The sequence below is a fragment of the Girardinichthys multiradiatus genome, chromosome 9 (genome assembly GCF_021462225.1).
Source record: "Girardinichthys multiradiatus isolate DD_20200921_A chromosome 9, DD_fGirMul_XY1, whole genome shotgun sequence".
NCBI lineage: Eukaryota > Metazoa > Chordata > Actinopteri > Cyprinodontiformes > Goodeidae > Girardinichthys > Girardinichthys multiradiatus.
Window position 1 is genome coordinate 22627549 of NC_061802.1, and position 288358 is coordinate 22915906.

At 38.7% G+C, this 288358-nt stretch overlaps 1 protein-coding gene across 2 annotated transcripts; it reads right to left on the reverse strand.

Moving 5' to 3' along the window:
* Window positions 1–3152: 3152 nt before the first annotated feature.
* Window positions 3153–237768, reverse strand: negr1 (neuronal growth regulator 1). Of its 2 annotated transcripts, none has more exons than XM_047375287.1 (7): window positions 237203–237760; window positions 159592–159830; window positions 114060–114185; window positions 90812–90943; window positions 70341–70461; window positions 64715–64863; window positions 3153–5534 (listed from the first exon to the last, which is right to left on the reverse strand). In XM_047375287.1, the coding sequence occupies exons 1-7, from the start codon at window positions 237370–237372 to the stop codon at window positions 5434–5436; spliced, it is 1038 nt and encodes a 345-aa protein (XP_047231243.1). In that variant the 5' UTR covers window positions 237373–237760; the 3' UTR covers window positions 3153–5433. The 2 variants fall into 2 exon arrangements, with proteins under 2 accessions (XP_047231243.1, XP_047231244.1); XM_047375288.1 differs by lacking the exon at window positions 3153–5534 and adding an exon at window positions 45143–45189 and having other exon boundaries at window positions 237203–237768.
* Between the last annotated feature and the right edge of the window lie 50590 nt (window positions 237769–288358).

A 288358-nucleotide genomic window follows, 5' to 3' on the forward strand; every position in this document is an offset into this window, starting at 1 on the left:
AGAGTCAAAATGCTTGTAGTGATTGTTGCCTTAAAAACATGTTTTTTTTTTGTATAATGATTAAGGATGTAGCATGACTTTTAGATTTATGTGTTTTATTATTAAAAGGTTAATGAAATAGTTTAAACTAGTTTGAAGAATTAGTTTTGCATGCAGAATCATTGGTGATTTATTAGATTGAAAGTTTCCCTGGTGCCATTAAGCTAGCTGACAGTTCAAGATATGCAAAAGTAAGGAATATATTTTTGATAAAGAATCAGAGTCATGCCTTTATACTTGGTGGGAATTATTTATTAGATTCAATTTGTAGGGTTTATTCATCCAAATTACATTGGATGTCCATTAATCTAATACTCATCTTTGTACAAGACAAATTAGGATGATATGTGACTAATTTCTAAGTGAAACATTGATGAACTGAATAACTAAAGTTTGTGTTTAGTTGTTAATGGAACTGAATTGCAGTTAAAAACATCTGGATTTTCTTTATGTTGCTTTCGTTAAATTCATAGTGACACATAGTTATGTCAGAATTCGTTTCTTTGGTTCTAGGTTATGTGATCTTGGTTACTAAAACATTTTTGTACAAACTTTTTGCTGGATTGTCGCATGGGTTGGACCCTGCGCCAGAAGAGGGGAATGTCTGAATAAAGTAACATGGGGTTCCAAAAGTTTTAGCACTCATGGGAAAAAGGGTAGCTCAGACCTCCAGTGAGGACTTAGTGACAATGCGAGAGAGACGTTGTACTTTGTTTATATAAATGGTGCATAGCTCCCTAAGACCACATTATGAAAACCTCTCTGAAATTATGGTGTTGATTCTTTTGTGAAATTTTACATCTCCACAGATTAGACCATTTTTGAAATTCTTTTTGGGTATTCTGAAACTATGAAACGTTGACCTGTAATCAGACCTTCCTCAAACATCATGTCACATTTTTGATATTCAGAATATTTAGCTGATGGTCATTGCTAGTATATCAGGTGAAGTCAGAAGATCAATTATTTGGATTTTGTTGGATGTTTTGATGAAGTTCATGTAGTTAAGCACTTAGGTTTGAGAATGGGACTTTGAATTGAAAATTAGCCAAGTGTTGTGAAGGCTCTACCTATTGTTCTCACTTATATGAGATTGAGACAAAGGACACAGGCAAATCTCAGTCCTTTTGAAGTGCTGTGTGGCAGGTCTCCTAATTTGGACATGGGGATATTGCCAAGATAATTTTCTTCCACATCTTTGTGTGAAGATAGGATGTTGTTTTACTGTCAAAACCTGTCCACTGTGTTTTCTCAAGTTTCACAGACAGTGAAGGCTGCATTACCAGAAACAGCCACTTCCACCCTCCAGTCCTTTATTCCTGGCGACTGGATTCTGGTCAGAGAATTTAGGAGAAAACACTGGAAGTCCAGGTGCTGGAATGGCCCATATCAGATCCTACTAGACAGCCAGAAAAGCTGCAGGAAAGCTGCAGGAAAGCTCCAGCTCCTCCAGTTTCATCTGGCTTCCAGGACGCAAGTCATCTTCCAACTGGATCATCCACGGCCTGAAAGGTGTGAGGACAGCGGACCACCACAAGATAAAGAACTGTAAGCTGATCACTGGCGAGTGATTGAAGAGGTGGTTGAAGAACACTGTTCTTACAAGGGCACAATAATCCCTTGGGCAGTGCAACGTTATTTCAGAATCTACTTAAGGCCATCGCATTGCCTGAAAGTTAGAAGTCATAAGGTCATTTGCCTCACTGCACACACACCACAGTGAGAGACACATAGGAAACATACAGGGAAGACCTCTACACATTTGCACATAACCTTTCTCTGGATGAACTGGTGACGCCTGCAACAGAGAGACAGTCAAATATGCGCCACGATGCTTATTCTCCTTAATTTCTTAAGCAGGTTAGAGTTCCTGTTTCTAAATATATTTCTAGAGGAGCTTCCTACGACCGCCCCCCTGTACCAGACTGGTAACAGGGCAGCTTGAAGCCACTCAGGAGAGTCGGCAGGATTTTTTGTTTTTTAAGTTGTGTTTATAATTTGTTTTCTTTAAAAAAAAGAAACTGTTTGCTTTCAGTACCAGAAGAAAGGACATTCCACTTCAAGGTCACGATGCAGTTAAATGGAAGATGGTCTGTTCTGATACTAATGATTGGTATTTCAAGTATTTTTATAACTCTTGTGTTCATTTGGGAAAAGGTGCAGCAAAGACAATGTAAGGCTAATTTGAGGAATTGTGTTAATAATACTCATCAGCTGATTTGAAGAGAGATCCATCACTTTTCTGACTACTATGATCATACTGATAATGTCTGGTGGCAACTGATGCATCAAACCGTGCGGAAGATAAGAAATGATAGTTGCTATGTTTGTTGTTTGATTCCACATGCTATTAATGATCAACCATTTTTGGTACCAGTTCCTATTGATACTGCTTATACTCTAGCTACTTTCTTTCCAGATAACCGGTTGGTGGAGGTCATTTTTCCTTGGGTGAGGAATTATGCTGTACAGACAAGCAGAAATGTTAGTAAATTTTCTAGTGAGACTAATTTAACGTGTGCGTCTACAGGAACTCTTTATAGATTTCGGGGTAATAGAAATCCAATTAAAGATCCAGATATTTGTATTGCTCAGGAGGAAAGCACACCTTATTTCCTTGGATTATAAGCTTTGGGTGATGCTTTTGTAGAATTTTCTTTTAGTTTTGTGATTATCTTGTAATCAGAAGAAAGGAGTGTAATGGAAAATTCTTTTAAAGTGCTCTGACATTCCCTTCACCTCTCACATTTGAGTCTGTGTTTTATCACCCACAGGTGATTTTCCATCTACCCCTCACCTCTGACCTCTGTGTTTTGTTATGATGTCAGGAAGGGCAGTTAGGTCTGTTCCTAGATAACCTTGTCACCTTTGAACTCAAGAAGGGTTTGGGTCATAAAGCACAGACTCTTGGAAGTTGAGATAACACAGTCATGTTCTGGTATAAATACTGTGTGTAAATGTTGATCGGGGCTCTGTTTCACTGACTAACCTCAGTGTCAGGGTCTTCAAACGCTGAATGCCTTTGAATAAAACTTATAAGACAAAGTCCGGATTTTCTCTTGTTATGAGTCAACTTCTACCCACTTTGATAAGAAAATTCCACAACAAAACAAAGCACTGTGCAATCCCTTCTGAAAAGGGAAAAACAATAGCATAACAGCAAATGTTCCAGGGCCTAAAGTGACAATCAGTGAAAGAAGAGAATTAATCAAAGAAGTAGGCAAGAGGCCCATGGTAACAATGGAGGAGTTGCAGAGAGCCACAGCCAAGGTGGAAGAATTTCTTGACAGGACAACAATAAGTGGTGCACTCTAAAAATCTGACCTCTATTATAATCTACAAAATTATTAAACTGTTCATTGACAAATGAGTATCTCTCTGCAGTTTGCCAAAAGCCATTTATGAGAGACCACAAAAAGGTGACAAATGTGCTCTGATTGGATCAAAGTGAACTTCATGGCCTACATGCAAAATAGTGTGTGGTGCACAACTATCCCCATGAACACACTTAGCAAACCGTGAAAATGGTGGTGACAGCATCAAGCTGTGAGGATGCTTTTCTTCAGAAGGGACAGGGAAGCCGGTCAGATTTGATGGGAAGAGGGATGGAGCTAAACACAGGATAATCCTTGAAAAGAAGAAAAACTAGAGATTGCAAAAGATTTGAGACTTGGGCAAAGTTCAATAATAAACAAAGATCCTGAACACAGCTGGAGCTACCGGAGCAGCCGGAGCTCCATTTGTTCGAATGGCTCAGGCCTAAATCTAATTGAAAATGTTTAGCAAAACATGAAAATTGATGTTTACAGATGCTCTTCATCCAACCTAGTCACTTTGAGCTATTTAGTAAGGAATAATGGGTAAACATTTCTGTCTGTAAATTTTTAAGATTTTTTGGTTTTAATTTTGAAAATCAATTATTTTACTTTCACTTCAAAGTTGGGTACTACTTTGTGTTGGTTTATCACATTAAAACTAGATAAATACACTGAAGTTTGTGGTTATCATATGAGCAAATGCAAAAACACTAAAGGGGGAATTGATACTCTTGCAAGGCACCGTCCTTAGGAATGAAGATGCTGCTCTTAAAAGCTATTCTAAAAAAAAAAAGGACAATTTGCTGCATCATTTAATTGGGCTTGAACGGTAATAGAGAGTGATCGTCTCCGTTCACTCCCTAGAATATAATTTTGTTAGGGAAGGAAAAAAAAAAACTTGCAGCAGAGTACTTTTTTTCTGATTTGGTTATTCAAGTATTTTGGCAAAACTTGCAGCCAAAAAACTGCAGTTGGCAGCCATGGGATTTCAGCTCAAAAGAACCGAGTTAAAAAACAAAGCGCTTTGCTCTGACGCCTGTGGAAAGAGGTTTCTTCTAAAGAACTGCAGGTTTTGAAACAGCTGAACTCGGGCTCTGCCTTTTCCTACTAATTGCAGTAAACCGTTAAAACAATCAGAACAAGCATGAAGAATAGGCTGTAGAACTTTTTCTTAAGAAAAATATAAACAAAAGTGCAGCGATGTTCCTCCATTCACACTGTACAAAGTCATGGTTTGTGTTAGTGCTCCTGGTTGGATGAGAAAAGCTGGTCCCACTTTCAAACAAAAGCCTACACTATATTAAAATATAAAGATACGATACAGGATATTTTGCTACTTTGACGCCTGCCTTATCAAAGCTGCTAGGCAGGCGTGGTAAATGACGGACCCATTTCCAAAATACAACAAAGCATACCTTCAACACTGTTTATCCACCTACTGAGTAATCATGGCGACATGAGTCTTGGAATGAAACCCTGCCTTTTTTGTTCTTTTATTTTTCTTCCTCTTTTTTTTCCTGTACTTTTTTAAGCACACTATAATCAAAAATGTCATTGTTAGGAATCTAAACATCTTTCCTTTGTTCAACAGCCCATAATACATTCAATACAACATTGGTATGGTAATCTGTGTACTCAGAGACTTGGCACAATTATTTCTTTTTAATGTACAAAAATGAAAGAAAATGTTTGCGTCGTCGCCTTGCGGGGAAAAGATGCATGAAAGTAACTGTTTTAGAGTTATAGTAACTAACTTTTAGAGGCTGTTGATATGACTGAGGGGGTGAGGGGACGTGAGCACTAATTCACAAAGTGGTCAGTCAATCAGAAAAGAAAATAAGATATGTGAAAGAGAAAATGATGATAATAATAATAAAAAATAACACCATAGCATTTACATGACATAATTTTCACCAAAAAGCAAAGAAAAAAAATATTTCCCCCACATAAAAAGAAGCTGATTATTTTCCCACCTCAGCTTTCCAACAAAATGCACCAGATTGGATTCCAGCCATCAGCAACGTCAAAAAGGATTCATAAATGCTCTGGACAGTCATTGTGTCTGGGCTGGCCTCTGCTAGTACACGCTGATGAAGGAGGAGAGAGCCAGGACCAGGTATCGGCAGGCCAGCGGGATGTGGGCGCTTCCTGTGCTCCCATAGGGTGCAGTGTTGGGCGCTGTGGGCAGGAAACAAGAGAAGCTCTGATTAGTTGTGATTGCACTTTCACTCTGCTGCACCCGTTATTTCCAAATCCGCAGCCGGCTTGGTTTGAGGTTTACAAATGAGAACAGCAAGGGCGGCAATTTACAGAACCACCGCCACTGATTTGAGGTGGCTTTTGAGGGGAACACTACAGGACTGAAGCTGAGGTTAGGACGTATAATTTTCTGTGCAATCAATATTTTAATGCTTTAGCTGCTTAAAGACTCAAGCTACAGGTGGTTTACTCTGAAAGTGGACAAAAAAAGCCTATAACAGTTAATGAAATCACAAAGAAAACACGAAGTCATGAAAAACAGTCTGTAACTGAAATGTACAAACACCACAGGGGTTTTAGATAAGATTTCAAAAAAAAGAAAAAATAGTGAATACTGGCTTTTTGGTGTTCATATGATAAACAGCCTGGAAAGTATATGTTTATTCGTCAACTGCATATTGTCTTATTGAGTGAAAGTCACCAAGGCAGATTTACATTCTTGTGGAATCTCATTGGACCGTCTTTCTGAATGCCTATGGCATAATTAGCTGATGTGTGAGTGACAGCTTTATTCATTGGACAGGACATTTTGTCCTGCTCCCATTCTCAGGGTCAAAATATTTTAGTACATTTTAGTATGTTTACTTTAACCAGGGTACATTTTGACCCCTCCTTGAACCGCCACCTTAACGTGGTGGAGGGGTTTGAGTGCTCGAAAGATCCTAGAGGCTATGTTGTCTGGGGCTTAAATGCCCCTGGTAGGGTCTTCCATGGAAAACAGGCTCTAGGTGACGGGTCAGACAAAGAGCGGTTCAAGAACCCCTCATGACGACTACTAAATCGAGGCACGTGACGTCGCCTGGTACGGCGTAGCCGAGGTCCCACCATGGAGCCAGGCCTGGGGTCGGGACTCGTTGGAGAGCACCTGGTGGCAGGGTTGCTCCTTGTGGGACCCGGCCGGGCCGTGCCCGAACGAGAGACACGAGGCCATCCCCCACCACCTGCAGGGGGAACCGTGATGGACCGGTGCAAAGAGGATTGGGCGGCGGACGAAGGTGGAGACCTCGGCGGCCCGATCCCCAGATGCTTAGGCTGGCTCTAGGGACGTGGAATGTCACCTCGCTGGGGGGGAAGGAGCCTGAACTTCTGTGGGAGGTCGAGAGATATTGACTAGAAATAGTCGGGCTTGCCTCCATGCACAGCGTGGGCTCTGGAACCCATCTCCTCGAGAGGGGCTGGACTCTCTTCTACTCTGGAGTGGCCCATGGGGAGAAGTGACGGGCTGGGGTGGATTTGCTTGTTGCCCCCCAGCTCAGTAGTCTTCTGTTGGGGTTTACCGCAGTGGATGAGAGGGTCGCATCCCTGCGCCTTCGGGTTGGGGACAGGTCTCCTACGGGCCGAGTAGTAGTGCGGAGTACCTGGCCTTTTTGGCGTCCCTGTCGGGGGTGCTGGATAGTGCCCCTTCCGGGGACTCCATTATTCTGGTGGGGGACTTCAACGCCCACGTGGGAAACGACAGTGACACCTGGAGAGGTGTGATCGGGAGGAATGGCCTGCCTGATCTGAATCCGAGTGGTGTTTTGTTATTGGACTTCTGTGCTAGTCACGGATTGTGCCGGTCCGTTGTGGTGAAGAGAGAGCTGAGGCGAAAAGCGAAGCTCTCGATTTACTGGTCGGTCTACGTTCCTACCCTCACCTATGGCCATGAACTTTGGAGGAAGTGTCTTGGGAGAAGGACGTCTGAGCGTCTCTGCTGAGTCTGCTGCCCCCGCGACCCAGTCCCGGATAAAGCGGAAGACGACGAGTACGAATACATTTTGAATTGTCAGGACAGAGAGGATAAAAGGAAACTCTGGGGTTGGCCAGCATGTTTTTCTATCCAGTAAGTAAGTCTGCTTGCTCCTACCAGTGGTTTTAGGGGATCTGAGTTTAAATTATTGAAAGACTCAAATATTAGCAGTGAATATCCACAGGTTTACATGATATAAAGCGGTTGCAGTAATATTGCAGCTGACTTTCTGTCCTCCATGTTGGAGGAAACAACCTTGTTTTCCTTAGTGTGGGCCACTGATCATTTCTTACCCATTTAGATGTACAGTATGGAAGCAAATCGTTACCATATTTCAAATGAAAAAGCATTTCCAGAAATGCTTTTTCATTTTAAGAATGTGGCTGCATTGTTTGACCCATAAATAAAATTAGTAATCAATCATCCTATTTGCATTTTCTTCTTCATGACTGCACATTTTATGCCATAATCAAAAAGAAAACAAAGCAGACATTGCTTTTTCGTTTTCGTGGTCTGCCCGCAAAGTACTGCCCAGAACTCGAAAACGAAAAAGCATTCCGAGCTGCGGGCGCAGCAGAGTGACGTCAGCAGCCGCTCTTCCTCAGCTCCCTGCTGACCGAGCTACCCATCTTGTTCGGTAGGGGGCGCTCTGCTTTGTTTTCTTTTTGATTATGGCATAAAATGTGCAGTCTTGAAGAAGAAAATGCAAATGCAAATAGGATTATTGATTACTAATTTTATTTATGGGTCAAATAATGCAGCCACATTCTTAAAATGAAAAAGCATTTCTGGAAATGCTTTTTCATTTTCAAATTTTACATTTCAAATTGAATTTTGGTATCTATTTGCTGGGGTACATTTTGAAAAATAAATCTCAAATGTCTTTTTCTTTTTCATTTTAATTAAGTGAAAGAATGAGCAGTCTTGAAGAAGAAAATTAAAATGGAAATAGGATTATTGATAACTAATTTAATTTATGAGTCAAACAATGCAGCCACATTCTTAAAATGAAAAAGCATTTCTGGAAATGCTTTTTCATTTTCAAATTTTACATTTCAAATTGAATTTTGGTATCTATTTGCTGGGGTACATTTTGAAAAATAAATCTCAAATGTCTTTTTCTTTTTCATTTTAATTAAGTGAAAGAATGAGCAGTCTTGAAGAAGAAAATTAAAATGGAAATAGGATTATTGATAACTAATTTCATTTATGAGTCAAACATTGCAGCCACATTCTTAAAATGAAAAAGCATTTCTGAAAATGCTTTTTCATTTGAAATATGGTAATGATTTGCTTCCATAGTACAGGGGTTGGACAATGAAACTGAAACACCTGTCATTTTAGTGTGGGAGGTTTTAAGGCTAAATTGGACCAGCCTGGTAGCCAGTCTTCATTGATTGAACATTGCACCAGTAAGAGCAGAGTGTGAACGTTCAATTAGCAGGGTAAGAGTACAGTTTTGCTCAAAGTATTGAAATGCACACAACATTATGGGTGTCATACCAGAGTTCAAAAGAGGACAAATTGTTGGTGCACGTCTTGCTGGCGCATCTGTGACCAAGACAGCAAGTCTTTGTGATGTATCAAGAGCCACGGTATCCAGGGTAATGTCAGCATACCACCAAGAAGGACGAACCACATCCAACAGGATTAACTGTGGATGCAAGAGGAAGCTGTCTGAAAGGGATGTTCGGGTGCTAACCCGGATTGTATCCAAAAAACATAAAACCACGGCTGCCCAAATCACGGCAGAATTAAATGTGCACCTCAACTCTCCTGTTTCCACCAGAACTGTCTGTCGGGAGCTCCACAGGGTCAATATACACGGCCGGGCTGCTATAGCCAAACCTTTGGTCAATTATTCCAAGGCCAAACGTCGGTTTCAATGGTGCAAGGAGCGCAAATCTTGGGCTGTGGACAATGTGAAACATGTATTGTTCTCTGATGAGTCCACCTTTACTGTTTTCCCCACATCCGGGAGAGTTACGGTGTGGAGAAGCCCCAAAGAAGCGTACCACCCAGACTGTTGCATGCCCAGATTTAAGCATGGGGGTGGATCAGTGATGGTTTGGGCTGCCATATCATGGCATTCCCTTGGCCCAAGGACTATCAAACCATTCTTGAGGATCATGTGCATCCAATGGTTCAAACATTGTATCCTGAAGGCGGTGCTGTGTATCAGGATGACAATGCACCAATACACACAGCAAGACTGGTGAAAGATTGGTTTGATGAACATGAAAGTGAAGTTGAACATCTCCCATGGCCTGCACAGTCACCAGATCTAAATATTATTGAGCCACTTTGGGGTGTTTTGGAGGAGCGAGTCAGGAAAGGTTTTCCTCCACCAGTATCACGCAGTGACCTGGCCACTATCCTGCAAGAAGAATGGCTTAAAATCCCTCTGACCACTGTGCAGGACTTGTATATGTATTTCCCAAGACAAATTGACGCTGTATTGGTCGCAAAAGGAGACCCTACACCATACTAATAAATTATTGTGGTCTAAATAAAAGCCCAAATAAAAGCAGAGGAGAGCCCCAGGGAAAACACCCAGCAGCCACAGTGCAGAAGCCTCAGGGAGCTGCAGCGACGAGACCATCGGCAAAGGAGCAGATCCAGCTATGGACCCAGAAACGCGAGACCCAAGGGCACACCACCCCCTGGCTGGACAGAGCCAGAGGGCCCAGGCCCCGCCAAGCAGTCACCGGGAGGGAACACCTTAGAACCACCAACACAATGATGAAAATATGCCCCGAATTTGATGGGGGGGCCTAAGATGACCCAGTAGAGGGGGTAGCTCAAGACCCAACCTGACAGAAAACCTGACACACTTTCCCACCCTCATGAATACACATACAAACACTCACACCCACCGTAACACACAAGAGTGGATGCCTCTTGTGTGTTACGGTGGGTGTACGCCCAGGATGAAGTACAATCTCAACCCCATGAACTTCCCACCCCCAATAAACCCCAACATGAAATTATCCACCATGCCACACCCAACACAGACACAGACCCCCCCCCAGGAGAGCTACACCAATGAAAAGACTATGAAGACACATCCACACACACAAAAGAAAACACGTGCTAAAAGTGCTACACCTTTGTTTAACCCGACCTGAGATGAAGTAGGCAGGAGTAATTGAAAATGTGTCAAACATGTGTCAGACTTTCCTTACATCAGATGTGGGTCAAACATTTATTCTCCCTTTTCCTTCCCCTTATATTGCTGGCCAACAAACCCTATCAGAGGAGAGAAGGATAAATGAGGGCAACACAAGTTTCTTTCTCTCACTAATACAGAAAGAGGCTTTTGTTTTGTGCTGTTTGTGTTTCTCTGAACAGCGGACAGCCACGGTAATATGAACAGGTCTCTCTGGGGAGGTACATGTGGTGGACAGAGAAGTAGAGGGCAGCTTTTTATTTGGAGGGGCTACTGTGCTTCCTCCCTATCACCATGACAGACACACACTTTTAGCCTGCAGCTCAATAAACCCCACCTCACGGGTTACAAAGCACTCTCTCCATCAACGCACATATATACCTGCGCATACAGGTCACATGCATGTCTGCACACAGAACACAGCAAGGCGGTGCAAACAGGCTCTGCTGTACCAAGGGAAATCATGGGGCAAACAGCCCATATCAGCAGGGTGCCTCTATTTACACTGCAAGGTAATTAGTTCACAATGTACAGTAACTCCTCTGAAGTAGAAGGTGTGTTGCACAAACAGCCAAATAACGTAACACTTGCTTGAACTTGCACAGTGCAAACAAACACAAGAGATCTTGGGGATATAGAGTTCTGCTCTTTGTGTTTGTGAGGTTGAAAAACAGCTCACAGTTGTTTCTTCAGACAAAGATTTGTTATCCCACTGAATCACTGTTAATGAGTAGCATTTATTTAATTAACTTGTGTGGGATGTCATTAGGACGGTATATGTCCACTACAGTGTCAAAATAAACAAGATGATTAAGAGACTGATTTTGTCACCAACACAATAGCCTGCTGGAAACAATATTCAGAGGAAAAAAAACTCAGATGCCATTATCACCAGACCCTGCTCTGCTTTTACCTGACATTTTCAAGCATTATTTGTCAGCACTGAAGTTGTTTACACTTTTACGTTGAGAACCATAGCAAGCCTGACAGATGGACATGGAGAAAGGAGGAAAAAAATGAATACAGGAACACATATGAGTGCAAATTTTGATGATGTAGTGGGATGCATGGCTGCCCCCCCCCCTTCCCTCTGCCTTTTTTTCTGTCTCCCCTTTTCTACCCCATCCTCTCTCTTTGTATCCCTTCTCTCTCCTCCTGTCCAGAGTACAGGATAATGACACAGTTTTCCCAGGCTGCGAGAGTGAGCCGAGGAACGGTAACCATGGCAACAGCTCCCGTCCTGCTGGGCCGACCCACCATACCTCGAGCTCGAGTGCGCTTGCACAGAGCTACCCGTGCTCGAACAAATCTTTTAGCGACTGTTTCCGTGTGCTTGTGTGCACCTCAGGTGGCAGGTAGGGGGCAAAAAAAAAAGCAGATATCACTGTTTTCTCTACCTTGATTTTTTATCTGATCAGTGTCAGTACAGTTTTCTGGCTGCAGAACTCACTTTCGTATCTCTGTTTTTTATGCAGCAGTTTAAGACGCTTGGTAAGTAATTACTGGTTCACTGCTTTACTTTGCTATGACAGGCTTGGAGAGCATAACAATAAACCCCTCAGTGCTTCAGGAGAGGAAGTGTTAGGTGATGCTGCTGCAGCTGCCTCCTCACAGCATTTAAGTTTCGAGGTGTTTAATATCTCCTGGTGTCACTGCAAAGAGCAGGAGCCTCCTTTTGTTTTGGCTGTGTGGGCTGTAACTTGCCCCTTTAATTAACTCCCCAACCAGGAACTGCCTGCTATGCCTTTACACTACTCATTAACATGAAGGCAAAGAGACAGACACAAAGAAACTGAGAGGGAAATAAAGGCAGATACAGGCGGTGGAAGGATTCATCAAAGACAGACAGAACTGGGAAAATCTAGACATTGATTGAAAGGGGTTCAAGAGTGAAGCTGCAGCAGTGGCGGACACAAGAGGGGAAAAAAAACAAAAACAAGAAGGAGTGGGAATGGGCCCTGCTTCTTTGGAGTTAGAATTTAATTGCCATGTACATCAGCACCAAGTTAAAATAACAGTCCAGAATCCCAGACAAAACATCACAGAGAAACCAACAGCGTCACAAAGCGCCAACATGGGAAGAGAAGCAGCACTCCAATGGGAGAGCAGCAGAGGAGATAAGTGGAGATGAAAGCGACACGCTTCAATTACTGTTCCACAAAAGAATTGAAATTAAAAAAAAGAAAAATAGAAGAAAAAACAAAACTACAGGCTTCCCAGCTGTAGCCGGAGTCATATGAAAATAACAATCCCCGGTTCTCTCCCCTAGATCTGGAGTGCAGCCATTAGCTTTAAATAGCCTGCTGATGTCTGAGCCACACTTATTTCCCCTGTCCTTGTTCCCTTCCCTCCCAAATCTACGTCGACAGCAGTTTTGTCACCCACATATCATATGCACAACAAATGTTAAGGCCTTGAACTTTAGTGGCTGTTGACAAAGATAATGAATCAAACAGACATATGCAACAGTGACACAGTGCAGCCTGTATCTTACACCATGCTGTTATTCACTGGAAAATCCCTGTTTCTACAGAATTTGTGTGCTACTTTCTTGCCCTCCTTTCAACACTTTAATGTTCACGCTATCTATTTTACAAAAAAAATGTTTCTTGTTAAAAACAATTGTGTTCCTTTTTAGATCAGATGCTAATAAAATAAAAAGTTTTTATTTTTTTATGTTGATACAGAAATAAATACAGATATTGGCTATTTGGAAGTTTAGCCACTGACAATACTGACCGATAAATAAAATTAAAGACTGATTCTCCTTAGTCAGCCACAATATTTAGATGCTGGTTAAGTTAAAAAAATTGTTTACTAATATTTTAACCTTTGACAGATGCTTTTGAATAAAGCTGTTTGGCTAAAATTACCCTCTTTTGGTTTTAAAAATCAAGTAAGATAAAGGATGTATAGATTTTACCTGTAACAAAGTAATGTTGGCTACATTTTCTTTAGCATTTGATCCAAATACTACTCCAGTACTGTATCGAACTTTATATTACCCTTAAGAGGCTTGAGCCTTCAAGCCAGTTCAAAAAGGGGTTTCCTTCCAAAGGGATTCCAGTGCTACAGGAATCCTGGTTCCTAGTACTACAAACGAAAACCTACAACGAACAGCTTGGTTCAGTCGGAGAGCCATCTGGGTACCACTTGTTTAAGTCAGATAAAACATCTTTCCCACTAAATGTTTTATCCTGCCTCTGTTGCATTCTTAATATCTGCAGAGCATCACACTGGAGGAAGACAGTTTGACTACAAAATGAACTATTTGTTTTTTTATCCATGCCAACAGAGGTCTTAATATCACCATATTATATCATCCTATTTATAAATGCTGTTTTAAAAACAGTCAGTGTTTGACAATGTTAACTGACATTTCTGACTGATAATTTAGTATTTATGAACACCTTTCAAGTTTTATACACACATTAAGATTGGGTTTATAAATACCAGCAGATGTTATGCAGTGATTTGATCAAATATAAAGTAACTTATATAAGATAAACTGCCTTTGTAAATTCAGCTAAAAACAGTGATTTCGCAACTGAAAGTAATGGGTGACCTTCACACAAACAGGAGAATAAAGGGAGTACAGGAGCGTGTTAATGTGATTATGGCAATAGTTTATTATCAATTAGGGTTCTTTGTTTTTTACTATTTTTTCCTTTTTATTTTAACTAATTTACCTGTTTTGTAAATTGTTTTTCTATCGCCTATTTAATTAAATCATAATTTAAAAGAGGTTTTTTGCATGGTGAAGTAAAATGTGTTATATACTAGTAAAATTTTTGAAACTTTCATACTGTCTGCTTGTTTCTAGGTTTTGACACCAGTATGGGGGTTATACAAGCAACTAAGAATGTTTGTATTGCTTTCAGTCTCTATTCAATTTATCTATGACACAACTTGAGTTAGTTGTGTCCTCTAGGCAGGTTCTGTTTTAGCGGTATAGACACGGCAGGCAGCCAGGCATCATCCTAATCCCCTGTGGCTCGTGTGAGCAGGAGTTGGAGGAGGGGTTTAATGTCCTTGACCACCATTCAACGGCCTCTAGTCCTCCTCTCACAGATTCCCAGAGGGGGCTCACAAAAGACACTCCTGAGCCAGAACTGATCCTGTACACACCATGGTGTAAATCGGGCTAGATCCCTCTACACGCAAGGTCCACAGCAGCCACCAGGAGTGTCTAAAACACATGGCAGCAAACAGTAGAAGTTGTCTTGTCTAGTCCATGTGCTGCTGTTTGTTATGGAGTACAAATGAATATAATGAAATACTTAAGACTTGCAATAAAGAGCTGCAACATATTGAAATTTGGCAAGTTTTATTACCTTCTTAGTACTTTAACATGGTGCATGAGAGCACTTTATGGAAGGTGATCAAGACATTTTCCATGCCTTAGCTCACCTCAACCCATTGACAGTGAAATACAACCTCCCCCTTCACCATTCATCTTGTTGCCTCTTGCCTGTAGCAGGTTGCCATATTAAGTTGGTGCACAATTGACTCACCATCCCATCAGCTCATTCATCCATTTCTCTTTCTATTCCTTCTGTTCTTGTACAAGCAAAGTGTTCATCATGACCAAATATGATGTTCAAACTCATCACCTCTGTCTCCCATTATGATTATCACAGAGTGCTACAGCACAGAGCCCTCATTCACTCACACCTTGGAGCTCATTAGCCCCACCAATCATTTGCATTAGTGCTAGTAATGAAAAACCTCCATTAATAAAATGGCCTTCAGAGATCATTTACCCTCCTCTGCCTCCCAGCACTGTCGTATTCTCACACCTCACCCCCCTCGCCCCCACATCCCGGTACCTGTTGGTTATCGACACCCAGCAGAATGCTTTTTGGTGCTGGCTATAATAGCTCCTCTCAGCATCTGTATCTGAAAGGAGAACGAATGAGCAAGTGAAGGGTCACCTGATAGCTCACTGAGTGGGCTGGAGGGTCTCGATCACAGACAGGCACTGGCCTTCAGCTTGACTTAATCAACACCTCTGTGGGGTATCTGGACACTTGAGAGAGACCTCAGCCCAGTGTGAACAAGAGGAAGGAATCCTAACTGAAGAGACATTGTTGGCTTTCTCTACAGTTACAGATCCTTTCAGTACTGATTAATTCCTCCAACATAATACACAGCTTTCCCCCCTCCTCTTCTTATTTTTTTTAAATTTGAAATGAATATCTTAGAGAGAATCTGATATTTATGACCTCATTCCATCTTTGCTACACCCCAATTAAAGGACCTGCTTTTTGCAGGTGTCTCAGCTGATGAGTTACACACGTGGACAAAATTGTTGGTACCCCTCGATTAATGAAAGAAAAACCCACAATGGTCACAGAAATAACTTAAATCTGACAATGGTAATAATGAATAACAATTCTATGAAAATGAACAAATGAACGTCAGACATTGCTTTTCAAACATGCATCAACATACAGGTCCTTCTCAAAATATTAGCATATTGTGATAAAGTTCATTATTTTTCATAATGTCATGATGAAAATTTAACATTCATATATTTTAGATTCATTGCACACTAACTGAAATATTTCAGGTCTTTTATTGTCTTAATATGGATGATTTTGGCATACAGCTCATAAAAAGCCAAAATTCCTATCTCACAAAATTAGCATATTTCATCCGACCAATAAAAGAAAAGTCTTTTTAATACAAAAAACGTCAACCTTCAAATAATCATGTACAGTTATGCACTCAATACTTGGTCGGGAATCCTTTTGCAGAAATGACTGCTTCAATGCGGCGTGGCATGGAGGCAATCAGCCTGTGGCACTGCTGAGGTCTTATGGAGGCCCAGGATGCTTCGATAGCGGCCTTTAGCTCATCCAGAGTGTTGGGTCTTGAGTCTCTCAATGTTCTCTTCACAATATCCCACAGATTCTCTATGGGGTTCAGGTCAGGAGAGTTGGCAGGCCAATTGAGCACAGTGATACCATGGTCAGTAAACCATTTACCAGTGGTTTTGGCACTGTGAGCAGGTGCCAGGTCGTGCTGAAAAATGAAATCTTCATCTCCATAAAGCTTTTCAGCAGATGGAAGCATGAAGTGCTCCAAAATCTCCTGATAGCTAGCTGCATTGACCATGCCCTTGATAAAACACAGTGGACCAACACCAGCAGCTGACACGGCACCCCAGACCATCACTGACTGTGGGTACTTGACACTGGACTTCTGGCATTTTGGCATTTCCTTCTCCCCAGTCTTCCTCCAGACTCTGGCACCTTGATTTCCGAATGACATGCAGAATTTGCTTTCATCCGAAAAAAGTACTTTGGACCACTCAGCAACAGTCCAGTGCTGCTTCTCTGTAGCCCAGGTCAGGCGCTTCTGCCGCTGTTTCTGGTTCAAAAGTGGCTTGACCTGGGGAATGCGGCACCTGTAGCCCATTTCCTGCACACGCCTGTACACGGTGGCTCTGGATGTTTCTACTCCAGACTCAGTCCACTGCTTCCGCAGGTCCCCCAAGGTCTGGAATCGGCCCTTCTCCACAATCTTCCTCAGGGTCCGGTCACCTCTTCTCGTTGTGCAGCATTTTCTGCCACACTTTTTCCTTCCCACAGACTTCCCACTGAGGTGCCTTGATACAGCTCTCTGGGAACAGCCTATTCGTTCAGAAATTTCTTTCTGTGTCTTACCCTCTTGCTTGAGGGTGTCAATAGTGGCCTTCTGGACAGCAGTCAGGTCGGCAGTCTTACCCATGATTGGGGTTTTGAGTGATGAACCAGGCTGGGAGTTTTAAAGGCCTCAGGAATCTTTTGCAGGTGTTTAGAGTTAACTCGTTGATTCAGATGATTAGGTTCATAGCTTGTTTAGAGACCCTTTTAATGATATGCTAATTTTGTGAGATAGGAATTTTGGGTTTTCATGAGCTGTATGCCAAAATCATCCGTATTAAGACAATAAAAGACCTGAAATATTTCAGTTAGTGTGCAATGAATCTAAAATATATAAATGTTAAATTTTCATCATGACATTATGGAAAATAATGAACTTTATCACAATATGCTAATATTTTGAGAAAGACATGTATAAGCCCTGACCTAAATCCTATTGAGCATCTTTGGAAGGAGCTGAAACATGCCGTCTGGAAAAGGCACCCTTCAAACCTGAGACAAATGGAGCAGTTTGCTCATGAGGAGTGGGCCAAAATACCTGCTGAAAGGTGCAGAAGTGTCATTGACAGTTATATGAATCGTTTGATTGCAGTGATTGCCTCAAAAGGTTGTGCAACAAAATATTAAGTTAAGGGTACCATCATTTTTGTCCAGGCCTGTTTCATGAGTTTATTTTTTTCAATAATTCTGTTGAAGCATGTTTGAAAAGCAATGTCTGACTTTCATTTGTTCATTTTCATTTTAGAATTTTTATTCATTATTACCTTTGTCAGATTCAAGTTATTTCTGTAACCATCGTGGGTTTTTCTTTCAATAACCGAGGGGTACCAACAATTTTGTCCGCGTGTGTATGTTAAACTGCATTAATGTACATAAATAATAGGTATTAGAATCAGTCCAATAATCCATAAAAACTAGCAAACATTTTGTCTGTAGGATAAATTATTTCTTCTCGCATGAAATATTTTTATTACAAATTTACAAAAGCATGCAGATTTCTATATTTTTATATATTTTTTAGAGTAAATTCTACAGACTACAGTTGTGTGGGAAAAAATTTAAATTTTATTATTAAGTATTGAGTCTTGAGAATATTGTTGGGACCCACAGCCATGGATTTCAACAATAAACTCTGGTACGGACTCTTCTGGAACTTTTCAAAATAAAGTGCATTTAACTGACTTCCAGCAACTGAGGAAAGGGGGATAGCAGCAGACTTTCCATGATGCCACTGTCTGAATAAGAGCACCCCCTCTCCAACAAACCGACCTCTTTCCACACGGCCTCTAGTGGGACTGGTCAGGGGAGGCCCAGCGCGCTAATGTCTTTTGCTGGCAAAAAGACAAACTCTTCCACCGGTGATCATCGGGATAGGGGAGACAAGCGCGCTGATGTCTCTTTGCTGGCAAACAGACATAAACTCTTCAAACTGGATCCAGGAATGTCATACGATCATCGATCATATGCAAAGATAAGTACGAATGAAATACTGTCTGTGTATCCGGTATTTTCATTCATGAAAAGGGGTAATTAAGGTACAAGCATTGCTTGACTTTCTCTCCGAGCCCCGTAGGAGCGGACAGGACGGGCCGCCCAGCTACAGCTCCGAAGCTAACCCTTTTGTTCAGAGCGAACGCACCTTCAACCCCCCCGCGAAGCTACCGAGCTAACCGCTTGTTGACTGTGGATACTTTCTACAAACTTCGCCCTTGGACAACGTTTCCTCACCACGGTTCATGAGGTTAAGTGTTTTGGGCAAAGACAGATTTAGAATGAAATGATCTAAACGTTTTTCATTTTATGAAGTTTTGTTTGTGTGAAACTCGGCTATCTTAGTGCTGGCAGGCTATCTGCAGCACATGTGCCCGGTTTGTGCTCTTTGTATGTTTTTAAAGTTAAGACAAACTTTATTTAAAGGGTGATTTTAAACAGAACATTGATCATAACGCGCCGTCCGCACTTATGCATTTTAACCCTTATATTAACCGAGGTATGTTAAAGGTATCTGTTTGTTTCTGGTGCTAAGCTATCCGCTTCTTTGTTAGCTCAACCGCTAACCGGTAAGAACATGTGCTGCTACTAAAGAGTATTTAACAGAAAGGTTGTTAGTTTTCAAGTTAGTGAATAATAGTCCCTGAACATCATTTACTAGATTTGATAACTAAGTAAACACCATTAAGCCCCATTTCTCCAGAAAGATTTGGCTCTTTTCCAAAATACTCCCTTGATAATATTTCTTCAAATATTATTTGAATAAATAAAGGCAGCTAATTAGACACCGTTGAGAAATGGTCATCCAGAAGGTTGGTTTTATTCAGCAAATCATTATTTAAAACATTATTTTGTTAAAATAATATTTTATCTGATCTTGCATTGTGAGTCGTTGTCTAAACGTTTGCTGATTATTGCTTAAGTTGGTTCCAAGACTAACTTAACTTCACTTCCAGATCCTTCAAGATAATCCTTGGTTCTCAAACATAAACATTGCATGGTAATGTTGCATCACTCTTTTGTTTCAGCATAGTAAAGAGTCTGTTGATTGAAATATGTTTGACTTTGAGTTGACTTACTTTTGTTAATAAATTCTTGTATTTTAAGAAATTGTGTGAATTCATTCCATATAGTTTGGCTGTTCAATAATGTCAGAGCTCGTCTCACACCTTTCTATTTTGTCCTAATACCATCGCCTTACTGGGCTGGTATTCACAGGACAACCCTTAACAGACCAAAATATTATTTGATAAAATATTATAATATTAATATTAAATATTAAATAATATTCTCAGATTCATAATTCTAACAATATTATAAATGTTTCATCAAGGAGTTTAAACATTTCAAGGGGGTTTCAAGTCTAGAGTTCTAGAGGTGTAGTACCTAAAATCTATATAAAGGGCAGTTTAGGAGAGGATAAAAAGAAAGGAAGAAGTTTCAGAACTACCTGGACTAGTCAGTTTCACACACAGTTTCAGAAGCACCAGAGAACTACCGGTACTTTTAATGTGTCACCTATCAATGATTTGAACAGGGATTCAACATCTGACTGCTAAAAGCTAATCTATAGCAAACAAATCTGACAAATTGACCAGGCTTGGTTCTGACTTATTTGGACATGCCTTCCTGCTCATTCTTTCTCTTTGTCTTCTTTGTGAGAGTATTAGATGTCAGCTGCCTCAGGATCTGACAGCTTCCGGGGGAAGGAGTTATCACAAGGGCCTGATCAGCCATTCAGAAGCAGAGTTGAGGAATAGCTTTAAGCAGAACCAGACAGCAATGTAGATAGAACAATGGATTCTCCTCATTTTTTGTACCATATATTTTTAGAATAAGATAGAGACCAAGAATGTAAACAGATTATCCTTGTAGAACAATCTACAAGGATGCAATCGGCATGGGAAGCTAATCTAAAAGTTATATCAAGGATATTTTAAAGTATTTAGGGAAAGGCAATTAAAGTATGTAAAACGTAAGATCTATGTGTCTGTGTTTACTAAATGGAATCAATCAGCTTTCAAGTGGCATTCTCTATACCCTCTACTGATAAAGACATTTACTTTTTTTCAGCTGTTTAATGTCTTTTTCTTTAAATCTTTAAGATACATAGACATCAACATGTTCTGTAAAAAATAAATCTCAAGAATACAGCCCGGTGTGCACTGAGAGTGTTTTTAATCTCCATTTCTAACAGCATAATTACTCCACGACTTTATTTGCTCCAACTGAATCTCTTTAATGTTTGAGGCTTAATAAAATGCACAGGGACACAAACAAATGGCGTCAGCATGTTGTAAGTTCACACATACTAATTTCTTCCTCTTTCCACCACACCGTCTGTGTAATAATCTCACTTTTATATTTGCCTCTCTCACCCATTCTCTCTAATAATTCCCCTGTCCCCATTTCTTCCTTACTCTTTTTAATGTTTATCGAGGTTTTATTTCTCTTGAAGTCCAGCTTCAGGCTGGAGGATTTTGCTGAGTCTGGGGGCCACCTGGTTTCTATGATGTCAGCGGCAATCTTACTAGTTATGAGGAAAGCCTTACAAGCTTGAGTCTCTGTAATCTGCTGCATCAATACACTTTCTGTTGGCGCTCTCATGCACTCATTTTCTTCACCTGGAGAATCTTAAAACATCAATTCCCAGCTGTTATGTATATGGGAAAATGATAAAATAGCTCTCTTTTGTCAACTTCCAATAAGGTGCTGATAAAGCAGCACAGCTGAATATAGAGGGTTAAGTGCATTTTCTTTGTGATAGATATAGGATAACTTTATCAATGCAGACTGCCATGTTATCACTGTTCACCTAAAGCTAGTCAAACCTGACTAGAATTTGCTCATGCTGAGCATCTTGCCATAAGCACACAAACTGCTGCCAGTGTTTGCTCTGATGGTCACACTATATGCAGAGCAATCCATAATTTTTCTTCATATTTACCTTTCCAGAGCTGTTAATTGATTTTTATCAGATCAATTCTGTGGTTTACAGAAATTGGTGGAGCAAAAAGGGGCCCGATCAATTGCCAAGTGATTAGCATGTGCAGTGGATTACTTCGAACTGAAGGACTCCACAAGAATGAAGGCTGAGTGGATGGCGGCAACATTCAATGGAGGCCCTTGTCATTTATTCACGTTGCTTATTGCTAAGTCAAAGTCTACTTTTAATAGCACATCCCCACAGGTTGTTTTAGTGTCACACATGACACACATTTCTTTATTTTGTCAAGATAGATCCTTATGCAGTGAATGCACTTATTGTATCCCCAAGTGATCAGTATAGATCCAGATGGATATTTTATCGCAGTGTTTTGAGAGGGCAGAGGCCTTACCCACAGAACATCAAATATAGTTTGGTATCTTAATGCATGAATACTCCACTTTTTGATCAGTTTAACACCAAAAATAAATGAATGCATCCATGGATATCCTGCTGCTGAGTCAGGAACAACCCAAAGGACAGTAAACAAAACAAAACAACACAGTCCTTCTGCTAATGATGTGACCCTCTTGACACTGAGGAATGAGAATAAATCCCTTTTGCACTGAAACTAGCAAGCTAATTGTAGGGTTGGTAATTAATTCTTAATACCCTCCATCTGTCGTGCTGGAAATGGACTGCATGAAAAAAGGCTAAAAACTAAGTCAATAATGTCAGCTCAGTTAATTTGGCGACTGTATTTAAGACAGAAAAAGAGAGAGGAGCTAAAATGTGTCATAGTGAGGCGTATGTTCTGACTTGTATAGGCTCTGACTGCAGATAGCAGTATTAAAACTGGACAGATCTGTCTTGTGTTTAGTTAGGCAAATTCACAATGAATGGACTTTAATATCTATGATTTAAGAGAACTAAGAGGGACATAAATGGCATATAGGTTGCTTGAAATATGCAAATACTAAATATTGGCATACCCAATTACTTCAAAATATAAAAAACATAAATCTAGTTATAGTCTAGTTATAGTTCAGGAATCTAAATTCTCTGTCATATCTCACACACAATTTGAGAAAGTTTAGTGCAAAGCTTTAAGCGAAGCCGTGTTTTGTTTTGAAAACACGATTATGCATAAACTGTGTCAAACATATGCAATTGAAATATCTTGGGTTGATGTATTTCACAGAGGAAGAAGTTTGCTTTTAAATTACCACTCCACCATTATTAGTGAAGATTAATTTACCAGCTCAGAATGTATGTAAATGACTTTAAACTGAGCCTTTAGTGCTCTATCAAAAGATACGTTATTATCTGCAGTTCCATTAAACTCCCAAGCCCCTAGGAGTGTAGTTCTGAGTGTAATAATGGTGCTTGATGCACATTATTACAATTTGTTAGATATTAAAATTTATTTTTTTATAATATGAAATGAAAACTTTATTCAACCCATGTGATTTTTAGCTTGCACCTAAGGCTGGATGGGGACAACTTGGGAATCTGTTCTTTGAATTATACACTGTAGCACTGTAGGTAAAAGCATAACTACAGTTCCTGTGAGAAGTTTACATATACCTATAATGGGTATCTGTGCCAGGATAATTTTGGACTTATGATTAATTTAAACAGTGTTGGATGTTTGTGGTGGTGGTGTAAAATGATTATACAACACACAATTTAATTACTTTCAAAAGCAGGACTTGGTTGCACATATTCAGGGTAAAGACTGTGCATGTATGTTTGAGCCAGTGCGCAATTTTTTACCCTGTGTAGATTTTCTGTAATCTATACAGGGTAAATACAATCAAATGTATGCATATAACCCCTCTAATATATAGATAAATGTCCAAGTTACAGAGAAACCATACGGTTTCTGAAGCCATAAGCCTGCTTCTGGCATAGTTCTAGTTTCTGTTCTTGAAATCAAGTAATTTAAATGGGCTCCACTATTTCTGATAAAGTAGTCAATATCCTCTAAAAGTGAGAAATGAAAGTTTTTCACCAATGCCTTCAGGCTGATAAGTGAGGATTCTTAGCATTTCTGGCAGGTATCTCAGATCTTTCACACACATAAATATGTTCAACCTCCTATTGTGAGCATCAATGTTGAAAATATGGATGTATTTGAATGAATAAAATATGAGGCCATACATTGCTATCTGCTTGTGTTGCTAATATGTGATTAAATTAAAAGGAAAACAGTAAATTCAAACTAGTACATCCAGTGCTTGTTTAATAAATTAATGACATTGTTTGTTGTATAAGATCTTTACATTTGAAAAGAAGGGTTAAGAAATAATTAAAAGTCAGAAATAACATTCAAAAGCCAATGATGACTATTTAAATGTCTGATAAAAACTGCACATTACTGTAAAACACTGAGGTAAAAGTTAAATCTACGACATAATATATGACTAATGCATCAACACAATGAAATTCAAATAATGTGAATGTTTAGAGTTTTTCTTTTTTTAACAATTAAAACCAGTATTTTGAAGCTTTAATAGCTCATGTCTAACTAAAAGATTTGGGATTTTTCTTTTCAGTGTTTTTTAGCCATTTTCAGCCATTTCAAAATTTCTCACATTTATGCGTACAACCTAATATGACCATTGCAACAGAACCTATAGCTTTCAGAAAAATGCTACATCAAATATTCCCTTCTGAAACACAACTGAGTGCATTTAAGGGTGTTAAATGAAACTGAGATGCTACACACTAAAGACATCTTTCTGAGCACAGCCTCAGTTTGCTGCAGAGGTTAATCTCCAAATTCAAAAACAATAAAAAAAACAGTTCAAGAGCACCTACACAGTGAAATAAAACCAACAAGCATGTTAAAAAGTCACATCCAGTTTAATGTGAGTGGGGTTCCAGATTTTAAACTGCTATTTGAAAGTACTCATCTGTGTGCTCCCTGTATAGTCACAATAACTTTGAACACTTTGAATAGGAGACTGACAATATCTCAAATGTGTTAGATCCTTAAAAAAAAGCCCTAACCCTTATCTGCTCCTCTGTAAAAGCCCTCTACTCTAAATCCAGTGCACTCAATCCTCTCCACCACACTGACACTATCGATGTGCAACTGTTACTGCTGCATAAATAACTGAAACGATCATAGTGATGGGCGCTTTTTATGTTTGACTATGAGCTCTGTGAGTGCAGCTCCCAAGTCTATGGGTGTATCGCTCTCTTGTTTTTCACATGAGGTCAAATACTATTGACTGGAACCAGTGAGGGGAATGAGCCTGCATTTACCGACAAATTGGTCCCCTGGATTGACCTCTGGTTCAACCTAACTGCATTCCAGGAGCAGAAAATATCAATACATCTGGTCAAAGGAACAAATGTCACTTTGTCACCAGAAGTAGGGCAGATGGATTTACATTTACATACGATATTCATCATCAAGTTGACTTTCTGCCCCCATGGCAGCAAATGTGAGTGTGGGAAATGTCGCTTTAATTATACTGCATTCATAACATTATAAGCAATTACAGCAGAATGTAAAGGGTCAGAAAGCACCTATATAAAAGCGACTAGAGTCACATGTCTAGAAAATAATGACTGAAGTTCCAGCAGCAGCTTTAAAAATGCTGTTTTATTGGCCAGTAAGGCCCAGAATCCAATTACAGAGTCTCTCTGCAGTATCAGTTCTAATTTGTCCAAGTACAATGTGAGGGAGTTAAAAATTAACCCAGATTAATTTAATTGCTTTTCTTTCAAGTCTTCTCACAGTGTTAAAGTCCTGTTTTCTATGAGTAAAGTTGTTCTAAGCAAACAAAACTCACAATATAATATCAATGTTTAATGTTCAATGCCAGTGAGGAGTGATTGGACGAGACAGGGTGGTGAGTCTTCCATGTCGAATTTTCGTTTAAACTCCATAACATTTTTTTAAATATACTTTCTAGGCTAAACTGTGATACTAAACCACAGACTGCTTTAAGAACAAATAACCATTCCATTGTGCTCTTTTATAAATCCTGACTATTTCTTGTTATATTTTCAGCTTTCAGCTCAATGCCTATAAAGCTGAATAGAGGATAATAGTCTGTCTTATTTTATTGTGGGCCAATGCAAAGAAAGGGTACAAAATGCCTTTATCCCATTCAACAATGCTATGTTGTCTGTGATTTTCAAAGTGTGCCTTGTTCTTTTTAGAAAACGCCAAAATCACACCAACGTCTAAGAATGTGGCTTTCATGTCTTTATCAGGAAGGTCTATTATTTTACTTTTAGCAAAAAAGATTTTTTTTTTTATAAATCTAGCTTGGGTCTTTGAGTCTAACTAAAAGCTGACTGACAAAGTCCAAATTTACATTATTAATCCAACTCACAAAATGGGATGATACAAGACAGAAGATTTAAGAGAATAGACACAAAGGAGATTTAAGCAACATTTTTGACAAAAGTAAGCGTCCCCCCTTTTTTATATAAAAAAGGTTTTGCAAATCAGTGTTTTAAAAAAATATCTTATCACTGTACAAAACTGAACAGTTCAGTTCAGTTTTGATACTTTATATATTGAAGTTCTTATGCTTTTGTAATTGTGAAATAATCTAAATGCCAGAAAAATATGGAATATGCTCCCGTTTTTGTTTTGACAAATAGAATAAAGGTGTACTGTATATTCAAACGGAAGTGCGCCAGACCACTAGGGGGAGTCGACCACCAAGTCCAATGGGACCAGATGCCCATAGGAAACTTAGATGGAAGATAGAAAATGTACGTTTTCTTTCTTGTCTTTTTAAACATTTAATCTTTTACAATATTTACCAGCATATTTACGTCCTTAGTATTAACATTCCACAGACTTTGATTTATAATAGTATGCATTTCTACATTATCTGTAATGGTTATGTTAATCACTGTATTAATCTTCATTGAAAGCTGTGTGTTGTGATTTAATTAAACTTTGGCTGTTTTTGCTATTTGCAGCATTTTCCCTTTGCAATTGTTTTGCAACTTGCAGTTGTTTTTGGTGTTTGTGTGTTTGCATCATTTATGTTGCAGTTCGTTTAACCGTTTTCTGTGCGTTTGCACCTTGTCGGCCACCGTTGCTGAACTCTTGAAAAAATATTTAGTGTATATAATAAAAAACATGAAGCACAGATCCCAATTTAACCAGTGTGGTGAGTAATCTTAAATTATCAATCATATGACAAATAGTTGCCTATCAACTTCTTTCAACACAGAAACATTGTTCACTAAATACTAAATATTGGTAGTGCTGCAAAAACACAGAATAACATGTTGATGTTAAAAATTGGATCAACTTCAAACCATTTTTGTCCACAGACTTGCAGAGAGCACCTAAATCAATTTAATGAAGTTGATTTAAGATGTTTCATTCATAATCAATTTTAAATTGAGGAACATAATATAAAGCACTACTAGCAATTTTTATTTCAGCTTGTGAAAGTGGCATCCCAGTCCTTCTAGATATGTATGAAAATATGGCATCCAGTGGATGTTTCTGTTATAAACATCGCAATAAAAAAAACATTTTTTTTTGAGAAATCAAATCAGATCCTTGGGGTATTTTAAGCTGGTAATTGCAGTACGTTCCTGTCTATTTTATATTTATTTCTACTTTAGTTCAAAATGAGTGAAGTCTTTTTCTGAGTTGTATTTTCCCATCATCTCAAATTGCTCTGTCATTTAAATCTCAACAAAAGGGCACATTAATGGCCTTTATGGACTGAGTAGGATATATTTTTCTGATTCTACTCTGAGATTGGATTGCCAACTATTTTGATGAAATGCTCATGAGTTTTTTCCCAGTCTTTTTCAGCTGCTTTCTGTTGGGATGCAAATCTGGTGTTGAGGGCCCACAGGGAGCCACCCACCACTACTATGATCTCTACATGCTAGATGGTATTAGAGAGAACAAATATAGAGCAAAATGGTTTAATCTGATCCGCTCCTTTCAAAACAGCTCAGACAAGGCGCCTGGGATTCCTCAGCGCTAATTAATAATGTCGTCTGTGACAGGCTGTGGACTTGCGAGATGCTCATCTCATTGATAGTTTCAGACATCTTACAGTAATACAGCGGGAAAGGGGAATCTGGATAAAAAAGGCTCATTTATCACTTCTGACCTTGGTGTGTTGAATCTCAAGATTACCTTACCAAATACAGTTCTCAGCACTTTGACTGACCTTTGTTCATCATTTGCAAATGTAAAGACGGTGGATCCTTGTCAAAAGCCTTGAATCATCTTAAAAGCTGGGGGAAATAATAAAGGGGTAATAGTTCCTTTTTGAAACCTTTGAGGCTTTGCAGCTCAGCACTTGCATTTCTATTCCTCTCATGTACAGAAAAAGCTAAGGAAGAGACTGGGGAGCTGAGATAGCAGTTAACAGCGCAGGATGCATAAGTGCTTGTGTATTCTGACAGTTTGTTTTCTGTTTATATGTGCATGTGCATGCGCGTGTCAACCATTAATGCATTCCCCTATACGCATAGCACCATACTCAAGTTCTTTTAGAGTGTGTGTGTGCATGCGAGCCTGTTTTGAAATCTTTATTGGCCATAATAAAGAGTGACATGACTCCAACTCACAGTGAAACTTTAGTATTGGCAGAGCGAAGCCACGCTTTAGACAAGCCAGAAGTGCCAAAAGGCTTCGAAATCGAGCCAATAGAACTAACCGTATTTAACAGGCAGACATCTGAGCCATTTCCCCCAAAGACAATGCCATTTCTGAATGTCATGACCTTTTCTAACCGTGTTTAAAAACCTCCAAGGTCATTAAGGTGCGGTTTGTCAATAAAATGAATTTGAAGACTCTTGAGGAATGCTAAATGGGCAGAAAAACAACATGATTGCATGTCTGAATGTGCATACCATCAGATATTGTTGATTTGATTGAGGTGGTTTTCTTATGCTCATGACAGTGATTTAAGCACTGTGCATACGGGTGCATGTGTGCACGCGTGATGAACGTTAAGGCTAGGACACAGGTTTAGGAGCATAACAAAGGTAACATGAAAAGAACTTCAGGTTTATCAGAGTGTGTGTATACACATCTTTGAGTGGCAATTGTAAGGGGATGAGGAGTCCAGGCTTTTAGGACAACATGGGGAATTGTCCTGACTACTAGGTCTTAGTTCAGGCATCTCCCAGATAAGTCTGTCAGAGTAAAACAACACTCTTCACTAGTTTATCCCGAAAGTGCAGAGGAGCAAGACCAAAGACAGAAGATGTAAAAAGAAAGATTAGGAGAGAGTGTTTATTGAAGGGCTTTAGAATTTTAGAAAACAGTGGAGTAAAAACCTTGCTTTTTCAAAAGGTCATTAGGTTTAGGTCATTAGATCATTTAGGTCATTAGATGTAAGTATCAACAGCATATTCTTGAAGATGGAAAAAGTGCAGAACATTACCAAGATTTACTGAAAAATCCCTCTAGATGGAGAATAACATGGAAGTGGAAACTCTATGAACATTAGAAAATCACCCCTCCCAGCACGTTTTCTTCAGTATGACCCTGCGTACAAAGTAGAAACCCAGTATTTTTAAAGCTGTGTCACTTTAGTAGTCAACACTGTTACACTTTCAATGAATAAAATGATTTTTAATAGAGATTGTTATAGATGTTTGTTTGAGGAAGCAGTAAAAAGCAACTGAACTCTGGTTTAATATTTTTTTTGTCTCTCCGAGTGAACTTTAAAACAGTTTAATACAAGGACCTAAAGTAAAACTGCTATTTTTTAGTCAGTCATTTTCTACCGCTTATTCCATAGTGGGTCGCAGGGAAGCTGGTGCCTATCTCCAGCAGTCTATGGGCGAGAGGCGGGGTACACCCTGGACAGGTCACCAGTCCATCGCAGGGCAACACACAAACCATGCACACACTCATTCATACACCTAAGGGCAATTTAGAGAGACCAATTAACCTAACAGGCATGTCTTTGGACTGTGGGATGAAGCCAGAGTACCCGGTGAGAACCCACACATGCACGGGGAGAACATGCAAACGCCATGCAGAATGACCCCCGGATGGGAATTGAACCCAGGACCTTCTTGCTGCAAGGCAACAGTGCTACCAACTGCACCACCGTGCAGCCCCGGGTCTGGGACTCGAACCTGGGACGGCTGCTTCGAGGACTATAGCCTCTATATGTGGTCATGTGCTAACCCCTACACCAACAGCTCCGCGCCGCGCCGATTTTTTTAATTGATGAAAAACATGCTTACAACTAACTAACTGATTAACTGTAAATTATTTTATACTGAAAATTTAAAAGACATGTAGTGTCCAGGAATGTCCCGATCAAGATTTTTTTGTCCCTAATAACAATCAGAGTAATCAGTTCTTCAGCCCTGTACCTCAAGGCATGGTTTAGATGTTTCAGTGGTTCTGCACAAATAATTTAAATTTATGGCTGATTAACCAGTTTTCTGAATAAGTTGTGTTAAAGCAGGACCAGGGTTGGAAAACAGTATTAGCAGGTACACCTGATACTTGCAGAACAGACTTCCATAATACATTCCAAAAATAATTTTTGGTATCTATATGATAATAGTCTAATATGTTGATCAATTACACTTTTAAAATACAGGCCATGTGTGTGATTGACATTGTAGTTAGGGGTGTAACAATAAATCAAAATAACTGTTTGGTACATATTTGGATTTTACAGTCACAGTTTGGTACATTTTCTTAGACTTTTTAAAAATAAAAACGCAGCTTTATTTGAGATGTAAACATATTTAACTTGGGCTGCACGGTGGCGCAGTTGGTAGCAACTGTTGCCTTGCAGCAAGAAGGTCCTGGGTTCAATTCCCAACCGGGGGTCTTTCTGCATGGAGTTTACATGTTCTCCATGTGCATGCGTGGGTTCTCACCAGGTACTCCGGCTTCCTCCCACAGTCCAAAGACATGCCTGTTAGGTTAATTGGTCACTCTAAATTGCCATTAGGTGTATGAATGAGTGTGTGCATGGTTGTTTGTGTGTTGCCCTGTGATGGACTGGCGACCTGTCCAGGGTGTACCCCGCCTCTTGCCCATAGACTGCTGGAGATAGGCACCAGCTCCCCCGCGACTCACTATGGAATAAGCGGTAGAAAATGACTGACTGACATATTTAAATTACTTTGGAGTTGTTTTGAGTGTCCCAGCTGTACCTAAATCTCTTAGGATGTATGGAGCTTGGGCTGATTGGATGCCACAGGTAGCCATTTGGATATCAGCTGATTTTGCTTCAGTGTCTGTGATGTTTACATTCTGTTGTTTCAGGTGAGTAATTCAGTTAAGTGTAAGTGTCTATAAGTTGACACAAAGTTTGGGTTTGGACATCCTTTTTTTCTCCACTATAGCTGATTTAGCAGTCCTAATGTTCCCAACCAGCAGAGTTTAGTGTTAGACCACTTGTTCGCTGAATATTGGACCACTTGCACGTTGCTGGACGCCACTATGCCTTTCCAACGTCATTGGCCATTTTGTGCCGCAGGATAGTCTGTTCCTACAAATCCCGGCGTCACAGCCCTGAGGCCACCGTCAACTATATAACAGAGTATGAGACGGCCCACCATTTGCTTTTCACGCTGGAAACCGGACCAGCAACTGAGGCGCATCCCTCTGGAGAAAAAGTCCCACGTGGATTTTATGCATTCTCCTTCGTTGGTCAACGAGAAAACTAAGCGAATTAAACTTACAGGAATAAGAAGGCTTGTAAGTTTTCAACTTTCCCAATCGAAGACGTGAGTTTAACACGTAACCAAAAAACCACGGAGTTTTCAAGGAGACACAATTTTTCCTCCTTGTTTTTGTACCAGTCGACTAGTGAAGGTCAGTCATAATTTTTCTACCTTTCTGCCACGGAGGCCACCAAAGAAGAAAAGACTGCTTTGCTGAGTATCCGCGGACGCGTGGAACTCCGCTCCGCATCACATTATCATTTGTTTGCCATAACTGCTGGTTTGATTCCATACACACACACTGCTGTTTTGTTTTATCTGTTTAGTTAGATATGTTTTTACCCTTCTGTGTAGAAGTTTGCATGTCTGATTAGGTGAAGATTATTGAATCAGAATAGTGAGATGTATCAGGCTGTTGATTTAATAAATATTCACATAGATAAAGAGAAGTCGTTTGTGTTTATTTTGTGCAAGAGTGATTTGTCAGTCAAAATAAGGTTCCCCACGTTTCGGCAGAAACAATTGATTAAACAGTGACATCTAGTAATAGTTATCAATTATTACTGAGTATTTAATGGTTGTAATTATCCAAGGCTTTGAGCCACAATTACAACACCAGAAGACATCTCTGGTTTCGATTCATAAATGAGGATTTTTGGTTAAGAAATTGATTTTCTCAAATTATGATTTTTAATTATAATTGATGAATATTAATTAATCAATAATCATAATCCTAACATTTGTGATAGATGGGTGTCCTCTCTGTTTTGTTTTGGTGTCACTTTTTAATGTGCAACAGTGCAACATTGCATTGCACACTTAGTTCCACACACAACATTCTATGTGTTCAGGTATAAAACCATGTTGTATTTGTTCGGTACACATGCGTACCCAACCAACAGAGCTGTAACGGATATTTTTGGTACAACGTGTACAGTTACCCTAGTAGTTCTACAGATGTTTAAAGTGCTTGAAACAACTAGCAATCTTCCTTCATTTTGCTGTGACAGATGTAAACTGTTAGATTTTAGTGAAAGAAGTTCCTGTAATTCTTAAATGGGGGTTGATTTTAGAAGCAATATGTATAGTATCTCCACTTCCCAGATTTATTTAGCTAATTAGGGCAAACTAATTATTCTGAAGCTTCCAGCTCTTTATTAAGAATAAATTATAATCAACCTACTCTTCTAGGAATTGATACAGAGAAGATAGGACGGGAGTACCTAGATCTTAGTGTTACCTAAAGTACGTTGGTGCCTTCGATGTTGACATGAAAGAAAACCACAACAATTGTAAGGGATAAAAAAATTCCAGTGGACCTAATTGTATTTTTGTCATATATGGATAATTTCACAAATTTGGTTTGAAACTACTACTCCCTCTACCTTGTTTTGCAGCAGTTGTATGTAGTTCACCTCATACTCTCACCTTCAGATGACACAGTATAGCCTAGTATATAAATAGAAAGATGTACAACTAATTAGCATATTTGCACCACAGAAATACAACAGCTATATTACTCCACAAAACTGGGAAAAATGGGGTAAAAAGAATACCAAGCCATGCATTAAGGTGAGCACAGGTTTTTACATAGGCTTACTTGTGTTAAATACAATCTAATTTGAGCTGTTGGATTATGTGATGAGTGAGAATCAGCTGGAAGAAAATGGTATTTTGGGGAGCAGGAAATGTTTAGAATTGTATGAGGTTTTGGTAGATAAGCAGGATTAAACACCAACTTCGGCAGATGTCATCAAAATACCAACTGCTGCAAGTCTTCATTTCTGAAGAATTAAATACAAAATCAGAGGGATGCAGAGCTTCTCATCAACTGTAAGAGTACAAATCATCAAATTAACCAAATTTCCAAAGACAACATGTCCAAACCTTCCTCTGCATTACTTCTGAAATTGTTCACTTTTTTTACCTTAAAATTACACTCATTTAACTCCTCAGAGGAGAGCTCTTAGCAGTGGTAAGAGAGGGGAAAGACCCAAAGCCCTGCACAGTGTGAACCCAATGCGATCTACAAATTGGCCAAAAAGCCATCTTTTCTGATTTACTGTGGCCTCCACTGTAAGTTTGTGGCTTTCTTCAATCATCCCCCTTAATGCACTAACCATTAGAGTCTGTCCAGAAACAGAATATACCCTGGTGTCTCAATTATAGGCCAAGACTGAATCTCTACGGCAGCCTATCGCGGTTGTAGAAGGAAATGACTATCCATTTTCTGCTTCAGCTCTCACACGCTGGCCGTGCAGTTCTGCCTGTTGTTCAGAGCACCAAAAACTCATCTTTCCAGTTGAATTGTCTTATTAATAACCCTGACTGCAGTGAAGGTGCCAATTAAAGTTGGCCAAAGATTTAAATTTTTTTCAAAACTCAGTAGCACTGTTTCCCTTTGTGGCCTTCTTTTAATATTTATTTTAAAACTTTCCGCACAAGAAAAAGAATGAAGGTTTTGAAATCAGAGTTGTAAATACATGAAATAATAAAGATGTCATAGATTTAAAGAAATTCTTAATGGGCTTAGATCTTCTGGGATCAGCATGATTTCTATAAGATCTGGTGCTCTGCAAACTCTAAAAAGTTTTACCAATAAATGAGTGACTGAAAAGGATAAAAGGACTGCGTGCAATGAGAATTCAAATGGGACGTGGATTAAACACACAAAATAAGATTTTTTTTGGAACAATTTAATAACGGCAAAGGCTCTGGCAGGAGTCCGTTTTACTATCCACTGTGATTCTGTAACAAATACTGAGAAATATTCATGAAAGGCAAAAAGATAGAAAATGCCTCTTAAATAGTTTTCGTGTTCTTCTGAAGATACTGGAGTTAGCGTTTAATGTTGTTTCCTCTCTGCAGGCGTGGCACTTTCAGTGTGACCACGTTTGCATTTAATGGTTGGCACTCCTGACGAGATGTGAAGTGGGAGAGATAATCAGAGAAAGAGAGGAGAGAGCTACATGAGGGACAACAGAAAGACAGAGCTGGCAAAAGACAGTCATAGACAGAGTGGCTCTGACAGAGATGTGAGGTAAGTAAAATAATATGCTGACAGAGGGAGCGCGCCATGACCATTTATATAAGAGGCTGACAAACTGGTGAATGGCAGCCCTGAAAGTGAGCGTGTGCAGAGAGCAGAGATGAACAGGGAAGGTTAAGTCCCATAAAATAAGGATAACAATCTGTTTATGTAGTTAACACTTGAGGGATGAGAGGAAAGAGGGTCTTTGTGGATGACTAAAATGTATTCTGAATGCTTTATGAGAGTCTGGAATCGGGGATATTGTTAGAAAAAAATGGATTGACTCTCAGGTATACCTTTACTGAGCAGATTAGTTCCAATATTCCAATGTGTGTGCAACTGCAATCCTTTAAAGTGTGAACAACTCTGTTTGATGGAGCAACAATACGACTTAACATGTTTAATATAAGTGGAGTGAGCATAATAATGATTTATACAGTTTAGTCTCCACTATGCTGTTTCTGCTGTCCTATTATTCAGCTTTTAGACATACAGGTTCATTTTAATAAACTAGAATATTATCAAAAAGTTGTCTAGCTGTCCAGCAGACAGTCACCAACACCATCCACAAGACGGGTAAGCCAATATGGCTCAATGCTAAACATGCTGACAGTTCACAGTGCTTGACTCACAAGCTTGTCTGACCTAAAACCAATAGAGAAACTGTAGTGTATTGTTAGGAAGAAGATGAGACACCACACCCAACAATGCAGATCAGCTGAAGGTTCCTGTTAAAGCTTCATGAACACATTTGAATAAAATTCAAATGTCTGAGAAATGGAATGTTGGGTTTTCATTATTTCTGTTCCATACTCATCAGAATTGACAGAAATAAATGTTTCAGTTATATTATTGTGTTCAATGAATATCTATAATACACGATTTGATTTGAATTACTTATATAAATAAACTTTACAATTAAATTCAAACATGATGAGATAGAGCTGTAAGTTACAGCAGCAGTCAGATTGTAAGCTAGTTATCTTTCATTAAAAAACTTCGGAGGTGGCTGTGGGTGTTTCTGCCCACGAGGGAAAGTAATAAAAGCAAGATCACATAACGAAGACCAAACTTTAAAGATCTGAAACAAATTTTATTCTATTTTCATGAACAATATCTGAATGTTTCTAAAAGTTAACTTTGAACTGACACCAGTTAACTTCATAGCTGACCTGCTAGATGGCAAAACCATAAGCGAGGAATCACTTTGTTTTATAGCATCTTTCTAAGCACAGTGAAATACAAAGTCAATTTCAGTGTATCTCTCATATTACCTAAACGTGGGAGATAGTGCACTGTAATAAAAAGCCAGAGCAGCTACGGCAAAACAGGCTCTTGCTCGTAATGATTATTATCACACAAACAACTGAACGGCAATTTGACTCGATTAATACTCATTAGAAAGAAAACAGAGGATCATATGGCAATCTTATTCTAAGATCAAAGTAATTGCTTTCATTTACCGAAAAAACATTTTCGCAGTATGGTAAAGCAAATGTTTTCAAAAGGAAAACTGTTGATCAATTAAATGAACTCTGGCAAGCTTTGATATTTCTGGGAATCACACTATAAAGCTGCTCCGAGTAGTAAAATAGCCCCACTAAGTGCCGGATGTATTCGTCTTTAAGTGCATTATGCTTATTTTACATGCAGTCACTGGAGGCTTTTGTGTTTCTGTTTGCTTTTCATTATAAATATAATGTTCATTTGAGTGAAGGGGGAAATACAGCCTTTACATCAAGCATTGATTATGCGCCTTTCCACCCTATTATTGCAAAAAGAGGTTTTTAGACTGGAGAAGCATGCAGGCTTCTAGGCCCAAGGGACAAAAATCTATTGTCTTTTTACATTATCAAGGGTTTAAGGGGTCAGGTATGATAGATGACATAGCATCTGCTTATCAGACTCTTCCAGAGGTGATGGTGGAGTTAGCACTCAGTAAAAATGAAGGTCAGCATATCAAGTCAAAACCAACCGTGCGGGCCAGTAGCCGGGGTGGTGGTGCTCTGAGGGTGTGGAAGTTGTTTGTACGGTTCTTGATCTTGCTACCATATATAACTGATAAGGCTGGCAGAAAATGCACTGCCAAAAAGGATTATCTGTGGGTAGCTCAGCGTGTCTGGCGCCAAGCATGCCGGGTAAAGTAGATGCAGGGTTGACTGCTTTAGAATCTCCCCAAGACTTTTAGTACACTGGTTTCAACAAGTCCAGTCCTCTCGGATCTTTAGCACCAGTCCACTCATCAAAGACCTCAGTAAAAGCTTGATGAATCGAGATACTCCATCCTCTTAAATAATTCATAAGTGAAATGTTTATATATACACATTATCCAGGAGTGACTCACAAACCCAGCTGTTAGCAGTCACATTCGCTATTACACATAATTGCCACTTGACGTGACTTAACAACAGCACTTTTGGCTTGTGCTTCTAGCTACAGACATATAAATGATCAGTGTGTATTTGTATTGCTAAAACCAAGGCCTTTCTAACCCATCTATTAAAAAGCGATCGCAGAGGTCCTGTGTGGATTAGCTTCGAGTAAGGGCTTTATACACGACACCTACATTGCCTACTCCAGCATCTTTAATGCTTTTTGAGCTTTTGTATGATCAGTTACTAATATTGCTGTTTTATATTGTTTTAAAGGCGGTGGGTGTAGGTAGGTGGCTGAGAATGTGTGTTAGAAAATTGCATCTTCCACTGTAATGTATTATTACACAGCTAAATGAAACAGTAATGTGTGAAATTTGCTTTAACTTTTCTAAACAAGCTTTCTGCTGGATAAATGCAACACTCCGTTCTTGCAAGAGAATACCAAATGATGGACAAGCTGTTTATAACAAATGTTTTTGGTAATAACGTATATTAAATTGCCCAGCATGTAAGAAACAAATGTCTGACAGCACAACTAATAAAACAATTATTTTTGACAGAAATTAATATAAGAACAGACTGAAATATTGTTACATATATTAACTGCATATATTTCTGGAAAAGCCCAGATGATGGTGTCTTGACTTCATAAGCTTCTGATAGGTTCATTCACAACATTGGAGTTGAATGAAAGCACGCCTCTGCATATATTTCAAGCACTTTAAACACAAGGCTACCTTGTGTGACATCATGGAAAAACTAAAAGAGATTAGGCAAGATATCAGAAAGAAAATTGTGGACGTCCACAAGTTTGGCTGATCCTTCGGTACAATGTTGTTGTTGTGTTAAAGTGCCGCATTCATTTGTTTCCAAACAATTTTACACAAGTATAAACAGCACAGAAATATCAGGCCACCAGACTGTTAAGGAAGAAGACAGATTAGGTGTCCCAGTCATGAACATGTTTTAGTGAAAAATGTAAGGAATGAATCCTTTGCTGAAGCTGGTAAGAGACTTAATTTCTACCACGCAGTGCTCTCAAATGACTTTAATTGTGAATTATAGATCTGTAGACCTACAGTCATGCAGCACGTAAATATGGTACAGCCTGATTCTTTAAATGATTTTTTAAAAACTGGATTTTAAAAGGCGTTATTACAAAATTTTTAAAACAACTGGACTTTTGCATCATTTCCAGATTTTTTTTTCCACAAGGCTTTTGCAAAGAAATGTTAATAAAATCCTTTTCAGGCTAAACATCCACCTCCATTACAAGCCAAGAGCAGAAAGCAGCCAAAATTGTGATTCTGCCATAATTACTCACTCATGCTGGGGTGGTTCTGTTGGTGTTGGTCAATTTAGAAAAACTTAAATTCAAACGTTTACCTTTTCATCAGCTTTAAGTACTCCTCAGGCCAAATATTAATTCACAAAAGAAACAAAAAATTGAGGTGCAGCCTCAGCTATAAGTACATAATATATTAAAACAGAAAATAGGACATTCGGTCATATGGGTAATTTATGCTATTTTTAAACTCAAAGTAATGTTGTACACATAGTTAAATCTGTAAGTTAGTGGCGTGAGGCTGCGGCACAGGCATAAAGCGCGCGACCCATATACGGAGGGCAGAGTCCTCTACGCAGCCGTAACGAGTTCAAGTCTTGGCCCGCTGACCTTTGCTGCATGTCTTCCCCTCCTTCTCCACCCCATTTCCTGTCGGCCAACTTATAAAATAAAGGCCACTCCTGCCACAAAAAAAAACCAAACAAACAAACAAAAGAAACCTGTAAGTTAGTTTAATGTTCGTGTAGAAAAGACCGAGAGAGGATTTTAATGGAGAACCTTGCAGCAAACCATATGTATTTACCAAGATGGTCTTGTACCGTGCAAAGAAAACAAAACGAGCCTTGGGAACTAAGTTTTCAACATGAAAGAATAATTTGATTAGCACATTATTGCGAGGCTGGAGATCAGACTGAATTGAATTTTGGAGATCTCTGCCAGAATACTTAATTAGATAGATTATCTCTTTGATGTTATGCCCTGGACCTTGAAATAAAAGAAGATGTACAACATTCCATCAAACTAAAGCAATGAGAGTAAGATCTTTATTAAGACTGAGGAATTTTCCCTATAAAAAAGGTCCTAAAAAAGTAATCCACGTTTTTTTAGATGCTCTACAAAGATGCAAAGCAATGTGTGACTGCACTCTGTATTTCATCTCTCAATCTCAAGGCTTTGCTCCATCGTTTGCATTTTGTATAGGTTTCTCTCAAACATGTCCAGACACTGGCTTTCTGCTCATTGATCTTTATCCTCTCATCTCCTTTTCGGATTCATGGCGGGTCAAAGGAGGGGCAAATAAATGCTTATAATGCGAGACACATCAACCATTTAGGATGCAGGCTATTTTTACCATTTCAGTAATTACTTCTATCAAAATGCATAAAAGGCATAAATTCTACCAGAAGCAAAAGAGCCAATAGTAACAGGAGTCAAGTTGGGAGCTATGTGGGGATACTCTTTATTTACCTAAACTCTCGGTGCGCAAATTTAGTCATGATGGAGGTTAACATAACATATGCAAAACTGGAGTTAAATTATGTTAGATGCATGTGTTTTTCTGTTAGCTAGCAGTGTTGTGCAATGAAAAATAATAGCTGTGACTCAGCACAATGAGGAGAAAACTACTTTCACCAACCGCAAGTGATTTGCGTAAGTAAACAGAGGTAGCACTCTGTGAATGTATGCAATTATCCCAGATCTACATTTCATTTGGATGACAAGATGGCATCAGGCCAACTGCTTTAGAGTGTTGGAGCTGTGGTTTATGTTTTGGGAAATGCACATAAATCCTTATGCTAAAGCTAAGAAAAGCTTAAGACTTTTTATTCCAGTAAAATAAAGAACACTACTGTTTTGTGCATTGACAGCACTGTATAAACATTTCAAGACATGAAAGATTTAAGAAATCCTGTAAAGGAACAGATGGTTTGTCTTTCTGTCTATGGTTACCTGGCAGGTGTGAACATGTGTGATATTTATAAGGTAGGGAGTAGGAAAAGAGAGAGAAGGGAAAGAAGATCATTTTTTTATTCTCTTCAATCATCAAAGGGTAAAGATACAGTTATGTACTAAGGAACCACATACAATAAAACTTAGATCTTGAAAAGGCATAAATTGTTACATTTACAATTTTAGTATTAACCGATTTTTACCAGATATTGAAAGAAGAGAAGGTATATTCACTATTTTTAATATTAAAGACACTTTTGGCAGAAGAGAAATCTTCACTGATTTTCCCCTCCCCTAATTGTCATGTTTGTTTAAATGGGTTTTATCCTTGCCCTGTAGAAATTATAAATTTTAGTTTAGGTTATGGCTGTACAATATATCAAAAATATATCATTGTTGCACTATAAGACATTTAAAATGCAATAACTGCTGGCTATTATATTCCAAGTGTCAGGAATTCAGATTTCGCATGTCAATGAGATATTAAGTCTATTAAATTGAGTCTCACTGCAAAATCTGTTCAGTCATGACAAAGGTCACCGAGCACAAAATGCTTAAGGTCACAGAGAATAGTTGAAGCATCCTAACAGCAGATGAGAAGGGGAGAAGTGAGGAAAATTTGGATTTTTCAAAAGTGATTTATCAAACGTTTCTTTGCAATATGGTCATCACATGATTTCCTAACATCACTCAGCCCTAATCAGTATATGACAATACATCATATGCAGTAAGTGTAAAATATTTTAAGTTCAAATACCAATTTCAAAACCTCACCTTAACAAATAGAAGCTTGTGAAAGGATACCTAAAGTATTTGACCCAAGTCATACAGTTTAAAAGTCAATTCTCATAAATACAAAGGAGGAAAGGTATGTAAACCATAAAATTTAAGTTAAGTTAAAAATATAAATCTCTTACTCCTGATTCTGGCATTTAGCTAACAGAAATAAGTTTGGTAGTCTTAATTGACAAAACACAGTTAATGTTTGGTCTGATTTGCAGTCAGAGAGAAAAAAACATTGTGTCTCTTAGTATAGGGGATGCAAACTTCTATTTTCATCTGCTTAAGCAGGAGATAGCTTGCTTAGTTCCGCTTGGAAATAAAGAAGACAGCCCTGCAGTCTATAAAGATGATAAATCCTGACTACCAGCACCATATCTTGTCGCTTTTACACTTAAGCCTTTCATGGCTTAAACAAATGACATAGCATGTCACTTGAAGGGCTTTGCAGTATCTCCACAGTATTATCTCAATAATAGGATAGACTAAGAATGTTTGATATATCATATTAAAAAACAACAATCCCATTGCACACCCATATTGTCCTTTCAGGGAGAATCATGCACTAATTTGCCTTAGTTGTTTTTGTCTAAACACAAGAGAGTCAGTATCACCCACAGTCATTTTTTGTTTCAAACAGTCAGCTCTGACAGCTCCAAACATTTTGTTACAAAAGATAGCATGATAGAATTGTTTGGCAGGGAAACATTAAACTCATGTTCCTGTGGCAGGTTGTAGCCAAAACATACTCTGAAATTAGATAACACTGTAGTCATCTTATCGGACAAATATTTAACTGCCAATGTTTTTTTTGTCTTTTGGCTGCACTAGTTGTCTTTTATTTTTCTTATTTTCTGAAAGTGAGCTGACAGGAAATGGGGAGAGAGTGTGGGGGAAGACATGAAGCAAAGGTCAACGGGTCAGGACTCGACCCATGACGGGCTGCATCAAGGACTAAGGACGCTATATATGAGTCGTGCGCCCTACCCCTTCGCGCCCCCAACTGCTGCTATGTTTAATGAAGAGACACAGTACTGGTATTAGTAAACTGTTAATGGCAACAATGCACATTTTCTGAGACTACTTTTTATGGCTCAGGGTTACCATGCAGGGAGCACAGGATCTGAATGTGGAGCTGAGGAGAAGAGAGCAATGAGTGTGACAGCTCTGGCTGAGTGGGAGTCAGAGGAGGTAAGGGGCACAGCTGGCTTTGGATGTGGGCTTGTTGACTGTTGAGGCGTCTGATGGCAGTGGGCACAAATAAACGGCTGCACAGCTCTGTCTGGCTCTTTGGTGGGATAAATTGGTGGCTGAATGTGATGTCCATCTGCCACAGTTAATCACAAAGTGAGGAGCAGGAAGTATTTAGAACACTGATCATCTTCCTTCTCTCTATTTTGTCCTCCAGAGTGTCTGATTTTGGTTTGACTACAGTGCTGCTCTCAGAGGGATTTAAGAGTCATCTGAGTCTTGTGTCCACTCCTGACGAGGTCACTGTCTTCTGAACAGTGCCTTTTGTTCAATTTGACCATCCTCTTCAAGGTTGATAACAGAGGCCTTGGCTCAGGTCTTATTGCTTTATATGTGCCAAAGATTATATTTTCAACCTTGTAGATATAAGCCTTAAGTTGCTGTGAAAGGTGAAGGAGGGGATTTCTGTGTCTGTACAGAGTTGTATGGTTAATACTGTAGCTTACTGTATTAAGTGCCATGTTTTTGTGACAAACACAGCATCATAAATTGTTTTAAATTGGCAGAACATATTGAGTAAAATTTATTTAAGTGTGATATATTATGTGTCTTTAAAAAAACTGTATTTTATAGTGGCCGATAAGTAGAAGAAAATGTCACGCAAAGATATCTGCAGTATTATTTTACATATGTTAATGATGATGTGTGGAAATCAGGGAAACTGACAACCAACTGATAAAGCCAGTTTTGTCATCTAGTTAAAATCATTGGTTGACTGAATATTTTGTAATGTTTTTTGTTGTAATAACTGATGGAAATTGTAATACTTAGAAATGAGAATAGTTAATGGTTCACAAGCACAAGATGAGAACAAGTCAGTTCAGGGCTGAAATAGGTATTTTCTTTAATAGATTATGTAGTCACGTTATTTTATTTTCACCAAAAAAACCTAAATGTATAATAATGGCACAGAAAGGGTAGAAAACAAGTTCAATGAATACTCTTTTTTTGTGAAGGATGTTTTCTCAAATAAATGAACTTTACTTTGATTTGCTCTTAATCAACAAACTGAAACATACACCAAAAGAGCTATGGGAATTATTTTCAAATTAAATGCTCTTGACTTTCTTAGTTATACGACTGAAAATCATGCTGTATTTCTGGACTGCTTCTTTACAAGCCCATTCACATGAGAAATAAGACCTGCGCATATTAATTATATAAATTAATTAAACAATGGACAGGGATAAGTACCATTCATAGGTACTGGGAATCTAAACTTCTTCCTTTTACCAAACCATTCAGTTGGAGCACCACCAACAGAAAAACTCAAAACAACTTGCAGAGAAAAGGAACAGTGACCCACTGAGTGAGTTTATCTTCCACTAAAACCCCTGGTGTTCCTTTGGACCATGAAATTGTCATTTGTTCTGCAAGTGTTCTATCAAATAAAAGTTAAGGGCTATGCAGGACTACTTTTTTGTTGTCGAGTTAATTTTGACTTGTCATCTGACTGAATATATTTGGTTCAGAAAGACAGGTAAAAATAGTGCCTAGCCTCTGAAGTGAATGCAAAATAATAACAAAAGAAACACTTAACGAAACAATCATGCAATAATAGTTATTGCATGTGGTTATGTAGGAACTATTGAATGCCGTTTTAATTTCGACGTGTCTTAGCCACAGAGAGCCTTTTGGTGTGTCTGTGTGTTTTGCGCAAGTGAAAAGCATTAAGCAAAAATAATGTAACCAGCAAAAGAGATTACATTCTGAGACTTGTTTAAAACCGTTACAAAGGGAGAAAAGACGACCAGGCAGAGGGGATTACTCTTGGCTGGAATGTGGAAGCAGCAGAATAGAGCGAGGAGGGTGAAACGAGGGTGACATTGAAAGTTGTAGCAACGACAACAGCACAAGCAGGAGATCAGGTTAACGACAGTGGCAACGCGCCAAATGATTGTTCTAGAAACAAAGAAAGAACAGAAAGAAAAAAAGCATAGAGAGGAGGAAAATAAATGTGAGAGGAAGAGAACAAGACAGAGAGGCAGTGATAAAAGAACAAGGACAGCAAGAGATTCAATCTTACAACTAAAGCCCTTCACCACCAACAGTGTCCTGTCTATGATGTGTCCAGCAGGGTGGTGGAGGTAAAAAGCCAAAAAGAGAATAAGACAAAGCCATCAGCATTATGAAAAGCAGTGAAGACCAAAAACGAATATGGAACAGCCACTTGATGATGCTACTGCATTCACCACAAAAGGCTGGTGGTGGATGTGGGGGCTGTAATGAAAGTCTACCGGACGTAAATGTTGCCAGACTCTAATGGCCAAAGAAAAATGAGGAAATAGATGCAAATAAAATTAAGAGAGGACATACAGTAAGGCTGTACACCCAGCAGGCATTCCAGCCAGCCAACTGATATCAACCAAGATGGAGGGGAGGAATCTGACTAGCGCTAGTATGAGGCAGCGGACCTCGTTGCTAATCTGGCGTACAGCATGGTGACATATACTGACCTGGGCTTGAGACAGCACTAGTGGTGGTGGTGGGTTCAATAATTGCTACAGGGGAGGAGAGGAAGAGGGAGGGGAAGGGAAAGAGGACATTCATGTATTATTAACAGAATGAAGACGTGAAACAAAAAAGAAAAATGCATGCAAGGACAAAAAGGACGGAATGGAGACAAATCCTCCCCATGCAATAAAGACTAAAGTCTCTGTGGCAAGATGCAACTTTTACATGCTCATAAACAACATGTTTCACTGCCCCAACGCTCTGGGATTTGCATGAATTAAAAAAATTATAATAAAAAAAAAAAGATGAACCCTGGAGCTGTAGCTGCTTCAAAGCTCTAAGAAGATTTTTTTTTTTGGCTATATGAAATCCTACTTCTGGTTTGCTAAACAAGGATTTATTCTTCACTTTGAAGGTTAAACACACCAACCTCTGGAACCAACCATAATTTCAACAGCACTTCTCGGGTAGTTCTTCAATCACATCTTCCTCTGTCACAGATTGTGATTTTGTCATCCTTTTTAGGATGTATGAAGTGACTAGAGAATGAACAGAAAATGGGGAACTTGATGTCAATGTTTGATCCCGTAGAGGAAGGAAGTCAGGAGGCTCAATCTGATTAACTTATGAACTCATTTCAGGCTGAGCCACTTGTGGCATCTGAGTGATGGAATAGTGTGAGACCATGAAATGTTCAATCCAATCAGTCAAAACCAAGGATGTGTGGGCTATTTCCTTTCTAAGGAAATATGGGTAAAATGTCCCATAAGTAGATCTTACACTTAATCATGTGAACAGTGACGAATGTACTTACAGAGTATAGTTTAGTCAAACAAAAACATCTAATCACTGACCACTTTATTAAACACATCTATTCAATTGCTTGTAAACACAAACAAACAAGTCAGCAGATCACATGGTAGCAACTCGGTGCATTTGGCCATCAAGATGTGATAAAGACAACTTGGTGAAGTTTTAAACAAGCAACAGAAGGCCGTGGATAGGAGATTTCAGTGACTTGGCATGACTGTTGGTGGAAGCTCTGAAAAGGAGAAAATATCTGGTGAGCAGTATGTTATGTGGATGAAAATGCCTGAAGAAAGTTGATGTCAGAAGAAAATTGTCATATTGGTTGGAGATGAAAGAAAAGAAGCAAGACTTTTAACAACCACTCGTTGCAGCCAACGTATGAAGAATACCATCTCAAAACGCACAAAATCAGACCTTGAAGCAGATGGGTTACAGGAGAAGACCACAGCAGGTGACACTCCGGGCAGCTAAAAGCACGAAACTGAGGCTACATTTTACATAGGTCCATCTAAGTCGAATGATAAAAAATGTTGACTGGTTCAAAAATCTCTATTTGAGCTGTGACTTTTTGATGGTCAGATTTTATCATGAGTCCATGCTGCTTTATATCAATGGCTCAGTTTATTATGATTTAATAATATGGGAGATATTGTCTTGAAACACTTTGGGCCCCTTAGTACCAACCACCCATCGGTTAAATGTCACAGTTTATCTGAGTTGCTGCTCACTATGTCCATCCCTTTATGACCATACTGTACCCATCTTCTGATGACTACATCCAGCAGGGTAAAGCATCATGTCATAAAGTTCAAATCATCTCAAAATGGCTTATTAAACATGACCATCCATGTCACCATAGACTCACCAGATTTTACTTCAATAAAGCTTATTTGGAATGTGGTGGAACAGAATATTTGCATCATTGATGTGCCATAGAAAAAATCTGCAATAACTACCTGATCCTATCATGTCCATATTAACAAAATATCTTACAAATGTTTCCAAAACTAATTAAATCTGTGCCACAAAATAATTAAAGCATTCCTGATTGTAAAAGGGGGATCCAACCTCTTACTAGTAAAGTTTACCTTATAAAGTGGCCAGTGAGTGTTTTTTAAATATCAGCTGTGTGACAATTATGTACATTGGATCCCATTGTAATTATTAAACAAACTCGAAGTAAGCTGTGTTTGGTTACGCAGAATGAGTCACATGAGTCAGATGTATTTGGCAAAGCAAACGTGTTCTCCACCATGGGTGCCAAACACAAACTGATGCAAATGGCCGGGGCTCTTAGTGTTCTCACATTTCTATTCTATACTTGAAAAAGTACTATATAAGCCATCCCTGTCCAAAAGACTTCATGGCAGAGGAGCAGCTTCTACAAGAGAGACCATGGCAGCCCTGATTATATTTCACACATTTCCTGAGAAAAGAATATTACTTTAAATTGTTGCAGTGAGCTACTGTATCTAGGCCAGGCAATAGTGCAGAGACACTTTAACTCTCCATTTTAATCCGTTTACATGGGAACTCAATATGACCATTTCCTTTGGCATACTGCTAGAGGTGGTCAATGGAATCCTCCGAATCTGACTGTCTCTGTGTCACTTTCCTGAAGTGCTCTAACAACTGTATAATGACTGTGTTGGTGTTTAAAAGACCACTGTTATGCCGACAACGATAAATTGTTTGCTTTCATTTGATTTCATCATTCTGTCTGAAGGGAAAATTGTGAAGGAATGAGAGCCCACACATAAAATTATATGCCTTTCACCCTTGGTATATTGTGGAAGAAATAGTCAGATTAATCTTTTCTTCCACGAATGTTTTTACTTTAAGAAATCCTGGGGTAGCCGATATGCGAAGGCAGTTCTTTTCAGTCGCTTTCTTCAAAAAGCCAAGCGAGTGCTATCTGATTAATACTTGAGCACAAATTCGCCTGTGAATCATTTCATGAGCTCTCAGACACTCCTCCATTACTGTGGAGCATATCGTTTGACATACAATCTCTCACTTGTATAGCTCCACTCTGACTTTTACTGTTTCACTCATTCAAGAGAGCTACACATCATTTTGCATTCTGTATATGCCATCTTGTCTTGTGCACAGACTGCTCGCTTACAAGACAAAACACATTTTTTAAATCTCTTAGATTATGTACGAGCTATGACTGTCAATAAGAAAATGTTTAGAGAAAATGAGGAACAACAGGATTCCATTACAAAATTTACCTTGGAGACCAGGCATACAATAGTCAAGAAATAAAAAATGTAAAATATAATTAAGATTTTCAGTGGGTTAGGAATTATAAACTCAAAACCTAAGGAGTGGTCCAACAGAGGCTTGAATATGTAAGCTAAATTAACAAAAGAGGGGGAAATTAAAAGGTTTCAAGCCTTACAAAGAGAATATAATTTGGAAAATCACGATTTCTACATGTATTTACAAGCTCAAGATTACTATCTAAAGGAAATTAGACCAGGTCTCCCAAGGGAAATAAATAAAATCACAGAAATATTAGGGAATGCATATAAGAATAAAATAGACAAGCTAGTATCAAAGTTAAATCAAGGATTGATGGCTAACGGAAAAACGTCAACATTATATGTAAAGGAAAAGTGGGAAAAAGAACTGGAGCAGGAAATAACTGATGACATGTGGTATGATATTTGTGAAACTCAACAGAGTACAACTAACTCAAGAACATGGAAAATATTTTTATTACTCCTAAGATAAAGGGAGGATCACTAATGGTGCAGCAACCGTGTTGGAGATTATATGGAGAACAAAATGTAGATAATTCACATGTTTTTTGGCAATGTATAAAGTTGAAATGTTATTGGAATGATGTTTGTAAACAGTTGAAAGAAATACTAGGATATGAGTGACCCTGAACAGGTGTAGTTTTGTATTTGTGTTACCTATCAGAAAGTAACATTCCAAGTAAAGATCGATACTTGGTTAAAATTTTATTGGCAGCAACCAAGAAAGTTATCACAATGAAATGGAGTATGGTGGACTGCCCCAACATAAACAACTGGATGGACATTGTGGAAGAAATTCATGACATGGAGATATTTACATACAATCTAAGACTACAACTATCAAAAGTTGAAGAACTGTGGGAAAAATGGATGTTGTTTAGAAACCTTTACAGGAACACATTAAGATGGTAATAAGATGTTCAGTTTTTCTTTTCTCTGTACTATGCAACAAAAAATAAAAATCATAAGTTAAAAAAAAATGCATGAATGCACAAGCACACAGTATTATATATGAATATAACGATGACAACATAGCAAGCAGTTTTACAGTAACACTACAAAAGCTTAGCGCCAAGTTGCCAATGCTACCATCAATGGAAAATGCAATTCATTGCTAACAATTACCATTGATGCCATGATAATAGACTTTAAGGGCAAACACTAACATATACAAACTTAACATCCATCCATCCATTTTCTATACCCGCTTCTTCCATACCTGGTCGCGGGGAAGTTGGTACCTATCACCAGCAGTCTATGGGCGAGAGGCGGGGTACACCCTGGACGTGTTGCCAGTTCATCACAGGGCAACACAGAGACATACAGGAAAAACAACCATGCACACACTCATTCACACCTAAAGGTAATTTAGAGAGACCAATTAACCTAACAGTCATGTTTTTGGACTGTGGGAAGAAGCTGAAGAACCTGGAGAGAACCCACACATGCACGGGGAGAACATGCAAACTCCATGCAGGAAGACCCCCGGGAGTCGAACCGAGACAACAGTGCCACCGTGCAGCCCACAAACTTAACATAACATGAATAATTTACTTAATTACTCACAGGCATAAATCACCTGAGCTCTGAGAGAGAAAGAATAGCTGCTTCTCATTCTAACTAACATGCTGTAACTGAGATGTAGAGCAACTCTAACAGGACATGTTTCACAGGCAACTCACAAACAGAAGTGGTGGTCTAAGTTCTCATTACATCAAGTTAAAAAGTTCAAACCGGTCAAAACTAATGTGCACGTGCTGGGGAGGTCTCTGTTTAGTCCATCTCTATGACAAGACCAGGGATGCATTATTATTGGGTTACTGATCAAGGACGAGAAACTGCTATGTGGAGATTTGCTGGAGATAAAAAAGCCTTAAAACTTAGCTTCTCTGGTGGTACTCATTTGCTCATCACTTGAGGCAGAATAAAGCCTCTTATTTGTGATCACATTTAGCTTTGCTGTCTGAGCTTTTTGACAGTTTTACCCTTCTAACTTTGATCTACTTTGAGCTTTTCCATGTTTTTTCCTAAGAATTCTCAAACTTTCTAATGATTTTTATCAAGCTTAAAATAATTTACTACGACATCTGAGATGAAAGAAATGACATGGCTTCACAATTGTTCTGGTTTCTGCTCAGATTTGCATAGGTATACTGTATATACAAAATTTGCCTAAATATCTTATGTGATAATAAAATTTTGAAGAAAAAGATTAAATTATTTAATCAATAATATTATTAGGCAGTTCACTGCATTACATTATAGTTAAATTTAATGTGTGAACACAATGCTTACTATTAAATTAATATGTTTATAGCAGTATAGAAGATGAATGAATGAATTCATATATATATATATATATATATAGATACATAAAGAGGTTGGACAATGAAACTGAGAAACACTTGTCATTTTAGTGTGGGAGTGTGGGAGGTTTCATGGCTAAATTGGACCAGCCTGGTAGCCAGTCTTCATTGATCTGCTACCTGTATGACCCCTTCTCTTTTCCAATGGTTATAATCAGTCTGACAGAGGGAGGTATCCCAAACCTTTTGGTTTTTAGTATAACAATGACCATCAGAGGGACCCTTTGTGGGGTGCCTTGTGACGACATTGTTGTAAATAAGCGTCGTTTAACTAAACAATCTGAACTGAAACTATCTGTGTAGTTATGCTGCTATAGGCTTAGGCTGTTGGATGACATAATGACCACTTTCACCCTCTTCGCTACATTCTCACACTACTCTCCAATTTTGCATTATTTGCTGTTATTTCAGCTTTTAACTTTGTTCTCTCTTTTCTCTTCCTAGAAGCTACACCTGGCCTGGCTCTGTGTCTACCTTTCTGGAGAGGGGAATCGTCCGAGCTTCTGCTGGCAACAACTTAATGCTCACCCTCTACCGATGATCCACATGGCGCTGTCTTTTAGTGTTTAACCCTTTCTCTCTCCTAGACATGGTGATTGACTGAGCATTACTGTAACTAATTATATGTGCTCTCTTTCAGACTCTAACCTTGAAAACTGGATCAGAGTTTATCTGTTCTTTCTTTCTAGGTGAAACGACTAAAGGAGCTACATCCATTAACATTTACTTCTCCTTCCCATAGAAAGTACTCCTGGATCAGTGCTTCTTTGTTCTCTTTGTGTCTCTGCTCTGTTCTCTCTCAAACCCCCAGTCGGTCGTGGCAAAGGGCCGCTCACACTGAGCCTGGTTCTGCTGGAGGTTTCTTCCTGTTAAAAGGGAGTTTTTCCTCTCCACTGTCGCTACATGCATGCTCAGTAGGAGGGATTGCTGCAAAGTCAATGCCAATAACTGTCCACTGTCTCTACATGCTCATCCGGGAGGAGTGAATGTTGCAAGTCACTGACTGGATGCAATCTGCTGGGTTTCCTTAGACATGAAAACGTTTTATCCAATTTGAATAAATAACTAACTCTGACTGCACTGTTCAATGGTTAGGACTAATTGAAATGTATGTACCTGACTGTTGTGAAGTGCCTTGAGACAACATGTGTTGTGAATTGGCACTATATAAAAAAAACTGAATTGAATTGAAATTGCACATTGCACCAGTAAGAGCAGAGTGTGAAGGTTCAATTAGCAGGGTAAGAGCACAGTTTTGCTCAAAATATTGAAATGCACACAACATTATGGGTGACATACCAGAGTTCAAAAGAGGACAAATTGTTGGTGACATTACCCTGGATACCGTGGCTCTTGATACATCACAAAGACTTGCTGTCTTGGTCACAGATGCGCCAGCAAGATGTGCACCAACAATTTGTCCTCTTTTGAACTCTGGTATGTCACCCATAATGTTGTGTGCATTTCAATATTTTGAGCAAAACTGTGCTCTTACCCTGGTAATTGAACCTTCACACTCTGCTCTTACTGGTGCAATGAAGACTGGCTACCAGGCTGGTCCAATTTAGCCATGAAACCTCCCACACTAAAATGACAGGTGTTTCAGTTTAATTGTCCAACCCCTGTATGTATATATATATATATATATATATATATATATAGATATAGATAGATAGATAGATAGATTGATAGATAGATAGATAGATAGATAGATAGATAGATAGATAGATAGATAGATAGATAGATAGATAAGATAGATAGATAGATAGATAGATAGATAGATAGATAGATAGATAGATAGATAGATAGATAGATAGATAGATAGATAGATAGATAGATTCAATTTAAAGGTAATGCTAAAGCAGAGACGATTTCTATGAGCAGTTGAGCTATTCCTTAACATCCGTCTAACTTATGCGTCCGTGTTGATAGAACAGTTGGCGTTAATGTCTGTATTTTACTGTGAGCCAGGTAATTAGTTATTGGTCCAGAGTGATTTTTTTAATGCTCGCCAGTGAATGTATAATCTTTTGGGCACACACAGGAATGAGGCATCCAGGGATAAAGGTCCCTATGGCAGTACATCTTGCCTCCTGCCAGACTCAACAACGGTGGGTGTGGTGTGGGTGCACATAAAGCCCAGTGCCCGCTGGGCATCTAAATTAACACTTAGCCTTAGTACCAAACATTTCCTTATAACCATGAAGCTGGGAAATGTTAATGGCTTTTCTGATTGCCTAAATATGGAAATTGGAAATCGGTAAATGTTGCAATGCGCCATGTGTGTTTTTAAGGAAAATAAGAGACACTGCAACTTCCAGATGTTGAATATATATACGGTGAAATTTATTTTTAGATGTAACTGTTTCAAAATTAAAACATGTCAAAAATGTCAAAACTGTATACATTTTATTCCTCTTTTATATACGCTTAAAACTAACAATGTTATTTGGTAGTAAAAAAAAAGTGAGGAAGCAGGGATGATAGAAAAACATGACGCCTCCATTCAGTCTACACATAATTCTCCAGCACTTTAAGCTGTTATCACATACGCCCATGTTTCAGTTTTCACCTTTAGCACCCATTTTCCTGCACCTCTGCTCTATGCCTCAGGTACAATTACACAGTGTGGGAATAAACAACATCATCAACAACAACAATAGCAGATGAGAAGATGTGTCAAAATGATACCTACACATGCAATGATTGATAAGCGTGACAAATGAACACAACATTCATTAACCCAGTAGCCAGCAATGTCTCCTCCTGCCTTGGAGAAGATGAGTACAGACAGAGAACGGAAAGGCAACTCTTTATTCCCCATCTGTCTCTTCTGGTGATTACTTGGGGGGGGAGAAGTAGAGGAGAAAACTAAGACAGAGGAATGAGGGGGAGCAAATCTTCCTCCAGGGCTAAACTGAGGTGGGTTTGGGGGATAAGAGCTTGACCAATTAAGCTGAAGGAATCCTCATGAAAACAGAGCAAGCTAGGTCGTTTCTATGAAATTTACTTCCATTTAAAACATGAAATAGGAAGGTGAAACAGAAATTGTCTATATGTTGGCTGTTATACTGATATCATAAAGCTTGTGTGTGTGGGTGTGTTGCATACATATACTGTGCAAAAGACTATTTACATAATAATTTGCTTACTGCATTTCAAGAAAGTGAAAAAAAAAACCTTTATATGGAAATAGTAGACATTGCCAGCCCATATAAATCTGATACCAATTACATCCAGAACCTAAATCTAATACTCAGCACAAACACTTTTTGATTTTATTGTAGCCCTTCAGTCTTTTGGAGCATATTAACTTAGACCATCTTTAAAAGGAATAATGTTCTGACTGAATGCAAAAGCTTAAGTTCTTTTAAACTGTTGTCACATTTCCATTTATCTCCCCATGTATGCTGATGTACCTAAAAATGCGTCTTATATGCGTCTAAATGTAAAGAAATTTAACGCATTTTGGGGATCATAAATATTGGTTTGGATGGGGCCCATTTTGTACACTATCTGTTATGGGATTAAGAGTGTTAAAATTCAATCCTCAGCTGCTTTCAAACATGGTATATCACTTTAGTTGTGACTTAATGATCTGGAAAATAACCTATATGCATTTTATGTTTGCCTCTAAGACGTCAAATAATTATTAGCTGAAATAATCTTAAGGTAAGGGTATGACCATTCAGCAATTCAAAATAGTAATTTCAAAATATATTGACTTCTTAAGTTTTCTACAAAAAATAAAAGATTTAAAAATGATCAGCATTTTAAGATAATCATAAATCTGTTTTTAAATCCCAAGACAGTGCCACCACCATGCCTGACTCTGTGTGTGGTGGTGTTCTGTTGATGAACTGCACTGTTTTATCAGCCAACTAAATGTTTTTGTTTTAAATCCAAAAGCTTTTCAAATTTTTTTGAAAAACTCTTGAAAGGCTTTGGTTTGTTGTGCCTCATGACAGAAGAACAAGTGCGCACAGTGACGAGAGGGGGCATATTCTGTCATTTCAACCAGTCGGGGACATTCCCATTTTGTCCCATTAGTTTTATGCAAGCATCAAGAGTGGTGCTTGACAAGCAGGAAAAGCAGCAGAGAAATTTTACATGTCCAAATTCTCTAAAGACATCTGAAAGAATAACCAAGGCTTTAACCTAAAAGCAAGACAAATGAAGACTATGGACCATATATTAACCAAAACGCCGTGTTAATACTTTTATGTTAGCCACAGGCTGCTTATAAATAATAGAAATATGCTTGTATAAAGCAACAGGAACAGCAGAGTTTGCACGAAGTCAATTAAACTTAATCTTTAACTGATGCATGTGTGACATGCATCAGTTGTGTATAATACATAAGACTGGGTTATTCTGAACCCAAGAACATTCTTAAACAAAAAAGGACATAAACGTTTGACTGCACTAGACAATTACCAGTTGACCCCCTGCAGTCAGCCGGCATCAATCATCCAGCTCTCTGTGTCAGAAACCCCTACTGTGTGTTAAAGAACCGACTGTTCAAAGTTATGCAGTTTGATCTGAAGGACTCTGCTGTTTCAGGGACATCTCTACAAACCTAAGTCACGATCACAATAATAGACAAATAACTGCAACAAGCACGGTCTTAAAGAGATTCTAATAAGAAACAGGGTTCAGATAGCACACCTGCTGCCCTTACATTAACTGGAAAGAAAATACTAAAACCACAGCAATTCAATGAAAAATGGCTAAATTATAATAAACCCATCTTATGAATGAGCATGCTCCAGTTTATCTTTAATGCCGGATTGCCCTTCTTATCTGAGATATAGGTCAATAATATTCACTTGCAGAAAATTAATTTACAGCATGATACTAATAGCATCTTAATCTAAGGGTGCAACAATGTACTGAGAGTTTGTGGGAAAACACATGTTTATACGCAGGGTGGTCTCTCATCTTTTACAGTGACAAGAATCTAAGACTGAAACGAGTTAAGTAAGATAAGAAGCACATAGAGGCTAAAAGATAACCTAACAACATCAAGCTAATACAATCTGGAATGTTGGGGCAAAAGGAAGCATTTATGAGATTTCAACCTAAACTTACATAAAAAACCATCAGCTGCTACATAAACATATTTTGTATTATTTCTACAGCAAATGGCTATACAGATTGCAAAATAAATAAATAGTTAAGCATGAAAGCAAACTCAGCAGTTGGCAGCGCAACATAACTCATAAACCTCCAGAAGCCATGCTGATCACAAATAAAACAGGAGACAACAAAATTAAAGGTAAACAGTACAAAGCCATTTCTTTTTTCTTTTTTTTTTACCGTGTCCTGTCCGGCAGAGTATAGCTCAGAATTGTTGTCTGAGTGCCAAGAAATTGCCCAACAGATTTACTTTCACAAGCGGAGCATCACAGCTAATGCTTTGAAGCTCTGCTTGATATTTATAAAATAAACTTTATTATAAACTTTTTTGGTAATATTTCAATTGTTACGGACACGGAGACTGAAATGAAAAGGAAAAAAGAAGCTCAAAAAAGAGAGAGATGGGGGAAAAAGGGAGAAAAGGAGGAAAGAGTGGAGGAGAGAAAGAAGGATGAAGAGAATACAAGATTACACCCTGCTTGCTTATACACCTGCAGCTGTTTTTTTTTTTTTTTTTTTAAACAAAATAGTACACGGTAATTCTGAATATAAAATGTACTTAGTGAGAGGTGCAGCCCAATATAGAACATCTGTGTATCTGTCAACACCTGAAGCTTAACACCTGTGAGTATGGGTGTGGACGCGCTTTGTATACAAGGTTTCTCCACAAAAATATGCAATAGTGAGTGTGAGGACCCACAGGCCTGCCCCATGGTCCCTGGACGGACACTGAGGAGATCCGAGCCACATACATCTAAAGGCTCCCCAAAGCACAGGAACCCCAGGAGAACCACCACCGGGACTACCACAAACCCCCCAGAGAAGAGCAGTGGAGAGTCCCAGGGGAACCACCCAGCAGCGATAGTGCAGAAGCCCCAGGGAGCCGCAGCGACGAGCCCACAGGCACCGCCGGCAGTCGTCCACGCCCGAGCAGATCCAGCCATGGACCCAGAGGCCCAAGACCCCGAGACACACCACCCCCCAAGCAGAGGCCCGACAGAGCCCAGGGGGCCAGTCCCCAGCAAGCAGCCACCAGGAGTGAGCCAGCACACACCACAGCACCCTACCCCGGACACCGAGAACCACAAGTACACCAGCGGGCAGAGACTCCAACCACCGGCAGGCGGTGTGGTGGGGAGGAAGCTGATCCAGGAGAGGGAGCAGTCCAAGACCCAACCTGTCGCAAAAAAAAAAAAAAAAACAGGCACACAGTCACAATCAACCACTCCCACCCTCATGCATACACATAAAATCACTCACACCCAACATAAGGATAAACAACAATGGACGTCATACACTCACTCACACTCCCGATGAATACTCTATACTCCCAGGTCCAGGCGCCGGTACCCCCTAGGGGGCAACCAGCCCCTGGACTGATGCGACTGTGGCTCAGTAGGAAGAGTAGTCGTCTTGCAATCAGAAGGTTGTGGGTTCGATTCCAGCTTCCTCCTGCCATATGTCGATGTGACCCTGGGCAAGGCACTTAACCTCAAGTTGCCTACCGATCTGCGTATCGGTATGTGAGCGTTAGTGAGTGCAATTGGGTGAATGTGGCTCTAGTGTAAAGCGCTTTGAGCGGTCTGTATGACTGGAAAAGCGCTATATAAGTTTAGTCCATTTACCCGGGAGGTGGTCCCCTTCCCTCCTGGGGCAGAGGCAGGCAGACAGCGCCGGTACTGCCCAGACCTGGGTGACCCGGCCGGGCTCCACCCCCCCCGCTCCGAACCCAGTCCCCCAATAACCCCCATCCACCTCCTCCGGAGAGGGGGCTATGTACAAAAGAGGGGTCCACATGGCCCAAAGCAACCCGCCAACTGGAGCCGCCCCAGGACGGAGCGGTCCCAACCCCCCAACGAGCTCCGATCCCGACCCCATGAGTCTCCCACCCCCAGTGAACCCCAACAAGAACCTCCCCACAGGGCCACCCCCAACAAGGACACCGATATCGAACACATCCCCCCGAACCCAAACAAAGCTAATACAATCTGGAATGTTGGGGCAAAAGGAAGCATTTATGAGATTTCGACCTAAACTTACATAAAAAACCATCAGCTGCTACATAAACATATTTTGTATTATTTCTACAGCAAATGGCTATACAGATTGCACAATAAATAAATAGTTAAGCATGAAAGCAAACTCAGCAGTTGGCAGCGCAACATAACTCATAAACCTCCAGAAGCCATGCTGATCACAAATAAAACAGGAGACAACAAAATTAAAGGAAAATAGTACAAAGCCATTTCTAACTGACTAGCAAGAACATGATGGATGATGAGTAAATAAGGTACGATCACAAAAGTATAGGAAAGGGCAACACCGGCAGAGTAACATAATAAGAAAGCGAACAGCAAACTGTGACTTGATATCTGAACTGAAGACTGACTGACCAAAGCAACACGATTTACTGTTTACATCCTAATTAAATTGTCCAGAATGAGAAATACAGACTGTGACAAATCAGTGGATCTTTGCAATGACTCAATTTGTTAAGAAAGTCCTTTTCTGACTAACTATATAACGTACTTAACTCAAAGTAACTTGTGAAACAAACAAAAAAAATGTGTCACGTGTGAATATGGATTTGACGAATGCTTGGATGCTTTCATTTCAGTAAGAAAAATAGTAAATACCTTAAATAAGAGCCTTTATCCACTCCCAGAATAGGTAAGTTTAGTTCAAATTTGTTATTTGTTTAGAAAGGTTAACATTACACTGCAGTTTTCTCCAACTCTGCTAATTTATGAACTAAAATTAAATTTCCATTACATTTGAAACAGTTTGAGAATTATGTGCCTAAACAAACAAGCTTCAGAGGGAAAAACTGCATGTTCTCTTTTAATATAACTGACTGACAATGAAGTTAAGCACAAATAACACTGCAAAGCTGTGAATGCAATGATAAAAACTGTAACTCGGAATCGGCTAAATTCCAGTTCAAAGACCAAAAAATTTGATTTCTTCTGTTTATTAAATTCATCAAAACTAAGAACTCCCACTATTTGTATGTCTATAAACACATCAACTAACAGCATGTACTTTGATGTACTACTTTTAAAATAAATTTAAAAATCTGTTAAAGTTTAGGGACAGATGGTTTCAAGGAATAAATGACAAAAAAATAGAACTGCCACCTTCTATCATAGAACCTGCATTGCGTTTTTGTTTAAATGTCTTTACATGGTCTTAATCTGTTCTTTGTTCTTTTTGTTCTTAATTTCTCAAAATTGGAATCGGCAAGTCAGACCTCAAGGGAAACTCAAAATCAGGATCAACTGTGGTCTTAAAACAACATAAAAATTTTGAAAGGTGCTATCTGCCTTATTTTTTGGTATGTGGTTACGACACTGCGGATTGTTTTCTATTGAAAAATATTAGTCTCCTTTTTAAACACACTCAAAGATATACCTTTGCTCTAAGTAGTAGGGGTAAAGGTAGTATGATTTTCCTCTGCTCCAAATAAGCCAGTTTATGTTCCATCAGCCTTCAACGCATCTGAAATTGGTATTTAACAGAAAGACTGTACAATCCATTTCTCATAGTTTAATTGCACAAAACCCAGAATTACCTCAAACTACCTTTCAATCACTTTGTTCTGCACAGTGGTCTCCCCCTAGTGGGCAAGAACACTGTCCAGAGGGCAGTGTTAAGCAGGCATTCTTGTTAGGTCAACAAATTGCCTCAACTAACTTTTTCTACTGCAAGCAAGCACTCTGTTTATTCACATCATGCTCAATTCTAAGATAACTCATTAACAATACAATATAATAATTGATCTCCTTCTCTGAGGCAGGTACCGACCCCTGACCTGGAGTGAGCAGTCCTCCCTGCTGTGCATGCTAAAGGGTATAGCTTGAAGATGCTAACAGAACCAGATCATCAGGGTCTTGTTGGCATTTAATGAGTTCCTAAGGTTCCCAAACCAGACACCCTTCTCTCTGACTACACTTTGAGGTCCTTACGATCCTTAAACCACAAAAAAAAAAAAAAATTGTGACAATGGGCAGCCCAATCTTCATTCTGGAACCAGCAGGACTTTGTGCCAAGGATGGGTCTTCCATTCCATTGGTTATTGAAGGATCAGATAAAAGAACACCTAAAAGCAACCAAGAAACCATACTTCTGCAGCACCTTCCACTAAATATCCCAACAGAAAAGGTTGTAAGCCTTCTTTAGAACCACAGGGGCCTGTACAACCAAACCCACTTAGCAGGACCATGAGCATCCCTTACTTAAAATTCACCTCAATATATCATGAGCTATAAAAAATGCATGCTTCTTTCGCTTTTTGAATCTTGATAATCAGTAGCAGTTGACTCATTTTAAAACAGCAATTAATATTCACCTGTGACTAAATTTACCTCCGGGTTTTTATTTTTTGCCTCGCTGTGGCAGCGGAGTGCTCTGTGGCAACTGCTTGCCATTTCTTGTTAAGAGCAATAGCAGAACTGGCCTGTCTTCCATAAGGGGAGATCGTGAGAGAGAAACTGAGATCAACTGAGAGAAAAAAGCGAGCTATACGTCAGATTGTATGCATGTTTGACAGAAAGGCAGAATGACAGGGAGGAAGAATGAATGACAAGGGAGAAAGAGAGAAGAAAAAAGAGCAACAGGAGTGTGAGATAAGAGAATCACACAGCCATGATAGAGAGACAGACAGAGATAAAGAGATGTAATAGAAGAGACAGAGAAGTTGAGGGGGTTGCAGCTCAGGAAGCTGACTCCTCTACCATTTTCAGGGGTTTCTTTCTCACATCTCTGCCTTTCAGCTCTTGCAAGTGTCACATAAGGATCATCCATTTGAGAATCAGAGAGGAGCCTTTGATGTTCTTTGTGCATACACAAACAGGGGAATGGTGTGCTCCTTTGACAATAGCCAACTCCACAGACATTTCTTTTAATATTCTTCATCTCTGGCCTGATAGGGACAATGGTAGCATCCGAGGGAGCATCGCAAACTGGTGAACATTTTAATTTACCTGTTCATATTTCATCACCGAATACATTAAAAAAAAATTGCTGCTGAGAAGACACAGCAGGTGAATGACATAAAACAATCTGCCAAGACAGGGATTTAAAACACCAGGTAAACATACAGTTTTGGGCTGCAAACAAGAGAAATATTGAGAAGTTCAAGAAAGTATGAACATATGTATTAATGGGCGAAAGTGTTCCTTGAGTCTCCAAAGTGTTCCCTTAAAAACAAGTCTCCTAAAATAATGATTTTTAGTTTGCTCAATGGAAGTATCAAACAGCTTTATAATTTAAGTTAAATTATGTTCTAAAATAACTGACAGCTTTAGGAAAAAAAGCATTTACTTTAATTAAGTCTTTGCTGTATCAGATAGAAACTAATCTATTTTAAAGGTTCAGTGACAAATACGGAAAAAAAATAAAAAAACAAATGTAGTTATAAACGTTTTTAAAGACTAATGAGATTTAAAGTGTTGGAGTATTTTAAAATGCAATGAATTTGCACATGGGCTGAGAGAAAGGGTAAACAGTGTTAAAGGGGACATATCATGCAAAATCCACTTTTTTAGCCTTTAAATATATTTAGTTGAGTACTTGGGAGTCTGTAGGAACGAAGAAAAGTTGAATTTAGTTTCTCCAGGTGTTGCGGAGATAACCTTATATTCTGTTTGGGTCATATTTTTCAGTCTGTTCAGTTTTCTCTATGATCTGTTACGTTTTTCCAACTGTTATGTCACAGTATTTGTGGAACAGCTAAAAAAGGTCATGGACCTCCAGCTGATCTATTTCGCATATCCGCCATATTTATTTCTCGCCGCCATTTTGAAGTCCAAGCTCAATTATGCCTACGCTGGAAGAGGATAAGTTCGGTTTGGTTGTTGGGTGTATTAACCCACACAGTTCATTAAACCGTACCCCAGCATCAGAACCTTTACAAAGTGCCTGGTTAAATATAATTTTTCATGGAAATATTCCCACATCAGTGGTAAAATTCCTATTTCGTCTAAACTCCCATGAGATAGTCTGAGAATCTACACTGCAGATGTGGAATGCAGATACTCCGACAATGTGAGTTATGTTAGTTGGACTGAAGGGTCGAGTTAGGTAGCTTGTACTGTGGGGTGTTATGAGGCTGTTCACACACTCTGAGAGTCAGGGCTGCAAGGGTGATGTTCAGTGCACTCAGTTTGTGCAGAGCCACAATGATAGAAAGCTGAGGATCACACCTGCCTCAGCAGTGACCACTTTACACCTGGTGGTTTTTACAGACTTTCAACGGTGGCAGCAGGGATCAGTGAATAAACTGCTGCTGCAGATGGAAAAGACTGCTACAAACATTGAGCACAGTTTTATTATTGCTTTATAATAGAAAAAGCCATTTCTATGTTTTGTTAATCAGGATGGAGAATGAAAATCACCATTATAGACTCTCTATGCTTCTGTTATTTTTTGTAAATCAAAAATTCCTTTTGTGCTCTACCTGGACTCGATTGTTTCTCGTTTTTCTTTTTTTATCTTTGATGTTAAGTATGAGGCTGTGTCCTGTGTGGACCTGTGATTTCCTTTGATTTTGATGATGACGTTAATCAACACTGAAATGACTGCCATGTAAGAGAGTGATGACTAATCCCAGCAGGAGCAGAGTTAGCCTCCTGCATTTTCCAGCTGAACTCAGTGAACCTTATGGCATCAATATAAAGATCAATTCTTTTGTGAAACATGCTTTCACAAAAATAACACCTTTTCATTGGGTAATGTTCTTACCTCATTATTGTGTTGAAATGTTAAATTATGAAGCATTTGCATGTCAGTTTGTTAGAATATAATTAAACAGATTATACTTCTTTCAGTAATTAAACCTAAAAGGTCAAACTTGGATATATGTTTTACACACACGTAGCGATGTATTATGTGTTTCTCAGTTACTTTCGACAATGATGGTTACACCCAATAAAAAACCATAATTGTGCTAAAAATCTCTGTAATATAGAAATGTCATTCTTCTGGAAAGTATGTCCATTTAGTGTGCTGTACTCAATACTTGGCTGGAGTTCCTTTTATTTAAATTCCTGAATTAAAGCAGCGTGGCATAGAGATCAGCCTGTGGTTCTACTAAGGAGTAAAGAAAGCTCAGGTTGCTTTAATAGTTATTTCTTTAATACTTCCATTGTTGCGTCTGGTGTCCTTTTAAAAATACTTAATCTCTGGGTTTAGGCGAGGATAATTTGCCTGCCAATTAATGACTGGTATACCATGGTTATTAAACCAGGTTTTGGTTCTTTAGGCAGTGTGAGCAGATGCCAAGACATACTGGAAAATGAAATCAGCATCTTGATAAAGCTTGTCAGCAGAGAGAAGCATGCAATGCTCTAAAATGTACTGGTAGATGCTGTGCTGACTTGGAATGGACTTGTAAAAAAAGCATTAGGCCATCACCAGCAGATGACATGACACCCCACATCACTGTGAAAACTTTACTTTAGACCTCAAGGAACTTTAAACGTGGATACTGTGCCTCTCCACTCTTCGTCCTTTAATGTTTTTATCGGGTTTTCACTATCAACCTGCCAGGGATTGCAGATACAAATGTGCCTATATGGCTAAACCTAGAATATCTGCATGATAGACTAACTTATGCTAAATAATGTGCATTGCCTTTTATTTTAAATAAACTAACCAAAATAATCTTCTGGGACCTTCATTTTCAATAAAATGCTAAATTTACCCTAATTTGAAGAGGACTTTAAACCACTGAGCATCAATCCAGTTCTTTTTTTCCTAAACCCAGGTACCACACCTCTGATGTTGTCTCTGGCTCAGAAGTGACTCAACACAAGAAATAGGAAACTTGTACCCCATGTCCTAGATACATCTCTGTGTGGGAGCTCTTGGGGCTCTGACTCCAGCTGTAGTCCATGCCTTGTGATTTAACTTTAAGCTACTGAATGGGCTTTGCCTCACAATCCTGTCAAAACTGCATCTATCCCTTTAGCTTGTTCAACTTTGTCTACCACACTTTTCCTTTCACTCAACTTTCTAGTGATATACTTGGATACAGCCCCATGTGAAAAGCCAGATTTATTAGCTTCTTACTCTGTAGCTTACCCTGGTTACGGAGGGTATCACTGACTGTCTGCTGGAAAACTGTCAAGTCAAAACTGTCAAAACTGTCAGTCTTCCCCATGATTATGTAAACTGTGACATGACATTTTTTGTGGTCATGTATTAGTCTAATTTTCTGAGAAACCAAATTTTGGGTATTTATTATCTATCAGCCATGATAAATCAAAATAAACAGCAATAAATGCTTGAAATACACAGTACTGTGCAAAGGTTTTAGGCAGGGGTGAAAAAATGCTATAAACAAAGAATGCTTTCAGAAATATAAATGATGATTGTTTAGTTTTATCAATTTACAAAATGCTAAGTGAGCGAACCCAAACATACAGCCAAAGTCATTAAGAACTATCTTCAGCGTAAAGAAGAACAAGAATTACTGTAAGTGATGGTATGGCCCCCACAGCGAGGGACAGAAGGATGTGAGTAAGCCTTCATCCACAGAAGATGGTTAGTTCTCCAAGATGTTTGGAACAACCTACCAGCCGAGTTCCTTCAAAAACTGTGTGCAAGTGTACCTAGAAGAGTTGATGATGTTTTGAAGGCAAAAGGCGGTCACACCAAATAATCATTTATTTCCATCAATCAACAAAATGCGGTGAATGAACAAAAGATAAATCTAAATCAAATCAATAACACTTCCATTTCTGAAAGCATTCTTTGTTTACAGCATTTTTTCACACCTGCCTAAACCTGTTGCACAGTATTGTATCTATGTGTGTAATTAATCTATATATTATATGGGTTTACCTTTTTAATTTGAATTATTGTAAGAAATACACTTTTTAAAGGTGTTTTACTTTATTTATATACATTTGTAAATGACAGAATTAATTCTGTTGGAATAGTATACATTAATTTAGGTTTTTCTTCAAGAATCTAATGTAGTGTAGTTCTTTTGGCTGCTTAGTCCCCTATTACAACGTGGTAAAAAATCCAAAGCCTCCTACTTGCCTCCAATTTAACACAGTGCTACCAGACCTTTGCAGAATTATAGAATAATGTTCAGACACAGACTAGCCCTGCATTACACAAATAACAAAATTTCTGGTCCTGACAAAAAGGCCTGAAGCAAAAGATACAAAGAAAAGTCTGGGGAAAGATGCTGAGCTGCAATGCAACATGTTATTTGTGTCAATGCAAAATCTGTGCGGGAAATCTCCTAGAAAAATTGTTGTGTGAAATCAATGCTGTATTTATGTTTGAATTACAACTGCCTCAACAATTGATTAAACAACTCCACTGAAATACCTCTCATAGATGAGATTGTTTCTCAAAATCTGCTGTGTGGTGCTTTGCCATCTTATTTACCGTAAAACCCTTCAAACTAATGCATTATGCTGTCTGTTTTGTATGGTTAGCAAATATTCTTATATTGTTTTTATTGCATTTGGGCAAGAGTGTTACTCTAGCCACATTAAATGAACACATAGAGTAGCACAGATGCTCCCGCAGCATGGCTTCTGATGTTTCGGCCCTTTTTGAACTCACAAAGCTTTGAAAATTATGAAAGGGTTGACTCCCATTTTTTTAAACAAATCTGAGCCTCACTACTTATTGTTGATTTTAGTAGTTTTAACCTTTTGCAGTTATCTTCATAATTATGATGTCATTACACCAAAGTAATTTTTTGCTTTCAATTGGTGTTTTCATCCATTACACATGCAGATGAAGACTTCTAAAGCAGACACCCACGCAGACTCTGCAACCACAGCAGACATCACATTTACAAAACTGTTAGGCATGACTGTTAATATCTCCTTACCCAGCTGCTGCACTGGGTTTAGTTTAGATTGCAGTAAATATAAAAAAACACTTGAGAGCTAATACTTTCAACCCTCTGTTGCTTCAACCACTCCACTAAGCCAAGAGCAAGTAGAATGACACTTACGAATAAGAGGCACGCTGGCATTAGCCGTCCCCAGCTTGTTGGTGGCGACACACGTGTAGTTCCCGTAACGATCTTCTGTCATGTTGGTCACAGTGAGGACTGATCTGGAGCTGAGGCTCTTGATGTCGATACCGTGGCCCTTAATGATCCTACAAAGAACAACATAAATGCGACCAATGAGGCTATGATTTCTCACCTGCACACAAAGCTTCAAGTAGGACAAGAGGCGTGAGCCAAGAATGGAGCAAATCTGAAGTGGATCTCCATCATTACCAGCCTCTTCAGCAGATCTATTTATTTCATAGCGGGTCCTATCTGTTTTGGAAAGATGCTTTTGAAGGAGTGTGACAAGAGCGGAAAGAACCAGAGGGGAAGTGGTTAGGTGTCACTTGACATTTTGTTCACCTTTTCTTGTTGCATGTACACAGGATTATAACAAATAGAGTTGAAACCAGATATTTACATGCACAATAAAAAGACACATGACTTATATCATCCCTGTGTGCCATTACATCAGGATAAACATTACCCTTTTCAGGTCAAAATATTTCTTTTGATAAATAAAAATAGTCTTTTAGCAGACCTTCTAGGGAACCGACATCAGGGCTTCGTGATGGCTATTCCAACAGATTAACTTTGTTGTCCTTTGAGCAATTTTGTCTGTAGTCATTGTCCTTGTGAAAGAACCATTTATGCCCAAACGTTAACTTCCTGGCTAATATGTTGAGATATTGCTTCAAAATGTCCACATAATGTTATGTCCACATAAATTGCACCAATCCATCCTTCAACAAAACTCTCTCACAACATGATGGTGCTACCCCCATACTTTACTGGTGTGCTCACACTTCCAAGCTTAACAACATTCTGAGTGTAACAACATTCCTTATAGACAAACGCCTCAGTTTTAGTTTCATCAGACCAACAGACATGTCTCCAAAAAAAGTCCCTAAGTGCATTTGCAAACTGCACTCAGTTTTTTTATGTAATGGCTTTTCCTCGCTGAGTGGTCTTTCAGCCCATGTCGGTACAGGACTATGCTGTAGATAATGACTTTCTAATCAGCTTTAACCAGTAACTTCAAAAGATCTTCTGATTTTGTTCTGGGGCTTAAATGCAAGTTTCACACCAAAACACGCTCTTCTCTGGAACACAGAACCCATCTCCTTCCTGAAAAGGAGTAAGCTGGACTGGAAACTGTACCCAAAGAGGAACCAAACTTGTCGAGGTCAAAAATCCTCTTCCTGGAAACTACACTGATTTCTTTGGGCTTTCCCCTGATGTCACACAAAGAAACTGTGTGTTTGAGGTGCTACCATAAAATACACCCACCCAAAAGTTACTGAATTAAAGCATAGGCTACGGATTTTAAATTGAATATCTTGGTTCATTTGTTCTTAACTTATTTCATGTTTGCTATTCCTAACTCTAAAATCCTCCAAAGAGGAGCTATGTTTCTATTTTAGCCTCACCGTGGCCTCCCAGGAGCTATGGCTTGGCTCAAGCTGCTTTGTAAGATGCTCTGAGCCAAAACTCTACATGCGACCTTATTTCCAACAATATCTTCAAAATCTGCCATTCCCTCCCTGCCTTCTACCCATTAAAAGATCAGCTTAACGCTCCCTGAAAATCTCAGCATGTGTTCCGCACCATCACTAGTTTAACATCAGACCACTCAATGGTTCCCGTCAGGGTGAAAGAAAGCTCCCCACCCCGACAGATGTACACATAAATACTCGCCCACTTCCAACAATGAAAGCAATGACACAACAAGAGAAATGTTTACTTATCAAAACTGTCACAATATGACTGATGCAGACAATCTAAAAGCAAAGCTGCACAGAACAGAGAAAAAACACAGCTTTTACTTCATGTAAACAATGACTGTGCCATGAGTCCTCTCACTTATGCTCTGGTTTGATTAAAGGTAGAAGAAGAAATCACAATTTAGCCAGGTGAGAAGTCACCAAAAGAACGAGTCTTTGAATTAAGAAAAGACCAGAATTATGCCAACTTGCCTCCTTAGCAATTTGAATAAATTTAATCCACCCCATAATTACAATTAGCACAGTGTGAGCTGATGACTGAAATTGTGCTCACCGGGAGTGGGTAAATGATGGGTAATAGGTATAATTTGGTTTTTAAATTCAAGAACTAACACTTGAATCTAGACTGATTGATGTATGTGTCACAAGTGATTTAAGACAGTTGCCTGCAAGCATTTTATCAGAATGCAAGGTGAAAAAAAGCCACTCTTGCTGGAGTGTTTCAGTGGGCTCTCCCCAGAGGCCTGAGGAATGGGAGAGCAAAGAAATGCATTATCTCTGGAAAACCAAAACAAAACAAGCCCAAACAGAACATTTCTATCATGTAAAGTATTCCCTTAACATTTTAGTTTCCAGTGAAACAATAAACTTAAAAAAGTCTCAATAAAAGTCTTACAGTATTTCTACATGTAAATCAGCATTTGTGTGTTCCACAGAATCACATGGCAACACATTTCAAAATTACATAATTTGTAGCGTTGTCAGTCATATTTAAGGCAATTTTTTAATCATATTGTTTTTCATAGATATTTCTACAGAGGTTAGGCTTTAAACAAAAGCAGAAAGGTGATTGATGAATAGATGGGAAGATACAACTTTTACACAATGGAAACAAACATTTTATATACTGTGCAGGAAATCTGCACACATAATAAACCACCCTTTACACAAGCACTTGCAACTAAGGCAAATTAAGGGGTGACCAGTTAAACACTGCATGTGTGTTTTTGGATTGTGAGAAGAAATAGCATTATCCAAAGAAAATATGTGCAAGAATAGGAGAAATGTTCAAATTCCTCACAGCTAAAGGGGTTCAGGTTTTAGCATTTTATGTCACAATGTCTATTTATTAATTTTTAAACAGTAAAAATCTCAGCTGATCTCCAACAATATATAATAAATCCATGTTTTTTCCTAGAAAGAGTTCCAAGCAAACTTGAACATATTAGGTATCTTATCATTGTCTGCATGCTGGCGTGGGTGGGTGGCACACTGTGTTTCATGTTCTCCCAGTGCATTTTCTCTGGGTAGTCAGGCTTCTTCCCACATCTTAAAACACTTATTATAGATTAACTGGTGAGTCAGATTTCTGTTAGGTGTGAGTGTGTGTATAGATGGCTTTTCTGTCTCGTTTGTCTCTGTACCAGCCCCTATGAAGGACTGGTAAAGTGTCCTTGGTCTGTCCCCCACTTAGTGCTAGGAAAGGCCCCAAGCCTCCCAAACCCCTATGTAAAAAATGGCATGGGTACAGAAAATGAATAAATCGATGGATAGTGTCTAATCACAATTTCGTTTTAAAGAGATGATTAAGATTACTTTGCAGAGTGGCAGCTTTAGGCAGTTACTGTTATTCTCCATTTTCAGCTAGAAATATTTGTCATTGTTCACCTACCATTAAAAAAGGGGACAGTACGCATAATGCAGGTTATTTTTCTTTCTTATTTATACTTTAATGTTACCTGAAGCATATCATTTTCTTTACTACTTCTTCAAAATTATTTATACCCTACTCAATAATAAACGGAAAATACTGGCCATTACAGCAATCTAACTCTTCTCATAATTGCTGAAAATCTTTTTGCATGTCCCCACTTGTATCTTTGACCAGCTATCTCCTGCAATGAACTCCAAGTCTTTCAGCTTTAAAGGCCTCTTTGCCATCACCCTATACTCTAGTGTCCTTGACACATTCTCTATCAGATTGAAGTCAAGACTCGACTCTGACTTAATATTTTTGTCAGCTAACCATTTCCATACACATTCGCTGTCACACTAAAGCATCCAGTGTTCCAAGATCATGTTTCTCCAGACTGCCCAATGTTGTTGAGAATCTTGATGCAGTAATATTTCATGATGCCTTTTACTTTGATTAGGTTGCCTCTCACATTGGTTGGAAAATAGCACCACAGCAGTATGTCCGCACCGTCAAGACTGGTGGTGTCTTTGGGGGTGGAATGCTTCTCCTTTTGCACAACTAATGAGGGCCACATTGTTGTGGCCAAACATCTCAATTTGTGAATAATTTGACCAAAAAAAAGAAAACTAGTCTTCTGCTTTGCCCAGTTGAGATTTTGTAAAGTACATTGCTTGTAGCAGGGTCTTCCTCCCTGGTCGGCATCCATATCATCCAGCAGCATGCAGTGTCTGTTAGACTGTCTGCCTTGAGATGTTGCTACCAGCATGGGCCACATTCTTCAGGATGGCCTTGGTGGTTATCCTTGGATTCTTTTTTCATATTTGCACCATCAGCCTTGCCATTGCATGTGTCACTTTTATTTTCCAGTGTGGATTATCTTGTATTAATCTATAATAATTTGTACTGCAGTCACAGTGAGCAGCAGCAGGTTCTCACTGAGCTCTTTTGTTTTAGCCAGGACGTGCCACAAACCAGCTGCAGAAAGCTGCTGTTGATTAAAACATATTTTCTCTAATAATCAAGGTAAACAGGATCCTTTAGAACAGCATGGACTATTTGAAGCAGTTAGAACCTTGAATTTGCCCACAGAGTCAGAATTTGTAATGTGTATGAATAATTTTGGACATGCTCCTTAAAGAAAACGTGAGTCTAACAAGGAACCTGTTTTATTTTTTGTTTTTTCTAAAATCTATGGCACACTTAAGTATCATATTTTGACAGACATCTATGTCCTTTCCATTAGGAAGAAACATGTTGGTCAAGGTGAAAGTTTATTTAAAATCTAAATCCATCAGGGTTATGAATGATTTTGGGCCTAAGTGTATATATTATCAAAAGTACTTAGGAATAACAATACCCCTATACTTTTTTAAGAGGTAAAATGTCAATTTTCCAGACCCACATTTTTAGATGGGTTTTCCACATTTTTATTGCATAATAAAATGTGTTAATTTGAATTGTAGTTAAGTCTTATTATCTGTAGGTTATAGGTACCTTATAAGTAGGTAATAAGTAGAGTATTTTGGGGTACCGCTTTTGTTACATCTGGAAAAATTGTTCAAAAACTCTTGGGACTTGTCATATAGCAAAAAAATGATTATTCAAGGTCAAGTGCAGATTTTCTTAAAAAGTCAGTTCTTGAACTTTGATACCTTATTTTGCTTGTAGAAATTCCCAAAAATGTGCAGATTTCTTGCTTTGTTCTTTATTTTAGGAAAATGTTTAGGAAGCACTAGTCCAGTTCAACCAAAATTTAAAGGGGTCTAGAGTCCAAAGTAGTATGAGGGTGCATTCAGTCAGGAAGTAAAAATCCAAACCACTGATAGGTAAAACTTTAAATTCAATATGTAATGTGGCAAATCCATGTTAAAACATGTCCATTTACCATACCTTATTGCAAAACCCTTGCAATCATTAAGAATGATTAGTTTTGTCCGTCAGAAATAGAAGAAGGGTATAAACTCCCTTTCTTCATAGGTACCCGGACCTGGAAAAGGATAAAAGTAAATTCCATACACTTACATTGTCAGATTGTGGACCCCTTAGGTTGACACTATACCTCGCTGGAGCTCAGTGACATGAAAGTCACATCCAGGGGACATCTAGAAGTGTGATGCAATTATACATTATGGTATGACAGAACAAACAACAAGACAAGACTTACCTCTTCTCACCCTTGTACCACTCAAAGGTTGGAGAAGGCACAGCAGCAGCTTCGCACCGCAGCAGTGCTGTGCGCCCCAAACCAACTCCGTGGCTCTTCATTTCATGGATACTCGGTGGAACTGGAGAAAAAAGATAATAGGAAATCTTAGAAAAAGGGAGAAATTTCTTTTCTATTGTCTGTATAAGAATATCATTACAAATACAGACTTTGTGACCTCTGACATTCTGGTCTCTGCACATTTTGTGGAGAATAAACTGAATGCTCAGGGTCAACAGATGCTGAATTGAGAAGAGAAAAAGGGCCTCCTTCCTTAGAGTAAAGGAGAATAAAATGAATTGCACAGCATAGTGATAAATGGCTTAATGGAAGTTCAAAGACTGACTGGTAGAGGCAGGTTCATTGAATGCCAAATGAGATTCCTTTCATGTGCTGAAATGTGGTGTAAATCTATTTGCTGGTGTCATGAAGGCAGCTCTGCATATGGGCAGTTTCCAAAGCAACGGCATCCTTCAGTTCTTTAAGCATTCGCACAGCTTCTAAAAACAATGCCTTCAAAGCCTTTAAAGCACTGATGTTATACAAAGAAAAAAATAACACTTTTGTTTAATTACAAATTGGTGAAAATACCAAAACAAACCATTTTAGCATGATAATAAATGTTTTACTTTGGAGTTTCAATATTATTATTATCAGTTTTAGAATTTATTAGCGTAACACTTCAAATACTAAATTGCCATTACTAAACAAAAAGTCCTAAACTGATTGACGTGCATAAAAACACAAAGTGCCTGGCAAAAATATTCATGCTCTTTTAAAAATTCTGTTATGTTACAACCACAAACAAGCTCCACAAAAAATTGCTCAAGTTCAGTCATATTTAATGAAAGAAAGTGGGGTGATAGATTGTCAACTGTATCAAGGTCTGGACTACCTTTGATTGAGCCCTTTTCTTATAGCTCTGGCAGTAACATTAGCCCCAATATGAGTTCCTTTATTTAGCTCCATCCATCTGCCTATCAGTCAGTTCTGACCAGCTTCCCTGTCCTTATTGAAAAAGGCCTCCTCAGAGCATGATGCTGCCATCACCACGTTTCCCTGCATGAATGGTATGTTCAGAGTAATGTGAGTATGAATATTAGTATTCTGCAACAGATATTTTTTGCAAGGCCATAAAGTTTAACCTTCTTCTAGATGTCTGCTGTTTCCCCAACAAGGCTTGTTGCAAACTGTAAACCATATTTCTCATGTTTTATTCAACAATAACTTTCCTTGTGCTCCTCTGCCAGATTTCTAAAGGACATGACTAATAGTTACTCTGATAAGTAGACTCTCTCACCTCATGTGTGGATCTCTGAAGCTCCTCAAAAATTAACATAAATCTTTTGCCTGATTCTCTGATAGATGTTTTTTTTCCCTGCCTGGTCAGTTTATTTGGACGCCTATGTCTTGGTAGTAACAGTGCTCTATACAGGTCCTTCTCAAAATATGAGCATATTGTGATAAAGTTAATTATTTTCCATAATGTCATGATGAAAATTCAACATTCATATATTTTAGATTCATTGCACACTAACTGAAATATTTCAGGTCTTTTATTGTCTTAATACGGATGATTTTGGCATACAGCTCATGAAAACCCAAAATTCCTATCTCACAAAATTAGCATATCATTAAAAGGGTCTCTAAACGAGCTATAAACCTAATCATCTGAATCAACGAGTTAACTCTAAACACCTCCAAAAGATTCCTGAGGCCTTTAAAACTCCCAGCCTGGTTCATCACTCAAAACCCCAATCATGGGTAAGACTGCCGACCTGACTGCTGTCCAGAAGGCCACTATTGACACCCTCAAGCAAGAGGGTAAGACACAGAAAGAAATTTCTGAACAAATAGGCTGTTCCCAGAGTGCTGTATCAAGGCACCTCAGTGGGAAGTCTGTGGGAAGGAAAAAGTGTGGCAGAAAACGCTGCACAACGAGAAGAGGTGACCGGACCCTGAGGAAGATTGTGGAGAAGGGCCGATTCCAGACCTTGGGGGACCTGCGGAAGCAGTGGACTGAGTCTGGAGTAGAAACATCCAGAGCCACCGTGCACAGGCGTGTGCAGGAAATGGGTTACAGGTGCCGCATTCCCCAGGTCAAGCCACGTTTGAACCAGAAACAGCGGCAGAAGCGCCTGACCTGGGCTACAGAGAAGCAGCACTGGACTGTTGCTCAGTGGTCCAAAGTACTTTTTTCGGATGAAAGCAAATTCTGCATGTCATTCGGAAATCAAGGTGCCAGAGTCTGGAGAAAGACTGGGGAGAAGGAAATGCCAAAATGCCAGAAGTCCAGTGTCAAGTACCCACAGTCAGTGATGGTCTGGGGCGCTGTGTCAGCTGCTGGTGTTGGTCCACTGTGTTTTATCAAGGGCAGGGTCAATGCAGCTAGCTATCAGGAGATTTTGGAGCACTTCATGCTTCCATCTGCTGAAAAGCTTTATGGAGATGAAGATTTCATTTTTCAGCACGACCTGGCACCTGCTCACAGTGCCAAAACCACTGGTAAATTGTTTACTGACCATGGTATCACTGTGCTCAATTGGCCTGCCAACTCTCCTGACCTGAACCCCATAGAGAATCTGTGGGATATTGTGAAGAGAACGTTGAGAGACTCAAGACCCAACACTCTGGATGAGCTAAAGGCCGCTATCGAAGCATCCTGGGCCTCCATAAGACCTCAGCAGTGCCACAGGCTGATTGCCTCCATGCCACGCCGCATTGAAGCAGTCATTTCTGCAAAAGGATTCCCGACCAAGTATTGAGTGCATAACTGTACATGATTATTTGAAGGTTGACGTTTTTTGTATTAAAAATACTTTTCTTTTATTGGTCGGATGAAATATGCTAATTTTGTGAGATAGGAATTTTGGGTTTTCATGAGCTGTATGCCAAAATCATCCGTATTAAGACAATAAAAGACCTGAAATATTTCAGTTAGTGTGTAATAAATCTAAAATATACGAATGTTCAATTTTCATCATGACATTATGGAAAATAATGAACTTTATCACAATATGCTAATATTTTGAGAAGGACCTGTAAGATGTACAGGGTGGGCCATTTACATGGATACACCTTAATAAAATGGGAATGGTTGGTCATATTAACTTCCTGTTTGTGGCACATTAGTATATGTGAGGGGGGAAAATGTTCACGATGGGTGGTGGCCACGGCGGCCATTTTGAAGTCAGCCATGTTGAATCCAACTTTTGTTTTTTCAATAGGAAGAGGGTCATGTGACACATCAAACCTATTGGGAATTTCACAAGAAAAACAATGGCGTGCTTGGTTTTAACATAACTTTATTCTTTCATGAGTTATTTACAAGTTTCTCTTTGTTTACAGCCATTGACATGTCGCAGAGGTTAACAAAGATAGTGGGGCCATTCTTCATCAATGGAAACCTCAAGGCCACTGGATATGCGAAATTGCTACATGATGATGTGTTTCCCTCTTTATGCACTGAATCTGGCACGTTCCCTGAGTTTTTTCAGCAAGATGGTGCACCACCACATTATGGGTGTCAGGTCCAAGCATTCCTAGATGAACAGTTTCCTGGAAAGTGGACTGGTTCAGTTGAATGGCCTCCAAGGTAGACTTTTATCTTTGGGGTCACCTGAAGGCAATTGTCTATACTATGAAGATACGAGATGTGCAGCACCTGAGACTACGGATACTGGAAGCCTGTGCTAGCATTTCTCCTGCGGTGTTGCTATCATTGTGTGAAGAGTGGGAGAAGAGGGTTGCATTGACAATCCAACACAATGGGCAGCACATTGAACACATTTTATAAGTGGTCAGAAACCTGTAAATAACTCATGAAAGAATAAAGTTATGTTAAAACCAAGCACACCATTGTTTTTCTTGTGAAATTCCCAATAGGTTTGATGTGTGACATGACCCTCTTCCTATTGAAAAAACAAAAGTTGGATTCAAAATGGCCAACTTCAAAATGGCCACCATGGCCACCACCCATCTTGAAAAGTTTCCCCCTCACATATACCAATGTGCCACAAACAGGAAGTTAATATGACCAACCATTCCCATTTTATTAAGGTATATCCATATAAATGGCCCGCCCTGTAGAAAACTTTGGATATGGATTCCTAATCCAATCCTGCTTTAAATGTAATGAAAACTTTATCCCTGACATGTCAGATACGTTCCTTGGTCTTCATAATCACTTTGATCACTATTGTTCTCTAACATCCTCTAAGGTCTTCACAGGACAGCAGGACACCTACCAATTAGGCAACTGCAAAAGGCAAATGGTTGAAATACTTATACATGTTTATATTACCCAAGGAACTATACAAATATAACGGTGATATCCTGTTTCTCCAGGTAAAAAAAGCTATAGTAGGAAAACCAATTATTTTAGCTAAGAGGATTAGATCTGTAACTGCACACTGAGTAAACCTGGCTCCCTTTGCCACATCCCTTATACATTGAAAAGAAAATCCAAGCAGACACAGAGTCATTTAAAGAAAAATAAAATCAAAGTTTATTTGTGCCATTCATCCAGTATCCTGTCTGAAAGCATATGCCTCATAGAAAAAGTTTACACTCTTAGGGTCACTCCTCCATTCAGCAGAAAAATACCCAGCCGGGTTTGACAGTGAGAGAGAGACTAAATAAAATCTTGACAATGAGCCTTCTAGAACATAGTGATAGTCAAAGATGTGGTCTGTACCCAGTGGAAAAGGCTTGGCTAAATGCCTGCAAACCTCTCCTTTCAATTGGATCTGGAGATGTTCCTGATGGATGACCTCTGTTTGGGTTGCAGCGGCTTCCCAACACAACTACAAGATGCCAGTTCCCATCAAACTCCACCAGCTGCAGACAACAGCAAATTAATCTAATAGGCGGTCATAGTTTGGGTGTGAATGCGAGGTACTATAAAGCACTATGGCATGTGTAATATTTGATTGAGATAGGCTTGCTTTTATTAAAAGAGTGCAATGTAAAGCCAGCGTGCAAGCAGTATGAGGGGCAGCAGAGATAAATCAGGAAGGATTTAACATATTGGCGCAAAAAAGGTAAGAAAGAATTTGTATGTATTGTTTATAATCATGTGAGAGAAGCATAACGAAGTGACAGCATGCTCTGAGATGATGGATGCCCTTCGACCAGCCTTCCTTTGCATCCTAATGAGCACATTCATATGCCTGGTTTTTGTTGTTTTTCATATTTGTGCCAATTATACAGCTAGTTTCACTTCTTTGGCTTGGCTGAATAATGCCACGTTCTTGAGATAGTCACTTAGGTTATAGGTGATGCTTCAGCTTTTTATGTTCATTTATCGCTGTGTAAAATGTTGGACACAGGGGAGGTGGAGGAGACCTTGAATAGATGTCTGTGTCTATGCTCTTTGAAATATCCAACTATTTTCAGTTTCACAGACCTTATAGGTCTGTTCATATTGGTTTAGAATTTGTATGGATTTTTTGAAAAAAACAGGCATTACTGGCAATAAGGCCTTAAAAACTGGGACAGTTAGAGACTCCACCAGCTGTTTTGAGGAAGAGATGTCTGCCTATACATAATCAAATTAAACTGCTTAGCATTTAGAATAATGTGTACTCGGGAGGGTCTGAATGATATTTAAAGTAAAGGAATAAAACAGGGAGATAAAAAACATATCCACCAAGCTCAACAACCCCAGGAATGCACGCCAATAACAACTGTGACAAAATCAATGCAGCGTGCTGACCGACAGCAGCTTAGCGAGTCCTCGTAATCCTCCATTGGTGTCATTGTGTGGCATCATTGATTATCTGAAGCCTCTCAAAGTGTCAGGGTGACCCGGCTGTCGTCCTGTACAAGTACCAGGACAGTGAACACAGCGGCTCAGCCAGGTGAGTCAATACTCAAAACACCTGAAAGCTTTAACAAATACTGTAAATATTTAGCAAAAAAACACTACTTTTTTCTATAAACAAGCTTAATTTACGTACTGTCCTTTTACACTTTTATTTAAATACAGCTGGATAAAGTATTTGTCAAAACAAACTGTTTTTTTGTCTTTAGGCTCAAATGATTTCGGATATATGGTTAATTTAGTTTACTCTTCTCCAAGAGAAGTTGTTATAATCCTGGCAAGCAAATTAGACTGAGCCAACAAAAGGGATTAGCAAATATAAAGTCCTGTACAGAGCGTCAGGCACTCCAGGTATTTATCCACTACACAATACAATAAGGAGGTGTCTGATGACTTTCCAAATCCTTCTTCAGCATGACAATATTCCCAAACAGAATTATCACACTCCACAACTCTTTGAACAATTTACATGCAATGTACAAGGTAAACCTGGGACAATTTGCTGCATTTTCTTGGCAAAGGGTTATCTTTCGAATGAGTAAAGCAAAATCTAATTTGAGTTCAGTAACCAGATAGACTGGATCCCAGACTGATGTGATTAATCTACACATGAATCCTTAATCAGTGGATCAGTGGTTGATTGCATAATTATAACTGTTGTTATTTGATCCATTATAAATGATGATTGATGAAGGAAAATGTTTTTCTGCAAGGAAGCATTTATTAGTGACATTACATTTTCGCATTAAATTGTTCTCACAGAAATGGTTAAATATATCTAATATTTGGGCAACGATGCACCAATTGTTTGTGTGGTAATCAAAATCTACTAGCGTCAAGCTTGCCTAGAGCAATCCTTTACATTCAAAATAGATATTATTTTACTGGTCCATGAACGTACCATAAAACTCATAAATCCAAATATTTAAGTTAGGATAATTTATAGTAACTAGCTGAGTGCTATAGTAGGCTGCAGTAAGGATATCAAAATATTTCCAACTATCTTGTGCTCAACCAATAAAGCACCCAATGCTAAGAATTCTTATAACCTTCAGTGCTTTTCTCTAATTTGTTGTATTATCATGTGAAATGATGTGCACGTTCTTTTATATGTCTTGCCTATATGCATTTTGTTCAATGTTGTGACAAACCAACAAACTCCAAACCTCTGTATAAAAGGCAATGACAGTAACATTAGATATAGTATACCCTACATATAGCTGCTAACTTTAAAAAAAAAGCTTTGGTAGTCCTGCGTCGGCTAGATAGTTAAAGAGGGAAGGATGTACTAAGGCTCTAGCAGCTGCAAAAGATGTCACCACAAGTTGCTCTTCCAAAAGCAGTAACTTCAGGCACTGTGCTATAATACATGTCCTATTGTTGTCCCTTTGAACCGTTTTTCTTTAGAGTTTCATCTAAAGTGTATGCCTTCACCTCACTTTTTCACTTGAATATAACTGTTCCCCGTTTGGATTTGGACCTGCTATTTCCCTACCGCCTAGCTTGATTTGAATCGACAGCTAATATTTGGGATTGGATCACGACATCCCTATTTAAAATGTTAGGACCTTAGACTTAAGGGTGATGCTAGTTATAAAGAGGAATGCACACCAGAAGCATAGTGGTGGTAATGTGAAACAACAAGTGCCAATTAACGCTTTTAACGCACAATGAACATGTCTTTATCCGAAGATGCTTCTTATGCAGAGATGTATGTTGACCTTAAGTGTCATTCTACCCAGGGTGAGCCCTAAAACATATGCTTAAACACAGTGGGGGGCTCAAAGTGAAGGAATACTGTGATTTATCAATTTCCAAAGAAAGTTTTCTGGTAGGGTTATGATTATTAAAACATAACCCGTGTTGCTGCGACAGTACCGAACAGCCCTAATTGATTATTGCTAGAACTTAGGAAATAGCAACAAACTATATTATTAAAACTCACAAAATTCTTGCATTGATAATTTGAATAGACATTATTATTGTAATTTGATTTTAAATTATTAGTTTAAAACCTTAATGAGCTCTTGGTTTTTCACATAAAACACTCATTAAATTTATCACAATTGAAACTATAGTTATTTCTGTTTAGAAGGGGATTTTGGATTAATGCACCCCTATCTAATCTTAAACTATTCCACCCACAAAAATAATAATAAAATTACTAATGATGTCAGTATACATAGGGGAAAGCATTTTGACATTATGTCTTAAATGTTTGTTTGGTATGATAATCATTATCTTGCTTATTATCTTGCTTATCAAAACAGCAGAAAAATTACAAGTTATTCCTTGCAGTAGCGTAACTGAAGAAAAGTGAGAAAGATTAGGGACCAAGATTCCTACTGTTGCATTATATAGGGTATCTCAAGCACCAGTCGAAACTATCTACAACTTTGCAGGTGGTCCAGAAGGCCATTGCTTTTATGCATATCAATAATATCACATCCTTTCAATTTTGGAACTTGGCACTGAATTTTGTTATGACGGATCACAGCCATAAAATCCAATCAAATCCAATAATTCCAATTTTAACTTGCTGGCATGTCTTATATCATCATATATCGTGCAATACACTAGCAGGGTTCGAGGAGAATGCAAAGTAGTGCACTAAAAATCATAAAAATTCAATAATCCAGGTAATTTAGTGCCTGGAGAATGCTGGGGTAGTGCTGTAAATCATACCTGGAGTCGTGGCGACTCTACCAGATGGGGGTGAAGGGTTAAGTCCAGGAATAGCATGGGCATAGCAGAAAAATTAGCACATGGAAGGCCCTCGAGGTTGACAAATGGCCAGTTGTGGGTCGATCACAAACTGACTTCAGCTGCACCTGTTTTGCACAAAGCTTGTCAACATGAGAAAGATTATGCCCCACATGTCTCTACAAGATTTATTATAAAGATTTCCTCAGTAGCATGCAGTTGTTTACCAAGCAAACCCAGAAAATACTTGCTTTTTAATTAATAACCCAACATCTTGAGCCAGATTTCAAAATAAGTTTCAACTGCAATTAAAAAATGGACTCATCAGTGCGTGACTTGTCAGCATACACACAGAGACAGTTTTCCCTACTACCATCTGTGGGCTTCATTGTCCAGCTTATTTTGTCAGTCAGGAATGGCTCTGCTGCCAACATTTATTAATTCATTAAGTTTTCAATTCAAAACAGCAAGAGAACGATGTGTTCACGCTTTTCCTACAATGCATGGCTTATAAATAACCAGCTTAGTGTGCCAACAGAATGTGTAGTAAATGCAATTCCCAGTTTCTCAGCTGCTGTACGCGGTTTGTTTGTGCATGTAAGTAATGATTGTGTGTGCTTTTGTTTCTGTATGCATTTGTATGGAAGTGTGCACAAAAGTGGAGGCAGAAGTTGTCTTGTCCACTTATATCAGGAGCACCTCCTCAAGGTTGTAGACATGGAAGTGGGCCTAAATTACAACAGCAAGGGGCAAATACCAACCAGAGACAAAGTGTAGACCACCGGGTTGACATCGACCAATACCCCACAGGCTCCCACCACCCACAGCATTGACTCGATGTAAGACAGACCACCCCACAGCCCTAGACCACTGCCTAAAGAAAGGACCTATGCTCCACGGATGTGCAGGAGCAGCCTACATGCCAGTCCACAACACCACACCCAATTCATCCCCCCTCAACAGAACTGTCAAGCAGCTAAAGATTTTGGCACTACTATCAGAGCACACCCACTACTGGGTCCCCCCAAATATTCACAGATGCCACCGGACAAACCAACATATCTATCTAGTCCCCAAACCCCAATCACTATCCCTGCAGCTGAGAGCTTGCACAGGGTAAGACCACCTTCATAGCTAAAACCTACACCCTACAGACACATTTTCTTAAATGCACATTGGGTGGTCCAGAGTTGTTTTTTAAAGGTTGGACACAAGGAAATACCATGAGGAAAAAAGCTCAACTGTGCTTGTGTGAAGTTGCTTAACAAGCAACGGATACTTTTATGTAAAGTTGCGCTCCTAAATGGGTTTGGCTTTGTGAACCATTTCAGCTTTACAATTGGTCAAGAAAACCACAGACGAAGTGCAAAAAGGAGCTGATGTGTGCCAATGTATTCTGAAGTGATACTAGCAGGAACATTTATTCTGCAAGAGATCAAGGTTTCGTTCATTTATTCATGCCCCTCGTGTAGCATGGAATCCAAATAACAATCAAGACGAGAGCTTTGGAGATACGTAGAGAGATGGATTTACATCCAAACAGCTTGAGGGCACTGGCTTTAACTCTACTTAGGATTGGATCAGAAACCAATTCTTGGAAGCATTCTCTTTTAAATTGTAAGCCTGAGTATTCCGATGGATACCGCAAACTGTCGACAAACACTCAAGAGACTTTATGCTTTACTTTAAAACACTCGGAACACCAGATTTCATTGAGCCGTGGAATTAACATTTCTCCTACCTTTGATCCAACCTTACAACCCAACACTGCACTCAAACTTGAGACACACACACACACACACACGACAGGCAGGGCATGCATTTTGTCACATGCAAATGAAGAGCTATGCAGCTATTAGTCTGTAATGACTGACAGTGAAATACTGTCCAAACACACCCACACTCCACTAATAGTTGTTTACTTTGTCATCATTACTTGACATTGTAATATTGGATGGTCGTGTCAGGCAAACAGGTTTAGCTGCTTATTTATCTGAGATGGTCATGACTCCCCAGAACAGCTCTTTCTGCGGAGTCAGAGGAGCATGCTGGGGGAGTATACAGAGGAGCAGGGTCTGCATCATAAACAGCACAGATGACTAGAGACTTAGAGTGAAAGGCAGGATGGGAACAAAAACAAGGTAATGTTAAGAATGGTAAATACTCACTGTACACTGCCTGCTTATTTTTTCAAACCCTGCACTGGAGTATAGCTGTAAAGGTTACACCAGATCTAATATGCATCCTCATAATTATTTAAAATGTTTATACTTTTGTTGGCAAATTACTGTAAGGAAGAAAAAAAAGGCTGTTCTTTATAAAAACAGTGTTGGTGAAAGTGTGAGCAGAATTCACAGCTGCAGGGTGCTTGGGGGAAGCAGGAGGCGTAAAAATGGCTGGCAAACTTTGAAGCAAATAGGGCACCGTTTTACTCTGCAAGGCAAGGGAAATTGTGCCATGAAGTAAAAAAGATTTAAGTCTATCTGTGCAGAGTTAAACCCCTAACCTTAATTTAAAAAGGAAGGGAAGGGGTCGTGCAGACGCTTTTAGTGTGGATGAAAACAGCGCGGATAAAAGAACTTAAAACAAAGAGCGACACTGTGTCGGAGGAACCCAATTAAAACTTCAGGGGATGGATGCATAAACAATGTGTATGTGCAAAACACATAGGCAGTCTTTTCCAACACACTAACCAGTCTTTACAAAGAAATAATGGGCGGTGGAAATCAGAACGGGTATACGTGTTCTTTAAGTGATATCAGTCTGATATGGTGAAGTGGTTTAAAATGTAAAGAAAAGAGAATTTAAGATGAAACAAAACAGACAGTGAATCAACTTGTTCTTTGTTTATTTGTGGTTATAGCATGTTTCAGGCCTAATTTATATTAATTAATGTAAATAAATAATCAGTATCAATCAGTCTCAAGGAGAGATTTTTTCATGTATTTATAGAAGCAAATCTATTATGTTTTTAAAAATAAGGTTATTTTAATTAATAAAGTTAATCACATGTAAGCCATGATTATATTAATTATTAATTAAACTAAGCTCTATTTTCTACTGATTTAATAAACTAAAATCACCATAAAATGAAATTAATAACCTTAATTCTGTAAACTAAAGCTCAGATGGGAGAGTTTTTTGAAAAATGAACAAACATTCAAAATATAATTTAGGCTTGAAAAAAAAAAGGCTCCGGAGATGAAAACACCAGGACATTTTGAACGTTTCCAAGACACCCGGAAATGGCATTTTTCAGCTTAGGACCACCCAAGCCGAAGAATCAGAAAGCCTTACTGAGGTCCAGATCTTGTTCTGTCACCTTTTTTCTGTCACCTCTCAGTAACCCTCAGTGAAACAGGTCTGTTGAACTGTGGTTCTAATGATCCAGTTTCTCAGCTCAAACTCTTGGCACAAAGTCAATTCGAACCAACCCGAAGGATCTCCTGTGACACGTAGAGGCAGTATTACGTAGGTTTGGCCCAGGTTGTTGGATTGTTTTCCCACAGTGGATCACTCCAGAACCAAACTGATATGTCAGAAAAAAAAAAAAAAAAAACTTTTAAGAAAGTGTTGCTTAGCTCAAAATCAACATTTGATTTTCCTTTTAGCAGTCGGTGTTTACTCTGTTTCTTTTTCTTTTTTTTTCTGAGTTAGCACACAACCCTCAGTGGCCCTGCAGCTACTGGGGAGGGATTCTTCACAAGTCTCATTACAAATTATATGTGGACTATGGGCAATAGAGAGCATTGCATTAGAGAGCCAATGACAGAACATAATCTATTCTGTTGTTGTTTTTTTTTTTGCTGCATTCTTTAAAGTAGCAATAATAGAAACAATTGTAATTGCAGATATTATGATCCTGTTTAACAAGGTTCTGGAGAGATTATACATTTAATTCTGTTTTGTTGATTCAGGGAAACGTCTAAAATAGGCTAACATTGGAGTCCACTGTTCTAAACACTCACTTAGGATGATGTCAGAATGGGATGTTGCCCATCAAGGGCACTTCAAAGGCACTTAAAGGATAGATCTAAATGTCTCTAAAAGGTCAAATCTAATGTGTTCATGGTCACTATGCAGTAAATTACGGGGCACATCAGCACACCTTGACTGCACAGCATTTTCAAAACCTTAATTATTAAACAGGTAGAAAGCATAGGAATAACTAAAGCATAAATTAAAATGTATTCCTTGCTTTTTTAAAGTTGACCAGAATGTCTATGAACTTTTAATTGGCTCGCTATGATTTACCTTTTACCTAAGATATAAAATGGCATGACACAGAGGCCAAATTCTCTTTGCCAATTTCCAAAATGGGAAAGACAAGAGAACATGTCATTCAAGTCATCAGAAGTGTTTTGATCTTTGTGTATCTGAAAAAAAAAAAGCTATACTTTGTCCATATCAGAGCAATATCAAAAATTATTAAATAACTGGTGACAAACAAAGACATTTATTTGTCACTACTTGTTTGGCACTAGTTTTGCCTTAGGACTGCAACAAAGAGTGGCATCTTGGGTTCACCAATTTTCCAGAAAACACTTTATTTTTATGCTTTCATACACATCTGTATGATACATGCCAAAAAAGTCCTCATTACATGATGAGTAGCTGGAGATTACTGAGATCTTCTGTTTCAGGATGATTGTTGGCTCATTTATAATCTTCCACAGGCTGTTTTTGAGAACCAAGTAAGAAACTTGTTCCAACAAAGCTTTGATGCTGTCTTTGTTGGAGCTGGTGGGAATTTCAGCCCTTGTTTGTAAGCTAGCTGTCTATATTGTTAGTACTTCACCAGGCTAATATACATTAAAGTCATAGAGCTGATTGTTTTTTGCTGTGCTTTCACTTAATCAATTTGTGTTTCAGAAACTACGAACTAAATTAAACAAATTCCCTTCTCTTTTTCACTTTCAAGCATCTCTGTCATTTAGGCATACAAAATATGATTTTTATTTGCTTCTTCTTCATTACGCCTTTTAAGTTGTGGTTGAAACAATATTATTAAATATAAAGGATGAATACAGCGAACGTAACATTTTTTATTCATGTGCAAAAAGATAACCTCAAATAAAGCTCATGTTCTCACACAGTTTCATGAGATTTACAAATGAAAAATATGAATAAACAGCTTCATAAATATACAGAGAATAATTCATATGTGCCACTTGTATGCAAATTTAGGCCTTCATACATTATTAGTCATGAAACTACACCCTGTTTTATGCATCTGGACACAAAAAACGCCCAATTTATGGTGACATTTTTTACTCCTGGTAACTCATCTGCGGCAGCTTTGTGAATCCTACATGAGCGTACAAATACGATCAAAGCAGGTTGTGTGCATGCAAATACAATCCACAAAAACAAAAAGAGCAGCAAAAGAGTTTGTTTTTTTTTTTACCCATGAAAAGATAAAGAAAACTGCAACATGATGTAGAATGGCTGACGAGTCCATGTTGCGGAGGAAGAGCCGTGTAAACTGCTTAGCAAGGTCAGACACCTTTGATTTCTTATCTTGAAAGGGAAACAGATTGCTGTTAATGTTTTATCTCCTCCATGATGAACGCCTTGATTCTGAAACTAGGTGGCTTCATTAATTAAAGAAATGCCGGCTTTTGATCGCAGGTGGAGGTGTTTCACCGTCGTTCTCGTCCCACTCATCCTTGCAACTTAGCTGCTGAGATGTGATATTCATGCTTTTGAATCTCACTGTGTAGAGAGATTTTCAGCCAATAACAGTACCCACCTGCAGTGAAGATGAATATGTAAATTTGAAAAGTAGGTCGGAGATCAAATTTCATTGGGTAAAATCACAGCTGAAATATCCTTTCACCAAGCAGGGGCCCTCAGCCAATCTGATTCCAGGGCGACCTTCTGGATGACTGCCATCTTTCAGGTTTAGCTGATAAAAGTATTCAGTCGAGACTCATTTATCACCACCCGAATAAAGGCAAGAAGCCCACTCAGGCAAGTAATTTAATCAAAGTGGTCTTTTGAGTTTTAGAGAAATCAAAGCTGAGGTTACAAGTGCTACAACACAGTAGCAGTGACAGTGCCTCAAACCTTCTGTCTCTAAACCACCATATCATAGAAAGGCAAACTGCAGGCTTAGCGACCTGCTCTTATTAAAACTGCAAACATGCTCAAGCTCAATTTTATTTTCATTACTCAGGTTTACTCAGTTTAATTAGTGGCCTTAATCTGCAATTAGCTCCGAGGTCAACTGTACTCTTAACTTAAAAAAAAAAAAAATAAACACACTGTTTTGAAGGAACATGTACATATTTAATTAAACTGTTAACCCATGAAATGTCAGAGCCACTGAATCCTATGCTGTTTAACCAGCGTGATTAAAAAACAAACTGGTGCAGGCCTGACAAATTGATCTTTATGACTTAATTTCATTAAACTTCTATTAGAAAGAAAACAACAGATCAATGCTAATCTGGTATGGGGCAGGGGGGTTGTCAGTACAAACCTTAAAGGTTGCTTACATTATCTTACATTATAAGTATATATATATGAAAGAAAGAAAAATGGTCCACATTCTGTTGTATCTAGATGAGGTCATACACCTTGAAATCCTTTGAACAGAACAATTTACATTGTTGGCTGACTAAACAGAACCAGCACCTGTAAAATCCTCCAGAGACCTTTTAATAAATTAAGAGCCTGACTTAATAAGCGAAACTGAGCAACACTACTTTTATATTTAGAAGATAAATGTCTTGGTTTTTGCCTTGTAAGATTGCTTTCTTGTTGAAAGTCGAATAAAAGCTCTCATCTCATTTCTTTTTTTTTAAATCAGACACATTGAAAGCTGCAGCTCACAAATACATTTATTTTTTCATTTAAAGCCTCTAAATACCAAGGCTCATCTTCTTTAATGTCAGCAAAATGCTTTGTGTATTTTGGTTTAATGGATTCACAGCATTTGAAGGCTAAACAGCTGCAATAAAACTCAGCACCTTTCATGTGATAGGTGACTGTTAAGCAAGAGAAGTCTGACCATATATGAATCAGTGGTGGCCATAACTCAAACAGCATATAAAGAATTACGAAGCATTTATAACATCATAAACAAATGGAGTCATTTATCTATACATACCGTATTATCGTCTTGGTAAATAATATCTGAAGGATTTTACATTAAAACATCACATAAATATAACAAAACTGCTGCAAAGGGGATTTCACGTGGAAACACAAAAATGCCTTTAAATGTCTTTTGGAAAACTTTAAAAACTTAATTTGTGTCCCATGAAATCTATTTTTTGTAACAATTTCTTGAAATAATTTTAGTTTTCCACAAATTTCTTTCTTTACCCCATTTTTCTGAATTCCATGTTTTACGATGTGAGAAGATCCTTTCACCTAAAAGGTATTCCATTATGTAAACAGCGTAGTAGAAAATTAATATCTTTTAATGAGAATAAATAATATCTGATAGTTAAACATTTTTTCCTACCTGTCATTCGTTTAAGCAAAAAGAGCACATGTTTCATACAGAATAACAGCAACGTAACAGTCCGTTTTTAACTGAAAATTCATACAACATTTCATCAGTATTACCTGGTGTACAATAGTGTTCTGATTGTGTCCTACTATGCCTGACTGGCCAGTAATAATGCCCAGGATGCTGAAATCTCTCATGTCTGTTCTTGACAGCAACAGATATTTTGTTCTGACAGAGTTTCTTACAAAATTAGCCTTTATTTGCTGCTCCAACAAGGGTTTAGCGAGGATTAAGAAAGCCACTGTAATGTTCTGACAACAAAAGACCTCAAGGCTAGCTCTATTCTATCATAAAGGGAAAGTGGGCATGTGCCCAGGGGTCCCGTGCTCACAAGGACCTTTGTAAAGGACGGGGAAAAAAAGAGTAATCCTAGAAAGTTGAATCAATCACAATCTAAAAACAGCAGTTTCCAGTTAGATTTTAGATTAAGTGTTTACTAGAGATTAATCAAACTATTCTGCCTTGATTGGGTAATGTCCAGCAGAGGTGAACGCAATGAGCAGGTGAATAATTTGCATGGATTCAAGATCAAGTTTTTAAAAAATCACATCCATTTCTGTTCAGCTGATTTAGGACCAGTTTCTCTGTATCTAGAAGAAGTCAGTGGAAAAGTTTAAGAGAGGTACAGCTGAATGAAAAAAGCCCTCTGGACAAACAGCTTCTTTAAAAACAGTTTGTGATGACGTAGCTTTGAATTTTGCTCGAGAACTGAAAACAAGCTAGCTTGAGGTCCTGAAAATGTTGGCTAACATAAAAGGAGGCATGTGAGGAGAGTTTTGGGGCCCTGGGTTTAAAGACAAAGCAGTAAAGATGAAATTACAATTTCATCTTTACAATATTACAATATTTGTGCTTTGCAGTTCTGCTGGTATAATAACTGCATCTCTGCAGTGTGATGTACTGTAGTAAGTTCATCAGATATTTTATTTTTCCTCTGAAGAGTTGCTTTCTGAACACTGAGTTGATGATTGTACGATTTCCTCTTCAATTACACCATTAATTCAGTAATGACTGCTATGTTTCTGTTTTAATGGTTGGTTACCCAGCCCCACCTGCCCCCATCACCCTCTGTGACTCCACAATTGACACTGGGGAATCTTTCCGCTTCCTGGGAACCATCATCTCCCAGAATCTCAAGTGGGAGCCAAACATCAGCTCCCTCATCAAGAAAGCCCAGCAGAGGATGTTCTTCCTGCGGCAGCTGAAGAAATTCAACCTGCCAAAGACTATGATGGTGCACTTCTACACAGCCATCATTGAGTCCATCCTCACCTCCTCCATCACCATCTGGTACGCCGCTGCTACAGCCAAGGATAAGGGCAGGCTGCAGCGTGTCATTCGGTCTGCTGAGAAGGTGATTGGCTGCAGTCTACTGTCGCTCCAGGAACTGTACACCTCCAGGACCCTGAAGCGGGCAGGGAAGATTCTGGCAGGTCCCTCCCACACCGGTCACAGACTCTTTGAGACTCTCCCCTCTGGCAGGAGGCTGCGGTCCATCTGGACCAAAACCTCACGCCACAAGAACAGTTTTTTCCCATCTGCCACCAGCCTGGTTAACAAAGCCTGGAAACCACCCTGACATTCTCCCTTTCCCCCACACACCCCCTTTTTTTGCTGACAGGACACCTGTAACCTACAACTCTATGCGTTACATTAACGCTCAGCTTGGACTCCTGCTGTACTTGCACAATGATCTCCTGCACTGTTGTACTGCTCTCGCACCCAATACTGCTCTATATTTACTCTCACTCACTTAAAACTGTGCACATATATTTATATTATATTGTAGATATGTTTATACTGTTTAATTTGTACTGTATTGCACCGACTACGCCAAAACAAATTCCTTGTATGTCCAAAAACATACTTGGCAATTAAGCTTTTCTGATTCTGATTCTGATTAACAGTCATCAAGAGAGGATGCATGGTAGACTTTTGACACAAAAGTGCTGATCTTTACCAGGTTCTAAAAATATTTAAACAAAACCTCAAATATTTAAAAACACATCACATATGTGTGGCGTGTTTTTGGATGTGGGGCCCCTGAGTCTTAATCAAAAGTCTTTAATCAGAACCAGCTTTAATGGCCAATTGTTTTTTGTGCAAATATTAAAAGTGCATCACATCTCCACTGAGGATCTTTCTGTGAGTCCTTTTTTAAAGCTAGGCTTGATAAAGTAGTTTTTAGCAGATTTCAGTGTGGATCAAGTCAATTGTGTCGCTCTAAGTATTGTAACTCTTAATGACTAATGTTATAGCATCATGGAGCATTGTGCTGTCCTCAGGGCTGTCCCTCCTGTCCAAACAGAGACAGTAAGAGTGCAATGCAGTAGAGTGCAATGTGGAGACCAATACTCTACACATTGCACACTAGTTCAATGTGAACACCACTGCAAAGGGTTACAAATGGCATAGATTTCATTTTATTGGATGAATTTCACAATTCCTTTCGCATATTTAATTTTGCTAAAAACATAGGCCCCAATCAGAGTTGCCTAACATCGATGTGTTCAAAAACTCACAAAGGACTGTTTGAAATGCAGTATTTGTTGGCTAATATATTCCAAGTGTCAAGAATGCACACTTTACCTACCAATGCAACATGCTGCCAGCTGGATGGACACTTACTGCAGTATATGCCAAGACCTGACACATTACACTGCTCAAGATGCTACAGGTCAAACAGGGTGCTGAAAGCACTGATGAGTAAAAAAGAGGTGAAGAAAATGTGCATTTATAGCAATTAACATCGTTATTGCAACATTTACCGATGATATTGTGATTGGATGACTTTCTAATGTTGTAGTTTCTAATATTAGTGCTAATAAAAAGACATTTTAACTGTTTTCAACTGACTCCTTTAGACTCATTTCAATAGTTCATTCAGAATTTTAGTTTTGCTGTCACACTGCAGCAAAATTACATGCTACATAATGCAGGTTATCAAAACAGGGTGTGCAGTGCATTTAGCAATTAGAGTGCTTCCATTCATAAGAAAGATAAAAATGTAGGGTTTCGCAAGTTATAAGTTTGCCATCTTATTTCTGGGGGATGTGAATTTAAGCACCAGAGTTTCAGTTGTGCCAAAGGGACCATAAAAGATAAATGATCAAATAACATGAAACTATGAGGGATTTTCAGAAACAAATTCATAAAATACCATTTAAAGTGTTTTTAAAAAGGTATTAGCGCTGTTCTCAGGGGGACAGATCAATAACAAAGAAAGAGTATCAGGGACAGTTCTGCAGCTTTATAAGGCTCAGATAAATGGGGCCAGAAGGCAAACACTGCCTCAACACTTGACCAGCTGAAGCAAAGTCCAGTTTCAAGAGTCCTTTCGAAACTTGCAATTATACCTAATCTATTCACTTAGTTTTGAGACTAAAGCGACAAACCCTGCAGTCTTACTTTAAAATGCGGCGTCTGGCTGCGACATGGCCTATCAACTACCGAGAATATCTCCTTTCTTCTGTAACAAAAAGACGCTACCAGTTGTCAAAGCACTTTTCATCCTTGAACCCATGTCTCAATAGAGCTATAAATAACTGGTCTCTGAAACTGCATTAATGTCCAGCTCATTAGAGCCAAACATTAGACCGGAATAATGGTGCCAGGGCTTGGTTTTATAAGGAGGTTGAAAAGAGCACTGTCTCAACCTGGTGAAGTGGAAATACAGTACAGGGACTGCTAGACACAAAGCTTTAAAAAAAATAATTAAGTAATCAAAACTATATGAAATAAAACAACCCAATTTCTTGAAAGTTAAATAAGAAAACTTGCATGATTAGCTTTCCAGAATATGAATCAGTAACAGCGCCTCTTTTCTTACACTCCTGCCCCTCCCCTATCATCTCTGTAACAGACTAGCTGATAAGTTATGCCACAAAGAGAGATCCAACCCAGGACTTTTATGCAGAAACCTCCCTGAACAACAGTGCAGTGAAGGAGCGCTAATAAAGAAAGATAGATCGACCGTAATTGTCAAGACCCCTTTCCTGCTCGTTCCTAGTGCTGCTGAATTCCATGTGAATACAGCAGCTAAAGCTCAGTATCATTCATTAATGCCTGGGCTCCTCATTACTGTCTCCTTACACTTTTGAAAGACTCATTACCTGCATAATGGAATAGCGTTTAGAACAGTCAGACCTTTCTTTTGGGCAAATTAATCACCTGCACGCACAGACAAAAAGGAAATTTTAACATTAAATATTAAGAAACTTCAACCTCTGGCTTTCTACTTTCTCAAACTTCTACAAGATGTACTTTTTTAAGAGCAGTGACAGGGAAGCAAGATCTGTGTCATTTCAGGCTGCCCCTGTCCCTTTCCTTGGGTCTGTGAAAAGAAGCGTGCTAAAAAAAAGAAGAAGAAAGAGATACACTTACAGTTGACAGTGACTTTTACTGTTTTGGTGTCAGGAGAGGCAATGTCATTTAAAGCGCTGCATTCGTAGTCTCCAGCCTGGTCCCTTGTGATGCTGGTGATGTTAAGGTATTCGCCGCTGTCATGCTTCCTGGCTGGAAAGAGAAAAATGGAAGCAAAATACTTTCAAGTGTCCACACAGAATACTAACACATCACACAATTCACAATCTATTACACAAGGATTGATGCATTTCATGGTGGATGAGTGGAAAGCTCTCATTTGTGGTAAATAGCTCCCAAGTTTAAGCCTGAACAGAGGATGCATAACAATTAGACATCATATTGAACTACTGATTACCATCCATGCATTCTCAAATAGCACCGTATCAGCAGTAAATTGATCTATTATTATTGATATGGTGGCAGGTAATAATGTTGTGTTCCCAGCCATCCACAAGTGATTTGTTCTTATTGAAGCACATAGCTACCTCCTGAAACAAAGACATATCTGATGACTCAATGCGAATATCAGTGCTATATAGCTGGAGGAGCCAAAGGCTGTGGCCACGAAGCAGCAGAACTGGCATGCAGACTGCATACTGCACTTGATAAGAGAAAGATTTGCACAAACGTGCACGGTCGCAGCTCTAATTAACAATAAATTAAAACATACTAACACTGTTGCAGCTGATAGACTCCTGCTCCCACTGCACATCAATGAATGTAATGAGAAAACAGTGCGAAACAGAACAGTGCGTACCATAATTGTTAGGATCAGGAGATATAAATACACAGAGGAAGATAATTTCAGTGGCCTACACTTGTACAGCTTCTTTTAACCTTGGCTCCTACCAGGCACGATACAATTTCTTTTCCACATGCACAAATTGGTGGCGCGGATGCTGTGCATATTTGCTTGTTCAAAGACAGAGACAACACAAGCTGGAAAGCAACAATAGCTTTGACACAGTTTCATCCAGAACAAAAGGATGTAAATGAAGTTTACTTTTAGCAGCACTGAGAATATGCCACTTACTGTATTATTTAACATGAAATGAATAGTTCATTCATTGATGGATACGAAGTTAATTGGCTGCTATTTCTGAGGTCAATTAATAAAGTCATTTATTTGGTAAACCACAGCTTCAGCTTCCTAATGTGACACTTTGCTTCAATGTGAGAGCACACTGAACATCTTTGAAGTTTTCAGTGCTGATTATGCACATCCATCACCATAGGCTTAGAGATCTGCACTTTTTCATTGTTTTCTAGTATGTTTTAGAGAATGATAAATCACTTAACTGAGCAAATAACTATTGGCTAAAGCTCCATTTAGTCTACTAAAACTGAAAAGAGTCAGCAATCAAACGATTTACTTGTAAAAATGTTACTCTTTCCAAATGAACACCACAGGTCGTGATAGGATATTTGCAACTACTAATTAACTGAAAACAATGTAGGTCATAATAAAAAGATATTACACAAAAATCCTGTTTCACTTAATAATGTAAATACAGGAAATATAGATATTTCTTCTACTGGCATGGCTTGAATTCAGGAGGAGTGTCACCTGTTGCTCTTTAGGGTAATGTTGTTATGCAACTAATGTCTTTAAGTTAATTGGCAACAAGTTATGAGTTTTAGCATGTTTGTTGGGGAATAAACAGCTCCCTGCAGGATTGGTACTGGAACAGCCAATTAACCAATTAAAGAGCTAATAAATCAGCTAACCTTAGCTAAACAGCTAATGTTACCAACATGAAATAAACTGTCCAATAAACACACCTACTTCAAAATGCCTACTACATTTCGCTCATGTTTGTTTATGTTTTGGTTTTCTACTATAGTTTTGAAGCCTGAAAGATTAAAAGTCTTTTTAAATACGTTTTAAATTTATAATTTTTTATCTGTGCCAGATGCTATATAAATGAAATGTAGTTTCCTTATTGGGTGATGTGCAAAATTTAGATAATAAAAGATTAAAAACTGTTGACAATCAACTGATATTGGCAGATTCTGCTCATTGTTGATCTATGGTCTACTGCAGACTTGTCAGTTTTATCTTCCTCCATTTTCTCTTAGCTTTATAAATGCGCTTATATGTAAGAAAGTGCATTTAGCTGCATATTATTGTTCTTTAGCTTTTAAGATAGAATACAGGGTTTGAATGTAGCTAAACAGTCTGAGGGTACCTCAAGTTATTAAAATGTCAACTGTTCATAACACAAGTTGGCAAAATTGTATTAATAAGTAAAAATCTGTGCTGAAATGTTCCTTGACAAAAGCACCCTTGTATGTATTTTACTTTAACAGCTATACTTTTACATTGGACATTGTGCTAAAATCTAGGATTGTAATTTTGCTGTAAAACATTGTGATATGACATTGTGCTATTTTATCCCTAATGTCTTGAGTACATGAAACAGCTAACAGTTACTATGAACACATGCCTGTTTTTCACTCTCCGCATGTGTTGGACCATTTGTTCGCTACTATACCTCCCAGTGTCATCTGCTACTATATACCCCAGTATGGTCTGCTACCACAACTCCCAGTAGGTATTGCAGCTAATAGGAAGGGGCAGCTAATGGGACACGGGAGACGCCCCACTGTTGCTTTTCTCCCATTGGAAACCGAGACGCGGTTACCACGCAATAGAGGCGCATCATTCTGGAGAAGAAACCACACGTGGGTTTTCATTGATTCTCCTCACTGGCCAAACTCATGAGAAGCTCAACGAGCTAAGCTTGCAGGGATACGAAGACCAGCAAATTTTACTTTACTGATCGAAAACGTGGATTTAACACGTAACCCAAGAAAAACCTACAGAGGTTTTCCAAGGAGACGAAATGTTCCTCTTTGTTTTTGTTCCAGTTGACTGCTGACGGTCTGTCATATTTTCCCCTTTTGCCAAAGGAGGAAGGCCGGCCGTCTTTGAGTTTGTTACGGACGCGTAACAAACTCCCCCCTCGTCCCCTGCTCCAGACCAAGTAATCCCGTTTTGTTTTATTTCTTTTAGAAATAGCTTGGGCAGGATAGAGTATGATTTTAGGGTGATTTAGAATAGCCACTTATAGTCCAATGTGTTCTAAGTTGTATGGGCATGCAATGTCTTATTGAAACTTTGATTGCTGTTGGACTCTGAAAGCCGCCGCTCTTTGAAGCTGTGCGTGTCTCACTATGTTTGAACACCTGAGCGCAAACTCAGGTGAACTTAAAGTTGAACTGCTAGAACCTCATGGTGGAATACTCACAGTTCCATTGTCTTCACTCTTCTGTCCTTCAGCCTCATTGCTTTCCATGTCACACCTGTCTCTAGTTCTATTGGTTTTACCTTCTGTTTTGCCAAAGTTTAGATTTTAATAAATCATCGTTCTGCTCGCCCTGTCATCTCCTCGCCTGTCTCTGCACTTTGGTCCACAAAAACCCCAAACTATGACACAAACATTACATTATTATAGCTATGATTGATAAAATGTTGATATTAGTGACATGTAATATCATTTTTGCATCAGCAGTAACAGTTGCTGTATATCGTTTCCATGTCATTTCTGTTTTTTGAGCTTAACAGTCAGAAAACCAAAGAGACCCAAAACTGATTTGACCTAAAAGACAAACCAGAATAAGGACAATTGAAGCTTTTCGGGACAGGGACCTTTTCCATTTGGTGACCCAAATCTTCCCTGTTTGTAAGCTGGGTTCTTATACTAATGAAACCTTGGCGGGTTTTATCAACTACTGTATCCTGAAAAGGTTTTGATGCACTTTTGATTAGAACAGTCTGTTGTAGTGACAACATAGTTTTCCACGTATCTTATTACAGAAAGGAGCAACAGAGATATAAACACGCTCTAGAGGCCTGTTAATAGAATGTAGAGGAATGGAGACGTACATTTCTTAAGTTTCTTTTTTTATTTGGCTGTCATCTCTACATGGCCAGGCTTTGGCACCCTTGAAGAAGGATTTTCAGTGGGTGAAGACTATCTGTACCTGATCCCACTAATGTGGGAGGAGAAGTGCAGTCCAGTGAGTCAATAGAGCAACCAAATGGTGCATAGCAAGTGTGATCTCAGACGAAACAGAAAATTATATAAACATTGTTTGAACGCCTTCTATTTGTGACTGCACAGGTTATGTGTTATAAAACTGCTAGTTTTTCAAAGAATATGCAACAGATTTTGACTCAGACAAGCTGTTTTAATTAAGGAATATAAATAGATCCCATTATTTAAGAGATACACAGAGCTTTGACTAAATTAGTTACAGCTTTTACGACATAAAATACAGACTTGTCTCAAAGAGTGGAAAAAAGTAAATGAGAAAGGTAAAATAAGATTCTTAAATATATTTGTTACAACTCTACATCAATGTTCCATCTATGCTTGTGTTGGGACCCACAGCCATGGATTTCAACAATAAACTCCGGTACAGACATTTCTGGAACTTTCAAAATAAATTGCATTTAACAGACTTTCAGCACAACTTCAGAAGGGGGAAGGGGGGTAGCAGAGGACTTCCCATGATGCCACTGCCCGCATAAAACCCCCCACCTTCCCACAAGTCTTTCTCTTTCCACACGGCCTTCGAGAAGGACCGGTCAGGGGAGGCCCAGCGTGCTGATGTCTTTTGCTGGCAAAAAGACATAAACTGTTCAAACTGGATCCAAGGAAGCCATACGATCATCGATCAAATGCAAAGATAAGTACGGATGAAATACTGTCTGTGTATCCGGTATTTTCATTCATGAACGGGGATAATTAAGGTACAAGCATTGCTTGACTGTCTCTCCGAGCCCCCGCAGACGCAAACGGTGTTCGAGAGAAGCCCCGGCAAAGACGCGGTCTCCCAGCCTGGAAGGAAGACACCACCACAAATGAACACCACAAGTCGTGATAGGATATTTGCAACTACTAATTAACTGAAAACAATGTAGGTCATAATAAAAAGATATTACACAAAAATCCCGTTTCACTTAATAATGTAAATACAGGAAATATAGATATTTCTTCTACTGGCATGGCTTGAATTCAGGAGGAGTGTCACCTGTTGCTCTTTAGAGTAATGTTGTTATGCAACTAATGTCTTTAAGTTAATTGGCAACAAGTTATGAGTTTTAGCATGTTTGTTGGGGAATAAACAGCTCCCTGCAGGATTGGTACCGGAACAGCCAATTAACCAATTAAAGAGCTAATAAATCAGCTAACCTTAGCTAAACAGCTAATGTTACCAACATGAAATAAACTGTCCAATAAACACACCTACTTCAAAATGCCTACTACATTTCGCTCATGTTTGTTTATGTTTTGGTTTTGGTTTTCTACTACAGCAGAGACCGCAGCGGACAGGACGAGCTGCCCAGCTCTCCGGAGCTAACCCTTTTGTTCACAAAGCGAACGCAACTTCAACCCCCGAGGTTAGCTGAAAGCTAACCGCTTGTTGACTGTGGACGTTTCTTCAAGCCCCTTGGACAACGTTTCCTCACCATGGTTCATGAGGTTAGGTGCTTTGGGCAGAGACAGATTTAGGATGAAATTATCTAAATGTTTTTCATTTTATGAAGTTTGTGTGAAACTCGGTTATCTTAGTGCTAGCAGGCTATCTGCAGCACACGGGCCGGTTTGTGTTCTTTGTATGTTTTAAGGTTAAGATAAACTTTATTTAAAGGGTGATTTTAAACAGAATTTTGATCATAATGCGCCATCCGCGCTTATGCATTTTAACCCTTTTATTAATCCTGGTATTTTAAAGGTATGTGTTGATTCTGGTGCTAAGCTATCCGCTTCTTTGTTAGCTTAATGGCTAACCGGTAAGAACACGTGCTGCTACTAAAGAGTATTCAACAGAAAGGTGGTTGGTTTTCAAGCTAGTTCCTAAACATCATTTACTAAATTTGATAACTAAGTAAACCCCATTAAGCCCATTTCTCCAGAAAGATTTGGCTCTTTTTCAAAATACTCCCTTAATAATATTTCTTCGAATATTATTTCAATAAGTAAAGGCAGCTAATGAGACACTGTTGAGAATAAGTCATCCAGAAGGTTGGTTTTATTCAGCAGATCATTATTTAAAACATTATTTTATTAAAATAATATTTTATCTGATCTTGCATTGTGAAGGGTTGTCTAAACACTTGCTGATTATTGCCTAAGTTAGTTCCAAGACTAACTTCACTTCACTTCCAGATTCTTCATGATAATCCTTGGTTCTCAAACATAAACATTGCATGGTAATGTTGCATCACTCTTTTTGGTCATGATTTCCAATCATCTTTAATCAACTTGTTTATATTGTACATAGCCCATTAATCTTCGTTATTCTTTAATTCTGCTTAATAGTTTAGTTGGATTGTTTTAGCATAGTAAAGAGTTTGTTGATTGAAATATGTTTGACTTTGAGTTGACTTATTTTTGTTAATAAATTCTTGTATTTTAAGAAATTGTGTGAATTCATTCCATATATATGTGCAGAGTTTTTGCTGTTCAATAATGTCAGAGCTCGTCTCACACCTTTCTATTTCGTCCTAATACCATTGCCTTACTGGGCTGGTATTCACAGGACAACCCTTAACAGACCAAAATATTATTTGATGAAATATTAAAATATTAATATTAAATAGTATTCTCAGATTCATAATTACAACACTTGGATATTCATAAGAAGCATTTTGTTATCACTGATAGTGGCCAAAAATTGTTTTCATTAACGCTTAAACATAAACAGAAACTATAAATTTTAATGCAGAAAATGATTCTTATAAGTTTCTTAACGGGCTACCATGGTGGAGGAGTTATTAGCATTGTTGCCTTGCAGCAAGAAGGTCCTAGGTTCGAATCCTTACCTGGGGTCTTTCTAATGGAGTTTGCATGTCCTTGCATCTAAGGTTAACAGGTGTCTCTAAACTGCTTTTGGGAATTAGTTTTTTTTTTTGTCCTCTGTGTCTCTTTGATGGACTGGCAAACTGTACAGGGTGTACCTCACCTCTGGAGATAACTACTAGCCCCTACCCCATGACCCTGCGAGGATAAGTATGTATAGACTGTGCGTAGATGGATGGGTGTTTCTTTAATGGATTTGTGTTAGAGATATAGTTGATTATGGCTGGCATTTCCTTTTAGAAAACAAAATGCATGACCATATACAAGTGATAAGGGTAAGTAGATGTTAGGTAACTTAATCTGCTATGCCATGTTTATTGGCATAATGAAAAACATGCAAAGCCTCGGTGACCCGTCCCCCCATGTCTTGTGTCATGTTGTGTGTCTAGATGGGTTTTACTGGACTTCTAATTTCCCCTCTGGGATCAATAAAGTATTTTTGAATTTAATTGAATTCAGGTCTAAACGTGAGGAAATGAAATAGATTTTGTGGTACATAAAGTCGTGCACATCTATATTTACATTTGTCACTTTTGTTGCACTCCTAGTTTGAATAGAGAAGGTTATTGGGATCAGGGGAATTAAATTTTGTGTTCTCTTGTGTCATGATGGGGTATTAGACTTTTGCTGTGATGTCACTGTCATGTTTTATTTAAATCTTTTATCCATATTGAAGGATCCACTGACCATCTGTGGATTAAAGTTTAATCCTCTATGTGTGCCACCAAGTGATCAAATAATTATTAGCTGAAATAATCATAAAGTAAGTCATGCAATCAGTTTAAGTGTGAATATTCATCAGCACATATCTTAAGATTAAGTATTGTTATCATTGGATCATTGTATAATGGGGAATTAAAGACCAAAAAGGTCAGATAACACCCATTACTAAACTAGTAAGTTCATGTGAAAACAAAATAAGTGGGAGGATCATTAATGCATTTATAATTATAATTTTTTTTCCAAACAGAAAACTACCGGTAACTGTTTTCAATTGGTAGTTATTGTAACACTGATGATGAAGAGTCCTTTTCAAATGTATGACAATAATCTGAACCACCATTTGAAATAGTTCGGAGGGAAGCAAGGACAATGTACTGTGGGCTGAGCAGCGTATCTAATCACTTCCACATATTGAGCAGAACAGAAACCAAACGAATGAAGTAGTTGGATGAGGTTCAGATCTTTCTACTGGTCACTGCAGATGTGGCCAGTGCTGGTTTTTGACAGGCTAGTGGTGGAAGAATACCTATTCATACATCTCAGCAACCAATTGGTACAGATACTGGCTCTGCTGGTCATCAGCATGCCATGACTTGTGTTAATATATTGGACAGAGTAACCACAGAATTAACCCCTTCTTTGTAATATGATACAATATTGGAAAAACATGCGGCACACCACAGAAAACAGCTGCAGAATGATTGGATTTGTTTTAACTATGTGGTTTGTTGTTCACAGTTTTAAAGCATATCAATTCTAATGTATCTGTAATCCAAACCTTGGCAAAATTTGATTGTAAGCTGAATTAATCATTTGTCCTGATAATAAGCAAATACTTATGTTTTGATGCATTTCACAGTTTTTTTATACCTGGCTGCTTCTCCTTAGGACTTTCACTTCACATAGAGTATGTTGAACCTTCTTTTACAGCTGCCAAGCGATTGAGACCCCCCTACAAGTTAATAGGAGTTTTAACATTTAAATGAATGTGAATTTTTACCACAGGAACCTTTTGATGGTTCCAGAATAATACCCCCCTGTGTTTTCAAAGTATTTACCAGGTTGAGAAAAAAAACCAAAAACTTTTGTCTGTAAGCGTTGAGCACGTGAAGTCAAATTCCTTGTTTGTGCACACAACCTTATATCATCTATCCATTCATCCATATCTGTACCCGCTTCTTCCATACTGAGTCACGGGGGAGCTGGTGCCTATCTCCAGCAGTCTATAGGGCGAGAGGCAGGGTACAACCTGGACAGGTCGTGAGTCCATCGCAGAGCAACACAGAGACACACAGGACAAACAACTATGCACACACCCATTCACAAACAATGGGTGCACAAACAAAGAAAGCTGGAGGACCTGATAACGTCTCCCCATCATGCCTGAAAGCCTGTGCAAATCAACGCGCTCCGATCTTCACAAGGATCTTCAACAAGTCACTGGAGACATGTGAGGTCCCCTCCTGCCTCAAACGATCCACCATCATCCCGGTTCCCAAGAAGCCCACCATCCTAGGGTTGTACAGGCCTGTAGCCCTGACGTCTGTGGTCATGAAATCTTTTGAGCGGCTGTTGTTGAAGCACCTGAAAGACATCACAGGACCCCTGCTGGACCCCCTGCAATTTGCTTACTGAGCAAACAGGTCGGCAGATGATGCTGTTAACTTAGGTCTACACTTCATCCTGCAACACCTCAACCGTCCAGGGACGTACAGCAGGAACCTGTTTGTAGACTTCAGCTCGGCCTTCAACACTATCATACCAGACATCCTCCACCAGAAGCTCACCCAGCTCAACGTCCCAGCCTCCACTTGTCAGTGGATCAACAGCTTCCTGATGGACCGACAGCAGCAGGTGAGACTGAGGAGCATCTTCTCCTAATCCAGATCAATAAGTACTGGTGCCCCCCAGGGATGTGTTCTATCCCCACTCCTCTTCTCTCTGTACACAAATGACTGCACCTCAGCGGACTTGTCCGTGAAACTCCTTAAGTTTGCAGATGACACCAGCGTCATTGGACTGATCCAGGACGGTGATGAGTCTGCATACAGACAGGAGGTGGATCGGCTGGTACACTGGTGCGGTCAGAACTACCTTGAACTCAACCCACTCAAGACTGTGGCAATGGTGGTGGACTTTCGGAGAACACCACCCCCATACACCCCCCTCACCATCCTCAACAACACTGTATCGGCCGTGGACCACTTCAGGTTCTTAGGAACCACCATCTCTGAGGACCTGAGATGGTCTTCACACATAGACACTGTTCGAAGGAAGGCCCAGCAGAGACTGCACTTCCTGACGCAACTCAAGAAGTTCAACCTTCCACAGGAGCTGCTGGTCATCTTCTACGCTGCCATCATTCAATCTGTCCTCTCTTCATCCATCTCAGTGTGGTTTGGCTCATCCACAAAACAGGACAGGTGCAGACTGCAACGAATAATCAGGAAAGGAGAGAGAATAATCAGGGCTGACCTTCCCTCCATCCAGGACTTATACAGGTCTAGGGTCAGGAAAAGAGCTGCTAAAATCTCTGCAGACCCCACACACCCTGCACATAAACTGTTCAGAGCTTTACCTTCAGGCCGTTGCTACAGAGCATTGTTTACTAAAACCAGCCGCCACAGAGACAGTTTCCTCCCCCAGGCTGTTTCTCTGTTGAACATTCAATAAAGTACAGAACAACAGCATACAGATGTTGCAAATGCACCTTTTTTATTAGATATGTGTATATTGTACATTGTAAATATGTGTATTCTGTAATGCAAAAACAAAACCCTGATTCTGTAATGCAAAAACAAAACCAAAGAGCAAAGTGTACCGGAGTCAAATTCCTTGTTTGTATGTACAAACTTGGCAATAAAGCTGATTCTGATTCATACCTAAGGGCAATTTAGAGAGACCAATTAACTTAACAGTCGTGTTTTTGGACTGTGGGAGGAAGCCGGCGTACCCAGAGAGAAACCACGTGCACAAGGGGAGAACATACAAACTCCATGCAGAAAGTCACCCAGCCGGGAGTCGAACCAAGGATCTTCTTGCTGCAAAGCCAATCTTAAATCAATAAGGCTTAATCTTGTTGAATTTTTCAGCAATATGTTTTTGCCAAATTTTTTTATTTCGTATACAGTTCACATTTATTGTTAATTTTACCTGGAATAGATTATAAATCATTACCACCTCCACAGCTTTCTGTAGAGAAAGTAACCCTCCTTGAATCAAAAGTTAAGGGTTTCATACTGTTTATGTTTTGAGACACAAGAAAAAACCACATCGAACACTACATATTTGAAGTTATCCAACATAGCACTAATGCCGCATGTCTGTACAGTGTTTAAAATAATTCAATAAAATAAAAACAAAAAAACATAGGCCCCCTTCCAAATTCCTTGTGTTTCAGCTTTTTTTTTATCATCCGAAACACACCAGTAGTTCAGACTGAAATCTGATTTAGCTGTTATGGCAAGATCTTATACCGACTGTTCATGCTTGTAAACCCTGTAATGTGACCAAACTTAAACAATTTTGCAAAGAAGAGTGGACCAAGATTTCTCTACAGCACTGTAAAACAACTGCAAATGTAAAAGTTGCCAGTTACTCCAAACCCCTGTAATTGCTGCAGAGAAGGGTCGTACAACCAGTATTATTATTATCATTGTTATTTTATTAAGTGGGCAATTATCACATAGGGTCAGATTGTTTTGGATAGCATTTCCCTTAAATGAATTAAATCATCATTTAGAGAACTACTTCTTAAATTTCCTTCTGGTTATATTTGTCTGATAATTAAATATGTTTGATAAAAACAGTAGGTGTACATCAGTGAAAATGTCTTTAAAACCTTGCTACATTTACAGCTTGGAGTTTGTACTGACTTTATAAGTTACAAGGTCGCTGTGACAGAATTATCTGTGATAGTTCTGTTGCTGAAAATAAAGGTGTTTTGTTTTCACAACAGGAGCCTTTCTCCCACACACTCAAAGACTGAACAAGATGTTGGTCCTGAAGTCCTGGATTATAGGTAGTTACCCGCCCGGCGTCAGGCACTCTTCTGGACCCCATAGTGGAAAAGCACACCAGAAACACTCGGGGTAAAATAGTGTTACAGGGAAATCTTTTTTAGGGGGGTTGCACAATCAAAATGCAGCTTTGGACTATTGACAAAAGCATTACTACACTGTAAAGTATTTGCCTGTGAAGGGTCTATTAACAAATTTGTATTCTTTTCTGTTATAGGTGTAAGTAACAGTGTTTCAAGGAATAGTGTTCCTACTTCAGCTGGGTAGAGTAAAATGCTTTCCTACAGTAACTGGCATGTGTGAGGGATATTATCATGCCTACTACACATTAAAGTAAAATCCAATATATTCATTTTAATAAATGCATAAATACTCTGCTTTTACAGATTACTGCGTAACATTAGTGATTACTCTTTGGCTTTTAGAGAGGATAGAGTGCCAAAGATCAGCACATACACAGCATTGGAATATGCTTTTGAATTTTTATTTTCTATAAGTACTCTGTAATACGTGTCCTGATAGGAGTTTACAAACTATTTATCGTCAAACTAAAAAAAAAAAAACTTTAACAACACAAACACATGCTGAGTAACTTCACTAAATAATTGCACTGCATGGCTGACCTGAACACTGCCCCTGATGCACAGCACCAGTGTTTTTCACTGCAGTGCGAAACTATGATACTCAGGATGTAGAAAGCCATTGTGTGTGTCTTTTACTAGGGCAATAAAATCAAAAGCGCTGACCCATGTGGGCAACTATTCTTGTTGCTCCCAATACAGTTTGCCAAATGGCTGAATCAAATGCTTTGGTTTTCATTGGCAGCCACAAGAACGTATTTCCACTCCGTAGAAAACACAATGAATTCCTTGTGAGCCAGTAGGGGGAAAACAGTCTCATATGGCAGGCACATGTAGAGTAATCAATGCCTGATAAACACCATTCAACATATGGAGAAAGAGTTTATTTTAATGAAAAAGGCAGATTTGATCAAAGTTTTTGCTCTGCTCTGCTCTCCTAAGAGGTGGGCAGGGTCATGTTTATTTATCCTATCACCATTTTACAAAAAGCAGCTGCACCTGTGCTAAATTGCCCGTTCAACAGGTGTTGGCAACATTCAAGGCAAATTTATGCTGATCATGGTGGACTACCTTGGCCATTACAGAGATAAGCTGATTATATCAGCGCAATTTTAGAAGCAGATAAGAGTATCACCATAGTCACCGCATATGCTTTCCCACTGCATGAATTTAAGTTTAACCTTGCTGATTTGCTTCATTTTTTAACTCAACTTGAGCTGAAACAGGAGTCGTAAGAGTTTTAGAATGGCAATCGCAGCCTAGAATATAGCCTAGAATATCCATGAACACAAAAAAGTCATTTTTAAGAACTGTCTTTGCAAATTGTAGACAAATGAACTGTGGGGGGTAGAGTTGAGATAAAATCCTCAACAGTACAACAAAAACAGCTATGTGGATTTGAGTTTAGTCAAGCACTCTGATACTGATCAAATATTAAGGCACTGATTAGGACCTAAATCTAATATTTGGGACACTTAGTTCACACATATGAAAAACAAATGTTTTGAACTAAAGAGGTCTTAACTGGTTCTTTTCTCCAGTGTTTTCGTAGCATAATGATACTCTGCCAACAGGCTGTTTTCCCAATGCATGTCGCAAGTTTTGGATTATGAAATGCTATTGAGGTTTTTCGTTAGATGATATTTCATCTGAAGGAAATATTAAACATAATTACAGACCACTCTGGAACAAAAGCAATGAATGTCATTTAAAAAAAGGCTCATTAGATTGCAGCCATTCTCTAATGCATGAAAGTAACATAATTTCAACGCCGGATCTGGTTGCATCTTCCTGTTCATGCTGCAAATGGTACTCCTATTGATTGCAGAAGGATGGGTGCACTGCAAAGGTCAAATCTATTAAACAAGAATCCTGTCCTTGATACATTGTTTGAAGATCATTATATACAGCATCCTAAACATTTATATTACTGTAATCAAAAGATTGTTAATAATATGGTGTTCTAAAGGATAATAAAAGAAGAAAAAGAAACTAACTTGCTGTAACATGAAACCACCAAGGGAGTACAACAGCTTTGTGTGAGACCATGCCAGGAGATATCTGAGGAACTGACAGAGGCCCCACTCACCAGAGGGACATGTCACTTGCAACAAATTAAAGAAATCATAGCAAGGTTAATTCTGTATTCAGTGCCAATGAGTGCCTAAGTTCTGTTGCAGTAAGCAATTTTCCACATTGTGTAGAGGAGCTGAGGGGTACACTTCCTCCAGGGCTGCAGTGCACAGATAGGGCAGGCATTGCTGAAATTCCGTTATAGCATAGAGCAGCATTTTCTACATCAATTTATCCTTTTAACTTTTGAAAACGAAGTACAGCCCACGCTGCTCCATTGTACACTGTTGCCTTCTGGCCCCGACTTAAGGTGTGGGCCAAATGTAGGGGTGAAATCACACTTTGCAGAGGGCCTGCTGACAAACAGGCTGTTAGTCTTCTTTGATACATAAACCCATTCTTGCACCCTGGCTGTCAATCTTAGGTTGCTAAACTCCAGACAGGGTAACTGGGTCAAAGGAGCCTTACGTCATGTCTGATTGGTAGTGCATTCACTTTTGCAACCTGCAGGATTACCTGCCTCGTACTTTGTGTGTTTATACATTTAGCCAAATGCCCCTTGGGCAGGGAAACACATTTTCAGGCACTTGATTATGCTGTGTGTAATTGAAAAAAAAACAACCCAAAACAACAAAACAAACCTAAAACCTACAAAGCAAGCTTTGTAGCAAATATTTGTTTTATTGATTCCTTAAACAATATTTTCAAAAATATTCAGGATTTTTTAAAAGAAAATGTTTCCTTTCAATTAACATTCTAGATGTCAACAATACTGATAGACATAATCAGTTGAACACTGTAGTAATCCTCCTTAACATTAGTAGGGAAATGTACCGAATGCCTGCTTTACACCCAGTTTTTCTCAGATTTTGTTAAATGTAGTAAAAGCTCATTAACAGCTACAGCACAAAGCCTAATGAGCATGATGCAGTTTAGGTGATGGGCTAATAAAGATCTAAACAGTATATGAACAATTAATGCAGATAAATGTACAAAACTGAAGGCAAACACTACACTTAAACGTACCCAGCCACTTCAATGATGATTGTTCCTCTTTTAGAAAAGTTGAATAAATCCGGATATGTTTATCTAATCACATAAAGTGTTCATTGCTTAGTAAAAGGTTGTATCAGCAGTTCCACAGTTCCAACTATAAAGCCCATTATGTGAAGGAATGTTCCTACCTTACATAAACAACAATGACACCTAGTGATACAATTAGCGTATTGCATTAAATAGAAAAAAATCTACATTTCTTACAGAACAGCGGAGGGATGCCCGTTTTTCGCTGGCTCTAAAAGTCTGTCAAATAGTGCCAGATGTTTTAAAATCCCTCTCAAGAGGAGACTTTAATGTTTACAAGGCAATTAACAAAATTTGTTTTTCACAAACTAGAGAATCCCCCCTATGTGGGGACGTGTCAGTTAGATAAAGTTAGTCTTCAGCATATATCTTTCTGTTTCTGCAGTGATGATTGTGTAGAAAACGAAGAAGATGAGGAGTATGAACCACCTGCCCGTTAGCTACGTAGTGCCTCAAGGGCCATTAAACACAAGGTAGCTTCAGTCGATAGAAAAAGGAGCAGCTTTTCCAAGCCAACAAATAGAGATAAACAAGTCTTGAGTCAGGCTACCTCTAGACCTGGTGATAACAAAGACGACAAGTGGCAGTCTCCAGGTGAGCCTGACATTGAGTCACAAGCTCCTACATTTACCCAGAGGCATCCTGCAGGACCTAGACTTGACACCACAAAATCATGGTCACAGCTGACCAGGTTGAAGCTGTTTTTTAGTGCAAGCACCATCCGGAACATAATCAATAATACAAGCTATTGATAAGGACAATGCCAGCTGGCAAGAAATGTCTGTGGTCACCAAGTTTGCTTATATAGTCTTTATTGCTAATTGTTCTTGCATGTTTGTTTATAAAATTTTTATTGATGGTTGTTTTTTGCACATTTGTTTATATAGTTTTTATCGATACTTGTTTTTGCACATTTAAAAAAAAATGTTTTCAGTGTTTATTCCTTTATTTTTCTCCAGTTGGAGATAAAAGCATACAATTCAATGAAATTACTTTCTATTACATTAATTTAATCCTCTGCACAATTGTAAGTTTGATTATATACAGGGTAAATGTCATGACCAAAGGCTATGTTATATGCAGAAGAAGTCCTAGAATGGAAATCAGCAGTTTTATTTGACCAGATTCCCTTTTATGAGATGAAAAACACATTCAGCACAATTTTCACACATTTGGCTAAATTGTGCCGAAATCGTAGCTCCGCCTGGTACATTGCACTCAAACCTTTGTGGAACAAATATGCTTCAACTGATTCAGTTCAAATTTGTTGCAGTTATAGCCAGGATGATGGGTAATACATCATGGGACTTCTACTAGGATATCCAAAAGATTTTAATGGTGTTTGGCAATGTTCATTTAGAAAAAATGTTTGGCGAGGCTGAAAAATGTATTTTTAAATTTGTTTAATCACAAATAAATCAGACATAATAAAAGATACAATAGTGGTTCCACTTGAAAAATATTCCATTATGTCTTACCTTTACACAGGTATCAAAAGTTTGCATGTAGACCTTATACCTGTGGAGCTATACTTGATTTATTTAAGTTATGTAATTTCAGGCAGAAATTGCTTTAAAACCCCTAAGGACTAAACAGGCAGGATGCAATAATTTGGGCTTCTAACATATGCTGATTTGTGGTTTTTCTCAGGTCTCACCAGACAATCTCTGCTTTGGCCCATACTGATTTTCTTTCCCAGGACCGTAAAACACACACACACACACACACACACACACACACACACACACACACACACACACACATCACACACCACACACACATTTTGGTAAACGTTTTATATTTTCAACAGCTAAAGGTAATAAACACTGACCACGAAAGAAACATTGTCCTGCAGTTTCCTTGATAGGAGAGGTAATCATGAATCCTACATAAAATATAGGGTTACAAGTGACCCCATTTAAACATCAAAGCATATGTCCCAAACCTTTACATGAATTTTCCAAAGCTCAACGTAAAGAGCAACACAAGGCATGTCTCTTGTTAAAGTATTTGCACCCACAAAAGCTGGAGCTCTCAATTTTGATACATTCAGTAAAAGAGCGAACAGAAATCATATTTTGTTCAGTATTCAGAACAGTTTAACAGAAAATTGGCTGATCGATTGGTGCACCATTAATTAATACATGCAGAGTCTTTATTATTTATATTAAAGTATTACCTCTTCATTGTCGAAGTGTGTGCAATTGTGATTGTCTATAAAGAAAATCTGTGTTTGTTACAATATGCGTCCAGTATTGTTTATACTGGTATGTAGCAAAATTTGGTTGAGCTAACAGGACAGGTACTCCAAAGGCAGATTCTTAAAGCAGACATGGTTGCTGTTAATTTCAAATCTCTATCACTGCCTTGTTTTAGGATGTGGCTGAATGAGATGCTCACAGTCGCTAAGATAAAACAGACTGGCTGTAGCAGAAAATGTAAAGCCATATTCATTTTTTTTCATTTCTGTCATCTTTATTTATTTACTTTTTGTTTAGTTATGTCTTGTTTTAGTCCTTTTGTTAATGTATATCTTGGCGATTTGGATCATTTGTAAAAAAAAAAAAAGGGGGTACCCAAATACTAATATAAGACATTATTAGACTCAATTCAGATGTCCTGACCAGATCTGTTTCTTTTGTTCTTTTCCTCTTATATATATTATTTTGTCATGGTCTTGCGTGTTTTATGTTAATGGTATTTTAAAAGTTTACAGAAAACAAAAAAAGGTCAATATATTTTTTATTTAGCTAATATTGTTTAGTTTAAAAAAAGGGAAGGTTCGGGGCACCCCATGAATCAGTGGTGGAGCTGGACCTCCACATGCCGAGGCTACAGTCTTCAACATAGATGTCTCCGGTTCGATTCCGAGCCATAGGCTATTCGTGGCCTGTCTTTCCCTTCTTTTTTTGCACTTTGTTCTGTTACGCTACTGATGAATAAAAGCCAGTAGTGCCACAAAACCCTTAAAAAGGGAAGGTTCATGGAGCATTGTTAATGTGATTAGATTTCAGGTATGTTGACTTTTGTAAAAGAAAATAAAAGAATAAGAACTTAAACCATATTTTAACATTGGGAGTTAAAAAAAAGAAGATTAAGTTTTTAATTCACTAACATATAATGCTAAAATAATAAAATATTTTCTTTTGCATTGGAGATGTCTTGAGGTGTCAATAATGTAATAATAATGTAGTTAACAGTGTAACATGTGGATCTGTTTACATGGAAGTATCAGACTGAGACTTAGTATTAGCAGATCATCCACATAAAATGATTCAGACCGGTCTTGGGGACAAAGAAAATCTCCCTCACTAATTATCATTTCAGACCTAATTTATTTGCAGTTGCAAAATATTTTTAACACCGACAGAACAGCTGCACTGAAATCCTAGCGGTTCCTAAATGATATGATGCATCACAGAGGTGTAGTTCATCGCCATCAGCTTTCATTGTATCCAGTTGTATGTTAGATGGAGCACATACAATAAGTTGCTATAGTGATGCCTGCTTTCTTAGAGTGTTATTGACTCTGGCACATCCATAAATATAAAATGAGACATGTATGGTATTAATAAATGTATTGTGACTGAAAAGGAAGAGAAACTTGTGCCCAAGCTGAATTCTGTCACACGAAAAAAAAAAATGAAACATCAAACTCAAGCATTCTAGTCAGCCTTTTCAAAGGTCACACCTCTATCCCATGAATTCAAATCTCAATGGGAAAGGCTTATCAAAGCAATTTCCCCCCACATAACCGAACCAGACTGAAATAGACCATGTTGAAGGCTATTTCACCCCCCCTTTCAGTGAACTATGAAGGAGCGGAGAGCAGACAGCACTATGCTCCATACATTGACATTACCTTGAAAGTCAGGCAAGGGAGTACAAAACCAGAACGGATTCTGTGATTAATAAAGTCTAATTTGACTAATGATATTTTCCCTTTAGGTTTGCATTTTGTTTACCCGTATAACTTGATTTAAATCATGTGTAACAGTTGCAAAAAACATCATTACCTTGATTCCAGTATTTATTTGTTAGTTTAAATTGCAACTGTGACACAGCATTGGAAGTCAGTCCACAAATTTAAGAAAGGTAAAACATTTACAGGACAACTTTAACTTGTTTTGCAAACACAAAGCTCTGTTATTATTCACAAGTCTTTCAAAATTCCCAGAGAGTTAACTGTCAAAAAGAAACTTTATTCAGCTAATTTGAGCGACAATAAGCAATGTTTATTTCTACAACTAAAGGACAGACATACCATTCCTTCACTTATGCAAAACAACCTGCATACTTTAAGCACTTACTTCACTTTGCTTTTCTGTAATCAAGAAACATGCATCCAATTTCTGCATGCACAGATACTATGCCAAATTATTGTCTCCATAAACAGTTTATGGGCACACTTCACAGGATGCACAAAGTTTATTATTAGCTGGCAGTTTGGTGGTTGGCAGGAAGGCGAGAGAGTGAAAAATGCAAACACAAAACAGTCGGAGTGGGAAAAAGAACCTGACACTCAGTCAGGGCAATTTATCATCCTGTCAAACTTCACTAACTGCTGCAATGGAGCTATTTACAGTGCAAAACAGTCCCTCCCCCCACACACAAAAATGGTTGATTGTTGAAGAGACTGAGGCTGAAAACATCAAACCTGCCAGGAAGACATGTTTTCCACTTTGCAGCCATTGCACCTGCTTAACCTCACTCCAAAGAATGGACTGTCCACTGGATAAAGATGAAGAAAAACAAACTTTCTGTATAGTTTACTATTTAGTAAATGGGTTCTGTTTATGTAGCACAGTCATTATTGTTTAAATTTCAAAGACCTTAACAATGTTGTTGTCCTACTTTCCTGCTATTACAGTAAATCACACATCAAAAAACAACAAGAGCTCTATCAGGGAGCACTAATGTTTCCGGCCTCCCTCTGACCAGACATGCTGCGCCACAATTAAAAGAAATTATTTTTTTCTTTCTATTTTTTATTTTGTTTAGGGTTTAAGATGAGTAATTTTATTTTTGTACTTTGAAAATTAGACTATTTTTTAAAGTTTTTAAGATAAAAGAAAATGACCTGTAATGATACACCATATTCTAGGTGAGATGAAAAAGTGTCATGTGTTCCATGATCCGAGTGCCACAAGTACTCTTGTGGCTAAGTCATGGAGGCCAGAGTTACGCAAACATGGTCAGATGTCATTAAGAAAGATGCATCAGTGTTTAAAATTAAGTGAGCGGCGATGTGGGGATGTAAGAAACGATTTAAAATGAAATAGTTTTCTATATTTCAGACATGTCTGCAATTAATTCAATTCAGTTCATTAACATAGTGCCAATTCTCAAAGCACTTTACCAAAAAACAAAAAAGTCAAGCACATACAGTACATTCCAACTGATCCTAGTTACCTAGTTATCAAATGATGCAGTCAAGCTCAGTTTATTATTCAAATTGGTTAAAATGTAATATCTAAGGAAACCCAGCAGATTGCATCGAGTCATTGACCTGCAGCATTCACTCCTCCTGTATGAGCATGTAGCAACAGTGGGCAATTGCTTGCATTGACTTTGCAGCATTGCCTCAAACTGACCATTCATATAAATTCACCTTTTCAGGCTGAAGTAGAGCTAGAGACTTCAGCAGACACCAGGAAGGCTGAATGTATTACAGCAAAGTGGTGGGTTTCTGGAAATCTAAAAGTTAAAGATCTACATTCTCTAAGTAATACACAGAAAGACTGCTTTTCATTTGTTAGCTGCTAATATAGGATACTAAATTGAATTCAGTTCAATTCAAAAATACTTTATTAATCCCAAAGGGAAATTAAATGTTGTTGAAACTCTTTTTGTACAGGCTTCTTCAAAGGGTTGGGGATGCTGATAGCTGGGGGCAGGAAGGATCTCCTATAGAGTTCAGTATTACAGGGGATCCGAAGAAGCATCTGACTGAAAACACTCTGCTGCAGTACTACAGTCTGATGAAGAAGATGTTCAGGGTGGTGTGTAATATTCTTAATTTGATGACGAATCCTTCTTTGCACAGTCATTTCCAGAGGTTCCACAGACTTCCGTAATCCTTTTGAAGTAATAGTAAAAGTTTGTTTTAAGGAGACTCCTCTCTCACACACAGTGTAACCTGTGACACAAACTTAAACAAATAATTAATGTCCCCTTATAGCAGAAAGCCTAGAAAATCCAGATTGTTGCATTTCTAGTGGCACATCACCAGTTATAAAGATGTTTGTTTTGGTAGCTTAGTGAAATGTATTTTTGAAGTAACTGGAGTTCAGTTTAGCTAAATATCTTTTTTATCTCATCATTTTATCCCCGACCTTATTCTCCATCTACAACAGAAAATTGGCTCTTGAAAATAGTCAAATGCTCAAGTAAAGAGCTCTCAGTGATTTCAAAAGCTTAGAAAACACCACACCAATACCAAATTCCCCTTGTTTTTACCAGTGGTGTTTGTCTGCACATAGGAATGCTTGTCTGGAAGTCACAAACCATGCAATGTACCAGGGGTTCCAAGAATAATTCACCAGTTTATTTACAGAAATATATTATCAGATCACTCATATAGACAGATTGAATTTCCATGCTAAGAGAATATTTTATCCTAATTGAAGTTTCTTTAGCCTAAACATTCTGCCCCAACCATGGGGTAACTCGGTTGAGAAAGCTATTATAATGTTCTGACAACTTGTCATCTTTAACAGATGTAGCTTTTTATTATGCTTCTAAAGATACACCTGGCTCAACATATACAGTTGCATCTTACAGAGCCCACCCCTAAAGTGCTAGGTTACCACTAGCATCTTCCCTCTCTGTTTCATTCTGACTCATTAATAATTCAGTTTGTAATATATTTTAGTGTGACTCCAGCAAATCGTGAATCATGGACTGAACATACAAAAAAATGCTGTCCTGCTTTTTAAGCACTTCCCTTTGATGTCTTAAAACTGAATGAGTTTTCTTTTAGCTGCTCTACCGCAAACACAGTGAGAAGTGTTTTTGCTGGGTGGAGAAAATAATTCAACAGTTAGGTGAAACCGATTCCTTAGATTAACAAGATCAACAAAATACTGCACATACCAGGTCCAGTTCCCAAGGGCTACTACTATCCTCTAACTAAATGCATCCCTTCTCCAAGAAACCTGAATGGCTTGGTACCAGGCTTCTGCAGAGCTGAAGGATAATGATGTAGGAATTCAGCAATTTGATTGAAGAGTGTGCAGGTTGTAGCTCTCAGAGATGCTAATCTTTCTGATTTTATGAATCTATTCATGATACTAGAAATCCATTCAAACCTTGAAAGTACTCGTACTCGTCGTCTTCCGCTTATCCGGGACCGGGTCGTGGGGGCAGCAAACTCAGCAGAGACGCCCAGACGTCCCTCTCCCCAGACACCTCCTCCAGCTCCTCCGGGGGGAGCCCAAGGTGTTCCCAGGCCAGCCGAGAGACATAGTCCCTCCAGCGTGTCCTGGGCCTTGAAAGTAATTACTAGTAATTATGGACTAAATGCATTTAGTTTCTCAGTTCACTTTAGTTCACTCAAGGTCTATTATTGTTTGATCATTAGCAACTATAATAAATCTATATTTTACCTATACTGTGATTGCATATTCACACTGCATTCATGAACACCGGGTGGGGCAGCCTGTTTTGCATATTCAAGAGTTAACGGTATTTCATGGATAGGTAATTAGCCTATTACAACCTTCCAGTTGTATCAGGTCTTTTAGACAAATCACCCTTACTTCAGCTGATTCAGACAGCCTATGGCAAAGGGCTTCTCTTCTGATGTACTGGGATACACTCTGTGATTACATTTTGTCGTGGGCCCTTTCATTTGACCAGCATATCATTTTCTTCCTTGGCAAACTTCAAAGTGTGGACACTTCAAAGTAGAATGAGTGACTGCCACTTGGACTCTGAGGATGGCTCTTTTGATCATCTTTTGAAAACTCCCCTAACGCAATCAGGGCCAACGCGCCAGAGAGGGGGGGATTTGACAGCCATAAGATAAATGCAGTCATCCTCACAGCTATCAGATAAGCACTGCATGCTTTAATCCATTAATATGAAAATGAGGAAGGACTAGAAGTAACTGGGTGGGGGATTTGGAGAAATGGTTACCCTTTGGAATGAGTTTTCAAAGCAAAGATTCAGGATTTAAAGAATTAGGTGTGCGTGTCCAGTGATTATATTAATAAAGATAAAAAGCACACTTAATTAACATTTACATTTTAGAAAGCATATCAAACTTAAACTACCCTGTGCTCATACAAATGTTTGATTTATAGTAACAAAATCCTCTTCAAGAAACATTTTTCATTTACACTCTCATCCGTCCGTCCGTCCATCCATCCATCCATCCATCCATCGGCATATGTGAAAGGGGGAGCAAACTCACCTAATGGGGTTATGTGTCTCCAGGCAATGGTTGGCTCAGGTTTCCCAGTGGCTGTGCAGATAAGCGACACATTGCTGCCCTCATTTACTGTGATGTCAGAGGAAATGTCATATATCTTAGGCGGAACTACAAGACAAAACAAAGAGGAAGACAGAACAAGATTAGATTTTTAAATGGCAACCTCTCAATTAGGCAGCAATCTCATCTGTATGCAAGACTGCAAAGGAAAGAGGTCGGAGCAGGACATGACTTGTGTTTCTGCTTGGAGAAAGCAAATATACTTACAGCTTAACTGTCCCCTCATCAGTTCACACATCGCAAGAGATTTTCACACTAATACACCTTTCACACTGTTGTGTACCTGCCTTTTGTTTCAGTAGTGTAGGAAGGCATCACCTTACAACAAATTTGACAATGTAACATAAACAGTTTTATTACCAGATAAGCTAGGCTGGCAAGGATTTGTCGGACATGTCTGTATGGCATGAATGTCGTAGCTCTCACACACCATGTCATTCTGTGCATCACTGCTGCAAATGCAAATGTGACTTAAATATTTTAACAATGAACCAATAATAGCATTACGTAATCTCCCACTAAGCTATGCTGTTTTTTTGCTGATTAAGATTCACTCATCTCAGCATGCCAGATGCTTGAAAGTGAAACTGACACCTTCACTTACTTTTAGATCAATTTATTCAATTTTTATTTCACCACTTTGGTGCACTCCAAGAGAAAAAAAAACAACTAAGTAATTCAACTGACCACTTTGATTTCCACATTTTCAATCCCAATACACATGCACCATTAAAATACACAGCCTTCATTTCCTGATGTTTATACCTGGGTAACACATATTTATACACCAGCATACATAGCAAGATAGATAGTGCGAGAGCAGCTTAAGATTTAGTAAATCTATGGCATCTTGGTAAAAATCTTCTGTAGGGTGAAGCTGTTTTTATTTTGCCCTCATCAATCAATTATAACCCCCTATTTTACCACTTAAGAAATTACCTCCTTATAATATTAAATAAGCTTATTTAGTAAATCAAGCTAAATCCAAATTCATAATGCTATTGTGTACATTCTTGTGTTGGGATTATATACTTCCTGCTTTGATCCCCAACCAAGTGGGATCCTGTTAGCATTAATGCCACAGATGGGATGATGAACTTGTAAATGCTGTTTATAAAGACACGCACACACACGGTGTGAGATTATGTGATAGCCATGGTGGAAGCAGAAAGTGTCTGATTATCAAGGTGGAGGAGTGAACTCTGACTGAATAGCTGGAATGGCACTGTGTAAATTACGCCAATACTACCTAACACAAATCTTCCCTATTAGATTTCTGCCAAATTTCATTATGTGAGAGTGGACATGTGTGAGAGCACGATAGCTATTATGTAGGACAGGAAGACAGATAGCAGATCCAACAGAGTTGAGGCATGGCTGTGTTTCCTACATACTGTTACGTTTCTAACACTTTATTGATACATCTGATTTTATATCAAATGTTACTTCTTCTCCTTCTGTCATTCAATCCAGACAGACATGAAAACTGTAGCAAAGTGATTCAAACCCTGCTTTAAAATCTTTCTTCTTACATTTGCCTCATAATTCATCACACAGTGTACATAAAGCAGCTGAGAATCCTCTCCTAAAATCGTATAGATTAGTGCTACATTTACGGTTGCATCTCCATAAATTAAAATATCTTTGATAAGACAATTTATTTAAGTTATTCAACTGAATAATTGAGATTAGTTTTGGCGTTTCAAGGATTAAATGTTACAGATTAGAAAAATTTACAAGTCAATTTTTTAGAAAATTAGAATATTACAAAATAAAAGATAGGATTTCTAACAGAGGAAATTGCTGGGGTGATATTGTGATAGACACTATCATGGTGTAATATTCTGACTTTACAGTAGCCAGCAAACAACAAAACTTCACTAATAAGACTTCAAAGCGGGATTAGGCGGCTTTTTACAGGCTCCATGTGTTTTATGAAAGAAACGATGAGGTGATGGGGTAGACGTCATCCCTCCTCTGATACGCCGCTGATTCATCAAGAGAGCTGTTCACAGCCCCACGAGCTGATGTGCAATAAGAGCAGGCAGACTACGCTGGTCAACCGTACTGATGACGTATGGTTTTGCGACCAGTTGGCCATTGGATTTTATTTCAATGAGAGGAGTAAGATAGAAGATAAGTGAGATGGGTGAGATAGAAAATCTAAATTTGAAGCATTTGATTAGCAAGCAACAGAATCATGACACTTCATTTATTCAATGTAATTATTTTGACAGTTTGACACTAGAATTACTGAAATAAATTGAGTTTCTGATGAGATTCTAATTTATTAAGATACCCCTGTACATGACAGTGAAAGCCTTACACTACACCAGAAAGCACAGAATTTTATAGTACATTTCCGGTGCACTTAAAAAAATACATACAGTACAGACCAAAGGTTTGGACACACCTTCTCATTCAAACCGTTATCTTTATTTTCATGACTATGAATATTGTAGCTTCACACTGAAGGCATCAAAACTATGAATTAACACATTATGAATTATATACGGAACAAAAACGTGTGAAACAACTGAAAATATGTCTTATATTCTAGGTTTTTCAAAGTAGCCACCTTTTGCTTTGATTACTGCTACGCACACTCTTGACATTCTGTTAAAGAGCTTCAAGAGGTAGGATCTGAGACTCTGTCTCTGCTGCCTGCAGTTTACTCTGCTTAAAACCTAGATGGCAAATTTTATGCCAAGACCCTGGATTCTGTTACAGTTCGTTCCCTGGCTCCAAGACAAGCTTTAAACGCAAATAATTTTCTCATTACAATCAGGGTTCATCTCCCAGTTAATAACTTACCTGTCCTCCTTCCAAACAGTCCAGTAGCTCCCGGTCCCGGAATCCAGTCTCCATTTCATGCCCCAGTCTCAAGAAACTTATTAACCTTTCTCCTGTTTCCTGAGCGAGTTACTGCATGTGGGTCAAACCCATTTCTAAAACAATGACAATATCAAGCCATTCCTTTTTTTAAATTTTTTTTTGGCTCTTCTTTGGCTCTTATGTGTCCAGATTTAGTCAGACTGGTGTTGGATTTATAATGTTTTCATGTTTATAATGTTTTCCCTTGTGATTTGTTTTAGTTAGTTTTACTTCCTGCTTTTGTCAAACTCCAGTTCTCAGTTAGCCAATTAATCCAAACTTGTTGTAAACCAATGTTTGCTTACCCAGTATATATTATAATGCCTCCCTTTGTTGTTTGACAGATTTGACAATGTCTTACGGCTCGATTGTTTTCCTCTGCTGTCATCCTGTGAATTTGGATCAGATTTGTGAACCAATTCTCAAGTTTCTGCTTTTTAATTTAACAACCAACTGCCCTCTGAGCCCTTCAGCATTTAGGTTGTTACTTTATCCGCTTGATTTAACAAACCCATTTCAAGCTGCTCTTTACTAGCGTTTTTATAAAAAACAAATCTAAAAAAACAGACCAGTTAGAAACAATTTTTATATGTCCAAAGGCTAAAAAACAAATGTCAAAAGTGTGTATATCTGTCTGTAGTTTGGTATAAATTTGTAACAAGTACTTAAAATAAATGTTGAATAAATGGAAAAGGGTGATTTGGCTCATCTTACTGGTCATACTGTCTCTGAAATTACTTTTGATAACTAAAGCAGAACTCTTTACACCAAGAAAATTGGCCCACATCTAAAACCAGTCAGCATTTTAGGTGTACATTTAGTGAATTCTTTTTCATACAGGGCAGCTCATCAGCAATCCCTACTGGACATCACTTATAATCAAATTTGGCAAGTTTTAGGCCACTTAAATCCTCTTGGACCTTTCCTGTTAAAAGCTTCGGTATTTAGGCTGCTGAGAACACAGAGGCACACAAGCAGCCACCCACAAAGGCATTTAAACACATTTCACTGAACACACATGCAGGGCCATGTGCACAGTGACGCACATAAACACACCCACACACACACATACATGGACTTATGAGCCACTATTTTAATCTGCAAGATTTGTATCTCAGAGGGAGCGTTTCTGCAGTGGACTGTGCTATACAGTAATGGATTCTCAGCCATCTGGGTCCAACTATTCTACTCCGTGATCCTGCCTGATGCCTGCCTTTAAAAAAACAACAAAGGAAAAGTTGATTCAACATTTTCTGCAGTTCCTCTTTAGTCCAGCAACATTTTTCACCATCATATAGTTGTTTTATTTTGTCATTTAACTCTGTTTTTGTTGAATTAGCTTCTATTTATTAAACTGAGTAAAAGAACATGGCCTAGATAGTACAGTAACAGGCAACATCTTCAAGAAGAAAATAAGATTTTAAAGTACAAAAAATGTTTTAAAAAGAAATAATCAAAAACACAATTTAATTTTATTAGCTTATTTAACATTGAAAGTAGCACTTTTACAGCTGAAGCCAGATATTCATGTATACTGTATAAAAAGACACATAACCTTGTTTTTCTCAATGAGTGACAATTAATCATACCAAACTTTTCCTGTTTAGGTCACCTAAATACCAATCTGCATTTAGGTGACAATAGTTTATAAATATTTCAATGCCTTTAAACAATTTGGAAAAATCCAAGATAATGAAGTCATAGTTAGTTTTGTAAGCTTGTGATATGTCAATTCACAACATTTGAGTTAAATGGAGACACACCTGGGGACGTACAGTATTTTAAGGCAACCACTCAAATACGCTTCTTCCTTGTGTGACAACATGACAAAATCTAAAGAAATCAGCTAAGACATCAGGAAGAGCATTGTAGACCTCCATAAGTCTGATTTATCCTTGGGTTCAATCTTTAGATGTCTGAAGGTGTCACATTGTTGCACCAAATGTGTGAATCAACCATATATAGAACAAAAGCACCTTTTGAGAACGCTTGCTGAAGCTTGTAAAAGAGTCAACAGTGAACATGAGCTAAAGGCCACTCAGAGAGGAAGAAGCCTTTACTCCAAAAGCAACTGAAAGAGCAAGATTTTAGTTCTCAAATGTACTCAGGGACAAAGACCTTACTTCCTGGAGACATGTCCTGTAGTTTGATGAAACAAATATTGAAGTGACTATTGTTACATTTGGAGGAAAAAGAAGAAAGGTTGCAAGTCTGAGAACACCATCCCAACTATAAAGAAAAGTGTTGGCAGTATTAATCTGCTTCTGCTGCAGGACGGACTGGTGCACTTCACAAAATGGATGGAATTATGATGAGAGAGAACAATGTGTGACACCATTAAAGCAACATCTCTAGATGTCAGCCGTGAAGGTAAGGTCTAGGCAGGAATGAATTTTCAAAATGGACAATGACCTTAAGCAAACCAACAAATTAGTTGCAAAGTGGCTTAGGGACAGCAAAGTCAGTGTCTTAGGGTGGCCGTCACAAAACTCTGATGTCAGTCACACAGAAAACTCATCAGCAGAACTGAAACGGTGTGTGCAAACAAGGTGTTCTAGAAACCAGACTTGGTAACAGCACTTCTGTCAATAGGAATTGGGCCAAACCTTCAGCAAACTATTGTGTGGACTTTGTGGAAGGAGACCCCAAAATGTTAGACCCAAATCATACAGTTAAACTACCAAATACTAAGGAAAAGTCTGTAAATTTCTGAAGTTGGAAAAAAGCAAAAAAGAAAAATCTCCAGAAAATGACCTTTCTCATGATTCTGGCATTTTGCAAATAGGAATAATTTTGGTAATCGTAGCAGTTTTAAACAAGGAAATGGTTATTGACAGTGAGGAGATAAAGGTTATCTTTTCGTTCAGTTTATGTAAAGATCTGCTTTCAACTACATAAATAAGGCCACACATTTGAAATGTCTAACATTTTTTGTTAAAAACATCAGTCTTTCCCACCTAAAATAAACTTGGGTGCTTTAATCATATTGCAAAAACCAATAGCTGACAGCCCTTCTCAGTACATGATAGTATTAAAAGCTTCTACACCCATAAGTGGAACTTTTACCAAGTAGACAAGCTGATTCACGGACTGTCGCACTAAAATATTACCTAGAATGACATGAGTGACACTCAAGTTTTCTGTCATATGGGGAATGTAGGAGTCAGTTTTGATCAACAGATCTGGATCTAAATTAGATTAACATGGAGGACCTACAGTGGGAGAGAACCAGAGGTGATGTTGAATCTAGGTTATTGGTTGTCAGAGTCCTGTGTTTACTTGCAGAGGGACCCCAGTGTTGACACATCTCCTCAGTGTCTGATAGCAAAAATTGAAAATGTTGGCTGTCTACTGATCCTATCTGCCTTTAGGCGAGGACTGGGAGCTTTTCAAAGATTTAGATGAAGAATGCTGAGTTTTTCACATTAGAGCAACTGTAGCACTGCTGCTTGGCCAAATACAGGTTATTTAAAAAAAATAATTGCTTGAAAACAGATTTAGTTATATGGCATACATTTGTTAGATTTAGTTCAGATTCAAACAGATCAGGGGTTTATTTAAAAAAAAACTGTAGAGGAAGTTATTCATCAAAAACTACAAATGTTCGCAACTTTTACAATATGAGACAATCTTATAAAATACATTTTCTGCTTTTGAAGACACTTTAAAATGTCTTTTTAAACAAAGAAGAGCTAAAGAATGAGTACTTTTTACATTAAATCCAGAGAGAACATATTCCGAATCTGTTGAAATCCTCATGAAAAGAAAAAGTACAAATTGAATGTCTAGTTTCTGAATTATTGCTAAGACAAAACACAATCTTGGTTACCCATATAATGGATGCTAGACATAGTAGACTTTATTGAGTTTGTAGAACAGGAACTTGACTGATGTCGTTCCTGAGGAACCCGTCTACACATAAACTGCACTAAGTACAGGTGTAATCGCACTTGAGAGTAATTGAAGATGCTCAGACCATCTCGCAAAGTAGATTTGAGGCACATTCATTTGCATTACATTAGAAGTCTGAAAGTAAAACTTCCTGTGAAACACATAAGGACAACGGATTGTCACATAGGTTTTCTCACATTGTTAAAATCAACATTTTTATTTCACGCAAAAGACACACATTTAATCATTGATTGCCCAATGAACACTGACCCAGTCTGTGAGGTCACAAATCAGTTGATTCACTTTTCTTTCTCTGATATTGTGTCTGTTAGGTTAAATAGTGACCTCACTCAATGGAGAAAATATTCTCCATTGCTTCTTATGAAGATGTTTGAAGAAAATGAATCATGTTGAGTTTGCCTAACCTGTGTTGGGAATTTCCAAATATGTACAGGTAAATTTCAACATTCCTTTTTTTTGCCTTAAAACATACATCTCTAATTTCACCTGCCCTGCAGATGAAATATTTATAGCTCAGGTGTTAGCACACTGTGTGACATGGATGTGTGTTTATTTGCATGTAGAGCAGGTTACCATGACCTAATCCCTCAAGATTGCTTTTAATGTCATATGGGAACACTCGTGCTTAAAGCTGTCAACATCTAACTGAATCAGCTAGAAAGCATGTTGGAGCCAATTCTGAACAGCTTCATAATATAAATTATTTCCAAACTCAACGCATACTGCTGAGAAAAATCAGTTTACTGCAGATGTTACTTTTCAGTGCTCTGTTCTCTGTGTGTAAGTGCTTACAAAGAAATTTCCCAATCATTACTGTTATCACCCCAAATAGCTGAAAATTGTTTATCTGTTATGTTGTAAATGTCATTAAGTTATACCAACAAAACAGAAAAGATGTTAACCTTTCATTGAGAATAATGACTGGGAATGGGGTTAAGGTCTATCATCATCTCACTTAACACCATTACTGCTCTTTCATAACAGCCTAATAGAGCGATGCAGAGCTGAGACATACACATGCAGGCATTTAAAACTGCACATTTTTCCCATATTACGGCAAAACCTTTTTTTGAAATTAAGAAACTGGATAGTGTAAAATGACAAAGTGCAGGTACTTTCAGTACACATTTGTGTCTCACGTTCTAACTTAGATTATTGGCAGAAAACAGTATAATTAAGATACTACAAGGTTAAAAACATATAAAACGCTTTATTTGTGTATCAGCAAAGGTTTTCGAAAAATTCTGCTTTAGACACACATAAAAGGATAAAAGGTAAATGGGTAGAAACATATTTTATTTTTCCAAACCAAATTCCAGCACTATGAAAACTTTATTGGACTCCTTTGTGTGAAAACGAGACATTGAACATGCACATCATCAGAGTATTGATTTTTTTATTTTCAAATGTTTGCTCAAACTAGTCTTTGTAGAAAACATTTGCTTTTACATTTTCTTTTATCTCCACAGCCAAAGGTTGTTTGTTTCAAATTCACACAACTTTACTACAACTGATAAATTATGGTAGATTATAGAATATTGGTTACAAATTACTACCAACTGCACCAACTGTGGTTTATTCTACTGTCTACTGCAACTGCAGTTGGTAGCACTGTTGCCTTGCAGCAAGAAGGTCCAGGGTTCGATTCCCCGCTGGGGGTCTTTCTGCATGGAGTTTGCATGTTCTCCCCGTGCATGCGTGGGTTCTCACCGGGTACTCCGGCTACCTCCCACAGTCCAAAGACATGCTTGTTAGGTTAATTGGTCACTCTAAATTGCCCTTAGGTGTATGAATGAGTGTGTGCATGGTTGTTTGTGTGTTGCCCTGGGATGGACTGGCGACCAGTCCAGGGTGTACCCTGCCTCTCACCCATAGACTGCTGGAGATAGACACCAACTTCCCCGCGACCCACTATGGAATAAGCGGTAGAAAATGACTGACTGACTGACTGACTGGTTACAAATTTAGTGTCTCACAAAAGTATCTGTACCCCTGGAACGTCTTCACATTTAGTTAAACCACAGCCACAAACACTGTGTATTTTAAGTGGATTTTATATGATGGAACATTACAAACATCTTGCCCATTCTTGCCATGTCAGACTAGTTGGGCATTGACTGTGAAGAGCAATTTCAATGTCTTTCCACTGATTTTCAGTTAGATGTAAGTCTGAAATTTAACTGAGCAATTCTTACCCATGAATTTACATGCTCACTTTGGACAGTCCAGTGGTCTCAAGGGCAGGTGTCCTATGACACCATGGGTTAACCTACTTGAATCAAGTCATTGGTTCATTACCAGGCCTTTGGAGAACTTGAAGACATATTGAGAAGGTTAGCTATTTTAACCACCCTTAAGAATTGGAGTTAGACATTTCTGCTCCAAACTGTTCTATTGTAGATCTGGCTGTATGGTAAAGGTCTTTTGCTGTCCTGCTGGAACATTAATCTCCAATCTAGTCTTAAAGCTTTAGTATTCCCCAACGGGTTAAAAAGTTCATTTCTGGTCTCATGTGACCAGAGCACCTTTTCTACATGTTTGCCGTGTCTCCTACTTGGCCTGTGACAAACCAAAAACAGAAGTTCCAATGGATTTCTTATAACACCGTTGTTTCCTTATTGATACTCTTCCATCAAGGCCACATTTGCAAACTGTACTACTAACTCTGATTCTCCTGCCTGAACCATTATATCGATATCTGCTCCTCTGATGCTTTCCTTGTCTAGCCTTTTAGTTTAGGGTGGATGATTGCAGATGTTTCAGTCTTCACATTTGAATAATGGCTTCAACATTGTTCTATGATGTGTTAAAAACTTTAGATATTTTATAAAATCCTGCTTTTTATGTCTCCACAACTTTATCCTATCTGACCTGTCTGCTGTGTTCCTTGGTCTTCATGAAGCTGTTTGTTCACTAATGTTCTCTGACAAACCACTGAAGCCTTCACAGAAAGGCTGTATTTATTTTGACAATAAATTACGAAGAAGTTGTTTAGCTGACCTGCACTGGTTTTTTTTTAAGACTATTTAAGTAAAAATGTCCAATTATACATGCAAACCAGACTTTTTTAGAATTTTATTTGTTAAAAAGTTTGATGTTCCACTTCACAATTATGTGGCATTTGTGTTGCTCAATAAAATAAATAGAATTTTGTCATTGTAGTGTTGCAAAATGAGGAATAGTTAAACTAGTATACATAGTTTTGGAGTGCACTTTACCTCTCTCAATATTTTTTCTCTTCATTTCCCCACTTTAAACTTTCTCCTCTCATTACATTGTGGGACACAGCTGTGACTCTGTTGCCCCCTTTAACAACAAAATATAACCCCCCTTCACCCACCATAGTACCTACACATGCAGCTTGTTGTCTCCTTTCCACACTAATTCATTAATGACACTCTAATTGTCATGTTTGCCCCTACCTCTCCAATTTCCCCTCTCCAGCTCTGCAGGAGGTGCACAGAGTGAGCTGCCAGATCTGATCAGAGTGGCATCATCACCTTCATAGAAGACGTCTCGACTGAATAAATAAAGCGCTAATGACACCACCTTAAATTACGAAAATGCTCAGAGCTGCACTATTAAAATGCAAGTTTTTTTTTTTTTTTCTGCAGCTGTGGAGCAGATGCAAACAGTTGGGCTCTACTATAAATCCTGACAAGTCTCTCTGGGATAACTTCTTCTACCAAATTGCTGGACCCCATTACTGGCTAAATCCACTGCCATCACACTTTCCAATTAGAGCTCAGAGGGGAAGTATAGTCACATGTTGGCATGCACATAGGTGTGAAGTTAGAAGATATGAGATTTATATAGAAAAAGAAAGTACACCCTCTGTAAATTCTAGGTTTGCTAATGTGCAAATGATCTGGTCTCTGCCAGGTTTAATTAATATTATTTCCTTAGAGATTTCTTCTGTTTTTATGGTTTTGTTTTTCTGGATATATTTAATCTTCAGATTATCCAAAAAAAAGTTAAGGTCAAACAAAAATAATTGGAATAAAAATACAAATGCAGTTTAAAAAATGCATTATGGGAAAATGTTATTTAGATCAACCTGTCCCAATGTGGAGAAGTACTTGCCTCTTAAATCCAATAAGTGGTTCTCTTAACCCTGGGAGCAACAGCTGGTGTCAAGTTTTTGCGATTGCTTTAAATGAATTTTGGCCCACTCATGTTTGCAGATGTGTTTCATTTCAGCCGCTTTGAAGGGGTTATAAGCGTGAGCACCCTGTACAGGGATATGCCACAGCATTTCAACTGGATTTAAGTCCAGACTTTGACTAGGCCACGTAAAACCCATATGAGTCATTTAATTATGCTATCAGTGTTTTTTTCTCCAGTGCCTTGTCATTTTTACATTTGATGTTATTGCATGCACACCTTCCAAGAATTTTTTATTTTATCTCATCATTCAACACCTTAATTTCCCAAAGGTCTTGTGGATAACGCAATTTTTTTTTTTTCGCAGAATGTAAGACAGGCTCAGCAGTGGTTTTCACCTTGGAACTGGGCAGCCCTTCAAACCCATTCTATTTCATAGGCTACGTTCATATTGCAGGTGTAGTGGAATTTTCTTATCAAAGTGTGAGAGAAGTTGACTCACAACAAGAGAAAATCCGGACTTTGTCTTTATAAGTTTTATTCAAAGGCATTCAGCGTTTGAAGACCCTGTCACTGAGGTTAGTCAGTGAAGCAGAGCCCCGATCAACATTTACACACAGTATTTATACCAAACATGACAGTGTTATCTCAACTTCAAAGAGTCTGCGTTTTATGGCCCTAGACCCTCCTGCTCTTCCTGAGGCATCACCCTAAAGCATGGGTTTTAACCATTAAACTTCTGATAATGGGTTTTACAGCTTCCTCTTCTAACACAGATGTTCTGAGGAGTGAGGTAACCTAAAGATCATACACTTTGGAGCACTTAATAAAATAATTTCCATTACACAGGTCTTAATGCTCAAATCCAAGGAATCAGGAATCAGATTTTTTTAGTGTGGTCGTTCACCTTACTCCAAACTGACCCGCATGCTTATAAAACAATACGAGCGTCGTCAAGCACAGCACAACAGTAAACACGAAGAAAGAGTTGTTATGGTTTAAGTGCTGTGTGGGAAACACGTGAATAAAAGGAGAGTGAAACTCTCTGTTTTAGGGAGATCTGTTGTGCCAATTCAGCACAACAAACTGTTTTGATGTACGTAGAGACACAGCCAGCAATGGTGGAGCAGGGATGTTAACAACTTTACTGAGACCGAGTCAGAACTTTATCATGTTGAGGGCAACTCTTAATCATATATGTCAACGCCTCTCCTCTCAACTCCACAGGCAGAAGACTTGATGCAATCCAGTGTATCGTACTGCAGCAGGGGCAGATCATCAGATGCTTGGTAACCTCGATAGCATTTTAAAGTCCTCTGTTTGAACGGTTGTATACGAATTTTACAATACAAACTATGTCCCACATCCGGACAGTTCCTATGAGTCTTTTAATTAGGCTTGAATAAAGTTTTATCTCTGTTTTTTAACGAGTTCTAATGTCTCGCTGTCTCTCAACTTTGCAGTACTATTCTAGCCCCCCATCTGTTTTTCTAACTGCTATCGTTTCCTGCTGGGCGGCGCAAAATTGTGACGAATGCAATGGAAAGTGACGTCAAAGTCACATCTAATGCCCCTTGGTCGTTCCCACTGGAGTCACATTCCAAAAGATCAGATACCAGTAGGATTCAGGACCACATATGAATGTGGCTTTAATGTGACTTGAAAAAGTCAGACATGGGCCAGATATGAGCGTTCACACTTGTTCTAAAAAGTCTGACCAGGTCACTTGACCCGCAAAAAATCAGATTTGGCCCACATTTGCTTGCAGTATGAACGGAGCCTTATTGAATCATGAACACTGACACTGAGGCAAGTGAGGCCTGCACTCCTTTTGATCTTGTTCTCGGTTCGTTTGTGTCTACCTGGATGAGTCGTCAATGCTCTCTTGTACCCCTTTTGCACCAATTCGGTTGGGAGTCCGTTCCGGTTCCCGAACATGATGTCGCCGTAGTTTACTGGAGTCTCAAAGCTTTTTCCAGACAGATAGACCCCAGTGGTTTTGTTTCTCATATGTTCTTGAATTTCCTTAGACGGTGCATGGTTTCTGAGATCTTTTAGCCTATTTCTTTTTGTCAGAGAGGTTTGATTTAAGTAATTTCTTGATTCTAAAGGTTTGGTAGTGCTCAGGCCTGGGTGTGGCTAGTGAAATTAACTATTTATTTGTTTCCAAAGCAATATGGCTATTTAGTTATTTCATGATTAACAAGTTTTTGCAGAAGGCCAAATTGGTTTGGCGAGCTTTTAACCCTTCGATAAATGAAACCCTCCTTTAAAAACTTCATTTCATATTTATCTTTGTCTGACATTAAATTTTGTTTCATAATCTAAAACATTAAAGCAAAAACAGAAAAAATTCTGTAAGTGGGGAAATGTTTTTGACTGTACAGTAAATTAAACCTCAAGTGTACAAAACTACACAACATAGAAGACCCCATGTCAGTATATATTTCACATAGATGAAGCCAAAATTGAAATTCCCCCCCTAAAACCCTGAACATGTACAAGATATGTAATACCCTTAAATGTTCCTTTCTTGTGCCATGAAAGTAATACAGCGTCATTTTGTATTGTCCACTAAACACAACTTTAAATGGTCGATTGTGTTTTAAATGCCCCTAGCAAATTTCCTGTCCAAACATTATTTTATATAATGGTTTTATTAAAACATATGCATTTGCTGACCCGGGGACAGATGGTCTCTTTTATCAGCAGCGTGCAGCACTTTGGAATTGGATTAGAGGCTGATTTGAGTTTTATTATTTAGCTTTGCTTGATGCAGTGACAAATCCAGGGTTGAGTTTTTTGGGCAGCTTGTTACAATTCTCAAATTACCAAGCTGAATGTTTACCCATACTGCAGTTTGTTCAGATGACACTAACACAGATGGATTATATTATAACAGTAGAATAAACCTGAGATTCTGAGGTGTAATATAAACCGCCCGTAATTAGACAGTCCCCACACAATTATTTCTAAAGGGGTTCAATTCCCCTCTTCTCTCAGAACGCAGCATAAAAAAATCTAATTCAAGCCTGTTAATTAGGTGTCATACATGGAAACTGAACATAAACAGTGACAGATTATATTTCTGAAAGGGATTAACTTCATTTGCAGTGTCATAAAACAGATACAGTAAATTTGTAGTGCTTAACTTCCAGAAAAGTTTATTCAGATTTAAAGATTAACTTCACAGTATTGGATATAAATTTTTTATCACTGCTTCAGACCGAAACTCATAACCTTTTGTGGTCAAAGAGCGTTTGATCGTCCAATCAGGGTTTTTTTTTTATTGCTTTCAAGATGCTGATTTATTTTCTTTTACCTTCATTTTTAAAGCTTTAGAATTTGGCTAATTAACTTTACACACATCTGTGTGTAAACAAATGTGTGTATGTTCCAGGGTTGTACGACATGAGTTTGCTTTTGTCTATCCACCGCACTTCATCGAGTGGCATCTCATGAACCTGTAGTGTCTGCTTTTATACAAATGAAAAACCACACTTGACCCCCAGCCCATAAACTTTATAACTCAATCGACCTATACATGCAATTTTAGGCGTCTCTTGCGATGTTATGAAACATATTAATCTCAATTTCCAACTGAAACACACACAAACATAGACCAATAATAAAAAGCAATAAAAATGTTCAGGGAAAATAAATATGTTTTCTTTTTCTTACCATTTATTTCAGCCCAGAAGCACTCGAGGAGATGGACTAAGAGCAAGAAAGAAAAAAAAAAGGCGGTACAAAAACATAAAACCTCATCAGCCCTTATTGCGTGTCTTATTTTGGCATCTCTTCATATTGTAAGAGCTCCTTGTGGCAATGATCTTGGGTAAGTTAATAAAAAATTGAGTTTTAAAGAGTTGTAGCAGACAGCAAATGGCTAAAGACACAAATACATTCCTGGCCTGTGCACATTAGCTGATGAACATTACTCCATAATGACATCATTACGCATGATGAATCCAGTGATTTACCATAGTAATGCGCTACAGGAAGGCAGAATTCGCCTAGGGGTCTTACAAGTCTGTTATGGTTTTGTAAAACTGGTATATTTTTATGATTTACACTGTATCTGCTGCTGCATGTGCTTTTCATGCAGCGAAGGGCGTTTTTGATACAAACACGTTGAGTGGAGCGCAGTTTTATAACAGCATCCTTATGTTGTGATTTTTTTTCACATTATGTGTAGGTTCAGATGTGATCTTGTTGTGTAACCCCAGAAGTATGTCCTTTTCATTTTATTTATCTAGCCAACTTCTTGGCTTCAAGGGAAGCTGCCTCTAATGAAAACCAAAATGATCCAAATACCACAGCAATGATGACGTACTGCTGAGGTAATAAATGGCCTTTGACAACTATAATGCAAGCCTCAATCTTGTTCTTAATAATTAGCAGATGTGAATAAGTCTTGGGAATGTTTTTTATTTTCCAAAATGTGCTGAAAAAACATGAACCCACACACTTATGGGGAATATATAGTAAGCAGTAACACAAACCACCATGCTTTTGTGACTGTGGAAGGAAGACAGCGTACCAGGAGTGAACCCACGCATGCACAGGGAGAACATGCAAATTCCATGTAGAAAGACCCCAGGCTGAGATTTAAATCAAGGGTGTTCTTGCTGCAAGGCAACAGTGCTATCAAACAAATTAAAAACAAAAACCTGCAGGTTTATCTAAGTTGAGTATGACGTAAAAACAACAGCTGTGGTCAAAGATGCTAATAAAGAAACCAGTTGATCTACTTCTACAAACTGCAGATCTCTCTTTCCTGGTTACATCTTGGGTGATTCATTTTTCTTATGTCAAAAATTAAAAACTAAGTTTAGGATCAACAGTATCAGAGGAACATTTGTGGTTTTAAGATAACCACAAAGACCTAAACACTTACCTACGTATATTAGTGAATCAATTTAAAAACAAGACAGCTCCAAACACCATTAGTTTAGGAAGAGTTTTATGGTGGCAGTTGTGATAATTTCATCCAGATCCTGTAAAGCAGAGGAGGGGGTAGGGTGTCTTTATGTGGATGAACGGCTGAGATAACCTGAGGAAGAATCCCCCGTCTCCGGGTATGTATGCTGTGTTTTACCTGAGGTTCAACTTAAGTGTTATGCCAGCAGGGGATCGTTCCCTGATGACTCCTTTGTCCAAATCACACTGGGGATTTTCTTATTTACCACACACAGCTAAACTATGTAATTTAGAGGAGGGGTTGACCCATGCTGTGCATATGATGTTGTCCTCTGGACTGTTGCCCGGCTGTCTTCTAAGGATGATTTTAATTTCCTCGATTGAAAATATAGAACATTACTAAATTAAAGCACAGGTATGTCACAGCATCAGGAGGAACTTCAGTGTTAGTTTTCAGCCACACAGTGATTTGCATCCAAAAAAAAGATTAAAGATTGGTCTCAACTTACCAGAGTACCTTCTTCACATTTTTACAGCAGGACCTTGTTTTAAATTACTTGTGTCGAAGTTCATGCAGGATTTCTTATGGCTTTCTTTCAACAGTGACTTTGTTCTGGCAGTCTTTCATAAAAGCTGAGCTGTGGCTATTTGCAGCTCTTCCAGAGCTACCATGGGCTTCTTGACTTGATTGCCAGTACAACAGCTGTACCCAAGTGCATGCTTTTCAATAAAACAATGGAAAAAACAGTTGCATGACAATAAATTATCCTAATGACTTTACCAGAACATTGTATTGCCCTCATAAAATATTCTCCATTGCTTTAAACAACAAGCATGACAAAATATAATATTGGAATACAGAGCATGAATCCACTGCATTTATTTCATTAGCTAATTGTTACTGCTGATGAATCAGTTCTTCACGATATTGACATTGTGCACACTGACACTGGGATGATGAAAAATCTATGGTATAGTGTGCAGCCCTAATGAACACCATAAATGTTTGACTTGTACTATTAATGTGTGATAATCTATCTAATGGTGCAAAAATAACATGCTTCCACCTTATGTCAAAAGCAATACATGTGATGAATAATTGCCAAGAAGGTAATGATGCACGAAGTGTGATCACAGGAAGCGTGTTACCAATTTATTGCACTTCTGTGGGAATTTAGGAATTACGGGAAATCAATTGATGAAAATGAACTTTTTGCAATACCTCATGAGAGGCAATTCATCTTCAATAGGAACAGCACTGGGCATGCATTTCAAAGATAAGCTATCTCATTTATTCATGCTAATCAGCATCTTTCAACCATAGCATCTTGCCTATAAACAAAACTCCTCTACGCAGGGCACTCTCAAGGGTGATCATTGCTTTTTCAATTAACAGCACAAAGTGTGCTTATTAAGCACCGCCAAACAAAGGCCTCATTTCAAACTGCTTCTTGTCAGAAGGAAACACTGAGACTGTCGCAGTCCATGGTCTTTTCCAAATACAAAATATCAGCTTGTGACCAAATGACCCTTGCTATTGGAGAATCTCTGCATATGTCTGTGTGTGTGTGTGTGTGTGTATGAGAGAGAGAGAGAGTATGTGAGCTGAATAATTTGATGTGAGGACACAGAGCTCTACCTCCATCTGTCACTGGGACTTGATGCAGCCATAAAGGTCAGAGTTGAAACTTTAGAACCTGGGTTGTGATTAATGGAGGAAAAACGGCTGGCAGCCAGCAGAGACACATTCTCTCAGTCATAGGAAAGGCGCTCACCTCTCGGTGGGTGTTTGGATCTGCTCTTTACCGGCCCTTTGCTCAGACATTTGTCATGCTCCACGCATGTTCTGCTTCAAGGCAGATCAAAGTCAGTTTTAGGGCCATTTTTGAAGAAGTTATGATCACAGGTTATCATTATTGGAACAAAATGAGCCAAAAGCATCAGACAATGGATGGGGTCAAAATGTTTTGATTGGATAGTCATTCTCCTTCCCTCCAAATGTCCGGTTTTATTCCCACAGTGGAGTTTGTTTGGATAATTAAAGTTGGATATTCAATAGACATTCTCTCCCTGGTTCACTACAAGCATCGTGACTTTTTATGCCATGCGCTGCCTCAGGGACAGGGCAGTTAGCTAGACACTGTGTACTTGCTCCTGAATACGTCGGTTCAGTTAGGGGCTAACAGGTAAACCAAACATTAACAATCAATGCTGAATTGTGTTACAACACTAGACTGAGAGACAACAGATTATTTTTGTTTTCGTGTTTGGATCGACTGGAATTTGTTGATGGTCCCCAAGCGAATGAACGCATTCAGGAGCGAGTACAATGAGTCCCGCTAACTGCTGTCTCTGTGGCAGCACACAGCATGAAAAGACATCGCTGCTTGCAGTGAACCAGGGAGAGAATATATTGAATGCATATTATAGTCTAAATGTTGAATATCTAACTCAAATGTAACTCCACTGCGGGACTAAAATGGCCGATTTGGAGGGATGGAAATAGACTATCCAATCAAAACGCTTTGACGGTGGAGTCGGATGTCCAACCCCGCCCATTATCCAACCCCTTTCCATCCCGTAACCTGCATCTGGGACTATCTCCTCATTGCTGCACTTGTCTAAAAGTGAGCTTTGGATATCTTTTTACCTCCCTCACTATCCTACTTACCGTACTTGGTAGAGAGGTAAATACGGATCCTTGTCCAAGCATGTTTGTTACATTTCCAGTTGTTAAAAGTTTGTTTTATTGCATGTAGATACAGACAGATTTTGAGACACACTGACAAACTTAAAAAAGTAAAGTATTATCTGCATAGATAAATGCCTACATGAATTATTAGTCTAAATAGTTGTGACATGGGTAGTATTTCTTTTTTTTAATTACAATGTCACACTTAAAAATGGAATAAAATATTTTTTCACCTGTTTTGATTATAACACTGTGAAAATGCGATTTATTCTTGACAGATAAAGTGTATTTCGTTTCAAAATGTAACTGATCAATCTCCTGCAAACATAAGATTATGGAAGTTACATCATTTTAAAAGAGGAACGTCCTCAAAATGAATGTATTCCAACTTTATGGGCCACGGTGTATTTACTAATGTGGGATTTTTCCCCAGAGTATAAATATTAAAGAGTTTGCTTTCTCTATGTTTCTGCTACTTTATACTACTGCACAGTATCATAGTTTGATGTAAAATATCACCAGCAACACAAAACACTTACATGCAAAGATATGTTTTTCTGTTATTTATGTTCGTGCTTATTAGGGAAGTTAAATTTAAGATATATAGAAATCCTTTTAAGACATTTAAACGCGTCTTTACAAGTTCTGAATAGAGTCTTCTGTTATATTCTTTGGTCTTCTAGAAGATCCCCTCATCAGATGAGTGCTCAATACCTTGTCTTAATTCACCCATTTAGCTGAAATATTTATATCGATATATATTTAAATCATGTGGCACACTAGAAGTTTAAGTTTTCTAGAGGAACATAAATTAGACCAAAAGTTGTGTTGAATGAGGATCCTGGGTAAGGCTTTCCTTTTTCCTTCTCCGTCTGTCCTGATTTATTTGCTTCAACAGGAGTCATTAGTCCATGGTTCAAGTACTAAGGACGTAGAGTGATTACTCTGTCTTTGTGTGTGTGCGTCTGATGTGTGAGTCAGTCAATGTGTTTGAATACAGCGTGCTTTGTTGTAGTTTCTATGGGTCTGGTGCCACATTTATTACCAAATGAAGCTCTGCATCTTCAGAGCCGGCCCTATGGGCTGCTGGGGGAAGATTTGGACCGAACAACATATAGGTAATACGGGGTAATTTGCAGCTCCTGGGGGTTTTCAAAAGGCCAGAGTCATGAATATTCAAAACACTGCTCATTATTAAGAACCTTCAGCTGCTTTGCAGAATACAGATGTCAATTCCTGCAATTGACTTACAGAGACAGTATCGACCAGTAATGGTGCCACTGCAGGAAATCAGTGGCTCTGATCTTTTTAAATAATAAATTATCCAATCTCAATCCGTCTGTGATAATATATCCCGTGTTGTCCTACTCTAATTCTGGGAATAAAGATGCTCACTGGACTGTTAAAAAGCAGGAGGACCTCTGCAACCTGACCTTAAAACAGCTACAAGCCAAGGAAGCAAACTGAGAAAGGAAATCTCTGGTGCCCACAGTGCTCTTTCAGTGCACCACAGGAAACAGACAAATTTCAAGGATGAGACAGGCAGACGAGACCCTGCTGCTACTGCTGCTGGTCTGGATTCAGGGTGATGTATGCAACGGGGCTGCAGGGCCGGGGAGCGCAACTTGTGATATTTATCTGCCCAATTAAGGCCAGCATATCACTGAGATGCCAGCCAGTGCTTCACCTCGTGGAAATGTGTTCCACAGCCTCTGTTGATGAGGATTGCATTGTATGATAAACACCGCCTCAAGTGCCTACTGTTCTTGGATCCACATAAAGAAGTGAGAGAACCCACGTTTCAGTTATGGTTGGCGCCTCTGAGAACCAACTGTTTAACACCACAAAAGCCAAGGGCTCACACCACTGACTGATGAAACATCTGAATATAGATTGCTCACATGCTAAGCCTGACTGTAACACTTTATCACATTGCAAGAAAAGCCTGTGCATCCAAAATTATAAAAAAACTGCGTAAATATTGCTCAGAAATGGGAAAAGTTTCATAATAAATGAACTTGAAAGAGCTGTGGATTAAAGGTCTAATTTGGAGATGTATTTACATTATATATATATATATATATATATATATATATATATATATATATATAATGTTTGTCCTCCAAAATATATATATATATATACACATATATACAGTATATGATCTTAAGGGTAATTTGTCCTTGGAAATAAAAAACAACTGTTAATGTTGTTAAAATTATGTTATTGATTTTATGTCTATGCAGTTCAAACCCCAGCATTAACAATATTCAAAGATACTAGGGGTGTCGCAATCCAACAACATTTTTAAATGATCAGTATCAGACCCCTTGACTGAGCAAATCTTTCTAACCTTACTGTTTGTGCACTGTCCGATGCACGGTCATATTTAAATATTATTAAAAAGTTCATTTATTTCAGTAACTCACATAGCTAATACCCCTTTTCCACCTATGCGGTTCTGAGCCCATTCCGTTTTCCAAACGTGATTTCAAACCAGTGTTGCATGTTTCCACTGAAAAAAAAAGGGTTTCAGGGTCTGTTGTTCAACTCAGGCACTGCAGAATACTTGTTTTTCCTGCACGAACAGTTACCCATGGTATATGGGTAACATCACTGTTACCCATATACCATGGGTAACAGTGATGTTACCCATGGTATATGACGTGTCAAAGCTGGTCTCCAGCTTTGACGCCAAAGTAGACAGCGTCTACTGTTGATGACATATATATACCATATATAACAACCAGGTCGCCTTACAACAATTCTTTGCATCGTAGAAGTTGTTACTGAGTGAAGAAAAATCAATGTCAGCAATTTTCAGGATCAGTGAAGTGTTTGAAAATACATTTATAGGAAATACAGAGATGTAAGAAAATGTCTAAAAGAAAACTGTCTTTCTACAAGATCTCTGCGGTTCATCCAGGCTGTGAAAGAGCAAGAGAGAGCAATAGTTTCAGGAAGTAACAGGAAGGCTGAACAAAGTACAGCACAGTGCTCTATTTTATCCTTTTGAGCTTTCAACTGTTGAAAACAATGGTTCTGGAAAGGTACAGTTTTAGTAATGGTGGCCATGCTAATCGCTAAAATGAAATACTAAAGACAGTTTAAAAATGTTAAATCCGTATTCATTTGTCTTTGTTTGAGAATATAGATAAAACTCTCTTTACAGTGACTGCTCCACACAGAGCAGGATGATGTTGCCTCCACTGCTAATATACATCAGTAATAACCACTTTACAGAAAAATGCTAGAGCAAAGTTTTTTTAAAGGTGTTTAATGAAAATCGGACATAAAAGTCTGATGGGTTCGAGTCAAGATCCTGGACTTCTATAGGAGGTTTGACTCAGATTAAATTTGTGAGTAAGTAAGTTTAACAAAAGATGGCCCCTAACGACTACAGTGTAAATTGGCCCTTTGGCCCTTGGAACATAACTTTGATTTTGATCAAGCTTGTGTGGGGCAACATTTGCAGTGGTTTACGTACTGTAATTCAAAACTTTTTTTAGAAAACAAAACTAATGATTGTGCAAATTCTGGTATCAATTTCTGTTATAAAAGCAGAAAAAATAGCTAGTTTGCAGCAAATACACAGCTAGCATAAATGTTTGGCTAGTTTCAGATTAATGTCTCATGGAAGGTTCAGTTAACATCCCAGTGTTTAGGGCTGGACAGCTTTTCACTTGCCTTAAAAAGTTACTTGTCAAAGTAAATAAAAAACCCAAAAATACTGAACTAAATTACTATGTAGCTTGTGATAAAACATATTTCTGTCTTTTAATAGGTTTTATGAAGTTACACTAATATGCGTTTCCATTTGAGCTTCTGAATCGTCTCTACATTTGTTTCTGCCTGGTAGTCACAACTATTGGCTGGAAAATATTAGGAATGGAAAACAAGAACAATTCAAGTGGAGCAACATTAAAATCTCCTGGAGTAAAGCTACATTTTCTGGGTAAAAATAATTTTATAACTGTAGTCTGAAGCTCCTACTGATGTGCAAATTAAATATGCATTCCACTGTACATGTACAATGCAAGATGTTTTTTTTTTTTATAGTGCATAAATTAAGTCCAGAATTAGCATCAAGTGTTCCCCAAAAGATCACTTTGACATTTTTTGCTGTACATTTGTATGCAGAAATCGGTGCAATTTACATAAAAAACATGCAGTTTTATCTTTAAAGACCACTACAAAAGGCCCAAATAAAGGCTGCAAGGTACTTCTCCACTCAAGCTGTATCTATCTCCTCTCTAGAGGAGAGAGATGTGAGAGCTGAGTGGCTGACCTTTGTCCTCACTCATTTTAATTAACCATAGCTAATATCAGCTATTTCCGTGATGTGGACACATTAGAGTGCATAAACACAACCTCGTCCATACACACATTTGAACGAAAATGCACACATCCATTGCAAACACATCAGAGGATAAAACATTTAGGGGACCAAGATTGGGATGCACAAGCACACACACACACACACACACACACACACACACACACACAGATGACAATGATTAGTGACTAACTAAATGTCATGGGGCATAATAGCGAATCTGTTTCTGTAGACACACACATTCTCTCTACACTTCCCACTATAATACCACTGGCACAACACATTGTTTAAATGCTAATTATTCAACTGATACTGTGTATGCACAATTACTTCAGCTCTTCTCACAGTACAAAAAAGTCTTTTCAGCCGCAAGAAGTCTGTTTTTTTTTCACTTTGATGCTAAATAAAGGCACACTTAACTAGCAACTAAATCCCTTGTCCCCCTCAAAACCCTTCAGATAGTGTATCAACTTAACCATCTTGTAAATGTTCATTTGCTTGTCAAAAGTAAAAAACCTGTACAATTTCTGGAATCAATGTAATTACTAACATGCATCCATTTAAACTAAAGTCCACTAAATAATGAAAAGAATCACTACCAGCAATTACTGGTACTTAATAAACTGTGACTACAGCGCTTTCCTAGTCATATTGACCAATCAAAACGCTGTACACTAGAGCCACATTCCACTCCATAGGCAGAATCAAACCCACAACCTTCCGGCTGCAAGACATCTACTCTACCACTCTATCCGCTGAGCCACAGTCACCGAAATTAAAGATTACGTATTTTTTCAGCTGTTTTTAACATTTACAGACCCAACAAACTGTTGAAGGAACAGCATCATCCAGTTTCATTTAAGCTACAGCGGCCAATGACGAAATGTCAGCATGAGTTTTAGTTTAAATGAAATTTGGAGAATTTAACATTAAGTTTCTAAAGTGACTTGACACCAAATTTTAATGGAAATTTGTTCAACCAATAAGTTCACAGCGTGGAATCGATTTTAAATTGAGTGAAGTACAAGGTAGAGCTAAATTCCAATTATGCTTTAAATGCGTATTATTGATGCCACTAATCCACAAGAGAAGCTCTTGGCTGTAAGTGAGAGGGAAATGACATTATGAAGGTCTTTCTTCAGTTGATCAATGCAGTGTGTTGCTTTAGAGGTAGTTGCCCGCACTGTTTTCAGGTCTCTGGTGATAAAGAACCCCCTCCCCGATTATTACTGAAAGTGATAGAGAATGTGATTGATTAATCAGTCAGCCAATACACCAGGCTTATTATTTTCCTTTTCTAAAACTCTATATTTGCAGATTATTTTTTATCATAAAGCATTGATTGTGTCACTAGAATGTTAAACAATAAGTACGGGTACATTTGCAGTAAAGGCCGCACTCTTAATGATCTTAATTATCCTTCCATAGAAGAGGGAGGTTCTCTGGTTTGCTGAATGTGCCACAGAATGACATTGCAGTAATGTTATATGTGTACTATATTGGTGAACGTGTGTTTTATGATTACCCGAGGGCATATTTGTAGAGTAAATCATAGACTTATTGCGGATTTATAATAAAACATGATTTGCGATGTGACTTAAAATGCTGTATTCTGTAATTAAAATCTATGTTTATTGTGCTTTCAAAGATAGAAGCTCTAGGGAGGGGATTTAACTCTCCATTTCACTTCTTTCCAACAAATCCTCTATCCAAACTGACTCAGTCTTAGAACATGGGCGACAAAGTTTCACTGTGGATTTCCTCTGATCCATATTAACATCCATAGCATTTTTATTTCATACAGAACAGCACCATGTAGTTTTAAAACTTAGATGGTGCAGCTGTTGTCACACGATTTCTTATCTTACCACATACAGCCTGTGTGTCTTTCAAACATATTTGGACATATGGATATTTAAAACATATTTTAACAAAACTGAAAATTTCAAGTAATCTAAAAGAACAATTAAAATAGAGGCAAATACTTTTTAATGATTTCTGTGAAATGTAATAAAAACATTTCTCCATTAATCAGGACAATTGAATATTTATTCCTACTTAAAATGTAGGAATGATAATAAAATCTAATATTATTAATAATATCTAATAATAATATCTACAAAAATTACAATTAGGTGTGTCTCATCAGGTGCATGTGATGATTTCATCATTACTCATCATTTTCAGAGGTTTGCCCTCTTTATACCTCAGACATTTAGTTTGGAGTGCTCCTGACTGTTGAAGTGAAAGTAAAAACCATGTTGAGATCAAAAGGGCTGGTCTGAAGCCTCCAGACGATTGTAGCAGCTTATGAGTCTGGTTAGGGATTTAAATTGGTCTGAAAACTATTTTAAATCAGCCTGGACAGAAAATATTCTACAAGTTGAGTATATTCAAAACAACTGGGAACATGCTCAAGTCTGGCTTTTCAAGCAAGTTCTCAGAGAAGACAGGAAACAAGAGGTTGAAAGAAATGCCAAAAACCCCTAAAATGTGATTAAGCAGGCTGTTAATACTGTTAATATGAAAGTGCATACCAGTACAATTAGAAAAAGATTGCAGAAGTTTAATTTTCCTGAGAAGTGTGCAAGAAGAAAACCTTTGATTTAAAAAAACGAAACAGGAAGGCCAAACTAAAGTTTGCCGGAGAGAGTACAGACAAAGGCCAGGTCCTCTGGATTACTGTTTTTGTAGAATTAAGTCGAAAACTTAATTATCTGGTCACCAGGACAGAGGACATGTTTGGTAAAAACAAATACATTCCAGGAAATAAAAAAACATAACAACTAAAAGCATATAGCTGGAAGAAGCTTGGTTTTCATGGACGTGTCATGCTTGAGAACCTTCTATAAAAAAGAAAACAAGCTGAAGCCGAACTGGATCCAAAACATACCAGGCAATCCACCAAGGACTGGCTGGGAACTACGTAATGGGAAGTCCCAGGTTGAGTCAAAGCCCAGATGGTGACCTTACTAAGATGCTGTGAGGTGATTCCAAACAGATGCACAAGCAACATCCACCCCACCACAATTAAAAGTGAGGCGTAGAAAAATTTCCTCAGAAACTGATAGATGGCTATATAAAGCTTCTCCCTGAGGTTATTTCAACCGCAGGGGGTAAGCGTAGGTATTTAAGGGACATTTTGCATCTCATTCTTAGTACATGGGTAACAACAGTTAAACTTAATGTGTTAAGAGGTCAGCTAAATGAGTCAGAAAGCTTGTTTAAAAAGCCACTCCTGAACCACAGACATCACCAGAACAACTTTTCAGATGAAGGTGGCTGTTGCATTTACTTAGAAATCAAGGTCCCAGATTCTGTTGGAAGAGTAGAGAGGCGCAGGATCCAAGTTGATTGAGGTCCAGTGTGAAGTTTCCATTTTGGGAGCAATGCTGGGGTTTCTCTATCTTTTCTCATAACTCTTAAATCAGTACAGCAATTTACTAGGAATTGTTTGTGCTTCGCTTTGCTGACAAGTTTTTTTAAGATGATTATTTGATTTTCCACCAGCAAGGCAACTGTCCACAGTCAATTCCAGATAAAAAGACCATCCAACCATTCATTAAACATGGTAACATGGTACATGGTGTCACTGCTCGTCTATCCAGCAAACCTGTCTGACCGTTACCCCATAGATTCTCTATGGAGGGCTGATCGCTTTCATGCCATGCAGGATTAATACAGACATTCATGCAAAAATAGTCCCTGAGTATTGAGAGCATAACACTGTACAGTGCTTGAGCACACTTTTAAGCTGACACTATTGTATTAAAAATCCTTCTTTATTGGTCTTATATAATATTCACATTTTTAGCTGTAGAACATAATCGGTGAAATATATTTAAAGCTTGAATTATTTCAGTATATGTGTAATGAGTCTATAAAATTTTTTTTGGTTCTAATTTGAACTGAATTTTGTTTCAATGATATTTGTATTTACTGAGATGAACCTGTAGGCATTTGGCCTACTGATGTAAGATAATCTTCATCAACGCACACAGAGCCTCTGCATAATGAGGCATGAGTTTTTATTACGGACATGATTGCTGCAAAATTTACTTAGCATTTATCTAACTTTCATCATAACAGTGGCACCTATGGCAGTATACACTGTAAAGTGTGTCTAAGTAGCAACGGTTAGGCCAAATGATTATGCAACATGTCCAAATAAACCCTAGCTTAACTGGAGATCAGTATATTACAGTTGCAGATGGATAGTGAGGTGATGCTGGAGCTATGTGAACCTGAACCTCTCTAGTAAAATGCAGCACAGTAGATTAACAGTGTCAAAAGTCACACTGTGGAATGAAAGCTCTCGTTTAAAATCCTCGCATTTCTAGATGTACAGCACCACTGATGAGCCTTTTGGATTTACACTGTATTATCAGGGAATAGTTGCTAGAAAAAGTACACTAACAATGTTTTAATAAAAAAAACGTAACATTTTATAAATAAGATAAATCGTTCAGTATTATCCTGACTCAAATCCATGCTGTTTGCATTTGTAGTGATAAACGCTTGAAGTGAATTAACAATGGCCAAGCAAGCAGTTACTAGTGGAAAAGGGGAAGAATGCCTTTTTCCCCGTTTCTCCTCTGGACAAGATATTCTTAGATCAGAGGTGCCGTGCATATTTAATGCATTATCACATTTTCAATCTTAATTAAGCTGGAGGGAGGAAAAGAATAGAAGCTGAGAGGGAAGACAGTCATGTGATGTATGGAAGGACTGCTTGGGACTGATACCAATCTCTCATTCTTCTGTATCCTGCATCAGATAAAGCCAGGGATAGGCTGTAAATAGGTCAGTAAAAGCAGCGACGAGGATATACAGATGAGGACCAGCTGAACAATATGCTGGGGAAAGAAAAAAGATTAACTCTGTTATGGGTCAGATTAGTCTTGATTAAGAGTCCAGAAACAGTTTGGTTTAATCTTCATCAAACATGTACCTAAATGTCAAAAACGCATCAAGGAAAACATAAACTTTTTTTTCTATTTCTGCAAACTGCTTTCTGCTTTTGGCAACAATTATGTAAAAGGATTATGTGTGCACAGCCATATCCAAACTTTAGAGCTGTGAAGAGCATCTGTACTAACAAAGTATTAGTGTGATCCTGCAAGGTAAAATTACTATATATGGGCCATGTTTGACTAAGCTGTAATGCCGCTGAAATTTTAATTCTTTATTCACAGGAATATGGTGCGGTGACATAAGGTCTCAGAGGGGATAAATGTCACACCGGACAAAATTATTCTTAGACATGCCAGAGAGGTAATAGTCATTCCTTCTAATTCAGCAGCAGGTAATTCAGGTGTTGGAAAGGGTGATGCTAATGAGTGATGCCTGTTGTGTAAGATTGCTGGAACAGAAAAACCCCATGGGATGTAATTACAGTAGAAAAACCTGTCTCTCATATCTCCATGTAAAGCTCATTTTCCCATTTAAAGTTCATTGTTATATAAGGTGGGAGGACAAAATAAAAGATTAAGCATGTGGAGAATGAGTTTTATATGCATAAATAACATATAAAGATTTTCTAAAGCTATGACATTTTTTGTGTGGTTTCAAGTCATTATTATCAATGACTTTATAAATGTAAACAATTAAAGAAGCAAAACACTTAATACATTTCTGTATGAATTATCAATTCATGAATGGATATCAGGTCTACACATACATCTCAGTCTGAAATTAGAACATGAAGAACAACTATGTCTGCAATCTAATGCATTTGCAGAATAATAACTCCTATAAAAAATATAGAATAAAGCTTAGGTCTATTCTTAGATCTAAAAAAAAAAACATTTTATACTGTTGGTAGCAAAATAATGCTGGGGAAATTACACGAATATGGCATAACTTTTCTGCTTAAAAAAGTCTGAAAATAGATTACAAGATGTTAAACAATAGCAACATGGGGGTTCCCCAGAGTTTAATGCAGAGACCAATGTTGTTTCTTGTTTTAAACGTAATACAATTTATACTCTTTGCAGAGACACAAACATAAGAGTTACTTTGATTTTAAATAACTGACTTTACATTCAAGTAATAATAGACAAAATATAGACAGTAAATTGTGTTAGAAGTCACATATAAAGTTACATGAAAGCAAAAATCATAAAGATAAAAAGTGAACAATGTATTAAATCAGATTTAACACAGATTCTATACAGTTTTTTTTTTATTCAATTCAATTCAATTCAAAAATACTTTATTAATCCCAAAGGGAAACTAGAAACCTGCAAGCAGGAGCCTGGCATCGCCTCCTACACGCCACATACGATGACACCGCGTCACTTAAACACGTCGCCAGTAGGTGGCACTTTGAGCAACATGTCATATTATCGTCGGTCATGCAGAGTTTCAGTCTGGCAAAAAGCATTAAAAATTTCGAGTAAATCTGACCTTCCAGATGGAAGCTGCACTCACTTGTTTGTTTGTGGGTGGGGCTAAAACGACATCATCAATTGACTGTGTCAAAATGTTCATCATTAACTCATGATCATGTATACTACATTTCAAGTGGATCCGATGATGTATGAGGGAGATATAGCCCTTGAAGTGTCCTAGGGGGCGCTATTGATCAAAATTTAAATGTAATCCAATAGAGTTGTTTGGGGGCTGACAAAGATCAAGAATATTAAGTTTGGAGTGAATCGGACCATGCATGTGTAATTTAGAGGCAAACGTATGGCCGTGGCGTGACATCATAATACGGCACGCCATCATAGCCACACTCTCCAGCTAAAGCAGTAAGTACCGGCGACTGTCTAAGACCATCCTGTTATCTGTTACTTGGGACAGTTTCACATTGATTAGGTGAAGAACATCAAACACTGATTCTGTAAAGGAAAACGGGACACTTTCTGTTGTCAAGGGGCGGGGCTTCGATGATGTCAGCATCTGATCAGTGAATATTGTTGAGGCCTAGAGGCAGATCAATCCCAGAAGGTTTCATTTGTCTGTGACTTTCCTTGTAGGAGCTATATCAATGTAGTGTTTTATGGCAAGAAGTCATATTTTGAGGCGTGGCCACGCCCACACGCTTTCATGTATCAAAAAGCTTTTGATAACGTTTGATCCCCAATCCCTTAAGAGTATACTGAGTGATTTTCAAGTCTCTATGTCAAAAGCTGTAGGAGGAGTTCGCTCAGATATGCGGGTTAGAAACGGCCAAAACAGGGTCAAAATGGCAACTTCAATCCAAAATGGCCGACTTCCTGTGGGGTTTGGACCAATGCTCCATGAGACTTTTTTGTAGGTCCTAAGAAGTGACATATGTGTACCGAATTTCACAATCCTCGGTCAAAGCATGGCTTGGGGCTGATTTTTTTAAATATTCTAGGGGGCGCTGTGGACGAATTAGGGCACGCCCACCGAATATGTCATCAGATATTTGTGGGGGACTGGACAAGGATCAATCACATTGAATGTGATGCAGATCAGATGATCTATGTGGAAATTAGAGGCAAACGTATGGCCATGGCGTGACGTCTGTATTCGCGGCGCCGCCACGGCCACGCCCTTTTATGAAAAGACACTGTGCCTCAAACGAAGTTAGACCCACTAGTTATCTGTCTTCTGACACACTTTCAAGTTGATTGGGTCAAGAGGGTCAGAGAGGCAACTTTCCAAGTGAAAAAAGTGACTTCCTGTTCTGAGGGGGCGTGGCTTTGATGATGTCAGCATATGACCCCATAGGATTGTCGGGAACCCGAAGGTCCTCCTTGCTGCCAACTTTGGTGTGATTTAGAATTTTTTTGGGAAAGTTATTGCAATTTTTCACTTTCGGTGCGAACGCCAAGATTGTGCCCCGGCCACGCCCCCTAAACATGGCCAAAAACTCACGATTTTGATAACTTTTAATCCCCCATCCCTTAACTGCATGTAGACCAAATATGAACCCGATAGCTCAAAATCCCTAGGAGGAATTCGTTAAAGTTCGAGGTGAGTAAAAGTGAAAAACGGGCAAAAATCGGCCTTTGACCCAAAATGGCCGACTTCCTGTGCATTTTAGGGCATACCCCCAAGATACTTTTTTTCTTGTTTTGAGGTGCTCTAGCATTGTGCCAAATTTCACATCTCTACGCCTTACAGTTCGGCCTATCTCACGTTTGGGGGCGTGGCTAAGTTGTTTGGCCACGCCCACTGACGACGACATTAAGAACGAAAATTTCACGCGGGGGACAATTTTGGGTAAAATTTGGTGAGTTTTGGGGCATGGCAAAGTCCCCATATTGCCCCGCCAAAAGTCCCCGGAAAAAAGAATAAGAATTCGAGCGATTACAATAGGCCCTTGCAGTTTTCCTGCTCGGGCCTAATTAAATGTTTTTATAGCTCATATTATGAAGGTTTCTTCAAAGAGCCGTTGTAGATGCTGATGGCTGTGGGCAGGAAGGATCTCCTGTAGCGCTTCGTCTTACAGCAGATCTGAAGAAGCCTCTGACTGAAGACACTCTGTTGTTGTAGGACAGTCTCATGAAGAGGATGCTCAGGGTTCTCCATAATGTTCTTCATTTTATGAAGAATCCTTCTTTCCACAATGATCTCCAGAGGTTCCAGAGGAGTCCCCAGAACAGAGCCAGCCTTTTTTATCAGCTTGTTGAGTTTTTTTAAGTCCCTGGTTCTGATGCTGCTTCCCCAGCAGATGATGGCAGAAGAGATCACACTTTCCACAACAGACTTATAGAAGATATGCAGCATCTTGCTGAAAACACCAAAGGACCTAAGCTTCCTCAAGAAGTACAGTCTGCTCTGTCCCTTCTTGTAGATGGCTTCACAGTTGCATCTCCACTCTAGTCTGTTGTCCAGGTGAACACCGAGGTATTTATACTCCTCCACCACCTCCACTTCTTCTCCCATGATAGAAATAGTTTTTGACTTATTCCTGTTTCTCTTAAAATCTACAATCATCTCCTTTGTTTTAGTCACGTTCAAAATGAGATGATTGTTTCCACACCATGCCACAAAGCGGTCCACCACCTTCATGTACTCAGCTTCTTGTCCATCTCTGATCCACCCCACGACTGCAGAATCATCCGAGTATTTCTGCAGATGACAGGAGTCTGTCTTGTACTGGAAGTCTGAGGTGTAGAGTGAAAAGGAATGGTGAGAGTACAGTCCCCTGTGGTGCTCCTGTGCTGCTGACTACCTGGTTAGACTCACAACCCTGCAGTCTCACAAACTGTGGTCTGTTTGTCAGGTAGTCTTTGATCCAGGAGATTGTTGAGGCCTCCACCTGAGCCTTCTGGAGTTTCTGACAAAGCAAATCAGGTTGGATTGTATTAAATGCACTGGAGAAATCAAAGAACATGATCCTCACAGTGCTGCTGGCTTTGTCCAGATGACAGTGGGTTTGTTGAAGCAGGTGTATGATGGCATCTTCAACTCCAACTCCACAGCGATAAGTAAACTGAAGGGGTCCTGATGGTTTACTGTTTGCTTACTCAGGTGGGCCAACAGGAGTCTCTCTAGGACCTTCATGATGTCAGGGCAACAGGTCTATAGTCATTGAGGACTGATGGGTGAGATTTCTTTGGTACTGGAACAAGACAGGAGGTCTTCCACAACACCGGAACCTTCTTCTGGGCCAGGCTAAGGTTAAAGAGGTGCTGCAGAATCCCACAGAGCTGCTCTGCACAGGCCTTCAGGACTCTAGTGCTGACATGATCTGGACCTGCAGCCTTATTCCTATTCGGTCTCTCCAGTTGTCTCTTCACCTGACTTCTTGAGACACACAGGTGGAAGGGGGAAGCAAAGGAAGCATCAGCATCTTCTGATATGGTTGAAGGCAAACATGTAAAAGCAGAAGGGTCTAGGGTTGAGGTGGAAGATAAAAAATGTGAGGTGTTACTGGACAGCTGTGGGTCCTGTGGGTCAAAGGAGGGTGGGATGTCTGTTTGGCTGTGAGCAGGAGAGGAGGATGCGAAGCTGGTTTCTGAACTGAACCTATTGAAGAATGTGTTCAGTTCATTGGCTCTGTCCAGACCTCCATCGGTCTGATCATCCTTCTGCTTGAATCCTGTGATCTTCTTCATCCGTGACCACACATCTCTGATATTGTTTTGCTGGAGCTTGCTCTCCAGCTTCTTCTTGTACACCTCCTTGCTGTCTCTTATCTTGACTTTAAGTTGCTTCTGTATAATCCTCAATAATTCTCTGTCTCCCTCTCTGAAGGCTCTTTTTTTCTTGTTAAGCAGGTCCTTCAGGTCACTGGCGATCCAAGGTTTGTTATTGTGGAAGCATCTCACGGTTCTGGTGGGGATGATGTTATCCACACAGAAGTTTATATAGTCGGTTACACACTCAGTCATGGCATTGATGTCCTCTCCATGTGGCTGGCACAGTGCGTCCCAGTCTGTAGCCTCAAAGCAACCTTGCAGAGCTTCTTCAGCTTCCTGTGACCATTTTCTCACAGTCCTCTTTATTACAGGTTGTCTCTGAACAAGGGGCTTATATTTCGAGCAGAGAAAAACAAGATTGTGATCTGATTTGCCTAGAGGAGGTCATGCTGTAGAGATGTATGAGTCCTTGACATTTGCATAAAACAAGTCCAATGTTTTGTTTTCTCTGGTAGAGCAGCTGACAAATTGTTGAAACGTTGGAAGTGTAGCAGAGAGTGAAGCATGGTTAAAATCACCAGAAATTGCCACAAAAGCATTGGGGTTTTGTGTCTGTAGCTTAGCAACAACTGAGCTGATGGCATCACATGCAGTGTCAGCAACAGCGGAAGGTGGAACGTAAACTGTTACCAAAATAAAACTGGTGAACTCTCTGGGTAAATAATATGGACGAAAACTTACTGCCAACAGTTCAATATCTGGACTGCAGAGATGACACTTCACAGTAACATGTCCTGGATTACACCATCTGTTGTTCACAAGTACTGCCAGTCCACCTCCTTTACATTTTCCGCTCCTCTTTAAATCTCTGTCTGCTCGTATGGTTAAAAAGCCCGGCAGAGAGACGCTGGAGTCGGGGATATGATCCTGCAGCCATGTCTCAGTAAAACACATGATACTGCATGCCCGGTACTCTGGCTGGGTCCTTTGTAGGGCTTGGAGTTCATCCAACTTGTTTCCCAACAATCTCACATTGCCCATCATAATCAATGGAAGAGATGGTTTGAACTTCTTCCTTCTCTCTCTCCTCTTAGCTCCTGCTCTGCATCCACGGCGTCTCCTTTTCAACTCATCAGGGATTTGGGGTTGTAGCTGAAGTATTATTTGAGCTTTTGAGATATTAATCAGCTGCTCCCGGTTGTAAGAAACAACCTCGTTGCCATGGCAATGCATCATAACAAATGTCCAAAAATAGAAAGTATTAAGAAAAATCCTCCAAGCTGCACAGCATCCGACACTGGAGTGGACAGTCATACAAAAAAAATCAACTGTATCCACCACAAGAGGAATAGTTCCCAAAAAAGAATAAATCAGAATCAAAAGTAACAGAGCTACTCCAACCTGCTGCCACCTTGAGCGGCGCAATTCTAGAATACTTGTTTTTAAAACTTACTATTTGGAAATGTGCAGAAAAACCTATGAAAGCAATTGTGACTCAGTTGTTATTCTTTAAAAGGTCTGTCAGAATTGTAACTAAGTTATTTATAGTGAGCCAACAAAGGCAAATAATATTTTGACCAATTACATGCATACAAGTTTCAATACAAATTATTTATCAAGAAAAATATTATTTGTTATCAGTAAATATTTCAACATTAATTTAAAAAAGGAGATTATTTATGACCTCAGAGGACGTCTTATGTACAAAAGGACTTTTGTAAAGCAGCAATGTGTTTCAGTCTAAATATCTTTTTTAAAGCAATATGTACAAAAAGTGAAGAAGGGAATATTTGGAAACAAGTAGAAGAAAGTCATAAAAACATCTCTCTCATTATTTTAGCAAATAGTAATCCCAGTAGTTATTTGTCTTTTTAAACGGTGGATGGTAATATCAGGTTTCAACTGTACAAGCTCATGCTTCAGCCTTCCCCCTTTTTAGATCAGTTTATAATTTATGTATCTTGATTTTGAGATTCAGTGTATTTTATTATTATTATTTTTATTCATCACTGTCATTATCACTGTTTAATCTTAGTTTATTTGCGTTTTTATTCCCAGTATGAAATAAATCAATACTTTTCAGCCCTAGTTCCCTAAATATACAGTACACACCAAAAGTTTGGACACACCTTCTCATTCAGAGTTTTCTTTATTTTCATGACTAGGAATATTGTAGCTTCACACTGAAGGCATTAAAACTATGAATTAACACATGTAAAATTATATACTGAACAAAAAAGTGTGAAACAACTGAAAAAATGTCTTATATTCTAGGTTCTTTAAAGTAGCCACCTTTTGCTTTGATTACTGCTCCACACACTCTTGGTATTCTGTTGATGAGCTTTAAGAGGTAGTCACCTGAAATGGTTTTCCAACAGTTTTGAAGGAGTTCCCAGAGATGCTTAGCACTTGTTGGCCCTTTTGCCTTCACTCTGCGGTCCAGCTCACCCCAAACCATCTCGATTGGGTTCAGGTCCTGTGACTGTGGAGGCCAGGTCATCTGGCGCAGCACCCCATCACTCTCCTTCTTGGTCAAATAGCCCTTACACAACCTGGAGGTGTGTTTGGAGTCATTGTCCTGTTGAAAAATAAATGATGGTCCAACTAAACGCAAACCGGATGGAATAGCATGCCGCTGCAAGATGCTGTGGTAGCCATGCTGGTTCAGTATGCCTTCAATTTTGAATAAATCCCCAACAGCGTCACCAGCAAAGCAGCCCCACACCATCACACCTCCTCCTTGAAAAATAAATGATGGTCCAACTAAACGCAAACCGGATGGAATAGCATGCCGCTGCAAGATGCTGTGGTAGCCATGGTGGTTCAGTATGCCTTCAATTTTGAATAAATCCCCAACAGCGTCACCAGCAAAGCAGCCCCACACCATCACACCTCCTCCTCCATGCTTCACGGTGGGAACCAGGCATGTAGAGTCCATCCGTTCACCTCTTCTGTGCCGCACAAAGACACGGTGGTTGGAACCAAAGATCTCAAACTTGGACTCATCAGACCAAAGCACAGATTTCTACTGGTCTAATGTCCATTTCTTGTGTTCTTTAGCCCAAACAAGTCTCTTCTGCTTGTTGCCTGTCCTCAGCAGTGGTTTCCTAGCAGCTATTTTACCATGAAGGCCTGATTCACACAGTCTCCTCCTAACAGTTGTTCTAGAGATGTGTCTGCTGCTAGAACTCTGTGTGGCATTGACCTGTTCTCTAATCTGAGCTGCTGTTAACCTGCGGTTTCTGAGGCTGGTGACCTGGATGAACTTATCGTCTGCAGCAGAGGTGACTCTTGGTCTTCCTTTCCTGGGGTGGTCCTCATGTGAGCCAGTTTCTTTGTAGTGCTTGATGGTTTTTGCGACTGCACTTGGGGACACTTTCAAAGTTTTCCCAATTGTTCGGACTGACTGACCTTCATTTCTTAAAGTAATGATGGCCACTCGTTTTTCTTTACTTAGCTGCTTTTTTCTTGCCATAATACAAATTCTAGCAGTCTATTCAGTAGGACTATCAGCTGTGTACTGTATCCACCTCCTGCACAACACAACTGATGGTCCCAACCCCATTTATAAGGCTTGAAATCCCACTTATTAAACCTGACAGGGCACACCTGTGAAGTGAAAACCATTTCAGGTGACTACCTCTTGAAGCTCATCAACAGAATGCCAAGAGTGTGCGGAGCAGTAATCAAAACAAAAGGTGGCTACTTAGAACCTAGAATATAAGACATATTTTCAGTTGTTTCACACTTTTTTGTTCAGTATATAATTCCACATGTGTTAATTCATAGTTTTGATGCCTTCAGTGTGAAGCTACAATATTCATAGTCATGAAAATAAAGAAAACTCTTTGAATGAGAAGGTGTGTCCAAACGTTTGGTGTGTACTGTATGTATTTTTTTAAGTGCACCGGAAATGTACTATAAAATTATGTGCTTTCTGGTGTAGTGTAAGGCTTTCACTGTCATGTACAGGTGTATCTTAATAAATTAGAATCTCATCAGAACATCAATTTATTTCAGTAATTCTAGTGTCAAATTGTCAAAATAATTACATCGAATAAATGAAGTGTCAACTCTTTGAATGAGAAGGTGTGTCCAAACTTTTGGTTCGTACTGTATTTAGATTTTTCATGCTATTTTATGATTGTTAGACAAGTTATAACAGTCTTTATGTGTTGACTCATCTTTAACAGCAAACTTTATGCCACTTCAGATCACCATAATCACTCAGTGGATCAAGAATCAAAGATTCAGCCATCCATCTGAAATAGGTTTAAACCCTGGCATTTTCTTACATATACAGTAATCCCTTCTTGTTCCCATTTTCCAAGATACTCCTCACGGTGCACAATCTTGCAAAGCAAAAAGTGTAAAAAATTCAATGGTGTGAAATCCTGTTACATCAACTGTAACATTTGTTGTATCGTAGTATTAATAGACGCTGTATGCTTGGATTGAAAAGCCCAGATTAAAGTGCCAGTTGGTTTTTCTTTGCATTTGTTTTCTTTCATTTCAGCAGATAAAAAAGAGGATGCTCCCAGAAGCCTATGCAACATGACAGACCTGCTCCCCCTTCTACATCTCATCTGTAAAGTATGCCTTGTGTTTACCATGAGTGGGTTTAAGCATGTGTACACAAGTGCCACACAGTGACAGGTAATGCTTCACAAACACAAACGGCTTTTGACAAAAGCAAGTAAGCAAAGGTACCTTTAAGTTTAATCCAATTGAGATGCCATAAGAGCACAAATAAGGCAAAGTGCTACATTTATGAATCAGAGCAACTGGAAGTGAAATGAAGCAAATTTTTAACTACCTCAAGTGCTGTCAGAAACCTGACTACAAGCATCTATCACTTGGAGTGTGCCATCTGTATCTCACATGCTTCCTGCCTGCAGATTTCACTCCAATACACAGCTCTGTCCTAACGACTGCCATCTCTTATACCTGACAACTTAGAATTCAAACATTAAGAAAACAAAATAACACAATCCATCTTAAAAGTGAATAAAATAATGTAAAAGGGGCAAATAAGGTTCCTCAGTATTCAATTCTTGAGACTTTTCACATTCAGCTTTGTCAAATTAGGCCGTAATAGTTTTGTTATTAATGGATGTATTTTAAGGATGTTTTAGGTTTTCTAAAGATTCTGACAGTACAGAGGAAACAAAGAGTGCACAGCAGACTTTTTAAGCAGTTGCCACTTGACATGAGCTACTGGTATTAATGTGTCAAAAGGTCTAAATATTTCCTTTACACCATTATTAATGTCTAAAGTTATTTTAATGCGATACCAGAGAAAAGTCCCAGAGTGACTGGCGTTTTCTGAGACTGAGATTACTGAGATATAGCATAAAGTGAAATAGCGCTGCCCTCTCTACCTAGGAACTGCTAGTCAGCTGACTGAAAGAAGGTTTACTACACTTTTCCCTTTTTCCAACAAAAAACATTTTGGCTGTTTGGAAATATTTCTACTTGGAAAAACACAAACACATATGTCGTGAAACTAAGGGAACGCCACTTATCACTCATATTAGAATAACACAGTTTAAAACTACAGTTGGAGAGCTTTGAGCGACTTGCCTATTTAGCAATCGACTGCAGGCTGGTTACCCACGCAGAAACCCCAACTAATGATGCGGTATTGTGTGTCTCAACCCAAGTTGAGCACAATCAAGCTGCAAGTTGGAAAACCACTGGGATTTGCTATTTGTTCCAGTGTTAACCAATACTAGCCATGAAAGTTCATGATAATGTATTTTTCCACCTTTTTTTGTTTTCAAATACTGCAGGATCATGTTCACGTAGAGGTTGTACAGTACTAGGTTTGCTGCTGGTTAAATGAGGAACACATTAACAGAAATACTAATAAAATGTTTATACCTAAAACTTTCACCATTTTCTACATTAACAGCAGCCATAATCAGCACTGAACTTGGGGCTGCTTGGTGATCTATGACTTTCCGAGCCAGAATTCCAACTTTTTGGCCTGTTCTTGTCCTTCTTATGACTGGGAAAATTGCAAAATCTGACTTCTGAGTACAAAGAAAACGCACCATGAGTAACCAGCTAGTCTCAGGTTGTTATACTTGTTACCTTATAAATATCAGAATGGAAAAAAGAAGTTTTATATTATCCAATAAATACAAACAAAAACATAAACTATATTTAGCAGTCATTGATTTTATATTTTTAAATCTATCTATTAAAGTCAAAATATCAATCACTAAATGCTTTTAAAACTAATTACTGTAGCTGTAAAAATAATATGGTATATTATTTTAACAACAGTTAGGTTAACTGGTTTGTTTTTATTAAATAAAAAAACATATATCATGTTGCAAGTTTTGAACATTATTACATAAATAGATTATTATACCATGAGAATCTCATACCGGCCCATGCCTAGCTGCTTGTACACATTATACCAGCCAGGACTAAGTGTACATATTAGAACATGTAAGTTGATATCATTTATACCTTTAAATTTATGCCATTTAATCATCATCTCCACTGTTTTACTTTTTGCACAGAGTTTGAATGTTTGTGCTGTTGCTCAGGCTGAGTTAAAAATAAATATGAAATTCAAAGTGAAATACTGTAATATTTTTGTTTTATTTATCTAAGCTTTTTTTTCAGTGAGGAAAATAAATCTCTTTTTTGTGAGAGTAACTCACAAATATCACAAACTAAAATTACCTTTTGAGAACAACTGGTATTCGCAGGGCAAACCTAGTGCCAGGTCCTAGTCGCTGGGTCACAACAATCAAAAGCACAGCCATTACAGAATCTAATATTCAGCTGACAGCTGGCACATTAGTTTCAGTTTGATTGGGACCATATGGGCAGCGGTGAGGAGCTGTCATGACCTGAAAACCCCTGGTAGGATTCAAATTACAGAGCGTTCTTCAGAAACCCAACACCTCCAAAAACACGATGGTCCTGTAGTGACCATTACTGCCTGCCAAATAGCTTAATCAGGTGTATCACAACATTTGGAGGCATGGAGCAACTGTAAATTCTGAATGAGCAGAGCCAAAAGCGAGCTGGACAACATATCAGAACTATGTGTTAAAAAGGAGTTCAAAGGTTTTGTAAGAGTTGTTTAGAAAATAAAAGTCTTCATGCAGACGTCCGACTATTTTAGACTTTAAAGGTTGAATATTTCTCACTGTGATAATTGCATTTTCCTACAGCTCATGAAATAAAAAAAATAAAAATGGAATTTATTATTAAACAAAACAAAGGTGTGACATGTTTTAGGGATGTAAAAATAATCTAATATTAAACATGTTCAATACTAAAACAAATGATAATTTAGATACTCATTTGTGTCAAAATCTATATGGACTGAGACATTACCATGTTCCCAAGCTGGCACAGCAACACTCAGCCCCTTCACTATCTTACAGCCAATCACCTGATCAGTGATTGTTGACAATCATAACAGTCATCTGTTGATGGAAGTTTAACATTACCCACAACTTAGCTATCACATCTGGAGACCTTGCAACCTTCTTCAGTTGAAAATACAAAAAGCAAGAGTTGCTTGGAGGTATTTTTGTTTTGCCTTTGAGGGAAATCATCAGAAGCACAAGAATTTAACAGGACTGTTTATGAATACATTTGTATGAACTAAATAGCTGTTTACAGTGTTAGCAAGGCTGGTTTTCAACAACTTACTCAACAACTCATTCCAACTTTACCGTGGATATTAAGACTTCTAGTAAGTGTTACTTTTATGCTGGTAGGGGTGTAATGGTACATGCATTCATACCCAAAAAATGTTCGGTAAAGCTTTTTGAGGTCGGCAAGAGTGTGTGTGAAGAGTCGTTTTAATCATGAACACATGAACAATGTCTGCGTATGAAACGAATTTCATCACTCAACTTTAAAAAGCAACAACAAACAAAATAAAGCAGAGATGCCTCCCAGTTAAAACCAACGTCTGCTTTCTGGAAACATTCAGTATTTTTTTACTTAATTTTGGTGCAGTGAAAATTCTTTGTTTACTGCTGAATGAAGTAAAATAAAATGTAAACACTGCTGTTTGTTTATCTTGATTGAAGAGAAACATCATCGTAGTGTGTGTCTTTTTAGTTGTATGTACCATTTTAGACATCCCTACCTATTTTTCTACATTATGGATCCTGAGCCCTCCTCCTTCTCCTCCTGTGGGATAGTTTCTGTTTTTTACTTTTTTACTCCTCCTCAGAGTTTGCTTCCAGTCAAGACCAATGGTCCTCTTTAGAATAAAAACAGAGAAATGTACAGCCACTGTGGTGACATAACAAAGCCAGGTTTGTCACTCCAAATTGTCCAATAGAACACATTTTACAATAGTTCAAAACATTGTTTTAAGTTTGTTTTGTCACTGAAAGCCTGAGAATTAAACTTTTCCGTAGATGAAAGCTTTTCTGATGAGGATATATGATTGTTTATTAACTTTAAAATGCAGAAGGTAAATGTGTTATAAAAATTAGTGATGGTCAATAGGATTTCACGTTGGAAGTCATTAGCCACTGTTAGAATATTAGACCAGTGCAAGTTAAAAGTATTAGCAAAAAACCTTCATAACAACAATATAAGTGAATCTTTCAAGGTTCCTAAAAATAAGTCCTTTAAAACGTTCATATTTTCCGGACTAAAATGTCTACATTTCTGGAGTAGTACAGTACAAGAAAACTATACGCAAATTTTGTGAAAAGACATCAGTTAATGCTAGTTTCTGTTTCAAACTGCCCTGAAGCAAACATTAAAATCAACTTGAGAGCTGCTGGAGGTTCTTATCCATTATGCCTCTGTTTCAACTTAAACGTCAATGCCACCTTTCACCTTGACATTGCTTTGTACCAGAGTTCACTACATCTGGCCTAAGGGTATTTGTTGGGCTCAAAGCCCTGGCCCAAGCCCAGAGGGACACCCAGTCAAGTCCCTGTTAGGCCAAGGAAGTGGCAGGTTAAACGCTATTGGCTCCGGCACATACTCACTCTCCCACTTTTGGTCTGATTTTTTAACAGAGGCTACTGTAACTACAAAGTCAAAGTGGCGCTCCAAAGAGCCAGCGGGTGCAATTAGAGCTCTACTTTTGTTTTACAGGCAAAGGTACACCAGTAGCCCATAAGGACAAAAAATAAATAAATAAAGGACACTTTCCTGGAGCAACTTTTGCTTGAATGCAGCACACATTTGGATGTGGCATTGTTTTTTGAATTTCATAAATTCTTCACCAAAATCCCCACATTTGAATATTGAGACTGACTAATTCATCACATCTCCTACAAATCTTAAACATTCTCATTGGAGTCCTTGTTTGAACTCTAAGGTGACTTATCAATGTATGAAGACTATTTGCATATGCTACCTGAACTGATCTTGATCTTGAGATCCTGACAATGTCATTCAATGAGTGATGGCTCCTTGAACAAGCAACTGAGAATGTTGCTCAAGAAAACAAAACCTACTTATTGCATCAGATATGCCTAAAAAAGTTGTTGCCAGCTAAAACAAAACACCGCAAAGCTTCTCCATATTTATCAAGACTCAAATTTTCAGATTTCTCAGTGTTTTTTAAAGGTAACACAGATGGATGGATGGATAGATACAGGGGTTGGACAATGAAACTGAAACACCTGGTTTTAGACCACAATAATTTGGTGTAGGGCCTCCTTTTGCGGCCAATACAGCATCAATTTGTCTTGGGAATGACATATACAAGTCCTGCACAGTGGTCAGAGGGATTTGAAGCCATTCTTCTTGCAGGATAGTGGCCAGATCACTACGTGATACTGGTGGAGGAAAGCGTTTCCTGACTCGCTCCTCCAAAACACCCCAAAGTGGCTCAATAATATTTAGATCTGGTGACTGTGCAGGACATGGGAGATGTTCAACTTCACTTTCATGTTCATCAAACCAATCTTTCACCAGTCTTGCTGTGTGTATTGGTGCATTGTCATCCTGATACACGGCACCGCCTTCAGGATACAATGTTTGAACCATTGGATGCACATGGTCCTCAAGAATGGTTCGGTAGTCCTTGGCAGTGACGCGCCCATCTAGCACAAGTTTCGGGCCAAAGGAATGCCATGATATGGCAGCCCAAACCATCACTGATCCACCCCCATGCTTCACTCTGGGCATGCAACAGTCTGGGTGGTACGCTTCTTTGGGGCGTCTCCACACCGTAACTCTCCCGGATGTGGGGAAAACAGTAAAGGTGGACTCATCAGAGAACAATACATGTTTCACATTGTCCACAGCCCCAGATTTGTGCTCCTTGCACCATTGAAACCAACGTTTGGCATTGGCATGAGTGACCAATTGGCTATAGCAGCCCGGCCGTGTATATTGACCCTGTGGAGCTCCCGACGGACAGTTCTGGTGGAAACAGGAGAGTTGAGGTGCACATTTAATTCTGCCGTGATTTGGGCAGCCGTGGTTTTATTTTTTTGGGATACATTCCGGGTTAGCATCCAAACATCCCTTTCAAACAGCATCCTCTTCCGTCCACATTTAATCCTGTTGGATGTGGTACGTCCTTCTTGGTGGTATGCTGACATTACCCTGGATACCGTGGCTCTTGATACATCACAAAGACTTGCTGTCTTGGTCACAGATGTGCCAGCAAGACGTGCACCAACAATTTGTCCTCTTTTGAACTCTGGTATGTCACCCATAATGTCGTGTGCATTTCAATATTTTCAGCAAAACTGTGCTCTTACCCTGCTAATTGAACCTTCACATTCTGCTCTTACTGGTGCAATGTGCAATCAATGAAGACTGGCTAGCAGGCTGGTCCACTTTAGCCATGAAACCTCCATCACTATAAAAAAGTGTTTCAGTTTCATTGTCCAACCCCTGTATATGGATGGTTAGTTGGATGGAGTGGGGACTAAAGTCTAGAAATACAAATATGTTTCCATAGTACTCATTAAACTTTTTAAACCTGAATACCAAACTTTACCAGAATCCTGCGCACAAGGCAATACAAGCACTTTTAAGCAAAGTATTAACCAAACATTCATTGTAAAACAAAATTAGTCTTTGCACAAATCAGCAGAAATGTACTTTAATATCTAACAAACAAACATTCCTGAGGGTAATTTGGTTCGTGAGGCGTAGTCTGCAGGAATCTGGGCTTGTTCAAACCAAAAACCTGTCATGCTCTTTGAGAAATTCCCAATCTGTTTCCATGGTGTGGATGGGTGAACTGACCTGCTGGGGCAGGCCACTGCAATTGATTAAAGTTGTGCTTGGTCTTGTGTCAGTTATGTGCCATTGTATAATCTACATGGATGCCAAGAACTACAGGAACATTTCTATCGAAATAAGATAATGAGAGGTTTTCACTTCAGCTGTCAGCAGTTTGAATATTGTGGCTGATGAATGCAGGTGGAGCAGAGAAAAAGACGCATCAGAAAAAAGTAGGAATGCATTTGGATTTTTACTTATGCTTTGCCTTCTAGTCGTACTTTCTAAGAAGGAACAAATACATCTGAAAAAAAAAAAATCACTTGTTTGACAGTAAGTTTCATACTGGAGGAGATTAGCAGCATCACGAGATGTACTGCTGTCTAGGCTTCCAATCAAATGATGTAACCCTGAAAGGAAAAACTCAACCAAATACTTTAACACAGATTTAAGCCAAACAAAACAAACTTCTAGTACAGTATGATCGCACAGCTAAGATGGATTACAACAGATCATATGCTGTAACAGGACAACCAGCAGGACGCCTGTTTACATTACACAGAACACTGCTGACATTTCTACAAGATGCAGACCTGACCCTTACGTCTTGGATTAATAAAACGTTATTCTAATATTTTGTTTCTTTGGAGAGTTACTCTAACATTGGCTTCTCTTGAGTAGATCAAGTACAAGTCAAGCACCCGAGTCGTGAGTTTGAGCCATCAAACTGTGCTGTGAAAAAAAACAGACTGTGGAGCTACAAAAAAGCGTTTCTAGTGCTGCGAAATAAACAGTGGGAAAAGAAAAAAGAGTTTTACTTTGACTGAGAGGAAATCTAAAAAAGAAACAAAAAAATCAACCTATTAAAGAGACGACCGAGGCAAAAGATTGAATTTCATGGATGCTAGCTTATAGCGTTCTCAACCGACATACAAACTGTGCCCTAACACTGTTTATAGCATGTAGACGGTGCAACACACCGGTTTGAAGTCATATGAATCACATCTTTCTGAGGAACCTGCTGTGACAAAGCCCAGGGATGCCTGATTAAAGCTACAGTCTGCCTCCAGTCATTTAAATCCACAAGCCTCTACTTTATATTGTGTAGCCTAAAGGCACAATGTCAGTTTGCTTTCGCTTTCTTTAGCGGCTGCTCTTCTATGCAACACATAAGGTGGTAGAATATAAAAATGACATAGGGCAGGAATAACAACAAGGAGCATATCCTTCAAAATACTAAACACACACAGCAATAAAAGACATGCAGACAACTGAACACCAGCAATGCAGAGCTAGAAAAGAAATTCTTGCTTGCAGAAAACACACAGCAGCAGAGACATACAGGCTATCCCAATGTACCTTTTACGATCAGGTTGAGGAGCTTGGGCCGCGGGTTGCGTTCGCTCTGAATTGAACACGTGTATTGGCCGTCATCGGTAACATCCACTTTTTGTATCTGAAGACTGTACTCGTGTTTGTCACCAACACTGGACACTATGGACACACGCGGGTCCACGGACCACTTGTCGTCTCCTGCAAAAATGATGCTTGAGCGGTTCAGCCAGGCTCCTTTAGAGATCCCATCCAACAGATAGCACCTGAATTGACAAGAAACATTTTGTTACACTGATTGAAAAAACACATTCTACTGGACAGCAAAATGTTTTTTCAGTGCAAAGGGCTACCATGTTGGCTGTCAAAGACTGTAATCGATTCAGTTCACACATATTAATACACCTGCTTTGAACTTTTGCACATTTGTTTTTTATGAACAACCACAAAGTTCAATATATTTTATCTGATATTTTATATGATAGACCATCACAAAGTGCAAGTGCATAAAAATTAACACCCTGAACACACAATGCTCTCTGTAAAGAATGGTGGTGGCACCATCATCTTATGGAGAAGTTTTTCTTCAACTGATAAGATGAAAGATGAAGCTAAATACTGTTGAGCCATGGGAAAAACCCAGTTAGAAGCTACACTAGACTTGAGACTGCAGCAAAGCTTCACCTTCTAAAAGCTAAAATGGAATGGTGTAGGGCAAAGAATAACACTGTGTTGGAAAGACCTAGCCCAGACCTAAATTCAAATGAAAATCTGTAGGAAGACCTAAAAAGTTCTGTTCATAGATATTCTTTATCCAATCTGATTGAGTTGAGCTATTTTTTGCAATAAATTAGCACAAATGTTTTTCTCCAGAAGTACAAATATGGTGCAGTTGGACCATAAAATAACTACAATTACAAAAATTCCATTGAGATTTGTGGTTTTTGGCTGAACAAATTGGAACATTTCAAAAGATATGAACACTTTTACATGGCATAGTATTTACACATTATATTCACCCTTAAATTTTTTTGCAGAAATTCCAAATATTGCAGCCTTTTACACATATTTGCAGGTATATTTAACAAAGTTAAACAAACAATGATAGTAGTGTGGAATGCTGAAAAAATCCAGAGAAATGCTGCAAGACACTCGGGGTTTGTGCGCCACAGACCACACAGAAAGATGTGATCCCTATTACCGCAAAGGCATTGTTTGGAAGCAGACCTGTATCAAGCATGCCATGTTTAGGTTTTTCACACAGGCATTATTTCTCGCCATAGATAAACAGTATCAGGTGTATTTTTCCACATAGTGTCTGTGGGAGAAAAAAAGCCACTAGGGGGGTCATTGCAGACATCGACTATTAACATGGCTGTTTTGACAACATAAGGTTATGAACTGGAACGGAGGACAACTGAAGGGTAGGAAAACCCGTCTTCTCCTGTTGTAGAAACAGACTAAACAGAGCTGTGACTTCATTGAAACTTAAAATTTGAGCAAAAAAATTTTGCAGTTTATAAAAGATAACTCTGAAAAGTCACAAAATAAGTTAAACTATCTACGCAGACAAAGTGAACAGGACAGATTTCAAGGCATACAGTTGATGTTATCAAAAAAAGGAACATGAGGTGAACATGCAAAAGATTTGACTCCAATACAAGAGCATGGGAGCAGGATTAAATGAAATAGTTGCTCTGTTAATTTTAATTTTCTTTTGAAGAACTATAACACATACAAACTAGGGCTGTGCAGTTAATTGAATGCATCATTCAGTTTTTAGCTCAAAATAATAAAACAGAAACAATTATTTAATGTTATTTTAGGCCTCTACCGTTTTGCAAATATGCTCAGATTTTGTAATCCCCCCCCTCTATTGGAAGCTGAATCCACATTCTTAGGTTGGTCTTGTTTTGAAAAGTCAGTACAAGTAAAGATGGTTGGCACTTTAATTATTTAAATTGACTAGAAAGAAGCTATATAAGTTCAGTCCATTTAAAGACACAGATGTAGAATAAAAATACATGATGAGCGAGATGTGTCACTGGCTGATATTAGAAAAAGACTGAATGTTTTGGAAAATTATTTCCCTAAATCTAAATACATGTAGAGGATCTCTCATTAGCTCAGGGCAATAAATTGTTAGCAAATCTGGTTTGGTTCAACTTTAGTTATTGTTAGATGTGATAGGTCTTTTGTGTATTATTTTCTTTTTCTTTTGATAGTTTACATTTTTCTTCCATTTAAAAAGTTTTAATTATTTTCCGGACCAGGTTAAAGGGCACTAAAATGTTCATTTTATTAGTGTTTAATTTTACTAAATATAGGGTCCTATATTTTAATAAATGCTTTGTCACTAGTTTTAAATGGATATTCAACAAAAAAGTATCAGGGAAAATGTTAATTAACTGTTTTTGAATGCAAGGACTGTATTGTTTTTCCAATCCTAATAATTGCTTAAATAAAATTGTTATATTGACCAAAACATAATTTTTTCCCATAATTGAGCAGCCAAAATATAAACTAATTTGTGTAAACTTTGTTTTACATCAGCAACTAAATGTAACAAACACTGACCATAAAAGGAAAAAAAAACAGCTGGTTCCCTCATAGCAAGAAAACAATTTATTCAGTACAACCTTACTGATGTAACAGTTTTTATATAACACTTTTTAATGTGTATCAGAGCAAATGTCCCTAACCTTTAATTTATTTTTACTGGACTCTAAAAAAAGAGAAAAGTGGTCAATTTAGTCTTGATTGGATCGATCACTGGCCAGTCGATTGGTGCCTCACCAAATTAAATGCAATCAAAGACCAAACAGCAGGGGTTTGTAAGGAGTTTCCTCTTTAACATTTTTCATTCTATCCTATGTGAAAAAGGCAACAGGGACTTTTCCCTTCATTTTAACCCAAATTTTAATTTCCGACATGTTTGTAGGAACTATAAACCTCTGGACTTTAAAGCGATTCATTATGAATTTTCTGTAATGTTATGAAATTCATAACTATTCATGGCTATAAATATTGTAGCTTCACACTGAAGGCATCAAAACTATGAATTAACACATATGGAATTACATACTGAACAAAAAAGTGTGAAACAACTGAAAATATGTTTGTTGATGAGCTTCAAGAGGTAGTCACCTGAAATGGTTTTCCAAGTCTTGAAGGAGTTCCCAGAGATGCTTAGCACTTGTTGGCCCTTTTGCCTTCACTCTGCGGTCCAGCTCACCCCAAACCATCTCGATTGGGTTCAGGTCCGGTGACTGTGGAGGCCAGGTCATCTGGCGCAGCACCCCATCACTCTCCTTCTTGGTCAAATAGCCCTTACACAGCCTGGAGGTGTGTTTGGGGTCATTGTCCTGTTGAAAAATAAATGATGGTCCAACTAAACGCAAACCGGATGGAATAGCATGCCGCTGCAAGATGCTGTGGTAGCCATGCTGGTTCAGTATGCCTTCAATTTTTAATAAATCCCCAACAGTGTCACCAGCAAAGCAATCCCACACCATCACACCTCCTCCTCCATGCTTCACAGTGGGAACCAGGCATGTAGAGTCCATCCATTCACCTCATCTGCGCCGCACAAAGACACGGTGGTTGGAACCAAAGATCTCAAACTTGGACTCATCAGACCGATCGTCCGCAGCAGAGGTGACTCTTGGTCTTCCTTTCCTGGGGCGGTCCTCGGGTGAGCCAGTTTCTTTGTAGCGCTTGATGGTTTTTGCGACTGCACTTGGGGACACTTTCAAAGTTTTCCCAATTGTTCGGACTGACTGACCTTCATTTCTTAAAGTAATGATGGCCACTCATTTTTCTTTACTTAGCTGCTTTTTTCTTGCCATAATACAAATTCTATCAGTCTATTCAGTAGGACTATCAGCTGTGTACTGTATCCACCTCCTGCACAACACAACTGATGGTCCCAACCCCATTTATAAGGCTCGAAATCCCACTTATTAAACCTGACAGGGCACACCTGTGAAGTGAAAACCATTTCAGGTGACTTCCTCTTGAAGCTCATCAACAGAATATTTTCAGTTGTTTCGCACTTTTTTGTTCAGCATATAATTACACATGTGTTAATTCATAGTTTTGATGCCTTCAATGTGAAGCTACAATATTCATAGTCATGAAAATAAAGATAACTCTTTGAATGAGAAGGTGTGTCCAAACCTTTGGTCTGTACTGTACTTTTCCATTTTGGGAAAATAAGATAAATGAAAAAGTAACTATACAAACAATGAGGCTTTTAGAAAATGGTAATATAATGAGAAAGCAACATCTGCATTTGTCACTGAATAATTGTTAATATCATTAGTACATATTATGATTATTGAAACCAAATAATGGAATCAGACATAGGAAGAAAAAAATAAACACCATAAAGAATGAAATGTGGCCCTCATGGCAGTGTTAGCAGCTGGAGCAAGACAAGCTTCTGCAGGTAAGACACTTATTTCTAGATCAGCAAAGCAAACACTGCATCATGCAACACCAACACAAAGCCGCTCTTGCTTTCCATATTTCATCATGATGTACATCTGCACATCACTGCTGTTAGCGCCTCTCAGAAAACTGTTCTTCAAAAGCATTTCAGGACTTGTGGTGTTCCTGTCAGCTTTCCTTAGCTTGCTTTTTGGGTCATAGACAAGAAAATATGGTAAGAGGGAGCAAGTATTCCTCTGAAGAAAAGATTGGGCAAAGTTTTTTAATCACTTTTTTTTGTGTACTGTCTGGATTTTGAACAACTTTGTTTCTAACTATGGACAAAATACAGTCTGAAATATAAACCCTTTTAGAGCCCTACAAAGCTTGAGCCTAACGGAAAACTCCAGTGAAAGTTCCTGATACCACTGCTATTTTACTTTGTAGAGGCTCACTGTGCAAACACATGAGTAAATAAACTGTACAGTATGGTAAACTATGCACCACTTTAGTCAATATACATTTATTTTGTTAGATATCTCAGAATTGTAGGAACTAAAGAAATCCAATCATATTCTGTGACAGATATGGAAATAATGAGCAGTAAAGGGCAATCACGTTGGTCTCTTTAGCTATTGTCAACACTACACACAGGACTGTCGGCACTGAAAATCGGTTTGGCACAACAGCAAAGCTGCCGACTCCATATGACGAGAAAGCGCTTATCAGGAAGGAGGAAAGAGGACAATGGTGCATGTAGCTCATATCCCCTCCGAGAGAATGGACAATGGACAGGGAGGACAATGATATAAAAGTTTAAGTCAGAAACAGAAATGCAGAAACTCATAGATCCTCTAAACTAAGGTGTCCCTCGCCTGTTCTAAAAATGTTATTAACAAGGTGCTTAATATTTAATGTACCGCAGAAGTCAGATTTCACATGAGACAAGTCAGAAAACCAGTTGGATTTGCTACTTGTTGTGGTCAGTAACCACACTAACTACTAATAGCTTTGCAAGCCACTAACATATTTCTCTGCATTTTATTTTAATTTGAACACTCGCCAGAAAATACAGAAAAACCCTATAATGTTTCCCTTTCTTGCAGATTACAGTTTAAAACAATCTTTTTACATTTACATCTGAAATATTTTTATGTTCTGCAGACTCTAATAATTAACATTTTCAAGTGGCTCCAGCAGAGTACAAACCTGAATCTCACACAGAATCTTTAGAGAAAGTAAAGATTAAGGAGGCCTTCCAACCTCAAAAACGTAGCGCTTATCGCCAAAGATAAATCACCAACATACCAGTGGAAACAGGCAAAAAGCTGGTCAGCAATTATAAGAATGTTTGATGCTGTATTGCAAATAAAATATTTTCCACTGATTATTCAGAAGGGTATGAATAATTATTTTAAGGCTATTCTTATCTTCTTGATTATTATCTTTTGAGAGATGCCTGTCTCCCTTTCTTTCAGAAACAAACTTGTAAAATTATTTTCATTCAACCAACATCTAAATCTGCCAGCTGTCTTAACTATAAATGTGATGCAGTACAATGTGTACAACTAATTTAATGAGCCAAACCATCAGAAGTACAAATAAACAGCTGGTATAATAGCAATGTTGACCTTTTACACAAAGCAAGGGTGGATTGTGGAAATCTCAGAATTTCCAAATCACAAAACTCCAACTCTAGGTTAAAATCCAGATGATTTTACAGAATTGGAACAAAAAACGACTGCTTGGATTGATCCTAACTAGGGTAATATATTTAATGTTCCTATCATTCATGCTCTGTATAACAAAGTTACATTTGGCCAGTTGCATGGACTCTCCATGCTCTTGATGTTCATACCGGGAATGGATTTTAGTGACCGAATTCTTAAAGCTTATCAAGGTTGTCAATGTCAACTTTATTTATAAGGCACATTTAAAAACTACCAAAGTTGAGCAAAGAGCTTCACAACCTCAGCAAACAACAATAAAACACAATACAGGATAAAACAATAAGCAAAATTTCATGGGTGTGTAATAAAGATCTTGAGATGAGTGCAGAGAATAGTGCAGAAAATATGGGTTAATTGCAAATGATAATAGTATGATTACTTGTTTTCCTGCTTCTAAGTAAAACTGGAACACACCACATTTTCTGTTTGATGCTCAGTGTTGTAGCAAAGGTTTGCCCATACCTCTGACCAGACATCTCCTGTGACTCATAATTTAAAACCAGGCGAGAGTGCATGAGAAAGTGAAAAATACAGTTGACCTCTGTGCAGCACAAAGCCAATAACATGAATAATGTTTCAACTACTTGCTGGGCTGTTATCGCTACATTATTAAGTATAAAAGACATTTTCTCCATTTGTCTTGTTTGTTTCCGGCTGATTTCACTGTTTTTCAGAATGAACTTTAGAAACAAAAATTCTAAGGTTAAGAGTAACTGTTCTTGTCTCTGTCTTCAAAAGAAAACTGTAGCGGTGGTGAGCCTTAATACACGCCAGGTGACAAAGTTCCATAATTAAAAGTTAAGTTTGAGTAAACAGATTTATGTCAAACTGTTAAAGCATAGAGTAACAGGTTAGACTTCCATAAACATCTAGATAACTTATCTGATCATTCAGAACCCTGGGATGATAAAAATGAAATAAGAGGTTGTCTTTGACCCACACGTACGTTTGAACAGACTGTAGAATATCTTGTTTTCACATTCAAATCATCACTCAATAAGTAATTTACCTTCCTGCTATTATCTGCACAGGTTTCCATATTCTTGCCTGTTTTTGATCAAAAATACAAAAGCACAGATTGTAGTTTTTAAATTATTTTATTCACTTAACATTGCTTAGACTCTGCATCTGCTATTGTTCACGACTTATAGTTGACATTATGTCGATATTTGATGTTACTTTACAGTCTGAATCATTTATTTTTCTTATTATTGGCTCTTTTATGTGTTTCTATGTGCCTCTATTCCACTACACTATTTCAATATTTCACTACCATCTTTATGAACTAGTTTAGGGGTTGAGTTTTTTGTTTTATCGTCCCTAAAATACCTGCTACCTAAATTGTAAAACCATAACATGCTCTTGCCCGGAGTTATTACTCTGTCCTGCCTGAGCTATCCAAACTTAGTTATGAATACTGCAATGTGATAAAATAGCACAAAGGACAAATTAATATACAGAGTTGTTAGTAATACAAGAAAAATATAACACAATATTGACTAAATATAAGGGGAAGAATGTCAGGTGTTATCTTCTTCTACTGACATTTTTCTTTTGAGACATAAGGCTGAAAAGAAATTAAAACCAAAATGTGAAATATAATACTTTTCCAAAAAGTGAAATTTTATATTGTCACCAAAAAAGTAAGTATATAAATTCAACGCACAGTCCTGTCATCAGGTATGCCTTTTTCTGCCAGTTTCTCTAGTGGTTTCCTTTTAGTCATGCTTAGCAGCAGAGAACTGATAACTCTTTTGGCCTTTCCCTTCATCAATCTCCCTCTCAGGAGCCTCCATCTTGAATATATTCTGCGCAATTAGTCCTGAGACATTGTAGTTTCCATTCTATAGCAGCTCTGACACGAAAAAAAAGTGCACTAATTAATATTTCTTTTCATCCCTATGCTTCTTGTGATTGACTGCTCAGGAACCAGGCTCACACCAAGACACTTTCTTTCAAAAGTTAAATACATATTGCATTTTGGAACAAAGATAAGGTGTCTATCATATTAAAATGATGGAGAGAAAAAGAGATAAGATGGTATTTAAACACCTTTCATGCATACAGAAAGAATACTAAACATTAATTACAGTATGGAGGCAAGTAAGAGGTACACAATGTAATCAGTTTTGCCAAACTCACGGAATCTCTTTTACTGGATTCCATTTTTAACTCTGATACAGTATTTTGACCAATATTCCCAACCTGGATAAAACTGTTTACTAGATTCTTGAAGAGTAAATATTCTTCTGGCACAAACCCCACATGTATCTGCACTTGAAAACAGATTTTTCATGTTTCACAGCCTCACAGTTTGCAGTCAGCTGTTTTTTCTTAGACATTTGGCAGAAGGAAATTGCTATATTTTAGGATGGATTTCTAGGTTTTATAAGATGTCTTGTTATGCAAGGCTGTTAAAACTTTAACACTGTTAGCATATGTTTTATAAACCTTGAGTTTAAGGAAAACAAACATTGTTACAGGTCTGCGTAGGTCATTGGTTGTTTAATTAAAATAAATTAGGCAATGTTAACATTTTTATTCATGTAAATGTGGTATACTCCTTTAGGGTTTTTGGACAGTCAACGAATAATTGGGTCCATGACACTAGCATGTGGGGATTTTATTCTTTTGTGTGTCAGGATGCTAATATCCGACTATATTTTCTAAAAAAATCTATTCAAAATACTAATCACTTCAAGACCAGTTGGAACATATATGTTGAACAGCAATTAGCTTGTGAAACAAATACTCCAAACAAATGTGTTTGACTCCATTTCAGGCCTTTCACACATAAAGAGTGACTATACCCACCCTTTCTGTAAGCTGTACAAGCTTTCTGAGCAAGTTGCTGCCCTGGAGTGCAATGAATCATCAAATGAGAAAATGCATTTCACGTTGACTGACTGGGTGTTAAAGCACAAGTTAAAGGAGACTGGGAGTGACCAAACTGCAGTCTTTTCTGCAGTGAAACAAGCTAAAAAGATTTATTTTAGACTCCTCATAAAATAATTTTCACAAATCTATCAACATTTTATATCTTCCAGCAAATTAATGTATGGAGTTAAATTAGTTTAATTGATAGACTTGCTAATATTAACAATCACTTAATTATTAATGTATGATTTTTTTCCTAGTTGACAAACTGTATGCAAATAGAAGTATTTCAGTTCAAGACTATGCCTCTGCAATAAAAGATCTTTAACACTCACATCAACTTATAAAATATAATTATAAATTCCAGTAACATTTGCTTTTTTCACAGACTGAATAAATGTACTCAGATAAAAGGTTGGATTGTTCCACAATTTTCAGTATAAGATACTTCAATAAAAGAAAAATTTATTTAAAGGTGTTTTAAATATCTTTCCCAGAAAAAGTGACAATAATTTTAGATGGCAGCTGAATGTCACTTTGCTTCTTTGCCAATGTGTACCCCTACTTAGTTCTTAGGCATTGAAATGTCATCCTTTCCATCTCCCATTTTGTAGCTTTAAACAAACCATTTAACACACCTTAAACCATAGTGTATTTGTTTGTTTGTTGTGTTTTAATGAATCATGGAGATTAAGAATATCTCACAGGACAGCGCAACGGAGGCGCATATCTGGAAAGACAAAAGCTCGCAGGCGAACTTTTGGTCCACAAGGCCATTCCCGGAAGAGCTTGAAAGCTGGAAATCTGTCTGATACACGAAGATCAGTAGATTTATTCGCCGATAGAAACACCGCGCCAACACCTGGCGCAGGTGAAAACCTAGAGAGGTTCTATCTCCAAGGAGATGAACCTTGTTATTCAGTCGACTAAATGGTTCTTCATCTTTTCCCCTACTGGATGGATGAGAAGTTAACGTTCACTTTTTTTTTTCTTAATTTGATCACTGACGCATGGTCCCCCCTCCCCTCATTTTTTGTCAGACCTGATCCCTCCTCAACCGGTGGAGAGAAGAAATCAATGTCAAAGTAATTTCGTTCTTTTTATATTAAACCAGATAGGTTCATTTAGAGGTCTGGGCAGGATGAGGCAGTTAAGGTGACGTAGGATCACCAGTAGTTAATCTAAGGTATCAATTTGTTGCATGCAATACTGATTGAAGTGTTTTATGCTGAGCTGTGTTTTGATTTGCTGCGTAAGCGCTGCTGAATCGTGCATCTTCATGTTTTGTCCGGCTGATCTCAAATCAGCCAGGAGTTAGAAGTTAAACTTTTAAAAGTTTTCATTCAAAGCAACTGCGGTCTGGGCTTTGCCTGACCACTTTTTGTTCCAGATTTATTGCTGGAGATTTTCCACTGAGTTCCTGCCTCAAGGTTTTATGACCCTGTGTCCGAGATTTTGTGCGATCAGCTGTTAGTGGCTAAGAGCACCCGGCTCACCGTTTTATTAGCTGATCGGTGCAATCGAGACATCAACACACCAGGAGGACTTCTCTTTCCATTTAACCCAAATTACACATTTTGTCCACAAAACTGCTGGTTTGATCTTCATAGACACTAAATGCATATATATTTTTCTTTTATCATTATTGTTAGGTAGTCATTTTTATTCTTTGTGTAGAACAGTGCTTGTTAGTTAGGTGAAGGTTTTTGGGCCACAATAATGGTATATCAGGATTATTTGGCTTCAATAAATCTGCACATATATATAATTAAAAGAAGAGTTTGTGTTTATTTCGTGCAAGAGTGATTTATCTGTCAAAACAAGGTCGAAGATCCTCCATTTTCGGTGAAGTGGTTGAATAAACAGTGACAGTTGGTGCTTTGGTTAATAATTTGTGATTATTAAAGAGCTTTGAGCCCATAATCACAACACCAGAGGACATCTCTGATTTCTATTCGTAAGTAATGACTTTTGGTTAAGAAATAAAACAATTTTTCTCAAATTATGATTTTAAATTATAATTCTTGATAAATATTAATTAATCAATAATCATAATCCTTACACAGGTATGAATCGGCGTATGGTCGGTACAAAGCTTCGCACAGCAGAGAGCTATACTTCCTCCCCAAAAACGTCTGGTGTGAAAAAAACAAAACTGCAAAGGTATGAAATGAAAAAGGGGAGAAATGACCACTGTAGAGAGTGTTATGCACAAATAAATAAATAAATAAATACAGTCTACAGTTAGCAGCAAATAAATGGAGTAGTGAACAGATAGGATCACAAAAAAGACAGATTAAAATTTCAGGATTGCTGGAAAGCACAAGCATAATACTCTGTCGGGTAAGGGTTAATGTGAACCCGACAGTATCAGCACCAATTATTAAATGTGTAGGAGGACAACTGAAGCAGACGAGCAAAGAGTTCATAGCTGATCGGTTTATTTCTCAAATGTTGCCAGAATGTTACTTTGTAAAACCTTCCTAAAATACATCAACATTTCTGTTGTCCATACACAGATGTAATCTGAATGCTGAACCCCCCCAGTCACTGATTTTGTAGGAAGTCAGATAAATTCTCTCTCTTTTTTTTTTTTAAATAAATGAGAACTTTTCACATGTTAAAGTTTGGCAGTCAGGATGTGTCAGAGGATTTGTGAGAACAAGGACATTGTGCCGTGTTGTAAAATCGAGGTACAGAACATCAAGCTCTTAATCCCCAATATAATCTGTCCGACTGTGACCAACGATGGGACACATGGAAGGCTTTCCAGCTCTAATCCACATGGACTCAATGATGAAAGAAAGCATCTAGCATTACAGACAGAGGAATACAAAGACTGTTTCATGACTATTCAAGACAAATGCCCAAAATGTCACTTCAACTTAAGCGCTTTGTGAAATGCATCTTATTCTCCAAGACAGACAGAAATAGCTCCGTACTGTGGTAACAAGATGAAATCAATCAGATTTGTGCATACATATCAGTGTTTTATTAATACAGCAACATTTCAAAGTTGTTGGAGGCACTTTTTCTACCCCGCCTCGTATCGAGGGATCTGCTCTTAAGTGTCTTTGGTTGAGTAGTTTTGTTAAACAAGCTTAGAATCAGCAACAAAGTTATTTCCCACTTGGAAATAAAGGTAAAAGTCTGAAGCTCTTTTTTAATTGTTTCCACCCAGACAGCTACAAGAATTTTACAAGTTGTTTCTGTCAGTTTGAGCAAAAATAAACACAAGTCTTTCCACTACAACTAATTGAAGTGCTATTTGAGAAATCTCTGGATTAATTAATCTTATTGATTGTTATTTTTGTATTTTTTTCAGGCATTGATGTTGACTACATAAACACAATTTTGAGAGAAAAATAATAATGAGGATCACAAATAAGCAGCTGCAAAAACATCTAGAGCTGGAGTGTTTTTGATAGGACAGACATTTGTATGAATTTGGGTTAAAATAAAAGTGTATAAAACATTTGCACCCAAGCTGTAATTGGTGCACACAATCTCAAACATCACACTTCAGCTAAGCAAACATTAATAAACCACTCTCTTGGTACAGTCTCAATTAAACAAAGAATTGTCATTGAATGCATTTTAAATCAAATGCAAATATTCATGATAACTGTGAGAGAGGACCATTGTGAATGTCCAAGTGGCACTTGAAATCAGTAACCATCAGAACATACCATGAAGAATCATCATTTCACTTTGATACTCGTACTACTTTCAGAAATTTGTGAAAGGACCCAAGGAGACTGCAAGCAAGACTGCGCCCGACTAAATTTAGTGATAAAAAGTTCTCATTTAAATATTCACTCACGAGTCACACAGGGAACTTGGGAAATGAATGGTTCTGTGTTTCTTTAGTCAAATTGAAAATAAAGCATCCCGAAGGCTTCAGTTGTTTTACTTTAAGTGATAAGATCCAACATGTACTCTGTGTCCATGCAGATGAGAGTATTAAGAGGGGAATCAGTCATGTTGCCTTAGCTTGTTCATCGTTTATTAATAAGACTGAATATTCCCATTTTGTTAGTGTTTAGATGATATATTAAATAACATATAACAGATTATAGACTCATTAATGTGTCAGCCTTAAAGGAGAGCAATTACTAAAACCACAGGTTTAAAATAAAATCATACATTAACTTATAAAAAAACAGAGTTGTTTTCATTCTCAGTTATCAGTAGTAGACTGGGATTTCTTTTGGCTGCAGGAGCCACCTGCAGTGTATATTATCTGTGAAATTAAATTATCTTGTCCTTCAAAACTGCTGGTTTGACACTGGGCACTTCTAACCTCCTGTGTTTACAGCGGGAAGATGGTACGGCAATGACAGTTTATTTTAAAGAGTTTATTGGTCGGCATTGTAATAATTCACAATACCTTTAAAAAGCACAACAGACAATTCCTGGAAATGACCAGTGGGACCTATTGTTAAAACTAATTTATTTTCCAAAGGCAAAATTAAATTATATTTTCGAGCCAGATAACAAACTCTTGCAAATCTGCTTTTCCCCTGATGTTCACTAATAGTTTAAAAAATAATAAAATCTACACTTAATGGCACCACGTAATGAAAGAACAAAAGCAGGATAAACCTTTTACTACGCTTTTACTACAAAGCTCATCCATGCTAGAGACATAGGTAAGCTTAACCAGGAGAAGATAACAGATTTTTCTTCATCTACCAAAAACAGTCTCTTTGTTGGAAATACTATTTGCCTTAGATTATGAAGCCATTATGAATCTATGATTATGAACCCTAAATATAAGGGTTGACATAGGACAACTCATGCCATGACTATGACAGATAGCTCAAGCAAGGAGTTGACAGTCAGGCCACCAACTGACTGGTGAGCATGTTGTTTGTTAGCATGAAGTTTATCTGGTAAGGAACTGCTTTCTTCAGCCATGGTATTTACAGCTTATGTGTCCACTGGCTGCAGGAAACATCTGCTCTTTGTGGATCAGTTTTTCCTGCATGTTTCCTACATGTTTACCCACAATAATTAGGTGAGGCAGCATAATTTGTGAAGTGAAGATTGCTATTGTGATTATCCACTATTTTGTTGATCTCTTTCTAGAAAAGACGTATCTCCTCAAAAGCCTTCATATTTTCTTTGACAGTGTTTGGTGCATTCCTGCCTTTTTACACTGTCTTATAAATGCCTCAATTATGAGCTTAGAATGACTGACTGGAATGTGACATTCAGCATCAATGAGAGACTCTGTCTCTCCTATGGAAATAAGAGAGATAGAATTTTATGCGACAGCAGGCGGAAACAAATAGGAGAATGCAAATATGGTGAATAACTGCATTTCTGCTTTGTATTAAAGACCCAAAGATCAAACTGAGGCAATCCGTGGGTGGCTGACAAATCCCAGACAAACACATTTGAGTTCTGGGTGCTATAATACAGTCTGGGCCTTGGGAGCTCTTTAATTATGCTTTATTTCATTTCAAAAATGTCATTAGAAGCAGATAAAAAGCAGAACACCAGATCACTTTCAGTGAGGTCTTTGGCCTCCGTGACTGAATCATTCATTCTTTTTTTAATGATTAATCTTCCGTTTATTTTAAACAAGCTCACAGACGTATAGGATTAGACATTAGGCGTGAATCAATAGCAAGGTTTAAAAAGTTACAATTTCAAAACCATAACAAATTTTTATCATGCAGTTGCTGCAGTTTGAAGTTATTTAATTTAGATGCCTGCAATAATGCCAAAGGAAACCACTACCGTATGGAGCATAACAGTGATGCTGCACATGTAAACACATGCTGTAAAGTTATAGCTACCCTTAATAGGTAGCTGAGATGTGTTATGTATTTTCTTTTCTTTTTCTTTTTTTTATAACTTTTCTCAACTGTTTCCGATTCATTGCCTTTTAACAGTCACAGTGACAGACATCTCTTTGCCTTAGACGCGGATGATCTTACCAGATTAAGTTGAATTAATGTGACCACATGCTTAGTTGACATAATGCTTCCTGTTACTAAAACTAACAAATCTGGGTATTGTTTTTGCTTTAATTTTATCCCCAAAAAAAAAACCTTTGCCATATGTAGCAGTTCTTTATATGCTGCACTGCAGCTTGTTTCAAATAAAAGGACCATTACTAGATTCTTGCAGAAACAAAGTGGAAACAAAAAAATGGCATTGAAGTTGTTTCTTCTGAAGTAAAGATGAGATAAATGTGGTAATTAAAGCAAACGCGGAGCAATCTAAACTGATTTTCTTATGCAGCAAAGCATGAAAAAAGGCATGACACAGATGTAACAATAGTACGTTTGAATTCAGAAGTAGCATAAGCGCTTCCTATCCATATTTACATCCAGTCTTCTGAGAGAAGAGAGCATAGCAATGCCTCTAGCATCAACAAGTTATGTCTATAAGGGACATCTTGCATAGTATTACATACATATTAAATAAATAATTTAGTTACTTAATAATTAAATCACAAATGCAACTTGAGTGTAAAAACATGTCTGTCCGTCCATCCGTCCGTCTGCCTCTATCTGTCTGTCTATATATACACTGTCCTGTATGACTGATATGACTAATTAGACTCTGGTATATATATATAGTTGTATATCTCTCTCTATATATATATATATCTATATATAGATATATAGATAGACATATATATGAATCCCATAAATCTTGAGAGACATAATCTTTATATGAATTTGTTAAGGGATGGCAAATACAGTTATGGATTGAGTATGAAAAGGAAAGTATATCGACATACTATAATTTGCAAAAGTCTTCATACCCCTTGAACTTTACTAAATCAAGTCACAACCAAAACAATATATTTTATTAGTATTTAATGTTAAAAAAAAACCAACACAATGTAGCTTCTAATTGTGAAGGGGAAGGAACATTTTATATGATTTTTTTTTTTTTTTTTTATTTATGTAAGAGACACAGCAAACAGGTGAAAGAAGATGCTTTAGGTATATGACACAGAAGTTGAACACACTCTCCCTGTGTTGAAACACTGTGGTGGCAGCATCATAGTGTGGAGCTCCTTTTCTTCTGCAGTGACAGGCAAGGCGGTCAGAGTTGGTCAGATCAATGATGGAGCTAAATACATGGCAGTCATGGAGAAAAACCAGCTGCAACAGATGTGATAGCTTCACCTTCCAACAGGACAAGAACCTTCAACATACAGCCAATTACACTGGGCTTGTTTACATCAAAGCATATTCACAAGTTAGAACAGCCCAGGCAAAGTCAAGACCTAAATCCAAATGAAAATCTGTAGACTTGAATAGTTATGTTCATAGTACAATCTGAGTAAATTTATGAGGTTTTGCAAAGACAGTACAGGCACAAAATGACAATGTCTAGACGTACAGTTAGAAACATAGAAAAACCTGAAGCTTAAGTGCTCCTTTGTCTTGGTCTGCCGCGTAAAACCTAATAAGGGTTTATGGTAACTTAACCTAATTTCAAAAAGTTAAAGGGATATTAACATTTAATATTCTAAATCCAAAGCAAAACACTAATGAGTAACCAGTAAAATCAGGAAAGAAGTAGGACAAATTAACACTTATTGTTGTGTAAGAATAAAAAATAACCAGAAGCATCTAACAAACATAGGCTGCTTGATCTGATAAGATCTCAAAAAACGTTCACAATAAAAAACTATTTACATCAGCCAGAAGGTAGCAGAGACATCTTTGCTGCTCACCACAACTAATAAAAATTTATAGATTAATTATCATTACCACCAGTTAGCATTACACCAAGAAAGCTTCCCAGATAACAATGAATTAAGTCCCTTAATTGCTTTTACATTTATCTGAATAAAATTGAATTTAGGTTTACATTCTCAAATTTACATTTTGTTAAAAACACGAGTCCATAGCAGTGCATCAAGCACCAGAAAAATGTTATTATTTATTTATTTTTTACTTTTGCTTGTGTTTTATGGGATTAAAACCTTCAAACAGTGACAGGGGCAGCTTTAATTCTGCCATACTGCTACTGGTGACATTTGCGAGCAATAAACGTATTTTTTAGCATCTGTTTTCACAAATTTCGTCTCCCTCTTCTGCGTTTGTCTATTTGCTCTGTGTACTAGTGCTTCTATCTCTGGGCTGGCAGGGAGTACCCTGAACAGCTCAGCAGAGACATCTGCCTCCCACAGCCATCTGTGCCCAGGTCTTCCTAATCCCTTCTCTCTGTCAATCTTTCTCGCTCTCCTTTTTCAAATGTCGTCCTCCAGCTCATATGTTTACTACTTCAAACGCAGACTTTACATATTTGCACTCATATGCACACAAAGTTTAGGCAACACGGATTGATGTAAACACTGAAGAAGAAACAATGTTGCTTTAATTTCAAGTGGGATTAGCACCCAAATGAAAAAAAGAAAAGGACCACGATGCAAACATTTTACATGAAAGATTTACTACTACGTCTGAACACTTCTCATTTTGATTGCTGCAGTTCTTTGTTTTTTGCTACTTTTTAAAATTCTTTAGGAAAGATGAAAAATAAAAACTATATATTTCTGACCTGTTTAGCCATTTACTTCAGCAGTAAAATGACATTAAACTATTGTTTGCTTCTTTGCAGCACACATGCTTTTTCTATTTTATCAAGGGTTACTTGCAAAAGAACTTATTAAAGACGCTCAAACATTAAAAAAAAAAGTTAGAAAGCTGCATTTCAAAAACCAAGGTGCTTTTAAAATATTTGCAAATAATACCCAAAGACTTACTTCTCTAAATAAAGAGATCAGCCTCTCCGTCTTGTTTGTTCGTGCTTTGAAGTATGCATGAGCGTGGGAAGTGTTTTTAGTTGGGCATTCAACTGCTGTCTACCCTCACCACTCACCATCCCAGTGACAGGTCCAGCTTGGTAGTGCGTCACAGAGACAGGGAGAACTGGAGTCAGATGGATAGGTCAGGCTGGATGTGGGGTACGCTGCCACTCACTGCCTGCAACCACTAGGGTTTACAGATGAGTTTATAGTCTTTTATAACAGCATTTACTGTGACTGAAGAGTTAGAACCAATTGCGTTGGTTTACTTAGTAAACCAACAATGGTACAGAATCAGATTCAGCTTTATTGCCAAGTTTGTACTGACAAACAAAGAATATGACTCCGGTCCACTTTGCTCTCAATAACAAAGAATATATTTTTTTAAATGTACATATATACACAATTTTAAAAAAGAACAAAAAGGTAACACTGAACCAACTAGCCATTTTTGCACCCATCTAATTGACACCTGTCCAAGAACATGAACTTTTCCCTGATCCTTTCTTGTTCGATATTCCCTTAAAATAACTGACAAAATTGTTTTTCAAAAGTAGAATATTATAAAAGAAAAAAAAAACAATTAAATTCAGCAATATACATGATTTATTTCCAAAAACAAAGCACTAGAAAATAAAATAGCTAAATATTTTAAAAACTAGGTAAATGACAAAATAAATCATTTAGATTATAGGAAAATGAGCAATCGATATTTTTAATAATACATAAGAACAAGTTATATTGATCAAACTAGTTTATGCACATTTTAGTGCAGCTGTTAAAACTATTTAAATTCCAGCTACTCAGTATCAGTTTCATAGTGGGTTTTCCTTTTCACCGTCACCAAAAGCATGGTAAGTATGAGGGGTTACGGCAAAGTCAATGAATCATTGCAATTACCTGTCAAGGAGCGATTGCTGCAAGGTCACGGACTGGATTTCATAGGAGAAAACTTTTTACGAACAGGCATAATGATCTGCGCTTGACTTAATTTGAATTTGGACATATGTAACTAACTATGAATCTGTCAATATGACTGGACTGAAATTCGTCGTACTCGTCGTCTTCCACTTATCCAGGACCGGGTCGCGGGGGCAGCAGACTCAGCAGAGAAGAAGCCCAGACGTCCCTCTCCCCAGACACCTCCTCCAGCTCCTCCGGGGGGAGCCCAAGGCATTCCCAGTCCAGTCAAGAGACATGGTCCCTCCAGCGTGTCCTGGGCCGTCCCCTGAGCCTCCTGACGGTGGGACGTGCCTGGAACACCTCCCAAGGAAGGCGTCCAGGAGGCATGCGGTATAGATGCCCGAGCTACCTCAACTGGCTCCTCTCGATGTGGAGGAGCAGCGGCTCAGCTCTCTCTTCACCACAACGGACCGGCACAGTGCCCCCATTACTGCGGCAGCCGCACCGATCCGTCTGTTGATCTCCCGCTCCATTCTTCCTTCACTCGTGAACAAGACCCCGGGATACTTGAACTCCTCCACTTGAGGCAGGAACTCCCCTCCAACCTGAAGAGGACAAGCCACGCTTTTCCGGCCGAGTACCATGGCCTCTGACTTGGAGGAGCTGATCTTCATCCCAGCCGCTTCACACTCGGCTGTGAACCGCCCCAGTGCATGCTGTAGGCCTTGGCTGGAGGGGGCCAGCAGGACCACGTCATCTGCAAAAAGAAGAGACAAAATCCACTGGTCCCCAGACCAGACCCCTCCGGCCCTTGGCTGCATCTAGAAATCCTGTCCATAAAAGTTATGAACAGGACCGGTGACAAAGGACAGCCCTGCCGGAGTCCAACATGCAGCGGGAACAGGTCCGGCTTAGTGCGGGCAATGCGGAACAAACTCCTGCTCCGTTGTACAGGCACCAGATGGCCCCTAATAAAGGGCCCTCCGATTCCATACTCCTGGAGCACCCCCCACAGGGCACCACGAGGGACACAGTCAAATGCTTTCTCCAGGTCCACAAAACACATGTGGACCGACCGGTTGGGCAAACTCCCATGAACCCTCGAGTACCCTGTAGAGGGTATAGAGCTGGTCCAGTGTTCCACGGCCGGGACGAAAACCACACTGCTCCTCCTGAAGCCGAGGTTCGACTCTCGGCCGGACTCTCCTCTCCAATACTCTGACATAGGACTTACCAGGGAGGCTGAGGAGTGTGATCCCCCTATAGTTGGAACACACCCTCCGGTCACCCTTCTTATGAAGGGGGACCACCACCCCAGTCTGCCAGTCCAGAGGCACTGTACCCGACCTCCACGCAATGTTGAAGAGGCGTGTCAACCATGACAGCCCCACAACATCCAGAGATTTGAGATACTCAGAGCGGATCTCATCCACCCCCGAAGCCCTGCCACCGCGGAGCTTTTTAACCACCTCGGTGACTTCAAACTGGTTGATGAAAGAGTCCAACCCCGAGTCCCCAGCCTCTGTTTCCACCAGGTAATGCATGATGGCAGGATTGAGGAGATCCTCGAAGTACTCCTTCCACCACCCAATAATGTCCTCAGTCGAGGTAAGCAGCCTCCCACCCCCACTGTAATCAGTGTTGGCGAAGCACTGTTTCCCCCTCCTGAGGCGCCGGACTGTTTGCCAGAATCGCTTCGCTTCTCCATGGCCTCACTGAACTCCTCCCAGGCCCGAGTTTTTGCATCTGCCACACCCCAGGCCACGGCACGCTTGGCCTCACGGTACCCGTCAGCCGCCTCAGGAGTCCCACAAGCCAACCACAGCGGATAGGACTCCTCGTTCAGCTTGACAGCATCCCTTACTGTCGGTGTCCACCACCAGGTTCTGGGATTGCCGCGGCAACAGGCACCGCAGACCTTACGGCCACAACTAAGGGCAGCTACATTGACAATAGATGCGGAGAACATGGTCCACTCAGACTCTATGTCTCCAACATCCCCCAGAATCTGGTCAAAGCTCTCCCGGAGGTGGGAGTTGAATACATCCCTGGCCGAAGGCTCCGCCAGACGTTCCCAGCAGGCCCTCACTATGAGCTTGGGCCTGCCAAGTCTGTCCGGCTTTCTCCTCCTACAGCGGATCCAACTCACCACCAGGTGGTGACCAGTGGACAGCTCAGCCCCTCTATTCACCCGAGTATCCAAAACATGCGGCCGAAGGTCTGATGATACAACAACAAAGTCGATCATGGACCTCCTGCCTAGGGTGTCGTGGTGCCAAGTGCACTGATGGACACCCTTACGTTTGAACATGGTGTTCATTATGGACAATCCGGGACTAGCAGAGAACTCCAATAACAAAGCACCACTCGGATTCGGATCGGGGAGGCCATTCCTCCCGATCACGCCTCTCCAGATATCACTGCCGTTTCCCACGTGGGCGTTGAAGTCCCCCAGCAGAATAATGGAGTCCCCGGCAGGGGCACTATCCAGTACCCCCAACAGGGACGCCAAGAAGGTCGGGTACTCCACACTACCGCTCGGCCTGTAGGCCGAAATGACAGACAGACACCTGTCCCCAACCCAAAGGTGCAGGGATGCGACCCTCTCATCCACTGGGGTAAACCCCAACACGAGACGGCTAAGCTGAGGGGCAACAAGCAAACCCACCCCAGCCTGCCGCCTCTCCTCGTGGGCCACTCCAGAGTAGAAGAGAGTCCCGCCCCTCTCGAGGAGATGGGTTCCAGAGCCCACGCTGTGCGTGGAGGCGCGCCCGACTATTTCAAGTCGATATCTCTCGACCTCCCGCACAAGCTCAGGCTCCTTCGTCCCCAGCGAGGTGATATTCCATGTCCCTAGAGCCAGCCTAAGCATCCGGGGAGCTGGCCGCTGAGGTCTCTACCTTCGTCCGCTGCCCAATCCTCTTTGCACCGATCCCTCACGGTTCCCCCAGCAGATGGTGGGCCCACTGGAGGATGGCCTTGCGTCTCTCGTGCGGGCTTGGCCCGGCCAGGTCCCGCGAGGAGCAACCCAGCCACCAGGCGCTCTCCGGCGATTTCCGACCCCAGGCCTGGCTCCAGGGTGGGACCCCTGCTCCGGCATACCAGTTGACGTCACGTGCCTCGATCTACTAGTCCTCATGAAGGATTCAAGAATCCTTCATTCTTCATGGACCGAAATTATTATATATTTTTGTGTATAAGTCAGATCTGTATATAAATCGAATCTGGATATAAATTGGATCTGTTCGCCCTGAGACGTGTTTTTGTTGTGAATCGACACTAATTGAATAAACTACTTGAATCAAATTAATTGAAAACTAATTGAATCAATAGATCCGGTAGCTATTATACATATTACATGTAGGATGTATGACTGGGCAATACAATTTTAAAATGTTATTATGGTAAAAATTTATATAAAAAGTATTTTCAATTCAATTGAGTCTTTCTGGCAATAAATCTCTCACTACAAACATCACTGTATATAGTTTAAGCCTAATCAATAACACTGGGCTACTATCAGAACAGGGGACATCACTACAACTGTTGGACCAAGTAACCCTAAAAGGTGCTAAACAAAATAGAATAATTAAATCTAGTCATCTTTTGAAACAGTAACAGTAGTCACTGATGATCTTGTTTAACCAATATATCTCAGTTTATTGGGGGTTCTGCAAATTTCATCAATTAGAGTTTATCAATAATGACACAGGAATACTCACTTTTCCACCATATTGTTTCATTAAATGATTAACAATATGGCAATTTCACATCACTAGTAGGAAGATGATGTTTATCCTAAATACTGATCCTCCTTGTATTATTTAAGGTGTCCGGTTAAAACATGTCGTATTCACAAATAAAAAACAGTGCAGGCTCTCAATCCAAAATGAAAAAGGCAGTCATGTCAGTTACTGATGACATTTCCTGTTCCAAATTAATATATAATAAGCGAATATTAACAGATAACGACAGACATCTGTGAGCATTTCTGGTCAAGTGTAATCTGGTGTCAAGTCTTCAAAGAACACATGTGACATGGAAAATGGTATACTTTAAACTAACTCTATTATAAACAACAACTGTAAAAAGCCAGAGTTTATAATTGCTTCCTGGAGGCCTTTATCCAGCATTTTTGATGTACTCTGTCCATGGCACAAATGGACAATCCTTCACTGTCAGCACAGTTTGGAGCCTCTGCACAGTACGATAGGTGGGACCGCATCCATCACTCTGACAAAGGGAAATAAGCAATTGCCACAGTACTTAACTGTTTTCAGTCATCTGCAAATATTGGAATAAATACACTGTGCAAAGGAGAAGTCCCTCTGGGTACAGTCATATTTTACATGCCCTATTTGTGCTTCCTGGTTTTCTAAAGGGACTTTCCAGTTTGTTCCTGTCTGGCTCATGGTAGAACACACATGCATTCAGTACAAGCACGGTTCCTCTACTGGAGGATGAAAGAACTGGGTTGTTCATCATGGAATTCTCCAATATCCTGCTTTTACTTTAGAACAATACAGAATACATCATCTTGAAGGGCTGCTAACAGTAAGATCATACAGCATTAAAGGGACATGTCTGCAACCTCCAGCTTCAGTCATCTAACTGTAATGACAGACATCAGCTGATTTCTAAAAACACTGCATTAATTTATCAAGTCATTTAATTAAAGGCAGTATAATTAGTTGAGTAAATTTAATCATTTATGTTTTAGTTTGTGCATGTAAATGCAAGCACATCACTCAGTTTGTTTGGGAGGAGGCAGCAGAAGATTGGATGAATGCAGAAATTGAGTGAATGCTCCACTGTTTGAAATGCAGACCCTGTGCATTGGCAGGAACCAAAAAGTCGGGAGTTAAGCTAATTGCCAGGCCATTTGGCAAGCATTAAGTACAGCTCAGGTTTTTCTCTAACAAACAGGGTCTCTGATTCATAACACTAATTTGAGTGACTAATTTTATTAATAGATTCTCTTAATCACTGTAAGATCTTCACCACAGACATCAAGAAGAGTAAAGTACAATTACTTTAATTAAAGATGCCTCAATGCCTCTAGAAAATGTGGGGATCTTAAATGGTTTGACTTGAGAACACATTGAAACAAATAAGTCAAACAGGAGTGAACAAACCCAAGGTCTCAACATGAGTTCCAGATGACAGCCAACAGGGTGCACAACATGGGTTGGAGAGGCTCTTATTTACCTCACTCCACCTTGACTCAGAGCCCATTGCACCTAACTAACTGAAGTGGTGGTCAGCGGGGTGAAAAACAATCCAATTCCTCCAGGAGTGTCAACACAGGTATACAGTTTTAAGGAGGCAATCAAACAATCCAAAGCTCCAGGTGGTGCGTGCAAGCTACGCTGCACCAAACAATTTAAGTTAAATAATAGACAGGGGATGATTTCAAAGCTACCTGCTTCCTTGGTAAGTTTTCCTCTTGTTTATTTTTCAACTTTATTGACTTCAAAGCAATGGTAGCCTGTGTACCACGTAGATCAAGACATCACGTTTAGTAAAGCTTTTCTATGAAACCACTGCGGCATCTCAGCAAAGAAGATTAAAGCTAAATGAAATCTAGCTTTAGCTTGCCTGTATATTTTATTAGCCTGTTCACATTTATTCACAGTTACAGTGAGTAAAATAAGTATTGAACACTTAAGCATTTTCTGGGTAAATATATGTCTAATGAGATTACAAACATAACATTCACACCAGATGCTGGTAACAACCTAAGTAACCAATGTTACAAAACTAAGTCCACAAATTATGTATAAGAATGTGGAATGGCTAATTATTGAACACTTCAAGAAAAGAAGCTGTTAAAAGGCATAAAAAGCCATGGAAATAGCTCAAATCTGTCGATATTCAAAAAACAATCCTGGCACGGCAGTGTCAGTCAGCTGCAATGATCTTTATGCAAGCTCACTGGAAAAAGCTACAAAAATATCAACAAAGCCATGCATTTGACTAGTATCTCAATACAGGAGATGTCTTGGTGACGACTGGTGTGAGATGATAGAAAGGAAACAGTAGCTCTAAAAAACACTCTTTACAACCAATATGGAATACCATATTTGAATGCACCACCTGTGGAACCTTGAAGGAGATGGGCTTCAGCAGCTGAAGACCACACCGGTGTCATTGCTGTCAGTGAAACACAGGAAAGTGAGGCTATAATTTACACAGCTAACTAAAACTGGACATTAACAGATTTCAAAACTGCTGCACCATCTGATAAGTACTTCAGCTGTAACAGTCAAATGTTAGATTCAGAATTTGGCATAAATGAGATGAAAGCATGGATCAATCTTGCCTTGTATCAACTGCTTAGTCTGGTGGTGTTGCTTTAATTGAACGGCTTATAATTTGTTTGCACACTTTGGACTCCTTAGTACCAGATGAGCATCATTTATGCTACAGCCTACCAGAGCATTTTTGCTGAACATGTCCATTGCGCTATGACCACAGAGTGATGGCAACACCCAGCGAGATAATAGGTCATGTTGTAAAGATCAAATCACCTCAAACTGATTTACTGAACAAGTCCTAGTCACCAGAACTCAGTCCAATAGAGCGTCTTCGGGATGTGGTGGAAGAGGAGCCAACAAATCTGCAGCCTCTACACAATGCCAAGCATCATGTCAGTCGTCAGTACTACCAAATTGTCTGAGAAATGTTTCTGACACTTTGTTGTGTTGTAAATATGAATCTGAGAATATTATTTAATATTTAATATTAATATTTTTATATTAATATTTTTATATTTTATCAAATAATATTTCGGTCTGTTAAGGATTGTCCTGTGAATACCAGCCCAATAAGGCGATGGTATTAGGACAGAATAGAAAGGTGTGAGACAAGCTCTGGCATTATTGAACAGCATAAACTCTGCACACATATGGAATGAATTCACACAATTTCTTAAAATAGACGAATTTATTAACAAAAATAAGTCAACTCAAAGTCAAACATATTTCAATCAACAAACTCTTCAGTATGCTAAAACAATTCAACTAAACTACCAAGCAGAATTAAAGAATAACGAAGACTAATGGACTATGTACAATATAAACAAGACCAAAATCATGACCAAAAAGACTGATGCAACATTACCATGCAATGTTTATGTTTGAGAACCAAGGATTATCTTGAAGGATCTGGAAGTGAAGTTAAGTTAGTCTTGGAACCAACTTAGGAAATAATCAGCAAACGTTTAGACAACCATTCACAATGCAAGATCAGATAAAATATTATTTTAATAAAATAATGTTTTAAATAATGATCTGCTGAATAAAACCAGCCTCCTGGATGACTAATTCTCAACGGTGTCTAATTAACTGCCTTTATTTATTAAAATAATATCTGAAGAAATATTATTGAGTATTTTGGAAAAGAGCCAAATGTTTCTGGAGAAATGGGGCTTAATGGTGTTTACTTAGGTATCAAATCTAGTAAATGATGTTCAGGGACGATTATTCACTAGCTTGAAAACCAACAACCTTTTTTTGAATAGTCTTTAGTAGCACATGTTCTCTACCGGTTAGCCGTTAAGGTAACAAAGAAGCTAGCTAAAGTGCTAAGCTAGAAGATAGCTTAGCACCAGAATCAACACATACCTTTAAAATACCAGGGTTAAAATGCATAAGCGCGGACGGCACGTTATGAGCAATGTTCTGGTTAAAACCACCCTTTAAATAAAGTTTTTAAAGCTTAGCTCGTAGCTAGCCCACTAGCACTAAAGGTAGCCAGGTTCCACAAAACAAAACTTCATAACATGAAAACGTTTAGATCATTTCATCCTAAACCTATCTGTTAATCTGCCCAAACCTAACCTCTGACCATGTTGAGGGAATGTTGTCCAAGGGCGATGAAGTTCGACGAAACGTCCACAGTCAACAAGCGGGACTTTTGCGTTTGCTCTGTGAATGATAGGGTTAGCTTCCCGCTAACTTCCTCAGTTTCTCCCGATAAGAAGGTGCCTTCGTTGTGTGAACAAAAGGTTAGCTTCCCGCTAACTTCCAGCTGTGGATGAAGAACGAACGTTGTCCGCTGCGGTCTCTGCCGTCTTCCTTCAAGGCCGGGGCTTCTCTCGAACACCGTTTGAGTCTGCGGGGCCTCGGAGAGACAGTCAGCAATGCTTGTACCTTAATTATACGCGTTCATGAATGAAAATACCGGATACACAGACAGTATTTCATTCTACTTAACTTTGCATATGATCGATGATCGTATGGCTTTGGATCCAGTTGAATTTATGTCTTTTTGCCAGCAAAAGACATTCGCGCGCTGGGCTTCTCCTGAACCGTCCTCCTCGAAGGCCGTGTGGAAAGAGAAATACTTGTGTAAAGGTGGGGGCTTATATGCGGCAGTGTCATTGCAGGAAGTCCGCAGTTACCCCCTTTCCTGGCTGTGCTTTTATTTGGGAAATGACGCCACAGGAAGTCTGCAGTTACCCCCTTTCCTGGCTGTGCTGGAAGAAGGTTAATGCACTTTATTTTGAAATGTTCCAGGAAAGTATGTACCGGAGTTTTAGTGTTGAAATCCATGGCTGTATGGTCCCAACAGTTGAAACCATGCCTCAAAACATTAAGACAGTTCTGAAAGCAAAAGGGGGTCAAATTAGGCATTATTATACAAATTGTACCTAATAAAGTGGAATGCTTTTAGTTATAAAAAGGAAAATATATATTACTGTTAATCTACTGGGGTAAAGAATGTATAACTCAGTCTGTATCCATTTACATCTAAATTAGTTTTTATCTCCAAGAAGACATTTCTAGCATCCCATATTTAAATTTCAAAAGCCTATTTATGCATTAAAATGCAGCTTTTTCTCCTTCCACAGATATAGGCAATGTATATAACTACACTAAGCTTATAGTTAAATTTTGGTTCGTTGTGGTCACAGAGAATGCATTTAGTGTTTTTTTCTTTTACTGTTAGAGCTTCTACTCTGGTTCTTTTTCCTCTTCCCTGCCTGTCACAACTTTCTTTAAACACGTACTACTAAAGTCTGATAGGTTAAGCATTTGCCGTGGATTTAAAAATATGAAAAACTTGATAAAAATAATTGGGTGAGAACAACTGAGAGCCATTAGTCCAGCATTTTGTTGACATGGCAAAGAGCTCTTGTAAAGCAGCAATTAAATTAGCTTTGAACCATGCTGTTACTGTCAGAAAATACCAAAGAGGAAAGGAGTGTTTTAGTGAAAATTTTCCAATAAGAACATCATTCCATTTTGCAAGTCAGAACAATCTTAACACAAATCCCTGTTTGATACACTTGCGACAAATGCTGGTTACAAAAATGACCTTGCAGAGGAGAATTAGAGCTGGAGACAAATAAAGATTGTCCTGCACAAGAAATTGCTCCTATTGTCTGGGAATATTTCCCAGAGAAAGCCCCAGTGTCTGGATTAAGGAAATAAATGTGATGACAGTAAGTAGGGGAGCAAATTGCAGGATACATTTTCCATTAGTGACAGTAATCCTCCAATTCATTAAAACAAAAATAATCCAAGTGCAGTCAAGCTCTATCTGATTTAATTCAATCTAACCCCCTGATCAATTGTTATTCTCTGTCTTAATCTCCTTGAAGACAAAGCCAATCAAATATTCTCAGAAAAAATGCTCTTGTTGCTTTTCATATCCAGTCAGTTGGACTGTGTTACCAAATCACAAGTAGAGACACAGGCATCACTCGAAAAGCAGAACCATAATAGAGAAAAGAAACTATATTAACCATTACGATGTTATCTAAAGCTCATTAAATGATGGATTTGGGCTTGCTCCCTCCTACCCATGTGCCAGCAGCGAGGGAGACTAGCAGGAGAATGCATGTCTAAGTGAGCAGGTTCATTAAGCCCATGTAAATGCTGCAGCATCCGGGACTTTCAAATCTTGGCAACCAGGATAATAATGGTAAAACTGAAACACCCAAAAGAGAATCCATCTCCTCCCTTCCCTGGGCATTATTATGCCTCAACAATTCTGCCTGCTCATTACCAACACTGCACACATTCAAATGAGCCAATGGAAAATGAGCATGCACACAAACACAATATTGTGCTCTCTGGGGTATGAGGGGAAGGACTGATGATTCTGCACATGATACAACAAGCTCAACTCATCAAGAAACTGACAGCAAAACACAAGACTAAACGGATTTTGTTATTTAGACTCAATCCTTTTCATATATATAACTGAGATCCCAGCACCAGGGCGTGCTCTGCACACTAAATCAAACTCTGCAAAACCCAGGTTGTAGAATATGTAACTTAAGCTGATAAGAAAAAAATCAGCTAAGCCCTTAAATTGACAGGTTAAAGAAGTGTGCCTATCTGAATTTGATGTATGAGCCGGGGCTTGTAACCTGAGTGACATTTTTTCTTATCAATTTATAAAACATGCAATTAATTGAGATGGTCCAATGTTTCTTAATTAACCATTTATTGGATAAAGTGGCTTAATGGAAGAATTTTTAAATGCAAAAATCAGTGGTGAACCCTTAACATAGCTACAGTGGGAACCAATGCTGTTATTTTCAGGATTAAACATATTGACATAGAGGGAAGAAATGGATTGAAGAATAAGCACCATACAATTTCTAATTAACATACAATAAACCCCAGATGGTTGGTGGTTTGAGAGCCAGGGACCAATCTTTTCTTATTCTTGTTGACAAGAAAGATTTAACACAGGCTTTCATCCTATACATTACCACAAAAATCATATCTGCACTGTGAAAAATCAGGGCTTAATGGAATCTGGTTTGGACATAATTCAGCACAGATTAGGCAAACAGTATAGGGTGACTGCTTTTTGCTTGGCAGGGTAGGACATTTTATCAACAAACCAAGTCCTTCTCATTGTTGTGATCATAAAATGGATGATGGTTCCAGCTTCCTTGTGTTATGTCCAAATACATAATTTCATACAACTGTGCTTTCATACCCTGCATTTTTCTAGTGCATTGCCTGCTGACCTTCAGTCATATAAAAGCCATACTGTTTTACTGGTTTTTAAGCTACGACCAGTACACGTCAGAAAAAAATATTAGAATAGTAGGTAGATACATGGTAGGTATAACCTTAGAGCCTGTGCTACCTTTACAGAAAAAAGAAAAACACATTATTATGCACTGCAGCTTTATTTTAGGTTTTAGCTGCGCCAATTATTTAGAATAGAAATATTTTTATTGTCCCACAGTCGGGAAATTCAGCAGAGTGAAAGACAAACGGAAGCATGCAGATACACACAAAGGTAAAAAATCTAGAAATAAAAAATAATAACAGACTGTATAGTAAGGAATAATTTACAACATAGTAAAAAATAATAAACAGCAAACTCAGATTCAACGAAATCTGCAACTTGGCAGGGTGACTTAAAAAAGAAAACTGCGAATAACAGCAGGGATGTGAACACTTATTGTCTTTGTGCACCTAGGATGCAGCAGTCGGCCACTGAATGAGCTCTCCAGTTCTGCAACAGCTTCATGCACGGGGTGGCCGACATTGTCCAACAGTGATGTTGTTTTTGCCAGAGTCCTGCTCTGACCCTTCCTGTAAAGAGCATCAGTGTTCTGACTCCACTCCAGTTTATTATTCAGTTGAACAGGTACTTAGAAGACTCCACTACCTCAATGTCAGTTCTCTGGATGTTTACCTGTGTCAGTGTGGTAGGGCTGCTCCAGTGGAAATCCACCACCAGCTCTTTGGTTTTCCCTGCATTGATCAGGAGATGGTTCTACTGGCACCAGTCTGCAAAGTCCTGTGTTCACTATCTGTACTCTGAGTCCCCACAGGGAACGGTGCCAGCACCGTTCCCTGTGGGGCCCCCTTACTGTCAGACACACAGCCCTGTTTCCTCATATACTGTGGGTGACCAGTGAGGTTGTCCAGTATCCACTGGGACAGATGGTGGTCCACTCCTGACAGCTTGAGATATCCCTCAGAAATCCTGGCTGGATGGTATGAGAAATCAAGGAACATGATCCTCACAGTGCTCTCAGCCTTCTCCTGGTGGGTTAGAGGTCAGCGCATGAGGTAGATGATGCCATCAGGACACCAGGTTGGTACGTGAATTTCAGTGAATCCAACGTCTGCAGACCTCACCAGGGGGGAAGATGGTTGAGGACCAACCTCTCGAGGGTATTCGTCATATGTGAGGTCATTGTCACATGCAAGGTCACCCACAGGGTGAGGTCTTCAGCACTGGTACCACACAAGATGTCATCCACAAATGTGGTACTATTCCCAGCTTCAGGCTCATGCTAAACATGTGTCCCAGAATGCTACACAGTTGATCTGCACAGCATCTCAGGAGTCTGGAGCTGATGCCATCTGGACGTGCAGCCTTTGGCACCTTGATCTTTTGCAGCTTGTTCCTAACCTGAAGTGTTGAAAGAGACAGTATGGTGATGGGGGTACGGGGCTATGAGATGGCACATTGTTTGGCTAACCTGGCCTCTTTAAAGCCGGGTTAGCCAGCCAATTCATCCACTTTCTTGGGAAGGGATCCCACATGTCGCATGATGATAGATGGCATGACGGGTCTGTACCTTCTCCTCTGGATGCCCGATGCTAGTGCAGCTCATCTTTTTCTCCTCAATTGAGCCACTTGGTGGGAGGCGGCACAACGGAAGTAGCAAGAGATAACAGCTGGTCACTGGTGTAATGTAGTAATATTTGCAGTTAATTGTGTAAAATATTGCCTTGGCTGAGCATTTCCACTTTGGAAAGTGCACCAATCACAGGATTGAGAAGATTGAGTTGGACAGACTGACACCTGTGCTAAACTACTCTGGATATTTGTTGATATATTGTTAAACAGATCTGCCTCTCAGTCATATAGCTGCCTAAGCTTACATTTAAAGTTTATTGGAAACAGAGTTATGACTAAGGGGGCCAAATGCGAAAAGATCTAAAACTAGCTCCATTGTTGTTGTACTTCCCAGAACAGAAAGTAATCACAAGCACACACAAAGTTGGCCTCTATGTTCCATAAAACAAAAATTCATGCTGTGTAGTGTGAGATTTCCTTAAATACTGGACCAACTTGATGGGTTGCCAGGATAGTGACAGACATTTAATTATTGCCAAATAGTTAATAATAAAGCATATGCAATTTCAGCAGTGACATATAATACACTTGGTGGGAATTTGAAATACGTACAACATAGTCCTAAATACTTAAACTTTAACATTTTCAGAAATACAAATAATCTCTGCCTTGAATTAAGATGGCATCACTGACATTCTTCAAACTAAAAAGAAAGTAAAAATAATTAGCTGTCAATAATATTAACTGCCACCATGCTGGACTCTTCAGTTCCATTACATCTTTGTCTACAATCCTCCCGCACCACAGATCCCATTTAACCCCCTGGGTTCAACTATTCTAAAACTGCAGAATGGATAATAGTTCTGGGCGATGTGACCCAAAAAAATATACAACTGTATTTTAGACAGAATGGCCATAAATGATAAATACTGCTGGCATTTTCTATTAATGATTAATTTATCAGTGCTGAAGAAGGACAGTCCGGCCATTCTTCACAATTTAGAATTAGCACCTTTGGGATACATGTGTATCCAGTTTTGTGGGTAATATCATAAAACTGTACTAATCACCTAAAACAGATACAACAAGCTCAATTCAACAGCTTGTCACAAATTGCATGTATCAGAGCAGACTCAGAAGCAACCAGACCTATTTACAATCAGTCAGTCATTTTCTACCGCTTATTCCATAGTGGGTTGTAGCTGGTGCCTATCTCCAGCAGTCTATGGGCGAGAGGCAGGGTACACCCTGGACAGGTCGCCAGTCCATTGCAGGGAGGCAGGGTACACCCTGGACAGGTCGCCAGTCCATTGCAGGGCAACACACAAACAACCATGCACACACCTAAGGGCAATTTAGAGTGACCAATTAACCTAACAGGCATGTCTTTGGACTGTGGGAGGAAGCCAGAGTACCTGGTGAGAACCCACGCATGCACAGGGAGAACATGCAAACTCCATGCAGAAAGACCCCAGGCTGGGAATCGAACCCAGGACCTTCTTGCTGCAAGGCAACAGTGCTACCAACTGCGCCACCGTGCAGCCCCTATTTACAATCAAAAGACTCTAATTTACCAACGACAAACATAGCTACAACGGACAACAAAGGACAAACCTGAATACATACGGAGGTCTTTTACAAGCTCACCTTGGCTCAGAAAAAACCTGTCAATTGGATTCCTTTACATTTATATTAATGCTATCAGCCTTCACTTTTCAGCTTAGCTACAATGAAACATATTTGAAATACTTGTAGATCAGACAGCATATAAGAGAAAAATAGCATCATTAAAGTTTAACCATGTCAAATAACATTCAAATTTTCATGCCAGTTTTGTCTTGTTCAGAGTCACTCAGGGGAGCCTTCAGAGCTTTCACTAACTGAGTAAAAATACTTTCCAGCATCGGATCACAGTGTTGATTAAAACAAAATTTACTAAATAAAATTGACTGCAAAAGTGTTGGTTCTGCAGTTATTGCAACAAGTTTGTTCACTTAAGGATTTATCTTAGGTTTTCTTCTGTCAATTAAGAATAAAGTGAGATGACAGTCAATTTGAGGATGTTTTCTTGATGCCATTCCAAGGTGTTACACAAGCATGAGAATTACTTCTTTTATACACCCTCTCCTCTTGGCAAGAACAGCAGTGCATTCTCGGCACTATTTGTCATCAAGTTGACAAGTACACTTTGTCAAAACAAAATACGCAAGTATTTTTGCCAGTCATCGTATTAGAACATGTAAACTACAGACAAATCTGGGCAAGTACGTGAAGTAAACGAATCAACACCACTGTAAGGGCATCAGCCAATAGTATGCAATTATTGTATTGTCACATAAAATTTCAACAAATCCTACAGGGTCAGAACGAAAAGTGTTGGATATTTAGTCTATAAATTCTGGAAACAATAAAGAACAGGGGTGCTGCACCTATACTGATATCCTAGTACAGGCCATGGTGTGTGGTATGCATGAATGCTAAACAATAGGAGCTTGTAGCACATATGCAACTATAACACCAAACAGAATGGGAAGCAAAAGCAAGGAGCACCCCACTATCAGCTATTAGTCTGTTTAGGAACATCACAGTTTTTATCTCTATGAGGGTGACGATGGGGAAACAAAGATTGATCAAACAAAAGCATTGCACAACAATAACACCTCTAGGTAGATGGCTCTAAATTTCACCTAAGTAGTCACTTGAATCAGCATCATCTGAATGTACACTTAATTGCTACAGCGAAAAAAAAAAACTAAAGTGCAAACCTGGCTACACTTGGCATTCAACCAGCAGCTTGCAGACAATTCAAATCAGACCAAAACCATAAATAGTGCTATGGAAGTCCTAATAGCAACAGACACTCAATCATCTTCCTCTGTCGAAAACGCCCATCTTACACTTAAGCTGAGAGTGATAGAGCAGACATCAGTTTTAGCATGGTTTAAGCTGTAATGCAGTTAATGAAGTCAATCCAGCACATTTGATTCTAAAATATTTTTATTAATAATGTTTTGATCCTGCTGGAATCTTTGTCAGCTCAAAGGTTTGAACAGCAAAAAGTCACAGCCATACATAGACACAATGTACATACGGTCACTTTACGATCAGCATTATACTAAAAAAAAACCTCTCTGGATGCAAGTGTAAAACGTGCAGTTAACCACTTTTATCCAAAAACAGCAACAAAACAAACTTATGGTTGCAGAGTATTGAACTGGACTTTATTGACGAAAGTGTAGTTCCGGGAACTGCACTTTTGTCATTAAAATACTGTGAAGATTTAGGATGCAGGGTTTCTCCATTCACATATTGCAAGCCTTTGCAATCCTGCAGCTTCATCTAATGATGTGCACATAACTACCATCCTTCAATCTTAAGTAAAATTATCATGGTTTTCCAGTATCACTGTACTAACATGCTAAAAACAAAATGTATACCATGGCTATTAAAGTTACTACAATGTTATCTATAATACAAATTAATGATATTTTGATGCACAGATTTAAGTAAGAATATCGAAGAAACAATTTTGCAGTAGTTTTCAAGTAAACATGGTTATTATGCAGATGCCTTTTGCACTTCTGCTCCTTATAGAGTAGCACAAGCAAAGTAAGTTTGCTAATATTAACTGGTAAATAAGTGGGCTATGTGCTCAGGTAGCGGGTCTGCAGTTGGCTGCTTTACAACTATGATACTCACTCTGCAACATGTAGGACAGGGATCTTAAACTCCAGTCTTTCAGGGCTTCTATTGTGCAACTTTTAAATCTGCCCCTGATCCAAAACACCAGCACCAAATGACTGAATTATCTTCTAGGCATGCAGTCAAGTTCCACACAGACCTGGTAAGGTACTAATTATTTCATTGAGGTGTGCTGAAGCAGAGACACATGTAGAAGCTACAGGACACTGGCCCTCGGTGACTGGAGCTTCAGAACCCTGTTGTAGCACCAAGGTGTACCTTGATTCCAGAACAATCTGACATCTGACATGATGGATGCTGGCTGGAACACGGGGTGTATTTTAGTGATCTCACTGGTTTGCCTCTCTGTTATGAGCCTGGTAACCACTGACCTTGACAGCATGATAGGACAGCCCTCATCCTGAAGCTGAAATTCTGATAACCATGTCATCCATCATAGTGGCAATGAACCAAACACACAGGTCAAAAACCTCAAGTTTATCGTGAATTCTCACCTACACAAAGTATAAAGGAGACACAGAAGCACACAGGCTGGCAATTGGGAAAAGCCAGCAGAAAAGTCTTTTAGCCTTTAAAGGATACAGCAGAATGCTCATTTTTGTCAGCTATTAATGATGCATGGTGCTCCACGGAGTTGTGGGAGCACCATGCAGTCAGTCAAACCTTTTTACACATGCACATACACACACACACACACACACAAACAAGTGCACAATATACACCTCACAACCCCTCAAACACATCTCACAACCATACATGGGCGTACGCATGAACTAAAAACAGTTTGCCCCCTTCTCTCAGTGCTTGCTCTCATTATTTTTTTTCGTTTTTCCTGGGGCTTTGCTGAAATAGTCCACAGCTTCATCGTATCACCTCCTGACAGAAAAGACCTCAATTCCACACCAATACACGCTAACAAGAGAGCATGAATCCTCCTTACAGCATATAGGTCATTTCTGCCCTTTATGACTGCCAGTTAAAGAAAGAGGTTGTAACCAGTTAGATTGCAGCTCTTTTTTTCCCTCAAATGCTTGTTGTTGAGAACAGAAAGCTTTTGCAGCCATGATAGATTTTATTTATTTTACCATAACCTTAAACAATAAACTGTGACTGTAAAGTGAAAGAAATATAGAGTTGAATCAATCACAACTTTGCAGCCAATATCCTATCTTTAGTTTCCTGAAGGTTTGACCTGCAAATCAAGATTTTAGCTGATTACGATGTGTCTTTAGGACCTTTAACATAAGAAGATATAAAAACGGCATTCATAGTAACTTTTTTAGCTATCCTGCCATAGGTGGTCATTACTTACATATATTCGGAGCAAAGGCAAAGTTAGCAGTCACTTAAAAATGAGATTTTATTATTTTTAAATAAAAACAAACTGGCGTTAACAAACAGCTCCCTCTTAACATTTTCCCTAGAGAATATAAATAACTAATATTACCAAAAGACTGCCAACCTCTCCAAATGCACCATGTTTCACGACAGACAGAGGTTAGAATTTCAACGGATGAGTACAAGCCTATAATGTAAAAATGGCTTAAATATAATACCTGCAAATAATGTGATTATTTTGTTAATTTTAAATTGTTTTTAAAGTCAGCAGCATCTTAACTTGTCAATGATGTAATTGAAATCTCCTTTATGGATGGGTACCGAATTCTGTACTTTCATAGGTACCGACCCAATTTCTTCGGTACTACCGAGTACCTATTCACATAAAATCAAACGGTACCTAAACCCATCATTGTGACACTGAGGTAGTGGAAGAGTAGCTGATTTTCCATGCCAGACATGAATACAGCATTGCACGCACAAGAGTGTAATGATGTCATTGGCCGTTGCTACAATTAACAAAGCATAGCTGATAATAGAAAGCACTCGAAAGTATGTTTCCACTTTTGAAAATGCGATGCAGATTACACTCGCTGCAATATTTCTGACACGTAGTGCAAGGCCAGCGGCAGGAATACTTCTAATATGAGGAAGCACCTGGTTAAGCACAACATTTTTCTCAAGGCTGAAGAGTACACAATTTTCCTCAGCCTCATATCTACGGCCACAACTCCTGCATTCGGCACCGTTATCACGCCTGCATCCGTTAGCGACTCCTCTGCAGCCCGCAACATGAGAGAAGAAATGTTTGAAACAACTGAGATGTTTCAATACAATCAGCTGGATGTTGTTTTGATATATTCATTAAAGCTTTGATATTGAGTAACAAATTTATTACCACATAAGCACACACAAAAGTATCGAAAACTGGTACCGTTTAGTACCAATACAGATTCCAAAGTACCAGGCAAGGGTACTGTAGGTTCAAATGTGAACGGTACCCATCCCTAGTGAAAAAGCATTTTACTCCCCTGACAGAGAAACCTGTGCAAACACCAACACATTAAACATTGACATCAAGTCGATGTTGTCTAGGATGATCTGTGACACATTTGTGAAACTGAAGAGTAAAACCTGTCTGAACATTGTTCAGATAATGTTGATGACCCGTTTATGGAGTGCAGTTGTCAGACATTTGGACAATAAGCTACGACCATATCATGTTTGCTAACCTGGACCGGATTGTACACCCCAGAATTATGATTATGCTTATGCAAATATTGTGAAAGGCTGGTTTAACCTATCATAACTGCAAACTCCTCTCTCTTCCACAGCCCTTTATGTGAGGGCGCTTTCTGTATTATATCACTGTACACCTCCCAAAGGAAAGATTACCTAAAAGCATTTTCCACATGGATGGTTTCCACTGTACAGAGCTTTAGAGCACAGAATGAACAAAAAGGCTCGTGCCAGGAAAGATAACCGTACTTTTAATTATAAAAAAAGGGTTTTTACAGGTTCCTATACGATAAAATATTTCTAAGATTATATCCAGAGAGCTTTTTTAAGCTTTCATTAGCTGAAATTAGCTCTGTAAAGACTGTGACAAAGCAGCGGGAAGTGTCCCTAAATGTGAGGCTTTTTACAAGATGATGAACATTTCATTATCATTAAACCCTACACACAGAGCCAAATTCCCATTTTTGGAGACATTACAAATTCCGGCACCAGTGTCACACTATGTGTCAGTGTTTAGGCCTGAGGAACAGCTGGCTATAGATTGCAGACAAAAGAGGGAGGAGAGGCAGTGTACACATTTGGCAGGTTGAATTTAAAACATTTGTTAGAGGTCATGGTGCGTGATGTTGCATATTGACAGTGTTTGCTGAAGGCAAACCAAGGCTGCACACACTTCACAGTACCGTAACATTTCATGGTTGGCTCCATATAATTCCACAATCAGATTCAGATAAAATCATTTTACTAATACACTAAAACCTGCTGGTTTGAATTGTGTTTTGTTAAAGGCTGTTTTTTACATATTGAAGTTATTTGTAATGGATTTGTAATGAATTAGTTTTTTCATTTTTTTTATTTTGTTTGGGGTTTTTTTTGTTTTTTTATTCCATATTTTACTGTAAATAATGTTTTCACATAAACTACATCTAATCATATGGTTAATAAAGGGCATGAAATGTCAACATTTTACAGAATAACCCAGATTTAACAAGACCAATTTATATGTAATAGTTATTAAAACTCTACCTTTCAGTGAGGTACACATTTTTTGGTTCAAAAAATGAAGAAAACAGTTGTACACATTTCAGATAGGATTAATGTACCAGTGAACAGATATGAGCTTAAAATCTACACTACTTAGGTCAGTATTGAATAGTCTACAACAGTATTTTGAATGTGTTCTACTTGATTCACTCAAAAAAGGTGTAATTGGGTATTCATCATATTAATATTGGTAAAACTATTGCATACATTTGTATTCTGCCAGCTTGAAACAATTCTTTATAGCAATAACTTTTGCTGCAATTTCTGCTCCAAGGGTTCTAAGGTTCGTCTTTAACAACTTTGAAGATCTAGAGACTGATGTTTAAGTCGGTTCTTCTTTGTTCTTCTTTGAAAAAAGAAAAACAGACTCAGACTTGATGAGGGTTAGGAAAATCAGGATTTTGCCTGGGACGTTCTAACACTTGAATATGCCTCGATCCAAGGCATTCCATTGCTGCGGCTCTATGTTTATGGCCTTTATTCTGATAGGAGAGGCACATTCTAACAAGTTTTCTTTCAGGATTGTCCTTTACTTAGCTCCGTCCATCTTCCTATCATCCCTTACCAGCTTCCGTAATGAAGAAAAGTATTTCCCAAAGCCTGAAGCTGTGGCAAACATGTCTCACTGTAAGGGTGAAGAAGCTCATCCATTTCCATGTGGGCCAGAAAGTTTAATTTTCATCTAATCTGACTAGAAAATGTTATTTCACACGTTTGCTGTGTCCTATGCAGTGTGCGGCAAAAAGCAAATTGTACTTCTTATAACTTTTTTTTTCAACAAATGGCTTTCTTCATGCCACTCTCTCATAAAGACCAGAATTAATTTTTTTTTTTGCAGTGCACGGCTAATGCCCTGCCAGTCAGTTCTACTGCAACCTACCCAGACATGGATAGGTTGCAGTATTGCAATTCTGTTTCCATTTACAGACAATAGATTGCTCAGGGCACAATAATTTGATCAAAGCTTGAAGAAATTATTTTATAACATAACCCTGCTTTACATGTCTCCACAAGTTCATCCCTTACCTTTCTGTTGTGATCCTTGGTCTTCATTTTAATGTTCACTAATGTTCTCTTACAAACCTTTGGGGCCTTCGCGGAAATGCTGAATTTATACTGAGATTAAATTACAAACAGATCAACTTTTGAAGGTGGTTGCACTTTATTCCACTTAGGGGAAACAGAGTAAAGGGGACTGAATACAAGTGGAACCAATTATTTTCAGATTTGTAAAGAAATACAATACAATACAATAAACAATCCCAATGAACTACATTGAGGTTTGTGGTTTTAACACAAATTTAAGCGGTATGAGTACTTTTGCATGGCACTGTATGTCAGTCTTGCTGAAACATATGAATTATTAATTATATGCAAATGAGTATTCAACTCTATGCCTCCAAGAAGCAAAAATGTGAATGAACTAATTTAATCCCTGCCCAAGGAGAGAGCTGAGGCTGAACTATCTTTTCAGCACATTTTACTTGTCAGTTTATGTAACTGTCAGCAAAATTTACTTGGCCTGATTTAATTAATCGTAGATGAGCTGTGGAATGTGGACAAAGGAAGAGCCCTTTATGCTTAAGTGAAAATCTGCTTCACTTTCCTCAAAACTGTTCCATGGCTCAAAGGACTCGCCTCTTCCAGTTTATACTGACATCCTTCAAACTCAAATCAACTATTATTTTTCCGACCATAGCCTGAGTAGCTTAAACAATAAAAGGGGGAGCAACAGAAGATGTAACTGCCCTTTTCTGATGCCCAGTTATTCTTCAGGGCAGTCACTTCCTGAGACGCCATTGCTGTCATTGTTGGAATTGTCTGGCCGCTGTCATTCCTGCCTCTCCTTCCTTCTCCTGCTGCCAGACAGGGGAAAGGGTTTGAAAAAGCCCGGAGCTGAAGTGATGATTGATGACACGCCTCCTCCGGTGCACACTTCCCTGCTGACACGCTCTCACAGTGCTATACTTTTCAGCACTAATTGGGCAACCCTGGAAACTCTCCGCCCTGCGTATGTGGGCTCTAGGTCTGAGCCAAACACCCACTCAGCAAAGTGTCTGAGCTACCCTGCTTTGATTAAGCACTGCACACAGGAAACCCACTGTGGGCCTGTTTACTGTGTACTGCACATTTACCAGATACTGTGCCATAATAGTGACAGAAGATAAGCACTTGTGAGTTTGGAACAGGTGAGGCATATACAGTGGCTTTTGAAAGTCTACACACACCTGTTAAAACACAAGTCTGTGTGATGTAAATAATTGACACTATGATGAATCATTTCAAAACTTTTTCAACATATAGTGTAACAAATCCTGTACAGTTCAACGTGAAAAACTAGTCAATCTGATAGAAGAAGTAATGATCCAGATGCATACATGTGCATACATTTATGCACATTTTAATGCAGTTTTAGCATCCACCCCATATGGAGTCTACCAAAATGCCACATCTACCTTGGCAAATTTCCCCACCTTTCAAACGTTCTCTAAATCTCTTAGATTGTGAAGAGATCTCTTGTCCTAAGCATTCTTCAGGTGAGCGCACATATTGTCTGTCAAATTTAGTTCTGGACTCTGACTAGACCATTCCAAAATGTAAATCTTCTTCTCAAGAAGTCATTTGTATGTGGATTTATGCTTAGGCTCACGGTGATGTTAAAAAAATGAAATCCCTCTTTAACTTTAGTTTTCTAGCAGACACCTGAAAATGTTGGTTGAAAAGTGACTTTTATTGGGAAATGTTCACATTTTCATTCATCTTGAAAAAAACAAACAAACAAGAAAACTAACATTATACTGCCACCACCATGTTTCCCTGTGGGTATGGTGTTCTTTTGGTGATGCTCAGTGTTGTTTTTGTGCTAAACATTCTGTACCTTCTGGAACTGATGCCCAAACTTCCAGTTTAGTTTCCTCAGACCATAATACTGTTCACCACAAGGGTTAGGGATATTCTAGATGTTTTGTTCTTTGCCTTTCTGATCACTTTCCACCTTGTCTTATTAATAATTTTGGCAAGAATATCACGTTTTTGTAAAATCGTTTTCAAATATTTGAAAGTCTTTGTTGTGTCATGATATAAAAATACTACTGTGGAAATGTTTATGCTATCTTCCTGACTGATACCTTTGAACGATTAGATCCTTCAGACCCTCTCTTATCTAATCAGGTTATTACATATTTTATTTTTTTTATTTCCCCCAAACAGATTTTTGTTTATCAGTTGCATTGTGCTAAATTACACACTATATGTGAAAGAAAGTCTGGATGTATATAGGGGTTCACCAACTTCAGTTTTCTGGCCGATCACCAATATTTAAAAAGCCTGACCTGCTGATTCCAATTTTGGCCGATACCATATTTTTTTATAACTAACTATAACAAAGTCACAATTCACCTTCAATGCTTCAGTTTTATTTTATTGAAAAAAAACTGAACAATACCCATGAAATAATATAAACCTGTTTTAACTCCACATGAGGTGGTGATCTCAAATATAAATACAAAGCTTAGCGCATTGTGGTTCCTTTAGTCTTTCATTTTCACATTTTGAAAACAAACAAAACTTGTGCAACAGGTTAGACAATATATATAAGATTGGTAGATAAGATTGGTGAAAGAGATAGGTTTCTTATGTAAGTATCGGCTGATTAGGATCACCCAAAATTAAGGAACTTGAGGCCAATCAATCGCTGCACCCCTAGATATAATTTATGTTGGTCTCATTTTTACATTACAAAAACAGGTATGTGAACAGTTGTGATTGCCGCTGTATTAATAATATGAACAAAACAAATCCTCTTTGTGCTTATAGGATATATTATAACTTCAAACAATGACAAAGGAGTGTAATTCAGGCTACAGCTGCTTGGACCTGCTGAGACCGTGTTGTGAGACAAGTTGCCATATTGTGTTGCATTGTTCCTTCTCCTTACCTCATAAAGGGCATCTTACATAACCTATGATATGTGTATAAAGCCTTTACGGAGATGGATATTAACTGACACGATTTAGATTAAGTGACTCTTTCAAGGACACATCAGTGGTATCCTCTGTGCCAGTGTTTGAACTGACAACCTCGGGATCATTAATCCATTTAGAGCTGCGAGGGTTACAGCTGGCACCATAAACAGAAGGCCAGTGTCCTTTCGAACTGTTTGTTAAACAATGCGGCATTATCAGTTCACGGATTCATCCACAATAATGCTGAATGAGGCAATTACTATGCTTGCTAACCATATGGCTGGGAAGCATCTAATAACAGTCTGTTCTATGATGTTGGATTTTCAATGAAGGACAAAAGTTCAACTTAAGGGTTGAGAAATGCAGCGGTGCATTGGGAATCTGTGCTACCGATCAACGCAAAACAAGTTTTATGTAAAGAAAAACATGGATGTGATTCAGAATCTGATCAGGATTTTTAGAGAATGTAACAATCTGCCCTCCACAAACCTGATCTCCTGCCTTTTATAATCAGAAAACCCATCTAAATGTATTGTTCTTGTTCATATTCTCCTGCTCTCGTTTCCCTTACTTATTAGTATCCTCCTTTTATGTTCTTCTTTTATGCCAACCTAATTGTTAATGTTTAAGTGTCTCTGCACCATGGATGTATAATTAGGACTTGTCATTTCCTCAGTGGCAGAGTAAACCAGGAGAGGCTCCAACGTGTCACATCCAAGTGAAAACCCACAAGAATTAAGATCAAGGAGGAGGTGAAGACAATATAGAGAGAAGCCTTTGAATTTACTCTCTGCCTGAATCATCTGGGCTTAAACAGGCACTTCTCAAGTTGAGCACAAAACTTCAGCAGTTGACTTGGCTTATGCAGGATCGCTAATTGATTAGCTGTTTAAAGCCATTGTGTGTTAGCTTACAGCATGAATTATTTTCATTCTATTTTAAGCTCTATAAAGTAGTTCCTGTATGAATTATTCATGGAGCTGCATACAGTATCTACTCATTAGGTTTCAGATAAGAAATAAATCTGTCTGTGCAGAGAATTAGTCTGTCAAGTGACAGCTGAGCTGATGCACAAAAGTACAAAATTAACTGTAATTTGAAGCAACCAGGAGATCCCAATTTTATGTGCTCTAAACATTAATTATTTATTAGTCTCTTTTTTTTCTTTTTTCATGCAGTAATTCTCAACACATTTAAAACTGTTCAGCAAACACAAGTATATCGTATGCAGCAGTAGAGGTGGACATTTATTGTATCACTTATCGTTAACATGAAAACTTTCTTAGCATAAAAATTTTCATTTATAAAAAACAATAAATTTTAATTAAAGATGCTTGAAAACTCCAAAAACTGACTCTATTGTTGGAATTGTTATTTTTGCTATTTTCTCCAATGTTGGTTCATTGAGAGCATTAATAAATATCAATATATTCAAAACATATGATTAAATGCAAGTACTGTGTGCAGTTTAGTGATAAAAATAACACTTCTTTATGTAAATGGGGTCCAGAAGAAGCCTATTTTGAAATGGGAATGTTTTTCAAGAACAGTCTTTGTGTTTGTGGGGCTTTAACTGCAGTGGCATGCAGTCACAGTCATACACTTACCTAAACAAGACTGAAAAGAAGTTTTAACTTGTTTTTTTGTATCTTCATTTATTGTTATCACAATAAATATCACCACCCTTACACAGCAGCTTTTTTCTTTTGAGAAGTTTTATATCTAGTGCTTATATTTTAGGTCTTTAGAAATGTTCCTTTATATATCAATAATTATCTTTTCATACAATGCCTTGCTGCACACAATGTCAAACCATGGAGCCAGGATGTTGTATTTCTGTACCCACCAATTTCCAAATACTAAGCTAAGCTATTAACTAAGCTATTAAACGTTTGGCCAGTTTAAATATTTTTTTCAGTGCACATGTAAGAACAGTTACTCAGTTAAGAAATCCATCAGTTTTAAAGAATTAAATTTTTCTTTTTCAAAGTTTATTAAGAACTTTAATGAGAATTAAAGCATTTCAACAAGCTCTTATACAATCCCAGACCCTGCATGGTCTTGAAGAGTTTAGAAAAGTAGTGAATTTGATTTGAATCATTTCTAGAAATGGAGGGATGTTTGTAAAATGAAACTTAAAAAAAAACTTAAAATAAGTTTCAATCAAAGCAGTTGAGTAAAGCGAGTTTATCATTTTATAGAAAGTTATCTGAGTTACTGACTAATCCGTCCATTTGTTTGTCTATCGGTTCATCCATCTTTCCATCTGCCTCTCCATCCAGCCATGAGCCACTGCAATTCCATATAATGTACAACTCTACCATCCATCCATCCATCCATCCATGCAAAATATCCTCTATAAGAGAAATGTGTAGAAAGGTGTAGAAAACCTCCACAACACATCAATAAAATGTATGTTTTTTGCCACATTGATTTGATTAGTATATGGTTACGATGATACACAGAAAATAACATATAAAAGGCAAACAAAGCAAAGTTATACAATATAAAACCTCTTTCATCGTGTTTTTGCATCCCAAATAAACAGTCTGTGGTAAAATGAAACCATCCTGACTAATGAATTTATTTTTCAAATAAATTAAAATATCAAAGAAAGATAAAACTGCCTTCGACTCTGAGAAAGGAAGTCGAAAAGCCTTTTGGTGCTTTTTATTAAAATGCATGCAAATCCAAAATCAAGATTACTTTATAGCCAAAAGCATAGCTTCTGATAGACAGCAAAACTTAAAGAGTCATCTTCATTAAAGGTAAAGCATCCAAATATTTTTCTAATGATTAAAAAGCACCCTATATAATCAGATAGTGATTTATAAAATGTAATATGTAACTAAAGTTACATTTTACAACTGTTTATCTAAAATCAAGCACTTTTTAAACCTTGAAACACCTCATATAATGTCGTTATTGTCTAGGTTTTGGAGCATCTGTAAAAACCCAGTATTATTCTAAATTAATTTTCTGTTGTCCTTATTATATATTATTAGATTATTTGTATAACTGTTTGGTCCTCATAATAATTCTATTGTTATAAATAAAATACAAATAGAAGATTATTTTTATCCAGCTTGAAGTCAAATTACAAATTAGACATACAATTTAACATATTTATCCATTGAGCAAATTTGTTTCCCCATCTGCTCGAAAATATAACCATGCTGCTGTTGCAAAAAGATGTGACAGCTTCCTAAAGGCCAGAAAAAAGTTATTTTTATAAAAGCCTTTCCCTAACCTAATGGTGTGCTGTAGGTTAAGGCACTTATGTAATACTGCATTATATTTTTTGATGAAAAGCTGGGGGACTCTGAAGTCTTATTACTTTTTACGAAATGTTATAATGAAACAACAGTATAATTGTATGCACGGTGAAGAAAAAAACTGTACACTTTTACAACTTCCTGTTTCAGACCTTTAAATTTAATTCAGTGTCAGCATTCATGTCATGTACAGAGATAAGTGGGGAAGCCTTGGTTTGTCTTCACTGTAAACACTTCTGGTTCCTTCAGCATCTTTATTATAAGGATGTATCCCACACAGTGTGAAATTATTTCCTGAGCACAGGAATCTATAAGATTCTCCTCTCCCATGGTCCTAACAATCAAATCGAAAATTGCTACTTCCTCAAGGTGATGCATTACTTCCAGAAAAAAAAAATATGCTGCTTGTAGTTTCGAGTCAAACGTGTGACAGCCTTAAGTCATGATAGCACTCATTTCAAAGAGTGCAACTGTTTAAAGCAAGCCACATCCTGCCCCGGCTCTTTTGTCTAGTGGGGAACATTGACATCAACATTAACAGAACATAATAAAACATCTGGCCCAGAAAATTCCCTCAAGTGAGCCAGTGCACACCACTAAAGTCATTCAGCACAGCACCTGTTTCCACACGATGGCAGATATGGAACACAGCAGCAAGAACAAATCTCACAAACACTGCAGTGCTGAGTTTTCTTCTTCTTCTTCTTTTGAACTTGTTGAATGGCCCTGAGGTGGCCATGAAAACAAAGATGACAGAATTATCATCTCCAGGCTTTGAAAAGAGTACCCATTAGCGACTGCACAGGTAATAACTAAGGTGTATATTCTGAAAAGAAAGTGACACTCGAACAGTGCAGAGAAGAACGCCGGGGCATTGCGCTGAAATCAAAGACTGCCTGGATTGAGGTTTGCGGCAGAAAGACATGACCTACTCACTTCCAAGAAAGACAACTGAGTGAGAAATTGCAGTATGAGCTATAGAGGCTGGGAGATGATTGCATGCCGAAGGGAGGTTTCATTGTGAAATGAGGCTTTATCCAAAATACAGTAAGATGAATCAGTGTGTGTGTGTGTGTGTGTGTGTGTGTGTGTGTGTGTGTGTGTGTGCGTGCGTGCGTGTGTGTGTGTGTGAAATGCAAAAGTGGCAAACACATTTTTACATGACAAGGAAATGATAGCTACATACACTGCATAACATAGACATACATTTAATTCCTACCTCAAGGGTTGAATGCTAATTAGCTTGGAGCTGTAATCCCTCTTTTGATAAGACTAACTTGGTATTATATGGAACAGAAACATGCATGACGGACTCAGAGTAATTTAATGTTGGGTCTATAAAGACTGCATCTACGTTTGCAGAAAAAGATGTGCTGCTTAGGTATGTGGGCAGATTTATGACCTCGGGGTTTTCTAAAGCTTTCAATGCCAATTCTGTATGAAACTGTATTCAAACCATATTCAAAATATCATTGTTTTCCAACTCTACAGCTACCATTGTTATATATACATATATTTCTTCTAGAGTTTGACAATTAATTTAGAACAAAGACAAAATCATAACCAAGTATATTTTAAAACATCTTTGGCATCTTACATCTGAAATTAGTGCAGTTTGCATCAATAACTGTAAACTACTGCCTCTATCATTTTCCCCTACAGATTGTAGACTAGGGCTGACGGTTAATGGCTGGTACTTGTATAATGCTTTATCAAGAGCCCAAAGCGCTTTACACTACAATCAGTCATACACCCATTCATACACACATTCACACACTGACAGTGGTAGGTAACATTTTAGCCCTGCGGCATACTGATAGATGTGGGGCTCGATAGATGTGGGGCTGCCATACAATTGGCGCGACCGGGTCAATTGTATGGCAGGTGAAGTGTCTTGCCCAAGGACACAACGACTGAGACGGACAAAGCAGAGGTTCGAACCCCTGCTTTGTGTTACAGGACGAACCCTTACCACTTGAGCCACCACTGCCCCACCGCCTTCAACAAACTATAATAATCCATCAACAAAGATATTTTAGCACACACATAATTCTATGATTTTATAAAATATTTTCAAATTTTCTTCAAACCTTTAAACAAAAGTTACATCAAATTACCCTGTGTGCAAAGAGTCTCTTCCCTGTAGCATGAAACAGTGTGTGTGTTCCTCGAACTCAGCCAAGTTTGGTTCTTGTCATTGGCTTGCTCTATTAGCGCCACTCTTTCAAAACCAACATAACAAATGGTGTCTGATTACTGTCAAAAAGGTCTGCTTAAAACAGTTTTTAAACGTAAAGTGGTACAAAGTATGGACAAAGTTAGGCAGCGACAAACATTGGGTGGACACTAAGTTTCACTGCTCCATGCATGAGCAGTGGAAGAGATGGAGCTAGAAGTGACTGATGATTAGGAAAAAAGGAAAACCCCTATGTTTTACTCAGCTGCTGAATGGATTGAAATGTGCTGGCGTCACACAGTATAGGCAGAGGTGCAAGCAATGGTAGCCATCAAAGCTGCACAAAGTAGTTAAAATCACATGGAAGACTGGGTAGTTCAGCCGATTAGGATGTTTTTTTAGTTTGACTGATCTGTAAACTAAAAGGTTCACAACCGCTGTGATCTGACACTTTATTTTCACCTCACGCTCTAAATTTAATCAAGTCGTATTTCTGCTACATTTTATCTGCATATTTATCTGCATATTTACATTGTGTGTATCAATGTAAATACTTCATCCCATTTTAATCATGTTTACCTGTATAGATAATGTAAATATCTAAGTGACTCCTTAGTAATCGTCGTTGGCGACTTTAACAAAGGTAATCTCACCCACGAACTCCCCAAATATAGACAGTTTATTAAATGTCTGACCAGAGAGGACAACATTCTGGATCACTGTTACACCACCATCAGAGACGCTTATCACGCCGTCCCACGTGCTGCACTGGGCCAATCCGACCACATCATGGTCCACCTGATTTCTGCATACAGGCAGAAACTAAAGCTCTGCAAACCTGTTGTGAGGACGACAAGGAAGTGGAGCAGTGAGGTTGTGGAGAATCTCCAGGCGTGTTTAGGCTGTACAGACTGGGATGTGTTCAGGACTACTACCAACAGTCTGGACGAGTACACAGAGGCTGTGACTTCCTACATCAGCTTCTGTGAGGACAGCTGTGTACCATCATGCACCAGGGTGAGTTACAACGACAAACCCTGGTTCACAGCTAAACTCAGAAGGTTAAAACTGGATAAGGAAGAGGCCTTCAGGAGTGGGGACAAAGACATATACAGAGAGGCAAAGTACAAGTTTGGCAAGGCAGTGAAAGAGGCCAAACGACTGTACTCTGAGAAGCTCCAAAACCAGTTCTCAGCCAACGACTCTGCCTCTGTCTGGAAAGGGCTCAAGCAAATCACCAATTACAAGCCGAAAGCCCCCCACTCCATCAACGACCGACGCCTCGCCAACGACCTGAACGAGTTCTACTGCCGCTTTGAAAGACAAAGGGACAGTCCTGCAACCATCCCCCACGACAACCCCCAACAGCTGCAGCCACAATCCACCACCCCCACTTCCCCAACCTCAAGAGGGGCCTTGGCACCTCCAACCCCCACCCTGAAGTTCCCCACCACCAGCCTCCTACCCACGCCGAGGACGGCTCTTTCCATCCAGGAGAGGGACGTCAACAAACTCTTCAGGAGACAGAACCCCCGGAAAGCTGCTGGTCCGGATTCTGTCTCACCAACCAGCCTGAAGCACTGCGCTGATCAGCTGTCTCCAGTCTTCACAGACATTTTTAACACCTCACTGGAAACATGTCATGTGCCAGCCTGCTTCAAGTCCTCCACCATTGTCCCTGTTCCCAAGAAGCCAAGGACCACAGGGCTTAATGACTTCAGACCCGTCGCCCTGACCTCTGTGGTGATGAAGTCCTTTGAGCGCCTTGTGCTCTCACACCTAAAAGACATCACCGACCCCCTCCTGGACCCCCTGCAGTTTGCCTACAGAGCCAACAGGTCTGTAGATGATGCAGTCAACCTAGCCCTATTCCCCCCAAGGCTGTGTTCTCTCTCCTCTGCTCTTCTCCCTGTACACCAACAGCTGCACCTCCAGTCACCAGTCTGTCAAGCTTCTGAAGTTTGCGGACGACACCACCCTGATCGGACTCATCTCTGATGGTGACGAGTCCGCGTACAGATGGGAGGTGGACCATCTGTTGGACTGGTGCAGCCAGAACAACCTTGAGCTCAACGCTCTAAAGACAGTGGAGATGGTTGTGGACTTCAGGCAGAACCCAGCCCCACCTGCCCCCATCACCCTCTGTGACTCCACAATTGACACTGTGGAATCTTTCCGCTTCCTGGGAGCCATCATCTCCCAGGATCTCAAGTGGGAGCCAAACATCAGCTCCCTCATCAAGAAAGCCCAGCAGAGGATGTTCTTCCTGCGGCAGCTGAAGAAATTCAACCTGCCAAAGACTATGATGGTGCACTTCTACACAGCCATCATTGAGTCCATCCTCACCTCCTCCATCACCATCTGGTAAGCCGCTGCTACAGCCAAGGATAAGGGCAGGCTGCAGCGTGTCATTCGGTCTGCTGAGAAGGTGATTGGCTGCAGTCTACTGTCGCTCCAGGAACTGTACACCTCCAGGACCCTGAAGCGGGCAGGGAAGATTCTGGCTGATCCCTCCCACCCTGGTCACAGACTCTTTGAGACTCTCCCCTCTGGCAGGAGGCTGCGGTCCATCCGGACCAAAACCTCACGCCACAAGAACAGTTTTTTCCCATCTGCCACCAGCCTGGTTAACAAAGCCCGGAAACCACCCTGACACTCTCCCTTTCCCCCACACCCCCCCTGTTTTTGCTGACAGGACACCCGTAACTTGTAACTCTATGCGTTACATTAACGTTCAGCATGGACTCCTGCTTTACTTGCACTGCCATACTTGCACAATGATCACCTGCACTGTTGTATTGCTCTTGCATCTTATACTGCTCTATATTTACTCTCACTCACTTAAAACTGTGCACATATAGTTATATTATATTGTAGATATGTTTATACTGTTTAATTTGTATTGTATTGCACCGACTACGCCAAAACAAATTCCTTGTATGTCCAAAAACGTACTTGGCAATAAAGCTTTTCTGATTCTGATTCTGAATTGAATTAAAATTAAGCAAAATCCTAAACAATACATAATACTTATTTTATAGTTATAGTCTCTATTATTACAGTTTACCTAAAAGGAAATAGTCCATAAAGTTTCTCTTTTTGTTTATATTCTGTTTAATCTCATAATATCCTACATTCTGAAAACAATTTTATAAACAAATGATTCAGAATTTAATGTGTATTTGTAAAATAAACAAAAATTTTGCATTTTTAAGGAAGAATAATTGTTTAAAATAATCGGTTAATCAAAAAATAATTTGATAGATTGAGGAATATAAAGGTAGTGGGAGCCCAAGAATAGAATAGAATAGAATAGAATAGAATTTATTGATCCCAAAGGGAAATTGCTTATTTGTTGACAAACTACTCCATCCAAGGTGTTAAATATTAATAATACAAATATAACCAGAAGTGATAGAAATTTGTAATTAAGTAACTTAAATATGACTGACTTAAATATAACTTAAATAAATAAATAAAATAATAAGCATGTACATGGAAATATGTTAATCTGTAAATTAATCTTGAAATGAGTCCAGAGAAAAATTTGATTAATTCACTCAGAGTTGGGCATTGTAAAGTCTGATGGCTACAGGCAGAAATGATTTCCTGTGGCGCTCTGTGGTGAATTTTGGTATAATGAGTCTCTGGCTGAAGGTGCTCCTGTAGCCAGCCAGCATGTCATGAAGTGGATGAGACTTGTTGTCCAAGATGACCTTCACCCTGGACAGGATCCTTCTCTCTGACACCACTATCAGAGAGTCCAGCTTCACTCCAACGATGTCACTGGCCTTGCGGATCAGTCTGTTCAGTCTTATGGTGCCCTCCACCCTCATCCTACTGCCCCAGCATACCACAGCATACAGGATAGCACTGGCAACCACAGGCTCATAGAACATTCAGAGCAAGGTCAGGCAGATGTTGAAGGACCTTTGGCCCTTCCTGTAGAGAGCATCGGTGTTCTTGACCCAGTCCAGTTTCTTATCAATGTGGAGTCCCAGATATTTATATTCCTCCACAACGTCCACACTGACCCCCTGGATGGAAACAGGGGTCACTGGCATCCTAGTCCTCCTCCTCAAATCCACCACCAGTTCCTTAGTCTTTGTCACATTGAGCTGCAGGTAGTTCAGCCCACACCATGTGACAAATTTGTCTACAGCAGCTCTGTACTCAACCTCATCGTCCTCTCTGATACAACCAACCAAAGCTAAGTCATCTGAGAACTTCTGTAGATGACAGGACTCAGTGCAATAGCTGAAGTCGGTTGTATAGAGGGTGAAGAGGAAGGGAAGACCACGAACTGTGGTCTGCCAGTCAGACAGTCCGCAATCCAGGACACAAGGGGGGGATCCACCTGCATCGCTGTCAGCTTCTCACCCAGTAGAGCCGGATGGATGGTGTTGAATGCACTAGAGAAGTCAAAAAATATAATTCTTCCAGTGCTCGCTGGCTGGTCCAGGTGAGTGTATACACGGTTGAGCGGGAAGATGATGGCACCCACAACTCCAAATTTAAGCTGGTAGGCAAACTGCAAGGGTTCCAAGTGAGGTTGGACCAGGGGCCGGAGCTGCTCCAGGACGAGTCTCTCCAGAGTCTTCATGATGTGGGACATCAGTGCCACAGGCCTGTAGTCCTTGGAGCCACAGGTACTTTGCGTCTTAGGCACCAGAACAATGAAAGATGTTTTCCACATCACAGGGACCCTCTATAGGCGTAGGCTCATGTTGAAAATATCCTGTAGGAACCACAGAACTGAATGGCACAGGCTTTAAGCACCCTTGGGCTCACGCCATCAGGGCCTGCAGCCTTGTCTAGGTGGAGTGTCACCAGCTGTCTTCTAACATCTTCAGCAGTGATGTTTACTGGATGGGAGTTGGAGATAGGGTCACTGAGTAGAGGAGGGAGGAAGGTGTGAAGGTGAGACTCACATGGGGATGAAGGTCTCTGAGGAGGGGGAAGGGAGAGTGGGTGGACAACAGCAGTGGTATTTATGAGAGTGTGGGTGGGGGCCGCAGTGTCAAATCTGTTAAAAAACAGATTGACTACATTGGCCCTGTCAACGTTGCCCTCAACCACACAACTGCCTGCTGACCTGAACCCCGTGATAGTCCTCATCCCTCTACAGACCTCTCAGGTGTTTTTCTGTTGGAGTTTCCTCTCCAGCTTCCTCCTGTAATCCTCCTTAGCTCTTCTGATCTTCACCTTCAAGCACCTCTGTATTTCTCTGACATCATCCCTGTTGCCATCTTTGAAGGCCCTCTTCTTCTCATTCAGGATGGTTTTGATCTCCTTTGTTGCCCAGGGCTTGTTATTTGGGTAACAATAAACAGTCTTAGTAGGGACAATATAGTCAACACAGAAGTTGGTGTAGTGTGTGATGCACTCAGTGAGCTCATCAATGTCCTCCTTATTTGGCTCACAGAGAGCCTGCCAGTTGGTGGCCTCAAAATATCCCTGTAGTGTCTCAGCGACCTCCTTTGACCACCTCCTCACTGTTTTTGTGGTTCCAGGCTGGCTCTTCACCAGTGGGACATAACAAGGGCTGAAGTGCACCAGGTTATGATCAGACCGACCCAGTGGAGGGAGGGGAGAGAAACTGTATCCATCTTTATGTTAGCATACAGCAAGTCTGGATTTCTCTCCTCTCTGGTGGGACAGCTGACCTACTGGGTGAAGTTTGGCAGTGTTTTGTCCATGGTGACATGATTGAAATCACGCGAGGTAGCCATGATAGCAGTCGGGTATCCAGTCTGCAAGCGAGCCACAGCAGAGTGGATGACATCACAGGCCACCGTGGGGTTAGCAGAGGGAGGAATGTAAACAATCACCATAATAACATGGAAATATTCACGGGGCAAGTAAAACAGGCAAAGACCAACCACCAACAGTTCAACGTCTGGGCGACAGATTCGCTCCTTGACCGTTATATGAGCAGGACTGCACCAACGGTTGTTTACTAGAATGGCAAGTCCCCCTCCTTTTCGCTTACCGCTCTCGGTACAATTCCTGTCAGCCCGAACAGTCCGGTAGCCCTCAATGAAGACATTGGCATCAGGAATGTCTGGAAGCAGCCATGTCTCCGTAAAACAAATTAAGCTACACTCCCGGTACTCCCTCTGGCTTCTGGCCAGCGCGTTAATTCTTCCATCTTGCTAGCCATCGATCTTACGTTGCCCATGGTAACGGAGGGGATAGATGGCTTAAATCTCCTCTTCTCCATAAGCCTCTGTCATTTCTTCCTTATTGCTCTTGTAAGGATTATGATTATTGATTAATTAATATTCATCATGAATTATAATTTAAAATCATAACTTAAAAAAACAAACAATTCCATAACCAAAAATCATTACTTACAAATAGAAATCAGAGATGTCCTCTGGTGTTGTGATTATGGGCTCAAAGCTCTTTAATAATTACAAATTATTAACCAAAACCACAAACTGTCACTGTTTATTCAACCACTTCACCGAAGGTGGAGGATCTTCGACCTTGTTTTGACAGATAAATCACTCTTGCACGAAATAAACACAAACGCTTCTCTTAATTATATATATGAAGACTTATTGAAGCCAAATAATCCTGATATACCATTATTGTGGTCCAAAAACCTTCACCTAACTAACAAGCACTGTTCTACACAAAGGGAATAAAAATGACTACCTAACTGTAATAATAAAAGAAAAATATATATGCGCACTTAGTGTCTATGAAGATCAAACCAGTAGTTTTATGGACAAAATGTGTAATTTGGGTTAAATGGAAAGAGAAGTCCTCCTGGGGTGTTGATGTCTTGATTGCAGCGATCAGCTGATAAAACGACCTTGGCCACACCCTTTATCCACTACTAGCTGATCCCCCCAAATCTCGAACAAAAAGTCATAAAACTCTGAGGCGGGAACTCAGTGGAAAATCTCCAGCAATAAAACTGGAACAAAAGAATGGTCAGACCATGAGGTACAGACCGCAGTTGCTTTAAATGAAAAACTTTTAAAAGTCCAACTTCTAACTCCTGGCTGATTTGAGATCAGCCGGACAAAACATGAACACGCACGATTCAGCAGCACTGGCGCAGCAAATCAAAACGCAGCTTAGCATAAAACACTTCAATCAGTATTGCATGCAACAAGTTGATCCCTTGGATTAACTACTGGTGATTCTAAATCACCTTCACTATGCCTCATCCCACCCAGACTTCTAAATGCACCTATCCACGCGTCCGTGATCAACTCAAGAACAAAAAACGGTAACTTCTCATCCGTCCAGGAGGGGTAAATTATGAAGAACCGTTAGTCGACTGAATCAACAAGGAGAAAACTCATCTACTTGGAAACAAACCTCTGTGGGTTTTCACCTGCGCCGGGTGTCGGCGCGGTCTTCGATTGGCAAATAAATCTGATGAGTATCAGATTTATCTTCTTGTATCAGACAGATTTCCAGCTTTCAAGCTCTTCCGGGAATGGCCTTGTGGACCAAAAGTTCGGCTACGAGCTTTTGTCTCTCCAGATATGCGACTCCGATGTGCTGTCCTGTGAGCTGAAATGGCAACGACACTTTCCCCCTCGCCCGGTTTATACTCTTGGTGACGTCAGAGGTGCGACGTCTGTTGAGCTGCGCATGTCAAAAGGCGCAACCAAAATGGATGACCCCAACACTCTCCTCCACTGTTTGTTTCCTGCTCTGCAACCACGATGTGTCCTTCTCCGATTCTCTCCAGAGATTTCTGTGGGTCAGGACACCATGCCTGCCGGCTTCAGCGCAATCAGCTGATCCCTGCTGTAAAGAATGGGGCCAAGTTGTTGTGCCCAGCAGAGTAAAAAAAAGTATTTCCACAGTGAAGAAAAAGATGAAGACTTTCTTAATCAATATTGTTAGAAATGAGCTTATTGTAAAATGCAAAATAAATGTATGTAGAAAAATAAGTTAAAAAAAAAAAGTAGCCGAGCCAAGTAGCCAAAATTTTCTAGTTGCTTGTCTGAAAATAATTTAATGCATTTTATTAATGTGGCACCTGTGTTGTATATTAAACTCATGGCTGCTTCGGAAACTTCTGAATCTCTATGTCGGAATTCCAGCTTCAGGGGTTTGTTCTTGAAACTTGGAAAAAGTCTTTTAACCATTAGATAAAGTGGTTAAATCCTTAAAATACATGTACAAATGATTTATTACAAAAAAAGCATAATGTAAGCCACAACTGACAAATGAAAATATGAAAACAGAATGCAAATTCATTATACCCACAACAGATTTGCAGACTTTGAAACTTCCTCAGTTTGTTGTAAGCCCAAAAAGAATGTAGTCTGAAGTATAGTGTCATCTAGATGAGCTATTATCACATTTTGGATAAATGCTAAACTTTCTAATTACCTTGGAAGGCAGCTGGATTCTCTTGGGAACTGTGTGATCACTATCAATCCTCTCTGGCCTGAGGCTATGCGTATATGCTGCTTAAGTGTCTGTAATATTAAAACTCGAGAGTATTTCTTGACTGACTGAAGTGCAAAGAACGCTGCTTAGGGCTTTTCCTGACTACAAAGATAGGCAGCTCTCTGCTCAACTGAGCATCAGACAGCAAAACAATAGAATATCACTAAATACAACTGAACAAACTCTGTAGGGTTCACTGAGAACACAAGACAGCTCATCCATCACTGAGTAGAAGCTGATCACAACTGGATTTGTTTACTTCTACATGCAATTAGGGAGAAAAAACAGCAAAAAGAAAAAAGCATCTGAGATTGAGAGTTAAGGAGGTTGAAAAAAGAAGGCAGGCGTGAGAAGAAACCCTAGAATTTTAAAAGACTATCTCTCCATCACCCACTCATCTAAAATTAGAAAACTAATGAGCAGCAATCTAATGGATCATTCGATTAATTCACTATTATACATGTGCACATTGTTGTAGAATGTTTTGGCCTTTACATTAAATTATGTGCTTGGGTTTGACGGTTATTATAATAAACCACGGTCAAATCCTGGTATAAGAATATTATACTGTTAACACTTTTAATAGCCTAGCACTGACCATTTGACAAATGATTTTTTTTCTAAGGTCCCACTGGGGCCTGTTTTAAATTACAGCAGAAAAACAGCTAATTGATTTCCCTCTGATTGTGTAACTTTACAGCAACAAACAAATGTGTACCATCAGTATAAAGTAGTACATTGGCATGAATCTGAAAAATCACACAAATATCCTTCAATGTAAAATATGTTTCAAACACATCATGTTTAAGAGCAGCGACCTTTATAATATTGACAGTATTAATAAAGTTAAAAGCCTTTGGACTCATACAGATTTATTACAAATATTTCTGTCAAACTTATTTGTTTTAATCTTTTTTTTTTAATTTTATATCAAAAGATAACCTAAGTAAATGTAAAATGCACTTTTCAAATGGTGGATTTTTTTTTTTATTGCCAAAAGTTGGATAACATTTTACAAGCCTTACTCAGGCCTCATTACTGTCAAGCATACAGAATCAAGAAATCATATAAATAGAACCTGTTTGACAACAGGAAGTAGGCTTAAACATATCACAAAGTAACACATCATGCACTGATCTACAGACATTCAAGAACAGATGACATGGTTATTGGCATCTATCTGAAAATGGTGAAAAAAACATTTATACGGCTTTGGGAATCCAGCGAACCACAGTGAGAGCCAAATATCCACAAATGGTGAAAACTGAACTAGCAGTGACGGCCTACCAAAATTGTTCCAAGAGTACAATGACGACTCATTCAAGAGACTACAAAAAAAAACAACAACAAAAAAAAACAGAACAACAAAGCAAATTCACCTCTGATTTACTGAAAATAGAGCAATGCTATTAGATTTAGGGGGCAAATAGGCCACCCAATGACCACTGGAGAAAGGCACCAGCCTCCCTTGCAACCCTGCATGGACAAGCAGGTATAGACAATGGATGGAAGGATACTGCTTCAAAACCAGGGTTGATTTCTGCTTTTACAACAATGTGTAAAGTGTAACTCAGTTTTCCAAGATAAATTCAATTTAATCAGCTCTTAAGACTTCTACACACTTCTGTTATCTTCATCCTTAGCCCCTTTGAAAGCAAAATGTAGAACCATTCAGTGTCTCAGATTGGCTCCCCTCCTTCCATCTACATTTACTTATTATTACCAACACAGACTCTCTAATTACTCAACTCTAACAAACATTTACAGCAATCAGAAATCCAGACATGTCATAATGCTGACAGAGAGGAAGAAAGAAAAGAAAAAAAACAAAACCATAACCTTCTCAGAGCAACTCCAATTAAAATAGTTTAGCCATGCCAACAATGAGGCAAATGAATTATGACAATATGTACCTCCTTTAGCTGCCGGGGTCTCTAATCCATTGTGAGAGAGCAGCCATTGTGAAAATATGACTAAGATGACTAAAGTGCAAGAGATTACAGTCAGTTTTATTTGGGAAAATGTCCATAATGGGCAACAGGAAACAAAGACAACGTATTTAAATATCTGTCTTTTCAAAGTAATAATATGTGAACCAGAGAAAAGTATTTTTCTTTCCAAAGTCAAGTTAAATCTTAAATCTCTACTGACTAAAAACAATGCTCACATTGAATGCATGCAGTCTACTCTCCCAATAACACTGCATTACTGTAGGTTATGGTTTCAAATTATAAACCTTAAAAGTAATTTAACTCATTAGCGTTTACCATCGTTCTCATTTTCTGAACATTCAGCTTATCATGTCAATTGCATATTTTAAACTACTGTAATATTTCTTGAAAATTAATGAGGTACAAACATAGATATGTTTTCTGTCGAAAGACAAATAGTGTAAATAGTTTAACAGCAGTTAATATGAAGTTTCCAAAAATATCAAACAGGAATGCTTATATTTTGAAGATCCAGAAGTGTCTCTGTAATGATGTTAGCTTAACAGAGGATGAATAAGCAGCCTGAGGAAAATTCATTTTTTTGTGAACCCAAAGTCATTTAATACAGGGTACAGAGTTTTCTTTTAACCATAAAGTTTGTTTTTTTGAAAATTTACGACACACTCTAAAAGATAATACAGCAATGTAAAGTGAGCATCCATTTTGAAAAACTAATAGTTTTTATTTACATTTGAATGAAATATTCCAGCTTTTCCCTTAACAGTCCAAGGGGGACTCCCCGGACCAGTGAGACTCGCTCTCCCCAAGGTGATCACAACATGTAGTAATAGAATGTTTTCACAGTTATTAGATTACGCCATGAGTGATTTCTGTCCCTGCGCTGTCACTACTCTGCTTTCTAAGACCAAACTTGACAAAAGCTGGACGAAAACACACACCTCATACTCTGTGTCACTGACGCCAACACGCTGAGTTACGTGCGTTCGCACGCAGGTGAACACACCCTCCCGACAGCGGACAGAGACCGCACAGAAACACACGCCACTAAAACCTGGAAAGTAGGCAAGGATATCTACGGTTTTTGAAAGCACCAGATTTAGTTTTGGTGGCAGCTCTTTCTCTCCTGCGCGTAGCAGCAGCGCTAACTCTCCTACTCCTGGTACATATGGCAAAGGTACAAGTACACAAAATAGCCCAAGTGTTTCATGCCCAGCCCCTGACATGCAGCAACAGTCCAGTAACCACAGAATAAAAGGTTTTGGCTCTATAAGACGGAGTTTCATTGATTTATTAATATATATATTAATATATATATAGTTAACATAGCCGGTTAGCTAGCTAGTTGGCTGGCTGGCTAGCAGACAGTGAGAGAATAAATAAGTAGATTTTTTCCCATAGAAAGTACTCCTGGATCAGTGCTTCTGTGTTCTTTTTGTGTCTCTGCTCTGTTCTCTCAAACCCCCAGTCAGTCGTGGCAGATGGCCGCTCACACTGAGCCTGGTTCTGCTGGAGGTTTCTTCCTGTTAAAAGGGAGTTTTTCCTCTCCACTGTCGCCACATGCATGTTCAGTATGAGGGATTGCTGCAAAGTCAATGCCAGTGACTGTCCACTGTCTCTACATGCTCATCCGAGAGGAGGGAATGCTGCAAGTCACTGACTGGATGCAATCTGCTGGGTTTCCTTAGACAGAAAAACTTTTTATTCAATTTGAATAAAAATCTAACTCCGACTGCACTGTTCAATGGTTAGTATTAATTGGAATGTATGTACCTGACTGTTGTGAAGTGCCTTGAGACAACATGTGTTGTGAATTGGCGATATATAAATAAAATTGAATTGAATTGAAAAATAAGGATTGAAAGATGGACAGACAGAAACAGATAAAAAATGTGATAAAGAGAGAGACAGAAAGATGGAGAAATAGGAAAGATGGAGATACAGTTAAAAAAGACATAGATATAGAAATGATATATAAATACAGGAGGTAGATGAAGATAAACAAAGTACATATTAGAGTTTTTTGTTCTGTTGAATATGTAGAAAGCTTAAACAGGTAGCAGTCAGAGGAAACTATGGGGCCGGCCATTTATTTATATACAGGTCCTTCTCAAAATATTAGCATATTGTGATAAAGTTCATTATTTTCCATAATGTAATGATGAAAATTTAACATTCATATATTTTAGATTCATTGCACACTAACTGAAATATTTCAGGTCTTTTATTGTCTTAATACGGATGATTTTAGCATACAGCTCATGAAAACTCAAAATTCCTATCTCACAAAATTAGCATATTTCATCCGACCAATAAAAGAAAAGTGTTTTTAATACAAAAAACGTCAACCTTCAAATAATCATGTACAGTTATGCACTCAATACTTGGTCGGGAATCCTTTGGCAGAAATGACTGCTTCAATGCGGTGTGGCATGGAGGCAATCAGCCTGTGGCACTGCTGAGGTCTTATGGAGGCCCAGGATGCTTCGATAGCGGCCTTTAGCTCATCCAGAGTGTTGGGTCTTGAGTCTCTCAACGTTCTCTTCACAATATCCCACAGATTCTCTATGGGGTTCAGGTCAGGAGAGTTGGCAGGCCAATTGAGCACAGTGATACCATGGTCAGTAAACCATTTACCAGTGGTTTTGGCACTGTGAGCAGGTGCCAGGTCGTGCTGAAAAATGAAATCTTCATCTCCATAAAGCTTTTCAGCAGATGGAAGCATGACGTGCTCCAAAATCTCCTGATAGCTAGCTGCATTGACCCTGCCCTTGATAAAACACAGTGGACAAACACCAGCAGCTGACACGGTCTTACCCTCTTGCTTGAGGGTGTCAATAGTGGCCTTCTGGACAGCAGTCAGGTCGGCAGTCTTACCCATGATTGGGGTTTTGAGTGATGAACCAGGCTGGGAGTTTTAAAGGCCTCAGGAATCTTTTGCAGGTGTTTAGAGTTAACTCGTTGATTCAGATGATTAGGTTCATAGCTCGTTTAGAGACCCTTTTAATGATATGCTAATTTTGTGAGATAGGAATTTTGGGTTTTCATGAGCTGTATGCCAATATCATCCGTATTAAGACAATAAAAGACCTGAAATATTTCAGTTAGTGTGCAATGAATCTAAAATATATGAATGTTAAATTTTCATCATGACATTATGGAAAATAATTAACTTTATCACAATATGCTAATATTTTGAGAAGGACCTGTATATATATATATATATATATATTACTGTGCAAACATTTTAGCCAGGTGTGAAAAAATGCTGTAAACAAAGAATGCTTTCAAAAATGGAAGTTACTCATTTATTTTCATCAATCGACAAAATGCAGTGAACGAACAAAAGAGAAATCTAAATCAAATCAATATTTGGTGTGACAACCTTTTTTGCCTTCAAAACAGCATCAATTCTTCTAGGTACACTTGCACACAGTTTTTGAAGGAACTCGGCTGGTACGTTGTTCCAAAAATCTTGGAGAACTAACCACAGATCTTCTGTGGATGTAGGCTTTCTCACATCCTTCTGTCTCTACATGTAATCCCAGACACACTCCATGATGTTGAGATCAGGGCTCTGTGGGGGAAACACCATCACTTCCAGTAAGTCTTGTTCTTCTTAACGCTAAAGATAGTTCTTAATGACTTTGGCTGTATGTTTGGGATCGCTCACTTGGCATTTTGTAAATTGATAAAATAAACAATTATGTATATTTCTGAAAGCATTCTTTGTTTACAGCATTTTATCACACTTGCCTAAAACGTTTGCTCAGTATATATATATATATATATATATATATATATATATATATATATATATATATATATATATATATATACACACACACACACACACACACACCCATCCCTAACTCCTAGCGAAGACACTGTATTGTATGTTGAAAATCGATGGAAAAACCTTTACTGGAATTACAGCAATCTAATTTTTACTCACCAACATTTTGGTGAGGCCTACTTTCCATCTACATATTCTCTTTCAAATTCAAGATTCAAAAACATTAATGTTGCATCTAGCCAGATGAAACATGTTGGTAAAAAAATAAATAAATAAATGATGATTTTAAACCTGAATCTGCTAAGAGTATAAATATTTTTAGGCTTTACGCTAACCTGTATTGTTAGCGCATTAATTTAACTGAGACTGTTTGCGGCCAACATACTGAGGACACACTTCAAGCCATCTTTAATATTTTGAAGGTCATGGTTTTTCCTTGTGGAGATTTAATGTAAAGCCAAGATATATAGATAGAGTTGAATTTCATTAAACCACAAGAACGTTCCCGCTCAGTTCTAAAATCTCTTTAGCTGGTTTTAATTCACTGAAGGACATCGTTAAGACATCCATGTGTCAACACATCTGATTTAATATTCCTGTAGGACGAGTCTAATGTCTGGCTCCATTCCCTCCAGCCATGCTCACTCATAAATATCTATCATGGCCGGTAGTGTCATCTGCCACACTGTGCAGAGGAAATTTATCCCCTTGATGATGATTCAACCTTACACCCACTCGTTGTAAATGTTTAAGATTTTAACCCTGAGAAAAAGATTACATCAATGGAATTAGATTTGAGATTTTGGGGGAGATTTGAAAATACCCACATATAGAGTCTGAGTCAGGGTGGGACATTGAAGAAAAATGCTCAAGTTAGAACATCTAACCTTTAAAGTGTGATGACAGGAGGTTTTGTCAATAACCTACTAACATGAGCCGCATGCCCAGACTTCCCTATACACAGCTTAACTGTGGAGGGAGTGATGAGATTACAAAATGTTGTCAGAGTAGCACAACTAATTATCATGAAACACGAGGAGATGCTAACTGATTGATTAAGGATTGTAATTGAAGGGGCTCTAAGGAATGGGTTCTCTCAGTGATTAAAGGCTGCAAGAGTTGCCATATGATTAAGAAGGCTGTGCAGCATTCAGCAAAGAGCTGGTAAAACAAATTTACTCTGTAGAAGCTGTCAGAGAGTAGCAAAATCTGTTAAACAAAGCCATGATTCGCCAATAAAAGAACATACAGAGAAACAGTGTTATTTCTGATACAGCTTTCTGCAAATCAATGTACACTAACTATCTTCTTAAGTAGTCTGTAAGAACTCCTTTTACTTGATCTAAAGTATTAACACTGTAGATATAAATAGCAAATGAAAGACTACAACGTTCTAAATGTATCTGACATTTCAAAAAGCGGAGGATCCCAACAAGGCAGACATGAACTTCTGAATAATTCCATTTCAAGTTACTCCTTTTTAAACTTAAGCAGATTATATAACCTGCTAGTGCCTCCACACTTTCTGCTGAGATCAATTCCAATGCTCAGCCCTTTTACACAGCATAAAAATGCCTTTGTGATATTTTAGTGACGAATTATTATAGTTATATAGACACTTAGAGCTTGGAATGTGTGAAAGCTCCATATTCTATCCCAAATTATTTCCTCTATCCTCCATAACTGAAGTGATTACAAGAGTATTAGAAAGATGCTTTAAAGCCTAACATAGCGTATATTCCCATATAAAGCATTACCTTGAAAAAGCATTTCTATTTAGGTTTTAATTTACCAGGGCACTCAATCACTTTAGCACTAATTGAAATACATTAGAAAGAGAAAAGCTTAATTTTTAGAAAGTACAATGGAATGATTTGCCTGCAAAATGATGGCCACAAATATAATCCATTTGGAAATTGTTTATAGTGTATAAAATTGGTTCTTTAACGCGTGTTAGCAGCCCTAAATAGTTTTACATTCAGGTTATAGTTTATAACATTTGAAAACTCCTGGAAGAAAGCTAGATTTTGCTCTGTATGCAGACAAAACTTTTGTTTCTTTACATTCTAGCACTAGATCTATTTTTTTTTATGGAAAAGATACTACAATGTAAAGACATATTACCAAGTTATAATTTTTCGGAAAAATGTGATTTATCATGGAAATAACATTCCATGCTGACTGACAGTTGTCTGACCATTTGTCAATAAGGACAAAAGAAATAGTACAAAACTGTAGACAAGAATGACAAAAGACCTAACTTTCTCTCTAGCTATTTTCTATATAAATGTAGAATATAGATAAAGCAATCGGGAATGCTATCATGTGTATGGTTATTTTTCAGATCTTTCCAAAATTATAAGGCAGCTTTAAACAGCAACTTGTAAATGCATTGATCACAACAGCAGAAAAAAATACACCTAGTTCCATCCAATTTTAATCCTGAAATGTTTGGATTTTTATTAGGAGAAAGGAAAAAAAAAAACTGTATAAACAGGGCATAAATATATAATGTGTCTAACACCCCCCCCCCCCCCCCCCCCCCCCCCCTTATAAATAAATATGCGAGAAAATGCTTTTCCAAAATCTGTGGCAAAGTTATTGGAATATATTATTCAACAGCTTACAAATATCAAGTCAAAAACTGCACAAACAGCTGGCCAACTTCACAAAAATTCTACACTGCTTTTCACAGTGGGTGTGCTGCAAATGTACAAATCTAAACATCAAAATAAATCTGGGAATTGTTTTCGTTATTATTAACTAAATTGTGTACATTACTGTGTCAGTACTACTTCTGTTTCACATTAATATCGTCTTTAATTAACAATGCTCCCTAATAAAATATAAAAAGTAACGTTAAATTAAACTATTGTAAGGTAGTCAGTATTTCGCTCAATAAAAAAGTTGGTTGATAAGTTAGTTGATTGGATAATTAGTGTCAGTTTCGAACATAGGGTTCTTATGTTTATGACTATTTACATTGTACGTAGATTCTCACTGAAGGCATCAAAACTGTGAATGAACACATATGCAATTATGTAGCAAACACCAAATTGTAAAACAACTTGAAATGTATGTTATATTTTAGATTCCTTAAAGTAGCCGCTCTTTGCTGTAATGACTGAAATATTAACCTATGGCCACCTCTCAGTGAACATCAAGGAAGTTCTTTCAAAACTCTTTGAGGTGACCACCTCATGAAGCTCATGGAGAGAATACCAAGAGAGCATATCACTAATTAAAGCAAAGCGAGGCTATTTTGTAATTATCTAAAATATACAGTTGTTTAGTTATTTCACACTTTTTGTTTACTACATAATTCTATGTGTGTTCATTCATAGTTTTGTGCCTTTGGTGAGAATGTACAATTTAAATAGTCATGAAAATAAAGAGACCCATTAAGTGAGAGTGTATCTAAAACTTTTGACCGGTTAGGGGTGTAACGGGACATGAATTCGGATTTGGATTTTTCGGTACAGAACAGAGTTTTCACACGGTACAGCAGCTGCTTACAGCCACTCACTACTCCGTAAACAAAAGAGACAGAAGCCAGCCTCTGGCAAGCAGCAGTTTTAGAGAGGCCAGCGCTTGAAGACCTCCTTCCGTCATTGAAATCTCTTGTTTGGGAGCACTTTGGCTTCCCGGTGAAGTATGTAAAAGACAAGCGGACAAGACGAAAGCAGTATGCGGGCATTGTTCAGTGGGGATTGGGTATACTTCTGGCAGTAAGTCAAACTTGCTAACTCATTTGAAATGGCACGACGTAATTGTGAAGTAAGTTAATAAAATACCACAATGCAAAAGCTGCTTCCAGCGGAATTTAAACAGCCTCTTCCAACCTTTTCAGATTGAGCCGAAGCAATTACAAATGCTTTTGGAGTTTTTGTGGCAGCGAATTTAAGGTTATTTACACTTGTTAAGCACACCCGGTTTAAACACATGCTGAAAGTACTTGAGCCCCGTTATGAAGTTCGCTCCCACGTTCATTTCAGCCAAAAGAGAATACCATCCCTTTATGTAAAAGCAAAATTTGCTGTTATCCACAACTTGTCCAAGGCAGCTGCTGTGGCACTTACAACTGATGGATGGATATCCAGAGTTACTGAGACCTACATAACAGTTACTGTCCAACACATCACTCCAGAGTGGAATATAGCAAGCCGTGTTCTGCAAACTCAGGCCATGTATGAACAAAACACCAGCTCAAATATAGCAGATGAACTAAAGGCGGTGGTGTCAGAGAGGAACCAGGAGGACACATACACTGCTGGTCAAGACTTGACGTGACAACATCTTCAGCAGCCTTACGACAGAAACTGTGATGATGGAGGAAGAGGTATGTTAATATTTATTTTGTGAATTAAATAACTTTCATGATTAATTTGACACAAGTAGTTGCATGCAGTTTATTTTATTAATTTTCTTGTGTATAAAATATTTTTCATACTGTAGAGTGAGGAGGCCACTGGGATAACAGCAGCCAGTTCAACCGCAGGGACAGGAGAAGCCCCTGATGTACTTGAATCATCTCCTCCTGTCAAAAAGTCAGCAATGACTGAACTCTTTGGTGAGCTCTTCAAGGCTCAGGTGAGAAACAAGCCAACTTTGGAACTGGCAATAAAGGAAGAAGTTACCTCATACAAGGCAGTAAACTGCATTTCGTTTGACTGTGACCCACTCCTGTGGTGGAAGACTAATGAGCCCATATCTCCTCATATTGCCAAGTTACCTAAACGCTAACTTGCCATAACAGCTACCTCTGTCCCCGGTGAGAGGGTACATGCAGACCCTCTGTTCTGCATATTTGTGCCATTGTTACAGCTGCAAAATCATTGTGAGGGTCAAGGGCAGCTTATTCAACACAGATTTTGCGACGTTCCATTTATAATTTTAGAACCCCGTCGGAGAACGTGTGCCACAAGCCAAAGGAGACTGTGCTCTGCACCGAGCTAAAACACGCAAGCAACAGAGCACAGTTCAAGTATGATTTTAACATGACGTTCACTGTGATGGTGGCTTGTTAAGTCATAGGTTTTCTGTAGTTGGGTCGGATCAAGGCCAGTTCGTATTCACACCAGAAGTGAACCGCACCAGACTCTGTTTGCAAGCGGACCAAAACCACCACAAGAAGTGGGTCTCAGTCCAGTTGTTTGGTCCGGACCACGGTTCACTTAAGTGTATTCACACCTGAGCAAAAGGTTCGGACCGAGGAGGGAAACGAACTCTGGTCCGTTTAAAGCGGACCAAAAGTGGCAGGTTTGAATAACCCCTTAAAGACATTTATGTTTGGACCTTCCTTGATCTCCATATTTAAAAGGTCAGCTATTAGTTTTTTACCAGACAATATTAATTTTTACTGGTTCCTTTCTACTCAAATGTAAAACCTGAAAAATTTCAAAACAAATACAACACTTTGCTGTTTTGCCAAAGGCACATTATTATTATGGTTATCCTAACTTAGAAGAGCAAATGCTGATCCTCCCAACAACCTCAATGACTGAGTACTTAAAACAAGCCATGGAAAACCTTGCTGTGCATTTTAAGGGTAGATGTCTCCTAGTATGTCACCTCAACAACCTGTTTCCAGTCTCACTTATTTTTTCACTTACAACTAGATAACTGTTGGGACCCACAGCCATGGTTACAACAGGAAATGCGGTACAAACTTTTCTGGAACTTTCAAAATAAATTGCATTTATCCTACTTCCAGCACAGCCAAGGGGGGTAACAGCGGACTTCCCATGATGCCACTGACCGTATAAAACCCCCACCTGGTCCAGACACAGGAATGACGCGTCCAAGTCCAGAAAAATACAGAAGCTGATTACAAAAACGATTAACCAGCTGGGTAGCCTTGCTACATTAGATAGCAATAGCCATAATAATCAACAAATGTGTTTTATTCCAGTGTTCCAGAAAAAGGTGTTCACCTTGCTGATGGAACTTCGCGATCTGCATAAACGAGCACAACCCATCTCTTCAGCCGTACACATTGAGAGAATGGCGACCATCGAGGATTTAGAGAGAGAGGAGGAACGTCTCTGTGATCCAAAAGCCTTTGATGCCTTGGTAAGTTTTAGAAGTCTGGAAGAAATAAATAGCCCATAGCATAACAAAGTACTCACACACGGTTAGGTTCGGGTTAGGGAGTGTCATTTACCTGTGTCATGCACTTATTCCAACAGGTGCTGCAAATTGCCAGAATCAGAGGAAAGATTGTGTCCACAAAGTTCTTGATAGGTATGCTATGCCTCTACACACATACACACAGTCCTCACAATTCCCTCCAACCGACTAACCATTAGCAAGCCCCTCCCCTCTACCACAACATTCTGTGCACTTTAGTCCCATTTCTCCCATAATAATAGAAGTTTTCTGACATGTATAATATTATCCTTCATATATTCATATTGATTTATAATTTTGGTTTATTGTTCTTAAGGCTCTTCACCAACGCACTGATGGCTAAATTCAATATGAAGGGGAAGGGGAGACAAGGCAAGAGATCTTCGGAGAAGACAAAGGTTTATGGAGCAATAAAAGGTAAGCTGATGTGTTTGCAAAGTGTGAACACTTTGTAAGTGTTTGAATTGTGCAGGGGTTAATTCAAAATGTGTTTTTAAATTGAAGGTGTGAAAAGTGGTTTTAAATTATACAAATGTGCTAATGTTTACCTTCCGAAGGTTTTTTTTTCTGTGTTTTTATTATTTAATGTGTCTTCAAATTTTGTAAGCGTCTTCTCAATTTTGTCTGTGCAATCCATGTATGTCTTTGAGCCTCAACAACAGTGTCGTTATGGTGACATAATGACAATAAAAATTCTTCATCGGCAAAACCTAAAATATAAAAGCCAACTGTCATCACAACATTTCCAGAGATGGTTTTGTATTTATCCAGTATTGCTAGGGGAGGCAACAGCAACATTTATGTTCATTTTCCAGATTACCTTTTGCATATTATACTAATTTGTATTTCTACAAATGCAGATGGAATCATGAATGGTGATGAAGCAGTCACAGAAGACTTCATAAGGATACATGCTGCAGAGCATCTCAAACATGCACCGCTAAGAAGTGGAGGTGGAGGACACAAAACCATCACTCAGGACTGATTAGGGCTGTGGAATTTCATATTTTTATTTGGATATACTTTTTTGGTTTTAAAAACGGTGTTAATATGAAACTTATTCATCTGTGAGTCCAATTTAAAAAAAGTTGCAAAGGAATGTTCTTTTTTATATTTGATATGTGGTACAGACACGTGTGTGTAAATATTTTTGTTTTGCAGCCAATAGGCTACCTGTTATATCAATAATAAAAATAAAGATTATAACTTTAAATGAGTGATGACTTATTTTGTAAACCAAACGGGTATTTTCCTAGCTTTATTTGGCTCAGCAGCAGGTTTGAACTGGAAATGCCTTACACCTTTAGTAGGTGTTTCCAGTTATCTGCTGATGGGATAATCCGATAAAGCTATGTGTGGAATGTGATTAGGAACAGCATAGAAGCAGCATCGCACCGCCTGAAGTAAGTTCAAATTTTACGTAGAAAAGACTTATACAGCGACCACATTTGCACTTCATTTGCACTACAATTGCCGGTGCTGAGGACGTCAAAAACTAGACGTTCGGTAAACGTCGGAAAAAGACGTCGTCTGGCGTCACAGTCTGGACCTTCAGGGGACCCAAATTAGAGGTGCAAAAATGACTTGGAAGTTACGTCGTTTCGACGTCTCTTTGCGCAGTGGGTAGGTTTGAGCAGAGTGATAGAAGTGATTTAGGATGAAATGGCTCATTTCCAAAATATTTCCTTGAATATTTGACCACTTTCTTAATAATATTTATTTGAATATTATTTTAATAAGTAAAGGCAGTTAATGAGACACCGTTGAGAATTAGTCATCCAGAAGGTTGGTTTTATTCAGCAGATCATTCTTTAAAACGTTATTTTATTAAAATAATATTTTATTTGATCTTACATTGTGAATGGTTGTCTGAAAGTGTGCTGATTGTCGCCTAGGTTGGTTCCAAGACTAACTTAACTTCATTTCCAGATTCTTCAAGATAATCCTTGGTTCTCAAACATAAACATTGCATGGTAATGTTGCATCACTCTTTTGGTCATGGTTTCAACGATCTTTGATCAACTTGTTTATATTGTACATAGCCCATTAGTCTTCCTTATTCTTTAATTCTGCTTGGTAGTTTAGTTGGATTGTTTTAGCATAGTGAAGAGTTTGTTGATTGAAATATGTTTGACTTTGAGTTGACTTATTTTTGTTAATAAATTCTTGTATTTTAAGAAATTGTGTGTATTCATTTCATGTGTGTGCAGAGTTTTGCTGTTCAATAATGTCAGAGCTTGGCTCACACCTTTTTATTTTGTTCTAATACCACCGCCTTACTGGGCTGATATTCACAGGACAACCCTTAACATACCGAAATAATATTTGATAAAATATTACAAGTATCAATATTAAATATTAAATAATATATTCAGATTCATAGTCACAACATAACCGAATAATGAATTTAATGAGTAGTTAGTCAGCCTGCTTTAAGCAACAAAAGATACTCCCTAATGTTAGCTTTCTGGAAGCAGATACAGTCAGTTTCCCATCATCACTAATATCTATTTAGAAATAGCTCCATCTGAGAGCCCCTCCCACATACACACAGCTTTATTCACAATCATGGCTATTCCCTAGCTGAGGAGATCAAATGACAACCAAAACATCAGATCCTCTTGGAATGGAGACTGTGAGGAGCAGAGAGGCTGTGAAAGAAAGGCAACATTGTGCTGAGACCAGCACAGATAGTGTAAACATGTGCCCCAGAGAATGTGAGAGAGGATTTTGCCATTTAATTAACAGTGACAGACTCAGGTGTGCCCCCAGATGTGTCATAAGAGGCAGACCAGGTTTTCACCCAAACGAGCGCATGAACCTGCTGATATCTGCCAGGTAACCGATGTGTTTGTAGCACACAATATTCGCTCCATCCCCAGCCAAGCTGTTGGAAACGAAGTAGTTCTTGCTTATACTGTTGATACTGCTTTCACTGAAGTGGCTCTGTCCTAATTTTAAAAAAGTGCTGAATGGCTGAAAGTAGTTATGGTTTTGGCCATGGTTTTGGTCTATGTTAATTCATTTCAATTCAGTTTTATTTATATAGCGCCAATTCACAACACATGTTGTCTCAAGGCACTTCACAACAGTCAGGTACATACATTCCAATTAATCCTAACCATTGAACAGTGCAGTCAGAGTTAGTTATTTATTCAAATTGGATAAAAAGTTTTAAGAAGACAGTCAACAATTCCTCCTTTAAATTATAATCTGCAGATCCTTAACAGCCATTTAATATTCTCTTAATTCACCCCACTAGCATCTGTACATGCACGGTGGAGGGGCGGCAGTAAGCCATTTAAAATAGACGCTGTCTCTGGCACAAGTGCTTATAGTAAATGTCAAGACCTTTCAAAGCCGTAATAATGACACGGAAAAGGAAAGTGATGCATGACACCATTTTTGTGCAGGATAGAGCTACAAAACTCGTCTTTGCAGCAATCGTGTACAGCCCGAAAAGGTTTTCATCAAGTGGCCAGCTGACATGAGGCAATGATTTTAGATTTATACAAATACCAGACTTTCAAACAAGTGACAGGTCAATTTTGCACCATTACAGAGACAAAGGCCTGTGGTGCAGGCCTTATTCCTGGCTTAGAGCCAGCTGCCACACTAAATAACATAAAAAAGCCAAGATTATCCCCTTATTCCTTGTACAGCCTTTCTTGCATTTCTTGACCATGCTTCCATCTTGAAATAAAGCTTTAAAAGCTAAACCATTACCATTTTGTCTCAGGTTTTTGACCATATACAGTTGCAAACAGGAAAAAATCTATCTCCCATGTGAGTTTAAGGATTTATCAATTTTTTTTGTAAACAGCAAGATTTCACTTTAGATGACTTCTTTATAATTGGAATGTTACAAGAAGTCAACAAAGACGATGAAGTCTTTATGTTTAACAGTTGTTGTGTTTAACAGTTATTTCATCCCCACTATAATATTGTTGTTATTAAAGCATTATTAAACCTAAAGTGAAGTTAAAGCATAATTAAGCCTTTGGAACCTCTTGTTCATTTGCTTCAGCTGTAAACCCCACCCACAACAGTAATCAAGTTGAGTTGTAATCACAGGTAAGAGCTTTCATAAAGGCAAGGAGAGAAAATTATTTTTATCACAAATGAAAAGACTTGGGTATAAAAAGATTTCCAAAAACATAACATTCCAAAAGACAGTATTGGGAGACTTATAAGTTTAAAGCAGTACATCTGCAAACCTACCTGGCTGTGGAAACCCAAAATTTAGGTAAGGGACATTATACCGTCATCACACTATTGTGCATCTACAATGTGTTTCAGTGCCTCCTTTTGCATTTATCGCTGTAGCAGAGAGAGCTGGTAGATCACCAGCTAAACCAGGCTGCCACAGATTTTTGGAATATGTCCAAAAAAAACTGTCTGTAGCATGAGCGCACAACCCTCACATGCCTGGTATACTGCACATGTGCACCATTCCTACAGTTTTTACACAGTTGCTAATTGAATATCATACCAAGCCCCCAATAGTCGCATTCCTTAAGCACATGCAACACCTTTTAATCACTCTATCTACTCCAGAGAAGATTTGCTCACCATGGGATGCTAGATGCTTCAACAGAAAGTGAAACTGATGACATCACCCACTTTCTTATTAATTTAGATAATTATTATCTGACCACCTAGAGGCACATAAAGCATTGAAATTTTCATTCCTAGTTGATCCTTTAAAATGGAAAAGAAAACAAACATCCAGATCGTGACATCATGGGAAAAGTAATGTGCCCCATCCTGACACAATTGAAAATAAATTCCACCCCCTTGATCCCAATACACATGCACTATTGAAAAGAGCAAGTAGCCATCAAAAGTGACACGCATACTTCAAAGCCATTACAGGACTTGATGTTCCACAAGGTCTGCTTCATGTCCTTATTTCTTCAACTTTGGAACATGTTTTTTAATGCTAACATATATGGCAAGATAGAAAACAAGGCAACAGCAGCTTTAATAGTTCAGTCAAAACAACTAAGAGAAACCTCAGTGTGACTGCAAAAAACCTACAGGATGACCTAATAAGGAATCATACAGGTGTTATATTTTTAAACAGGCACTACATATTCAAGAACCTGATGTATTTAATTTCCCTTTGGGATTAATAAAGTATTTTTGAATTGAATTGAATGTAGGACTGTTTTTCTGCAATCCTGATCATGTCCCTGATATCATAGATTCCCAGAAATTAAACATTAGTCTTTCCAGCAAAAAGATGAGAAGATTTTACAATGTACTAGAGTGGACTTGTCAGTCACCAGATTTAAATCTAACTGAAAATCTTTGGTAGGATTTAAAAAAAGGCAGAGGCAGAATGGAAGCCATCACTGAGCTACAGGTTTTTGCATATGAAGAATTATTCTGACGGAAAGCTGTAAGAAGCTTGTCAGCTCTTACTAAAGTTATAAAAGCTCCACAAAGTACTGAAGGGTTGAATAATACTGCATATGCACAAGAGTTAAATTTTTCATTTAAACTTCAAAGGTCAGTCGACATCTATTATCAAAACAATTTTAATATGTATCAACAAATATTTTTGTTGTTGTTTGATGAGCATATTTGTATTTACCAACATTGTAATTTATCCATATTTCTACAATGGGTTTCGATGTGATGGGGTTAAATATTTCATTTACATATAATAGAGAATAAGAAAATGGAGTCTCTGACAGACAATTTAAAGTGCACAAGATAAAGGGCTAGTAATTTAAGAAAATTAATTTACGGTTCTGACCCATCTTAAAAGAACCAAGTCTCTTTGAACTAAATTTACACAGACACAGCTTTTTGCTGTTGATTACAATTGCTCATCCATGTGGAAGATGCAGACTCTGATGCAGTGCCGTGTAGAAAACTGCCTTTTGCTGTCCGTTTGTTTGTTTTTTTATTTACAGTCAAATGAGTCATTTACTGGCATAGTTTATTCATCTGAGTCCAAATGACATGAAACCTGCAAAACGATTGAAGGATATGTTGCTTTATTTAAACATTGTGGCCCCAGTGGAAATCCATAGATGCAAAAGAATTATCACATTCTGAAAACTTCAATGCACATGTAAGTGAGACACAATCAGGGTGTTTACAGAGATGATTTAACTGTGAATCACTCTTTTTCAAAAAGCTTAAATCATTCAGTTGTTAAGCATGAATCAAGCCAGCAAAAATGTAGCACCAAGAATCAGGGAGGTAAAGGAAATAAACACAAGAGCAGATGCATCTCTAAGGAGCCACTTCATAATCCAGAGGCAGTGAATAATTTTATGCTTCTAGGCGTTTCAGTGTTTGAGAATGCTCACATTCCTAGCCAGCAATCAGCTCTGGGGCACACTAAAAGTACCCTCTACCAGCCAGGGGTCTCAACAATGGAGAAATTCAACAGGCAGGCACTGTTTTCTACAGTTAGTTCCTAAAGAGATAGTTCATTCATTCATCAATGCGGCGCTCTCAAACTAGAGGGAAAATGACAGAGCAGTGGTTGCTTGTGGTTGGAGAAAAGGACAGTACAGAGCCAGAGCCTGGCTTTTATCATCACTACACGGATGAAAATGTTAAGCAGTGGGATGCAAACCAGAGCATTAATGTTTAGCATCTGTATAAGATCTACATGTACAAGCAGAGCACAGTGATAACCTCACACTGGGCCATTAATATATGAAAAAGGAAAATGAATGGTTACAGTGAGTGCTGAATAACCCATTAATTAACCATAAGAGCCCAGCCATGAAATCATCTTGAAAATATTTCCTCTACGTCCTTTCGTCAACTGTCTAGGTGGCATTTACTGAGCCGATGACCTGCTTGAGAGTAAGTGCGCCCCTATTGAGAGGGGTTTGGGAGGGAACTTGTTTGATGAACTGATTCATAGGAAAAGGATAATCTGGACCAATAAAGCTTTAGGATTCAGGGAAATCTTCTGCCACGTATCACTGCCAACCCAGACTGAAAATTAGACTTCCTCTTGAAAAGACAGTCAGATGTCTAAGTCCTTTGGCATGGGCAGAACTTGGCGGAGGATGGCGCAATATTCTCATGGTAGTATCACCGTTAGATATTATACCATAAAGATATTTTGCTTAATAGATGTTATTTAAATGTTGATATATAGAAATAGGCAAAAAGTGCTTATTGTGTGGAATGTTGTATATTTTTGCCATTCTGCTCTTTACAGTGTGACAATGGGTAAACAGCAAGCTGATGTTAGCATGCTAATTAGCTGGGCAATCTACTCAGACAGAGCTTGCAGTGGGCTGCTTAACAAACATACTAGTAGCTTGATAAGTGAAGTTTAAAAACAGCACAAACACATGAGCACTGAAGAGATCACACCACTTTTAAGCAACACGTTGGGTACCCAACAGAAAAAAAGATAAAGTGAAAGACAGTATACAAATAATCTATACATAACTGTGAACTAGTAATTACTTAAAAAAGCTCAACAAGCTAATAAAGAAGGCTGGCTCTGTTCTGGGGACTCCTCTGGAGATCATTGTGCAAAGAAGGATTCTTCATAAAATGAAGAACATTATGGAGAACCCTGAGCATCCTCTTCATGAGACTGTCCTACAACAACAGTGTCTTCAGTCAGAGGCTTCTTCAGATCTGCTGTAAGATGGAGCGCTACAGGAGATCCTTCCTGCCCACAGCCATCAGCATCTACAACGGCTCTTTGAGGAAACCTTCATAATGAGCTACAACAACATTTAATTTTCCTTTGGGATTAATAAAGTATTTTTGAATTGAATTAAATGGAGACTAAAGTTAGCTTCTAATGAAGCTGATGCTAACTATAGCTGTTAATGGTGCTAAAGTTAGTATCTACTTCATTAGCTTCCTATCAGCCCTAGTTTAAAATCTAAAAACCTTAGAGCGTTTACCCCTGAACAAAATTCTTTAATTTACAATTTTTTTAATTTAATTTTAAATTTACAAAACCTTTATTGTCTGAGAAACAAAAAAGAACCTTAGTTTTCCCAAAGACATTGTTAAAATTAATTTGTTTTGAACCCATTATTGCATAACATCTTTTTAACTGGATGTATTGTTACACTCCCAATATAGACAGTACTTCTGTTGCTTCCAACTTAATTTTGTTGTAGGTTTGGGTCAATTTTTATTTACCTTGTAATATGATACTCATCTCAGTGGCAGTGCCAATGATCGCCCTGTGCCACAGATGCACCTCAGTGCTTCAACAATCGAGTATGAGTCAACAATGACTAAAAGTCAAGCAGACTTGGCTGTTCTGTATTCAGCGTCACACGTACAATCTCTCCGAGTCAACATCTGCAGAATTCATGTCGAAATATTGGTAGGCCTGTCCCCTAGGTTTGATACTGGTAAACTAGATATAACAGATTTTGCATCATCAACTATATATATATATTTTTTTTTTTTTGCATACGTTTTACGACATTAAATAAACCATCATATTGAAAGTATGCAATAAAGTGTCTTTTTTTTTTTTTTTCCATTTCTTTTTAATAGTTTGACAGTGTTTTTGAATTATGAAACGATTCTTGACTACAATGTGTGCACTGGAGCGAAACCCCACCCAGAGCTGTTAATTCAAGCCTTAATGAGCAGCTACCTGTGCAGCTGGCACCGAAGCCTACGTGATGGAGGGAAGGGGAGGTGGATTGAGGAAGGGGAGGATGAGAGAGATAGCGCGTCATTGCCATAACTCGATTCAGATCAGCAGCGGCCACAAATACACTCTTCTCGCCTCGGTTATGAAACTGCGACATCACTCTGTGCATTCACCAAAACCTGACACGCAGCTCGGAAAAAATAACAAACCAGGCTCTGTTTTTGTATAGCCCCCTTACATAGCTCGCATCGCGTTTAAAACGGTGAAAATCGGTCAAACGTAATGTCATCAAATTACATAAACGACAGAGAGCACAATGCGAACTGTGTAATTCAGGCTGGGAGATACAAAACTACAAACGACCCCTTTTGTACCACTTTATTCAACGCTAAATGCTATGTTCGAGGGGAAACTATCAATGAAAACTTTGTTAGCAGCCAGTCGACATGCAAGCGTCCTGCATAAAAGGGTCGCTGTACAAATGACCCCCCGTAAAGGAGCAGAGCGACTGGATGGAGGGAAAACTATCTATTGTTTGGATGTCGCATGCACAAAATGCCTTGGAAAGTAGTTAACGGACATCTATGGGAAAGCAGTAAGGAACCGTGGGGTTTGAGTGGTTAACTTTGCAGGAAGGGATGAGAGTAGGAGCGGGAGAAAGTGAAGTTGTGTTGGGTTGTTTTACCTCAGCAGAGCCGTGTCGCCTTGTCTGCTCACCACATTCTCCACCGAAGAATAGTCCACAGTTTGTCCGGCTGGCAAACAGGACGGCAGAAAGCAGCACAGGCTGAAAATAATCGCAGTAAGCCACTGACCAAAGACACAAGCATCCTGCACCGCAATCATTATGTCCATCACAGCTGTTTGTGGTCGCTTTTTCCTTTCCCAAGTATTCTTGTTGCCCAAAAAAAGCTCCTTTTTTTTAAAGAAAGAAAAAAACCCTAACGCGACAGACGGCTTTTTTTTTAACTCCACACTTTTCCGCCTCGGAACCCAGTGAAGAAACGCTCCGTGGTTTATAGTTTCCCAGGTTTGTTTAGCTGGATGTACAGCTCGCTGTGCGGGGAAGTGTTCTCTCCAGTGGCTTGCACACCATCTAGTGAGGAAATGCGATGTAAGATGGGAGCAGACCTAGAAGCAGACAACCCCCAGGCTCTGATCCTGTTGCCATGCGGCCGTTTCCCGGGCAACCCGTTCCCAGTGGCTCGTGATGGAGCAGTAAAACCGGTAGGTATTGATACCAGGAGCAATTAAAGATATCGACTGGAGAACCACCCCCTATTTATCCTTCCGTAAGGAAATGAAGAGTCAGAGTGTTTGTAGAAATGGAGCCTCATGACGCCTAGAAAGATATATCCCAAAGGAAATCTCTCAAAGTATTTTCTTGGACCAGGAATCTGAAAAGCCACTTTTCCCAAGGGGGCTTCGTGGTCAAATTAGCGCTAACAACCTACAAAATATCATACACGTATATCATCTGGCCTTAGGTGCAAGGGAACTTTGCAAATGTTTTGTTAATGTCTTCAAGCCCTAGGGGTCACAACGGAAAACAAAATTCTTAAAAGACATGTTGACTAATGCATCATTTGAGCACATTCAAAATGGCATAATATTTAAATGAAACAAATCATTGAAAAGTTAGTTTTTCCAAGTTATGTTAGTTATTCAGTTCAAAAAGCAAAACTCATATATATTATAAAACAAAATATATCGTATTAAATATATTATATATGAAACTCATAATATATATCTATTACTTCACAACACAAAAGTAGTGTATGTCAAGTGTTTATTTATTACCAAAAAGAGAACACTGCTATTATGTCTGTTGCTTTAGCTCTCTTTTACAACTTACTTTTTCCTTGCTCTAAACTTTCTGCATACAGTACCATGCAAGGAGACAGTTATAACATTTTCTGTATTAAAAATAATTGTTTATTGGTCTTTTGTAATATTCAAATTTTCACCTAAGCAGAATTTCCTGTATTCATTAGCTATAAGCAATTACTATTAAAAAATTAGCATAAATTAGATGCTTTAAATTTTTCCCTCAATGTGTCATGAATCTATATAACATATAAGCTTCACCTTTTGAATTAGTTGTGAACCCCCTAAATATTTCTGCTTGGGGCAGCTACAATCTTGGCAACATATCATTTATTGAGGAAAGATTTTTTATAATGGTGGCTATTATCAGTCTACAAAGTCCACCTCACTAAAAGCATTTAAAACTACTTACTCACCTCTTTAGTTATCTCTCTAATTGGCTGCCATATGGCAAAACTTAATCAATCGATCATAACCATTGCCACAGCTATTTACTTGCTTTTAGAAGCTGTGGGGTGTCAATGTCTCTAAGAAACTTTTCAAATGATGCACTCCATTTGTACTTAGATGTCAGAATTTCAGTTTGGAAAAGCTCAACTGGAACATCTTTTGAAGTCCGAATTGTGTGGTCTCCAACAGGTTTTCTTCTAGGATGGTGTTAGCCTGAAAATCCAAAATGACTGTCTTGTGTATAAAATATACCTAATAGTGGACATTCAGCAAAACCATTAACAAGTTCATAATATGAGTTGACTGTCACATTCCTGAATTCTTATCTCATCCAATCAGTTCCACATATAGCGCTGTACAACATCTGCCGCCAGCTCTGTTAAGTTCTGATTTTTGAGGTTGGATTAACAAGTAAGTATAGAGACAATGCAGAGTCATTACACAAAATGTGCCAAAATGAGTCATACGTGTTATGTCACTGCCTGAGAAACTTCACACCAGTGCAAGCATGATGAACAGCATGTTTGCACTGGTGTGATTTCAGCAGCAGGAAAACTACTGCTGGATACTCTGAGACGTAACTAATGTGTCTCCGAGTATCCAGAAGTAGTTTTACTGTTTGAATATACGCTCATTGCCTGGAATTTATATAACGTGACTTATGTACATTTTAAATAAAATGGAAAACTTTTTATTGGACAAATAATTTTAATATTAAGAAAAAATAATGTTAATTACCCTTTCCACTTGTTAAAAACATAGCTTTTTTGTGCCACTTCTCATCTAAAAGTTTTCGTTCCACTTACCCCGTACAGTAACATTTAAGACTGCCAATTTAAAGACAAAAGAACATTATGACCATGTGTCCACTTGCATTCTTTTAAAGCAGTAATCCAGATAGTATATTTAAGACACTATATAGTCCATATAGTGAGATTTGGCAGTATTATGGTGAATTCAGCCTGGAAAACCCCAACATACACACACACACACACACACACACACACACAAGGAGACAGAGGACTTAGCTGCAAAGTTTGTTTTAGATCAGTACCCCACTGCATTATTCTGCTCTAAGCCTTTTGACTTAGCCTACATAATGCTTGACAGAGAGTACTGCCGTAACCATGGAAATGACATACATTCAATGAGGTGGCATGTTTGGGTGGTACTGCTAAATTACACTAGATGACATTATGGATATAACATTTAGCATATAGCGTGACACAACAGAAGGCACAGAATCAAGAACATTCTGCTTGAATGATGTCTCAGAGACCATCTGCATTACCCAGTTTTAGAATAGACCCATATGCTCACTGAGACGATGTTCTGGTATAAGTGAAAATCTTAAAGGAACAGATGTTAAGGCACAGATTAATCCCTTTTGTGTTTAGATCTGTAAAGGCTTTAAGCTGAATCTGCTGCTGATTAGGATTTTTATTTTATTTTTTAATTTTTTTTGCATTTATGAGCTTCAGCTCTACATTTGCCTAATGTTGTTATAATGATTTTTACTATAAGATTCATGAAATATTTCAGACCAAAAAGCCAAGATTACAGGTTTATCAAGATCTGGACTATGAAGTCTTACATGGTTCGCCTCAGTTTTGCACTGAAACCAGCCTTGCTTCTGCATTTGGTTTAAACCCATGAAAGAAACCTTAATACACTCCAAATTCATTCTTGGTACTTCAGTTATCATTCCTGCTTTACTACATCTTCTTTTATTATGAAATAATAATTGTTTATTGTGATGCATGAGGGATACAACTTTAATTGCATGGTTAGTTGTAAACAAGAACAAAACACAATGGTTTCAAAAGGTAACAGGGGATATTTCAGTGTTTTGGAAGTGCACCCAAAAAAAAACCAGCGTTGCATGACAGCCAGCAATAAAAGAGGGGGAATGAAAAGTTAATCTAGTTGCAAACACTGTTGTAATTAGCATAACTGAAGCTCCCTCTGCTGTTAATAGCTATGATAATTCCATCAATACAAATATTTCAGTGTCAGAGAGGGTTTGGGAGCTTCAACAGTCAAATATTTTCTATACCTGATTTTTTTTTTTCAGCTCTGAATCCTTTAAATTACCTGTACCTTCCCATGCATTAAACCTATAATTACGATGACTCCTTTTAGACAGCCTCTAATATTCAAGTCATAATTACCTCAGGAAATATGAACAAAATGAAAGCTATCAGGTCTGGACCTTTGCAACATCAGTGCTGTTTTCAGTAATGGATACCTTTAGATTTTCAAAGCCAGTCAACCTGTCACAGTGACAGTGTCAGCTTGATGCCCATATGAAAAGAGAGCAGTAAAAATACTGTGACACAAATATTTTTTTTCAGATGGATATAAAACCTTATTCAGCTACAGTTTTATTTCATATTACTTATACATTACTTTATATGTGTTTGTTAATAATGGTACTGATATATTAGCAACTAAACCAAATCATCCTTAATATTCTTCAACTGTTATGATTAAATACTGTGCATTAAAGAAAATGATGTTGCTGTTTTTCTCCTTCTTTCTGCAAGTTATGACAGGTTTGCCTCAGATTAATGGATTTATTTAGCCAGATTAATGCAGGATATGGAAGCATATTGTATCCTTAAGTAGTTAAGTACATTGCCATTTTTCTCAATTAGTGATTTTGTAGACTCTTATGATAATGGCTGACATCCAGCAGGGAAGCATTTCAATCGATCCGACAAAACACTGAAATACAAAACAGTTGTATTTAATTCTTCCCTGCTGCCGGGGTTAACGAAAACAGCTGCATAGAGAATGGATTTAAGAATAATTAATGTTATGTTCAAATTATATTATAATCGGAATCATTGTACAAAGATATGAAGGCTTGATTTTATTTTTAATAATTACAAAAATAAGAATCCATTCATCTCCAGATTGTATACTGACTTGATTTTAAATCAAGTTCATAAAAAAAAAACAGCAAGTCTCATAAATAACATTTTTAAAATGCAATGCATGAAGAAAAACCAACATTTTATATGCCAGTTTTATATGCCTTTAACCAGGCATATAAAACTCTGTACATCCATTTCACTTCTGGTAGAAGTAGTTAACATTATATTTCTTCCAAAAGCGAAACAAAAGGTCCTCCACGACCTCTTATTTGTGACAACATATAGCCATAGATGGAGTTTTGGCAGTTCATCCTTAATCAGAAGTAGTTCTAAATTCAGTTCATAGTTCATGTATTCAGAACTAGTCCTTGTTCATTTGTCAATTTGTTTTTTGTCTGAAATAAAGTAAACATTGCATGTAGGTCATTAAGTCATTCACCAATTACACACAGAGGTAGTTAGGGGGAAGGTTACAGGGCGCTAAGAAGGCTTTGATTCTTGGTCCAGACATGGACAAGTTTTAAAGGAATATTTCTCCCTCACCCAGATGCGTAATGGGCCAGAAAGGTTCTAAGGGAGAAATGTTTGATTTTATGTTAAGAAAAAATATGGACCAAAAACCACTAAATGCACCAATGAGTTAAAACGTTAGATTTTCCGACAAGGGGCTCATTCAGCCCTAAAATATTACAATTCATTCATTTTAAACTGTAGTCCAATTTTTCTTTACTTTTTTAACTTTTCTTTATCATGCCACTGCAATGTACTTTTTAATGTTTTTTTTCTCTGTAATGTACTTTTTTCAACATGTAAAGCACTTTAAATTGTCTTCTCGCTGAAATGTGCTATAAAAATAAATTTGCTTTGCCTTGCATTAATCGCACAGACAAAATCTAAAATTATGTGCAGGTTCTGGTACTTAGAATTATAAAAAATAAAATTAATAATAACAAACGACATCATGACAAAGCACCTAATTCATGAAGAAGATAGACACATTTCCAAATCTCAGTTTTCCACAACATAAAAATCCTAAATCCAATACTCACAATAGGTAAAATATGCTAGTTAGAGCAGAGCAAAGCACTTCAAGTGACAACATAGACTGTTTATTAATACTATAATTTACTTGAGCCCCAAATGGCACACCAGGCTCAGCAGAAAGAAAATAACTTTTGAAATTGATGCTTTTTTACAAACCAGAAGTCTCACCAGACACAGAAATGTGTTTTTTGTTGAAATGTGTTTGTTCTTCATTAATTAAAGTAACTCAAAGTGGGTAGAGTAGCCAGAAATGGTACTCAAGTAAGAGTAGTGTTACTTCAAAAAAGTATTACTCAAGTAGAAGTAAAAAGTATAGTGCAGTAAAACTACTCCTAGCAGTGGCGCCCCCTGAAGCTTTTTACAGGGAGGGCCACATTGGGCCATTAAAAATCTCGGCATGGCACAATAAAATCAAAACCAGTGACTTTAAAAAAATGCAGTGACATTATACCTATCATAGACTATTTGTCTTTTGTTTTGTTTTTACAAATTTAAATTTCAGACTGACTAGAAATTAGCATTTAAGGTTTCACAGCCTACAAGTATTTCAAATAGTTTTAGTATTTAACAGGATTGTTTTCTTTTTATAAAATGAAAATATTACAAAATGATTCAAAATGTATACACTAAAATAATAATCTTTATGAAAACTATTTAATAAACACTGGATGACAATGAAAAAATTAAATCACACTTAGAATTAATTATTGCAGACAATAACAGGTGGTTAACAGAAAAGGCAGGTGCGTTCACTGACACGAGGCCAACCCAACTTCAGTCGTTAAACTAACAACTTACCACCTCTGGTTGGTCGACAGCGGTGTCCAGTGCTATTCCAGGGTGGTCCAAGTAAATTTTTTATAAATAGTGACTCAGGTAAATGTAACCAGTTACTACACACCTCTGCAACTATTTACAATATTGCATATTGATTAGGCAATCATCTAGCATTTGTAACTTACCTTAAAGTTATATTACTCTCTCCTATTGTCTTTACTCACATAAACAATAATGTCAAGTCTTTTTCCCCCAAGTTTCAAGTCTTCAATGACTGAAACAAACATTTTCTCATCAAATGCATGACATCTACTGCACCTCTAATACATTGGTGTAGATTAGGAATGCAAAACTGTAATGTTGGTCCTTTGGCCTAAATTACCACATGAACATTTATTTATTATCTTTCAAGCTTTCAATTTTTATTAACAGTTATCTTTTATTCTTTTAACTTTTAAATCGCCATTCAACCTTTTAAAAGCTGCGTTATATTATTTTGAAAATATATCAAACGTAATATTTACTTTATTAGAAATATGAATATGAAGAGGCATTTATGTTCTAATAAAAATCTGTCAATGTTGAATTTTTGAATGAATTAGTGCTTGTTTGTCTTCATATTTGCATAAAACTTATTCCGTCAGCTGACACACGAAACGTGCTAGCATTGGATGGTCACAGCATGAACAATTCACACCTCAGGACGGAGGAGATTACTTTAACAGTTGGAGGTAATCATCAAGAAAAAGTAACTTTTATGATTATTAATTCACCTGAACTTCCTGTAGTCCTAGGGGCCTCCTGTTTGCAGAAACACAACCCTCACATTAACTGGAAGAAAAAAGAAGTTCTGGGTTGATCTGAGTCATGTTCCGCTGATTGTCTTTTGTCTGCTGCTACGGAGGTCAGTGTGGAGAATGAGGTTGAGGAAACCTATCCGGATTTATCCAAGGTACCGCAAGAATACCATGATTTAAAGGAAGTATTTAATAAAAGCAAGGCCACAGCTCTGCCACCCCACAGACCATATGATTGTGCTATTGATTTGCTTCCTGGCACATCACCCCCTAAAGGCAGAACTTATTCATTGTCTAGTCCAGAGCACAGGGCCATGAAGAATTATGTTGATGAGGCATTAAAGGCAGGGCACATTCAACCTTTGTCCTCTCCTGCAGGTGCTGGTTTCTTTTTTGTTGGGAAGAAGGATGGTTCGTTGAGACCATGCATTGATTATAGAGGCCTTAATGAGACAACAGTTAAAAATAGATATCCCTTACCACTCATGAACACAGCTTTTGATCAGATCCAGGGAGCCAAGATATTTTCTAAGCTGGATCTAAGGAATGCATATCATCTGGTCCGAATCAGAGAAGGAGATGAGTGGAAAACGGCTTTCAACACGCCTACGGGCCATTATGAATACAAGGTCATGCCATTTGGACTTACTAATGCTCCTGCAGTTTTTCAGTCATTGGTCAATGACGTTCTAAGAGACATGGTGGGTCAATTCGTATTTGTTTATCTTGATGACATACTGATTTATTCTCAAGATCTGGAAACCCACAGAAAACATGTCAGAGCTGTTCTCCTGCGTCTTCTCCAAAACCAGTTGTTCGTCAAGGCAGAAAAATGTGAGTTCCACATAACTACCACTTCCTTTTTGGGCTTCATCATTTCCCCAGATCAAGTGCTTGTCGACCCCTCCAAAGTTAAGGCCGTATTGGAATGGCCTGTTCCAACTGATCGCAAGCAGCTTCAAAGATTTTTGGGCTTCGCAAACTTCTATAGGAGGTTTATTAGAAATTACAGCCTGGTTGCTACTCCCCTAAACGCTCTTACCTCTTCCAAGGTGAAATTTGTGTGGAATAAGGATGCAGAGAAGGCCTTCAATAAGTTGAAGGAGCTCTTCACGTCAGCTCCAGTGTTACAGTCTCCTGACCCAGAGAAACAGTTTATCGTGGAGGTGGATGCCTCAAGCACTGGGGTCGGAGCCGTATTAAGCCAAAGAGGTGAGGATCGTGTTCACCCATGTGCCTTTTCCTTTTTCTCAAGGACTCTGTCTCAGGCTGAGCAGAATTACGACGTGGGAAACAGAGAGTTACTGGCCGTCAAGTTGGCATTGACAGAGTGGAGACATTGGCTGGAGGGGACTAAGGAGCCGTTTATGGTGTGGACTGACCATAAAAGCTTGGAGTACCTGAAATCAGCAAAACGGCTGAACCCCAGGCAGGCAAGGTGGGCTCTGTTTTTTGGTCGTTTTAATTTCTCCCTGTCTTACAGGCCAGGGAGTAAAAATGGCAAACCTGACGCCCTATCCCGGATTCAAGAGCCCGCAGAATCTCAGTCTGGGGTGAAGAGGAGTTTATCCTTCCTGAAACCGTCAGGTTGTCTGTATCCCGAGTTGAGGTGGAAAGAGAGGTCCAGGAGGTCAATAGGGATCTGCCTATCCCACCATCATGCCCACCGGACCGCTGTTTTGTTCCTGAACGCCTTGTGCCAAAGGCATTGGAGTCTTGTCATTGCTCTTGCCTCGTTTGTCATCCTGGAATCAGCAGAACTATTCAGACAGTTCAGTCTCAGTTTTGGTGGCCATCGCTGGTCAAGGATGTCAAAGACTTTGTTTCTGAATGCACTCAATGTTGTCGAGCCAAGCCTTCTCGTCACCCCCTGCGGGGTTGTTGCACCCATTGCCCATTCCCCCTCGCCCATGGTCGCACATTGCGATGGATTTTGTGACAGGTCTACCGGTTTCAAATGGTCACTCTGTATTACTAACCATAATTGACAGATTTTCAAAGATGGTTCATCTGGCGCCCTTGGAGAAGCTTCCATCTGCAAAGGAGATGGGTGAGATATTGACCCGAGAAGTTTTCAGGCTCCATGGAATCCCTAATGACATTGTTTCCGATAGAAGACCCCGCTTTGTGTCACGTTTTTGTAAGGAGTTTTGTTCTTTGTTGGGAATTTCTGTTAGTCTCTCTTCAGCGTTTCATCCTCAGTCTGATGGCCAAACCGAGAGAGCCAACCAAGAGGTAGAAACCAAACTTCGTATCTTATGTGAGTCTGACCCGACCAAGTGGTCACAAAATTTGCCCTGGGTTGAATACGCCATGAACTCTATGCAATCAAGTGCCACTGATTTGTCCCCTTTTCATGTTGTGTTTGGTTTCCAGCCACCCATGTTTTTGGTTCAGGAGAGAGAGGCTAATGTTCCGTCCGCCCAAGCGGCTGCTCTAAGGTGCCAAAGAATATGGAGAAAGGCCAGGAGGTCGATGATCAGAATGTCACTGGTTCAGTCAAGAACGGCCGACCAGAGACGGATCCCTGCCCCTAAGTACCAGGTGGGGCAGAAAGTTTGGCTCTCCGCCAAGGACCTCCCATTAAGGGTAGAATCCCGGAAATTGGCACCCCGATTTGTTGGAACCTTTCCCAATCCAAGATCATAAACCCTGTCGCTGTACGACTGAGATTACCCAACTCCATGAGGATTCACCCCACGTTCCATGTTTCTCAGGTCAAGCCCGTCGTGGAGCCCCTCTGGGTTTCAAGTTCCACTCAAGACAAAAGCAGGTTAGTGGCTTTTCTGATCCCTGCAAAATCTGGAGAGACTACAAGTCACTAATCCCTCTTTCTGCCTCAGTGATTCCTGGAAACTGTGAGGAGTGTTACCTGTGTGACGTTTTCCTGTGGCTGAATAAATCTTTTAAACTTTCAGTACTGTGTCTGGCTGAATCTTGGGTCCGCCTTTTTCTGATTCATAGCACCATTAACATTTACATTTCCTTCCCATAGAAAGGACTCCTGGATCAGTGCTTATTTTTTCTCTTTGTGTCTCTGCTCTGTTCTCTCAAACCCCCAGTTGGTCGTGGCAGCTGGCCGCTCACACTGAGCCTGGTTCTGCTGGAGGTTTCTTCCTGTTAAAAGGGAGTTTTTCCTCTCCACTGTCGCTACATGCATGCTCAGTATGAGGGATTGCTGCAAAGTCAACGCCAGTGACTGTCCACTGTCTCTACATGCTCATCCGGGAGGAGTGAAGTCTCTGACTCAATGCAATCTGCTGGGTTTCCTTAGACAGAAATTCTTTTTTATCCAATTTGAATAAATAACTGTATCTCACTGCACTGTTCAATGATTAGGATTAATTGGAATGTATGTACCTGACTTTTGTGAAGTGCCTTGAGACAACATGTGTTGTGAATTGGCGCTATATAAATAAACTGAATTGAATTGAATTCTTTTGTTTTTGCTAGGCAGCTCCTTCAGGTTACTGGTGATCCAGTGTTTGTTATTGTGAAAGCATCTTACCGTTCTGGTTGGGAATGTTGGAGTCATCCATTTTGGTCGCACAGTTGAACATGCACAGCTCAACAGACATCGCAGCTCTGATGTCATCCGGGATTATAAAACCCACGGAAAACGAACTTTCGTTGCCATTTCCAGCGTGTCTCATAGGACGATGCAATGAAGGCGCATGTCTGGAGAGACAAAAGCTCGCACGCGCACTTTTCCACAAGGCCATTCCCGGAAGAGCTTGAAAGCTGGAAATCTGTCTGATACAAGAAAGTCAGAAGATTCATATATCGATCGAAGACCACGCCGACACCCGGCGCAGGTGTTCACGGACGCCTGACCCCCCCACCTCGTTTTTCTTCAGACCTCACCCATCCTCAACCGATGGAGAGAAGAAATCAACGTCAAAGTAATTTTGTTCTTTTTATATTAAATTGGATAGGTGCATTTAGAAGTCTGGGAAGGATGAGGCATAGTGAAGGTGATTTGGAATCACCAGTAGTTAATCCAAGGTATCAACTTGTTGCATGCAATACCGATAGAAGTGTTTTATGCTGAGCTGTGTTTTGATTTGCTGTGCAAGCGCTGCTGAATCGTGCGTGTTCATGTTTTGTCCGGCGGATCCCAAATCAGCCAGGAGTCAGAAATTGGACTTTTAAAGTTTTCATTCAAAGCAACTGCGGTCTGGGCCCCGACTGACCATTCCTTTGTTCCAGTTTTATTACTGAAGTTTTTTTTTCCACTGAGTTCCTGCCTCAGAGTTTTATGACTCTTTGTTCGAGATTTGGCGCAATCAGCTGTATGGCTAAAGGGGCGTGGCCCCACCGTTTTAACAGCTGATCGCTGCCTGGATATATTTATATATATATATATATATATATATATATATATATATATATATGAATTATTTGGCTTCAATAAATCTTCATATATATAATTAAGAGAATTGTTTGTGTTATTTTGTGCAAGAGTGATTTATCTGTCAAAACAAGGTTGAAGTTTCCCCACCTTCGGTGAAGCGGTTGAATAAACAGTGACAATTAGTGGTTTTGGTTAATAATTTATCAATTATTAGTGATGAATAACTAATTGTAAATATTAAGAACTTTGAGCCCATAACCACAACACCAGAGGACATCTCTGATTTTTATTTCTAAGTAATGATTTTTGGTTAAGAAATTATTTTCCTGTATTATGATTTTTTAATTATGATTTTTGATAAATATTAATTTATCAATAATCACAATCCTTACAGGATGGTGGTATCCACACAGATGTTTATATAGTCTGTGACACACTCAGTCATGGCATTTCCTCTCCATGTGGCTGGTACAGTGCGTCCCAGTCTGTAGCCTCAAAGCAACCTCGCAGGGCTTCTCACAGTCCTCTTTATTAGAGGTTGCCTCTGAACAAGGCGCTTGTATTTCGCGCAGAGAAAAACAAGATTGTGATCTGATTTGCCTAGAGAAGGTGTGATGTCCTTGACCTTTGCATAAAACAAATCCAACGTTTTGTTTTCTTTGATAGAGCAGCTGACAAACTGTTGAAATGTTGGAAGTGTAACAGAGAGTGAAGCATGGCTACATGGTTACAGCTAGTGTAACAGTGGGAATGTCTGAGGTAAGTTACGTTTATTTGTTCTGAAATGATCCAAAGTCTTTTAATGTAACGTTCTTTTCAAGAGGCATTCATGTGGTCCTTATGTTTAGATAAATCTGTTATGAACAGATTGTTCTGACCCATTAACAGCCCATACTTCACTAACGCCACTGGCTAATATCCAATCCTTTCACAGTAAAATATGCGCATAAGCACACCACCTCTTAGACCTACAATCTGTAGCTCACATACTGGTGCATACTGGCTTCCTTTTTCATTTTTGAAACTCAAGTCTCAGGCCAGGGGTCCAAGTCAAGTCTCAAGTATTTAGGACACATGTTTGTTGAATCTAAAGTCTTTTTTTTTGCGACTTCGGTGCTATTTGAGTCAGAGTGTCAAATTTAAGATACCATTTCTCACTTCATGTGTGTAAAAAACAATATTGTTCTGTTCAAAGTTCTTACAAAAATGACTCACTTATAAATGCAACAGAAAACACAAACTGCAGAAGAGCACAAACTGAAATAAAATGCTGGCGTTAAATGTAGAAACTCACTTTGACTGATTGATATACACCCGTAACAATTAAGATTCAGATTTTTAAATTGGATGAACTGTCAGGCTTCATTCTGGCCAAATGTTAACACTGTTGAATTGTAGCAGAAAGTCCTGGGTCCATATCCCGACCTGGGGTCTTTCTGTGTGGAGTTTCTGAGTGAATGCATGGTTTCTCTCAGGGCACTGCCAGCTTCCTCTCACAATTCAAAAATATACATATTATATTTAGTGATCTCTCTAAATTGCCCTTAGGATTGTGTTTGTTTGTGTATCGTTGTTTGTCTTGTATGTCTCTGTGTTACCCTGTGATGTACTGGCAACCTCTCCAGGGGGTGTCCTGCCTCTTGCCAAATGATTACTAATAGGCACCAGCCCCCATGCTCTCCTCCAATGATAAGCAGGTATAGAAAATGGATTGATAAATTAACTGATTTTGAAAAGAAAAATAACACAAAGCCAGAAAATCCGACTTGTTTTGCTTTAAGTTCATTGTACAAGAAATTGTATTATGCTGGATTTCAACCATTTGTATGCAGATGTAGTGCTATTCTCAACCTCGACCCTACTGTTAAATTCCAAGTTTTCAAAGATGTAGTCAACTAAATACATTTTCAATGAACCATGGCACAGTGATTTATTTTGAGCCAATACTTTTTTTGCTTTTTTCTGCACTGGACACGTGGCATGAAACCTACAGTGCTCATGAGTCATAACTGATTTGCCTTTTCAGACAGCACCAACTTTTATACAGAGTGGGTAGTTCAAAGAATTCTCTTGAGTCCCTTGAGTGATTACATATAGCGGGAGTGTGATCTGTTTGCCTCAAGACTGGAAAATACTCTGAACATCCAGCAGGATATGCATCAAAGCCAGACATGTAAAAATATAGCAAAGCCAGGAACAGAATATTGCCTTTATGTGAAGACATATGTTCAAAGTGTGCATCTCTAAAAATTCTTAGATGATAATGCTGAGTTTGTTTTTTATCTGTTATCTGTTAAATGTGAAACAGTAACAGTTGGCAGGATGCAGAAATGTCCATGTTGGATCATATTTGCTTTAGTCTACATAACAATGAGACTCGGGGTACCAGCAGTAAATGAAGCTGCAGAGTAAATACTTATCTTAACACTGAACTGATAATATTTGGATAGTAGGCATGTATTTGATATCAAATTAAAGATTTTATTAAGAAAAAAACACTTGCACTGTCTTATGAGATGTAATAAAAAAGTAGCATTATTATAATAAACAATTAACATGGAATATTGTTCTTCGTTATATGATTTTTATTGCAAAAGTCAAACAATGTAGCATGCTCTGTGAAAATTCTGTTAAACTTGACTCTGACCCTAGAACTAGTTGAGAATTTCTGGACTGAAACTTTTGTGAGGTGTAGTATGAATTGCAGCACAAAAGGGTGAGACATTTTCAAGAAAGATGAGCCCAGCTTGTTGGATTATTTCCAAAACCACTTTAGGCTACCAAAGGTGTTCTTATGGGCTCTTAGTATATCTTAATTTACAACCTCTGTACTTCTACAGACTCTGGCTACCTCCCAGTGTCCAAATCAAATCAGGGCTTTTGGTGAGCTTAAAAGGTTATTCATGAATGCTCTGTCTCCCATACATATATTTATGAAATAGAGGACCCTTTCACACACCCAGGACAACTTGACCTCAGAAATTATTTTGTTTATCTGTGTATTGTTATGGTATTATGGATGAATGGATGATTTCTTCTTCCGCCTCTCTGCCTGCTCAGATGCTTTTCTCCTAAGCTCCCTGCTTGCTTGCATTCTTTTACTCCTAACTTTTTATCTCTTAGCCAAAATTACAGAAATATTGGACTAAAACTACTTCTTACCAGCGACTGCCAAGGATTATTATTATTATTATTATTTTTTTTTCTAAAGGATTTTGATGTTTTTATAAGCGAACTCGAAAGAAGAACAAGTTGTTGCCAACTAATCAGCACAAAATGCCTCCCATCACCACTGAGGACTTCGACAAACTTTTATAGAAATTGGCTGTTTTGGAGATAAAGATCCATCGACTAGAAGTGAATGTGGAGGTGAATATGGGGTACAGTGATGATTCAACTCTGCCTGTGATCCCAAACAGTGACAGCCAGCTCAACGACTCAGCCGGCAATCAGAACACTGAGAATAAACCTACCGGCAAACCCCCCTGGCATGTTTTAGGCGCTTCCCCAAAAAGGAGAAAAGGAGACTTCGACAGCAAGCTGCTGTAACAACAACTGATAGGAGTGAGATAGCTGGAAATAATGGAATTCCCCTCCAAAACAGATTTGCCCCACTACAGAACAAAAACCAGGAAACCAGGAGACCCTCTTCCCCACTGTTTTTTTTCTTTTTAAATGCACACTACAACAACACACATCAACACCACATTTGAGCTGGCGGAGGCAGGCTTGGGGTCTTTTCACACCCCCGTTCGCTATATCCCATCTGTGGTCAGAGGCTGGGAGAGGGAGTGGGCCCTCTACTCTGGTCTGGGCTGGGGTTGGGGGTCGGGTCTTGGGGATTGTCTGGTGCTGGCATTTCGGCTCTCTCGGGATCGCTTGGGTTCCCTTGGATCTCGGCCCCTGGCTTTGGGCCCTGGTCTGCCGGCTGGGGGGGTGCCGGGCTGGTGGGGGACACTGGCCCTGGGAGGCTGCCGCTGGCCGGGGTCCTCTTGGTGGATGAGTTTGTCTCGTCGTGGTGCGGGGTAGGGGGTCCTGTTTTGGGTGTGGTGCTCGGTGGGGTCTGCCCTGTTGCGCCAATGGGCAGAGGAGGCGTTATGCGGGGCCCTTGCCTTGCTGTTGTGGTGCGCTGTGTGGTGGGGGAGCGGAGTGGGGTTCTTAGAGTGGGGCTGTGTGTGGAGCTTGTGCTGTGTGGGTGTGCCTTCATTGGCTTCTCGGCCATGGAGTTCACCTGTGGGGGTGTGAGGGGAGTCGTGGCGTTTGGGTTCGGGGGGATGTGTTTGATATCGGTATCCTTGTTGGGGGTGGCCCTGTGGGGAGGTTCTTATTGGGGTTCACTTGGGGTGGGAGACTCATGGGGTTGGGATCGGAGCTCGTTGGGGTTTGGGACTGCTCTGTCCTGGGGAGGCTCCGGTTGGCGGGCTGCTTTGAGCCATGTGGACCCCTCTTTTGTACATAGCCCCCTCTCCGGGGGTGGATGGGGGTTGTTGGGGACTGGGTTCGGAGCGGGGGGTCAGGAGCTGGGCCGGAGTCACCCGGGTCTGGGCGGTGCCGGCGCTGTCTGCCTGTCTCTGCCCCAGGAGGGAAGGGAACCACCTCCTGGGTCCGGGGGCCGGTTGCCCCTAGGGGGTACCGGCATCTGGACCTTGGAGTATAGAGTATGTATGAGGAGTGTGATGAGTATATGACGTCCATTGTTGTTTGTCTTTACGTTGGGTGCGAGTGATTTTATGTGTATGCATGAGGGTGGGAGTGGGTGATTGTTACTGTGTGTGCGCCTGTTTTTTTTTTTTTTGTGACAGGTTGGGTCTTGGACAGCTCCCTCTCCTGGATCAGCTTAGGCCACTACCTGCCAGTGGTTGGAGTCTCTGCCCGCTGGTGTACTTGTGGTTCTCAGTGTCCGGGGCTGGGTGCTTTGGTGTGTGCTGGCTCACTCCCGGTGGCTGCTTGCCAGGGCCTGGCCCCCTGGGCTCTGTCGGGCCTCTGCTTGGGGGATAGTGTGTCCCAGGGTCTTGGGCCTCTGGGTCCATGGCTGGATCTGCTCGGGCATGGACGGCTGCCGGCGGGGTTTGTGGGCTCGTCGCTGCGGCTCCCTGGGGCTTCTGCACTGTCGCTGCTGGGTGGTTCCCCTGGGACTGTCCACTGCTCTTCTCTGAGGGGGTTGCGGTAGTCCCGGCGGTGGTTCTCCTGGGGTTCCTGTGCTTTGGGGGGCCTTTGGATGTCTGTGGCTCGGATCTCCTCAGTGTCTGTCCAGGGACCATGGGGTAGGTCTGTGGGTCCTCACAGTCGCTATTGCATATTTTTGTGGAGAAACCTTGTATACAAAAGCGCGTCCACACTCATACTCACAGGTGTTAATCTTCAGGTGTTGACAGATATACAGATGTTCTATATTGGGCTGCACCTCTCACTAAGTACATTTTACATTCATAATTACCGTGTACTATTTTGTAAAAAAAAAAAAGATAAACAGCTGCAGGTGTATAAGCAAGCAGGGTGTAATCTTGTATTCTCTTCATCCTTCTTTCTCTCCTCCACTCTTTCCTCCTTTTCTCCCCTTTTTCCCTTTTGCCCCATCTCTCTCTTTTTTGAGCTTCTTTTTTCCTTTTCATTTCAGTCTCCGTGTCCGCAACAATTAAAATATTCCCAAAGAAGTTTATAATAAAGTTTCTTTTATAAATATCAATCAGAGTTTTAAAGCATTAGCTGTGATGCTCTGCTTGTGTAAGTAAATCTGTTGGGAAATTTCTTGGCACTCAGACAACAATACAGAGCGATACTCTGCCGGACACAGTCAAAAAAAAAAAAAAAAACTTCTGCAACAAGAAAAACACTGAAGTTATGATTGGTACCAGTAACGTGGTGTCCGATATCTCAGAGAATATTCTTGCAATTACAGAAAAGCACCCGTCTCTAGAAAACCTTATTATACAGTATGGAGGCATGGATGACGTGGCAAAGAAAAAATCTGAAGGACTGAAGGAGGATTTCACTCGTCTTCTGAATATTGTTGGAGGTCTCAATATCAAGGTGTTTCTCAGCGGACCCTTCGCACCGATTTTCTGTGGAGATGAGATTTTTTTGAGACTTTTGATAAGTGGTTGAAAAAAATGTGCTACCACATCTGTGAACTTCATCGACAACTTTTATATTTTTTGGGAAAAAAGAAAACTCTTCAAGCAAGATGGTTTCTGCTTGAGCAAGCCAGGAACCAGATGTCTCACATCTAATCTCTTCTATTCAGTAAAGAATCTGCCAGCAGCTTCGACCTTCAGCAGAGAACATTGAGTATCAACAACAATGATAATGCTGCCTCCAACAGCTCCAGCAGAAACAACCAACCAGTTGGCTGAGAAAGAGAGGCCATCACAAAAGGTCTCCCTGTCAAAATCCACAGGAGAGGTGGACCCCCCCCACCCCGTTATGTTTTTAACAGAAACACGGTTACATGTATTTAATGAAGCTCCCATTCTGATAGAGTCGACGCCTCCAAACTACAATTTTCTTTGTGAGAGCTGACAGCAAAGAAAAGGTGGAGGGGTGGCCACTTTGTTTAAAGATTTATTAGTGTCAAAAAGTATTTCTGGGCAAATTTGACTCTTTTGAATATTTGGCTCTCCAGGTATAGAGCCTGGTCTGAACCATGTTCTTAAATATTTACAGGCCTCCTTAGTCCAAAACAAACTTTTTCAGTGATTTTGATGAGCTTTTATCTGCGATATGTGTTGATAATGACTGTTTAATTATTGTGGGAGACTTCAACATTCACATTGACAATCCTGAAGACAGAAGTGCAATAGATCTATGTGACACTCTTAGAAATTTTGGTTTGACTCAACATGTTAAACTCAAATGCACAAACAGGGACATATTTTGGACTTGATCATCACTAAGGGTCTAAACATTTCCAATGTGTCTGTAACTGATGTTGCCCTATCTGACCACTTTTCTGTTATTTTTGAAAGCATCATCTGCAATGACTCAGTTTGCCAAAGAGACATGATAAGAAAACGCATCTTTAAAGGACGGCGCTGCTGAAACCTTTAACCAGATTTACTCTTCTACCTCCACTTTGCCCTGTAACACTGTAGATGAGCTGGTAAAAAACTTTCATTCTAAAATCTTGGACATCATTGATTCAATTGCTCCAATTAAAGTGAAAGTTGTTTCTGGGAAAAAAAAAATTCTGTGGAGAAGTCGAAAAGCTGAACGCAGGTGGCGAAAGACTGGAATCCAAGTTCACTATATTATCTATAAAGAGAGACTTTAGAGATATAACCTACAATTGAAAAATACAAGGGAATTTTTCTTTTCTGAGATCATCAGCAAAAACATTAACAATGCTCTTGCATTATGTGCCACGGTCGACAGGTTAACAAATGCTCCTGTAACTGTAGCATTTGAACTCCACTCTACCAGGGCCTGCAATGAATTTGCTAAAGTCTTTACTGAAAAAACCCAAAAGATCAGAGGGGCAGTCAGCACATCCACATCAACTCCAGTACCAATATTGTCTCCAACTAGAACTGATTTGACAAAATTTCCCAATTTCACCAAATAAACTACAAAACTTAGAAGAAATCGTACACCAACTAAGCTCTTCTTCCTGCTGCCTCGATGTTTTTTACCCACAGCTTTCCATAAGAAAGCTTTGCCTGTCATAACATCTGATTTAACACAAATAATAAACACGTCCATTTTGTCAGGTGTTTTCCCCCAGTCCCTGAAAACAGCAATTATCAAACTTCTATTGAAAAAGAGCATTTTTTGACAAGCTGCTACTACAGAACTACAGGCCTATATCAAACCTCCACTTCATCAGTAAGATTATTGAAAAAGCTGTGTTTCAACAGTTAAACAACTTCCTAACAATGACCATCCGCTTCGATGTCTTCCAGTCAGGCTTCCGTGCTCACCATAGTACAGAGACTGCTCTTGTCAAGGTGTTCAATGACATCTGTATAAATGCAGACTGTGGAAGAACCACAGTGCTGGTATTACTGGACCTTAGTGCAGCATTTGACACTGTTGATCACTCCATTTTATTAGAGCGCCAGGAAATCTGGGTCGGCCTTTCTGGTACAGCAATCAACTGGTTTATATCCTACTTGAAGGACAGGGACTTTTTTGTGTCAGTAGGTAACTTTACATCAGAGACCACAAAATCACATGAGGCATTCCCCAAGGGTCCATCTTAGGGCCCCTTCTATTCAATATCAACATGCTCCCCCTAACTCAGATTTTAATAAACAACAACAACGTAAGTTATCATAACTATGCAGACGACACACAGCTATACCCAGCGCTTGAACCCATTCAAGCGCTGGGTAAATGCTTAGAAGAAATCAATGCATGGATGGGCCAAAATTTTCTGAATCAAAGCAAAACTGAAGTAATAATCTTTGGACCAAAGGAAGAGCGGTTAAAAGTTAGCACACATTTTCAGTTAATACAGCTAGAAACCACCAGTCAGGAACGAAACCTGGGTGTAGTGATGGACTCAGACCTGAACCTTCAGAGGCACATAAAGACAGTAACAAGGTCAGCCTTCTATCACCTAAAGAACATCTCCAGGATTAAAGGACTAATGTCTCAGCAGGACTTTGAAAAACTAATTCATGCGTTCATCTTTAGTAGAATTGATTACTGCAACGGTGTCTTCACAGGTCTGCCTAAAAAGTCGATCAGACAGCTGCAGTTGACCCAGAACGCTGTTGCCCACGTCCTCACTAGAACTAAGAAAGTGGAGCACATCACCCTGGTTCTAAAGTCCCTACACTGGCTCCCAGTAGCTCAGAGAATAGACTTTAAAATACTTATGTTAGTCTACAAATCACTGAATGGCTTAGCACCAAAATACATTACAGACTTGTTGTCAGTGTATCAACCACCCAGACCTCTCAGGTCTTCTGGCTCAAATCTACTCTGCATACCCAGAACCAGAACCAAACATGAAGAAGCAGCTTTTAGTACTTATGCTCCACTAATCTGGAATAAACTCCCAGAAAACTGTAAAAGCGCAGAAACCCTAAATTGGTTTAAATCAAGATTAAAAACTTATTTGTTTAGAGTGGCCTATGACTGTGCCATCTAAACATTATTAGTTACATTTTCAGTCTAATTTTTCTTTCATTTTCTTATGCATCATCCTATTTTCTTTATTTTATTTTTATTTTTTTATATTACCTCTGTTGTTTGATTTTCTGTATCATTGTAATGTTTTTCCTTATGTACAGCACCTTGAGTGCCTTGTTGCTGAAAAGCAATATATAAATAAACTTGACTGCGTAACTCAATGATGGGAAAGCTTGCCTGGCAACAGGGGATGAGCAGTGAGGCTATCTGCAATATAAAAACTGTGCCAAAAAAAGGAACGGGGTTGTTTCCTCGCAGAAGACCAGTGAACAAGAGCGGACAGAGAAAGAAGCTACAGATGAATCAGAAGACCGGAGACGCAGCCCCGCTGACAAATTCTGCTTTATAAAGAGGATCAACCCGTGTGCCCTGAGAAGAGCTGCAATTCAAAATTGAGAATCTGAATTTCATCTTGGATTTTTACCAAGACAACTGAAGTGAACCTGGTCAGGGAACAACTGATTGCTCTAAGTTTCAGGCTTCTGGAAGTCCTGAACCAACCTCAATTACACCTCAAAGGTTTCCTTCAACTATTCAGCCTCTGGAAGCTACCGAGTTTTGAAACATATGCCAACAAAATTTCTTTTTAAAAATTGTCTTTTTTTCTTTTTTTCCAACTTGACCATCAAACCCCGAGCATCAGTGCCAGTCCACTTAGAGGAAGAGAACTGAAGATTTGCCTTTCACCCAAGAAGAAAATCACTCTTGCCTACTAAAGAAATCATTCCATTCGGATCCATGGTGAGCCTCCGTCTCCAAAGCCTCTTCAGCCTTACCAGTTTCAGCATTAGGGAAAGATAGGTTAGGTTGATTTATTTATTTCTATTATTCAAATTATTAAGTTTTGCTGATTTTTAAGCTGTTACTGACCCCTGCAAAAGCATTACTAATTAAAGAAAGTATATCAATATTCTAGATTCATTGTGAACAATCAATTATTTGCGTCACCTTATTTTTGGGGTTTTCGTTGGTGGTAAAAAGTCTTGTTGCCTGGTTCCAAATGATTTTAGGAGGTTTTTATAGGTTGCCTTAAGCCAAACTTGTTAAAACAATGCCCTTGGGGCTCGTGCCGTGCCACTAAAATCAACCTAACCCATATACCAATTGCATGTTGTAAAATAGGGAATGAGCAGCCGTTAACAGAAGTGATTGTCAAGGAGTGGATGACTGCTGGGGGCTACTCGGTCATCCAGACCACCAGTTGAAGAAGGGTGAGACTTTTGGATGCTGGCTGTTAGAGGTTAGGCGCAACCACCACATTCCACAAGGAACCTCATAGGAAACATGCCTGAACAACTCACAGCATCCAGCCCAGAAACTGATATTTTCCGTGAGTACAAAAAGATCAAGACCTTAGTTAGAGAGAAAAGACCAGAAGAAGATAGTGAAGATTATATTAAAGATGTGTGGCCAATGATAACCAATGCTACAGAGAGTGACAAAGCTAAGAAGTTGTGGTTGAGCCATGTAACAGAACATCCCTTAGACAAACAAGGAACAGCTCAGAGTCATTATGAAAGGTTGGTGCTGGAAGACATGGATGATGAAGACTCCCACATCAGAGGAGCAAGGCTATGCATGGATGGAGGTCAGCGCCTTCCTCCGGTGTGGCATGTGATTAAGCAAACAAGCTATGTGAAGGCCCTCCGAGAAGTAACCAAGGGGGGGGGGAGAGGAGAAATTTTCTTTTCAACTACCTAAGTGTTTTCCTCCATTACAATGACTTGTACAAAGTAAGAGATTGTTGTGGCTGCTGCGGCTCCCTTTCTGTGTCGGGTGACCTACTCTGCACACTGAGCTCAGATATCCTCAGTTGTCTGGCAAAGAACAGCTGAAACACTATTCATTAGGTTTTAGGTTAATAAGAAACTTTAATGCAAACACAAAGCGGTCCATACATAAAAGACAGACAGAATACAACAATTATTTTAACAGACTCTCCATCCAATGGTTCCTCAGAAAAGAAGTGTAACGACAGCAACTCAGCTGAGGGTGAGTCAAAGTTTGTATGATGGAATTTTCAGACTCCTTCAATCGCTGCATAAATGTACACAATAAATGTCTCAAAAGTGCCTCACAGGTGGGAATGTGAGCATCCACAAACAACTGGCAGGCACTGTGCCACCTGGACACCCTCATCAGCAGCCTAAAGGTGTCATTACAGGCCACCGTCAGCCTACGCATTGTGCAACGCCTATAGTTCCACCACAAACTACCACAAAATACAGTAGGGTACAAGAGGCTTTGTACAAGGGACGCTTCACACCAAGAGAACACATACTAAATTTACGCAACAGCATGTTAGCCTGAGCATACAGTTTGCAATACTGTTTTTTGATGTCTCTGTCATCACGCCAGTCATCAGTCACAAAATGTTCAAGATATTTGAATTCAACACTGTGCGTGAGCAACCGATCACACAGAGAAAAAAGGAAATATCATATTTTTGTCCTACCTGCTTCTCACAAAATCATCATATTGCTCTTAATTGGGTTACACATAACATTGTGTTCTGTCCCAAACACAGAACAGATATTCAACAGTTGTTGCATTGCTGCACCTAATGGGCTTACTATCACCAGATCATCCGGATACATGAGATGGTTCACAATTTTTGTTCCAATGACAGCCTGTTTTTCATCTGTTCAGCTTTGAAGACAACTAATCAATATATACATTAAAAAGAATTGGAGAGATAAGTCCTCCTTGTCGCATAACATTACAAACACTGCCACACTTTACATGCATAACCTGATTTGCGTACCAAAATATTAAATACGCACTAAATATTTGGGCACATGTCTATTGATGAATTATTTTAATTACTTTGCATGATTTACTCTATTAAATGCCTTTGTGGCATCAATAAAGCACAAAAAAAAAAAAAAAAGAGTTCAAACTAAGATATTTTCCAACTATTTCTTGTTGTGCCTAAATACACGTCAGTGCCATGCCCCTTTTTGAATCTAAACTGATTATCACTTGTTAAAACATACATTTCAAGTCTTGTGTATAATAAATTCTGTAAGACTGCAAGCTATTCAATTTACCTGCCTTATCCTTAATGACAGGAACCAAAATAAGAGAGATAAGAAAATCAGGCAAGAGCCCATGGGTTAAAAAACCCTTGAAGCACATGGACAGCATTGGACATAACCTATAGCAAACATATTTCAGATGCTCTTCTGTTATACAGTCCAACCCACAGGCTTTGTTATTTCTAAGTTTCAGGATGGCTTCATTGACTTCAGCCTTACGGACCACCATGTCCTCAGTCAAACCAACATTTTCAATGAAAACGCTTGCACTTTTCACAGTAATGTCTGCGCCACTAAACTACAACATTTTCTGGGCCACATACTCTATGTTGGATGGCAGTGGAGTTTTAGCATTGTTCATAACCTTGACCTCATTCCAAAATTCATAGTAGTCATTGCCCTGAAGTCTTCTAGCAAGAGGGTTGTGTTATAACCCTTAGAATGGAAGTCTAGGAACACAGGCTGTAACACAAAATGTATAAAATAAATCTAACAATAAACAACTTAAAACTATTGAACAAAACCCAACTTTGCATTAAATTTATGCATTTTAAAAGTTCAGAGTTTCATGCATGATACCATTCCAAATAAAACCATTCACCAAAACAAGATGATCGAACCACATAATCACCCTCAGATACTCAGTACACAGGATAAGGTTTCACAGGCAGCCACATCACAGATGCCCAAGTGGAAGGGGAATAGCGCTAGATGACTGAAGTTTTTATCCAGTCCAATGACAAGGAGGAAGTGCTTCCAGCTGTGCATCAAGGTGTGACAACAGGCCAGCAAACAAATAAGAGAAGATAAGAAAGAGACTCTCTTCTAGTATGAGAGCCCCTGGAAGTCAGTGAACATAACAGCTTGTTTAAAGCAAAGAGCTAGGTTTATTAAGCAGAGGAAAATCCCTATTCTGTACATTTTGAGTGCACACGATTAACCATTGCCACATTGAAAGATGATACAAGCACAATTATTAACATTTCAGCAAAAAGTCTTGCAAGGAAACGTTATCAGCAGGAGCAATCATGTATTGACTCTGGGGAAAAACGTACAGAAAAAAAAAAAGACGGAGCACCATCTGCAGTAGAACAGCATCACTGGATTTTGGAAGAGCCTAAAGACAATTTCAGGTCACAACCCTAACTACCATGTTGTAGGAGATTTGAGGTGGGTGAATGATCTAAACCAGTTCTTCAGCAGGTCTGATCAGACACTCAACCCTCCCCCAGCCTAGTCACCCCTGCCACAAATCCCCATATCTTTGATGACCACCTGCTTTTGTTCCCCAAACATCACACCTCTCAGCCATTGCCCATCCCTTCCGCTGCAGGGGACTCCATTGTGCAGCCACCCTTCCCACCACTATCCTGCTCCTTTCAACACTTCAGGTGAAGAACCAGCTGTGAAATGTCAAGGTGCGAAAGGCTGCAGGTCTGGATGGCATCAGCTCCAGGCTCCGAAGGAGCTGCTCAGATCAACTGTGTGGCATCATGGAATACATGTTCAACATGAGCCTGAAGCTGGGAAAGTACCACATTTGTGTTGGGACCCAGCCATGGATTTCAACATTAAACTCCGGTACAAACTTTTCTGGAACTTTCAAAATAAATTGCATTAACCTACTTCCAGCATAGCCAAGCAAACTGTAGCAGCGGACTTCCCATGATGCCACTGGCTGCATAAAAGCACCCCTTTCCAATGGTCCGACCTCTACCACTCGGGACTCCGCTGAGAGACTGGCCGGAGAGGAACAGCTCGCTAATGTCTCTTTGCTGGCAAACAGACATAAACTCTTCAAACTGGATCCAAGGGTGTCATACGATCATCGATCATATGCGCTAAGTTAAGTACTGATGAATTACTGTTGAAAGAATCCGGTATTCATTCATAAAAAGGGGTAAATTAAGGTATAAGCATTGCTTACTTTCTCTCTGAGGCCTGCAGAAGCAAACTGTCCCAGAGAAGTCCCCAGTAGTACAAGCCGAGTGAAGCGCTTTTCCCTGCTTGAGAGAAGGACAACAGGAGCCGCATCACCGTGGTTACGGTAACGTGCAGATTGGCCGGCCGACAGAACAGCCGCCACTCCCCACAGCTAAGGAGGTTAGCTGTAGCTAACCGTTTAAAGACTGTGGACGTTTCTTCAAGCTTCGCCGCCTTGGACAACGTTCCTCACCACAGTTCATGAGGTTAAGTGTTTGGGCAGAATAATATAGAAGTGATTTAGATTGAAATGATCTAAACGTTTTTCATTTTATGAAGTTTGGTTTTGTTTGTGTTGAACTCTGCTATCTTGGTGCCAGCAGAATATCTGCAGCACATGTGCTCAGGTTGTATTCTTTGTTTGTATGTTTTTAAAGTTAAGACAAACTTTACTTGAAGGGTGATTTTAAACACAAAAGATTGATCATAACACTCCGTCCGCGCTTATGCATTTTAACCCTTTTATTGACGGTATTTTTAAAGGTGTGCGTTTGATTCTGGTGCTAAGCTATCAGCTTCTTTGTTAGCTTCAACTGCTAACTGGTAAGGACACGTGCTTGCTGCCAAATAATATTTACCCAGAAAGGTTAGTTTTCAATCCAGTAAATAATGTGTCCCTAACATCATTTTGCCCTAAATTTGATAACTAAGTAAACACCATTAAGCCCCATTTCTCCAGAAAGATTTGGCTCTTTTCCAAAATATTCCCTTAATATTTCTTTAAATATTATGTTAATAAATAAAGGCAGCTAATGAGACCCCATTGAGAATTAGTCATCCAGAAGGTTGGTTTTATTCAGCAGATCATTCTTAAAACATTATTTTATTAAAATAATATTTTACCTGATCTTGCATTGTGAATGGTTGCCTATAGGTTTGCTGATTATTGCCTAAGTTGGTTCCAAGACTAACTTAACTTAATTTCAAGATTGTTCAAGATAATCCTTGGTTCTCAAACATAAACATTGCATGGTAATGTTGCATCACTCTTTTGGTCATGATTTTCAATCATCTTTAATCAACTTGTTTATATTGTACATGGCCCATTAGTCTTCGTTATTCTTTAATTCTGCTTGGTAGTTTAGTTGGATTGTTTTAGCATAGTAAAGAGTTTGTTGATTGAAATATGTTTGACTTTGAGTTGACTTATTTTTGTTAATAAACTCGTGTATTTTAAGAAATTGTGTGAATTCATTCCATATATGTGCAGAGTTTTTGCTGTTCAATAATGTCAGAGCTCATCTCACACCTTTCTATAAAATATTAGAATATTAATATAAAATATTAAATAATATTCTCAGATTCATAATCCCAACATTTGTGTAAAACCTCCTGTGTGGTACCAGTGCCAAAGACCACACACCCAAAGGACCTCAGCAGCTACAGGCCGGTAGCAGTGACCTCGCATCTGATGAAGACCTGCGAGAGGTTGGTCCTCAACCATTGTTGCACCCTGGTGAAGTCTTCATTGGATCCTCAGCAGTTTGTCAACCAGCCTGGCCTTAGGGTGGTGATGCCATCATCTACCTCCTGCACTGAGAAGCATCTATCACCTGGAGAATCCTGGGAGCACTGTGAAGATAATTTCCTTTGATTTCTTCAGTGCTTTTAATACCATCCAGCTGGGACTTCTGAGGGACAAGCTGGAGCTGTCATATAAGGAGAATGTCGGCCCTCAACCCTTGACCCAATGCAGGTGGTGGGAGACAGAAAATCTCTAACTCTAACTCCTTACAACAGCTGTTAGACTTTATAGCCATCAATGCTCCCAACAAACTCAAACATTTCCTTACATCCCTCCTGTTATTAGCAGTTTTTTTCCATTTCTTGTAAATAGTCAGTTGTGTTTTTATGCACAAATATACATGCAAATATTTTTTTAATTATCCTACTCATTTGCACATTACCTCTAATCTGAGTATACTGTTTTAAATAACTGTTCAGTATTTTTGCCCCTACTGTGCACTCTCTTATTCTTATTTTTTATTTATTTTTTATTTTTACCTTGATATGTATCTGCATGCTTCCTTTTGCCTCTCACTTTGCTGCTGGTAGACCTGAATTTCCTCACTGAGGGATACTAAAGGTTATTTCTGTTATATTCTATTCTAAAACAAAATCTCCAGTAGACCTTGACAATTTTCAGTGCAGCTTTCCTTTAAGATGCTGGAAAATATATTATGCTTCTAAGGCACAGGAGGTGTCTGGTTTTAATTTTTCCTTTTCATTGTAATTTATTTCTACGTATAGTTTCATGTGAGCAAAAAAAGAGCAAAACATCTTACTGAATTTCATTGATGCTGTCAGCACCAGTGAAGGTGTCTTTGACTAGAACATGTTGAGCCTCAAGGCAGTGTTAATATTACATGTAACAACCCTCGAAGCAGTTGATTCCTTCACAGAGAAGATTTTTATGTGAATAGCTGTATTCCCTTCCTTTCCACCTTGATATTTGTGCATTAATCTTTAAAATATCTCTGACTACAGGGTGCATCAGTAGCGTGAAGGGTGGATGTCAGATGGTAAAACAATACTCCATGACTTATGTGACCTTTTCAAAAGGAAAGAGGCATTATCAAGATTGTTTTAAAAATAAATAAATAAATGTGCTCTTTTTCAGGTTTACTTTTTACTTATAATTTTCCAGTTAAATCATCCATGAAAATCTAGTTTCGAACGTTTCAATGGTATCAATCAGATAACTGCAAAAATTCCACAATGGAGGACTCTTGGACAAATCAAAGTCAATTTATAAGTTGGGAATTTCATTTAGTTGAGGAAAACAGCATACATATCACCAGCAAATTAAATTAGTGAGAGCTGAGTCTTAACACACCTTTTAATGTGACCTTTTAATGCATTCAAAACAACATCTCAAATCATTAAAGGTAATCACTAAGAATTAAAGCCCTCAGGGAGGTACTATCAAAGATTTGAATAGCTTTCTATAGCGGTCAATGTCATTATTACAATGGTAAGGTTATTACACTGAAGAAAAATAATATAGACATTACTGAACATTACTCTTCTTCTCCTATTATGCCAGTGAAAATGTTAATAATAAGAGGGACTAAGCTTAAGTCAAGTCAATGCACACTGAAATAAGGGTTAAATACTATCTCCTAAAGGAAATGTTTCCCCATTCAAAAGCAGACAGGAACAGATAGTTCTTGCATAATAAAACTCAGGGTTAACCTAGCAATATGGCACTCATTCGACTTAAATTCACTTTTCTAAAAGTGGCTGTGTTTTAGGGTGGCTTGAAGTGAATTATAGAACTTAAAGCCACTGCCTTATTGTGCAAATCTGCAAGTAGATTTTATTTTTGGTCATTTTGATAAATGTGCTATGTATTTTAAAGAAAAGTGTGACCACCAGTTTCTCAACTTATACTTTAACATAGGCTTCAAAATGTGCTTTTAATATAATGAAAATGGTTGAATTGAGAATAGGTATTGTGCAAGTGCTCAACCTTTAAGCTTGAAGACGTGCTTATTTTAGCAAGCTGCAAAAGTCAAGTATTAGAGAGCCGTCATGAGAAAAAGCTATGTTCATAGTAGGATTTACCGCTTCCGAAAGTCTCCTTCGGAAGGAGAAAAATAGAACCTACGAAATCTTTCAAACCTAACAACTTGCAGTGCCATATGCTTACTAATAAGGATTTTAAACTACACTGTTATGTACATTGTCAAAGGTCATTTTCTATTTTAGTAACATGAAAACTGAGCTGTAAAGATGTATTTATTTATGTACGCTAATCATATCAGAATAGGAACTCCTATTCTGACAATAACAGTGTATTAGTCAAGTATTCAGACCAGTTTATTTTTTCTTTCACATTTTGTCATCTCACAACCACAAAGTTCCATCATTTTATTGGGATTTCATGTGATATATATAGAATACAGCTGTAGTGTGGATATGTATTCAGCCCACCTGAGTCATCAACTTTATAAAACCATCTTCCCTACAATTACAGCTCCCCACACATTCCCACAGCATGATGATGCCACCACCATGTTTCTCCATGGGCATAGTGTGTTTAGTGAAATGTGCACTGTTAGTTTTCCTCCACTCATAGCATTTTGCATCTTGAGAAAAAATTGTCTGGAACATGGCTTGTGCAAACAAAACTACTTATTGCTTTCTTTCAACAATAACTTTTTTCTTGCTACTTTTTGCCTAACTCTGCAATAAATGTTTCCACAACTTTATCCCTGACTTGTCTGGTGTTCTCCTTGGTTTTTGTGATGATGTCTGTTCACCAATGCTCTCGAACACCTCTGGCACCTTCAGAGAACAGCTGGTTTTCTATTGAGATAGAAATATCCACGTGTGGTCTCTATTTACTAATCAGGTGACTTCTGAATGCAGTTAGTTGCAATGCATTTTATCTGGTGATATCAGGAATAGGCCGAATGCACATGTTGGCCACACTTCTCCGATTTGTATTTGTAAGAAATTGTTATCAAATGAAGTGTCAATAAAATATGTTGACATTTGTGGTTGTAATATGTTAAACTTAAAAAAGGCTATAAACAGTTTTGCAAGGCACTGTATTGTGTCAAATATTGGTTGATCTTTTGCTTTTTATTTTACCCCAACAAAACATGTTCATATTTCTTTTCCTACTCTTGAAAATCATTGTATTAGTTCTTCTGTCAATTAAAGCATACACTTGCAAGAAACAACACAATTTACAGTAAGAACCAAATGTAATCTAATTAGATTATAAAAACAACCATCTATATTTGAAGAAGCTATCACATTGAATGTCTGGAACAGCTATTGAATTCCGTTCAGAGGAAAAAACAAATTATGTGAATAAATAGCATGAAAAACAAAAAGGATTTCCACCCCACCACCATGCCCAGTATACCTTGGAAATTCAACCTCAGGGGATCAACGTCTGAGTTGTGTTTTACCTCGAACTGGTGAGATTGGAGGATTCAGCAAGAAATAATGAGAAGTGATATGCCTAAGCTTTGCTGGTGATGAAAAGCCTGAGGGTATCATGAATGCTCTAAAAAGTGCAAAGCGGCCTCCAGATTGGATGAGCCTCATATTCACAACAAGCATATAAAATCCAATTTATTTGACTGCTGCCAGCTCCCTGTAGGTGCTTTATTAGAAGGTTGACCTCCACTTGACCAAAGACAAACAAAGCTACAGTGCATTGTTCACCCAATTCATCTATTTATAAAGAGAATGAAGACATTATAGTTTTATTCTCTTTTTACAAGTAAATTGTACTTCTATAAAACCTGTGCTTATTTTCACTCAGGGTTGTTATAATTCCTTAAGATATTATGGAGTTAATCTTTATGAATGATAAAACCCTGACATGACATCACATGAATAACTCCAACATCTGAGTAAATGGAAGTATTTTATTTACCAACTTTGTGTCGCGGTCACAACTATTGTTTTCACATTGTTTTTTTTGGGCAAAAGCCTCTGGCAAAAGAGTCTTTTTTCATTTCCCCCACGGTCGACAACCCCTGCAACCCACAGTGGAACGGAGAGGATAGAGGTGAATGTGTCAGTGTGAAATGAAATGCTCTCCATCTCCTGAGGGACGACCCTCCTTTATGTGGCTCACCAGTTGTGGAGAAACAACACTGCAGTGAACTCAGTTTTGTGAAGCAACCTCTGAGAAAACATAGACGTTTGTCAGGCAGGTGAAATCCTGTCGCTACGGGGAATATTCTCATCAGAGAGCAGCTCAAATGAGGTTAACTAATTGGTCCATGTCTCTTTGTGTGTGACTGAACTCCAGATAAGATCACTTATAAATGACCAATGAATGTAGATGAGGCCTAATACCTGAAGGATGCCATTTTATTGTGGGGATTTCTGCTAGATTAATGACATAGTTTTTTTAAATGAATGTCAACCTCCAAGAGAGGGGACATAAAGATTAGATAAGGTTGTTATGATTGGAATTGTTGCTTCTGGTAAAAAGAAACTTTATTAGTTTTTTTGTTCCATGAGATTTATCTTTTTTAATATTCAAAGCTCAGAAATCTACAATTCGATTTACTTAATAATAATGACAAGGCAATGAAGCTTAATGGTTAGCCTATTATTGTCACTAAGTTGCTTTTACATGCTTTTGCATGTCACATTAAGCTTGGACTTGGAACAGGTGTATTTTCCTGTATTTTTATGACCATCCTGATATCATCATGGTTATTACACCTGCACTTTTCCTCATAATCTGCAGAAATTCCATACATATCTGGGAGAGTTCAACAGTTACCATCAGTTTCATCCTGACTGTGAAAGAGCATTGTCAGTCATTTCTTCAGCTAAGTTAAAGGCGGTTGAAAGGAGTTTTCTGTAAAGAGCCCTGTGTACCTCTGCATGCCATTTTGAACAATATTGTGTTTAGAATAAGCAGTCACAGATAATTCTGTAGAAAACAGCCTTCCTGTGTTACACATCCACTTTACTCATTTGGCGTGAGATTTGTTTGGTAGAGTTAGAGATCGAGAAAGAGTGTAAAAAGATTGCTATGCAAGATACGAGAGAGTTTGTGACACTGGGCTCAAGGCATTGATTTTATTTTACACAAGCAACAGCAAAGAACGTTTGCTATTTTTTGTCATAAGCAGACATAAAATGTTGTTTGCTGTAGCGCTGTTAAAACAGGAGTACATGCATTAAAAAAGTCAGCTAATGAGAATCTTAATTTGTTCATGTTTACACAAAAAACTAACATTAGCATTGCAGCACAGGTAGCTGCTGCCATAAGTTCGAAAAGCACTGGTTTAAAACTCCAATGCTTCAAAATTAACCTGAGAATTTATGTTCTATTTATCAATGTATGTCATGTTGCAACAACAGTATTTAGAGGGTATCATTGCCAGATTTTAACTCGAAGAACATGAATATGCAGGTTCCAGATCTGATCTTGGACAAATTACAGCTAGATTCAACATAGAATGACTTAACTATTAACACTCTATGTCCACTTTATTGGATATATCATTTAATGTACCTGTCAACACAAATAACAACTCAGAGGATGGCTAGAACAAGAGAAGGTATCCACTGAAAGGCAATTGTGTGGATATACAACAGTTTCTTAATGTCAGATGAAAATGGCCTGACTAGTTTAAGATGATACAAAGGCAAGCAAATCTCAAATAGCCTCTTTTTATAACATAAATGCCAACTGGTCTAAAGAGTCTCAATTTTAGCTCTGAAATGCAGGCTGTGGTGCCAGAATTTAGCATAAATACCATGAAAGAATGGACCCATCCTGGGCAAATTTTTCAGGGCCCTTAGCATCAGCTAAGCAGTATTTAAATACGTAGTGTTTAAAGATGACTTAAGGGGATGTGGTTGAGCAGGGGATTCGCATCATGGATGTGCATTTGACAAATCTTCAGTAGCTGGTAGATGCTGTCTGATCAAAGTGGAATAACATCTCTGAGGAATGGTTCTGATACCTTGTTGAATCTATTCCACAAAGAGCTAAAGCATTTTTAAAGACCAAAGTGGGTGTAACCCGGGGCCAGCAACATGTACCTAATAAAGTGGCCAGTGAGTGTATTTGATTGCAGAAAAGAAAAGGCAGTTAACAATGAAATCCAGATCTTGGTGCCACTTTTCACTGTATTGTCCTTATCACTGACTGCAATAAAAGGCTTTTGTATCTTTATTACCCATTTCTCATTATCTCTCACAAAAACTATGTTTTTTTTATGAATCATATAATGATGAATTACACAGCAATCTTACAACAAAAGAAGAATTGTTACCAAATTATGTGCTTATGTTAGAAGACAAACCCTGCAAAACTATAAGTGAAGAACAACAAACAAACATGCAGACATGAAGTTACTAAAAAACAACCCTGGGCAGCAACATCAATGCTTTTACAACAGTTGAATTGGTTTCATGCAGAGAACTTTAATAAATGCTGAGGGACCTCTATTCTGTTCTGATCTTCTTCCCTAAGGACCAGTGATTTGTTTCTCTGTCAGCCAGTTAAGGAGCCTTTGTGTGGTATAAATTCAATTAAAAAAAATCATTCATCAGTCTGTGTTTATGCTAACTTGACGTTCAATTGTTTTGCCCATGATGGGTAGCTTAAATAAGTTTCACACCTCTGTGACTTGTATATTTACAAACCCTGTCACAAATATGTTTCAACTTGTTTCTATATCCTAACAAATACATGATAGACTGTGGAATATTCTGAAAATAGCATCAATGCTCTTGAAGAAACCACACTGCTTCTGTTTACGAGATTAAAGCAATCTTATCACACTGGAAATGTCACTGCTTACAGTTTAGTATGTCAGCAAAGAGAAGCTTATGTGGCGGTTTTCTTCTTGCAAATTTGTCAACTTTTTCTATAAAAATATTTTTTGTTGCAGATTTCTTCTTTATTCCTTGAAAAATATGTAGCAGCTTTACAGCAGCCTTGCCACTGGTGATACACCTAGGTGCTGAAGATGTTTCTTAGGGCATCTCCTTTTCAGCTCCCAGCATCTCCACACCAGGGTGAAAATTTGTGGAACAAAAGCAATATCCAACCCTCCTGCCCTCATCTGCTCTGGAGTGGGAGTTGCAAGTTTACATGGCAGACAACTTAAGTTTCCAGGAAAGCATGAAAATAATTCTTTCAAGGACCACATGGTAGGGACGATCTGATATGAGCTTCCAGACATAGGTATGGTAAGGTAAGGTAATTTTATTTATATAGCGCTTTTCAGCAACGAGACACTCAAAGCACTGTGACATAGAGCTTTTGTTGCCTGCCTCTTGTACAAATTTTACCCCTGCTCAGTATTATAAGAGCCAAGCCAAAATGAGCCATCAAATATGCCTCAGAGGCTTGTAAAAAAATCTCTCAGTGGATCTGGGATACGGATAAAAGGCCAGTTTTAATGGTTACCATGGTAAAATGTCTGATGTTTAATGTTACCATATTAAAATTAAGTACTGTAGCTTTTGATTTCTATTAGAAAGACCTGGCCAGAAGTAAGCACAAGGAAGTAAATGTGCACCAGAGATGTTTTGGCCTCTAAAGAGGACCAAGTCTAGGATTTCAGATTTGAAAGCGTTGAGGAAAGGCTTTTTAGAAATGGTTTTCGTTTGCACAGCGAACAAAGATCTAAGGAGTCATCTGCCTCTGCTCGTTACAACTAATGCAAAATCAGCTAAACATTAGCCCAATGTGGTTTAGGCAATAACGTGCTTTGTCTGTTGAATCTGTTAAACTTTTTTTGTTATCTAGGGTTATGAGTTCACTCACTTGATTGAACTGCAAAACAGCTTTTGCTTGAAGCTTCTGACATAGTTTTATGTTTCTTCCTCTGCCAGTGCCAGTAAGTGCAGAGAAATGAGAAACTGTGCTGAACATGGGATGCTCTCAAAATATTTGAAGTTTCCTGAAGCAGCTGACAGGGTCCTTTCTGCTTAACGGGTGCATTGTGTGTTTGTGCAGCCGACAGTTATTAGCTCATCACATAATCGCACCTGTGGGGTGTACATTTTATGCTAGAATTTTTGTTTGTTGTAGTACTGTTCGCACATTGTCAGCACAAGACCATGATAATGCATAAGAAAATCATAAATTCTCAGAAGAATATACGCTAAAAAATGCAAAATCATGGCAACACTGAATCTCTGTAACATGAAAAGAGGTTGATCTGAGGTAAACTTTGATAAACTGCACTCTGAATGTTACATTACATCACAGTAAGACGTGCAGACCTTGCACATGTGATGTGCAAATTTTGGGGGTTTTGGGCTTGGCCCGTTTCTGTTAAACAATAACAGTGATGTTATCATTAAGTCTTTAACTTCCTGATTTTACCATAGCACTTCAACATAATGCATTCAAAGTTTTCAGATCAATGCCATGCCAATGAGTAAAAAGCTATCTATGGAAGCCCAGACAATTGTATCAAGTTTTTTTTTTTTTTTTTTACTTTAGAACAATTCCTTAATCTAAGCATGGATGCGGCAACATTGGAAAGGAACACCACAGTTACACCACTGAGGGTAGCTCTCCGTAGCAGTCCTCCAGCAGAGCCCGCGCAGCCGGGGCCTTAGGCCGGCTGGGTGACGGTACGTAGAAAGCATAGTCCGAGATCCCAACCCATGGGTCACCATCAAACCCTTCTGCGTTTCTAACAGATTTTCCCTGTTCAGCGACACACCCGCTGAGAAGCCAACTCTGGTAATTGACAGCTCCATAGTCAGAAACATGGCACTAGAGACACCAGCGACCATAGTCAAAAGTCTGCCAGGGGCCAGAACCGGCGACATCAAATCATACCTGAAACTGCTGGCTAAGGAAAAGCGTAAATACAGTAAGATTGTTATTCACACTGGCGGTAATGACACCCGGTTACGTCAATCGGAAGTCACCGTTGCTTCGGTTTGTAAGTTTGTCAAAACAACGTCGGACTCTGTAATTTACTCTGGTCCCCTCCCTGATCTAACCAGTGAAGACATGTTTAGCCGCATGCTGTCATTCAACCGCTGGCTGTCTAGGTGATAATTGGCGAAGATTTTGGGGAAAACCTGGTCTGATCCGGAGAGACGGCATCCATCCCATTTTGGATGGAGAATTTATTAATTCTCCAAATCTCTGACAACCCAGGGTTCAGACCAGGAAGCAGGGTCGTAGTTTAACACTCCTCTCTGCAGCTTCTGTACTGCTACCCACATATTACCCTATTAAGACAGTGTCTCGCCCACGGCCAAAATTGAATAGATTAAAAAATCTAATCTCAAACGAGGAAATCAGGAAAGTCTAATAAAAATAAACACAACTCAGACTAAAAAGAAAAATAAAACAATTAAATGTGGCTTACTGAACATAAGATCTCTCTCTTCAAAGACATTGCTAGTTAGTGACCTGATTTGTGACAATCAGATTGATTTAGTTTGCTTCACAGAAACCTGGCTGTAGCAAGAGGATTATGTTACTATAAATGAGTAAACTCCTACTAATTATTTAAATTTTCACATTCCTCGAAATACTGGGCGAGGAGGAGGAGTAGCAACCATCTTTCAGTCCGATTTATTGACTAGTCCCAGACCAATCGATAGCTACAACTCTTTTGAATATTTAATCCTTAGTTTTCCTCATCCAAATTGCAAAGCACTAAAACCACTTCTGTTTGTTGTTTTGTACCGTCCACCAGGCCCTTACTCTCAATTTTTAGATTAGTTTTCAGACCTTTTATCTGATTTAGTGTTAAATACAGATAAGGTTATTATAGTGGGGGATTTTAACATTCATGTTGCCTAAATATTGCCTTTAATGCTATCTTGGACTCAAAACATTAACAAACCCACCCACCTTTGTCTTCATTCTCTGGACCTTGTGCTGACATATGGCATTGAGTGTAAAGACATAACAATATTTTCTCATAACCCTGTCCTGTCTGACCATTTTTTAATAACCTTTGAGTTTAATTTAACCGAGTACTCCACACCTGAAAGAAAATTTCATTATAGTAGATCATTATCAGACAATGCTGTAACAACCTTTAAAGAATCTGTTCCACTTTTGATTTCCTCATTATCACAGAAAAGCACAGTGGAGGGCAATAATTTAGTTTCTTCCCCTTCACAAATTGATTATCTTGTTTATAATGTGACTTCATCATTGCGTGGTGCATTAGACAATGCAGCCCCTTTGAAAAAGAAGGTAATCATTCATTGGAGGCAAGCTCCATGGTTTAATTCAGAGCCGCATACTTTAAAGCACAATGTTAGAAAACTGGAGAGAAAATGGCACTCTACACACCTAGAGGATTCCTACTTAATCTGGAAAAATAGCCTACTGTTGTATAAAAAGACATTTCGCCAAGCCAGAACAGCTTATTTCTCATCAATAATAGAAGAGAACAAGAATAATCCTAGGTTTCTCTTTAGTACAGTTGCTAAACTTACACAGAGTCAAAGCTCTGTTGAGCCATCCATTCCCTTAACTCTCAGCAGTCATGACTTTATGGGATTCTTCCAAAATAAAATTGATTCCATTAAAAATAAAATCTTTGACATACTCCCGAAGATGATTACTTCATCCTCAGCAAGTGAGACAACATTGGAAATAACTGTAGTACCTGATTTGTGTTTGGACTGTTTTGATCCTGTGGAGATTCCTGAGTTATCAGAAATATTAGCTTCATCTAAACCTTCAACTTGTATGTTAGACCCAATCCCAACCAAATTATTTAAAGAAGTGTTCCTTCTGATTTCCAGTCCCATTTTAGGTATGATTAACCTATCCTTAGTAAATGGATATGTACCACAGGCTTTTAAGGTAGCTGTAATTAAACCTTTACTTAAGAAACCTTTGCTTGATCGAGATGACTTGAACAATTACAGACCTATATCCAATCTTCCATTCTTATCTAAATTTCTTGAGAAAATAGTTGCTAATCAAATGTGTGAGAATTTCCACAGCAATGACCTGTTTGAAAAGTTTCAGTCAGGCTTCAGAGCTCATCATAGCACTGAAACAGCTCTGCTGAAAGTCACTAATGATATTCTTATGGCATCAGATAATGGACTTGTGTCTGTACTGGTTCTGTTAGATCTCAGTGCTGCATTTGATACAGTCGATCACAATATTCTCTTAGAAAGGCTGGAATATGCTGTAGGGATCAGGGGAACAGCGCTAGGCTGGTTTAAATCTTATCTGTCTGACAGATTCCAGTTTGTTCATGTAAATTATAAATCATCTTTAAACTCCAGGGTTACTTGTGGAGTACCACAGGGTTCAGTACTTGGATCAGTTCTCTTTACTATATATATGCTTCCAATAGGTAAAAGTATCAGGCAGCATAGGATAAATTTTCACTGTTACGCTGATGATACTCAGCTTTACTTATCCATGAATCCTGATGAGCCCAACCAGTTAGATAGACTACAAGCATGTCTTGAAGACATAAAAACTTGGATGACTTTAAATGTTCTGCTTCTAAATTCAGACAAGACAGAAGTTGCCGTCTTTGGACCGGAGTCTTTAAAAAAGAAACTGCTTAGTCAATCACTTAACCTGGATGGCATTCAATTGATCTCCGATAATAAAGTAAAAAACCTTGGTGTTATTTCTGACCAGGACATGTCATTTAAATCCCACATTAAACAGGTTTCTAGGATTTCCTTCTTTCATCTCTGGAACATTGCCAAAATTAGAAATATCCTGTCCAGGAGTGACGCTAAAAAACTAGTCCATGCATTTGTTACTTCAAGGCTGGACTATTGTAATTCTTTACTATCAGGATGTCCACAAAATGCAGTTAAAAGCCTTCAGCTGATTCAAAATGCTGCAGCAAGAGTTCTGAGGTAAATTAAAAAGAGAGATCATATTTCTCCTACTTTAGCTTCCCTTCATTGGCTCCCTGTTAAATCCAGAATAGAATTTAAAATTATCCTCCTCACATATAAAGCCCTTAATGATTTAGCTCCATCATACATCAGAAATCTGATTGTTCCATATGTTCCTAACAGAGCACTTTGTTCTCAGACTGCAGGTTTACTGGTGGTTCCTAGATTCTCTAGAAGTAGAATGGGAGGCAGATCCTTTAGTTATCAGGCTCCTCTCCTGTGGAACCAGCTCCCAGTTTTGGTCTGTGAGGCAGACACCCTGTCTACTTTTAAGGCTAGGCTTAAAACTTTCCTTTTTGATAGAGCTTATAGTTAGAGTGGCTTAGGTTATCCTGAGCTATCTTCCTTCTTTTTTACCTCCATTTTCTTCCCTCCCTGTTGGATGGAGTAAGGGGGAGTCAGGTTTAGCCTAAACCGGCTCAGTTATGGTTGAGGTGCAAACACACCTTCCATTTCTGCTCCCTGTATGACCCCCTCTCTTTTCCAATGGTTATGGTCAATCTGACATAGAGAGGTAACCCAATCGTTGTGGTTTTCAGTATAACAATGGCCATCAGTGGGCTCTAGATGGACAAACTGTCTACTTTTAAGGCTAGGCTTAAAACTTTCCTTTTTGATAAAGCTTATCGATAGAGTGGCTTAGGTTATCCTGAGCTATTTCTGTAGTAATGCTGCTATAGGCTTAGGCTGCTGGAGGACATAATGACCACTTTCACCCTCTTCGCTACATTTTCACACTACTCTGTTCTCTCAAACCCCCAGGCAGTCGTGGCAGATGGCCGCTCACAGTGAGCGTGGTTCTGCTGGAGGTTTCTTCCTGTTAAAAGGGAGTTTTTCCTCTCCACTGTCGCTACATGCATGCTCAGTATGAGGGATTGCTGCAAAGTCAACGCCAGGGAATGTCCACTGTCGCTACATGCTCATCCAGAAGGAGTGAATGCTAAAACTCACTGACTCAATGCAATCTGCTGGGTTTCCTTAGACAGAAAAACCTTTCATCCAATTTGAATAAAGAACTGAATCTGACTGCACTGTTCAATGGTTACGATTAACTGGAATGTATGTACCTGACTTTTGTGAAGTGCCTTGAGGCGACGTGTTGTGAATTGGCGCAATATAAATAAACTGAATTGAATTGAACATTTTATTAGGATGAAACCTCCAACAGAACCAGGCTTCTTTTAAGCAGCTGGTAGTTGACAGGACAAAAATAAGACCGAAAAAACACATTAGTAGTGCCTCTGTACTCTGTAAGGGAAATATCCCATCTACAGATCAGTTTATACACCAGAACTTGCAATTAATATGTTTTTCTGTTTTTTATTTTCAAAATGCAGTTACTTATCAAACAGCAGGTTTTTGCTGTAATAAAGCAGAGCACTGAAGTCTGTGCAGTAATGAAAGCTGTCATAGCTTGTTGAGGCTTTTAAGGTGGTGTTGAAATATTACTATTAGAAGGACGGATTAAGGGAATATTTTAGGTTACTGGTGTGAAAAAGCTTTTTATTTTTTTGGTTTAGAATGAATGAATTCACCAAATGACTAAAGTCTGAGTCATTACCTAAATTACACCAACATGAAGACCAACCAGGTGGTAATGATTATGATATTTTGTAAATGCCAACCTAATTATACAATCACTTAGCTCAGAGGCAGCCATTATTCAGAAGAACAATTTTCACCATGGAGGTGCATATTTTCTATTCCACACATCTTTCAGATGTTTTGTCATCTGTTTTTTTTAAACGTAATTTTTAATTGCATTGCATGTGATGTAAGGTAGTCATGTTAAGTCTAAACATTATTTTTAAATACAGCATTTTTTGTGTTACCCTTTTTATGACATAGTAGAGAACAATCAAGCACTCGGTTTTGTTTTTGAGTGAGTTAACTTTTTTTGCAGTTTCACCTCAAAGATTAATTCTGAAATTAGGGTTGTCCTTATCTATGCTTGTGCTGTTAAACACAATTACTTTAAGTCTTCTTTCCGCTGCAGCACCAGCCTTTTTGTTGCTTTAGGCAGCTGTATCCTTAATTCAACCTCAACTCAGTGTTTAATTGGACATATTTCCTCATCATACAACAATACTTTCAGTTTAATGGATGTTTTGAACTATTTTTGAAACACAAAGAGCACCTTCAAATTACCCTGAGATCTGCCTGAAGCTGAAACAGAAGAATAATTCAGCTTAAAATGTTAATTTAAAACTTAAATGTATGGAATAAGCTGCTGTTCCCACTTTTAATGAGGGTGACTTTTAAGGTTAGAGACACACATTTAAGAACTTTAACAAGGACTGTCTGCCAGAGAAGTAATTGTAGCGGCTTCCAAAGTTTTAAAAAGTAGCAGAATTAGGAAATCTAATCAGAAAGCAACTTGAAAATGCTTTGTAGAGATTGAATTAAAGTACACACAGAGATGACTATATTTATTGCCTCCCCCCTCCGGTTAAATGCGTATAAATAAAAAGAAAAGAAGATAAAAAAATCATCTTTTATTGCTGGTAAAAGATTCTCTCTTTCAATTTCAACCTTTTACTTGAGTACATTTATGTGGCGGGGGAACATTGGATTTTATTAACAAAATCACTGTAGGCACAATAATTGGTACCCCTAATAATCCCTTTAAAAAATAGCAGCAGTTTTTAAAAATATGTTCATCTTACTTTATTAAGTTGATCAGAGGAACTTTTAATTAGAAATCTATGGGCTGCACGGTGGCGCAGTTGCACTGTTGCCTTGCAGCAAGAAGGTCCTGGGTTCAATTCCCAGCCAGGGGTCTTTCTGCATGGAGTTTGCATGTTCTCCCTGTGCATGTTCTCCCTGTGCATGTGTGGGTACTCTGGCTTCCTCCCACAGTCCAAAGACATGCCTGTTAGGTTAATTGGTAACTCTAAATTGCCCTTAGTTGTATGAATGAGTGTGTGCTTGGTTGTTTGTGTGTTGCCCTGCGACAGACTGGTGACCTGTCCAGGGTGTACCCTGCCTCTCGCCCATAGATTGTTGGAGATAGGCACCAGCTCCCCCGTGACCCACTATGGAATAAGCGATAGAAAATGACTGACTGAAATGATTTTCTATCACTGGGATATAAATATGTGATAAAATGGAGGCCCAGTTCGTTTAGCTACTAGCCACTAGGCTGAGTGAGGACCTAAAATAAGCTTGTTACCACAAGCAGTGAGAAGGATGGTAAGGGAGGAAAATTATCTCAAAGCTCACTGTTAATGAACAGGCGCAAAGTTTGGCATCTTGTGGTCACCAATAACCCTTGGGCATTTTTTATGTACCAACTAGTTGTTTGGGAGGCAGGCCAGAAAAGAAAGCTTTTCCTGTGCAAACATCATGGAGACAAAGAAGTGAAGTTTTGAAAACTCTGCTGAGACTTTAACTGGAACTGTGTGCTTTGGTGAGATGATCTTCTCAGCCCCCAAACTATGTCCTATAGAAAATGTGTTCACAAAAACTATAATCGAACAAAACATTAATATTAACATTAAGGATCTACATGCTCATCCAGGAGGAGTGAATGCTGTAAGTCACTGACTCGATGGAATCTGCTGTGTTTCCTTAGATAGAAAACCTTTAACAATTGAAATAATAAACTAAATCCGACTACATTGTTTGATAGTTAGGATTAAGTGGAATGTATGTACCTGACTTGAAATCTGTATGATTCGATTGAATTGACTTTGTGTCTTGAGACGATATATGTTTTGAGTTGGCGCCATATAAATAAAACTAAATTGAACTGAATTGAATTAAAGGAAGACCCAGGACAATCTAGTTAGATTTTGCTATGGTCAAAGAACCCTCTCTCTGTTTTCTTCAACCTTGTAAAATCTTATTGACAAAAGGTAAGCAGGGCTGGTGACTTTTGAGCCACCTCAGATTTATGGTAAAATGAGTATCTATTTATGAGAGATTTGTTTTCCCTCAGCTTCATGAATGTACTCAAAGTAACGGTTGAATTTTTCTAAAGTTCTCAAAATTGTACATGTGTCCTCAGCACTGTAAATCAACCGGAAAAAGAAGAAAAACAGCCTCAGGCATTCTGTCTTAATAGAGCGGTTTGAGGCCATCTAACTACCTTAAATACTTTTTCTTTTATGCTCCTATTGAAACAGGCTTTTTGTTGAAGGTCTGTTTTCATTGTGTGTTTTATTGTGTCATTTTACCTCTTGTCAGCATTTTTTTTATTGGTTCTCTGTATAACGCTTTATGATGGTTTTATCTGTGAAAGGTGCCCAACATAAAAAAATTACTTACTTACTTACTAAATTACTTACTCTACAACACCAATGAAGCTAGGATTCACTCAAAGTTTAATCATCAATCTGTTGCACAAGGTGAAACATGGTTCTTTTTGTGGTCTCCTGTCCCGACCTTCAGTTGTTGCATCATCTTCCATTAAGAAACTGTCACTTTTTGTTTTCTGTTTCAAAGCACCAGCAAAATTTGTGATTCTTTTAAGTGAAAGTCAAGTGACAAACAGACTGCATTAGAACATATTTGTTAATCATTTCATTTTTGTTAACTATCCTAATGATCATAGTGATTTTATTTCCTTATTTGAAGAAATAAACATTAGCCTGAATCTTCATTTGAGTAACTTAATTGTTTAAAAACCCAAAACACTGAGCTAGCTTCCAGAAATTAGCTTGTGTGAAACATCGTTGATTAGTCATACATGTCAGTTTCTGCTCTCATTCCAACAATCCTTAATTCCTTAATTTGTTATAAAGGTAACAATTTTCACAAATGATTATACAGTTTCGTCATGATGAATTTGCTTTCATATAAGCAAAGCTCATGTCATGGCAATTAAAATTCAAAGCAGTCTGTTATCATATCTCTGTTACCTCATAACATAAGGTCACATTTGTAGCTTATGGTTACAGCAACAACGAACAAAAATCAATAAAGCTTAAGTAGATACTAACATTAACTATAAAATTCATAAAATTGAATTTGTATGAATTTGTGTTTGGTTGATTCTTGGTTTAAATGGTACAACATTTTAAAAAAAAATACAACAAAAAAAAAACATTTGTGGTTTGGGCAGTAGAATATTAGGATTGTATCCATGAAAAGCTTCCACATCGTCTCTGCCAATTTTAAACAGCTTATTCTGTTGACTCTTAGTTGCTGTCATTTATAAGATTGGAGATGATTGAAGTCTGAAGGAACCAGGCATATTGGCAATGTAACAATTAACTGTGACCTCAGTAGTGTCACCAGTCTGGTCACACACTGTTGTAGGATTGCATCCCAATGTTTACCCAACATTTGTTATAAGTCAACCAATTTAGTTATGCTGATCACTGTGACGTGAAAAGAACATCCCAGCACATTGTGATCCCACAAGTGTTAAATTGGGTTGAGGTCAGTACTGCAGGTAGGGCCATTCCATCTTCTCTTCAGTTCTGGAGGTAGTCTCTGATAAACATAGCTCTGCGGATTAAGCACCAAATTTCCACAGGTCCCTGAATCTCATCTCAGTATCTTGCTGCTTTGAAATCACCTTCAGTGACAACAACCCTTGTTTTCCAGCAAGGGAGATACTGCCCCACACCATCCCACTACCTCCACCCAAAGCTTTTGGGCATTTGCAGAGAGCATTTGTGAAGGTTTTCATGGGTAAACCCAAATTCTGAAGTCTTTTGCTTAACCCACAAAGGCATTTTCATCTCAGATGTGGGACCATTTAGGGGGAAATAAACAGATTTTGCAACAATATAAAGCAAAAAGTTAGTGTGCAGTAAGATATAGATTCCAGTAAAGTGTGCATTAAATCAATTGATGTGGGATATGTTGAACGGCTAAAAGGTAAATTAAAGATGCATCAAAACATGATTTCCTTGCTAATCTTGGCACATGGTGTTTTGCAAAAAGATTATGTCAATTGGAACTTGAATTTGACCTCTTCTTATCTGGGCTATTAGGTTTGGGGCCTGATTTGTTCCTTATTACAGCCGAGCAGTTGCTGGACTGAACTTCCCAACCTAAATGCAAAAAAGAAAGTGTGAAACTTCCAAATTCTTTCAAATTGCAAGTTTCTTGCAATAACCTTTAAGCTGTGACCAATTTTTCATCATGTGGTGGTGTTAGCCACATGTGGAAGGTTTACAGATGAGGAATTGTTTTCTTTTAGTAATGTTAAGCACTAATGACTTCATGATTTTACACTAGTAGACTGAAGCCAGTTCATCATAACATAACGTTTAAACTGCTCTCAGAGCTCATCTGCAACAGACAACAGAACCACTTGTTCTCTCGAAATAAAAAAAAACAAAAACATTAAAAAGGAATAATAAAAAACTGAGGCTGTTAATTATTTTTAATTCATCTATGTTGTTGTGTTCTGACAAGCTGAACTGGAAAGTGACTTTGTAATTCAATGAGTAATACAATGCAAATTAGGGCTCATAAAACCCATTACAGATATAGGAGCGAGTGTGGGTATCTTATTATGCACAAAATTATGTACCAAAAACAATGTTGCGTCATCACAGCCTCAGACAGCTAATGGTTAATGTAGCATCCTCCAATCAGTCTAACCTGGAAGATCATAGAAAAACATATTCAAAAGCACAAAATATTCACTGGAGATTTGAAAACATTTTATTCCATTTGATTAGCCTGTTTATTACATAAAGCCTGAACCCTTCCCAACCACCCGTGTATATAATTATCAAGCTCTCCGTTTTGGATTATGATTAATGTCTTTTTCCGGGAAAAAATGGATACCTTTCGCTACTGTCATAATTAACTTTGATTGCGGCTGGTGAGAATATATTTTCTAGGCACAACTGCTTTTTTGTTTTTTCCCCAGATGTCTGCGGATAGTAAATAAAGACTTACAAAGAATTATTTGACATTGTATTTTGCTATTGGATCATTTGTAAAGTTGTTGTCAAAATATTTGAAGATCAATCAGTAATGCCAAGTTTAAGATGTGCATAAAAGATATGTAAGATACTGGCCCTGAATTATCAAATGTACCCAAATCTGAAGATTTTTGGGATATAACTACCTGAAATGATAAAGCGAAGGGGGGATGAAGAAATTCTATTATGGCTTTTGTTTTTGGTGTGCCATCCCTAGATTATTAGAGGCTCGGTCTAGCAACCTCTGAGGAAATTTTCTGTTGGTGCTCCTGTGGCAATTCAGCTCCATTTCTTTTCAGGATGGTCTCAATTGTTTATTTGAAATTATGCCAAGAGGCTTGTATTTAGATTTTAAATAGGACTTAATAACTTCCCCTTTATATATTGAGGTAACGTTTGCTACTTACATTGATGCTATCTAAATAAATGTACTTAATAGGCTTTGTTTAATTATTGTGACATGACCGCTGTTTAGACACCACCCCAGCCAAGAAATTATTGCCAGCAGGGGTGCTGCTTTGAGCAACTAATAAAGGCGCTTCTGATATTTGTGAAGTTGTCAAATATGTGAAAATAAATATGTATGAAGTTGGTTGGGCAGCGCTAAAGACAATCATCTGTCTTCTCAGCTTCTTTTGCCAGGTTAAACTATTGCTTTATTCTGCATTCCTGTCTTATCTGCAAAACATTTCACAGTGAACATGAAAACCAGGTCTTCTTGTATCTGACTAAATCTGTGTTATATTTTTCTTTTAATTGCTGCATCTCTCTCTGTCTCTGGCATTCAACTTGTTCATTTGGAAGTTAGTTTTTCAGAGATTTGTTATTTAATATCCAACACAGAATTCCCTTTGTGCATCTACAAGTCAAATCTTTCTTTGGTCCTAATACAACTAATACAAATTCTTTTTGGAAAAGAAAGATTTTAGCTTATCTGATTCACTTTCTTTTAAAGGTTTCCATACAATTAAAGTTGGAACTTTCAATCCTTTATTCACTGTATGTTACCTTTAAACTAAAGTCTCCCAGTACAAAAAAATAAATAAAACATTTTGTATTTGTTACCATTTGTAGCAGTATTTTATCATTACTCAGATTAATATCATCAGTTCTTGGATAGAACATCATTTTAAACAAAATTATTATGCACTGACTTGTTGTTGGCTATAAATATAACATGGAATGCTGTCCAGCACAGCTGATGTTAAAAGGTAGGCAATTCAAGCAATTTATGTCAGAAACTATGTCAGCTTCACTTTAAATCAAATTTTAAAATATTTTTATTTATACCATAAATTGTGGAATCATATTTTTCATGCTAACCTTTTACAGTTTTATACAGTGGTACAATGAATTAAACATCTTTATTTCACTGTACCGATAAAAAAGGGTTAACAACAAGGTGTTTATGACCTCCTAGCGAAAAGCAATGTTACTCAAGTATGCTTCTAAAAAATGTTTTTTTCAAGTTCCTTTTGCCTTATGAAGGCAATTTGTTGAATAAAGAATCCAAACTAGGCGAGCCTAGAGGAAATCAATAAAAAGATGGAGCTCATAAAAACTCCTACATTTTGTTCTTTCCAGACTTTGTGAGACTGACATATGAAAAGAAAAACTCCATTTATTAAACACAGTGGAGCAATACCTTTTTCTAGATTAGTTTTTATTTGGTCATGATGCTCGATTAATGTTACATACAGTATCTTGTCAACAAACCATTTCCATGTTCTTATCTTGTTTTATTTAATGTTTGGGAGTTGCTCATGCATAATTTACCCACTGGTATTTTGAGACAGCTGTGACATAAACAAAATATGTTGAAGGAGTACATACACACTGAATAACTCATAAGCTCATCACAGCTTAAAGAGATTACTGTATGTTTCTGTGTTGACACTTTTTAACAGTAATTTGTGCTGCAGATTGTGAATGTGAAGAATGTTCTTTAAAGTATTGACTGTAAAACATAAATATTTAGAATTTTAATATTTTGTTGGCCAACACTGGACCAACGTGTGTATTTGAAAAAGACTGAAGGGCAAACAGAAGGGAAGCACCAGCACAAGGTAACACATTAGTATGAAGTGGAAGGAAAATTCCACAGGGTACTGAAATATCTGTCCAACAAAAGATCAGGAAAGAGTCCTCTGTCCCCATTACTCTGATATCTCTAAATAAAATCTAGTCCAACCAGTTGCCTCTAGAAGACAGTCTCTTGACAGAACAACTGCTACTCGAGCAAATCTTGCCTTTGTGTATGTAGGGTATTGGAAATGGAATTGCTTAGATCACTAGTAATAAACTCCAGGGCCCATATTCACAAAGAATCCTAACATTGAAAGTAACTAAAAGTACTAAAAGTAGCTCCTGGGGAAGTCATTCTAAGACAAATCGTAGAATTTTTCAAATTCCAATGGTTACATTATTAATTATTAATCACGTATTAATCACGTAACACAAAATGAAGTGCTTTTGTTAGCAACTGTTGAAAGAACATTAAAATGCAGTACCTGACTCAGGTATGCACGAGTCACAAAATTATTTTGTCCATTCTGAATGAACCTTTTGGAATGTTTAAGACATATAACAGTAGATTCATTTGTCATTTGTATGACGTTTGTATTGGCAGGTCACTTAATCAATGTGCAGCCGGATACCTTGTTTATGAGTTGCAAACATGTAGAAATAAGTAAAATGAAGAACATCAAAAAGGAATACAAATAGATTCATACCAGTTCTGAAGAGGGTCATTATTCTCATCACTGCTTGTTTCAGCCTTTGGGCCCAAGTTAGCATCCATCATGGCTTTTTAATCACCAGAGTTGTGTATTAGATATACAAGGTTAAACTATTTGCAGCTGGAACCCTACCTCTGTGAGAGTTGTATTTAAAGTCCACTTTGGAGTCCGTCCAAAATTGCTTGTTTAGCAGAGCATTTACTACAGCCAACAAATAAACATGAAACTGGCTTCTTTGAGCCGGCTCTCATTTACTATAATTCTCACCATCTACTATCCATTTTGGTAGAATCCTGAAAGGGAAATTCGTAACTTTCATATCTCCCTGTTATTTGTTGTAATACAGTTGTTACAAAGAAATGCATCAGTGGTCATTCACAAAAAACTATGACTTGTTGCAATGAAAATATTAAAACTGTAACTCTAACTGTAACTCTGAGCTTTGCTTTGTATGTTCCTTTTTAAATTAGTTTAAAGGGGATGCAATACAACCAATCTTGTTTGATACACGCAGTACCCCAGGAGGTGTTAGGGTGGCAAGTGCTTCGAGACTTATGCAAAGCCTGAATAAGATATACACACCATCTGCTTACGATACCTTTCAGTTTACCTCTGATATAACTGAGTGAGCTGATAACATTTGGGTCGACCGAATTTGAACTCTCAAAGATATTGAGTATATCAATATTCCTAAATCCTCTAAAGGCGTTGTGATCTTCACAGCACATTACATTCATTTTGTTGTTAGAAATATGAATGTGCAATTACCTTATGGGCAATTGTGAAAAAGTTTTCACTCTACTTTCTCATTTCATACCAAGAATTACAGATAACTATAAAAACTAAATTTCTGTTGCGCATCACTTAGTGATGAATACCCCTCTCTGCATCCACCTCAATAGCTGAAGGGACAGGCTGAGTCTAGGGAGGAGATGATAGAGTGTGGCTTTTCTCTTTCAGTCTCAGGGTGACAAGGTTTCTGCTCCAAACCTTCACATTCACCTAATGGGGTGATAAAGTGAATGATTGGGGTATGCAGGGAAGACATGCTGCGGGGGCCAGTGTCTTCTTCCCAAGATGCCACTCCTCACCATGCAACCCTTTGCTTCTCTGCATTTCACGGTCGAGGACAATGGGGGAAAAAGCTCATAGGAGGATGACGCAATTTCTGCAATGCGCCTGCAACACGTTTATCTGTCCTGGGTGGCCTTCATACAGCCTGCTTATGGTATATGCTTATTGTGATGGGGCTGTAGAACAGGAAGGGGTTCATTCAGCATAAGTTCTCACAATGAACTCAATGAATGTATCTTCTTTTTTCAGTGAATAATCGAAAAACAACAACAAAAGATTTCCTATCATTATGACAGTTCAGCCGTATAAATGTTTCAGATTTGGCCAATTGTTGGTAGTGTAAAGGAACACACTAGAATATTTTTTTCTTCATTGAGCATGTGCACATGAAGGATACGACAATAACTGTCAAGCAAATCCATTCGGTGAAGATTATTCAGACTAGTTAAGTATAGGAAGATGCAATGCTGTGAGGTTTTGCATAAATACAACACTGCATATGTTAATTCTTGGGATATTTTTCAGATTTTACCATTCTGGTCAAATGTTAACGTACTTTGATCATAGACCTACATGTAAAGTAGATTGTGGGTTTTGACACTTTTGACACTTTTCTCCTTGTGGGAATTAAACAAACCATTGTTGTTCTAAAAAACTGAATAGGGTGCACATGTTTGGATTTATTGTCAATTTTTTCCAGTGCACATATGGCCAAAATTGTACAGGAAATACAAGAAATACATACAATTTAAATAATATTGGAACCTAGCAAGTTGCAGAGGACAACCACACCCTTTTGTTAACAATCAACAAGGTCCTGCCTTCGGTCTGGCTGGATACTTAACCACTCATAGGAGAAATGATAAAACGCATTTAAATTTGTTGGTGTCTTGGTATGGACCCAATGTTAAGCACAATCCACAAAGTATCAACAAGTTGAAGTTTGAGCTTTTATTAGCCCCATGTGTTTTTAGGATCAATGTCCTGTAGGAAAATGGAGACCTTCATTTCTTAACAGAAATTTCCTTGCTATCAATGCGGACAAGCCTTGTGGGGAAACGTTTTATTGGCAGATAACACACAAAAATGAACTATCTTGCTACAATGACAGGTTGTAATGGATCTGATTGGTTTATATGGGAGTGCTTTAGTGGTTTTTCTTCTCATGAGCTAAAGGTTTGGTCCAGTGGGTGTGGCCCGTCAGAACAGAGCCCTCACAACTGGTGCTGATTGGTTGATTAGGCTGCAGTGTATTTAAGAAGATGATCATTCATCTGCTCATTGAATTATATGACATAATCAAGCCTTCTCTTGTGAACTCTGTTCTCTTACCAACTACCTTGGGCTGAAGGTAGGTTTGAGATCTGATGAGGATTTAAGATCTTGATGTTTGAGGAGGGCAGGAAGGCAGGTGTTGCTGGAGATGGACGAGCTGCTTGGAATATTCCGGTTTGTTTCCATTGAAGGACAGTGAGGATTCTTGA

Excerpts from the sequence above, each read along its gene's own strand:
- negr1 (XM_047375287.1), bottom strand. The coding sequence starts at position 237,372 with ATGGACATAATGATTGCGGTGCAGGATGCTTGTGTCTTTGGTCAGTGG. Across the intron at positions 159,831-237,202 it reads GGCGACACGGCTCTGCTGAG|GTGCTATCTGTTGGATGGGA; the intron begins GTAAAACAACCC and ends TTGTCAATTCAG. Across the intron at positions 64,864-70,340 it reads TGGTACAAGGGTGAGAAGAG|GATCATTAAGGGCCACGGTA; the intron begins GTAAGTCTTGTC and ends TGTTCTTTGTAG.